The sequence below is a fragment of the Oncorhynchus tshawytscha genome, linkage group LG01 (genome assembly GCF_018296145.1).
Source record: "Oncorhynchus tshawytscha isolate Ot180627B linkage group LG01, Otsh_v2.0, whole genome shotgun sequence".
Taxonomy (NCBI): Eukaryota; Metazoa; Chordata; class Actinopteri; order Salmoniformes; family Salmonidae; genus Oncorhynchus; species Oncorhynchus tshawytscha.
In genome coordinates, this window is record NC_056429.1 from 89,012,019 (window position 1) to 89,249,236 (window position 237,218).

General features: G+C 44.1%; 3 protein-coding genes across 3 annotated transcripts; 1 reads left to right on the forward strand and 2 right to left on the reverse strand.

The window, feature by feature from the left end:
* The first annotated feature begins 99,285 nt into the window (after window positions 1-99,285).
* On the forward strand, window positions 99,286-100,944 carry LOC112259975 (cytochrome c oxidase assembly factor 3 homolog, mitochondrial-like). The gene is made up of 2 exons (XM_024434728.2): window positions 99,286-99,541; window positions 100,112-100,944. Exons 1-2 carry the CDS (start codon window positions 99,343-99,345, stop codon window positions 100,204-100,206), a joined length of 294 nt encoding a protein of 97 aa, XP_024290496.1. The 5' UTR covers window positions 99,286-99,342; the 3' UTR covers window positions 100,207-100,944.
* Window positions 100,945-109,710: 8,766 nt separating this feature from the next.
* Window positions 109,711-221,451, reverse strand: LOC112259685 (serine/threonine-protein kinase WNK4-like). Its single transcript, XM_024434291.2, has 20 exons — window positions 221,336-221,451; window positions 220,404-221,083; window positions 183,305-183,477; window positions 182,795-183,015; window positions 182,372-182,529; window positions 162,820-162,908; window positions 160,990-161,209; window positions 157,089-157,488; window positions 156,351-156,517; window positions 153,582-153,661; window positions 146,925-147,060; window positions 146,379-146,495; window positions 144,543-144,716; window positions 134,121-134,175; window positions 133,780-133,923; window positions 130,424-131,391; window positions 130,006-130,102; window positions 112,321-112,996; window positions 111,832-112,138; window positions 109,711-111,246 (listed from the first exon to the last, which is right to left on the reverse strand). The coding sequence occupies exons 2-20, from the start codon at window positions 221,052-221,054 to the stop codon at window positions 111,244-111,246; spliced, it is 4,836 nt and encodes a 1,611-aa protein (XP_024290059.2). The 5' UTR covers window positions 221,055-221,083; window positions 221,336-221,451; the 3' UTR covers window positions 109,711-111,243.
* Window positions 221,452-226,604: 5,153 nt separating this feature from the next.
* On the reverse strand, window positions 226,605-234,215 carry LOC112259974 (vacuolar protein-sorting-associated protein 25-like). Its single transcript, XM_024434712.2, has 6 exons — window positions 234,070-234,215; window positions 233,387-233,532; window positions 233,093-233,146; window positions 232,922-233,010; window positions 231,446-231,521; window positions 226,605-227,642 (listed from the first exon to the last, which is right to left on the reverse strand). Exons 1-6 carry the CDS (start codon window positions 234,114-234,116, stop codon window positions 227,530-227,532), a joined length of 525 nt encoding a protein of 174 aa, XP_024290480.2. The 5' UTR covers window positions 234,117-234,215; the 3' UTR covers window positions 226,605-227,529.
* Window positions 234,216-237,218: the final 3,003 nt, after the last annotated feature.

Here is a 237,218-nt window from a genome sequence, read left to right on the forward strand (position 1 = left end):
AATGTAGTGAGGGCCAGCCAACGAGAGGGTACAGGTCTCAGTGGTGGGTAGAATATGGGGATTTGGTGATAAAACGGATGGCACTGTGATAGACTACATCCAGTTTGCTGAGTAGAGTGTTGGAGGCTATTTTGTAGATGACATCGCTGAAGTCTAGGAACAGTAGGATAGTCAGTTTTACGAGGATATGTTTGGCAGCATGAGTGAAGGAGGCTTTGTTGTGAAATCGAAAGCCGATTCTAGATTTAATTTTGGATTGGAGATGCTTAATGTGAGTCTGGAAGGAGAGTTTACAGTCTAACCAGACACCTAGGTATTTGTAGTTGTCCACATATTCTAGGTCAGTACCGTCCAGAGTAGTGATGCTAGTCAGGCAGGAGTATGCGGGCAGCAAATCGGTTGAAGAGCATGCACTTAGTTTTACAAGAATTTTAAAGCAGTTGGAGGCCACGAAGGAGTGTTGTGTGGCGTTGAAGCTTGTTTGGAGGTTTGTTAGCGCAGTGCCCAAAGAAGGGCCAGAAGTATACAGAATGGTGTCATCTGTGTAGAGGTGGATCAGAGAATCACCAGCAGCAAGAGCGACATCATTGATATATACAGAGAAAATAATCGGCCTGATAATTGAACCCTGTGGCACCCCCATAGAGACTGCCAGAGGTCCGAACAACAGTAACTCCGATTTGACACACTGAACTCTATCTGAGAAGTAGTTGGTGAACCAAGCGAGGCAGTCATTTGAGAAGCCAAGGCTATTGAGTGTGCCGATAAGAATGCTGTGATTGACAGAGCCTTGGCCAGGTTGATGAAGATGGCTGCACAGCACTGTCTTTTATCGATGGTGGTTATGATATCGTTTAGGACCGTTGAGCGTGGCTGAGGTCCACCCATGACCAGCTCAGAAACCAGATTGCATAGTGGAGAAGGTACAGTGGGATTCGAAATGGTTGGTGGCTGTTAATTAACTTGGCTTTCGAAGATTTTAGAATGGCAGGTTGGATATAGGCCTATAACAGTTTGGCTCTAGAGTGTCTCCCCCTTCGAAGAGGGGAGGGCTAGAAATAGGGGTTCAACAATTTCAGTGGATAATTTTAGAACGAGAGGATCCAGATTGTCTAGCCCAGCTGATTTGTAGGGATCGAGATTTTGCAGTTTGTTCAGAACATCAGTTGTCTGGTTTTGGGTGAAGGATAAGCGGGGGGTTGGGAAGTTGCTGCAGGGAGTGCTGAGATGTAGGCCAGGGTAGGGGTAGCCAGGTGGATAGCATGGGCAGCTTATTGAAATTATCAATTATCGTAGACTTATCGGTGATGACCATGTTTCCTGTCCTCAGTACAGTGGGCAGCTGGGAGGAGGTTTCATATTCTCCATGGACTTTACACTGTCCCAAAACTTTTTGGAATTAGTGCTACAGGAAGAAGAATTCTGTTTGAAAAAGCTAGCCTTTGCTTTCCTAACTGACTGAATATATTGGTTCCTGACTTCCCCGAAAATGTGCATATCGCGGGGGCTATTCGATGCTAATGCAGAACGCCACAGGATGTTTTTGTGCTGGTCAAGGGCAGTCAAGTCTGGGGTGAACCAAGGGCTATATCTGTTCTTAGTTCTACATTTTTTGAATGGGGCATGCTTATTTAAGATGGAGTGGAAAGAAATTTTGAAGAGCAACCAGGCATCCTCTACTGACGGAATGAGGTCAATATCCTTCCAGGATACCCAGGCCAGGTCGATTAGAAAGGTGAAGTGATTTAGGGAGCATTTGACAGTAGTGAGGGATGTTGGTTTGACTGCGGACCCAGTACGAACGCAGGCAATAAGGCAGTGATCACTGATATCCTGGTTTAGACAGCAGATGTGTATTTAGAGGGCAGGTTGGCCAGGATGATATCTAAGAGGGTGTCCAAGGTTATGGATTTAGGGTTGTACCTGGTAGGTTCCTTGATGATTTGTATGAGATTGAGGGCATCTAGCTTAGATTGTAGGACGGCCGGGGTGTTAAACATGTCCCAGTTAGGTCACCTAACAGTACAAACTCTGAAGATAAATCAGGGGCGATCAATTGACATATGGTGTCCAGGGAACAACTGGGGGCCGAGGGGGGTCTATAACAAGCACCAACGGTGAGAGACTTGTTTCTGGAAAGGTGGATTTTTAAAAGTAGAAGCTCGAATTGTTTGGGCACAGACCTGGATAATATGACAGAACTCTGCAGGCTATCGCTGCAGTAGATTGCAACTCCGCCCCCTTTGGCAGTTCTATCTTGTCGGAAAATGTTATAGTTAGGGATGGAAATTTCAGGATTTTTGGTGGCCTTCCTAAGCCAGGATTCAGACTTGGCTAGAACATCCGGGTTGGCGGAGTGTGCTAAAGCAGTGAATAAAACAAACTTAGGGAGGAGGCTTTTATTGTTAACATGCATGAAACCAATGCTTTTACGGTTACAGAGGTCAACAAATGAGAGCGCCTGGGGAATGGGAAATGGGACTGATGCTGGGGGCTGCAGGGCCTGGGTTAACCTCTAAATCACCAGAAGAACAAAGGAGGAGATGGGATAAGAGTACGGCTAAAAGCTAAAAGAACTGGTCATCTAGTGCGTTCGGAACAGAGAGTAAAGGGAGCAGGTTTCTGGGTGCGGAAGAACAGATTCAAGGCATAATGTACAGACAAGGGTATGGAAGGATGTGATTACAGTGGAGGTAAACCTAGTCATTGCGTGATGATGAGAGATTTTGTCTCTAGCGGCACCATTTTAGCCAGGTGCAGTCACCGCATGTGTGGGGGGTGGAACATAAGGGCTAGCTAAAGCATATTTAGCAGGGCTGGAGGCTCTACGGTGAAATTAGACAGAAATTACACAAAAAAACAGCAATAGACAAGGCATATTGACATTAGGGATTACTGTGGTTTCTGAAATGTGGATTATTGTGGCTACTGAAATTAGGATTTCTGTAGATACTGAAATGTGGATTACTGTGGCTACTGAAATGTGGATTACTGTAGATACTGTGGATACTGAAATGAGGATGACTGTAGATACTGAAATGAGGATTACTGTAGATACTGAAATGAGGATTACTGTGGCTACTGAAATGTGGAGTACTGTAGAGACTGTGGATACTGAAATGTGGATTACCATAGCTACTGTAGATTCTGTGGATAGAGTACTAGCTAGGACAGCTACCATAGGGTTTAATAGCGGGAACCAGGTTACCAAGATTTCCCACCCAAACTGACAAGTGGTTGTCATTGAATTGTCATGGAATTTTGGATGATGGCTATTTGTTAGCCAAATGACCACAGTCTCCAGTATAACTGTTTGATTAGCAAAAAACAACAATGAAAACAATTTTCTCCATGTGCTCCTGGGCATTGCTTAGGACTCAAATCAGAAATGTGATGTTCTGTTTAGCCAAGCTGAATGACTGCTAGCTGGAGTTAGCAAACCTAACTTGCTGACATTTCTCTGTCAAATTACAGTGGGCCCTGTTTTTGGTAAGCTAATTCCATTTATTAATTCCATGGAGATTTCTTTATTCCATTCTGTTACTTTTTTAGATTTGTATGTAGTGTTGTGTATTGTTAGATGCTACTGCACTGTTGGAGCTAGGAACACAAGCATTTCGCTACACCCACAATAACACTTATCAAGACAGCACTGATAGAGATGGCAGCTTCACTTCTAGTCCTTAGGAAACTGTGCAGTATTTTTTTTTAAATAATTTCTTACATTTTTAGCCCAGAAAACATTAAGTGTTATTACATAAAGCCGGAATGAACTATTGGATATCAGATAGACGTCAACTTATCAGCACAACTAGCACTACGACCAGGAATACGATTTTCCCAAAGCAGATCCTTTGTCTGCACCTCAGAGGGAATTTGAACTGATTCCAGAAGCCGACCCAAAACAACGCCGCCGGAGGAGAAGGTGCCAGAGTGGTCTTCTAGTGAGGCTTCGGATGCGCACCCACTATCCAGCGCTTCCAAGTATATTACTCGCTCATGTCCAGTCCCTAGTTAACAAAGCCGACGAAATCAGGGCAAGAGTTGTTTTCCAAAGAGATATCCGGGATTGTAACATACGGAAACATGGCTAGCTTGGGACATGCTGTCAGAGTCAGTACAGCCAACAGGATTTTCAGTGCATCAAACAGACAGGAATAAATATTTCTCCAGTAATAAGAAGGGCGAGGGTGTATGTCTCATGATTAACGACTCATGGTGTAATTGTAACAACATACAGGAACTCTAGTCCTTTTGTTCACCTGACCTAGAATTCCTCACAATCATCTCACAAGAGTACTCTCCTCGGTTATAGTCACTGCCATGTATATCCCCCTGCAAGCGGATACCAAGACAGCCATCAAGGAACTTCACTGGACTTTATGCCAACTGGAAACCATATATCCTGAGGCTGGATTTATCGTAGCTGGGTATTTTAACAAAGCTAATTTGAGAACAAGGCTTCCTAAATGCTACCTAAATTCTATCAGCATATCGATTGCAGTACACGAGCTAGTTACATGCTACTCTAACTTCCGCAAATCCTACAAGGCCCTCCCCCGCCCTCCATTTGGCAAATCTGAACATGACTCTGTCTTGTTGCTCCACTCCTATATGCAGAAACTAAAAGAAGAAGCGCCCGTGCGCTGGTCTGACCAATTAGATTCCACGCTTCAAGATTGCTTCGATCACATGGACTGGGATATGTTCCGGGTAGCTGCATTTTAAACTGCAAAACCCTTACGCACCACTGCACTTTGTATACCAGGGTTGGCTGGCCTTCTCTAGACACTCATAGGCTCAGGCACCAGTATACTTTTATTTACAAAGCCATTTGGGGTTTACTACCTGTTTATTTGGGCATTTTTATTGTTCAGAAATGTGGTGGGTACTCTCTTCGTTCAATGGACTTTATCCTGCAAACTGTTCCAAATGTCCGAACTGAATTTGGTAAAAGGGCTTTTGTGTACTCTGCGCCATCGTCTTGGAACGCTTTACAAAATGGTATTTTTAAATCACTGATGAATGATCTTGAGACTGATTCCCTGACCTGTCAATGTTTTTAATTGGCTGTTGTTGATTTTGTTATACTCTTGTGAATTCTATGCTTTTTACTAGATTAATTGTAGTTTTTCATGTTGTTTGTCTGTAATTTTTGTAATGACTTGGTCCTGCCTATCTTGGCCAGGACGCTCTTGAAAAATATATTTTAAATCTCAATGAGCCCTTCCTGGTTAAATAAAGGTTAAATAAAAATACATTTAAAAAATGTCCGACATGAGTAAAACATTTAAACATGTTAACCCTCGCAAGGCTGCCGGCCCAGACGGCATCCCTAGCCGCATCCTCGAAGCATGCGCAGCTGGCTGGTTTATTTACGAATATATTCAATCAATCCCTATCCCAGTCTGCTGTCCCCACATTTCAAAGTGGCCACCATTGTTCCTGTTCCCAAGAAAGCAAAGGTAACTGAATTAAATGACTATCACCCCGTAGCACTCACTTCTGTCATCATGAAATGCTTTGAGACTACCCAGCTAGCAATGAGGAATCGACCCAGAAGTGGCCCTCTTCCGGGGGGCAGGAACTGATTGAATCGGCCAGGAATCGGGTGTCGGACTCGGCCCGAAATCAAAATGAATGACTGCCCAGAATCGGCCCAAGTACATTGGGCCAGTTCCGTCTAACAGAGTTCAGCCGACTTTGCCGGCATCCTACCAGATTCCCCCCAAAAGTGGCCCGATGCGAATTTAAATAAATGTATACAAAATTACCCGATTTAGTCATTTTAAATATTACTATTATACATTCCATACAAACAAATTATTCCCATCCACAAAAAAACAAGGTGGAGGAAACACCATACACCTGGGTGACCATGTCAGCGTGAATGTGCCTAGCCCGCCACAGGAGTCGCTACAGCGCGATGGGACAAGGACATCCCGGACGGAAAAACCCTCCCCAAACTTGGCCAATTGTGTGTCGCCTTATGGGTCTCCTGGTCACTGCAGTTTGCACTGCGATGCAATGTCTTAGACCGCTGTGCCACTCGGGAGGTACCAACTACAAAGTTTTTAATGCTTATCAATTGCCTTGCACAAAGTATCAAAATACTAAAATACTGCAGCACTCTTAAAGAATTTCATTTAAATGTTAATTGTATTTTTTGATTACAGAAACAATGAGGAAATATGGAGAAACAAAAGAAATGTTAATTATATAAAGTAGCCCATGTAAATCATCTGCCAGAGAGTAGCCCCAATCGGCCCAAGCCCCAAGTAATACATTTGGACCAGATAACTCACCCCGGAATCGGCCCGAGCTCCATCTCCGCAACCTAGTCATAAGTGATACTGCCGAAGGCGGCCCAGACTCAGGCCACATGATGTCGGCCGAGTCTGACTCTCAGGCGAGTGCCCAGACTCTCAGCCGGAGTTGGCCCATATCCGCTGTGCTAGCTGGGTAGTCAAGGATCATATCACATCCACCCTACCTGTCACCCTAGACCCACTTCAATTTGCTTACTGCCCCTATAGGTCCACAGACAATGCAATCACCATCCCACTGCCATATCCCATCTGGACAAGAGGAATACCTATGTAAGAATGTTGTTCATTGACATGAGGGGGCTGACAATGCACCGTTGTGGGGCCTCAGTGTTGAGGAACAGCAGAATGGAGATGTTGTTTCCTACCTTCACCACCTGGGGGCGGCCCGTCAGGAAGTCCAGGACCCAGTTGCACAGGGCGGGGCAAGGTGTTAGGGCTATAGTGAGTGTAGTTCCCAAATGTATCCAAGTGTTGCTTCTCTTTCCCTCTCACTTACTCTCTCTCTTTAACGCTCCATCCTGTGTTAGTCCACTAGGGACTTGTTGTCAACGTATTAAGTTTCTAATCAATAACCTATACCGTATGTGTGTGTGTATCCTATGTTATCATTTATTTTGTAAGTAAATAAATAATCAAATCAATTTGTGTGGGACGGAATGATTAGTAAGACTTGGTTTTGTGCAGATTCACGAGGTCTTTGACAAATTTCTCTATATGTAGTTATTTGCGGAGAGTCACGTCATATTTTTCGATATACTGTAAGCCTACCATAGGTGACATGAGTCTCACTAGCATTGAGTAATGTGCTGTTAAAAGTGGTGTAGGTCTTATTTATTTAACCTTTTTGGGATAGGGGGCAGCATTTTCACTTTTGGATGATTAGCGTGCCCAGAGTGAACTGCATCCTACTCTGTCCCAGATGCTAATATATGCATATCATTAGTAGTATTGGATAGAAAACACTCTGAAGTTTCTAAAACTGTTTGAATGATGTCTGTAAGTATAACATAACTTATATGGCAGGCGAAAACCTGAGAAAAATCCAACCAGGAAGTGGGGCATCTGAGGTTTGTAGTTTTTCAAAGCTTGGCCTACTGAATACACATTGAGATATTGATGAGGTTGCACTTCCTAGGGCTTCCACTAGATGTCAACGGTCTTTAGAAACTGGTTTGAGGATTCTACTATAAAGGAGGGGCTCATGAGACCTCTGAGTCAGTGGCCTGGCAGAGAGCCTCGGTCTCATGACGTGCACTCCCGACAGAGTTACCTCTTGTTCCAGTGCTTTCTGAAGACAAAGGAATTCTCCGGTTGAAACATTATTGATGTTTTATGTTAAAAAAATCCTACCGATTGATTCCATACATCGTTTGACGTTTCTAAAGGACTGTAACGGAACTTTTTGAGTTTTTGTCTAGATGAAGTGCCTGCGTCTCATGAAGATGGATGACTAGGCTTAACACGCTAACAACAAGTGGCTATTTGGACATAAATTATGGACTTTATGGAACTTTATGGAACAAATCAGTCATTTATTGTCGACCTGGGATTCCTGGGAGTGCCTTCTGATGAAGATCATCAAAGGTAAGTGAATATTTATGGTGTTGTTTCTAAATTGGTTGACTCCAAAATGGCGGATATTCCTCTGGCTGGATTGGGCTCTGAGCGGCGTTCTCAGATTATGCTTTTTCTGTCAAGTTTTTTTGAAATCTGACACAGCGGTTGCATTAAGGAGAGTCTTTCTTTAATTCTGTGAATAACACTTATCTTTTATCAATGTTTATTATGAGTATTTCGGCAAAATCACTTGATGTTTTGGAATCCAAACATTACTGCACGTAAGGCGCCAATGTAAACTTAGATTTTTGAATGTAAATATGCACATTATCGAACAAAACATACATGTATTGTGTAACATGATGTCATTATGAGTGTCATCTGATGAAGATCATCAAAGGTTAGTGATTAATTTGATCTATATTTCTGCTTTTTGTGACTCCTATCTTTGGCTGGAAAAATGGCTGTGTGTTTTTTCAACTTGGCTATGACCTAACATAATCATATGTGGTGCTTTCAATGTAAAGCATTTTTTAAATCGGACACGATAGGTAGATTAACGAGATTTGTATCTTTCATTTGCTGTATTGGACTTGTTAATGTGTGAAAGTTACATATTTCTAAAAAATAGTTTTGAATTTCGCACGCTGCCTTTTCAGCGGAATGTTGTCGAGGGGTTCCGCTAGCGCTAGAAAGGTTAAAGGGCATATTGAAGTTAGAAGCAATAGCCTACAACTATTTTAGCACCGTTACACGCTGCTCTGTAACAAGCATGGGGACTGGTCTTGATAAATCAATGAGATTTCTATTTTCACTGATGCCAGCTTCCACAGCCGCATCCTCAGTACATGCGCAGACCAGCTGGCTGGTGTGTTTTACGGACATATTGAATCAACCTTATCCGAGTCTGCTGTTCCCACATGCTTCAAGAGGGCCACCATTGTTCCTGTTCCCAAGAAAGCTAAGGTAACTGAGCTAAATGACTACCGCCCCGTAGCACTCACTTCCGTCATCATGAAGTGCTTTGAGAAACTAGTCAAGGACCATATCACCTCCATCCTACCTGACACTCTAGACCCACTCCAATTTGCTTACCGCCCCAATAGGTCCACAGGTCCACAGACGACGCAATCACAACCACACTGCACACTGCCCTAACCCACCTGGACAAGAGCAATACCTATGTGAGAATGCTGTTCATCGACTATAGCTCAGAATTTAACATCATAGTACCTTCCAAACTCGTCATCAAGCTCGAGACCCTGGGTCTCGATCCCGCCCTGTGCAACTGGGTACTGGACTTCCTGACGGGCCGCCCCCAGGTGGTGAGCGTAGGTAACAACATCTCCACTCCGCTGATCCTCAACACTGGGGCCCCACAAGGGTGCGTTCTGAGCCCTCTCCTGTAATCCCTGTTCACCCACGACTGCGTGGCCATGCATGCCTCCAAGTCAATCATCAAGTTTGCAGACGGCACTACAGTGGTATGCTTGATTACCAACAACGGCGAGACGGCCTAGAGGGAGGAGCTGAGGGCCCTCGGAGTGTGGTGTCAGGAAAATAACATCACACTCAATGTCAACAAAACAAAGGAGTTTACCGTGGACTTCAGGAAACAGCGGAGGGAGCAGCCCCTTATCCACATCGACGGGACAGTAGTGGAGAGTGTGGAAAGTTAAGTTCATCAGCGTACACATCATGGAAAACTGAAATGGTCCACCCACACAGACAGCGTGGTGAAGAACCTCAGGAGGCTGAAGAAATTTGGCTTGTCACCAAAAGCACTCACAAACTTTTACAGATGCACAATCGAGAGCATCCTGTCGGGCTGTATCACCGCCTGGTACGGCAACTGCTCTGCCCACAACCGTAAGGCTCTACAGAGGGTAGTGAGGTCTGCACAACGCATCACCGGGGGCAAACTACCTGCCCTCCAGGACACCTACACCACCCGATTTCACAGGAAGGCCATGAAGATCATCAAGGACAACAACCACCCGAGCCACTGCCTGTTCACCCCGCTATCATCCAGAAGGCGAGGTCAGTACAGGTGCATTAAAGCAGGGACCGAGAGACTGAAAAACAGCTTCTATCTCAAGGCCATCAGACTATTAAACAGCCACCACTAACATTGAATGGCTGCTGCCAACATACTGACTCAACTCCAGCCAGTTAAATAATGGGAAAATTGATGTAAAAAATGTATCACTAGCCACTTTAAACAATGCCACTTAATATAATGTTTACATACCCCACTTTACTCATCCCATTGTATACACTGTACTCGATACCATCTACTGCATCTTGCCTATGCCGTTCTGTACCATCACTCATTCATATATTTTATGTACATTTTCTTCATCCCTTTACACTTCTGTGTATAAGGTAGTTGTTATGAAATTGTTAGGTTAGATTACTCCTTGGTTATTACTGCATTGTCGGAAGCATTTCTCTACACTCGCATTAACTTCTGCTAACCATGTGTATGTGACAAATAACATTTGATTTGATTTGGTTAGGCTAGAATTAGAAAATTACAGTGTAGAAATGTTATGCTCTTAGTGTAACTTTTATTTAACTAGGCAAGTGAGTTAAGGACAAATTCTTATTTACAAGGACAGCCTACTCCTTCCTCCCCGTCAGGGAATTAAACCCCGGTCTCCTGCAGGACACTGGATTCTTTAGCTAAATAGCCCAATACTGTACTCCCGAACGTCACGTTGTACAGCACCATATTTTCCAGTCCATCCTAATGGAAACCCTGAGTGTTTCATTTTTCTCAGAATAGAAACCCAATAATATTAATCAAATTAATTAAGCCAAATTTCTTCAAATCAATCCCATCTAGTAATGCCAATATGGGAGACTATCAATTGTTTCTCAAAGTTGCCCTCTGGTGTTCAAACTAGCACTAACCTGCATTAACATAAAAAATGTCTGACAATTAAATAATGTGCCATACAATGCTGCAGCAGCCCACTAGGTGTACTGCAGTATGACACCATTTTTAAAGGAGGAACCACTGTAATACCCCATCATGTCAAAGTGGAATTGATTACCTCATCTCTGTACCCTACACTTACAGATAATTGTAAGGTCCCTCAGTCGTGCAGAGAATTTTAAACACAGATTTAACCCCAAAAACCAGGGAGTTTCCCAATCGCAAAGAACGGTACCTATTGAGAGATGGGTAAAAATAAAAAAGCAGACATTGAATATCCCCTTGAGCATGGTGAAGTTATTCATTTGGATGGTGTAGCAATACACCCAGTCACTAGAAAGATACTTGCGTCTTTCCTGACTCATTTGCCAGAGAGCAAGGAAACAGCTCAAGGATTTCACCATGAGGCCAATGGTGATTTTAAAACTATTACAGAGTGCAATGGCTGTGATAGTGTCACACCCTGACCATAGTTTGCTTTGTATGTTTCTATCAGGTCAGCTAAGCTAACCTTTAGCTCGGAAAGCTCTCGCCAGCTCGAACAACGCGACTCTAACCAGAGCATAACGGACCTATTTATTTTTCCATCCCCGGACTCATCCCTGGATTCCCACCGCAAACGGAACATTTCAGCTGGATCTTCACAACTAGCTATCTAGCTAAACCGCAACCCCGGATGATTACTCCTGGCTAGCGCTTCCACCCACTTAGCGTGAAGCTAGCCCGGCCAGCGCACCTGTACCACCACCGTAGCATACTCCTGGGCTACAATACCCGGGCCCACGACCGGTCTATCGATGTCACCGCATGAAGAGGAATAAACAGACTCACCCCATCGCGACATCCCCTAAAGGCCAACTCTCTAGCCCTCGCTATCTCCCTGCTTGCTAAACTCGGCCTGCTAACTGCTAGCTTGTCTAGCCCCGGTCCGCTAACTGCTACCTTGTTTAGCCCGGGCCTATGAACTGTTAGCTTGTTAGCACAGGCCTGCTAACTGCTAGCTTGTCTAGCCCGGGCCTACGAACTGTTAGCTTGTTAGCACAGGCCTGCTAACCGTCTGAATCGCCGCGTCCCAAACACTCACCGGACCCATATTTACTTTCTATCTCTTCTTGATTTTTAATCTGTTTATACCTTTCCGGAAACCTGCCTCACCCAATGTGATACGGAATCGCTATTATTTTTAAATTTTTAGAACACACTCAAGAACCTCCAGAAGCTAACCAGCTAACTAGCTACAAGCTATTTAGTCATTGTTAACTTTTTTTTTTCCAACCTGGATAACACTTGCCAGTCCAGCTTCCCTGCCCCATCCACCGCTGCCCCCTGGACACTGATCTCTTGGCTACATAGCTGATGCACTCTGGACTGTCCATTAATCACGGTACTCCATTCTGCTTGTTTATGTTTTATCTATCGGCCCCGTTGCCTAGTCAACGCCATTTTACCTGCTGTTGTTGTGCTAGCTGATTAGCTGTTGTCTCACCTACTGTTTAAGCTAGCTTTCCCAATTCAACACCTGTGATTACTGTATGCCTCGCTGTATGTCTCTCTCAAATGTCAATATGCCTTGTATACTGTTGCTCAGGTTAGTTATCATTGTTCTAGTTCACAATGGAGCCCCTAGTTCTACTCTTCATACCCCTGATAACTCCTTTGTCCCACCTCCCACACATGCGGTGACCTCACCCATTACAACCAGCATGTCCAGAGACACAACCCTCTCATCATCACCCAGTGCCTGGGCTTACCCCCGCTGTACCCGCACCCCACCATACCCCTGTCTGCGCACTATGCCCTGAATATATTCTACCATGCCCAGAAACCTGCTCCTCTTATTCTCTGTCCCCAACGCTCTAGGCGACCAGTTTTGATAGCCTTTAGCCGCACCCTCATACTACTCCTTCTCTGTTCCGCGGGTGATGTGGAGGTAAACCCAGGCCCTGCATGTCCCCAGGCACCCTCATTTGTTGACTTCTGTGATCGAAAAAGCCTTGGTTTCATGCATGTCAACATCAGAAGCCTCCTCCCTAAGTTTGTTTTACTCACTGCTCTAGCACACTCTGCTAACCCTGATGTCCTTGCTGTGTCTGAATCCTGGCTCAGGAAGGCCACCAAAAATTCAGAGATTTCCATACCCAACTATAACATCTTCCGTCAAGATAGAACTGCTAAAGGGGGAGGAGTTGCAGTCTACTGCAGAGATAGCCTGCAAAGTAATGTCATACTTTCCAGGTCCATACCCAAACAGTTCGAACTACTAATTTTGAAAATTACTCTCTCCAGAAATAAGTCTCTCACTGTTGCCGCCTGCTACCGACCCCCTCAGCTCCCAGCTGTGCCCTGGACACCATTTGTGAATTGATCGCCCCCATCTAGCCTCAGAGTTTGTTCTGTTAGGTGACCTAAACTGGGATATGCTTAACACCCCGCCAGTCCTACAATCTAAGCTAGATGCCCTCAATCTCACACAAATCATCAAGGAACCCACCAGGTACAACCCTAACTCTGTAAACAAGGGCACCCTCATAGACGTCATCCTGACCAACTGGCCCTCCAAATACACCTCCGCTGTCTTCAACCAGGATCTCAGCGATCACTGCCTCATTGCCTGTATCCGCTACGGAGCCGCAGTCAAACGACCACCCTCATCACTGTCAAACGCTCCCTAAAACACTTCTGTGAGCAGGCCTTTCTAATCGACCTGGCCCGGGTATCCTGGAAGGACATTGACCTCATCCCGTCAGTTGAGGATGCCTGGTCATTCTTTAAAAGTAACTTCCTTACCATTTTAGATAAGCATGCTCCGTTCAAAAAATGCAGAACTAAGAACAGATACAGTCCTTGGTTCACCCCAGACCTGACTGCCCTCGACCAGCACAAAAACATCCTGTGGCGGACTGCAATAGCATCGAATAGTCCCCGGGATATGCAACTGTTCAGGGAAGTCCGGAACCAATACACGCAGTCAGTCAGGAAAGCTAAGGCCAGCTTCTTCAGGCAGAAGTTTGCATCCTGTAGCTCCAACTCCAAAAAGTTCTGGGACACTGTGAAGTCCATGGAGAACAAGAGCACCTCCTCCCAGCTGCCCACTGCACTAAGGCTAGGTAACACGGTCACCACCGATAAATCCATGATTATCGAAAACTTCAATAAGCATTTCTCAACGGCTGGCCATGCCTTCCGCCTGGCTACTCCAACCTCGGCCAACAGCTCTGCCCCCCCCGGCATCTCCTCGCCCAAGCCTCTCCAGGTTCTCCTTTACCCAAATCCAGATAGCAGATGTTCTGAAAGAGCTGCAAAACCTGGACCCGTACAAATCAGCTGGGCTTGACAATCTGGACCCCCTATTTCTGAAACTTTCCGCCGCCATTGTCGCAACCCCTATTACCAGCCTGTTCAACCTCTCTTTCATATCGTCTGAGATCCCCAAGGATTGAAAGCTGCCGCAGTCATCCCCCTCTTCAAAGGGGGAGACACCCTGGACCCAAACTGTTACAGACCTATATCCATCCTGCCCTGCCTATCTAAGGTCTTCGAAAGCCAAGTCAACAAACAGGTCACTGACCATCTCGAATCCCACCGTACCTTCTCCGCTGTGCAATCTGGTTTCCGAGCCGGTCACGGGTGCACCTCAGCAACACTCAAGGTACTAAACGATATCATAACCGCCATCGATAAAAGACAGTACTGTGCAGCCGTCTTCATTGACCTTGCCAAGGCTTTCGACTCTGTCAATCACCATATTCTTATCGGCAGACTCAGTAGCCTCGGTTTTTCGGATGACTGCCTTGCCTGGTTCACCAATTACTTTGCAGACAGAGTTCAGTGTGTCAAATCGGAGGGCATGCTGTCCGGTCCTCTGGCAGTCTCTATGGGGGTCCCACAGGGTTCAATTCTCGGGCCGACTCTTTTCTCTGTATATATCAATGACGTTGCTCTTGCTGCGGGCGATTCCCTGATCCACCTCTACGCAGACGACACCATTCTATATACTTTCGGCCCGTCATTGGACACTGTGCTATCTAACCTCCAAACAAGCTTCAATGCCATACAACACTCCTTCCGTGGCCTCCAACTGCTCTTAAACGCTAGTAAAACCAAATGCATGCTTTTCAACCGATCGCTGCCTGCACCCGCATGCCCGACTAGCATCACCACCCTGGATGGTTCCGACCTTGAATATGTGGACATCTATAAGTACCTAGGTGTCTGGCTAGACTGCAAACTCTCCTTCCAGACTCATATCAAACATCTCCAATCGAAAATCAAATCAAGAGTCGGCTTTCTATTCCGCAACAAAGCCTCCTTCACTCACGCCGCCAAGCTTACCCTAGTAAAACTGACTATCCTTCCGATCCTCGACTTCGGCGATGTCATCTACAAAATGGCTTCCAACACTCTACTCAGCAAACTGGATGCAGTCTATCACAGTGCCATCCGTTTTGTCACTAAAGCACCTTATACCACCCACCACTGCGACCTGTATGCTCTGGTCGGCTGGCCCTCGTTACATATTCGTCGCCAGACCCACTGGCTCCAGGTCATCTACAAGTCCATGCTAGGTAAAGCTCCGCCTTATCTCAGTTCACTGGTCACGATGGCAACACCCATCCGTAGCACGCGCTCCAGCAGGTGTATCTCACTGATCATCCCTAAAGCCAACACCTCATTTGGCCGCCTTTCGTTCCAGTACTCTGCTGCCTGTGACTGGAACGAATTGCAAAAATCGCTGAAGTTGGAGACTTTTATCTCCCTCACCAACTTCAAACATCAGCTATCTGAGCAGCTAACCGATCGCTGCTGCTGTACATAGTCTATTGGTAAATAGCCCACCCATTTTCACCTACCTCATCCCCATACTGTTTTTATTTATTTACTTGCTCTTTTGCACACCAATATCTCTACCTGTACATGACCATCTGATCATTTATCACTCCAGTGTTAATCTGCAAAATTGTAATTATTCGCCTACCTCCTCATGCCTTTTGCACACATTGTATATAGACTCCCCCCTTTGTTTTCTACTGTGTTATTGACTTGTTAATTGTTTATTCCATGTGTAACTCTGTGTTGTCTGCTCACACTGCTATGCTTTATCTTGGCCAGGTCGCAGTTGCAAATGAGAACTTGTTCTCAACTGGCCTACCTGGTTAAATAAAGGTGAAATAAAAAAAATAAAAAATAAAATGTTTTGTTTGGTCAGGGTGTGATCTGAGTGGGCATTCTGTTACATGTCTAGTTTGTCTATTTCTATATTTGGCCTGATATGGTTCTCAATCAGAGGCAGGTGTTAGTCATTGTCTCTGATTGGGAACCATATTTAGGTAGCCTGTTTGGTGTTGGGTTTTGTGGGTGATTGTTCCTGCCTCTGTGTTTGCACCAGATAGGGCTGTTTTGGTTTTTTCACATTTCTTGTTTTGATAGTCTATTCATGTATAGTTTCTTGATTAAAGAACCATGAATAATAACCACGCTGCGTTTTGGTCCGCCTCTCCATCAACTCAAGAAAACCGTTACAGATAGGAGAAAACAGGATGGATCATCAACAATACTAACCTAAATGACAGAGTGAAAAGAAGGAAGCCTGTACAGAATAAAAATATTACAAAACATGTTAAAAATGTGACAAAGAAATGTACTTTATGTCCTGAATACAAAGCGATATATTTGGGGTAATTCCAACACAACACATCACTGAGTACCACTCTTCATATTTTCAAGCAAGGTGGTGGCTGCATCATGCTATGGATAGGCTCGTCATCAGCAAGTACTGGGGATTTTCTTATCATAAAAAGAAATGGAATAGAGTTAAGCACAGACAAAATCCTAGAGAAAAACCTGGTTCAGTCTGCTTTCCAACAGACACTGGGAGACAATTTCACACTTCAGCAGGACAATAACCAAATATACACTGGAGTTGCTTTCCAAGACGACATTAAATGTTCCTGACTGGCCTAGTTACACTTTTGACTTAAAACTACTTGAATATACTGTTTAGTAATGATCAACAAAAAACTTGACACAGCTTAAATAATTGTAAAAATGATAAATGTGCAAATATTTTACAATCCAGGTGTGCAAAGCTCTTAGAGAGACTTACCCAGAAGATGGGTGATAAATGTTTAATTCAGGTTGTAATACAACAAAATGTGGAATAAGTCAAGGGATATGAATACTTTCTGAAGGCACTGTACAGGGTGCCATTTGGAAAAATTGGGGAGGAGCAAAGCCCACTGTTTTGATCAGGAGGAGCAGCACAAGGCCTAATTCCACAGCTAGTAGATTTAAATAAATGTGTAAATATATACACCGGGGTCCGGAATTATTGACACTCTTGATAAAGATTAGCAAATATTACAGTATAAAATAAATAATTCAAATACTGATTGTATGCAAAAAAAAGAAATTCTATTATTTTATACTAATTCTCTTTTTCTCTGAGCAATTGTTTTTGTTAAACAATGATTTTTTTCTCTAAAAGATAGGGGTCAAAATGATTGACACCCCTGTTTTCAATACCTTGCAAGGATAATGTCTTTAAACCCATTGAAAACCTGTGGTTTGAATTGAAGGGGGTAGTTTATAAGTGCAGACAAAGGATATCAAGTATCTGGAAAGATTCTCTGTGGAGGAAAGGTCTAAGATCTCGCCCAATGTGTTCTCTAATCTCATAAAACATTTTAGAAAAAGTCTGTTATCCTCGCAAGTTGAGGTATTGAAATGTATCGAAAACAGGGGTGTCAATCATTTTGATTCCTACCTTTTTGAGAAAAAAAGGATTACTTGTGAAACAAATCTCTTTCTCTGATGAATTGTTTTAGTATAAAATAATATAATTTCCCTTTTTTGGGAATACAAAATTAATCAATATTTTAATTATGTATTTTATACACACGTTTTGCTAATCTTTATCAAGGGTGTCAATTTCGGACCCCACTGTTAATTCCAGAGTAAAGGTATTTACTTCATGCATCAATAAAATCCCCTTTAATTAATCAGTCTGGAGATAGCAGAGGCCACCGGTATAGACCAAGCCAATGGAATTAATCTGCTTGCCCAATTAAAACCCTGCATCTGCGAGAAAACACACACACACAATTATAGAATGACAAGTGAGGTCACAGCTTTCCATGAGAGAGAGGGCACTTAATGTAATTACCTGTAACACATATGGAGGGTGAACTAAATGTGTAGCTGCTTCTGAAATGGCACACTATTCCCTATATACTGCACTACTCTGGACTTCTGGACCAGAAGTACCCTCTAATGTTTGACCACGACCTCTGCTGCAGCTAATGATAATAAACATTGAATTAATTGATTCATTTATTTAGCGCTTCTAGATGCTCAAAGTAGCTCAGTGGTAGGTGGGAAAGTCCCCAATACACCAAATCCTATTCCCAGTGAGAGTGTGTTTATCCTACTAGGAGGAGTTCCCCCATGTCAGAGGAACACAGAGAGAATAATTCACCACAAATGTCCCATTCAAAAATGATTAAAGTCCTGAACTATCCTAAAACACTGTGTACATCAGAGACAAAGACTGCCATTGTATAAGCTGACTTAGAGGAGCTGTAATACACTGGGTAATAAGATAATACTTTGGGTTTGAATACAGATGTCCATTCTAAACCAAGAAAAAAAGTGAAAGCATAGCAGAGGAAACATTGTTTTAAAAGTCTTGTTTGTCCAGAGCCAGCAGCCTATTAATTTCAGTGAAGGAGTCAGGAGCCATCCATAATGCATTGATGCTTCACTTCTCTCCTGACAGAGTACGTACTGTGTGTGTGTGTGTGTGTGTGTGTGTGTGTGTGTGTGTGTGTGTGTGTGTGTGTGGTTGAGATGGTTGCTCAGAGGGAGCAGACAGTCTGCTCATTAAGAAGCTGACATTCTGCTTTAGAAGCATGTCTACTGTAGCGAACAGTCTGGAATAGGAAGAAAAATAACGCCCATTCAAGGTGGCCGTAACCTCATATACCAGCCGACTCTGTCATTTCAATTCAAAGGGCTTTATTGGCATGGGAAACATATGTTAACATTGCCAAAGCAAGTGAAGCAGATAATAAACTAAAGTGAGAAAAATCTCAAATTAACAGTAAACATTACACTCACAGAAATTCCAAAATAATAAAGACATTACAAATGTCATATTATGTATATATACAGTGTTGTAATGATGTGCAAATGGTTCAAGTACACAAGGGAAAATAAATAAACATAAATATGGGTTGTTTCTACAATGGTGTTTGTTCTTCACTGTTTTCCCTTTTCTTGTGGCAACAGGTCACAAATCTTCTTGCCGTAATGCACACTGTGGTATTTCACCCAGTAGTTTTGGGAGTTTATCAAAATCAGGTTTGTTTTCAAATTCTTTGTGGATCTGTGTAATCTGAGGGAAATATGTGTCTCTAATATGGTCATACATTTGGCAGGAGGTTAGGAAGTGCAGCTCAGTTTCCACCTAATTTTTTGGGCAGTGTGCACATAAGCCTGTCTTCTCTTGAGAGCCAGGTCTGCCTACGGCGGCCTTTCTCAATAGCAAGACTATGCTCACTGAGTCTGTACATAGTCAAAGCTTTCCTTAAGCTTTGGTCAGTCACAGTGGTCAGGTATTCTGCCACTGTGTACTCTCTGTTTAGGGCCAAAAGGCATTCTAGTTTGCTCTGTTTTCTTTGTTAATTCTTTCCAATGTGTCAAGTAATTATCTTGTTGCTTTCTCATGATTTAGTTGGGTCTAATTGTGTTGCTGTCCTAGAGCTCTGTGGGGTCTGTTTGTGTTTGTGAACAGAGCCCCAAGACAAGCTTGCTTAGGGGACTCTTTTCCAGGTTCATCTCTCTGTAGGTGATGGCCTTGTTATGGATGTAAGGTTCTGTATTTATTTTATTAGTCAATCTTGTGTTCTTTTCATTGTGTTCTTGAACGTACCCCTGTTTCTTTGTGTTCTTGAACGTAGCCCTGTCTTTAATATTTGTTCATTGATTTCACCTGTGTTAGTTACTCACCTGGAATCATCAGCTCCTTATTTAGTTCAGTTCATTCTGTTTGTTCATTTGTAAGGTATTGTTCGTTTTTCCTAGCTCGTTTGTGAGAACCAGATATAGTCTTCAGTTCTAGTGTCACGCCCTGGCCATAGAGAGGTTTTTATTCTCTATTTTGGTTAGGCCAGGGTGTGACTAGGGTGGCATTCTAGTTTCTTTATTTCTATGTTGGTGTGGTTCCCAATCAGAGGCAGGTGTCTATCGTTGTCTCTGATTGGGGATCATCTATAAGTTGTCCGTTTTCATTTGGGTTTTGTGGGTAGTTGTTTTCTGTTTAGTGTCTGAAATGACTGTTTCGGTTTCCCCCTCTTTGTTATTTTGTTTGAGTATTACGTTTATCATGAACACTTACCCGCTGCGTTTTGGTCCTCTCCTTCATACGACGATCGTTACACCTAGTTTTGATTCACCTGCCTGTTTTCCTACCACTTATGTATGACCATTGCTTGCCTGTGACCACAATTCCTGCCTTCTGCGAAGGCGAAATAAACACCTGCCGCGCCCTCTTCGTGTATCTACACCTTCTTCTCCCCGAGTACTCATTACAATAGAAGGTTTGGGAAACAATCCTTTTAGGTGGTGTAGAATTTAACAGCTCTTTTCTGGATTTTGATCATTAGTGGGTATCGGCCTAATTCTGCTCTGCATGCATTATTTGGTGTTTTATGTTGTACACAGAGGATATTTTTGCAGGATTCTGCATGTAGAGTCTCAATTTGGTGTTTGTCCCATTTTGTGACTTCTTGGTTGGTGAGCGCACCCTAGACCTCACGACCATAAAGGGCAATGGGTTCTATAACTGATTCAAGTATTTTCAGCCAGATCCTAATTGGTACAGTATGTCAAATTGTATGTTCCTTTTTGATGACATAGAAGGTCCTTCTTGCCTTGTCTCTCAGATCATTCACAGCTTTGTGGAAGTTACCTGTGGTGCTGATGTTTAGGCCAAGGTATGTATAGCTTTTTGTGTGATCTATGGAAACGGTGTCCAGATGGATTTTGTATTTGTGGTCCTGGCAACTGGACCTTTTTTGGAACACCAAAATGTTGGTCTTACTGACATTTACTGTCAGGGCCCAGGTCTGCCAGAATCTGTGCAGAAGATCTAGGTGCTGCTGTAGGCCCTCCTTGGTTGGTGACAGAAGCACGAGATCATAAGCAAACAGTAGACATTTGACTTCAGATTCTAGTAGGGTGAGGCTGGTGCTGCAGACTGTTCTAGTGACCTCGCCAATTTGTTGATATATATGTTGAAGAGGTTGGGGCTTAAGCTGCATTCCTGTCTCACCCCACAGCCCTGTCGGAAGAATGTGTGTGTTTTTTGCCAATTTTAACTGCACACTTGTTGTTTGGGTACATGGATTTTATAATGTCGTATGTTTTTCCCCCCCAACACCACTTTGTATAGCAGACCCTCATGCAAAATTGAGTCGAAGGATTTTTTAAAAATCAATAAAGCATGAGAAGACTTTGCCTTAGTTTTGGTTTGTTTGTTTGTCAATTACGGTGTGCAGGGTGAATACGTGGTCTGTCGTACGATAATTTGGTAAAAAGCCAATTTGACATTTGCACAGAACATTGTTTTCACTGAGGAAATGTACGAGTCTGCTGTTAATGATAATGCAGATGATTTTCCCAAGGTTGCTGTTGACGCATATCCCCTGGTAGTTATTGGGGTCAAATTTGTCTCCACTTTTGTGGATTGGGCTGATCAGTCCTTGGTTCCAAATATTGGGGAAGATGCCAGAGCTAAGGATGATGTTAAATAGTTTTAGTATAGCCAATTGGAATTTGTTGTCTGTATATTTGATCATTTCATTGAGGATACCATCAACACCACAGGCCTTTTTGGGTTGGATGGTTTTTATTTTGTCCTGTAATTCATTCAAGGTAATTGGAGAATCCAGTGGGTTCTGGTAGTCTTTAATAGTTGATTCTAAGATTTGTATTTGATCATCTATATCAAATCATATTTGATTTGGCACATGCGCCGAAAACAGTGAACGCTGTTTAAAAGCCTCTTGGGCCTAGACTTGGTGCTCAGGTACCGCTTGTAATGCGGTAGCAGAGAAAACAGTCTATGACTAGGATGGCTGGAGTTTTTGATGATTTTTAGGGCCCTCCTCTGACACCGCCTGGTATAGATGTCCTGGATGGCAGGAAGCTTGACCCTGGTGTCCTGGGTTGTACGCACTACCCTCTGTAGTGCTTTGCGATTGGAGGCCAAGCAGTTGCCATACCAGGCAGTGATGCAACCCGTCAGGATGCTCTTGATGGTGCAGCTGTAAAATAATTTGAGTATCTGAGCACCCATGCCAAATCTTTTCAGTCTCCTGAGGGGAAAACGGTTTTGTTGTGGCCACTTCACGACTGTCTTAGTGAGCTTGGACCATATTAAATTGTTGTTGATGTGGATGCCAAGGAACTTGAAGCTCTCAACCTGCTCTACTACAGCCCCGTCGATGAGAATGGGGGCGTCCTCTGTAAACTTTTTTCTGTAGTCTACAATCATCTCCTTTGTCTTGATAATTTGAGGGAAAGGTTGTTGTCCTTGCACCACATGGCCAGTTCTCTGACTTCCTCTCTATAGGCTGTCTCATCGTTGTCGGTGATCAGGCCTACTACTGTTGTGTCATCAGCAAACTTAATGATGGTGTTGGAGTTGTGCCTGGCCGTGCAGTCATGAGTGAACAGGGAGTACAGGAGGGAACATAGCACGCACAGCTGAGGGGCCCCCGTGTTGAGGATCAGCATGGCAGATGTGTTGTTACCTACCCTTACCACCTGGGGGTGGCCCAGGAAGTCTAGGATCCAGTTGCAGAGGGAGCTGCTTAGTCCCAGGGTCCTTAGCTTAGTGATGAGTTTTGAGGGCACTATGGTGTTGAACGCTGAGCTGTAGTCAATGAACAGCATTCTCAAGTAGGTGTTCCTTTTATCCAGGTGGGAAAGGGCAGTGTGGAGTGCAAAAGAGATTGCATCATCTGTGGATCTGTTTGGGCGGTATACAAATTGGAATGAGTCTAGGGTTTCTGGGATAATGGTGTTGATGTGAGTCATGACCAGCCTTTCAAAGCATTACATGGCTACAGACGTTAGTGCTACGGGTTGGTAGTCATTTAGGCAGGCTACCTTAGCGTTCTTGGGCATAGGGACTATAGTGGTCTGCTTGAAACATGTTGGTAGTACAGACTCAGACAGGGAGAGGTTGAAAATGTCAGTGAAGACACTTGCCAGTTAGTCAGCGCATGCTTTGAGTACACGTCCTGGTAATCCATCTGGCCCAGCGGCCTTGTAAATGTTGACCTGTTTGAAGGTCATACTCACATCGGCTGCGGAGAGTTTGATCACACAGTCATCCGGAACAGTTGATGCTCTCATGCATGTTTCAGTGTTGCTTGCCTCGAAGCGAGCATATAAGTTATTTAGCTCATCTCATCGTGTCACTGGGCAGCTCTCAGCTGTGCTTCCCTTTGTATTCTGTAATAGTTTGCAAGCCTTGCAACATCCGACGAGCGTCGGAGCCGGTGTAGTACGATTCGATCTTAGTCCTGTATTGATGATTTGCCTGTTTGATGGTTCGTCGTATAGCGGGATTTCTTATAAGCTTCTGGGTTAGTCGCGCTCCTTGAAAGCAGCAGCTCTACCCTTTAGATCAGTGCGAATGTTGCCTGTAATCCATGGCTTCTGGTTGGGCTATGTACGTACAGACACTGTGGGGACGATGTCCTCAATGCACTTATTGATAAAGCCAGTGACTGATGTGGTGTACTCCTCAATGCCATCGGAAGATTCCCGGAACATATTCCAGTCTGTGCTAGCCATACATATATGTTTTTGCTGTTTGTTCTTTGTTATAGAGCCATAAAGATTGGAGAAGTGGTTTACCCATACATCTCCATTTTGGATAGATAATTCTTCATGTTGTTGTTTGTTTAGTGTTTTCCAATTTTCACAGAAGTGGTTAGTCTATGGATTCTTTAATTACATTAAGCTGATTTTTGACGTGCTGTTCCTTTTTCCGTAATGTATTTCTGTATTTCTGTATTGTTTTAGTGACCGTCTATGTCTCTGTCAAACCATCTACATGCGTAGAGGTTAGGGCCAGATCCATAGATGGGGACATATGTACTGTATGGCCCTGAGACAGTCTGGTTGAGCCTTCTTCTTCGCCTGAAATCCAAACTCATTCTAGTTCAGCTTCTTCTTCTTCTACTGTGGAGAGAAACAATAATGCAACAATGCTATGTTGGTTTGGATTCCAGGCTAGCCTGTCCTCTCCTAACTGGTGTCTGGTGTGTGTATGTATGTGAGGTAGACAGGGATAAATCCCACAGTGGGCTAGGGGATGGCCAGCCAGGGGAGCAATGGAACAGAAATCCTAATGATATCAAAAAGGGGAAGTACAGTGGGGCAAAAAAGTATTTAGTCAGCCACCAATTGTGCAAGTTCTCCCACTTAAAAAGATGAGGCCTGTAATTTTCATCATAGGTACACTTCAACTATGACAGACAAAATTAGGGGAAAAAATCCAGAAAATCACATTGTAGGATTTTTAATGAATGTATTTGCAAATTATCGTGGAAAATAAGTATTTGGTCACCTACAAACAAGCAAGATTTCTGGCTCTCACAGACCTGTAACTTCTACTTTAAGAGGCTCCTCTGTCCTCCACTCATTACCTGTATTAATGGCACCTGTTTGAACTTGTTATCAGTATAAAAGACACCTGTCCACAACCTCAAATAGTCACACTCCAAACTCCACCATGGCCAAGACCAAAGAGCTGTGAAAGGACACCAGAAACAAAATTGTAGACCTGCACCCGGCTGGGAAGACTGAATCTGCAATAGGTAAGCAGCTTGGTTTGAAGAAATCAACTGTGGGAGCAATTATTAGGAAATGGAAGACATACAAGACCACTGATAATCTCTCTCGATCTGGGGCTCCACGCAAGATCTCACCCCGTGGGGTCAAAATGATCACAAGAACAGTGAGCAAAAATTCCAGAACCACACGGGGGGACCTAGTGAATGACCTGCAGAGAGCTGGGACCAAAGTAACAAAGCCTACAATCAGTAACACACCTATGTACCTATGAAGAAAATTACAGGCCTCTCTCATCTTTTTAATTTGGTGGCAGACTAAATACTTTTTTGCCCCACTGTATCTGCCCAGACCCATGATGCATCCTAAATTGCAAATTGACATCATAGGACTCTGGTCAAAAGTAGTGCACAATACAGGGAAAAGGGTGCCATTTTGGACCCATCCCCAGGCTCAGACCCAGGATGACAGGGAGAGAGGTATACACATCCTCAGTCTCAGACCCATGATGACAGGGAGAGAGGTATACACATCCTCAGTCTCAGACCCAGGATGACAGGGAGAGAGGTATACACATCCCCAGTCTCAGACCCAGACCCAGGATGACAAGGAGAGAGGTATACACATCCCCAGTCTCAGACCCAGACCCAGGATGACAGGGAGAGAGGTATACACATCCCCCAGGCCTACATAACCTACTGAAATAACATGTCAGCCTTTATCAGAGGGGAAAGAGGAAAATAAACAATTTACTGCCTTTAATTCCCTTGTTTGTTTTAGAGGGGGCGTCTGGGAAGGCACTATAATAACGTGATGAAATACTGGGCTCTGCAGAGCTATGGAGGCAGGTGTATTCCCCTGGCTAGAGGGAGAGCTGGATAAATATAGGAACAGACTGCTTTCACTCCCATTTCTCAGTATCCCATCACAACAGTAGATATGTAATAAGTGACCACTAGGAGGAAAAAATAGGGGTGTCTGTTGTTGATTAAATTAAAGGGAGTTTTGCTAGGAGACATCAAAAGGAAAGTGGTAGCAGAGTAGCCCTGGTTTTAAATTATTTGAATGTGCTGCATTGGTGCCCCCTTCCTCTTGGTTTGGCTATAATCTTGAAAGTTGACCGACTGCCTGTGGGGATGAATAGAGACAGAGAGACTGGTGTCGGCATCACACCACACCCTGCTGGGGATTAGGAGAGGAACAGAGAGGAGGGTGGAAGCTAGAAGAGGAGAGAGAGAAGAGGATAGAATCTAGAGGAGGAGAGAGACAGAGAGGAGGGTATAATCTAGGAGAGGAGAGAGAGAGAGGAGGATGAAAGCTAGAAGAGGAGAGAGACAGAGACGAGGATGAAAGCTACAAGAGGAGAGAGACAGAGACGAGGATGGAAGCTTGGGGAGGAGAGAGACAGAGAGGAGGATGGAAGCTAGGAGAGGAGAGAGAGAGGGGAGGATGGAAGCTAGGGGAGGAGAGAGAGAGAGAGGATGGAAGCTAGAGGAGGAGAGGGACAGAGAGGAGGATAGAAGCTAGAGGAGGAGAGAGACTGAGAGGAGGATGGAAGCTTGGGGAGGAGAGAGAGAGAGAGGAGGATGGAAGCTAGGAGAGGATAGGGACAGAGAGGAGGATGAAAGCTTGGGGAGGAGAGAGAGATAGGAGGATGGAAGCTAGGAGAGGAGAGAGACAGAGGAGGATGGAAGCTAGGGGAGGTGAGAGAGAGAGAGGAGGATGGAAGCTAGGGGAGGAGAGACAGAGAGAGAGGAGGATGGAAGCTAGGAGAGGAGAGGGACAGAGAGGAGGGTAGAAGCTAGAGGAGGAAAGGAGGATGGAAGCTAAGCTAGGGGAGAAGACCAAGGGAAATAAACTTCAGCTTTATTCACGTGACTACAGTTTATGCATAATCTACATGCTGTATGTGTTGATACATTGACAGTCAAATGGCCAAAATGGCCCACTGTGAAATGTAATTAGATGGTGAGACAGAACACAGCTGACAACAATGAGACTGAAAGTCAAGCAGAACAGAGCCTGTTTAACATATATAGCTGAACTGAACTGAGAGACCTCTACAATCAAACACAGAATATCATTCATCTGACTAATGTAGTCACTTCTCCCATCAATCCTCTCACCCCTCCACTCACCCCTCCGCTCACTCCTCCGCTCACCCCTCCTCTAACCCCTACACTCACCCCTCCGCTCACTCCTCCGCTCACCCCTCCGCTCACCCCTCCGCTCACCCCTCCGCTAACCCCTCCGCTCACTCCTCCGCTCACCCCTCCGCTCACCGCTCCATCACATCCCTCCATCTGAAACAAGACATCTATACCTACAAGTCATTCTGAGGAGCTGTCTCCAACTAACCACAGCAACTGTTTAAATGAATATCACGATAATAATGACAAATCCCACATCCAATTCCCTAATCTAAATTATAGCCGTTATCAAATGTACAAATGACACGGGCCACGTCAAATCACCAGTAGACAGAACACAGAGATTATGTCGGCATAAATCCCGACAGGCCTGTAGGTCAAAAGACCTACAGGCCCTGGTCAAAAGTAGTACACTATATAAGGAATAGGGTGCATCCTGAGACTCCATTTCATATGCTCTGCAGTGGCCGGGTTGCCGTCCCTGTTCAAACAAATGGCCGTGGCCGCAGGAAGGAGAATGGATCTGTGTTTGACAGGCGGTTTAAAGGAGTAAATAGAGTGGTGACATGGGGAGGGAAGGTCACAACGCACTGGGACATGAATGACAGGTAATCAGGGAGAGAGACAGAGACAGAGAGTGAGAGACAAAGAGAGACAGAGAAAGAGAGAGAGAGAGCGAGAGAGACAGAGAGAGACACAGAGAGAGAGCGAGAGAGACAGAGAGAGACAGAGAGAGAGAGACAGAGAGAGAGACAGAGAGAGAGACAGAGAGAGAGAGAGAGAGAGAGATGGGCACATTTGCATTGAGATGGAGTCATTTAAATTGTCAATCAATGACTCCGGCCTGGTCGAGCATTCAAATTGAATTCCTACTGAATGAAATAGTTGAGGCTCGAGTAGTCTGGTCTCATCCCCTGCCTTCTTCAGCCTTTCCACTTCTCATTTATTTTTCAATAGGATTTTAGGGGATTTTTCCTCAAATGGCACCCTATTCTCTTCATAGTGCACTATTTTTTACCAGGGCCCATAGCGAATAGGGTAGCTGCCCTTTTCATCATTCATCAAATGACGTAAAAGATGACCAGTAGAGACTGAAAAAAATGCTGTATTTCTTTATTAGAGAGAAAATGTAAAGGAGGGAGCCTGAGGGTAAGTAAAAATTACTTATTACAGCAGAAAAGAGTTACATTTTAAAGAAATCCTGGCATGTCTGTCTTGCTCTGAGCTCAAATGCCACATGGGGGCAGAATGGTGTCAGCCTGAAGCAGAGAGGGCACGCACACGTCTGATGGTCACCACATAAAGATGGAGCTGACAAACATGGCAGCTCTGCTTCTAGCTCCTAAGCAACTTTGCAGTATTTCGTTTTTTTGTGTGTTATTTCTTACATTATTATCCCAGAATTTTTGGGGGGTGTTATTATTATTATTATTATTATTAGCCCAAAATAACTTTTAGATATCAGAGCGGAGGTAACTCACTAGCATTACGACCAGGGATACAACTTTCCCAAATTGGATCCTTTATTCTTACCTCACTTTAACATATCCCAAAGGCTGCTCCAAGACACTGACTGTGGAGAAGAGGTATTCGGAGTGGACTTCTAGTCCGACTAAGGAGGCGTGCACACCATCCACCTCTTCCGAGTATATTACTGACTAATGTTCAGTCTCTGGGCAATAAAGTAGACAAACTCAGGGTGAGGATCTCCATCCACAGAGACATCAAGGACTGGAACATACTCTGTTTCACAGAATCATGTCCCTCTTGGGATATACTGTCCCTGTCCATATAGCCAGCTGGGTTCTCAGTACATCGCGCAGACAGGAATAAAATAACTCTCTGGGAAAAAGGAAGTAAGGGGTGTATGTTTCATGATAAACTACTCATGGTGTGATTGTGATAACGTACAGAAACTCAAGTCAGTTTGTTCACCTGACCTAGAATACATCACAATCAAATGCTGACCATATTACCTCCCAAAATAATTATCTTCGGTTATAGTCACAGCCGTGTATATTCCCCATCAAGCCGACACCACAACGGCCCTCAAGGAACTACAGCTGGAAACCACATATCCTGAAGCCGCATTTGTTGTAGTTGTGGATTTTAACACATCAAATTTGAGGAAAACACTACCGAAGTCCTATCAACACATTGAAAGTGTGAACCACCGCATTCAACCAAGGTGACTGGGAATATGGTTGAATACAAACAGTGTAGTTGTTCCCTCCATAAGGCAATCAAACAAGCAAAACGTCAGTACAGATACAAAATGGCGTCGCAATTCAATGGCTCAGATATGAGACGTATGTGGCAGGGTCTACAGACAATCACGGATTAGAAAGGGAAAACCAGCAAATTCGCGGACACCAACGTCTTGCTCCAGGAAAAGGTAAACACCATCTTCGCCTGCTTTGAGGATAACACAGTGCTATCGACGCGGCCCGCTCACAAGAACTGTGGGCTCTCACTCACGTTGGCCACGGAGGATAAGACCCAGACGGTATCCCCAGCCGCATCCTCAGAGTATGTACAGAGTGTTTACGGACATATTCAATCTCTCCCTATCCCAGTCTGCTTTCCCCACTTGCTTCAAGTTATCCACCATTGTTCCTGTACCCAAGAAAGGTAAAGTAACTGAACAAAATGACTATCGCCCCATAGGACTCACTTCCTGCATCATGAAGTTCTTTGAGAGGCTAGTTAATATGGCTGCGATCCCTGTACAGGGACCAACATCAGGGGAAATTTCAGAGTGACAACTAAAAATACAACTTCGTAACATTAAACATTCTTGAAAATGCAAATGTCTTACACCCTTCAAAAGATTAGAATCTTGGTAATCAAACTATGTTTTCCAATTTAAAATAGCTATTACAGAGAACAAATCCCATGCTTTTGTTTGAGAAGAGCAATCAACAACAGAAACATTTTCCGCCATGACAGTTTTTACACATTCACATCTGAAGGTAAAATTATGACTTACATTCTGATATCTTGCTCTTATTTCTCTTCCTGAGGGTCCCAGTGATCAAATGAAGTGCCGTTTTCTTTGATAAAATCAATTTTTATAGCCTAAATCGAAACATTTTGTAAACCGTTTGTGCCGTGAATTCCATCTCTATCAATTTTATAAGGAGCATTCTACGTGATTCCCCCCTGTAAACAATTGTTTATCTAGTCATGGTGGGTTTCAGTGCATTCCTCTGGATGTTTGCAACACAGCCAAACGTCATTGGTTTTTTTGCGGGGAGTATTGACCGAAGTGAGCTGACTGAAAAACAGACTGAAAAACAGCTCATATCTCAAGGCCATCAGACTGTTAAATAGCCATCACTAGCCGGGTACCACCCGGTTAACCAACCCTGCACCTTACAGGCTGCTGCCCTATATAGACCTGGAATCACTGGTCACTTTACAAATGGAACACTAGTCACTTTAATAACATTTAAATAATGTTTACATACTGCTTTACTCAGATCATTTGTATGTATTGTGTTCTATTCTACTGTATTTTAGTCAATGCCACTCTGACATTGCTCAATCTAATATTTATATATGTAATTAATTAATTTCATTTTTTAACTTTTAGATTTGTGTGCATTGTTGTGAATTGTTAGATAATACTGCACTGTTGGAATTAGGAACACAAGTATTTCACTACACCCGCAATAATATCTGCTAAATATGTGTATGTGACCAGTCAAATTTGATTTGATTTGATCACCACACAGCCAGCTTGTCAGAAGTGGGTCTGGCTGTCTGACACAGCTCTGCCCCATATTATTTCCTGCTAGCTTAAGTGTGCCAGTTGGAATGCACGGAAATTTGCTTCATAAACCTTGGCTATACCAGCACTGTCTGGCTCTCATTTTGTTTCAATATATGTCAAAATTAGATCTGATCTTGTATATGAACACATTTCTCTCATAAGGCTCTGAGTGACTTGTCTGAGATACAAATGGAAACATATTTGATGTAATGCCCCCTTTTCCCAGGGCTGTACACATACTACAAGGTTCTCTTTTACTGTAATCTGTATCAACAGACCGTGCAAAGAGTCTACTATTTTACTGTAATTTGTATCAACAGACTGGGCAAAGAGATTCTACTCTTAATGTAATCTTTATCAACAGAGTGGGCAAAGAGATTCTACTCTTAATGTAATCTGTATCAACAGACTGGGCAAAGAGATTCTACTCTTAATGTAATCTGTATCAACAGACTGGGCAAAGAGATTCTACTCTTAATGTAATCTTTATCAACAGAGTGGGCAAAGCGTCAACTCTTACTGTAATCTGTATCAACAGACTGGGCAAAGATAGTCTACTCTTTTACTTTAACCCTGGTCTTTAGACAACAAGGACATACTGACTGCAGTTTGTCTGCACCAACACTACAGTGAATAGAGACAAGCATCTGTAGCTCTGTGATGTCATCGTCTGGTGAAGGTGAGAGAGATATCGGCATCGTTTTCTGTTTCAATTCCACATGGACTTCCACACTGTAGTCTATGACACTGTAGTCTATTTATGACATCGCCAGGGAGCGCCAGTGACATCAGTAAGCAGTACATGCATTCAAAATGGCACCCTATTCCATTTAAAGTAGTGCACTATATAAGGAATAGGATGCTATTTGGGATGCAACCTTGGTTGCAAGGTGCATTTCACCCCACAGATCACAGGGCTTGAGGGTACAGGCCTATCAAATATACAGGAGGTATAGATCTAAAAATCACAGGACGAGAATGGCACAGTTCAATAACTATTCCAGTCGCACCAAGCAGCAGGGTAGAGAGAGAAACTGCAGTCTTTCATGTGTCAAAATGGCTCTGATAATAACTTCTGACACTAGCAACCAAATGAGTTTTTGCCAATCAGTTTCTTGGCCTCTTGGTACTGAACAAGAGAGGGAAAACAGGTCAAATTTTCAAAGTGATTTGTTTACTATGGGTTGAGTCTTTATTTCAGCCAACAGTCGTAACAAAATACCTGCGGAAATAAGTATACGGATTGCAGCCTCAGAACAGCTCTGGCCTTGGCTATGAGTGGGGTTGCATTGAAGGGGAGGAGGAAGAAAACGAGAGATGAATCATGTCTCTCTGTTTGTGATGAATAAAACATTCTTCAAGCTAGTCCTCCAGCAAAACCTAGTCCCAAATGGCACCCTATTCCCTATGGGCCCTGGTCAAAAGTAGTAGACAAATAGGGAATAATGTGCCATTTGGGGCACAACCCTGGTATAGTTAGTGCCATGAGATTATTTTTAGCATGCAACAATATTAATGTTAAAGGGATATTTGGGGATATTGGGGTCCAGTATGAAGGAAGTTACCAAGGTAGTTTCGAGAGCCAACGCTAACTAGCGTTAGCGCAATGACAAGTCTACAGGATCTATCACTTTAAACAGTGAATAATGAGGTGGAGGTGAGAGTTTGTGGGGAATAAAAGCTGTTTTTTTGTGTAATTAGTCTTGCTTGTGCCACACAGATATTTTCTTATAACCAACTCCCCCCAGCTTCAAGATAAATGACTATAGGTCTTTTTATTTGTGTTTATTGAGACATATTCCAGATTCGAACATTGTAATATTCCTCTCTCCATTGTCTCTACATTACAGGGGTGGGCAACTCCAGTCCTCGAGGGCCTGATTGGTCTCACAGTTTTGCCCCAGCCCCAGCTAACACACCTGAGTCCAATAATCACCTAATCATGATCTTCAGCTTAGAATGCAGTTTGATTAATCAGCTGTGTTTGCTAGGGATGGAGAAGAAGTGTGACACCAATCAGGCCCTCGAGGACTGGAGTTGCCAACCCCTGTGCGGATTAAAAGGGACAACTATACATGATCAACCTTGTAATACCATTCTCTGTTTAACAGGGCTGTGTTCGGAGACGCTGTTTATGGTTTTTACATCGGCCACAATAAGCACTGCATTGTAAAGGAATTTGAGAACAAACTTCCATCACTCCATGCGATTGAAACAGGCCACTGTAATCTAACAAATGTTTGTTTGATATAATGGGCACTGGCGAAGAAGCACCATAGACAGAGGTCAGTGGGCGGTTATTAACAGCATAATTGGGTCTCTCTCGCTCTCCCAGGCTTTAATTTGGCCACAGCTTTCCATCACGCGCCAGTCAGTCAGTCCATAGAGAGAGAAATCTATGAGTCAGTCAGTCCAGCCTGTCAGGAGTTGGAGAGTGACAGACAGGCTGCACTGCGAGAACTAGCTATTAAGACCATTTCTCTCCTTCTCTAGAGACAAGAGAGACAAGAGACAAGACATGCATCCCAAATGGCACCGTATTTCCTACATAGTGCATTACTTCTGACTAGTTTGGGACGCAAGTCCAAAATCTTGTGAAGAAATGAGGACCTGGGACTCTCATAGATACAAGCAGTCATTTAGTGCATCATTTCCGCTTTAGTGACAATGACAACAATGAGTTTGAACGGTAAACAAAGCATGAAGCAAGCAGATTGTTGTCATTTGTGAGATGTTTAGGCTTTCAGTGTTTTCAAGGCCTGCTGCAGCAGTCAGACCTACGTGACTACTCATAGAGACTACTCATGATGGGCTGAACCCATCACAACTGATGAGGCATTGTGCTTTGGGTATTAATGAACTGCTATCCACAATAAGTAGTATCTTTGTCATATCTTATAATCAAGACATATGTCAAAAAAACAAACATCAATATCCTACCATATATTAAACTACTTCTACCAGGAATAATGGTGCAGCACTGTGTGACAAATCAGGCATATGCGTAATCAAACAGGTACCTGCGTACTGGAATGTCTATGTCTATCCATCTATCTTCAGAGCTCGTGCTGCTAGGTGACCTTAACTGTGACATGCTTTATCACCCCAGGCATCCTACAATCTAAGCTTGATGCCCTCAATCTCACACAAATTATCAATGAACAAACCAGGTACAACCCAAAGCCGTAAACACGGGCACCCTCATAGATATCATCCTAACCAACTTCCCTCCAAATACACCTCTGCTGTTTTCAACCAAGATCTCAGCGGTCACTGCCTCATTGCCTGCATAAGTAATGGGTCTGCGGTCAAACAACCACCCCTCATCACTGTCAAACGCTCCCTGAAACACTTCAGCGAGCAGGCCTTTCTAATCGACCTGGCCCGGATGTCCTGGAAGGACATTGACCTCATCCCGTCAGTAGAGGATGCCTGGTTTTTCTTTAAAAGTGCTTCCCTCACCATCTTAAATAAGCATGCCCCATTCAAAAAATGTAGAACTAAGAACAGATATAGCTTGGTTCTCTTCAGACCTGACTGCCCTTGGCCAGCACAAAAACATCCTGTGGCGTTCTGCATCAGCATCGAATAGCCCCTGTGATATGCAACTTTACAGAGAAGTTAGGAACAAATCTACACAGGCAGTTAGGAAAGCTAAGGCTAACTTTTTCAAGCAGAAATGTGCATCCTGTAGCACAATTCTGGGTCACTGTAGTCCATGGAGAATAAGAGCACCTCCTCCCAGCTGCCCATTGCACTGAGTCTAGGAAACACTGTCACCACTGATAAATCCACTATAATTGAGAATTTCAATATGCAATTTTCTACGGCTGGCCATGCTTTCCACCTGGCTACCCCTACCCCGATGAACCTGATGTTCTGAAAGAGCTGCAAAATCTGGACCCCTAAAAATCAGCCGGGCTACACAATTTGGACCCTCTCTTTCTAAAATGATCTGCAGAAATTGCAGACGTTATTACTAGCCTGTTCAACCTCTCTTTCGTATCGTCTCAGATTCCCATCGATTGGAAAGCTGCCGTGGTCATCCCCCTCTTCAAAGGGGAAGGCACTCTAGACTCAACCTGCTACAGACCTATATCTATTCCACCCTGCCTATCTAAGGTCTTCGAAAGCAAAGTTAACAAACAGATTACCGACCATTTCGAATCCCACTGTACCTTCTCCGCTATGCAATCTGTTTTCCGAGCTGGTCATGGGTGCACCTCAACCACGCTCAAGGTCCTAAACGATATCATAACCGCCATCGATAAGAGGCATTACTGTGCAGCCATATTCATTGACCTGGCTAAGGCTTTCGACTCTGTCAATCACAACATTCTTATTGGCAGACTCAACAGCCTTGGTTTCTCAAATGATTGCCTCGCTTTGTTCACCAACTACTTCTCTGATAGAGTTCAGTGTGTCAAATCGGAGGGCCTGTTGTCCGGACCTCTGGCAGTCTCTATGGGGGAGCCACAGGGTTCAATTCTCGGGCCAACTCTCTTCTCTGCATACATCAATGATGTCGCTCTTGCTGCTGGTGATTCTTTGAAACACCTCGACGCAGACGACACCATTCTGTATCCCTCTGACCCGTCTTTAGACACTGTGTTAACTAACTTCCAGACGAGCTTCAATGCCATAAAACTCTCCTTCCGTGGCCTCCAACTGCTTTTAAATGTAAGTAAAACTAAATGCATGCTCTTCAACCGATCACTGCCTGCATCTGCCTGCCCGTCCAGCATCACTACTCTGGACGGTTCTGACCTAGAATATGTGGACTACAAATACCTAGGTGTCTGGTTAGACTGTAAACTCTCCTTCCAGACTCAAAATCTAATTTCCATACCTTGATTTTGGACAAAATTAAAAGACAGCCGTCTCTTGGTGATTGTGTTATATAGAAGAGCACCAGTCTCTCCTGCAGCAATGCACCCCCACAACAGGATGCTGCCACCCCCGTTCGGCTTGCAAGCCTCCCCTTCTTCCTCCAAACATAACGATGGTCATTATGGCCAAAGAATTCTATTTTTGTTTCATCAGACCAGATGACATTTCTCCAAAAAGTACATTCTTTGTCCCCATATGCAGTTGCAAATTGTAGTCTGACTTTTTTATGGCGGTTTTGGAGCAGTGGCTTCTTCCTTGCTGAGCAGCCTGTCAGGTTATGTCGACATAGGACTCGTTTTACTGTGGATATAGATACTTTTGTACCTGTGTCCTCCAGCATCTTCACAAGGTCCTTTGCTGTTTTTCTGTGATTGATTTGCACTTTTCGCACCAAAGTGCGTTCATCTCTAGGAGACAGAATGCGTCTCCTTCCTGAGCGGTATGACGGCTGCGTGGTCCCATGGTGTTCATACTAGCATACTATTGTTTGTACAGATGAACGTGGTACCTTCAGGCGTTTGGAAATTGCTCCCAAGGATGAACCAGACTTGTGGAGGTCTACAATTTCTTTTCTGAGGTCTTGGCTGATTTCTTTTGATTTTCCCATGATGTCAAGCAAAGAGGCACTGAGTTCGAAGGTAGGCATTGAAATACATCCACAGGTACACCTCCAATTGACTCAAATTATGTTAATTACCCTATCAGAAGCTTCTAAAGCCATGAAATCATTTTCTGGAATTTTCCAAGCTGTAAAGGCGCAGTCAACTTAGTGTGTGTAAATTTCAGACCCACTGGAATTGTGATACAGTGAATTGTAAGTGAAATAATCTGTCTGTAACAATTGTTGGAAATGCACAATGTCCTAACCGACTTTGTCAACAAGAAATTTGAGTGGTTGAAAAATGAGTTTTAATGACTCCAAACTAAGTGCATGTAAACCTCTGACTTCAACTGTATAGATGATCAAATACAATCTTAGAATCAACTAGAATCAACTATTAAAGACTAATTACATTGAATGAACTACAGGACAAAATACAAACCCTCCAATCCAAAAAGGCCTGTGGGGTTGATGGTATCTTAAATGAACTGATAAAATATACAGACCACAAATTACAATCGTTAACACCTTCCTCAGCTCTGGCATATTCCCCCAATAGTTGGAACCAAGGACTGATCACCCCAATCCACAAAAGTGGAGACAAATTTGACCCCAATAACTAGCATGGGATATTCGGCAAAAGCAACCTTGGGAAAATCCTCTGCATTATCATTAACAGCAGACGTGTACATTTCCTCAGCGAAAATAATGAACTGAGTAAATGTCAAATAGTTTTTTTAACCAAATTACCATACGACAGACCACGTATTAACCCTGCACATCCTATTTGACAAACAAACAAATGAAAACAAAGGCAAAGTCTTCTCATGCTTTGTTGATTTCAAAAAAGCTTTCAATTCGGCATGAGGGCCTGCTAGACAAATTGATGGAAAGTGGTGTTGAGGGAAAAACATACGACAATATAAAATCCATGTGTACAAACAACTGTGCAGTTACAATTGGCAAAAAAACACGTCATTCCACATGGCCGTGGGGTGAGACAGGAATGCAGCTTAAGCCCCACCCTCTTCAACATATATACACCGCTCAAAGAAATAAAGGGAACACTAAAATAACACATCCTAGATCTGAATGAATGAAATATTCTTATTAAATATTTTTCTTTTCATAGTTGAATGTGCTGACAACAAATTATCAATGGAAATCCAATGTATCAACCCATGGAGGTCTGGATTTGGAGTCACACTCAAAATTAAAGTGGAAAACCACACTACAGGCTGATCCAACTTTGATGTAATGTCCTTAAAACAAGTCAAAATGAGGCTCAGTAGTGTGTGTGGCCTCCACGTGCCTGTATGACCTCCCTACAACGCCTGGGCATGCTCCTGATGAGGCGGCGGATGGTCTCCTGAGGGATCTCCTCCCAGACCTGGACTAAAGCATCCGCCAACTCCTGGACAGTCTGTGGTGCAACGTGGCGTTGGTGAATGGAGCGAGACATGATGTCCCAGATGTGCTCAATTGGATTCAGGTCTGGGGAACGGGCGGGCCAGTCCATAGCATCAATGCCTTCCTCTTGCAGGAACTGCTGACACACTACAGCCACATGAGGTCTAGCATTGTCTTGCATTAGGAGGAACCCAGGGCCAACCGCACCAGCATATGGTCACACAAGGGGTCTGAGGATCTCATCTCGGCAGTCAGGCTCTCGTGCGAACACATGGAGGGCTGTGCGGCCCCCTAAAGAAATGCCACCCCACACCATGACTGACCCACCGCCAAACCGGTTATGCTGGAGGATGTTGCTGGCAGCAGAACGTTCTCCACGGCATCTCCAGACTCTGTCACGTCTGTCACATGTGCTCAGTGTGAACCTGCTTTCATCTGTGAAGAGCACAGGGCGCCAGTGGCGAATTTGCCAATCTTGGTGTTCTCTGGCAAATGCCAAACGTCCTGCACGGTGTTGGGCTGTAAGCACAACCCCCACCTGTGGACGTCGGGCCCTCATACCAGCCTCATGGAGTCTGTTTCTGACCGTTTGAGCAGACACATGCACATTTGTGGCCTGCTGGAGGTTATTTTGTAGGGCTCTGGCAGTGCTCCTCCTGCTCCTCCTTGCACAAAGGTGGAGCTAGGGGTCCTGCTGCTGGGTTGTTGCCCTCCTACAGCCTCCTCCACATCTCCTGATGTACTGGCCTGTCTCCTGGTAGCGCCTCCATGCTCTGGACACTACGCTGACAGACACAGCAAACCTTCTTGCCACAGCTCGCATTGATGTTCCATCCTGGATGAGCTGCACTACCGGAGCCACTTGTGTGGGTTGTAGACGCCTCATGCTACCACTAGAGTGAAAGCACCACCAGCATTCAAAAGTGACCAAAACGTCAGCCAGGAAGCATAGGAACTGAGAAGTGGTCTGTGGTCACCACCTGCAGAACCACTCCTTTATTGGGGGTGTCTTGCTAATTGCCTATAATTTTCACCTGTTGTCTATTCCATTTGCACAACAGCATGTGACATTTATTGTCAATCAGTGTTGCTTCCTAAGTGGACAGCTTGATTTCACAGAAGTGTGATTGACTTGGAGTTACATTGTGTTGTTTAAGTGTTCCCTTTATTTTTTTGAGCAGTGTATATCAACGAATTGGCGAGGGCACTAGAACAGTCTGCAGCACCCGGCCTGTCACGTTCTGACCATCGTTCGTATGTGTTTTCCTTGTTTTAGTGTTGGTCAGGACGTGAGCTGGGTGGGCATTCTATGTTGTGTGTCTGGTTTGTCTATTTCTATGTTTGGCCTGTTATGGTTCTCAATCAGAGGCAGGTGTTAGTCATTGTCTCTGATTGGGAACCATATTTAGGTAGCCTGTTTTGTGTTGGGTTTTGGAAGGTGATTGTTCCTGTCTCTGTGTTTTGCACCAGATAGGACTGTTTTAGGTTTTCTCCCGTTTGTTGTTTTTGTTAGTTATCTCATGTGTAGTGTCTTTATAAATTAAAGAACATGAACAACCACGCTGCATTTTGGTCCGCCTCTACTTCACCTAAAGAAAACCGTTACACGGCCTCACCCTATTAGAATCTGAAGTCAAATGTAAATTATTTGCTGATGATCTGGAGCTTCTGTCCCCAACCAGGTAGGGCCTACACTTAGATCTTCTGCACAGATTCTGTCACACCTGGGCCCTGACAGTAAATCTTAGTAAGACAAAGAATAATGGTGTTCCAAAAAAGGTCCAGTTCCCAGGACCACAAATACAAAATCCATCTGGAAATCATTGCCCCATACTATACAACCAATCATTCACAACATGGTACAAACACTAAATTGAGACTCTGCATGCAGAATTCTGCAAAAACATCCTCTGTGTACAAAGTAAAACCACAAATAATGCATGCAGAGCAAAATTAGGCCGATATCCACTAATGATCAAAATCCAGAAAAGAGCTGTTAAATTCTACAACCTAAAAGGAAGCGATTCCCAAACCTTCCATAACAAAGCCATCACCTACAGAGATATGAACCTGGAGAAGAGTCCCCTAAGCAAGCTGGTCACAAACACAAACAGACCCCACAGAGCCCCAGAACAGCAACACAATTAGACACAACTAAATCATGAGAAAATAAAAAGACAATTACTTGACACATTGGAAATAATTTATAAAAAATGTTTGCAAACTAAAATGCTATTTGGCCCTAAACAGAGAGTACACAGTGGCAGAATACCTGACCATTGTGACTGATCCAAACTTAAGGAAAGCTTTGACTATGTACAGACTCAGTGAGCATAACCTTGCTATCGGGAAAGGCTGCCGAAGGCAGACCTGGCTCTCAAGAGAAGACAGGCAATGTGCACACTGCACCACAAAATGAGGTGGAAACTGAGCTGCACTTCCTAGCCTCCTGCCAAATGTATGACCATATTAGAGACATATATTTCCCTCAGATTACACAGACCCACAAAGAATTCGAAAACAAACCCAATTTCGATAAACTCTCATATCTATTGGGTGAAATAGCAGTGTGCCATCACATCAGCAAGATTTGTAACCTTTTGCCACAAGGGCAACCAGTGAAGAACAAACACCATTGTAAATACAACCTAAATGTTTATTTATTTGAACCTTTTTTAACTATTTGCACATAAGACATTTGAAATGTCTTTATTATTTTGTAAATTTTGTGAGTGTAATGTTTACTGTTCATTTTGATTGTTTATTTCACTTTTGTTTATTATCTACTTCACTTTCTAAGGCAATGTTAACATATGTTTCCCATGCCAATAAAGCCCTTACATTGAATTTAATTCAAAGAGAGAGAGGGCATAGAAGGGCAGGGTCTGAGTGTTACCCCAAAGCGTATCCCAGTGACCCTCTGATTGAAATACTGATTGGAGAGCAGCAGAGCGTGCATATCTGAATAAATGACACTTTACAGGACAGAGGCAGGAAGACGAATTCAGTCAGTGGTAGAGGAAACACTGATCCAATGAGGTTAAAACCACACCAACTAACAAACACAGAAATAAACAAGCCAATGTTACTTCCTTATCCCCAAGCAACCATCCATCCATCCCACTGTTGTTCTGATCATTTGAGTGTCACTAATCTGTAGAGAGTGAGCTAATGTCACTGGACTACAGCTCAATTACTCACTGTTTAGACTGGCCAATGTTGTGAGACCGACGCTGCTAGATAATACATGGGGAGGATGAGGATGTGCCATCATGCAGACAGGACAGAACCATTAGGACAGAGCTGGCCAAGTTGTCGGTCAAACAATATACATAACAACCAATCAGTCTACTATAGTGATCATCAAGCTATACACATTTTTCAGTTTACATTTGTGTTCACATCATTAAACCTTTATGTATGTATTATGAATTACCAAAGGTGTCTGCCTTTGTATTAAGTACAGTGTCATATGCAGTGCTTCGGGATGGTGCCCGAACAAAAAGAGAGCAGAGAGGGGGGTGACCTGGGGAGTTCTGAGGTAGCGGAATGCATGAGAAACAAAATCACCTTCAATAAAGCATTGCATGCATGTCATCGCATTTGCATAATGGCATAGAGCACAGAGAGAAGTTCCACACATGGGGAACATTTCAGTAGCCTAGGGTCTGGGGGGGAAATGTGTCCTTTTCTAAACGCATTTCAAGCAATTCATGCATCACTGCGCAAATGATCAGAATGACAGGCTACTTTGACACTGACAAACTGAGATCAATAAAAACGACCTTGTGTTGAATCTATCAATATATTAGGCCTAAGTGTGTGGAGAAATGTATTGTAGGCTACAAAATTAGGAGAAAATTATAGTCCTAAAAATGTTTTGCAGTTTCACAGACTCACCCATTGATGCACAGCTCACTTGCTGGCGATGGCTGATGCTCTCGTGCCAAAAACCTCTCTCTCTCTCTCTCAAATTGTTTTACTTTGTAAAACAGGATTTGCAAGTTGATAAATATTTTGATAGCCTACAGCTGGAGTCATTTTCTTTCCAACCTGTGTTTTCCCTAGATTGTATCTGAAATATTGCATAAGGCCTGTTTTGTCTGCATGCAGTTTGTTCACTGACAGATTTTCCACGCGTTCCCGACTGCAGGCTATTTCTTGTTAGTGGGCTACAATCCACAGCTAGGCTATTTTTAAGAAGAAGCTATTGATCTTCTGTGGCTAAATTATAGGCCATCTCATGGTGTAGTAGGCTATTCTAAATTATGTAATTTATTTCTGAACAGACATAATTAATTCTATAACTTTAGCAAATGTACAGTATTTCAATTTTTCAGGGGTGCTGCAGTTCCTTCAGAACCCTTTGCACAGTTATGATTCTATAAGGAAATAAATGATGAAGTGCAATGGAGAGATGAGAGTTCCAGGCTCATGTCTATCAGAGCAGAGGGAGAGAGATCATAGAAAGTGAATCTCATTCTAGTTATGTGAGAGATACTGGTGTGCTTCTCATACAGTCAAGGCCACGCATTGGTCTCAAACATAGATTACAATGTTGAGCAAACCATTAGCCCGGGCCAGCTCAACCCAAATCAACTTTTAAAATATTAGGCCCGGCTGAAAATCAACTTTTTCAAATGACGTTTTTTTGTGGGGGCATGAAAATTTATGAAGAGGCATCTCGATTTAACTTTGATTGATTTTATTAGAATTTATACGTTGCAAAAAGTGGAGGAAAAACAGATGCCAAATAAGTTACCGAACAAAACAGTCCAAAACGGAGAGGTGCTGGATCCTGTTCCGGCTGGGTCCAGTTCAAATTAAGCACTGGATATGATACAAGGCATTTATAGATGTGTTATGAAGGACCGAAGGGGTCTCGCTTCAAACTAAGTATTACAGGACATTACATTAAGTTTCAATAAATAGGTTAGTAACGTTTTGCTGATTTATGAGGGTTATCTCATGATCCACAGGTTACTGTAGGGTTTGAGAGATATTGAAATTGGTTGATGGACCTGCAAAGCTTGCATATTTGTGTGTGTGTATGTGTGTGTGTGTGTGTGTGTGTGTGTCAGAACCAAGATGATTTGGAGTAGTCCAACCTGAGACTACCTCACCATGTATTCCTCTTCTGTTCCCATGCTGGAGACTAGGCCTTGATTACAACCTGTTACAATGGTGGCAACATTTTGTGGCTGATCTTTCAGCAGGGGAGTGGGTGAATGTGTCAAAGATCTGAATGGGTCCAGCATCGTGCGGTATGGCTCGTTTTTGTTGTGTACAGAGGAACATGTGACTTGGTTCCAGAAGAAAGACACTTTCAATTTCTTTAGGTTGAGGGCGTTCATCAAGGTAAGTGTGTCTTTAGGTTGTGGGCTTTCATCAAGGTAAGTGTTTCTTTAGGTTGAGGGCTTTCATCAAGGTTAGTGTTTCTTTAGGTTGAGGGCTTTCATCAAGGTAAGTGTTTCTTTAGGTTGAGGGCTTTCATCAAGGTTAGTGTTTCTTTAGGTTGAGGGCTTTCATCAAGGTTAGTGTTTCTTTAGGTTGAGGGCTTTCATCAAGGTTAGTGTTTCTTTAGGTTGAGGGCTTTCATCAAGGTTAGTGTTTCTTTAGGTTGAGGGCTTTCATCAAGGTTAGTGTTTCTTTAGGTTGGGGGCTTTCATCAAGGTTAGTGTTTCTTTAGGTAGGTTGAGGGCTTTCATCAAGGTTAGTGTTTCTTTAGGTTGGGGGCTTTCATCAAGGTTAGTGTTTCTTTAGGTTGGGGGCTTTCATCAAGGTTAGTGTTTCTTTAGGTTGAGGGCTTTCATCAAGGTTAGTGTTTCTTTAGGTTGTGGGCTTTCATCAAGGTTAGTGTTTCTTTAGGTTGAGGGCTTTCATCAAGGAAAGTGTTTCTTTAGGTTGAGGGCTTTCATCAAGGTAAGTGTTTCTTGGTGTAAGGTCGTCCCCAGGCTATTGCACACAGCACATATAAGCCTGGGATATCAACCATTGGCCTTAATGGGAGTGACCATATAATTCTGTAGGAGTGACCTTATGAATCAAACATTTGTCATTGTCACTACTTAACACAGTAAAAAAGTCATAATTATTGCTAAACCCAGCCCATTTCCACAATGTATCTTCTAAAAATGTCATTTGAACCCCAAGCCAAAGTAATGAAGGACAAGTTTGATGTGTTGGTCCACCAGACCTTTGGCGCATTTGGGTAGAAGTGTCTGGGAATGAGATTAGGTGTAATGTGACTGGCGCTAGAGCCATCCTTCAGCACAACATGTCACCCTTTATAATGCACATGTTTATATCATATTCCACAGTGGGTTATGTCACATTTGACATTGGTGATCATGTCGCACTGTTATGTGCATTTATGAACCCTTTATAAAGCATGACATACTTGCATGATGTTGTGTAACACATTTATGTAGTGCTTATGAAGGTATTATGAAGGCTTTATAAGCTGAATGTCATGTAAAGAGGGACTGAAAACAAATAAAGTTGCAAAATAGGCACTTGTCGTCTCTCAAATACATCGTTACAGTTGTTGGTTAGCTTGCTAGCAAATTTGAGCTATATTAGCACAGGAAAGAAAGAAAGAGTAACAATTCCTTAATTACAGATGCTGGGAGACAGGAAGCAAGTACAGGGTGAAGATGTAATAATAAACATACATGAAACTAAACAAGAACAACATCTGGACAAGAGAAACAAAGTAAGATCAATGCAGACACGGGAATGAAACGGAACAAATGACAGATAAAGGGAAGGCAATCAATGACGTGATGAGTCCAGGTGAATTCGATGACGCGCTGGTGCACGTAACGATGTGACAGGTGTGCATAATGATGAGCATCCTGGCGACCTCGAGCGCCAGAGAGGGGGAGTGGGAGCACACGTGACAGAAAGATTTTTTTTTTTTTTTTTTAAGATTCCTCCCACTGCCCCTCTGACAGTCGTGGGTGTCCACAAGACAATAATCAAGGGGTCACCACTCTTTATCATTACAAAGTGTGCTTGAACAACTGAGGGAGGGAGCAAGCTTATGATCACAAGCAACGTCTCTGTCTGTTTTAAATCAATTTATTTGAATCTGAGGAGAGGAAAGTAAAGATGGAAGCAGATGCTGACGGGGCACAGCTGGCAATGACGGCTGGCACAGGAACAGGTGAGGAAAAGGGGTAGGACGGGGAGGAGGAGAGGATTTGCACAAACCTGTGCATCCATTCTGGTCCCCTACTTGAGGAAATCCCTCAAAAGCCCTGGTGTACAATCTGATGTCTGTGTTTAGCTTTCCATCACCATCCATACAGTCATTACTGATGCTCATTGTTGCGCAATGTGAAGATGAAGATGAAAGCCTGTCTGTGATGTCTTCAGGTGAACAGAAGGTACTATGATGAGCCTTCTGTTGGAACCTGGAACATTCTGTTGGAACCTGGAAGTGTCCTACCAAACCAAGCAAAGTTGTCTATGCTAGTCCAAACTTGCAATGTAGCATTCATGCAAACTAATCCTTCCTTAAACAAACAATTACAGAATAGATGATGATGTCCATTGATAGTAGCTCTCCAGACCCAAAGAAAATTCTGGAAATGTGTGAGAGCCTTTTAATGTCTCTATTTGGTTTAGTCAGGGTGTGATTTGGGGTGGGCATTCTAGGTTTAGTTTTCTATGATTTTCTGCTTCTATGTTTTGGCCGGGTATGGTTCTCAATCGGGGACAGCTGTCTATCGTTGTCTCTGATTGGGAACCATACTTAGGTAGCCTTTTTCCCTCCTTTCTGTGTGGGAAGTTGTCTTTGTTTGTTGGCACTATAGCCTTAAGCTTCACGGTTGTTTTTGTAGTGTTTATTGTTTTGTTCGGCGTCATCCTAAATAAAAAAGGGAATATGTACGTTCACCACGCTGCACCTTGGTCCAGTTCTTTCGGCAGCCGTGACAGATAACTCCCATACTGTCCAGTAAGCAAAAAACTCACCAGAAGTGGGTGGAGCAAGCAGAGCGAGGCGGGTGGGGAAAACGGGACAGGCAGAGCAGTGACTGTATGCTAGCAGTATAGTCCATATCTCCAATCATCTTTGCTGATAGCGATGCTGTTTGCATGTGTGTTTCCATAAATGGACGACTTGGTCTAATTTAGCATGCATGGTAAAAACCTCAAGCCGTAGATACCTAAACCAATTTAAATTAGCTCGAAAAACAGTGAATAATGACAACCTTTATATAGTTTTTTTGTCACAACAACGCCAGTAAAACAAAGCAAAAATAGAGAACCGTTGTCACGACTTCTGACGATCGTCGATGCCTCTCCTTGTTCGGGCAGTGCTCGGCGGTCGACTTCACCGGTCTTCTAGCCATCATTGATCCATTTTTCATTTTCCATTCGTTTTGTCTTGTCTTCCTACACACCTGGTTTCAATCCCATTTATTACCTGTTGTGTATTTAACCCTCTGTTTCCCATCATGTCTTTGTCAGAGATTGTTTAATGTTCAGTTCGTGATGTTTTGTATTTGGTGCGCTACGGGTCCACGTACCCAATTTGTTTCATTTGAATTTATGGTTTTGGAGTTATGTTTTGTTCTAGTTAATGTTCTAATTGAGCGAGGAGTCAAAGTGGACAACTCGCCCACCCCGGCTTCGGTTGGGTCATTATAATTCAAAACATTGCACTCCAAAATAAATCACACATGTCTGGCATGCTCACCTTTGGTGAGTTTGGGCCATAAGTGAAGGGGACACAGGTCTGACCTGGCCACCTTCAACTGCTTTAATGCGCAACTCCAGCATTTGCTTTCAGTATTCACAATATATACCTTAGTATTGAGAACACATTAACCTGCTACACAATGGAAACAGGACCCTTTCCTATTACAGCCTGTGTGATTGACCCATTGCATGGGGACATTGTGGCATAAAAGCTGGCTGAACCCTAACATTTATCTGACAAGATTTAGGGAGACCGAAGGAGGTAAATATTCTCCCAACAAGAGTGAAAAATTAATTAAAAACAATCTCTTACCAGCCCATATCTCAAACCCCTGTAGACAATTATGTGCAGTGTCTGAGACTCACAGAAAATGAAAAATGTAGCGGAATAGAGAAAAGCACTCAGTCTAGTGTATAAGAGATGAAATAGGCTCAATGCTTCGCATGTCCAGATACTGTGTCCCAAATGGCACCCTATTCATTATAAAGTGGACTATGTTTGACGCGAGCCCTATGGGTCCTGGTCAAAAGTAGTGCACTACAAAGGAAATAAACTGCCATCTGGGACACTTTCAATGCTTCAAACACCCAGACAGCTATTTCTCAAAGGTTGGCAGAGAGAGGCAGGTCTCAATGCTGTGCTCTTGATTTCTGCAGTTTGACTTGACCAGTTCATAATCACACTATTTTACACAATGACAGACTAAGTCTGTCGTGGTGTTTGACATTGAACTGGCTCAATCTCATTATAATACATTGTCTCATCCAATAATGTCTGATGAATATAAATGTATTCATTCCAAAAGGTTAACAAGAGCAACATGAATTTAAAAAGGTACGATGATCCTTCTGCTATAACTCATGTAAAAGGAGATATTTTATTATTAGGTTTTTAATGGCCTTTTGAAGTACGGCCCTGGGAGAGCTTCAAAGTAAGTACCTCCATTTGGCCTGGCATTCACAAAAACCACTCGAAAGTAAAGAGCCAATGGATGTGAAGTGTTGTAATCACTAAAGTCCTATGGTCCCTTGTCAAAAGTAGTGCACAATAAAGGGAATAGGGTGTCATTTGGGACACACAAAACATGACAGGTGTACTCTCTATCTACCTATTGATTGGCATAAGGCACCAAGCCTTTAGTGACGACAACACTTCACTTCAACCTTTTGTGACAACTACACTTTAATTCAGCCTTTAGTGACAACTACAGTTCACGTCAGTGGTCATCATATGATGGAGCCCTCACTGCTGCTCGATCATCCTATTTTCCAACTTAATTGAGGAAAATAAGAACAATCCAAAATGTATTTTTGATACTGTCGCAAAGCTAACTAAAAAGCAGCATTCCCCAAGAGAGGATGACTTTCACTTCAGCAGTGATAAATTCATGAACTTCTTTGAGGAAAGGATCATGGTCATTAGAAAGCAAATTACGGACTCCTCTTTAAATCTGCATATTCCTCCAAAGCTCAGTTGTCCTGAGTCTGCCAGGAACTAGGATCAAGGGAGACACTCACGTTTTTTTAATACTGCATCTCTTGACACATTGATGAAAATAATCATGGCTTCTAAACCTCCAAGCTGCATACTGGACCCTACTCCAACTAAACTACTGAAAGAGCTGCTTCCTGTGCTTGGTCCTCCTATGTTGAACATGATAAACAGCTCTCTATCCACCGGATGTGTACCAAACTCACTAAAAGTGTCAGTAATAAAGTCTCTCTTGAAAAAGCCAAACCTTGACGCAAAAAATATAAACAAATCAGCCTATATCGAATCTCCCATTCCTCTCAAATATTTTAGAAAAAGCTGTTGCACAGCAACTCATTGCCTTCCTGGAGAGAAACAATGTATACAAAACACTTCAGTCTGGTTTTAGACCCCATCACAGCATTGAGACTGCACTTGTGAAGGTAAATGACCTTTTAATGGCGTCGGACCAAGGCTCTGCATCTATCCTCGTGCTCCTAGACCTTAGTGATGCTTTTGATACCATCGATCACCACATTCTTTTGGAGAGATTGGAAACCCAAATTGGTCTACATGGACAAGTTCTGGCCTGGTTTAGATCTTATCTGTCGGAAAGATATCAGTTTGTCCTCTAACAAATCAACTGTAAATTTCGGTGTTCCTCAAGGCTCTGTTTTAGGACCACTATTGTTTTCACTATATATTTTACCTCTTGGTGATGTCCTTCGGAAACGTAATGTTAAATTTCACTGTTATGTGGACGACACAGCTGTACATTTCGATGAAACATGGTGTAGTTCCTAAATTGCTCTACCTGGAAGCCTGTGTTTCAGACATAAGGAAGTGGATGGCGGCAAATGTTCTACTATTAAACTCGGACAAAACAAAGATGCTTGTTCTAGGTCCCAAGAAACAAAGAAATCTTCTGTTGAATCTGACAATTAATCTTGATGGTTGTACAGTTATCTCAAATAAAACTGTGAAGGACCTCGGCGTTACTCTGGACCCTGATCTCTCTTTTCACGAACATATCAAGACTGTTTCAAGAACAGCTTTTTTCCTTGCAAAAATCAGAAACTTTCTGTCCAAAAATGATGCAGAAAAATGTATCCATGCTTTTGTCACTTCTAGGTTAGACTACTGCAGTGCTCTACTTTCCGGCTACCCGGAAAAAGCAATAATAAACTTCAGTTACTGCTAAACATGGCTGCTAGAATCTTGAACATTTGAACATCTTGGCCATGTTCTGTTATAATCTCAACCTGGCACAGCCAGAAGAGGACTGGCCACCCCTCATAGCCTGCTTCCTAGGTTCTGGCCTTTCTAGGTAGTTTTTCCTAGCCACTGTGCTTCTACACCTGCATTGCTTGCGGTTTGGGGTTTTAGGCTGGGTTCCTGTACAGCACTTTGTGACATCAGCTGGTGTAAGAAGGGCTTTATAAATACATTTCATTGATTGATTGAGATGGCTTACCTCCAAATGGCCACTTCCAGTCTTTCAGATTTGTAGTTTGCAGCTGTGACATGGGTATGTCTTAAATGGCACTCAATTTCAAAAGTAGAGCACAGTATAGGTAATAGAGTGCCATTTGGGTCTCACTCACAACCGGTTCTCAACATTTGAAAATAATGGTTTTGTTCCGGAACAATAGTGTTCCCATTTCTGTTTCCGTTATTCAGAAAATGTAGTTATTTTCAAGTTTTCGGTTCTGTTCCCTGAACCGGTCCCAATCCCTGTCTCCAAGCCCAAATATTTGTAACATATCTTATAACCTAACCAATAAACCCAAACAGATATGTAGTCTAGCTGTATTCCCTCCCCTACTACTGAGGGCTTCCCAACTCAACAAGGCAGGTAAGCATTTTTGTCATGAACGTTGTTTTGGAGGCAGCTCTAGTGGTCACTTGCTGGCACAGCCACAAAGTCATAAAATATGATTTTAAACCTAACCTTAACCACACTGCTAATCCTAATGCTTAAATTTAGACCAAAAAGCAAATTTTTGTTTTCATAAGTATTTACAATATAGCCCATTTTAACATTGCAGCTGGCCAGGACAAGACTCATGACAATAAACGTCAAGCTGACCCTACAAGGTCCATCGGATTCAAAGCCACCAGTCTCTGTTTAATGAGCTGCTGCATGACAGTTAGATAATCTTAGCTTTAAAGAGTGAGAGAAAGAGGGAGAGAGATACAGGAGAGAGAGAGACAGGAGAGAGAGAGGAAGGAGAGAGAAGAAGAGACAGGAGAGAGGGGAAGGAGAGAGAAGAAGAGACAGGAGAGAGGGGAAGGAGAGAGAAGAAGAGACAGGAGAGAGGGGAAGGAGAGAGAAGAAGAGACAGGAGAGAGGGGAAGGAGAGAGAAGAAGAGACAGGAGAGAGGGGAAGGAGAGAGAAGAAGAGACAGGAGAGGGGAAGGAGAGAGAAGAAGAGACAGGAGAGAGGGGAAGGAGAGAAGAAGAGACAGGAGAGAGGGGAAGGAGAGAGAAGAAGAGACAGGAGAGAGGGGAAGGAGAGAGAAGAAGAGACAGGAGAGAGGGGAAGAGAGAAGAAGAGACAGGAGAGAGGGGAAGGAGAGAGAAGAAGAGACAGGAGAGAGGAAGAGAGAGAAGAAGAGAAGGAGAGAGGGGAAGGAGAGAGAAGAAGAGACAGGAGAGAGGGGAAGGAGAGAGAAGAAGAGACAGGAGAGAGGGGAAGGAGAGAAGAAAGACAGAGAGAGGAGAGAGGGAAGGAGAGAAGAGAGAGAGGGGAAGGAAGGAGAGAAGAAGAGACAGGAAGAGGGGAAGAGAGAGAGAGAGGAAGAGGAAGAGAGAGAGAGAGAGAGAGAGGGGAAGAGAGAGAGAGACACAGTAGAGAGGGGAAGGAGAGAGAGAGGAGAGAGAGACAGGAGAGAGGGGAAGTAGAGAGAGAAGAGGAAGAGGAAGAGAGAGAGAGAGGAGAGAGGGGAAGAGAGAGAAGAGAAGAGAGAGGAAGGAGAGAAGAGAGAGAAGGAGGAAGAGACAGAGAGAGGAGAGAGAGAGAGAGACAGTAGAAGAGGAAGAGAGGGAAGGAAGGAGAGAGGAGAGAGAGACAGGAGAGAGGGGAAGGAAGGAGAGAGGAGAGAGAGGGGAAGTAGAGAGAGAAGAGGAAGAGGAAGAGAGAGAGAGAGAGGAGAGAGGGGAAGGAGAGAGAAGAAGAGACAGGAGAGAGGGGAAGAGGAGAGAGAGCAGGAGAGAGAGACAGGACAGAGGGGAAGGAGAGAGAGAGAGAGATGGTGACCAAGAGAATGGAGAGAGGGAGAGAGGTGAAGGGAGAGGGAGGCAAAGGGAGAGGGAGAGAGCCAGCGAGCGAGAGACTCCACAGCTCAAAGGCTGTCATACACCAGACTACACAAGACTGACAGGAGGACTCATATGTCCCATGCTTCAACACACCACAATCTGGTATTGGACAGCTGAGCTGAGCACCCAGAAAGAATGGCACATTTGAGTTCTGTTCTGACGCGCTGTTCATTCACCAAGACCACAATTTATTTTGACATGACCTTAAATGCGAAAATGTACATCAAAGAGCAAATTCTGAACACTGTGTGACTGTGTCCATCTCCACTGTTACAGTCTATATATATATTTTTTTAAATATATATGTTTTTATTTAACCTTTTTTTAACTAGGCAAGTCAGTTAAGAACAAATTCTTACTTACAATGAAGGCCAACCAAAGGGAAAAAGGCCTCCTATGAGTACAGGGGCCAGGGATATATATATTTTTGAAATGAATACAATATAAATGTAGGACAAAACACACATCACAACAAGAGAGACAACACAACACTACATAAAGAGAGACCTAAAGACAACAACATGGCAAGGCAGCAACACATGACAACTCAGCATGGTAGCAACACAACATGACAACAACATGGTAGCAACACAACATGGTAGCAGCACAAAACATGGTACAAACATTATTGGGCACAGACAACAGCACAGAGGGCAAGAAGGTAGAAACAACAATACATCACACAAAGCAGACACAACTGTCAGTAAGAGTGTCCATGATTGAGTCTTTGAATGAAGAGAATGAGATACAACTGTCAAGTTTGAGTCTTTGTTGCAGCTCGTTCCAGTCGCTAGATGCAGCGAAGTGAAAAGACGAGCGACCCAGGGTTGTGTGAGCTTTGGGGACCTTGAACAGAATGTGACTGGCAGAACGGGTGTTGTATGTGGAGGATGAGGGCTGCAGTAGATATCTCAGGTGGGAGTGAGGCCTTAGAGGGTTTTATAAATAAGCATCAACCAGTTGGTCTTGCAATGGGTATACAGAGATGACTAGTTTACAGAGGAGTACAAAGTGCAGTGATGTACAGTCAATAACACAATAGAAATATATATATACAGTGTGTGTTCTGTCTCTGTAATCTAGCATGGGTAGGATGGTCATCTGAATCAGGGTTAGTTTGGTAGCTGGGGTGAAAGAGGTGTGATTATGATAGAGGAAACCAAGTCTAGATTTAACTTTAGCCTGCAGCTTTGATATGTGCTGAGAGAAGGACAGTGTATCGTTGAGGTGATAACCCAAAGCTCTAAACCCTCAGAGGTAGTAATAACACCTGTGGGAAGAGGGGCATTCTTCTTACCAAACCACATGACCTTTGTTTTGGAGGTGTTCAGAACAAGATTAAGGGTAGAGAAAGCTTGTTGGACACAAAGAAAGCTTTGTTGTAGAGCATTTAACACAAAATCTGGGGAGGGGCCAGCTGAGTATAAGACTGTATCATCTGCATATACATGGATGAGAGAGCTTCCTACTGCCTGAGCTATGTTGTTGAGAGGTAATTGGCAAACCAGGCCAAAGACCCCTCAGAGACCAGAATGGAATGGTCTACCGTATCAAAAGCTTTGGCCAAGTCAATAAAAATAGCAGCATAACATTGCTTAGAATCAAGGGCAATGGTGACATCATTGAGGACCTTTAAGGTTGCAGTGACACATCCATAACCTGAGCTGAAACCAGATTGCATACCAGAGAGAATACTATAGACATCAAGAAAACCAGTCAGTTGATTATTTGACGAGTTTTTCCAAAATGTTTAATAAACAGGACAAAATAGAAATAGGCCTTTAACAGTTAGGATCAGCTTGTTCTCCCCCTTTAAATAAAGGACAACCGTGGCTGACTTCTAAGCAATGGTATCCTCCCCAGAAAGGATAGACAGGTTAAAAAGGTTGGAGACAGGCTTGGTGAAGATAGGGGCAGCAACCTTAAAGAATAAAGTGTCTAAACCATCTGGCCCAGATGGTTATTTGAGGTCAAGTTTCAGGAGCTCATTTAGCACCTCGGACTCAGTGACTGCCTGCAGGGAGAAACTTTGTAGCGGGCAGGGGAAAAAGAGGGAGGCGTTGGGGCTCTTCGCATTAGAAGGGGTGGGAGATGTTGGACGGGCAAGGAGGCATGGCTGAGTCAAATAGGAATCCTGACTTAATGAAGTGGTGATTAAATAGCCCAGCCATTTAACCACATCATCAACATTAAGGGACATGGGCAGCTGTGAAGAGGAGGGTTTATTCTCCAGGTCTTTAACCGTTTTCCAGAACTTCTTTGGGTTAGACCCAAGGAGAGAGAACTGCTCCTTAAGTAACTAACTTTGGCCTTCTGGATAGCCTGAGTGCACTTATTTCTCATTTGCCTGAATGATAGTCAGTCAGCCTGAGTATGTGTGTTCCGAGCCTTTCGCCAAATGCAATTCTTGAGGTGGAGTAAATCTGCAAGATCACGGTCAAACCAGAGGCTGAACCTGTTTTTAATTCTCATTTTCTTTATGGGAGTGTGTTTGTTAACACCACTGAAAATATAAAAAAAGAAGGTTCAAGCGTCTTCGACAGAGGTCAAGCTGATTCTGTACCATTTTACAGAGGCCAGTTCATGAAGGAAGGCTTGCTCATTACATTTTTTTTTAGCAAGCATCTGTAACAAGGTCGTTTCACTGAGCAGCCATTACGAACACAGGTTGTAAAACAGAGATCACTAAGGTCATTACAGAATACACCAGACTGATAGCTATACGGATTATTTGTGATGATAACATCAAGGAGAGTAACCTTTTCTGTGTTTTTGGAATCATACCTTGTGGGATTGGTAATAATCTGAGAAAGATGTAGGGAGTCCCATTGCTTTAGGACTTGGTCAGATGGTTTAAGCCTGTCCCAGTTTAGGTCACCTAGCAGGACAATTCAGACTTAGTGTAAGGTGCCAGGAGAGAGCTTAGGGCAGGTAGGGTACAGGCCTGTGCTGATGGAGGACGATAGCACCCAGCAACAGTCAACAAAGAACTATTTGAAAGTTGAATGCTTAGAACCAGCAAATCAAATTGTTTGGGGATAGACTAGATGGAGACAACCGAGCACTGAAGGTGATCCTTGGTAAAGATTGCAACCTTTGGAATATCGGTCTTGCCGAAAAAGGTTATAACCAGAAAGGTTAACATCAGTTTTAAAACACTCCTTAACCACGTCTCAGTAATGACCAACACATCTGGATTGGAGCAGTGGACCCACACTTTCAATTTATCCATTTTAGGTAATAAGCTTCTAGTGTTAACGTGCAGAAAACCCAGGCTTTTACGAGAACAGAAATCAGTGAAGCAGATATCAGAACACAAGTCAGAGTTGGGGCTAGCAACAGTAGATGGGCCAGGGTGTGTTACGGTTTTCTAGGTGTGAAGGAGAGTCGGACCAAAATGCAGCGTGTAGATTGCGATCCATGTTTAATGAACAACGTAAACACAAATGAACACAAACACTACAAAACAAAGAACGTAATGAACGAAACGAAAACCGAAACAGCCTATACTTGTGAAAACTAACAACGATAGGAACAAGGACACTAAGGACAATCACCCACGACAAACTCAAAGAATATGGCTGCCTAAATATGGTTCCCAATCAGAGACAATGATAAACACCTGCCTCTGATTGAGAACCACTCCAGACAGCCATAGACTTTGCTAGATAACCCCACTAGCTGAGAATGCTGTTCATCGACTACAGCTCGGCATTCAACACCATAGTACCCTCCAAGCTCGTCATCAAGCTCGAGACCCTGGGTGTCGACCCCGCCCTGTGCAACTGGGTACTGGACTTCCTGACGGGCCGCCCCCAGGTGGTGAGGGTAGGCAACAACATCTCCTCCCCGCTGATCCTCAACACTGGGGCTCCACAAGGGTGCGTTCTGAGCCCTCTCCTGTACTCCCTGTTCACCCACGACTGCGTGGCCATGCACGCCTCCAACTCAATCATCAAGTTTGCGGACGACACAACAGTGGTAGGCTTGATTACCAACAACGACGAGACGGCCTACAGGGAGGAGGTGAGGGCCCTCGGAGTGTGGTGTCAGGAAAATAACCTCACACTCAACGTCAACAAAACTAAGGAGATGATTGTGGACTTCAGGAAACAGCAGAGGGAACACCCCCATCCACATCGATGGAACAGTAGTGGAGAGGGTAGCAAGTTTTATGTTCCTCGGCATACACATCACAGACAAACTGAATTGGTCCACTCACACAGACAGCATCGTGAGGAAGGCGCAGCAGCGCCTCTTCAACCTCAGGAGGCTGAAGAAATTCGGCTTGTCACCAAAAGCACTCACAAACTTCTACAGATGCACAATCGAGAGCATCCTGGCGGGCTGTATCACCGCCTGGTATGGCAACTGCACCGCCCTCAACCGTAAGGCTCTCCAGAGGGTAGTGAGGTCTGCACAACGCATCACCGGGGGTAAACTACCTGCCCTCCAGGACACCTACACCACCTGATGCTACAGGAAGGCCATAAAGATCATCAAGGACATCAACCACACGAGCCACTGCCTGTTCACCCCGCTGTCATCCAGAAGGCGAGGTCAGTACAGGTGCATCAAAGCTGGGACCGAGAGACTGAAAAACAGCTTCTATCTCAAGGCCATCAGACTGTTAAACAGCCACCACTAACATTGAGTGGCTACTGCCAACACACTGTCAATGACACTGACTCTACTCCAGCCACTTTAATCATGGGAATTGATGGGAAATGATGTAAATATATCACTAGCCACTTTAAACAATGCTACCTTATATAATGTTACTTACCCTACATTGTTCATCTCATATGCATACGTTGATACTGTACTCTATATCATCGACTGCATCCTTATGTAATACATGTATCACTAGCCACTTTAACTATGCCACTTGGTTTACATACTTAACTCATATGTATATACTGTACTCGATATCATCTACTGTATCTTGCCTATGCTGCTCTGTACCATCACTCATTCATATATCCTTATGTACATATTCTTTATCCCCTTACACTGTGTATAAGACAGTAGTTTTTTTGGAATTGTTAGTTAGATTACTTGTTCGTTATTACTGCATTGTCGGAACTAGAAGCACAAGCATTTCGCTACACTCGCATTAACATCTGTTAACCATGTGTATGTGACAAATAAAATTTGATTTGATTCGATTTGAGCTACAATCCCAATACATACACACCAAAACCCCAAGACAAAACACACCACAATACAAAAACCCCATGCTACACCCTGGCCTGACCCAATACATGAAGAAAAACACAAAATACTTAGACCAGGGCGTGACAGAACAATAGGGAGGGTCCGGGTGGGCGTCTGTCCATGGTGGCGGCTCCGGCGCGGGACGTGGACCCCACTCAGTCAATGTCTTAGTCCCCTCTCCTCGCGTCCCTGGATAGTCCACCCTCGCCGCCGACCATGGCCTAGTAGTCCTCACCCAGAACCCCACTGGACTGAGGAGCAGATCGGGACTGAAGGACAGCTCGGGACTGAGGGGAAGCTCGGGAGTGAGAGGAAGCTCGGGAGTGAGAGGAAGCTCGGGAGTGAGAGGAAGCTCGGGAGTGAGAGGAAGCTCAGGCAGGTAGATAGATCTACCAGATCCTGGCTGGCTGGTGGTCTCAGCAGATCCTGGCCGTCTGGCAGATCCTGGCTGACTGGCAGATCCTGGCCGACTGGCAGTTCTGGCAGATCCCGGATCTGGAAGACTGTTGCGGATCTGGAAGAGTCTGGCTGACTGGCGGATCTGGAAGAGTCTGGCTGACTGGCGGATCTGGAAGAGTCTGGCTGACTGGCGGATCTGGAAGAGTCTGGCTGACTGGCGGATCTGGAAGATCTGGCTCTGGATCTGGAAGAATCTGGCTGCGGATCTGGAAGAGTCTGGCGGATCTGGAAGAGTCTGGCTGACTGGCGGATCTGGAAGAGTCTGGCTGACTGGCGGATCTGGAAGAGTCTGGCTGACTGGCGGACCTGGAAGAGTCTGGCTGACTGGCGGATCTGGAAGAGTCTGGCTGACTGGCGGATCTGGAAGAGTCTGGCTGACTGGCGGATCCTGGCAGACTGAAAGATCTGGCTGCTCCACGCTGACTGGCGGCTCTGGCTGCTCCACGCTGACTGGCGGCTCTGGCTGCTCCATGTAGGCTGACAGCTCTGGCGGCTTCTTACAGACTGGCAGCTCTGGCGTCTCTGTGCAGACTGGCAGCTCCTTGCAGACTGGGCAGCTCCTTACAGACTGGCAGCTCCTTACAGACTGGCAGCTCCGTGCAGACTGACAGCTCCGTGCAGACTGGCAGCTCCGTGCAGACTGGCAGCTCCTTGCAGACTGGCAGGTCTGGCTGCTTCATGCAGACTGACAACTCTGGCTGCTCCATGCAGGCTGGCAGCTCTGGCTGCTCCATGCAGGCTGGCAGCTCTGGCTGCTCCATGCAGGCTGGCAGCTCTGGCTGCTCCATGCAGACTGACATCTCTGGCTGCTCCATGCAGGCTGGCAGTTCTGGCTGCTCCATGCAGGCTGGCAGCTCTGGCTGCTCCATGCAGGCTGGCAGCTCTGGCTGCTCCATGCAGACTGGCAGCTCTGGCTGCTCCATGCAGACTGGCAGCTCTGGCTGCTCCATGCAGACTGACAGCTCTGGCTGCTCCATGCAGACTGGCAGCTCTGGCTGCTCCATGCAGACTGACAGCTCTGGCTGCTCCATGCAGACTGACATCTCTGGCTGCTCCATGCAGACTGACATCTCTGGCTGCTCCATGCAGACTGACATCTCTGGCTGCTCCATGCAGACTGACAACTCTGGCTGCTCCATGCAGACTGACAACTCTGGCTGCTCCATGTAGACTGACAACTCTGGCTGCTCCATGCAGGCTGGCAGCTCTGGCTGCTCCATGCAGGCTGGCAGCTCTGGCTGCGCTGAACAGGCGGAGATTCAAGCAGCGCTGTAGAGGAGGAAGGCTCTGGCTGCGCTGAACAGGCGGAAGACTCCGGCAGCGCAGGAGAGGAGAGAGGCTCTGGCTGCGCTGAACAGGCGGGAGACTCCGGCAGCGCAGGAGAGGAGAAAGGCTCCGGCAGCGCTGGAGAGGCGAGGCTCACTGTAGGCCTGATGCGTGGTGCTGGTACTGAACCGAGAACACGCACAGGAAGCCTGGTGCGGGGAGCTGCTACCGGAGGGCTGGAGTGTGGAGGTGGCACAGGATGGGCTAGACCGTGAAGGTGTACTGGAGATCTTGAGAGCAGTGCTGGCACAGGACGTGCAAGGCTAGGGATGTGCACAGGAGGCCTGGTGCGTGAGGCTGGCACCAACTTCACTAGCCGACTAACACGCACCTCAGGACGAGTATGGAGCGCTAACCCAGGTGCCATCAAATCCCCGACACGTTCCGTCGGGCGAATTCCATGCAAAAAGCACCAACACAGCAACTCCCTCATTTCTCTCTCCTCCAATTTCCCCATTAACTCCTTCACAGTCTCTGTTTCGCTCACCTCCAACACCAGCTCTGGTTCTGGTCTCCTCCTTGGCTCCTCACGATAAACAGGGAGAGTTGGCTCAGGTCTGACTCCTGACTCTGCCACACTCTCCCTGAGCCCCCCAAGACATTTTTGGGGCTGATTCTCAGGCTTCCTTCCGAGTCGCCGTGCTGCCTCCTCATACCGGCGCCTCTCCACTTTCGCCGCCTCCAGTTCTTCTTTGGGGCGGCGATATTCTCCAGGCTGAGCCCAGGGTCCTTCTCCGTTTAGGATTTCCTCCCATGTCCAGAAATCCTTATAGCGCATCTCCTCTTTGGGCTGCTCCTGCCTGTTGACACGCTGCTTGGTCCGTTGGTGGTGGGTGATTCTGTTACGGTTTTCTAGGTGTGAAGGAGAGTCGGACCAAAATGCAGCGTGTAGATTGCGATCCATGTTTAATGAACAACGTAAACACGAATTAACACAAACACTACAAAACAAAGAACGTAATGAACGAAACGAAAACCGAAACAGCCTATACTTGTGAAAACTAACAACGATAGGAACAAGGACACTAAGGACAATCACCCACGACAAACTCAAAGAATATGGCTGCCTAAATATGGTTCCCAATCAGAGACAATGATAAACACCTGCCTCTGATTGAGAACCACTCCAGACAGCCATAGACTTTGCTAGATAACCCCACTAGCTACAATCCCAATACATACACACCAAAACCCCAAGACAAAACACACCACAATACAAAAACCCCATGCCACACCCTGGCCTGACCCAATACATGAAGAAAAACACAAAATACTTAGACCAGGGCGTGACAGGGTGTACATGCACATTTCCAGATATCATCAACAGTAATACAATCAAGGCACGGCAGAGGACAGGGAGAGCTCAGCAGTGCTGATTTATGACATCTGAATGGGCATTAGATGGGAACAAGATCATATTGTACAGCAATGTCATTGGGTAACATGAATACAAAGCCGATGAGAGGTGGTTAGAATAGGATGGGAGGCCAAAAGTCTGTGTAACCAATAGAGAGTCAGAGTGTGTGAACTAACATAGTCTGTCCCACGGCTGCGTAAACAAGAAAGTTCATAGTCAACAAAGCAAGCGGGAGGTGAGGCAAATAGCAAAAAATAAAATATATAACAACTTGGGGCTAGTGTCACACCCACTTGGGAGAAGCTTTTATTTCTGGAGACAAATTTCTTGTAGAAAATGCCAGTGGATGGCCTTTGAACAGCGGGAGGGGGCTTCAAAGGGGGCTTCAAAGACTCCTGCCACTTGTTGGGCCCAAAGGCCTCGACACCTTTCACGTCACACCTTAGTGCTAATTGAAGTTGTATCTGGTCTGTCCTAGCAAGCCTGTCAGCCTTAACTCAGCATTCAGTCCCCATAAAGTAAAATATATTATTGTTATGTACTTTCTTTTTCTTTTTTTCTTTTTTCTTTTTATTCTTGGCTTTCAAAATAGCATCAGATGAAACACTACTCACTCAGTTCCAGGTTGGATAGTGTCCTGAATGAATAGTGGTTCTGTCAGTCAGGGAATGTGTATTTCAGTGGCATACTGAATGAATAGTGGTTCTGTCAGTCAGGGAATGTGTATTTCAGTGGCATACTGAATGAATAGTGGTTCTGTCAGTCAGGAAATGTGTGTTTCAGTGGCATACTGAATGAATAGTGGTTCTGTCAGTCAGGGAATGTGTGTTTCAGTGGCATACTGAATGAATAGTGGTTCTGTCAGTCAGGGAATGTGTGTTTCAGTGGCATACTGAATGAATAGTGGTTCTGTCAGTCAGGGAATGTGTGTTTCAGTGGCATACTGAATGAATAGTGGTTCTGTCAGTCAGGAAATGTGTGTTTCAGTGGCATACTGAATGAATAGTGGTTCTGTCAGTCAGGGAATGTGTGTTTCAGTGGCATACTGAATGAATAGTGGTTCTGTCAGTCAGGGAATGTGTTTCAGTGGCATACTGAATGAATAGTGGTTCTGTCAGTCAGGGAATGTGTGTTTCAGTGGCATACTGAATGAATAGTGGTTCCGTCAGTCAGTGAATGTGTGTTTCAGTGGCATACTGAATGAATAGTGGTTCTGTCAGTCAGGGAATGTGTGTTTCAGTGGCATACTGAATGAATAGTGGTTCTGTCAGTCAGGGAATGTGTTTCAGTGGCATACTGAATGAATAGTGGTTCTGTCAGTCAGGGAATGTGTTTCAGTGGCATACTGAATGAATAGTGGTTCTGTCAGTCAGGGAATGTGTGTTTCAGTGGCATACTGAATGAATAGTGGTTCTGTCAGTCAGGGAATGTGTTTCAGTGGCATACTGAATGAATAGTGGTTCTGTCAGTCAGGGAATGTGTTTCAGTGGCATACTGAATGAATAGTGGTTCTGTCAGTCAGGGAATGTGTTTCAGTGGCATACTGAATGAATAGTGGTTCTGTCAGTCAGGGAATGTGTGTTTCAGTGGCATACTGAATGAATAGTGGTTCTGTCAGTCAGGGAATGTGTGTTTCAGTGGCATACTGAATGAATAGTGGTTCTGTCAGTCAGGGAATGTGTGTTTCAGTGGCATACTGAATGAATAGTGGTTCTGTCAGTCAGGGAATGTGTGTTTCAGTGGCATACTGAATGAATAGTGGTTCTGTCAGTCAGGAATGTGTGTTTCAGTGGCATACTGAATGAATAGTGGTTCTGTCAGTCAGGGAATGTGTGTTTCAGTGGCATACTGAATGAATAGTGGTTCCGTCAGTCAGGGAATGTGTGTTTCAGTGGCATACTGAATGAATAGTGGTTCTGTCAGTCAGGGAATGTGTTTCAGTGGCATACTGAATGAATAGTGGTTCTGTCAGTCAGGGAATGTGTGTTTCAGTGGCATACTGAATGAATAGTGGTTCTGTCAGTCAGGGAATGTGTGTTTCAGTGGCATACTGAATGAATAGTGGTTCTGTCAGTCAGGGAATGTGTGTTTCAGTGGCATACTGAATGAATAGTGGTTCTGTCAGTCAGGGAATGTGTGTTTCAGTGGCATACTGAATGAATAGTGGTTCTGTCAGTCAGGGAATGTGTGTTTCAGTGGCATACTGAATGAATAGTGGTTCTGTCAGTCAGGGAATGTGTTTCAGTGGCATACTGAATGAATAGTGGTTCTGTCAGTCAGAGAATGTGTGTTTCAGTGGCATACTGAATGAATAGTGGTTCTGTCAGTCAGGGAATGTGTGTTTCAGTGGCATACTGAATGAATAGTGGTTCTGTCAGTCAGGGAATGTGTGTTTCAGTGGCATACTGAATGAATAGTGGTTCTGTCAGTCAGGGAATGTGTTTCAGTGGCATACTGAATGAATAGTGGTTCTGTCAGTCAGGGAATGTGTGTTTCAGTGGCATACTGAATGAAAAGTGGTTATGTCAGTCAAGGGCATTCTGTAGCTTGCTCCAACTGAATACTGTGCTTTTCTAATCAGGGTAGAGGACGTATTTAATACTGGGCTCTTGTAATCAGGGTGGAATACGTTTTTAAAGCTATTCTGCTAAATTAAATTATATTCCAAATGTTGATTTTGTTTAGCAGTGATGTTTGCACATTTTTTATTTTAGTAGAATACTAGTAAAGACACAGCCCTTGTAGTAATGTCTACCTGTTTTTTTCAGGTAGTGAGAGGAAGTTGGGTGCCACTGCCTCAGAATAGTTTTTATGTTGCTTACCAAGGCAGAAATAGAGAGCCCATCAGCAAAGATTAATAATGTATTATTCTATAATCCTTTTTCAAAGGCTTGTCTTAAGACTAGCAGTGGCAGATAGGTAGCTTCTCACACAATGAATGAATAGCACTATCAAAAATGAGCTGTTATTTTGGAGAGAGGTACAGAGTGCAGATCGATGTGTCTGCTTGGGGGCCTCGTAATCATTCTGAAGACTGCCCAGCCATGAAATTGTTGTTTGGACCCAAAGTAATTTTGTGAGAACAAGTTTCACTGGGCTAGGCCTTCAGAGAGAGAGAAAGAAAGAGAGCTCTTCCTGTGGGTGGGTGGGTGGGGTCATCCTGTGGGTGGGTGGGGTCATCCTGCGGGAGGGTGGGGTTTTCCTGCGTGTGGGTGGGGTCTTCCTGGGGAATAAATCTAAAATCTACATTATAAAAATAGTTAGAATAATAAATAAATAAATATCTGGTGGCCACAATTTAGCTGCAAAGTTACCAGACTTTAAGTAGCCTGTACAGAATCTGCTCTGATACGCCATGACTGGGCTGTGTGTGTGTGTTGTTTTGAACAGTGTGTCTGACTCAGTAGCACAACGTCATGACTGGGCCGTGTGTGTGTGTTGTTTTGAACAGTGTGTCTGACTCAGTAGCACAACGTCATGACTGGTCTGTGTGTGTGTTGTTTTGAACAGTGTGTCTGACTCAGTAGCACAACGTCATGACTGGGCCGTGTGTGTGTGTTGTTTTGAACAGTGTGTCTGACTCAGTAGCACGCCATGACATGGCTGTGGGTGTGTGTTGTTTTGAACAGTGTGTCTGACTCAGTAGCATAACGTCATGACTGGGCTGTGTGTGTGTTGTTTTGAACAGTGTGTCTGACTCAGTAGCATAACGTCATGACTGGGCCGTGTGTGTGTGTTGTTTTGAACAGTGTGTCTGACTCAGTAGCACAACGTCATGACTGGGCCGTGTGTGTGTGTGTGTGTGTTGTTTTGAACAGTGTGTCTGACTCAGTAGCATAACGCCATGACTGGGCCGTGTGTGTGTGTGTGTGTTGTTTTGAACAGTGTGTCTGACTCAGTAGCACAACGTCATGACTGGGCCGTGTGTGTGTGTTGTTTTGAACAGTGTGTCTGACTCAGTAGCACAACGTCATGACTGGGCCTTGTGTGTGTTGTTTTGAACAGTGTGTCTGACTCAGTAGCACAACGTCATGACTGGGCCGTGTGTGTGTTGTTTTGAACAGTGTGTCTGACTCAGTAGCACAACGTCATGACTGGGCCGTGTGTGTGTTGTTTTGAACAGTGTGTCTGACTCAGTAGCACAACGTCATGACTGGGCCGTGTGTGTGTGTTGTTTTGAACAGTGTGTCTGACTCAGTAGCACAACGTCATGACTGGGCCGTGTGTGTGTGTGTGTGTGTGTTGTTTTGAACAGTGTGTCTGACTCAGTAGCATAACGTCATGACTGGGCCGTGTGTGTGTTGTTTTGAACAGTGTATTTGCCTCTGTCTGAACTGCTTCTGTCAGCTGTTTAAGGGGTGTTGAGCTGTTGTCCTGGTGCCCCTGCAGAGCCGTATCTGTAGTGACATGCGCATGGTCCACTACTATGCGGTGTGGTCCATAACATCTACTGCAGCAGAGCAGTATATGGAGTGGAAGCATAGGCCCAAAAAACCACAGCTCTCCTCAGAGGGGACAGCTAACAGCCTCTCCAGGTTTTTTTCTGAGCAAAAAAGGGGCTTTGGTGGTGCCCTCTTTCCTTCTTAATGCGTTTGAGACAATTATTTGTGTTGTGACGAGGTAGGGTTGGTATACATTAGATAGCCCTATTTGGTAAAAAGAAAGTCCATACATGCCCAATAATGTTTGTACCATGTTTTGTGCTGCTACCATGCTGTGTTGCTGCCATGTTGTGTTGCTACCATGCTGTGTTGTCATGTGTTGCTGCCTTGCTTTGTTGTTGTCTTATGTCTCTCTTCATGTCGTGTTATGTTGTCTACCTTGTTGTGATGTGTGTTTTGTCCTGTATTTATATATATATGTTATTTTTATTTTTTTCCCAACACCCGTCCCCGCAGGAGGCCTTTTGCCTTAATTGACTTGCCTAGTTAAATAAAGGTTAAATAAAATGTAATAAAATAGAAACACCTCTGAATACTTTGTGTGTGTTTATCTAACCAGGTACGTCAGTCTACATTGTGTGTCAGTCTGCATTGTGGTTTGGGATGTCTGTCTGAAAGAGTTTGCTGTTAAATTGTTCACAGGCAGGCAAGATCCCAATTGTTGATCTGAAATCTTGCTCAAACTGTGGGTGGACTGACACAGGGTGCATCAGAAATGGCACCATCTTCACTATATTTTGACCAGAGCCCTTTTGGGGAATAGGGTGTCACTTGAGACACATACTGTTGCACCGAGTAGAACTCTGATGTAAATCAATGGAGTCACTCAGCATTCTACTAACTGAACATGACATAAGGACATAAGGACATAAGGACATAAGGACAGACAGACAGACAGACAGACAGACAGACAGACAGACAGACAGACAGACAGACAGACAGACAGACAGACAGACAGACAGACAGACAGACAGACAGACAGACAGACAGACAGACATGTCTGTCTGTCTGTGGCTGTTCGATGACATTCTGCTTGTCATGTTGCACTGTCTTTGTTTCTGTGAAAGCACAGGAAGGCCTAAACATAATCACCTGAAAAGGTACAAGCCTCAATCATTACTGAACAGGCATAAGGCCGATTTCAAGTTTTCATAACAATCGGTAATCTGCATTTTTGGATGCCAATTGTGGCCGGTTACATTGCACTCCAAGAGGAGACTGCGTGGCAGGCTGACGACCTGTTAAGCAAGTGCAGCAAGGAGCCACGGTAAGTTTCTAGCCAGCATTTACTTCTTATGGCTGCATCCCTTCTTCTCAATTTCCGCCTTAAGACATACCCTAATCTAACTGCCTGTAGCTCAGGCCCAGAAGCAAGGATATGCATATTCTTGGTATCATTTGAATGGAAACATTCTGAAGTTTGTGAAGTTTGGAAATTTTAACCTTTTTGGGATAGGGGGCAGCATTTTCACTTTTGGATGAATAGCGTTCCCAGAGCGAACTGCCTCCTACTCTGTCTCAGATGCTAATATATGCATATTATTAGTAGTATTGGATAGAAAACACTGAAGTTTCTAAAACTGTTTGATGTCTGTAAGTATAACAGAACTTATATGGCAGGCGTAAACCTGAGAAAAATCCAACCAGGAAGTGGGGCATCTGAGGTTTGTAGTTTTTCAAAGCTTGGCCTACCAAATACACATTGAGATATGGATGAGGTTGCACTTCCTAGGGCTTCCACTAGATGTCATCCGTCTTTAGAAACTGGTTTGAGGATTCTACTACAAAGGAGGGGCTCATGAGACCTCTTTGAGTCAGTGGCCTGGCAGAGAGCCTCGGTCTCATGACGCGTGCTCCCGACAGAGTTACCTCTCGTTCCAATGCTTTTCTGAAAACAAAGGAATTCTCCGGTTGGAACATTATTGATGTTTGATGTTAAAAACATCCTAACGATTGATTCCATACATCGTTTGACATTTTTCTAAAGGACTGTAACGGAACCTTTCGAGTTTTTGTCTGGACGAAATGCTCGCGCCTCATTACTGGGCTGAACACGCTAACAACAAGTGGCTATTTGGACATAAATTATGGAATGTTATTCATTTATTGTCGAACTGGGATTCCTGGGAGTGCCTTCTGATGAAGATAATCAAAGGTAAGTGAATATTTATGGTGTTGTTTCTAACTTTGTTGATTCCAAAATGGTGGATATTCCTCTGGCTGTTTTGGGTTCTGAGCACTGTTCTCAGATTATGCTTTTTCCGTAAAGTTTTTACAAAATCTGACACAGCGGTTGCATTAAGGAGAGTCTCTCTTTAATTCTGTGAATAACACTTGTATCTTTTATCAATGTTTATTATGAGTATTTCTGCAAAATCACTGGATGTTTTGGAATCAAAACATTACTGCACGTAAGGCGCCAATGTAAACTGAGATTTAAATATGGATATAAATATGCACATTATCGAACAAAACATACATGTATTGTGTAACATGATGTCCTATGAGTGTCATCTGATGAAGATCATCAAAGGTTAGTGATTAATTGTATCTACATTTCTGCTTTGTGTGACTCCTATCTTTGGATGGAAAAATGGCTGTTTTTTTGAGTTGGCGGTGATCTAACATAATCATATGTTGTGCTTTAGCTGTAAAGCATTTTTTAAATCGGACACGATGGGTAGATTAACAAGATGTTTATCTTTTATTTGCTGTTTTGGACTTGTTAATGTGTGAAAGTTACATATTTCTAAAAAATATTTTAGAATTTCGCACGCCGCCTTTTCAGCAGAACATTGTCGAGCCTGCGCTAGAAAGGTTAATTGAATGTAGGAGAATATAACACAATAGATCTGGTAGAAGAAAAGACAAAGAAAGAGCATACGTTTTCTGTTTTTTTATTGTTGTAGCATCACATATACTAGAATGTACTAGAACAGCCAAACAGTCAGATAGGATGCTGAGGATAATTTAGATGGAGAACACAAGAGGGCAACTGTAGTTGTGCAAAGTTTCAGACTGATAACTTCAGGAATGGGTGAGCTACATAGCATTTAGCATGAAGTCAGCCAGGTGTCCCACACAAGTTGCTCAAATGTACCCAAGTGGCCGAATTGGTGAAATTATATATAACTATATACAACAGTGCAAATAAATATATACAACATATCAAAATTCTAACACACAAAAAAATATATAAAAATGTTTTCACAAATATTTGAAAATATATATATACAAAAAAAACAGGGGTAGACCCTTTGGAAGACCCTCAATCCTCTACACAATATTTTGCTGCTGATGCCATGTCCCATAGCAGTCTCTTTCTGCTGTAAAGCAGAGGCAAACCGAACAAGTGGTGCAGGTGATGGGGGACTTCATGTGACAAAGAACACAACGACGCCCTTTTGGCCCTGAGGCACATTCATGCCTGCAGTTATGAATTATGGCATGTGAACACCACTGGTGGCAGAAGTAGAGGGGGCAGAGGTAATCCATCCACTTCAAACAGCAGGCCATCTTCACAGATCCATCGCATGGTACCCCGCTCTGCCCGCTTAGGCATGTTGTTCACCTTTGTCTTCGGAAAGCCCACTCTGTTGGTCCGAATGGTGCCACAAGTCCACACCTCCAGCTTCCTCAGGCCTGCAAACAGGGTAGGGCTTGTGTAGATGTTGTCCACAAAAAGTTTGTAGCCCTTCCCCAGCAGTTGAAAATCCAATAACTCCATGATGGAATCATAACGGAGTCCCTTACCAGTCGCAAAACTGGTTTTCCCCTCATAAACAAAAACATTGCACATGTATGCACACACAGAATCAGCCAAAACAAACAGCTTGTAACCCCATTTTGTTGAGTTTGTTACGCATGTATTGTTTTAGGCAAATTCTGGCCTTTGAGGCTACCATCCTCTCATCTATGGACATGTTCTGGGTGGGCTGAAAATGGGTCTTGCAGGCATCAACCATGCTGGGGTAGAGAGGTTTGACTTTGCAGAGCCTGTCGAACCTTGCGGTGCCTCTGCTCCTGTCATTGTCCTCATCAACTTTTGGGTCACTGATGTGAAGCACCCGTGAGATACTTAGAAATCTTGTAGAGGACATGACAGAGGGGGGGAAAGGCAGTTGATAGAGTGGGGATCTTTTCCAGTATTCCTTGAGGGTTTTTAACTTCACCAGTCACATGTAAATGACCAGTGAAAGGTAGCAGAAAAGGTCTGACATGGAAATGTCTTTCCTGCTGGCTTCTTAGCCCCATACTTGTTTGTATTACACACCAGGGAATCAACAACTGACAGGGTGAAAAACAGATGAAAAAGTTGCATGGGGCTGTATTTTGTCCAGCTGAGGTCCTGGTGGCCTTTTTGGTCTGAATATTGGAGGACGTGGCTCCACAGCTCATATTTCTGTGTGTTCATTATATTACAATTAAGACTGATTTGATATTTGATAGAACAGTCTGACTGAGCGGTGGTAGGCAGCAGCAGTGTTGTAAGCATTGTCATGACGTTGGCCTGGGGGGTAGGTTTATGACCAGTCATAAATACCTCTTCCCCCCTTTTTCCTCTCTCTACCCTACTGAGGTTACATTTGCAAAACCTTGGTTAACATAGAGATTCTGGGAACATCAGAAGGTGGGGGGAAATGAACTATATTCTGGTAATGCGACCAATTGAACATATGTGGTGGTACTTAATGAATATGATGTCAGTTCGGTTCTCATCTGAGACATTCTCATCAATGATAAGATGACAAACTCTACAGTGGAAAGTCTACACATCAGAGTTATCAGATTCACATGGAATTGTTGTTCAATTTAAATGTTTGAATATGAAATTATTCGTGATGGGATGAAATGTGATTTTAGCTTCTAAAATGTGAGATTTGGGTTTTCATAAGACAGGGCTCTGCTCAATCAGTGGCCCGCCCCTGTGAAGGGACATGGGCTATAAAACTTTTCAAACACGCCCTCCTCTCCCTTCCTATATAAGCCCTTGATGACAATATAACCTCCTGTTCCGAAGATGTGAGGACGACAGTCCGATGTCAGAATGGTTCAGATAATAACTACAGAACGAAGCCAACATCAGCGAGAGCTTTGGTTGCGATTGATATGAACTTAGAACTCTTATTCACAACAGAAGTGATACCTCCTAGTTATTGAGTTAGCAACAGCAGATGCAAACGAGGGTTAGGAAGGAACAGACAGAGTATCCCGTCTATCACACAATGACATTACTGCAACGTATGCAATTGACCACCAGAGACATTCTTCAAAGGACTCGGTTGGGCAACACAGCCTTCCATCTACCACAAACCTACCGAAGCGCAGCTCAGAGTAAATATTTATTGCATTTTCCTTTTCCAAATGGGCGGTAATTTAGAATGCATAAGATACTGTATTTATGATAGCACAGCTTCTTCCCTTTGTTCCTCATTCTTCCCGCTCTTTCACTCAAACCCAGCCCCTTTTCTTTTGAGTAACTAGCTGTCATATCTGTTCCGCCCGCTAGGGACATTTACCTTTATGACGTAATGTGTAATCAAGTTATGATTTAAATATGTGTATGTGTAATTCTGTGTGATTAGTTGGGTATTTAGTAAATAAATGATTAAACCCAATTTTGTATTGCTGATTCAAATTGTTAGCCAGTGTTCGTGCAGATAACCAAGAATTTACAACTTTCAGATGAGACTGAATTAAGATGATGATTAATATTGACTGCTATTGATGTAAAATATTACTAGGTCTTTAAGAGTTTATTCGGAAGATAACAGCTCTATAAATATTATTTTGTGGTGCCCGACTCTCTAGTTAATTACATTTACATGATTAGCTCAATTAGGTAATATTAATTACGGAGAAATTATTTTATAGAATAGCATGTCATATCACTTAATCCAGCATAGCCAAAGACACAACAGATTTCATTCAAACAGCACTTTACTACGTTTGCCAGCAGCTCTTAGCAATGCTTGAAGCACAGCTCTGTTTATGAATTCAAGCCTATCAACTCCCGAGATTAGGCTGGCAATACTAAAGTGCCTATAAGAACATCCAATAGTCAAAAATATATGAAATACAAATGGTATAGAGAGAAATAGTCCTATAATTCCTATAATAACTATAACCTAAAACTTCTTAACTGGCAATATTGAAGACTCATGTTAAAAGGTACCACCAGCTTTCATATGTTCTCATGTTCTGAGCAAGGAACTTAAACGTTAGCTTTTTTACATGGCACATATTGCACTTTTACTTTCTTCTCCAACACTTTAAACCAAATTGAACATGTTTCATTATTTATTTGAGACTAAATAGATGTTATTTATGTATTATATAAAGTTAAAATTAAATTGTTCATTGTTCATTCAGTATTGTTGTAATTTTCATTATTACAAATATATATATATATATATTTAAAAAAAGAATTAAAATCGACCGATTAATCAGTATCGGCATTTTTTGGTCCTCCAATAATCGCTATCGGTATCGGTGTTGAAAAATAATCGGTCAACCTCTAATAAACACACGTACACATTGATTTAGTACTGTAGATATGTGGTAGTGGTGGAGTAGGGGCCTGAGGACACACATTTAGTTGTGAAATATGTGAATGTATTGTAATGTTTTTAAAATTGTATAAACTGCCTTACCTTTGCTGGACCAGAGGAAATGAGGGCATAATAAATACAAAAACAAACAGCGGTTTGAAAAAGGTTTGAGAATGGCAGTTGGAGAAATAGGTTCTCGGATAAAGTGGCCAACTTTATAGCTCTGTTCACTGTTGGAAGCTTGGGGATTCCTTAACCAACTCCTGCTCTCATTCACTTTTCTCTATAGGAATAGTTTCCTTGAAATAAAGCAGAAGATGATTTTTCCATTACTCTCTAAGATGTCAGGAAGACTGGAATCAGATTTCTAATGTTGCCTGCCATATGTCTGGCTTCTCCTGAAGAATATGAGGCGATGATCTAGGTTTTCCTGCTCCTCCAGCTTAAGTTGGCAGCAGGTAGTGTTGGGCCAGTAACCGGTTGACTGGTTCAAATCCCTGAGCCGACTAGGTGAAAAATCTGTCTATGTGCCCTTGAGCAAGGAACTTAACCCTAATTGCTCCTGTAAGTTGCTCTGGATAATTACTAAAATGAAAAGGCACCCTATTGCTTGTCTTTATTCACTAAGATGGAATGCTTCAGTGACAGGTGACTCAGTCTCTACATTGTGCAGATTCTACTGGCCAAGCGACGAGTTGCATTACTACAGGTGTTTGCCAGGGCACTAAGTATTCCACACTATGTTAACACAAACACCCTCAACATCACAACATATTAAGCACTTTGTGACAACTGCTGATGTAAAAAGCGCTTTACAAAACATATTTGGTGGAATTGTATTGTATTATAGTCCAGTTAGTAACAATTTTAGAAGTATCAACATGGAGTGCTCTGTCGTAACGGTAACAAGCAGCCCTTTCCTACATGGTTCTGCCCACACAGTGGAAATCCAGAAATGGCAGTATGGTAGTGGGAGTATAGTATCATAAACCCCACTCACTCAACAAAACAATGCACAGTATATCAACAGACTCCTAGGGTGTTCCTCTTCAAAAGGGGATATTTTCCCTTCTCACTTCCCAGGGAGATTCCATGGGGTGGTCTGTGTACTGCTGGATAGCAATTAGCAGCTCATTAGAAGCATTAGAACAGCAAAAGTCCCCGTGGCTTCCTGTATCCCACAGAGACTCATTGACCCTGACCTCGGAGGAGGAGTTCTCTTTAGTCTCACACACACACACACACAGTCCTGAAATAATCCCATTATCAAACAACACTGTAGCTGATCTCAAGTCTAATTTGAGGGAAACACATTGTCCCCGAGTAAGGCAGTGAGCTATGAGAGATAGCAGCCGAAAGGTAACCACCTTACTTCACAGGCTGAAGTACAGGATGGCCACCATGTGTCTGAGAGACCATTAAGACTTGGCTAGACCAAATAAAAGCAATGCGGGAAGACAGTAAGTACTCTGGGACTTTCAAGATAAGGACAGCTTACTGTACCTGCAGTTCGCTCACATGAAATGTGTAGTCCATCAGAAATACCAAACCTATGACCTAGTAATGGCCTGGTAATGATTTAGTAATGACCTCACCTTCTCACACTTTGCTACAGGGCAATTCCACAGTAATGGAATTATGCTTTAACTCTGGGGGGGTTCCACAAATATGTCTGCAGAAGGAATGGGAAGTCAACTATGCCATGACACCTTCAGTTTGAAAAATATATTTTGCTACTGAACTACAGGAAGTGACATGGATTTACACCCGGTAACAGAATTACAGTAATGGAATTCCATCATGGGTCCCTGATCTGTACTACACAGACATGCATGATTATGGATATGAATGTCCTTCTCTTCATGTTTCACAAGCGCGGCGCAGCACAGCAGTGTAGAGTATAGCTCAGTACAGTACAATATACTGTACTATATTACTCTACTTTACTCTGCTCACTGTACTGTATACTGTGCTATCCAAACTTGTGAAACATGATGATAGATTCAAACTGGTCCAGTCCAGTCCGTCTGTGGACGTTAACATCATGACCAGGGTGGACTGACCAAATGTCAACTTATTTTCAACGTCCATGGATCTCCGGTGTCGGTCGATGCTCAATGGCTGAGGATGCTGGTTAAAGTAAATGGAAAGAGAGGGGGCTCATGGGTAGGTGGGTGCCAGTATGATCCGGGACAGGTGACATTAATTGGAGAGTGAGAAACAGGCAGAGAGAGGGAGGGGTTGTCCAGAGAGACTGTTTTAACAGAAGGAGAAAGAAAACAGCTATGAGCTGAACATAACAGTATACCAGTAGAAGGGAGGAGAGTAGCAGGTGACCCTATGAGCTGAACATAACAGTATGCCAGTAGAAGGGAGGACAGTAGCAGGTGACCCTATGAGCTGAACATAACAGTATGCCAGTAGAAGGGACCCTATGAGCTGAACATAACAGTATGCCAGTAGAAGGGAGGACAGTAGCAGGAGACCCTATGAGCTGAACATAACAGTATACCAGTAGAAGGGAGGACAGTAGCAGGAGGCCATATGAGCTGAACATAACAGTATGACAGTAGCAGGAGACCCTATGAGCTGAACATAACAGTATGCCAGTAGAAGGGAGGACAGTAGCAGGAGACCCTATGAGCTGAACATAACAGTATGCCAGTAGAAGGGAGGACAGTAGCAGGAGACCCTATGAGCTGAACATAACAGTATGCCAGTAGAAGGGAGGACATTAGCAGGAGACCCTATGAGCTGAACATAACAGTATGCCAGTAGAAGGGAGGACAGTAGCAGGTGACCCTATGAGCTGAACATAACAGTATGCCAGTAGAAGGGAGGACAGTAGCAGGTGACCCTATGAGCTGAACATAACAGTATACCAGTAGAAGGGAGGACAGTAGCAGGTGACCCTATGAGCTGAACATAACAGTATACCAGTAGAAGGGAGGAGAAGCAGGTGTGAGCTGAACATAACAGTATGCCAGTAGAAGGGAGGACAGTAGCAGGTGACCCTATGAGCTGAACATACACAGTATGCCAGTAGAAGGGAGGACAGTAGCAGGAGACCCTATGAGCTGAACATAACAGTATGCCAGTAGAAGGGAGGACAGTAGCAGGAGACCCTAGCCCTATGAGCTGAACATAACAGTATGCCAGTAGAAGGGAGGACAGTAGCAGGAGACCCTATGAGCTGAACATAACAGTATGCCAGTAGAAGGGAGGACAGTAGCAGGAGACCCTATGAGCTGAACATAACAGTATGCCAGTAGAAGGGAGGACAGTAGCAGGCAGACCCTATGAGCTGAACATAACAGTATGCCAGTAGAAGGGAGGACAGTAGCAGGAGACCCTATGAGCTGAACATAACAGTATGCCAGTAGAAGGGAGGACATTAGCAGGAGACCCTATGAGCTGAACATAACAGTATGCCAGTAGAAGGGAGGACAGTAGCAGGAGACCCTATGAGCTGAACATAACAGTATACCAGTAGAAGGGAGGACAGTAGCAGGAGGCCATATGAGCTGAACATAACAATATGGCAGTAGCAGGAGACCCTATGAGCTGAACATAACAGTATACCAGTAGAATGGAGGACAGTAGCAGGAGACCCTATGAGCTGAACATAACAGTATACCAGTAGAAGGGAGGACAGTAGCAGGAGACCCTATGAGCTGAACATAACAGTATACCAGTAGAAGGGAGGACAGTAGCAGGAGACCCTATGAGCTGAACATAACAGTATACCAGTAGAAGGGAGGACAGTAGCAGGAGACCCTATGAGCTGAACATAACAGTATACCAGTAGAAGGGAGGACAGTAGCAGGTGCCCCTATGAGCTGAACATAACACTATGCCAGTAGAAGGGAGGACAGTAGCAGTGGAAGGGAGGACAGTAGCATTAGAAGGGAGGACAGTAGCAGGTTTCCCAACTGTGGCTTGTGACTATTATGATTTCCCATTTGAGCCAATTCAGTTGCCGTAATTCTGTTACAGATTTTTTTGGTAATCTCGTTACCAATTTGGTAATGGAATTATGAGTTTTAATCACTTAATAATTCATAAACAAAATTTATATCAGTAAAATCACATTAATGATTTGATAGGCCTACCATTAGTTGTTACTTCTGTAAAATGTCATAATACTCACACTTCTTTTTCTTAAATATGTGGGTTTTTGGTAATGGAATTACAAGGCACAGGGCAATTTTTCTTAAACTTTTAGAAGGTAAACAATTTCACCAAAACTAAATCTAAGTGTTGATATCAATTGTCAGGGGTCTTAACCTCCACATGATTGTGTTGGTGTAATATACCAGAAATGAAAGCCTCTACTTATGCCTAATTCTTTAGATGGAAAATGGTTGAAAAATGTATCTATGCCTTCAGTTCACACAAATATAGACTCTTAGCTTTCATTTGACACCGATTTGATATGCTCCTATGACCTTCACATGTTGGTGCTCATGGGACCTTTTACATGGAAATGACCTGCTAGGACTATTGTGTGCATACTCCTCACATCCTCTCTCCTCACCTCAAAACCCATTGGTCCCTCCCCCCTGACCTTCTCCTCCAATTGGTTTTGAGAAGGAGACCAGGAGTATGCAATTGATATTCTCCCTGTGTGTTTCTGAAGATCCTAGCTTTGAGCTACATACGGTTTATTCCTACCCCTTCATGTGTATTTTGGGCCAGAGGCACGGGGGTATTTATAGCTGGCTTTAGAAGTCTCTCTGTCTGTACCATGCCTGAACAAGGACCATTTTGGTAACTGAACTTGAAGCAGCAGGGCAGCTAAATACATCTGCGTCCTAAATTGCACCCCATTTCCCTATGGGCCCTGGACCAAAGTAGTGCACTATATAGGGTGACATTTGGGACATAATCTACTACTACTCACTCCCCTCTTGGATACTAATACTAGCAAAGAACAGTTCACTTAGTAGACTTGCTGCCATTCCATTTCCCATATCAACTTGCAGTATAATGCTATCTGCGTTCCACAGCTGATTCAAATACTTTTTTAAACACAACATTTTTCCCTAAACAATCACAATTCAATGTGAGGATGCTCATCCCCGAACCTAGATTACTCCTACACTAGTTCAGGCAGGAGTGGTTAGGATGATCGTCCCCTAGCCTAGATTACTCCTACACTAGTTCAGGCAGGAGTGGTTAGGATGATCGTCCCCTAGCCTAGATTACTCCTACACTAGTTCAGGCAGGAGTGGTTAGGATGATCGTCCCTAGCCTAGATTACTCCTACACTAGTTCAGGCAGATTACTGCCCTACACTAGTTCAGGCAGGAGTGGTTAGGATGATTGTCCCCTAGCCTAGATTACTCCTACACTAGTTCAGGCAGGAGTGGTTAGGATGATCGTCCCCTAGCCTAGATTACTCCTACACTAGTTCAGGCAGGAGTGGTTAGGATGATCGTCCCCTAGCCTAGATTACTCCTACACTAGTTCAGGCAGGAGTGGTTAGGATGATCGTCCCCTAGCCTAAATTACTCCTACACTGTCAGTCACACCCTTTATTTCCTCACAGCTCATCATAATACCAGCTGTGGGAATGACAATACATCCCCTTCATCCTCTACAAACACAGGTGTTGCAGCCAAAACAACATAGCAAGGAAGTTAACCTGATAAAATACTTAAATAGATGAAACCCTATTAAACCATATTCAGAAATGTTTTGGGAGGACAATGGAAGTTCACTTCAAAAACAATTGATAATTGTTAAAACCATTTGTTTTGGTGTATAGCTCTTCAGGGTATTTCAATAAAACACTTAACAAGACCCAGGCCATATCCCATATGGTATTCTATTCCCCTGGCATCCGCCAAACCCAGAGTCGTCGGACTGCCAGATGGTGAAAAGCGTGATTCATCACTCCAGCGTTTCCACTGCTCCAGAATCCAAAAGGTGGTGATCGTTACACCACTCCAGACAATGCTTGGCATTGCACATGATGATCTTAGGCTTGTGTTTCAGCTGCTCGGACATGGAAACCCATTTCATGAAGCTCCAGTTTTTGTGCTGATGTTGCTTCCAGAGACTGCAAACGAGGACAGAAGACTTTTACACGCTACACGCTTCAGCACTCGGCGGTCTCATTCTGCGAACTTGTTTGGTCTACCACTTTGTGACTGAGCCGTTGTTGCTCCTAGACGTTTCCACTTCACAATAACAGCACTTACAGTTGACCGGGGCAGCTATTGCAGGGCAGAAATGTGATGAACTGACTTGTTGGAAAGGTGGCATCCTATGACGGTGCCACGTTGACAGTCACAGTTCTCTTCAGTAAGGCCATTCTACTGCCAATGTTTGTCTACGGAGAATGGATGGCTGTGTGTTCGATTTTATAGACCTGTCAGCAGCGGGTGTGGCTGAAATCGCCAAATCCAGTCATTTGAAGTGGTGTCCACATACTTTTGTATATATAGCGTATCTTAAAGATGTGTTTTTTTGGAAACAGAATGACAGGACACTAGGCAAATAATTTCTCCAAAACTAAATAAAAGTGTTGATATCAAAGCCTTTGATTATTCCTAACTTTTAGGATAAAACATTTTTGAAAAAGATAATATGTGCATTAATTTCTCCAAAATGTAAACTTTTGACACCAAATTTGAAACTAAGACTTACGTCCCTGGTAATGTGCCCAACAGAAAGCAGAGGTGTAATAACTAAGCCTTGCCCTGTCAATGTAAATATAGGAGTGCTACTGCACTGGGAGGTCAGGGGTCAGCAGTTGCTCCTGACCCTGGGGGAGAGGCTGGTAGGCCAGAAGGCGAGCAAAGTTTTTCCCACTCTACTGTCCCTGCAGACTGGGAAACAGAGAAGAGAGACAGAGGAGGTGTCCCAAAGGCGTCCCTGGGCTCTGGTCAAAAGTAATGGACTAAATAAGGAATAGATTTGCCATTTGGGATGCAGCCAGTCAAAGTCAGAGCTCTCAGCCCTGATGAAGCCACAGTCTGTTATTTATCTGCCGTCAGCAGCTGGGACCGGCACACACAGTACATGCAGCTGCTTAATTGGCTAGCGATCCCAGGTCCCCCAGAAGAGGCTTTGGAGCAGCAGATTGATTGGCTACGGCCGCATAACTCCTCTTTGTTTACACAACAACCACCTGGACGCATGGCCATCTACTTTAGAATCAGACAGAATCAGAGAGCTCTGTCATGTAGACAGCCACACATATGCACAGATACAAACAGACACCCACACACAATTGCACACTCACAATTGCACACTCAGGCTTGTCCAGAAGAAATATTAATACAATTTCATTATATCAGGATGCAGCAACAGAGGCCCTGCTCCAATCACATTAGTCACTGACTGACTGGAAATATAACTGCTATCAATGGTTGTCTATTGTAGGGATATGGCCTATTGGCTACAGTGTACTGTGCTGCAGACTCTACTGAGAGCAGTGCCGCAGCAGAGAGGTGAGGTCTGGCTGTCTGAAGGAATTAAGGGACTGGGCTGGCAGCCTTTCCAGATGTCTGCACTGTGCCGTAGCAGAGAGGTGAGGTCTGGCTGTCTGAAGGAATTAAGGGACTGGGCTGGCAGCCTCTCCAGATGTCTGCACTGTGCCGTTGCAGAGAGGTGACGTCTGGCTGTCTGAAGGAATTAAGGGACTGGGCTGGCAGCCTCTCCAGATGTCTGCAGGGTCAGTCATACGGTGATGATAGAACAGTGTGTGAACCCTGAGGCAAGGAACAGAGCACAACCTTTTTTTGCAACTTTCTCAAATCATGAGAGGGACAGCAGGACAGGGGGCTGAGAGGAACAAGAGGCTGAAAGGGGGCTGAAAGGGATAGGAGGCTGAGAGTGAAAAGAGGACAGTGAGGAGGAGTGGAGGAGAAAGGGGGCTGAAAGGGATAGGAGGACAGGGGGCTGAGGGACAAGAGGACAGTGAGGAGGAGTGGAGGAGACAGGGTGCTGAAAGGGACAGGAGGACAGGGGGCTTTGAGGGACAGGGGGCTGAGAGGGACAGGAGGCTGAGAGGGACAGGGGGCTGAGAGGGACAAGAGGACAGTGAGGAGGAGTGGAGGAGACAGGGGGCTGAAAGGGATAGGAGGACAGGTGGCTTAGAGGGACAGGAGGACAGGGGGCTTTGAGGGACAGGGGGCTGAGAGGGACAGGAGGCTGAGAGGGACAGGAGGACAGGGGGCTTTGAGGGACAGGAGGCTGAGATTGACAGGAGGACAGGGGGCTTTGAGGGACAGGGGGCTGAGAGGGACAGGAGGACAGGGGGCTGAGAGGGACTGGAGGACAGGGGGCTGAGAGGGACAGGAGGACAGGGGGCTATGCCGATTAATCGGTCGTCCTCAATTTCTGATCAATTCAATGTTATTTTAATGGACAAAAAAGTGCTTTTCTTTCAAAACAAGGACATTTCTAAGTGACCCCAAACTTTTGAACGGTAGTGTATATTGGGATTATTATTATTATTTCACTTATAATTCACTGTATAATTCCGATCCACTGTAAATCCAATGGGTCAGAAGTTTACATACACTAAGTTGACTGTGCCTTTAAACAGCTTGGAAAATTCCATAAAAATGTGTCATGGCTTTAAAAGCTTCTGATAAGCTAATTGAAATCATTTGAGTCAATTGGAGGTGTACCTGTGGATGTATTTCAAGGCCTACCTTAAAACTCAGTGCCTCTTTGCTTGACATCATGGGAAAATCAAAAGAAATCAGCCAAGACCTCAGAAAAAAATTGTAGACCTCCACAAGTCTGGTTCATCCTTGGGACCAATTTCCAAACGCCTGAAGGTACCACGTTCATCTGTACAAACAATAGTACGCAAATATAATCACCATGGGACCACGCAGCCGTCATACCGCTCAGGAAGGAGACAGGTTCTGTCTCCTAGAGATGAACGTACTTTGGTGCGAAAAGTGCAAATCAATCCCAGAACAACAGCAAAGGACATTGTGAAGATGCTGGAGGAAACAAGTACAAAAGTACCTATATCCAAAGTTGTGTAAAAAGTACTTCCAAAGTACTTCCAAAGTTGTGGCAAAATAGATTAAGAACAACAAAGTCAAGGTATTGGAGTGACCATCACAAAGCCCTGACCTCAATCCTATAGAAAATGTGTGAGCAGAACTGAAAAAGCGCGTGCGAGCAAGGAGGCCTACAAACCTGACTCAGTTACACCAGTTGTCAGGAGGAATGGGCCAAAATTCACCCAACTTATTGTGGGAAGCTTGTGAAAGGCTACCCAAAAAGTTTGACCGAAGTTAAACAATTTAAAGGCAATGCTACCAAATACTAATTGAGTGTATGTAAACTTCTGACCCACTGGGAATGGTGATGAAAGAAATAAAAGCTGAAATAAATAAATAAATAAATAATATAAATACTATTATTCTGACATTTCACATTCTTAAAATAAAGTGGTAATCCTAACTAATCATTTTTACTATGACTAAATATGTCAGGAATGGTTAAAAACTGAGTTTAAGGTGCATGTAAACTTCCGACTTCAACTGTATACTGTAGCTAAGAAAGTAATAATTAGTGTATGTTGTGTAGTAAGCTGTTTGTATCCCATGCGCCTCACCCTTATCATTTGGTCTGTTTACCCCTCTTAATTTTACCTAAACATGCCAATGTTCTGCATATGTAGCCTATAACCTGATTTTTTAGAAATGTCATCATCTTATATTGTCTTAGCTGTCATTGTCTGCTTATATGCCCCCTTTATTTATCATACCATTCTGACTTGATGTACAGGGAAAATACTGTAAGAGCAGCCCATGTTCTGCATTCTGTTGCTGTACATTTCAAAAGTGCTGAACACACAGTTATATTGACTACGTCCGTCTTACTGTAGCTCGCTCATTAATGTCTTAATAAAAATTACGGAATGCCTCTCATCCGCTCATCGTTCCCTTATCCCTTATGCCATAGTTTGTACATCTCAATTGTCTGTAGAAACCACATTTGTTTAAACATAAAGTCTTCATATCTCGAAATCAATGTCATGTGGTTACTCAAAATTCAATACAATACAAATGTAAAAGTAACTTCTATTGCCATTGCCAATAGGTAAAAATTGCCTTCATAAACCAACAAATAAAAACATTGCAGCATGCAGGAAGAAAATATCCTGATAAAAATAAATATCCTATAAAATACATTGGCTACACATGGCGTGTCTGCAAGGCACTTGTATCAACTATTAACTTGGTCAGCCCAAGCTCATGATAGGCCCTTAGAGTTTCCTGCGCCAGTGAGCTCCGGACAGACAGAGCTGTAGGCTATTTGTGCAAGGGATAAGAAGTAATCAGGTAGTCTTATTTTATGATGTTTCCTTCGGATCACAGCATCACATTTTTTTCCCCTTTCATGCTGGAAAGGATTTTCAAATAGACAACGTTGAGGAACTATTGTCCTTCTCAATGGATGTTAAAACAGACTTTGTTTTCTTGCTGTTTGAGGCGGAGACAAAAATACTTTGAGAAGCTCCACAGTTATGGTGAGCTAAGACAAATCAGAAATAGTATCAGATCTCCAAATGGGCACATTTATAGGCCTACATTTGTGCTCAGGCCAGGTAGCCTAGATCTACTTCTAATAAGGTGCGTTTCTTTACTGAATATTGACAAGAGCGCTCCAAACAAAAGACAATTATTGGACAACTCGTACATGGTATGGAATAAACCAAAACTTTTCTCACAAAAACAAAAAAACTGGTATTTTCGCACTAATTTATGGTAAATAAAGCGACTTCAATTGCTAATTTCTCTAAACAGCGAGAAAAAACAGCACCAGATTCACAAGAAATACATTACAATGAAGAAGCAATACTCCAAACCGCATCCTTATACATAAAGAGAACTGATACTGTATACTGGTTGTTGGGGTGGGATTGGTGTGGGGAGTCTGTGGGTGGCTTTTGGCCATTTTATTGGATTCCTCATGTCTTACTCAATGGTAGGAAAAGTTTGGTTCAAATCGGATGTTGGGTAAATATACTGGTGTAATATTACGCACATCCTATAAATTAAAAAGGGCCAAATTTGGTGCAATCTATTAGCTTATTTAATTTGATCTCTGAGAAATTGTCAACAAAATAATGTTTCAGGAATGCTAATCTTACGTTTCTAACTACAGAACCTATTTCAGAACAATCTCAGATTGTGGGTGTCATGGCTTGCTGAAATGACATGGAATGACCCATCTCCAACTCCTGGCAGCACAGGTGACAAAGGAGAAGACAGCCCACCGCAGCCAGCCCACAAACTGCTTTGACAGACACACAACCCACAGCAGCCTTTGACAGACACACAGCTCAGAGGCTGAGCAAAAAGGCCTCTGTTAAAATCTCTATGAGTGTGTCCCAAATAGCATCATATTCCCTATATAGTGCACTAATTTTGACCAGAGCCCTATTAGCCCTGTTCGAAAATAGTGTACTATATAGGGAATAGGTGCCAATTGGGATGTACCCAGGATCTCTATAAAAGGATGACTAAGAGGCTGTTAGGACACTTCATCTGCAACACTGTATTTACAGAATCAAAGCAGAATGTATGAATGTGTGTGGTAAAGCCTGTGGAGAATCCTTAGCTCATTAAAGGAGTTCAGCTCAGTGTCTAATCTACACAGGGCTATCATATCAGAAATCAGATCTGTAACATTTTCCACCATGGATGTTCTGTCTGGTATGTTTCCTATGGGGAGAGGTGATTTCTGCTGCCTAAAATAAATGTTTGACGGTAGTACTATTCCGCTTGCCTGGCTTGCATTAAATAGATTGCTTTTGCATACAAATGTAGTTATTCGTCAGGGAGGGTGGATTTGCGCAACAACAAAAAAATAAATTAACAATTCCCTCGCAAAACAAATTATGCTTCTATACTAAAGATTCAACACCCATCCCACCCAGAAATTGAACTATAAAGCACCCATCTGAGATTATTTCCATGACAACCGACCATACTTTCTCTATGATTTCCATGACTGCTCTTCCTGATTAAAGGAGCATAAAGAGTTGCCATTTACCTCAGAGCTGAGGGAAATGAATCACAATATCCCAGATAATGACACCTTTAATACTTCGCCAGGAAAACGCCTCACATTTTCACTGCTGATAACATTCAGAGACAGACAGAAAGAGAAAGAGACAGGGAGAGCAGAGAGCATGAGAGAGAGTCTGCATCCCAAATAACACCCTACTCCTTACATAGTGCAATGCTTTTGCCATTTGGAATGCATCCAGAGAGGGACTCCCACAGTTTTAGGAAAAAAAAGTTGCTATCTAGAAGCTAACATGCTAACCACACCGCTAACGTTGCATGCATGAGTGTTTTAAAATAAATGTACATATACATGTTATTCAATCAGTGACGCTAGCCGCGCTGCAATTCCTGCCTCTCCCATCTCCTCATTGGTTTTTAGGAGCATATAACCACGTGGGTGATTGAAAGATGAACTGAGGTCCAAACTCCTGTCCAGTTGGTAGTGCTAATGCACTTTAAAGGTGGTTGTCAACCACCATACAAAGTCCAAAGAAGAAGAAGAAGCCTGAAGGAGGAGAGATTACCAGAAACAAACTCCGCTTACCCATTTATCTGTGGATTAATTATCGGAATAGAGGACCTTATGCATTTCAGGTAAAATAACAACACAATGTTTATATCCCAGGAAAATTAGCTAGCAACAGCAAGCTAGCTAGCTAAATTGCCATAAATGTTTAATGCTTTTCAACCTGTCCCCAAATTAATATAGTTGGTTCAGAGTTTGTTTTGATATTTCAACCCATAGAGGGTTCTACATGGAACCAAAAAGAGTTCTGCCTGGAAACAAAAAGGGTTCTACCTGGAACCAAAAAGGGTTATCCTATGTGGACAGCCGAAGAGCCCTTTTGGAACACTTTTTTCTAAGAGTGCACCCGCAGCTCTCCTCTCCAATTGGTGGCTGACAAAATGCAGCAGAAAGTGCAGCTTTGCTGTACCTAGACAACAAACAGTCTCAAACCTGACAGAGCAATATTATTACACTTCTTGTGTTGGCAGAAATCCCTAAATCCATTCTAACCACTACAAGTAAGACCTACTCCTGGTGAAGCAATAAAATATCCACTAGTACCCTGTTGTGTAGTATAGCTACTGTAGATTCCAATGCCCGGCAGCAAATAGTCACACAGTTCTTGTGTAGTCCGATCCAGAAAGGGGGGCAATTCAATTGTAATGCAATAATGCAAAGACTCAAATTTTTCACTTCAAAATGTATACCAAATAAAAAAACATTAATTTCAAAGCTTAACAAACCATAGAACTCTATGCACAAGGACTACTTTCAACAAGTTCCACCGAAAATGAGTAAAACACATTTACAGGAAGAACTGTGCAGATACAACTTTTGGTAAGAGAATAAAACTGAAGGGGATTTTACCCTGATTTTGTTGCCAAACTTTGCATCTGCACCGATTTTCCAGTATTTACTGTGTAAATTGTTCAAAGTAATAATTGTGCATAGAGTTGTATTCTTTGTTAAACTTTGAAATCAGTGGTTTTTGTTTGGCATACATTTTGAAGTAAAAAAGCTGTGTCAAAGCATAATTCCGTTCCAGTGGAATTGCCCAAGGGTGACCAAGAATGACCTTACATGTGACTGAATAGGATTTTTGACACTATATATAAACTGATTTACTGTTGTATCTTAAAACAAATCTGTCCGTTCCAACCCCACGGTTCCATCCATGACCTGTCTGTGGGATGGTGTCTGGCTGGGTCGGTGGAAACTAAGGCCTTGACACTCCTGGTCGACAAAGATAACGCAGTGAAATGACAGTTAAACACTAGACAGCAGAAAACATTACCTCACAATGGAAACCAATCCTCATAACACTCTCACTGTCTCCAGCATACTAAAATCACAGATGTGAGTGTGGGATGGAGAGAGAGTGAAAGAGGGACAAAAATAGAGAGAGAGAGAGAGAGAGAGAGAGAAAATAGAAAGAAACAGAGAGAGGTGGGTCCAACATGTGAAGTTCATTGGAACATATTAAATTGGGTGTCAAATGAAAGCTAAGAGTCTATATTTTTTAGTAATTAAGGCATATATACATTTTTCAACAATTTTCCATCCCTTATCCCATAATGTTGAATAAGCAAGGCTTTGATATCTGGTCAAACAGATGGAAAAGAGGTATTCTACAACATCTACCAGAAAAAGTTTTAAAAGGTATTAGAAATAAATCAAAACACAATAATGTTGAAGGAAAGATCCCTGCCAACTAATGCCAACGCTATTTAGTTTTGCCTTCTGTAAGTTTAAGAAATATTGCCTTGTGCCTGGGGATTCAGGTACCAAAAACCCACATACTGCATCTTGAAGATATTTTCACATAAGTAATAAGTGAAGTTAAACCTATCAATTAGTTGTAGTGTTTTTACTGATATCAAGTTTGTTCATAACCCGAGTATGCAGGGGTTTAAGGGACTACATCGCAGTGCTTGAGGTGTCACAACAGACCCGGGTACGATCCCAGGCTGTGTCGCAGCAGGCCGTGACTGAGAGACCCATGAAGCGGTGAACAATTTTTCAGGTTAGAGGAGAGTTTGGCCGGCCGCGATTTTCTTATCCAATTGCGCTCTAGCGACTCCTTGTGGCGGTCCAGGCGCCTGCAAGCTGGACAGTGTTTCCTCCGACACATTGGTACGGCTGGCTTCCGGGTTAAGCGAGCAGTGTCAAGAAGCAGTGCGGCTTGGCAGGGTCGTGTTTCGGAGGATACACGGCTGTTGACCTTCGCCTCTCCCGAGTCCGTAGGGGAGTTGCAGCGCTGGGACAAGACTGTAACTACCAATTCGATATCACGAAATTGGGGAGAAAATTGGATAAAATGTTGTTTTTTTTAAGTTAGTTTATGAATTATTAAGTGATTAAAAATTGTAATTCTGTTAGCAAATCAGTAACGGAATTACTGCAATTGAATTGGCTACAATGGGAAAATCATAATAGTCACAAACTGCCATTGGGTCATCTGCCACTGTCCTCCCTTCTACTGGCATACTGTTATGATCTGCTCATAGGGTCTCTTGCTACTGTCCTCCCTTCTACTGGCATACTGTTATGTTCAGCTCATAAGAGTTTTTTATGGCTATGTTTGGACAGTACAGTTCAGTACAGCACACTAGAGTAAAGTACAGTATAATGTACTGTTTTATACAATGGGTGGGTCTAATCTTGAATGCTAATTGGTTAAAACCGCATACAGCTGGTGTCTATTCCACAAGTTACCATCAGCTAAATCTATGACGTTAAAATGCCTTTTTACTCAGTTCCATCTGATTGTGCAATACACTGTCTTACCAGCCCAGCCAGGCTATTTATAAACTTGATCTCTACTATAAAAATCATCTAGATATTATCTCACAGTTCTTTTCGAATTTGCGACATTGTTTCAATATTCAAATTCGATTTCCAGCTGTCCCATAGTAATGAATATGTCGGGAGTCGGGACGAGACAGACAGGCAGGCAGCGTATCTCAGCCAGTCGAAATCATGAATCAGCTGACATCATTTTTATGGATAAATACAAATATATGTCAATTGAAAAAAGCTAATAAGCAAGGGATAAGAACGTTGCCAGCCAGTATTTGCTTGGAACATTTAGAACGAATGGCTGGGTCACGTCCATAGATACAGAACAAAAAGTCTAAACGACTGGGTAGCGTCTCTGGCAACCGAACCGATAGAACAAACAACCATCCGGCTTGGGTAGCAACACTAGATTTGTGTCGGGACTATATCTTGTGGAAAGATTAAATACTATGAATAAATTCATCAAAATAATGTTTTTAATTCAAATATGTAAATCATTATTTGAATATGTTGGTAACCCATTTTTTTTAAATGATAATGCCCTTGAAGCCAACAATATTGGCACACTTCGTCTCGGACCTAACAACACCCGTGCTAATATATCCTCCAAACACCGGCTTCTCAGGCATTATCACTTAATTGTACTGTACTGAACATATCTACTGTACTTTACTCAACATATCTACTGAACTAAAAATATGTACTGTACTGTACTCTACTGAACATATCTACTCTACTGAACATATCTGAAGGTACAATCTCTGCCTTCCCGGCAGGCCAGGAGAGCAAATCAAGTCCACTATGGGCCTACCGCTGGCCAAATGGATGGCTCAGAATACTGTCTGCAGTAATGTAGCAGGCATAAAAAGAAAGCTTAAGCAAAGTTGATACTGTGAGAATACAAAACGTTTAAAATAATGACTAGCGAGAGACTGTCAACGAATACAGCATAGTGATGCTGTTTTTATGAATTGAGTTGATGTTTAAGTTCTTTCTCAGCAATGTCAACATTTCGTATTCAACACTATTATTTTTCCAGTCAGATAAACACTCCAAACAGCCTACCTGACCGGCCGGAGGCGTCCGCATGGTCCTAAACCACACCGTAGCCTCGTTTTGTATCACATTTCAATGATACAATTGGGGGAGGGGCAAAAATGCCATTTCAGAATGTGGGGGGACATGTCCCCAGTGAAAGTTGCGTCCCTGATTATAAGCCATAAAATGCACATTCTTCCCATTTCCACTCAGCGCTACAACAAGCAGTGCAGCAGTAATGAATGAGTAGGAAAGTGTATCTATAGGCTTGCTTTGTTGTTATTATTAACGGCTTGGGTGTTTTTTAATATCGAGGAATATTTAACTTTCTCTGTTCATGAACTTGTGCATGAGGCAGAAATGATGCGGTGCCAGACTCAAGTTTCCCCATCAGCTTTGTGGTCAGTGTCAGAAAGGGAAAGCAGAGGGATGTTGAGAGGCAGACCCTCAGTCTGCTGCTCTCTTCCTCCGCTGATACTGACCCTCAGTCTGCTGCTCTCTCCCTCCACTGAGACTGACCCTCAGTCTGCTGCTCTCTCCCTCCGCTGAGACTGACCACCAGATGCAGGCACCATCAGCCCAGTAAAATAAACAGCAGATATTTTAAATGTATGCTCACTCAGATGTGCCTCACAAGTAGTACAACAATGGATTTATTACCAGTGTGATCATATAGCCTGCCTCAAATTTTTAAATATATATTTTTTAAATGGTCTGAACAACAATTCAAGCAAAGCCAATATGGGGTGATAATGTGTTGGGCCTATAGCTTTCTGCACAAACCTCATTGCTACAGTACAGTTTTTAATTGGTTGATGTTGCATAGGCTTACGGTTTTTAAGTCATGTACAACAACAAAAAATCTGAGTGGTAGATCTCAGCTTGCATTTTGACTCAAAGTGATCTTGACCCAGAAAAGGTTGTTCTATAGTTTTCCCTGTTAACAATATCAACGTTTCCCTTTATTGTGATCGAGTCGACGCAATATTAGCCACTTTCAATGCAACATACCGAAACAAAACAAACTATGCAAGAGCTTTTGCAGAACGCATCGGAGTAGAATTCTATTGCATTGACACGCACTAATTGGGCCGTACTCTACACATAGCGGAGCGGCATAAACAATCAGGACTGCTGTAGGCCTATATGCAAATAGACCATTGTCATAGATGGTTCTGTGCCATTTACTTTGAACTTGACTGTGTTTGCAGCATTAGTGGTAGTGAGGAGATGTGCTGGTTTTGAGAGCTGTATGTAGCAACATTTTGTTCATTTCCTTTGCTAGTTAGTGAGTTATTAGCCCAGTTATAGATCATTTGTAGTCAGCAATAGGGGAGTGATTGCTTCTTACAAGAGCATAAAACATGTACATTTCTAGGCATCTAGAAAAAAATTTTTTGACTTAAATCAAGTACAGCCTCAGTGTTCACTGTAAATGCATGGTGGAAGTTGCACAGAATTTTTTACAAAATTGACATTTGCGCTCAGCGGAACTGAAATTTGCTCAGTGACTAAATTGTTTTGAGGGAACATTGGTTGCAGCCGATAGTATTTTTCAGTGACAAGTTTCTGGCAGCTTTCTTCCATTACACAAAGGTGTTCGGAACATGCTACTGTAGATAGCTAATTAACACAGGTCGTCCCTTTGTCTTCCATCTGTCTTCAGTAAACATGCACTGTAACATGGAGATATGGCCGTGTGGAAACACTAACCCTATAAAGGTGTGTGTTAACATTTTGTTTTCTAGAAAATTAATACTCGCTAACATGAAGGATAAGGTCCTTATGCTTCCAAAACCGTAACGCAAGTGTTGCATGTTAATGTTCAGACCAAGAGTCAGGGCTCTTAACAAAACAAAACATACAGAAGACTCCTTTGTCCAATGACTCTTATGTATAATGTAATGGAACTGAGAGTCATGATCAAGGGCTAGGGTTGAACCATCATTAGCACATAAGACCCTGTCAGTAGGAACCAAGTCAGTTAAGAGGCAGAATGAGGTAGGTACTGGGCTGAAGCCACACAGCAAGAAAGAACAGCTCTTTACTATGAACTAGTAACATTATCATTGACAGCTGTTTACCATGAACTAGTGACATTATCATGGACAGCTCTTTACTATGAACTAGTGACATTATCATGGACAGCTCTTTACTATGAACTAGTGACATTATCATGGACAGCTCTTTACTATGAACTAGTGACATTATCATGGACAGCTCTTTACTGTGAACTAGTGACATTATCATGGACAGCTCTTTACTATGATCTAGTGATATTATCATGGACAGCTCTTTACCATGAACTAGTGACATTACCCTGGACAGCTCTTTACTATGATCTAGTGACATTATCATGGACAGCTGTTTACTATGAACTAGTAACATTATCATTGACAGCTGTTTACCATGAACTAGTGACATTATCATGGACAGCTCTTTACTATGAACTAGTAACATTATCATTGACAGCTGTTTACCATGAACTAGTGACATTATCATGGACAGCTCTTTACTATGAACTAGTGACATTATCATGGACAGCTCTTTACTATGAACTAGTGACATTATCATGGACAGCTCTTTACTATGAACTAGTGACATTATCATGGACAGCTCTTTACTGTGAACTAGTGACATTATCATGGACAGCTCTTTACTATGATCTAGTGACATTACCCTGGACAGCTCTTTACCATGAACTAGTGACATTACCCTGGACAGCTCTTTACTATGAACTAGTGACATTATCATGGACAGCTCTTTACTATGAACTAGTGACATTACCTTGGACAGCTCTTTGCCATGAACTAGTGAAATTATCCTGGACAGCTCTTTACTATGAACTAGTGACATTACCCTGGACAGCTCTTTGCCATGAACTAGTGAAATTACCCTGGACAGCTCTTTACCATGAACTAGTGAAATTACCCTGGACAGCTCTTTACCATGAACAAGTGAAATTACCCTGGACAGCTCTTTGCCATGAACTAGTGACATTACCCTGGACAGCTCTTTACCATGAACTAGTGACATTACCCTGGACAGCTCTTTACCATGAACTAGTGACATTACCCTGGACAGCTCTTTACCATGAACTAGTGACATTACCCTGGACAGCTCTTTACCATGAACTAGTGACATGATCCTGGACAGCTCTTTACCATGGTGGGTGTGTCTCGTATATACATGCACACTAAAGTGTTTTATGGCTTATAGTCAAGTACAGAGACAAACAGTTGGCTTGCTACTTAAAAATATATATATATTTAGTATATAGAACAATTGCTTTTTGTATGAGGTGGGGACTGGGGAGGGTGGCTACAGCGTTGACAGTTGGCTATTTTGATCAGGGGGAGATATCGATCATGCATGTGTCTGTTTTTAAATGGGATTTCTCACACATGGCATGCAGCTTAATTAATGTCAAGCCTAGTTAAGACATAACCTAAGACATAACCTACAGTAGCCTTACCTTGCTTAACTTTGTCTCTCCAGCCTGACACTAGCCAGTTCGCATCAGTTGCAGCAAATAGCCGGTTTCTTTGAGATCCTCAAGCGAAATTGCTCGCTACAGCTGACGTTATCAATAGTCTACTACCGTCACAGAGCGAATAAATAGTCTACACTGTCTAGCCAAATATATTAAACTGATGTGTCTATCGACTTTATATTTCCCAAAAAAATGCACTCATAATTTAAGAAATGATAAATACAGGTAAACAAAAAACAAAAAGAACTACGTGTTCATGCAGCGCGCGACACTCCGTAGTTACCTATTTCATCGCCGCCGGTAACCTAACCCCAGGAAATATGCCAAGTGTAGGACCGGACCGATTCATAAGAAAAAGTAATATGTTCCACAGCCGCAGTACGTATGGAGCGCTAGCACGCCTACCGGTGCAACCTCTGACTGGCAGCGGGCAGTACACAGCGCGGTAGAAGACGATGCATAAATCATGAAAATGGGAGGCACTAATGTATAAAACGATCATAATAATTATTCAAGAGGAGACAAGGTCAATGTCAATCAAATCTTTAGTCCATTCCCCAACGGCCAAAGCATTTGACATTTGATGTAAGGCAATTATGCTATAAAAATGTGAGGTCTGCAGGCGACTCATTCAGGAGACTGCAGATTTTGTAGGTCCATTCTCTTGGGGGGAAGAAAGGTCAACAGATTGATCATGTCTGGTTTAGAGGATCAATACAACATTACTTAATGAATACTCTTGTCTTAAAAAAAAAACGTGCATACTGCTATGCGAAATGTACATTTTATTCAAATGATTATTTTATTGTAATTTCAAATGTGATCTGTAGCCTTGGTGTAAACTGGTGCATGTATCGTCATACAATGTCTCTGTGCTGCAGCCTACTATATTACAGTAGGAAGGCTGAGGCTAAAGGACGGCAGTGAGAAATTCCCCCGCCAGGTGTGTGCCATGCCCAGGGCTGCTGGTTTCAGTGTTTGGGGTTTTTACAGAATCTTTGTCACAAATGGCACCCTATTCTCGACATAGTGCACTTATTTTGACCAGAGCTCTATGTAGTGCACCGTAAAGGGTATAGGGAGGATGGCATTTGGGAAGCATACAGAGAGGGGCAGGAGGAGAGATTAATGAGGGTTAAGTTTGATGTGAAGCGATCAGCAGAGTCATGTAGAGCTGAAGCAGTGTTATGCCAGAGAGAGAGTTCTGGCCCTTGGATCCACTGTTAATCCACTGATACAACATCACCTCTCTTTGACAGCATCCCAAATGCCCCCCTCTTCCCTATTTAGTGCACTGCTTTTGACCAGAGCTTGATGAGCCCTGGTCAAAAGTAGTGCACTAAATAGGGAGGAGGGTGCTATTGGGAATTAACATTCATTCTCTCTCTATGCCAAAGCAAAGCCTCCCTCACACACAGCGCCTCCCCTGCTCACATCACACTCACACACAGGCCGAATACCGCACACACCTTCCTTCCCTCAGGTGCTTCAGGCAGCTGCAATCCGTCACACCACTCTGCTCTGCACTCAGACGTTGTGCAGACTCCTGGAGGATCATGGGGTGGAGATTATTTTTTCTCTATTCCCATGAGCTCTCCATAGCAGATATACCATCTGCTACTGGAGTTGGGGTAGGCAGGCATATTCTCAGGCTGTAAGGTAAGCACAACAACAATTTGACATGCAGTTCATGTTCCATTAAAGGGGCGATCAGCAGTAGCTACATGATATGTACCCATTGATTCTTGAAGAATATAATTTAGAAATGCTCCATGAGATTAGTTTAAACATTTATTGTTCTTACTGCTGATTGCAACTTTAAAGAATTTCCAGTACTTTAGTTTTAGGCCTAATTGTGTTTGTATCGTGCAAGGGAAGGCCAACTAAGCCTTGAACAAACTGATATTAATGAAGTAAGTAGAGATACCAGTAAATATTATTTTCACACATTCAAAGTGGGTACAATTATTTTATTTCCGTCTCATAAGAAAACAGCAAGCAGGAAAACCAGTGCATTACTGTGAACTAGACTGAGTTGTAGCCTATAGGTGTGAGCATATGATAAAGGGCAAGCATGTTTGACATGTCAATGCACAGCAGGGGGAGGTTGATTAGGCCTAGTTATGAATCTCATACACTGCATCAACAACATCATGGGAAAAAAATTGCAGCATAGCAACCAGTTGCTAGGGAGAAGCAAAGGGCACGGCCCTAAAGAGCCAACTTGCTTATTTGGCAAGTGAGCCAAAAAAATAAATTCCCCAATGACTTTCTTACCACTGCAGTTTCCATGGTGACCATATGGGGAGTGATGGAGCTGTAGTTTGGATGGGTTAGGGGTATCCTATACCATCAGGAATGCACTCAGGTCTGACCTGTTGCATCATTTTCGGAAACATTTCCATGCACAGGGTGAGAAAAAAACAGCATGCGCACATCTGAATCCACCACACACAACTCTACCTGAAGTTTTGAGAGCGCGCTACATCTGCATGGAGACGAAGAGACGTGGGAAAAACGCAGAAGTTGGGGATGTAGCTAGCAGCTCACTGACTGGCTGGAAATGTATTGGATTGAATAGTAAGTAATAGGAGATTTTAATAATTTAGCTATAAAGTAACTTGTTAAAATGTTAACAGAATTTTAGGGCATTTGCTTAAGCATCTGCCATCAAGATTGGACCGTTCCACCTGTCCTGTCTACCTACTGACAAGCCTTTTGGTGATGAACACGCCAACGAGCAACATTTATCATACCCGCTGTATTTCTGTATTTTGAAAGTGTTATCGTGAAAACCTGATTGCTGACATGCAAAACATGTTGGGAGTAGGCAGGATGGTTGGTCCACATTTAAGGAGAACGTCTAGCAACCCAAATGTTGCGTGTTTAAATCTCATCACAGACAACTTTCGCTAATTTGCAACAATACTGAACAATATAAACGCAACATGTAAAGTGTTGGTCCCATGTTTCATGGGCTGAAATAAAAGATCCCAGAAATTGTTCATAAGCACAAAAAGCTTATTTCTCACAAATGTTGTGCACAAATTTGTTTACATCCCTGTTAGTGAGCATTTCTCATTTGCCAAGATAATCCATCCACTTGACTGCTGTGGAATATCAAGAAGCTGATTGAACAGCATGATCAATACACAGGTGCACCTTGTGCTGGGGACAACAAAAGGCCACTCTAAAATGTGCAGTTTTGTCACACAACACAATGCCACAGATGTCTCAAGTTTACAGGAAGCATGCAATTGGCATGCAGACTGCTGGAATGTCCACCAAAGCTGTTGCCAGATAATTGAATGGTAATTTCTCTACCATAAGCTGACTCCAACATCGTTTTAGAGAATTTGTCAGTACGTCCAACTGGCCTCACAACCGCAGACTATGTGTAACCACGCAGCCCAGGAATTCCACATCTGGCTTCTTTACCTGCAGGATGGTCTGATGAAACTGTGGGTTTGCACAACCAAATCATTTCTACACAACCAAATAATTTCTACACAAACTGTCAGAAACCGTCTCTGAGAAGCTCACTTGCGTGCCCGTCATCCTCACCAGGGTTTTGACCTGCCTGAGGTTTGGCGTCATAACTGACTTCAGTGGGAAAATGCTCACCTTCGATGGCCACTGGCACACTGGAGAGGTGTGCTCTTCACGGATGAATCCCAGTTTCAACTGTACTAGGATGGCAGACACGGTGTATGGCGTCATGTGGGTAAGTGATTTGCTGATGTCAACATTGTGAACAGAGTGCCCCACGGTGGCGGTGGGGTTATGGTATGGGCAACGAACACAATTGCATTTAATCAATGGCAATTTGAATGCACAGAGATACCATGAGATCGGAGGCCGATTGTCAACATTAGCCACCTAGCTAACATTAGCCACAAAATTCGGAAACATATACGTTTTGCAAATTTGTAACATATTGAATGAATTGCAATTCGTAACATCATGGAAATTGTCATTCGTAACATATCATACGAAATGGATGATGGACATCCATAAATTAATACATACCATACAAAACGTAACATATCATCTATTGAAGTGTCCCGGATTTAAGTTTACCCTCTTATGTCTGAGTCCAGGTTGGTAACATTTTATGTCAGGAGTCTTTGTCCACATAATGTGCAGCAGGGAAAGACATGCAACTGAGAACCTCACCAAGGCTGAACACATGTGTGAGGTGAGGAAGAGGATTGACCTTAAATATCAGTGTTACTGTAATTTAATTATTCCAATATGTGTTCATTAATTGAATTCCCTTCATCTATTTTATGAGAATTTGTAAGATTCTTGTTTCCATAAAATAGACGGAGACCAGTCTTATCAATAATAGGTAACATAATTTATTCTCGGAGCGCGCTGCCACGTTACCACGAGCAACAGTTTATATACAATAACATGACGTCATTTCATTGCTTCTAGAATGAATCCCCTCCTCCCGACCTAGAATTAAGTGAGTTTAAGAGTTCATTCCAACTCATTAACACACTCACAGGTCACACAACATAACTGAATTAACTCTTGACCCCTCACCATTATCGATCACCACTTAGCTGACAGCTCTAATTAACAGAAAAGGAACAAAGGAACTAAGGTCAGAACGTGACAGTACCACCCCCCTCCCCCCCCCCAAAGGTGCGGTCTCCGGGCCACAAAACCCGAACCTATAGGGGACGGTCTGGGTGGGCGTCTGTCCGCGGTGGCGGTTCTGGGGTGGCGGTTCTGGCAGCTCCTGACTGACTAGCGACTCTGACAGCTCAGTACAGACGGGCGACTCTGGCAGCTCAGGACAGACCGGCGACTCTGGCAGCTCAGGACAGACTGGAGACTGTGGCAGCTAAGGACAGACGGGAGCACCTGTAGGGAGGAGACGGAGAGACAGCCTGGTGCGGGGGGCTGCCACCGGAGGCCTGGTGTGTGGAGGAGGCACCGGATAGACCGGACCGTGGAGGCGCACTGGAGGTCTCGAGCACCGAGCCTGTACAACCTGTCCTGGCTAGATACTCCCCGTAGCAAGGCCAGTGCGGCGAGGTGGAATAGACCGCACTGGGCTGTGCTGGCGAACCGGGGACACCATGTGCAGGGCTGGTGCCATGTAGCCATGTAGCCCGGTCTGAGGAGAGACACTGGAGACCAGATGCACTGAGCCGGCTTCATGGCAGAGCGTACAGATCGCAGTGGTGGGTAGTATATGGGGCTTTGGTGACAAAACAAATGGCACTGTAATAGAGTGTTGGAGGCAATTTTGTAAATGACATCGCCAAAGTCGAGGATCGGTAGGATGGTCTGTTTTACGAGGGTATCTTTGGCGGCATGAGTGAAGGATGCTTTGTTGCGAAATAGGAAAACCGATTCTAGATTTAATTTTGGATTGGAGATGTTTCAAGTGAGTCTGACTTGGGGGTAGTAGCTGTTAAGAAATCTTTTGGACCTAGACTTGACTCTCCGGTACCACTTGCTGTGCGGTAGCAGAGATAACAGTCTATGATTAGGGTTGGAGTCTTTGGCAATTTTTAGGATCTTTCTCTGACACGGCCTGGTAAAGAGGTCCTGGATGGCAGGAAGCTTGGCCCCAGTGATGTACTGGATCGTGTGGTCGGAGGCCGAGCAGTTGCCATACCACGCTGTGATGCAACCAGTCAGGATGCTCTCGATGGTGATGCTGTAGAACTTTTTGAGGATCTGAGGACCCATGACACATTTTTTTCAGTCTCCTGAGGGGGAATAGGTTTTGTCATGGACTCTTTATGACTGTCCTGGTGTGCTTGGACTATGATGTTGCCTGTAATCCATGGCTTCTGGTTGGTGTATGTACGTACAGTCATTTTTGGTACGACATCATCGATGCACTTATTGATGAAACCAGTGACTGATGTGGTGTACTCCTGGAAACCTGGAACATATTCCAGTATGTGCTAGCAAAACAGTCCTGTAGCTTGGCATCTGCTTCATCTGTGAACAGGAATCAGGAGGATATAATTATTTTGAGATTTGCCAAATGGAGGGTGAGGGAGAGCTTTGTCTGCGTCTCTGTGTGTGGAGTAAAGGTGGTCTAGAGTTTTTTCCCCCTCTGGTTGCACATTTAACATGTAGGTAGAAATAAGGTAAAACGGATTTGTTTCCCTGCATTAAAGTTCCCGGCCATTAGGAGCGCCGCCTCTGGATGAGCGTTTTCCTGTTTGGTTATGGCCGTATACAGCTCTTTGAGTGTCGTCTTTGTGCCAGCATCGGTTTGTGGTGGTAAATAGACAGCTACGAAGAATGTAGATGGAAAAACTCTCTTGGTAAATGGAGTCGTCTCCAGCTTATCATGAGATACTCTACCTCAAGCGAAGAAAACTTAGAGACTTCTTAGATATCATGCACCAGCTGTTGTTTACAAATATACTTAGACCGCCGCCCCTTGTCTTACCATAGGCTACTGTTCTATCCTGCAGATACAGTGTATAAACCGCCAGATGTATGTTATTAATGTCGTCGTTCAGCCACGACTCTGTGAAACTTAAGATATTACATATTTTAATGTCCTGTTGGTAGGATATACTGTACGTGCTTGTAGTTCGTCTTTTTTATTATTCAATGATTGTACGTACGTTGGCTAGTGGGGCTGATGGTAAAGTCAAATTACCCACTCACCACCGGATCCTAACAAGGCACCCCGACCTTCGTCCTCGATATGTCCGTTTCTTTCTCCTGCAAATGACGGGAATGACGGGGATGAGGGCCTTGTCGGATGTCTGGAGTAAATCGCTCTCATCCGACTCATTAAAGTAAAACTTGTCTTTCAATTTGAAGTGAGCAATCGCTGTCCTGATTTCTAGAAGCTATTTTCGGTCATAAGAGAAGGTGGCAGAAACATTATGTTCAAAATAAGTTACAGATAATGTGGAAAAACACACACAATAGCCCAATTGGTTAGGAGACTGTAAAACAGCAGCCATTCTCTCTGGCGCCATGTCTAACAGTACATTCACAACCAATTTCACAACAGTAAGTGTGTGCCCTCAGGCCCCTACTCTACTACCATATATCTAGAATGCAAAATACGTGTATGTGTGTGTGTAGTGCATATTTTATTGTATGTTTGTATGCATGTGTCTGTGCTTACGTTTGTGTTGCTTCACAGTCTCCGCTGTTCCATAAGATGTATTTTTATCTGTTTTCTAAATATAATTGTACTGCTTGCATGAGTTACTTGATGTGGAATAAAGTTCCATGTCGTCATGGTTCTATGTAGTACTGTGCGCCTCCCATAGTCTGTTCTGGACTTGGGGACTGTGAAGAGACCTCTGGTGTCTCGTGGGGTATGCATGAGTGTCCAAGCTGTGTGCCAGTAGTTAAAACAGACAGCTCGGTGCATTCAACATGTCAATACCTCTCACAAATACAAGTAGTGATGAAGTCAATCTCTCCTCCACTTTGAGCCAGGAGAAATTGACATACATATGATTAATGTTAGCTCTCTGTGTTACATCCAAGAGCCAGCCGTGCTGCCCTGTTCTGGGCCAATTACAATTTTCCTAAGTCCCTTTCTGTGTGGCACCTAACCACTCGACTGAACAATAATCCAGGTGCGACAAAACTAGAGCCTGTAGGACCTGCCTTGTTGATAGTGCTGTTAAGAATGCAGAGCAACGGTTTATTATGGACAGACTTCTCCCCATCCTAGCTACTGTTGTATGAATATGTTTTGACCATGACTTAATTTCCACATTATTCCTGTTTGGCCCTGTCCGGGGATATTGTCGGATGAGGCCACTGTGTCTCCCGACCCCTCCTGTCTCAGCCTCCAGTATTTATGTTGCAGTAGTTTATGTGTTGGGGGGCCATGGTCAGTCTGTTATATCTGGAGTATTTCTCCTGTCTTATCCAGTGTCCTGTGTGAATTTAAGTATTCTCTCTCTCTCTCTCTCTCTCTCTCTCTCTCTCTCTCTCTCTCTCTCTCTCTCTCTCTCTCTCTCTCTCTCTCTCTCAGGACCTGAACCTAGGGACTAACTGGCCTGATGACACCTTGACCGTGCTGCTGCTCCAGTTTCAACTGTTCTGCCTGTGGCTATGGAATCCTGACCTGCTTTTTCTTCAACTCTCTAGAGACAGCAGGAGCGGTAGAGATACTCTGAATGATCGGTTATGAAAAGCCAACTGACATTTACATCACTTGCTCTGAGACCTTGAAGTAGTGGTTCCCCTTGCTTTGCAAGGGCTGCGGCTTTTGTGGAGCGATGGGTAACGATGCTTCGTGGGTGACTGTTGGTGATGTGTGCAACAAATCTGATATTGAAAAAACATCACGCAGACATAACAGTTCTTTCGAAATATTAAAAATACAAATCCCTACAATATTGTATGTCTCCACACAACTAGGTCTAGGCTATTGATGGATTCAAGACAAGGTCGTTTTATTGATCTCAGTTTGTCAGTGTCAAAGTAGCCTGCCATTCTGATCATCTGTGCTGTATTAAAAATATTATCCCAAAGTCTCCAGTCATGTGAAATGACATAGAATGGTATGAAATTCGTTTATAAAAGGCCACATTCTGTAAATACTGCGTCCAAAACTACAGTTGACTGCAGTTACTCAACTTTTACTGCAGTTTCAAAACGGCAATCTTTTTTTGTAAGGGCCCCATGTGATCTACTTTTTGTGTGCATGTACTGACATGTCACTGATAGATGCACACACACTACACGTTAATGTTTTTAAATGTATGTAAATTGTAAAGTATTTTGTCTGTAATGTATTTTTCGTTATGCGTTGGACCCCAGTAAGACTAGCTGTAAGACTAACGTTAACTTTTCTACGTAGTTAACGTAGTTACTAGCCATACAGCTTGAGCTTGTTTCTAACGTTACTTGTTCTCGATACACATAGAAAGAAAATGATCATTTTTTAAATGACAAAAGGCAGTACTTTATATTGCCCATGAGATGGGGTAATTGCAACACACACATACAGAAATCGCATTCGAAACAGGAACTTTTTTTGCGTCGAACCCGGAAACGTCGGAGGGACCTATTATAGTGTTGCAAAAGCAGACCAGTCTGGTCGTCGGAAAAATGTCTGACCAGAAACCAACGGTGGATCCTGAAGTCCCCTTTGCCAAGAGAATAGATCCAAACAAGGAGGATCTTACCAGGGACGAGTTCTACTTTATCAGACAAGTGGAGCTCGCGCAATGGAAGAAGAAATCACAGCAACTGAGGGGCCGTAATATTGCAACAGGACTTGGTATCGGAGCCATTGTAATGGGAATTTGTATCCTTGTCAAACAGTCACACAAGGTGAACTAGCTAGTTACGTACGAAATAACGTGCACTATCCGGCATGATATAACAAGCCATGGCAATGTTTTCCATAGTTAATCAACCGGACATTCATGTAGGACATTGAAACTGCAAGTCATTATAGAAATGTAATGACATGCACGTTGTAATGGTGAAGCGCAGCATGACGTGTTTGCATTGTACTGTAGCAAGCGAGTTAGTTAATTGGCCTTAAAAACAGAATTTGGGTTTACAGGAGACGTTGAATACAGCGATTATCCTTTAAAATCGAATCGCCATATTCAGCGTTTCCCGAATGGCCAGTTTCTGGTTCACTAATTGGCTAACTAGCTACCTAAATAGCTCTCCGTCACTTTATTGTAGGCTGCTACAGTGAAAGCTGGTGATGAGTGTAAAACATGTCTGCCATAAATGTATGCTGATGTTGAAAACATTCATCTTTGTGCGTATGTACAGTAACTAAGGTCGACTGTAGATCGCTTTTCAGCCATCACATCCCTTGCCTCAATCTGCACATTTGACTTGACTTTGCTTCTCCTAGATGCCTACACGTTTTACTCAGTGAAACAGGAGAAGATCATGGATGAGCTGGATGAGGAGGCCAAGATAAGAGGGGCAAAGACAGGTGCCAACTGACATGGCAATCAGAAAACTTAGCTCAGATGGACTGTGTGGTGTGCCAGGTATCCTATCTACTTTACTGGAATGGACGAAGGGACTAATGCAGAAGCTACACCTTATTCCACTGCTAGACATTGTCAACTTTCAAAGAGGCAGCATTGGACCTGTTTTGCCCAGGATCTGTAGGTTATGTAATTATGTTGCTGACTTAAGCGTCTTCATTGTGATTAAACATGTGTAACAGGGTTATATTGGTGATTCCCCTTGCTACTTTATTGTTAAGCCAATGGGTTTTGGTTTTAGTTTTGTCTTGCCTTCACCTACTCAACATGGCATCTTATTGGCTGGTTTGCGTAGCTTGCTTACGAGGGAGGATGTTTCATTAGAATTGTCCCAGTGAACATGCACCAAACCAGCGGTAAGTTGTTGGTTGCAAAGCACTGCACGTCAAAAGTGATTTTTATACTCCCAAGTGATGTTTTAAATGTACAATTTATATCAATTTGTTTGTAAATGTTATTGGAACATCACACATAAGATGCAGCGTTTTTTGTTGCATATTTGTTATGCATTTTGTTGTAGAGAATTCTACCTAATACTAGCTAGCAACTTACTGTGTCTGGTGGGGGGGGTTCGTATATTTTGTACAGTGCGTCACGTGCAGAGTTGGATGATGAGCTGTGCATTGCATGACGTGCAATTTTGTGCTGTTTCTATCAGAATAAAGCTCCATGACTGGTGCTACAAGTTGGAGCTCGTGTCAATGATTGATTGTACACAACGCAAGAAGAGTACTGTTACACATGCTTGTCAATAGGAGGAAATATCTACTGCTCCCGATTACCCTACCAATTCAGGATACCTGGGTGGTGTTTACTAAATGGAAGAAAATTGACTATTTGTAGTTGTTGTAGACTTTTTTTTGTTGTTGTAAGAAATGGTCACTTTAAAAAAAAGTGTGCCCTACATGAACATGACCCTATTCTTCCTTTTCTCCCAATAAGTAGTCAGTCCCTTGTATAGAATTATTGGTATGGCCCCATTCAGTGTCATATGTCTCCCAAAACTGTCTATAGAACTAAGTCAACCTCCAATAATGTTAATTCTACAGTGACCTTAAAATGTGTGGGATTTGAATTGTAACTACTGAACTGAGACAAAGAAACACAATCAGATTGAAATATATTTATGTTGATAAAGGACAGAGTTGTAAAAATTGTATTATGTAGTTTTTTTTACAAAACAAATTACATCTTCATGTAAGGTCAGTGTAATGTTTCCTAGGCTAAATGTCAGACATACAGTTGAAGTCAGAAGTTGTTACGTTCCCCAGTTTATGTGTTGTAGTTTGTGTATTTGCATGTGTTTATTTCAGGAAATGGCTTCCTGAAATCCCTCAAGCAGCTGATTGGTCGACTCCATGGCTAAGTGGAGAGCTGACCCCGCCCCCTCGTCAAGACACAGCTGTCTCCAATTACCCATTCCTTCTGAAGCTATATAAAAGCCAGTGTTCTGTTCAGGAGAGAGATATTTAGAGGTTGATTTTGCTGGGAGTTCATTGCTGGGAAGTGCTATGTTCTGTGAGTTTGTTGCTCAGATAAAGCTTATTTGATGTCCTTTGTTTCTTAGTTTGTTTGTGAAATTGTTTAATATTCTGTTTCATTTGTTCCCAGGGGAGAAGGGGAAGGCACCTTGGGAGGCAAGAGGCCCACAGGCATACATATACCTGTAGTATATTCATTGTCTATGCACAATAGGTAAGACCTGGGCGGACCACCCCCTGTATTTTGGTTAGTGCACCAGGTGGTGCTAAATTTAGGTAAAAGTGGCTAGGCAGGTAAGATAGAGAGGGGGGGGGGCTTTGAGATTTACTCTTTGCTTTGGTTCCGTCCAGCCCCTTTTCCCCATATTACCGTGTAAAGGAATAAAGTCCTTGTAAACGGTACCACATTCTGCCTGTTGTCATTCTTACTCGCACCTACAGTCCATACCTTTTTCACTTCACGGAGAGTTTAGTTGTAGCAGGGTGTTGCGTTCCCTCTTCATAGAGGTGTGCGTAACATAATGGGGGCTCGTCCGGGATATTTCCATTAAACCCACCGGACCCTGCTGCTCTGAGCTCTCTCTGTGGTTAGTGATTGAGGTGTGATGGTAGGTTGTGAGTTTGGATGACTTGTTTAGTTAGTGTTCAGTAGACTGCATTGTATAAGATGGCTGCATCAGCCATCTCCAAGTTTTTTGACGAGCCCTCTTGATTGATTGGTGAGGTTTCGTAAAGTAGACCTTATAGCTATAGCTGACCATTATGGATTTGTTGTCCCTGAGAAAGCCCTAAAGGCTGAGCTTTTGGTGCTAGTCAGGGAGGGTTTAGTGAGAGAACGGATTTTCTCATTGCAAGGAGAGGAGACGGGTAGACCTTCTGATGCCAAGTCGGAGGACAGGGCGGAGGAAGGGGTTCCTCGTACCCCCTTTACATTGCCCCGATTCGATCCTTTATCTTCTGCTTCGGGTCGTTCAGATGGGACCGCTAGGCTGAAGGTGAGGCTGGCTCGGTTAGAAATGGAGCAAAAAGATAAAGAGAGACAGATGAATTTTGAACTTGAAATTAGGAAAATAGAAGCTGACAAGGAGGTGAGGATCCGACAACTGGAGCTAGACGCTGCCTCCAGTGCGACTCCACAAGCTGCTCATCATCAAACCCACTTCGATGTGAGTAAAAACATAGCTTTAGTCCCTCCCTCCGAGAGTCGGAAGTTGATTCTTATTTCTCTGCGTTTGAGCGTGTGGCCACTGCGCTGCATTGGCCACTCGAGGTTTGGCCGCTCCTGTTACAATGTAAATTGTCTGGGAAAGCCCAGGAAGTAGTAGCTGCTCTCTCCCTGGAAGACAGTTTACACTACAATACAGTTAAAACTACCGTGTTGCGGGCTTAGGAGTTGGTGCCTGAAGCTTATAGGCAGCGCTTCAGGAACCACAAAAAAACGTCTCACCGTACATTTGTTGAATTTGCTAGGGACAAAGATGTCTCTGTTTAGTCGCTGGTGTTCAGCCAGCAAAGCTAACACCTTTTACATGCACCTTAGCCAAATACATTTAAACTCAGTTTTAAACTATTCCTGACATTTAATCCTAGTAATAATTCCCTATTTTAGGTCTGTTAGGATCACCACTTTATTTTAAGAATGTGAAATGTCAGAATAATAGTAGAGTGATTTATTTCAGATTTGATTTCTTTCATCACATTCCTAGTGGGTCAGAAGTTTACATATACTCAATTAGTATTTGGGCGCATTGCCTTTAAATTGTTTAACTTAGGTCAAATGTTTCGGGTAGCCTTCCCCAAGTTTCCCAGAATAAGTTGGGTGAATTTTGGCTCATTCCTCCTGACAGAGCTGATGTAACTGAGTCAGGTTTATAGGCCTCTGCTCGCACACTTTCAGTTCTGCCCACAAATGTTCTATATGATTGAGGTCAGGGCTTTGTGATGGCCACTCCAATGCATTGACTTTATTGTCCTTAAGCAATTTTGCCATAACTTTGGAAGTATGCTTTGGGTCATTGTCCATTTGGAAGACAATTTGCGACCAAGCTTTAACTTCCGGTCTTGAGATGTTGCTTCAATATATCCACGTAATGTTCCTGTCTCATGATGCCATCTATTTTGTGAAGTGCACCAGTCCCCCCTGCAGCAAACCACCCACACAACATGATGCTGTCACCCCTGTGCTTCACGGTTGGGCTAGTGTTCTTCGGCTTGCAAGCCTCCCCCTTTTTGCTCCAAACATAATGGTGGTCATTATGTCCAAACAGTTATCTTTTTGTTTCATCAGACCAGAGGACATTTCTGCAAAAAAGTACAATATTTGTCCCCATGTGTAGTTGCAAACCGTAGTCTGGATCTTTTTATGGCGGTTTTGGAGCAGTGGCTTCTTCCTTGCTGAGTGGCCTTTCAGGTTATGTCGATATAGGCCTGTTTTACTGTGGATATAGATACTTTTGTACCAGTTTCCTACAGCATCTTCACAAGGTCCTTTGCTGTTGTTCTGGGATTGATTTGCACTTTTCGCACCAAAGTACGTTCATCTCTAGGAGACAGATCACGTCTCCTTCCTGAGTGGTATGATGGCTGTGTGGTCCCATGGTGTTTATACTTGCATACTATTGTTTGTACAGTTGAACATGTTACCTTCAGACGCTTGGAAATTGTTCCCAAGAATGAACCAGACTTGTGGAGGGCTACAATTTTTTTTCTTTTGATTTTCCAATGATGCCAAGCAAAGAGGAACTGAGTTTGAAGGTAGGCCTTGAAATACATCCCCATGTACACCTCCAATTGACTCAAATTATGTCAATTAGCCTATCAGAAGCTTCTAAAGCCATGACAACATTTTCTGGAATTTTCCAAGCTGTTAAAGGCACAGTCAACTTAGTGTATGTAAACTTCTGACCCACTGGAATTGTGATATCGTGAATTATAAGTGAAATAATCTGTTTATAAACAATTGTTGGAAAAATTACTTGTGTAATGCACAAAGTAGATGTCCTAACCCACTTGCCAAAACTATAGTTTGTTAACAAGAAATGTGTAGAGTGGTTGAAAAATGAGTTTTAATGACTACAACCTAAGTGTATGCAAACTTCCAACTTCAACTGTACATCAATATTGCCACAATAGTACGGAAGCAGAGAGGAGCGCTATCATAATTCCAACTGTTAATTATGTCAAAATATGATTTACAGAGTATGCTGTAGCCACCAAACCTACAGAGTAAAAATATTAAATAAGACATTGCAAGGGGAAGGCACAGATTTGAGCATGGCAGGACAGCAGCTTTGCATATCAAAGCGATACAATCATTCACATATATTAAAATATTAGCATTGTAATCACAATTTCTTTAAATATATACACTTGTGGAAATCTTAGGTGAGTATTATCCTGAGTGGCGCAGCAGTCTAAGGCAGTGCATCTGGGCTTGAGGTGTCTCTACAGACCCTGGTTCGATTCCAGACTGTATCACAACCGGCCGTGATTGGGAGTCCCATGGGGTGGCACACAATTGGCCCAGTGTCGTTAGGGTTTGGCCGGAGTAGGTCGCCATTGTATAAAATAATTAGTTAACTGACTTGCCTAGTTAAATTAAACTAAAAATAGAATTCAGTGTGCGTATTTAAGGCAATGGCTAAGGGCTCACAGTTCCATCCATTTGTTATGCAGTCATTCTCTCGCCTCCCTACCTGTGAATATAAATAAGCTACTTAATTTAACAAAGTGTGAAATTAGTGACTACTAAAGTAGAAGTTACTAAAGTGCAGAGGGTGCCTTGTTTATTACACATTGCAGAAATGTTTTATCATTGTTCAATGTCGTGTACAAAACATTAGGAACACCTTTAGGATAGCCCATTTAGTCTACTGGTCGATTGTTTGTTCCATAGGCTGTTGTTCCATGTCTGATTTGCGCATGTCTCAGTGGACTAATTCATTGAGGAGGCCGTGGTCAAAGGAGTGTGTGGCTGAGATGCAGAAGGCACATGTCTCATTGTTTCATAACTTCATTGTGTTAACTGTTTGCCCTTTGATTGTTAGTGTCTATGATCAATTCCCTGTCACATACAATACCGGTAAAAAGTTTTAGAACACCTACTCATTCAAGGGTTACTCTTTTTACTATTTTCTACATTGTAGAAGACATCAAAACTATGGAATCATGTAGTAACCAAAAAAGTGTTAAACAAATCAAAATGTATCTTATATCTGAGATTCTTCAAAAGCCACCCCTTGCCTTGATGACAACTTTGCACACTCTTACTGTTCTCTCAACCAGCTTCATGAGGTAATCACTGAATCATCATGCGTTTAAATGAACAGGTGTGCCTTGTTAAAAGTTAATTTGTGGAATGTCTTTCCTCCTTAATGCGTTTGAGACAATCAGTTGCGTTGTGACAACGTAGGCAGGGTATACAGAAAATAGCCCTATTTGGTAAAATACCAAGTCCATATTATTGCTAGAACAGCTCAAATAAGCAAAGACAGTCCATTACTTTAAGACATGAAGGTCAGTCAATACAGAACATTTCAAGAACTTTTGAAAGTTTCCTCAAGTGCAATTGCAAAAAACCATCAAGCGCTATGATGAAACTGGCTCTCATGAGGACCGCCACAGGACAGGAAGACCCAGAGCTACCTCTGCTGCAGAGGATAAGTTCATTAGAGTTACCAGCTTCAGAAATTGCAGTCCAAATAAATGCTTCAGAGTTCAAGTAACAGACACAGCTCTACATTAACTGTTCAGAGGAGACTGTGAATCAGGCCTTCATGGTCGAATTGCTGCAAAGAAACCCCTACTAAAGGACACCAACAATAAGAAAAGACTTGCTTGGGCCAAGAAACACAAGCAATGGACATTAGACTGGTGGAAATTTGTCCTTTGGTCTGGGGTCCAAATTGGAGATATTTGGTTCCAACCGCCGTGTCTTTGTGAGATGCAATGTGGGTGAACGGATGATCTCAGCATACAATGGGGCAAAAAAGTATTTAGTCAGCCACCATTGTGCAAGTTCCCCCACTTAAAAAGATGAGAGGCCTCTAATTTTCATCATAGGTACACTTCAACTATGAGAGACAAAATTAGCATTTTTTTTTCCAGAAGATCACATTGTAGGATTTTTAATTTATTTGCAAATGATGGTGGAAAACAAGTATTTGGTCAAAAACAAACGTTTATCTCAATACTTTGTTATATACCCTTTGTTGGCAATGACAGAGGTCAAACGTTTTCTGTAAGTCTTCACAAGGTTTTCACACACTTGCTGGTATTTTGGCCCATTCCTCCATGCAGATCCCCTCTAGAGCAGTGATGTTTTGGGGCTGTTGCTGGGCAACACAGACTTTCAACTCACTCCAAAGATTGTCTATGGGGTTGAGATCTGGTGACTGGCTAGGCCACTCCAGGACCTTGAAATGCTTCTTACGAAGCCACTCCTTCTTTGCCCGGGCAGTGTGTTTGGGATCATTGTCATGCTGAAAGACCCAGCCACGTTTCATCTTCAATGCCCTTGCTGATGGAAGGAGGTTTTCACTCAAAATCTCACGATACATGGCCCCATTCATTCTTTCCTTTACATGGATCAGTCGTCCTGGTCCCTTTGCCGAAAAACAGCCCCAAAGCATGATGTTTCCACCCCCATGCTTCACAGTAGGTATGGTGTTCTTTGGATGCAACTCAGCATTCTTTGTCCTCCAAACATGACGAGTTGAGTTTTTACCAAAAAGTTATATTTTGGTTTCATCTGACCATATGACATTCTCCCAATCTTCTTCTGGATCATCCAAATGCTCTCTAGCAAACTTCAGACAGGCCTGGACATGTACTGGCTTTAGCAGGATTTGAGTCCCTGGCGGCGTAGTGTGATGGTAGGCTTTGTTACTTTGGTCCCAGCTCTCTGCAGTTCATTCACTAGGTACCCCTGTGTGGTTCTGGGATTTTTGCTCACCGTTCTTGTGATCATTTTCACCCCACGGGGTGAGATCTTGCGTGGAGGCCCAGATCGAGGGAGATTATCAGTGGTGTTGTATGTCTTCCATTTCCTAATAATTGCTCCCACAGTTGATTTATTCAAACCAAGCTGCTTACCTATTGCAGATTCAGTCTTCCCAGCCTGGTGCAGGTCTACAATTTTGTTTCTGGTGTCCTTTGACAGCTCTTTGGTCTTGGCCATAGTGGAGTTTGGAGTGTGACTATTTGAGGTTGTGGACAGGTGTCTTTTATACTGATAACAAGTTCAAACAGGTGCCATTAATACAGGTAATGAGTAACTTAAAGAATAAGTTACAGGTCTGTGAGAGCCAGAAATCTTGCTTGTTTGTAGGTGACCAAATAATTTGCAAATAAATTCATTAAAAATCCTACAATGTGGTTTTCTGGATTTTTTTTTTTCTCTCATTTTGTCTGTCATAGTTGAAGTGTACCTATGATGAAAATTACAGGCCTCATCTTTTTAAGTGGGAGAACTTGCACAATTGGTGGCTGACTAAATACTTTTTTGCCCCACTATGTATTTCCCACCGTAAAGCATAGAGAAGGGGGCGGTGTTATGTTGTGGGGGTGCTTTGCTGGTGACACTGTCTGTGGTTTATTTACAATTCAAGGCACACTTAACTAGCATGGCTACCACAGCATTCTGCAGCAATTATGCCATCCCATCTGGTTTGAACTTAGTGGGACTATAATTTTGTTTGTCAACAGGACAATGACCCAACACACCTCCTGGCTGTGTAAGGGTTATTTGACCAAGATGGAGAGTGATGGAGAGCTGCATCAGATGACCTGGCCTCCACAATCCCCCGACCTCAACCAAATTGAGATGGTTTGAGATGAGTCGGACCGCAGAGTGAAGGAAAAGCAGCCAACAAGTACTCCGCATATGTGGGAACTCCTTCAAGACTGTTGGAAAAGCATTCCAGGTGAAGCTGGTTGAGAGAATGCCGAGTGTGCAAATCTGTCATCAAGGCAAAGGGTGGCTATTTTGATGTTTAACACTTTTTTGGTTAATACATTATTCCATATGTGTTATTTCATAGTTTTGCCGTTGTCACTATTATTCTACAATGTAGAAAATGGTACAAAATAAATAAAAGCCCTTGAATGAGTAGGTGTTCTTAAACTTTTGACCGGTAGTGTATATCACCAGTAATAGGCTACATTTACCATTAATCCCCATCATTTATAATCTACAATGTTTGTTTTTGTTAGGGTCATTTCTGTTAATGCAGTTATATTATTACGCCAGTATTTTGCGGTTCTAATTGTCGGAGTGGACATGTTGTCTGCAGAGCTCACAACTTATGCTACACTTGTGAGGAAGAAGTTTTGGTTCATTTCAATCAATTTATTAATTGTCTTTTCTTTGGAGCGCTCCTGTCAATGTTGAGTAAGGACGTGCACCTAATTACGCATATAGGCCTAGGCTACCTGGCCTGCGTGCAAATGCAGGCCTATAAATGTGCCCATTTGGGGGATGTCTGATAATTGTCTTATGTAATGAGTTCTGGAGCTAACCAAGTCTGTTTTCAGAACCTCAATGTATTTGAAAAATATCTCCAGCGCTTTCCTTTTCGATATCCACTTGGCATGAAAGGAAAAAATTTAATGCTCTGATCTAGTGGAAACGTCATAAAATAGATGATTACTTCTTATCCCTTGCACAAATAGCCTACAGCTATGTCTGGCTGGAGCTCACTGGTGTGGGGAACTCTGAGGGCCCAGAATGTTTTATACCATGTTGCAAATTTGCTAGCTCAAGCTTCAGGCTGTACCCAGGTTACAGACTATTACCGGCAACTTCAGGAGCTTAACGGAAGAATCAGCCAAGGCCAGCAGCAGCTGGAGAAGGAGGGTCAGAACAGTTTTTTTTTCTTCTTCTTCTGGTTAGGATATATTGATCTCTGGTTCCCTCTTTATTAATTTGTGTATTTTCATTGTTTAATTAAACCAAGTACTTAAAGCATCGGATAAGCTCAGTATATATAGTTGATTTTATTAAAACACACAGGGTGTGTCTGTATGGAAAAATACATGTTTTAACATTTTGTCTAATTGGTCAAAAGAAAAAAAGGACTCAGTCGACCAAGATTGAGTTTCTTGTCGGACAGTCCTAAACTTTCCTATTATTGAGTTGCACCACCTTTGCCCTCAGAACAGCTTCAATTAGTTAGGGCATGGACTCTACAAGGTGTTGAAAGCATTCCACAGGGGTGCTGGTCCATGTTGACTCCAATGTTTCCCACAGTTGTGTCAAGTTGGCTGGATGTCCTTTGGGTGGTGGATCATTCTTGGATCACAGGAAACTGCTGAGTGTGAAAATCCCAGCAGAGTTGCAGATCTTGACACACTCAAACTGGTGTGCCTAGAATCTACTACCATACCCTGTTCAAAGGCACTTTAATATTTTGTCTTGCCCATAGCTGCGGAATACATTTTTATATATAAGAAAGTAAAAAATATATTACATTTTTTGGAAATTGTGAATTCACCTGGTCAGTCTAATGGAAAGAGCAGGTGTTCATAATGTTTTATACACTCTGTGTATGTGCAAGAAATGTAGGTTGCCAAAATGTCTTTGGTTCATTTGTAAACGTAATTTATAAATGCATTATTTCATATTTACATGGTGAGACCCATTAGTCTACACACATCTGTATGTTGGATTATTTTTGTAGAAAATATAATCTCTGTGAAAAAGTCAGGAGAGATTTGTAACAATCATCAATTAATCCGAAATATTGCTTCACTATTGCACATTGGAAAATCAGCAAAGTACAACAACATATCTGGATTTTCATAGTCCCTCTAGAGGGCAGTAGTGAGTTTACAGTCAGCATCAACAGATTGCGAACAGACAGTCAAATGTGCAAATTAAAATGTGAATAATCTGAAACGTCACAATAAACTGTCTGCGACAGTCAGATAAGCAAGAAAATATTGATCAACTGCCCTGGACTTGATCCCATGATCCCAATATTGTCGAACAACCCTTAATAATGCTTTGTGGCTACAAGGCAGGATTATAGCAGATCACTAAGGCTCTACTGTATGTACAACTATCACACATGTTCAACATAGCATAGTATGAGGAATGATGGTACACTACCTGGGCTGGTACTGTTGTGAGCCTTTTATACTCATTTTATACTCACACTGTTCTGGTGGCATCCTACTGAACCATTGTAGTGGCAGGGCTTCTCTCTGGGGTGACTAACAACAGATGACAGAGGTTCCGTTGTCCCTTCATAGCAGAGGGCTCAGTGACCTATGATGAACCCTGTGATCTCTGATGAACCTGTGACCTTTGATTAAACCTGTGACCATTAGCTCAGCAGAGGAGCTTCCTGGTTTCTGGGGGGCCTAGGTTACTCTCTCCTCCAGTGGGGGGCCAGATAAAGGGTTTAGACGTGATGTCACTTCCTTCCTCCAGCAAGATGGACATAATCACTGCACTCTTCAGACGAGGTAGTCCGGACTTATTCTACAGCAAGCATGGCTCAAGATTCTTACTGGTGAGAGAGGAGACAAGGAGATGCAATGATTAGATGTGTAGAGTATTCAGATATAGTGGAGAATCGTTCACCTCCTGTCTTCTAGATAAACTTAGATTTTGGACAGCAGGATGAATACAACACATACTCAATACAGTAGCCGTGTCTGAAATCTGGCTTACCTACTACTTACTAAAACTGCATAATGTGTACTAATCACACACTATTTAGAATGTACTATTTAATAAAAATATATTCAGTAAGCAACAAATGTCAACATACTAGACTCACCCATACCGAGAGTGAGTCAGCTAATGCGCAATTGCGTTGTTTCCCGCCATTTGTTCATTTTGGTATAGTCCCCTTATCAGATTATCAACTGTTGTCAAACACGTTGGTCTGAAAGATGATTCTATTCCTCAGTAGCAGGCAGCGAATTTGTTGTAGATGAAATGAGCCGAAATGAGTATGACATCCTGGCATTTAAAGCATAGCCTTTTTTCCCCACACACTATAAAACTTAATTTTGCATTCCCAATCGTCCTACTATTTAGAACACAAGTAGAAGTATTCGGACCCTGTAAGGACAATGTGTAAACCCACCATTCTACTGATGTCAGATGCAAAAGTCACCCCTTTAGAGGGCTTCTCCAGAGAGCTGCTACTGCTGCTGCCACCCAGAGAGTTCCTCCTAATGATACCTTGGAGGGGGAGCATGTCCAGGCGCTGCAGACTGTTTCTGCGGGAGGAGGAGAGATAACTTCTTTCCTTAGAGAGGCGGCGCTGGCGACTTGACAGCATGGCGGCAGGACAGACTATCCCCGCAGGGGGAACCTTCCCCATCCTCTCATACAGCTCTTCAATCTCCCTCTTCTGGGTGGCCTGGAGACTCTGCACCTCTGCCAAGTGTCTGACAGGAGGGAGAGAGAGAACGAGAGAGCGGGATAAAGATAAATAGTTTAGGACTCTGAGGAGGATACGTTTAAGTGCTTTGGAATAGTTGAGAGTCAAGTTGAGTTCAAAGTAATCAAACTTCGATTAAAACCCAAAATGGGTGAATGACTGAAGAGATGCTGAAGGTGAAACACTCACTTCTCCCTCATCTCCAGTAGCTCCTCCCACATGTCCTCACTCTCTGAGTCGTCACTGCTCAGGTATGTGAAGTTACGGCTGTAGCTCAGCCACATGTGGTTTAGAGCGGAGGTGTAGGTGGGGCTCCCTGCCCCTCCATCCCACAGGCCACGCCCCTCTGATTCCACCGCTATAACGGACAGGCCGCTGTCTGCAGACATACCCATCAGACTGAGGCTGCACATTCTCTTCCTCCTCCTCCTCCTCCTCACTGTCTGCTGCTCTTCCTTTTCCTCCTGCTCCTCCTCATCTTCTTCCTTCTCCTCCTCCTGCTCCTCAACTTCTTCCTCCTCATCTTCTTCCCCCTCTTCCTTCTTCTGCTCCTCCTCATCTTCTTCACCCTGTTCTTCCTCCTCCTCTTCCTGCTGCTGCTCCTTGGTCCCGGCCCACTCTACTTGGACCTCCTGGGCCTCCCCCATAGTGAGGTGTGGGGGGTGGGGAGTGAGGGAGGTGTTCAGGCTGGTCTCTGACTCCCACTGCTCCTGCTCCTCTGTGCTGCTCTTGGAGGTGGTGGTGCTGCCCACTGACATGGGCCTGGCGGGGTTAGAGCCCTGTCCACCTGGTTCAGCAGTCACAGGGATCTCCATGCTAGGGGAGACCTGAAAACGGCCAACTGTGACAACAGCAGGTGGAGGATCTGTGGGGAGAAGGGGGTTTATGATCAATATCAATACAGTGATAATAATTCATTTTCACAATCTGCTGTTTGTGTTTACATTCTGTTCCAGTAGTTGATATTATATTCCACTGATATTGACTCATGTACACTCAAATTAATTACAATGCTTTAGGCCGGGATTCAATCCGATTGCCCCTTTTCAGCTATGCACCGTTTAAAGGCAATGTTTCCGGAGAATTCATGGTAAAACGCTGCATATGTCAGCTCAATCTGAAATTTCCTTTAAATATCAAGCATGCAGTTACGTGGCTCTTCTGTTGATCAGATAGAACCCTGATCTTAGTTTCATAACTTTCTGTCAGAAAACCAATCCAACTGCCATATCTACTGCCAACATCTGGCAGTGGTGTAAGAAGTGGGAAGGAATCAGAGTTAGCTGAGGTGTGGAACTAGGTGGCACTCTCCTGGCTTGGAAAAAGCTTTTCTCTGCTGAATATGGCCCTGGGACTTCTCAAACAGAGCCTGTTCTGTCTGTCTGTTCAGCAGGGTGGGTCTTGTTGGGTTGAGTCGCTCGGGGACCAGAGCAGGGCGGAGTGGCGGTGTAAACACAGACAGGTGGGGAGAAAATGGGAGGAGAGGCCTGTAACGAGTGCGGAAGCCTTATAATTGGTCAGTTCTGCTGGACAAATCTTCTAATAGGTCAATACTGGTAGGCAGGGCTATAATCACACCTACGTATTGGTCCCTTATTCAATGATCCCGAGGCACTTCTAGTACTAATAGGTGATGTTGTTACCAAACACCGATGTGGGCAGGAAACAACGGGAAGGGCAAATTGGCCCAAACACGCTTCTTTTTAGATTGCAGGGCAATTCTGAGAATGATTTACTCTGGTTCCTTGAAAGTTTTCCTGGAGGTTTTATTAACGCTCTGAGAATGGAAAATATAGGTTATTTGGAGTTTTTTTGAAAAATAACTTCCTTCAAACTTTCACTGAATGTTTCAATAACACTTTTAATAATATTGCTAGCTTATTTTGGGTAAATGTTTTTGAACTCCAAGCACAGATAGGACACATGGAATTGAATTTTAATGAATCATTAATCATGTGAACACATTTCTTTTTTATTGTGACACAGCATCAGTAGGTTTCCATCCAATTCGCAACAGATTTTCATGCGAATATTCTAAAATCTAAATGAATAAAATATGTGCATTTTCCCACCAGAGATGTTTTCCATCAAATTGACTGCGGATAAAAGTATGTGCATATGATAACGGAGTCCACATAATAACTTTTGCGGTTAAATTCCTATGTACCGAATACAAATTCCACTTAAATGGGATTCCATTGATTTTTCAACTCTACTGATGGTTTTGACACAAAAAAATGTTGCGTTATATAATATTGTCACGTGCGCTCTAGCCTACAGTTTGCAGATACATAGCCTACATGAGATTATTATGGCCAAAAGAGCGATAATATTTTAATTTGTCAAACGGCAGCCAAGCATCGATCATCATGTAACCAGAATAAGACCCTAGATATTTATTGGAAAAAAGCATCAAGCTCATCACATTGCACTTTCACCACTTTGTGATGTTAATCACAATTTATTTAATCTGTAGCCTAATAAACATCATTGTTTTCCGAGTCATTGTGGGAGGACCACACACACACCATATCATCACGTAGTTTACTTCGATATGATGGTTAATATCTAAATATTTGCACATAAAGGCGTTTCCACAGTCAACTCGCTCATAATAGATTTTACCGACACAAAAAAATCCCACCATATAGAACAAACTAATGATCTGTCTGCATTTATAAATGGTATGACTTTACTCAAATAAAAATTGTGATGATTCAAACATATAATCTTCTGTCCTCTATCAACCAGGATGGAGCTAGCCATGCCATGTTTTTTTACGCAAACAAAGCTGTTGATTTTAGTCTATTCAAACAGACCCCATTTCAAAGGAAACAAGCACTCATTAAGATCAGGTGTGGCCAATTAGTGGGAGCAGCCAAAATACCTGAACACACTTAAAAAGATAGAGGATAGAGAAAGTTTTGTTGCTGCTGAGAACAGAATGTATATGTTTTTAAATAACATTTGTAGAATGTTCTCTAAACCAAGGTTATTATAGTTTTGTGTTTTTATATTTGTTTTTATTTCTATTTGTTTTTCCATTTTTATTTGAAATGTAGTTTAGTTTCAGTTATTTTTCGTTTTTATTCCGTTTTAGTTTGATAGAAACATTTATATTTCATTTTTATGTTATGTAGTTTCAGTTTTAGTGTCAAGGACAAAGTAGCCTATGCCTGGGAGGCTAGCAGCCATGTATGTTCTACTTCTTCTGTTACGTAGTGATAGGCTGGTGTTAGCTAGTGATAGGCTAGTGTTAGTTTGTAATAGGCTAGTGTTAGTTTGTAATAGGCTAGTGTTAGTTTGTAATAGGCTAGTGTTAGCTAGTGTTAGCTTGTAATAGGCTGGTGTTAGCTAGTGATAGGCTGGTGTTAGCTAGTGATAGGCTAGTGTTAGCTAGTGATAGGCTAGTGTTAGCTTGTAATAGGCTAGTGTTAGCTTGTAATAGGCTAGTGTTAGCTTGTAATAGGCTAGTGTTAGCTTGTAATAGGCTAGTGTTAGCTTGTAATAGGCTCATGTTAGCTAGTGATAGGCTAATAATAAGCTAGTGCTAGCTTGTAATTAGCTAGTGATAGCTTTTTTCAAATCAAATCAAATTTTATTTGTCACATACACATGGTTAGCAGATGTTAATGCGAGTGTAGCGAAATGCTTGTGCTTCTAGTTCCGACAATGCAGTAATAACGAGCAAGTAATCTAACTAACAATTCCAAAAAAAACTACTGTCATACACAGTGTAAGGGGATAAAGAATATGTACATAAGGATATATGAATGAGTGATGGTACAGAGCAGCATAGGCAAGATACAGTAGATGATATAGTACAGTATATACATATGAGATAAGTATGTAAACCAAGTGGCATAGTTAAAGTGGCTAGTGATACATGTATTACATAAGGATGCAGTCGATGATATAGAGTACAGTATCAACGTATGCATATGAGATGAACAATGTAGGGTAAGTAACATTATATAAGGTAGCATTGTTTAAAGTGGCTAGTGATATATTTACATCATTTCCCATCGATTCCCATGATTAAAGTGGCTGGAGTAGAGTCAGTGTCATTGACAGTGTGTTGGCAGTAGCCACTCAATGTTAGTGGTGGCTGTTTAACAGTCTGATGGCCTTGAGATAGAAGCTGTTTTTCAGTCTCTCGGTCCTAGCTTTGATGCACCTGTACTGACCTCGCCTTCTGGATGGCAGCGGGGTGAACAGGCAGTGGCTCGGGTGGTTGATGTCCTTGATGATCTTTATGGCCTTCCTGTAGCATCGGGTGGTGTAGGTGTCCTGGAGGGCAGGTAGTTTGCCCCCGGTGATGCGTTGTGCAGACCTCACTACCCTCTGGAGAGCCTTACGGTTGAGGGCGGTGCAGTTGCCATACCAGGCGGTGATACAGCCCGCCAGGATGCTCTCGATTGTGCATCTGTAGAAGTTTGTGAGTGCTTTTGGTGACAAGCCGAATTTCTTCAGCCTCCTGAGGTTGAAGAGGCGCTGCTGCGCCTTCCTCACGATGCTGTCTGTGTGAGTGGACCAATTCAGTTTGTCTGTGATGTGTATGCCGAGGAACTTAAAACTTGCTACCCTCTCCACTACTGTTCCATCGATGTGGATGGGGGTGTTCCCTGTGCTGTTTCCTGAAGTCCACAATCATCTCCTTAGTTTTGTTGACGTTGAGTGTGAGGTTATTTTCCTGACACCAAGGGCCCTCACCTCCTCCCTGTAGGCCGTCTCGTCGTTGTTGGTAATCAAGCCTACCACTGTTGTGTCGTCCGCAAACTTGATGATTGAGTTGGAGCGTGCATGGCCACGCAGTCGTGGGTGAACAGGGAGTACAGGAGAGGGCTCAGAACGCACCCTTGTGGGGCCCCAGTGTTGAGGATCAGCGGGGAGGAGATGTTGTTGCCTACCCTCACCACCTGGGGGCGGCCCGTCAGGAAGTCCAGTACCCAGTTGCACAGGGCGGGGTCGAGACCCAGGGTCTCGAGCTTGATGACGAGCTTGGAGGGTACTATGGTGTTGAATGCCGAGCTGTAGTCGATGAACAGCATTCTCACATAGGTATTCCTCTTGTCCAGATGGGTTAGGGCAGTGTGCAGTGTGGTTGAGATTGCATCGTGTGGTTGAGATTGCATCGTCTGTGGACCTATTTGAGCTAGTAATAGGCTAGTGATAGCTAGTGTAAGCTAGTGTTAGGCTAGCTAGTAGTCTCTGAAATTACAGACCTAAAGGATTCTCTTGGGACATTTAGAAAGAAAACAAATCCGGGAAGGGTGTTCTTCAGACAGAAAACCCTCCCAAGTTTGGGTAGGTAGACCGAGCCTGAAAAATCATCATTGGTTACTGCCTTCCAAAGTGTGTTGCATGAACTTTACAAAAAATATACGTAATCAAAGACTGCAAGTTTCTGCAGTTGCTCTTCACCAACTTCAGCCTACAGCCACTGCATGCATTGTGGGTGGCTCTATTGTCAACCAAGCATTAAGATGTTTTTGTTTGCCTCACGCGAACATGACCAAATATGTGACTGAAACAGGAACCAAATTTGCGATTTTCATGTATACAGTGGACAAATGAATGTGAGGCTCTCAATAACCAATTGATTGTCCTATTTTTTTATATTGTACTATCTATTTACAGTTTGAATGTGTGATAAATGTTTATTTCGACATTAAAAAAAAAACTTGTATAAACGACAGCAACACTTCCATGTTGCACTGAGCCATGCCTTTGGAAAACCACAACTTTTGGCTGTTGCAGATGCACCTCCCCCGACTTCACTCCTCAACTCGCGTCTGCAGTCTATTGCTTTAGCTTTAACACTCGAGTCCATTCTTTATCTGAAGCAAGTAAGCAGACATCTCAGAGCATCAGGTAAATCCCTTGCAGTGGTTTTAGTGAACATACTGTAGATGATGCAAACTATCCACTTGTGAAATGCACTAATTAAAAATAACCTCTGCGTTCGCCATCTCGCTAGCTAGATAGCGAGATGCCTTCAGAAAGTATTCATATTTGTATTCCCTTTGTCTTATTCCATTTTTATGTGTTACAGCCTGAATTCAAAATGGATTATTTTCAGTTAACCATCTACACACAATACAATTTTCAGATCTTGCCGTAGATTTACAGTGGGGCAAAAAAGTATTTAGTCAGCCACTAATTGTGCAAGTTCTCCCACTTAAAAAGATGAGTGAGGCCTGTAATTTTCATCATAGGTACACTTCAACTATGACAGACAAAATGAGAAAAAAATCCAGAAAATCACATTGTAGGATTTTTAATGAATGAATTTGCAAATTATGGTGGAAAATAAGTATTTGGTCAAAAACAAAAGTTTATCTCAATACTTTGTTATATACCCTTTGTTGGCAATGACAGAGGTCAAATGTTTTCTGTAAGTCTTCACAAGGTTTTCACACACTGTTGCTGGTATTTTGGCCCATTCCTCCATGCAGATCTCCTCTAGAGCAGTGATGTTTTGGGGCTGTTGCTGGGCAACACATACTTTCAACTCCCTCTAAAGATTTTCTATGGGGTTGAGATCTGGAGACTGGCTAGGCCACTCCAAGACCTTGAAATGCTTCTTATGAAGCCACTCCTTCGTTGCCCGGGCAGTGTGTTTGGGATCATTGTCATGCTGAAAGACCCAGCCACGTTTCATCTTCAATGCCCTTGCTGATGGAAGGAGGTTTTCACTCAAAATCTCACGATACATGGCCCCATTCATTCTTTCCTTTACATGGATCAGTCGTCCTGGTCCCTTTGCAGAAAAACAGCCCCAAAGCATGATGTTTCCACCCCCATGCTTCACAGTAGGTATGGTGTTCTTTGGATGCAACTCAGCATTCTTTGTCCTCCAAACACGACGAGTTGAGTTTTTACCAAAAAGTTTCATCTGACCAAATGACATTCTCCCAATCTACTTCTGGATCATCCAAATGCTCTCTAGCAAACTTCAGACAGGCCTGGACATGTACTGGCTTAAGCAGGGGGACACGTCTGGCACTGCAGGATTTGAGTCCCTGGCGGCGTAGTGTGTTACTGATGATAGGCTTTGTTACTTTGGTCCCAGCTCTCTGCACGTCATTCACTAGGTCCCCCCGTGTGGTTCTGTGATTTTTGTGTTCATTTTGAGGTGAGATCTTGAGGGGTGAGATCTTGCGTGGAGCCCCAGATCGAGGGAGATTATCAGTGGTCTTGTATGTCTTCCATTTCCTAATAATTGCTCCCACAGTTAATTTCTTCAAACCAAGCTGCTTACCTATTGCAGATTCAGTCTTCCCAGCCTGGTGCAGGTCTACAATTTTGTTTCTGGTGTCCTTAGACAGCTCTTTGGTCTTGGCCATAGTGGAGTTTGGAGTGTGACTGTTTGAGGTTGTGGACAGGTGTCTTTTATACTGATAACAAGTTCAAACAGGTGCCATTAATACAGGTAACGAGTGGAGGACAGAGGAGCCTCTTAAAGAAGAAGTTACAGGTCTGTGAGAGCCAGAAATCTTGCTTGTTTGTAGGTGACCAAATACTTATTTTCCACCATAATTTGCAAATAAATCCATTAAAAATCCTACAATGTGATTTTCTGGATTTCTTTTCTCATTTTGTCTGTCATAGTTGAAGTATACCTATGATGAAAATTACAGGCCTCTCTCATCTTTTTAAGTGGGAGAACTTGCACAATTGGTGGTTGACTAAATACTTTTTTGCCCCACTGTATGTAAAAACTTTAACTTGGCCACTCAGGAACATTCACTTTCTTCTTGGTAAGCAACTCCAGTGTAGATTTGTCCTTGTGTTTTAGGTTATTATCCTGCTTAAGGGTGAATTAATCTCCCAGTGTCTGGTGGAAAGCAGACTGAACCAGATTTTCCTCTGGGATTTTGCCTGTGCTTAGCTACATTCCATAGATTTTTTTTACCCTGAAAAACATTCCCTGTCCCTTAACGATTACAAGCATACCCATAACATGGTGCAGCCACCATTATGCTTTAAAATATGGAGAGTGGTACTCAGTAATGTGTTGTATTGTACTTGCCCCAATTATAACACTTTGTGATCAGGACTAAAAGTGAATCACTTTGCCACGTCTTTTGCAGTATTCATTTAGTGCCTTGTTGTAAACAGGAATGCATGTTATTTTTTTTGTACAGGCTTCCTTCTTTTCAGTCCATCATTTAGGTTAATATTGTGGAGTAACTACTATTTTGTTGAGGCATCCTCAGTTTTCTCCTATCACAGCTGTTCACCGCATGAAGAGGCATAAACAGACTCACCCCATCGCGACGTCCCCCAAAGGCTAACTTTCTAGCCCTTGCTATCTCCTTGCTTGCTAATTCGGCCTGCTAACTGCTAGCTTGTTTAGCCCCGGTCCGCTAACTGCTACCTTGTTTAGCCCCGGCCTACTAACTGTTAGCTTGTTAGCACAGGCCTGCTAACCATCTGAATCGCCGCGTCCCAAACACTCACTGGACCCATATTTACTTTCAATCTCTTTTCGATTTTTAATTCGTTTATACCTTCCGGTAGCCTCACCCAATATGATACGGAATCGCTATTATTTTTAATTTTTAGAACACACTCAAGAACCTCCAGAAGCTAACTAGCTACAAGCTATTTAGTCATTGTTAGCCACTGCTAGCGGCTTTTACCTTTTACCTTCTGCACAGCCGGCCAGTTTTTCTAACCTGGATAATACTCGCCAGTCTAGCTTCCCTGCCCCATCCACCGCTGCCCCCTGGACACTGATCACTTGGCTACATAGCTGATGCATGCTGGACTGTCCATTAATCACGGTACTCCATTCTGCTTGTTTATGTTTATCTGTCGGCCCCAGCCGCACTCAGGCTCTGTGTGTAGTTAATCCGACCCTCCCTGCCTAGTCAACACAATTTTACATGCTGTTGTTGTGCTAGCTGGTTAGCTGTTGTTGTCTCACCTACTGTTTTAGCTAGTTCTCCCAATTCAACACCTGTGATTACTGTATGCCTCGCTGTATGTCTCTCTCAAATGTCAATATGCCTTGTATACTGTTGTTCAGGTTAGTTATCATTGTTTTAGTTTACAATGGAGCCCCTAGTTCCACTCTTCATACCCCTGATACCTCCTTTGTCCCACCTCCCACACATGCGGTGACCTCACCCATTACAACCAGCATGTCCAGTGATACAACCTCTCTCATCATCACCCAGTGCCTGGGCTTACCTCCGCTGTACCCGCACCCCACCATACCCCTGTCTGCGCATTATGCCCTGAATATATTCTACCATGCCCAGAAATCTGCTCCTTTTATTCTCTGTCCCCAACGCTCTAGGCGACCAGTTTTGATAGCCTTTAGCCGCACCCTCATTCTACTCCTCCTCTGTTCCGCGGGTGATGTGGAGGTGTCCCCAGGCACCCTCATTTGTTGACTTCTGTGATCGAAAAAGCCTTGGTTTCATGCATGTCAACATCAGAAGCCTCCTCCCTAAGTTTGTTTTACTCACTGCTTTAGCACACTCTGCTAACCCTGATGTCCTTGCCGTGTCTGAATCCTGGCTCAGGAAGGCCACCAAAAATTCTGAGATTTCCATACCCAACTATAACATTTTCCGTCAAGATAGAACTGCCAAAGGGGGATGAGTTGCAGTCTACTGCAGAGATAGCCTGCAAAGTAATGTCATACTTTCCAGGTTCATACCCAAACAGTTCGAACTACTAATTTTGAAAATTACTCTCTCCAGAAATAAGTCTCTCACTGTTGCCGCCTGCTTACCGACCCCCCTCAGCTCCCAGCTGTGCCCTGGACACCATTTGTGAATTGATCGCCCCCCATCTAGCTTCAGAGTTTGTTCTGTTAGGTGACCTAAACTGGGATATGCTTAACACCCCGGCAGTCCTACAATCTAAGCTAGATGCCCTCAATCTCACACAAATCATCAAGGAACCCACCAGGTACAACCCTAAATCTGTAAACAAGGGCACCCTCATAGACGCCATCCTGACCGACTGGCCCTCCAAATACACCTCCGCTGTCTTCAACCAGGATCTCAGCGATCACTGCCTCATTGCCTGTATCCGCTACGGAGCCGCAGTCAAATGACCACCCCTCATCACTGTCAAACGCTCCCTAAAACACTTCTGCGAGCAGGCCTTTCTAATCGACCTGGCCCGGGTATCCTGGAAGGACATTGACCTCATCCCGTCAGTTGAGGATGCCTGGTCATTCTTTAAAAGTCACTTCCTCACCATTTTAGATAAGCATGCTCCGTTCAAAACATGCAGAACTAAGAACAGATATAGCCCTTGGTTCACTCCAGACCTGACTGCCCTCGACCAGCAGAAAAACATCCTGTGGCGGACTGCAATAGCATCGAATAGTCCCCGCGATATGCAACTGCTCAGGGAAGTCAGGAACCAATACACGCAGTCAGTCAGGAAAGCTAAGGCCAGCTTCTTCAGGCAGAAATTTGCATCCTGTAGCTCCAACTCCAAAAAGTTCTGGGCCACTGTGAAGTCCATGGAGAACAAGAGCACCTCCTCCCAGCTGCCCACTGCACTGAGGCTAGGTAACACGGTCACCACCGATAAATCCATGATTATCGAAAACTTCAACAAGCATTTCTCAACGACTGGCCATGCCTTCCGCCTCGCTACTCCAACCTCGGCCAACAGCTCCGCCCCCCCCCGCAGCTACTCGCCCAAGCCTCTCCAGGTTCTCCTTTACCCAAATCCAGATAGCAGATGTTCTGAAAGAGCTGCAAAACCTGGACCCGTACAAATCAGCTGGGCTTGACAATCTGGACCCTCTATTTCTGAAACTATCCGCCGCCATTGTCGCAACCCCTATTACCAGCTTGTTCAACCTCTCTTTCATATCGTCTGAGATCCCCAAGGATTGGAAAGCTGCCGCAGTCATCCCCCTCTTCAAACGGGGACACACCCTGGACCCAAACTGTTACAGACCTATATCCATCCTGCCCTGCCTATCTAAGGTCTTCGAAAGCCAAGTCAACAAACAGATCACTGACCATCTCGAATCCCACCGTACCTTCTCCGCTGTGCAATCTGGTTTCCGAGCCAGTCACGGGTGCACCTCAGCCACACTCAAGGTACTAAACGATATCATAACCGCCATTGATAAAAGACAGTACTGTGCAGCAGTCTTCATCGACCTTGCCAAGGCTTTCGACTCTCTCAATCACCATATTTTTATCGGCAGACTCAGTAGCCTCGGTTTTTCGGATGACTGCCTTGCCTGGTTCACCAACTACTTTGCAGACAGAGTTCAGTGTGTCAAATCGGAGGGCATGCTGTCCAGTCCTCTGGCAGTCTCTATGGGGGTGCCACAGGGTTCAATCCTCGGGCCGGCTCTTTTCTCTGTATATATCAATGATGTTGCTCTTGCTGCGGGCGATTCCCTGATCCACCTCTACGCAGATGACACCATTCTATATACCTCCGGCCCGTCCTTGGACACTGTGCTATCTAACCTCCAAACGAGCTTCAATGCCATACAACACTCCTTCCGTGGCCTCCAACTGCTCTTAAACGCTAGTAAAACCAAATGCATGCTTTTCAACCATTCGCTGCCTGCACCCGCACGCCTGACCAACATCACCACCCTGGATGGTTCCGACCTTGAAAATGTGGACATCTATAAGTACCTAGGTGTCTGGCTAGACTGTAAACTCTCCTTCCAGACTCATATCAAACATCTCCAATCGAAAATCAAATCTAGAGTCGGCTTTCTATTCCGCAACAAAGCCTCCTTCACTCACGCCGCCAAACTTACCCTAGTAAAACTGACTATCCTACCAATCCTCGACTTCGGCGATGTCATCTACAAAATTGCTTCCAACACTCTACTCAGCAAACTGGATGCAGTTAATCACAGTGCCATCCGTTTTGTCACTAAAGCACCTTATACCACCCACCACTGCGACCTGTATGCTCTAGTCGGCTGGCCCTCGCTACATATTCGTCGCCAGACCCACTGGCTCCAGGTCATCTACAAGTCCATGCTAGGTAAAGCTCCGCCTTATCTCAGTTCACTGGTCACGATGGCAACACCCACCTGTAGCACGCGCTCTAGCAGGTGTATCTCACTGATCATCCCTAAAGCCAACACCTCATTTGTCTGCCTTTCGTTCCAGTTCTCTGCTGCCTGTGACTCAAACGAATTGCAAAAATCGCTGAAGTTGGAGACTTATCTCCCTCACCAACTTCAAACATCTGCTATCTGAGCAGCTAACCGATCGCTGCAGCTGTACATAGTCTATCGGTAAATAGCCCACCCATTTTTACCTACCTCATCCCCAAACTGTTTTTATTTATTTACTTTTCTGCTCTTTTGTACACCAATATCTCTACCTGTACATGACCATCTGATCATTTGTCACTCCAGTGTTAATCTGCAAAATTGTAATTATTCGCCTAACTCCTCATGCCTTTCGCACACAATGTATATAGACTCCCCTTTTTTTCTACTGTGTTATTGACTTGTTAATTGTTTACTCCATGTGTAACTCTGTGTTGTCTGTTCACACTGCTATGCTTTATCTTGGCCAGGTCGCAGTTGCAAATGAGAACTTGTTCTCAACTAGCCTACCTGGTTAAATAAAGGTGAAATTATTTATTTTTTAAATAATAATAAACTCTGTAACTGTTTTAAAGTCACCATTGGCCTCATGGTGAAATCTCTGAGTGGTTTTCTTCCTCTCCGGCAACTAAATTTGGAAGGACACCTGTATCTTTGTAGTGACTGGGTGTATTGATACAGCATCCAAAGTGTAATTAATAACCACACTATGCTCAAAGATATATTCAATGTCTGCTTTTTTTATTTTTTATTACCCATCCACCAATAGGTGGTGGTCTTTGCGAGGCAATTGAAAACATCCCTGGTTTTGTGGTTGAAATTCACTGCTCGACTGAGGGACCTTACAATTATCTGTATGTGTGGGGTACAGAGCTGAGATAGTCATTCAAAAAACATGTTAAACACTATTATTGCACACAGAGTCCATGCAACTTATTATGTGGCTTGCTAAGCAACTTTTTACTCTTAAAATGATTTAGGCTTGCCATAACAAAAATACTTATTGACTCAAGACATTTCAGTTTTCATATTTTATTAATCTGTCAAAATTTAGAAAAACATAATTCCACTTTGACATTATGGAGTATTGTGTGTAGGCCAGTGCCAAAAAAATATAAATTCAATCAATTTAAAATTATGACTAACACAATAAAATGTGGAAAAGTCTGAAGGCACTGTATGTCTGGCGGGGATGTTGACACTAGGGCAACAAACAGACAGGGCCGTGGTGTCACTGGATAAGGTAGCGATGTGCTTCCCTGTTTCCCGAAGAGATCATTAGAGATAATTTAAAATGGCTTCCACCATTTTAAAGTAGTCAACTGGGTGGGGATTCCGTAGTAATCAGCCAATGATCAGAGTATTGTCTTCTTCTTCAAATTGGATTGCCTATAGTTAGTAAATGGCTTTGAGCTATATTACCGACATCTAGTGACCACACTAAATGAATGACACACACGATTTGGTTTAAGACTCCAGCACTGCAGGTGGCAGGTAAATCACCAATGTTAGCTTTACACTTTTTTCAAACATCAGACAGCCTCAAAGGCACTGCCCATGCTGTCACAGACAAGGTACTTGTACGGACGAGATGTGTATGCTAAAACAATGAGGAAGTTTGACTAAGTGCACTGGGCTGGGCTATGGATCGCAGTGCAAGAGGCATCACTACAGACCCGGGTTCGATCCCGGGCTGTATCACTCACAACCGACTGTGATCGGGAGTCCAATAGGGTTGGCGCACAATTGGCCCAGCGTCGTCCGGGTTAGGCCAGTGTAGGTCTTCATTGTAAATAAGAATTTGTTCTTAATGTTCTTGCCAAGTTAAATAAAGGTTATTAAAAAAAATAAAAAATTGTATAGCATGATGCCTATTTTTTCCCAAAGTTTAGAGGAGAAAACTGAACATAATTTACCATGGGTTTTATTCTATTTTAGTTTGTTTTGGAGTCAAAGTTAATAGTTTTAGTATAGTTTTAGTTTCTCAAATGTGTTTCTTAATTATTTTATTGCAGTTTACTAAAAGTTTTTGAACGTTCTGAGAACATGCCTTTAAATAGAACCATGAGGAAACATTATGCTGAAGTACTGAAATTCCCACAGAATAATGTTGTAGCCCGACATCCGGCACCGACAGAGATTGCCGCCTCGCTTCGCGTTCTGAGGAAACTATGCAGTATTTTGTTTTTTTTACGTGTTATTTCTTACATTGTTACCCCAGGAAATCTTAGGTTTTATTACATACAGTCGGGAGGAACTACTGGATATAAGAGCAACATGAACTCACCAACATTATGACCAGGAATACGACTTTCCCGAAGCGGATCCTCTGTTTGGCCCTCCACCCAGGACAAGGGATCGGATCCCAGCCGGCGGCCCAAAACAACGGCGCCGCAGAAGGGGCAGACAGAGCGGTCTTCTGGTCAGGCGCTGTAGACGGTCACATCGCGCAACACTCCCGAGCATACTACTCGCCACTGTCCAGTCTCTTGACAACAAGGTAGATGAAATCCGAGCAAGGGTTGCCTTCCAGAGAGACATCAGAGACTGTAGTGTTCTTTGTTTCACGGAAACATGGCTCACTCGAGACACGCTATCGGAGTCAGTACAGCCACCTGGTTTCTTCATGCATCGCGCCGACAGAAACAAGCATCTCTCAGGTAAGAAGGAGGGCGGGGGTGTATGCCTTATGATTAACGAGACGTGGTGTGATCATAAAAACATACAGGAACTCAAGTATTTTTGTTCACCTGACTTAGAATTCCTCACAATCAAATGCCGACCTCATTATCTACCAAGAGAATTCTCTTCGATCGTAATCACAGTTGTGTATATTCCCCCCAAGCAGACACATCGAACGAACTGAACAAACTTCATTTGGCTCTATGTAAACTGGAAACCACATATCCTGAGGCTGCATTTATTGTACCTGGGGATTTTAACAAGGCTAATCTGAAAACAAGGCTCCCTAAAAAAAATTTGCCAAACCAGGCTGGCAAAACCCTGGAACATTGTTATTCTAAATTCCTCTGAAAGCGCGAACCACTGCTTTTAATCAGGGCAAGGTGACCGGAAACATGACCGAATACAAACAGTGTAGCTATTCCCTCCGCAAGGCAATCAAACAAGCTAAACGTCAGTATAGTGACAAAGTAGAGTCGCAATTCAACGGCTCAAACACAAGAGGTATGTGGCAGGGTCTACAGTCAATCATGGACTACGAAAGAAAAACCAGTCCCGTCGCGGACCACAATGTCTTGTTCCCAGACAAACTAAACAACTTCTTTGCTCGCTTTGAGGACAATACAGTGCCACTGACATGGCCCGCTACCAAAACCTGCGGGCTCTCCTTCACTGCAGCCAACGTGAGTAAAACATTTAAACGTGTCAACCCTCGCAGGGCTGCAGGCCCAGACGGCATCCCCAGCCGCGTCCTCAGAGCATGCGCAGACCAGCCGGCTGATGTGTTTACGGACATATTCAATCAATCCTTATCCCAGTCTGCTGTTCCCACATGCTTCAAGAGGGCCACCATTGTTCCTGTTCCCAAGAAAGCTAAGGTAACTGAGCTAAATGACTACCGCCCTGTAGCACTCACTTCCGTCATCATGAAGTGCTTTGAGAGACTGGTCAAGGACCAATTTGCTTACCGCCCCAATAGGTCCACAGACGACGCAATCGCAATCCCACTGCACACTGCCCTAACCCATCTGGACAAGAGGAATACCTATGTAAGAATGCTGTTCATCAACTACAGCTCAGCATTTAACACCATAGTACCCTCCAAAACCGTCATTAAGCTCGAGACAATGGGTCTCGCCCCCGCCCTGTGCAACTGGGTCCTGGACTTCCTGACTGACCTGCCCCCAGCTGGTGAGGGTAGGTAACAACATCTCCACCCCACTGATCCTCAACACTGGGGCCCCACAAGGGTGTGTTCTCAGCCCTCTCCTGTACTCCCTGTTCACCCATGACTGCGTGGCCATGCACGCCTCCAACTCAATCATCAATTTTGCAGATGACACTACAGTGGTATGCTTGATTACCAACAACGACGAGACGGCCTACAGGGAGGAGGTGAGGGGCCTCAGAGTGTGGTGTCAGGAAAATAACCTCACACTCAATGTCAACAAAACAAAGGAGATGATCGTGGACTTCAGGAAACAGCAGAGGGAGCAGCCCCTTATCCACATCGACAGGACAATATTGGAGAGGGTGGAAAGTTTTAAGTTCCTCAGCGTACACATCACGGAAAACTGAAATGGTCCACCCACACAGACAGCATGGTGAAGAACCTCAGGAGGCTGAAGAAATTCGGCTTGTCACCAAAAACACTCACAAACGTTTACTGATGCTCAATCGAGCATCCTGTCGGACTGTATCATCACCTGGTACGGCAACTGCTCCGCCCACAACCGTAAGGCTCTCCAGAGGGTAGTGAGGTCTGCACAACGCATCACCGGGGGCAAACTACCTGCCAACCAGGACATCTACACCACCCGATGTCACAGGAAGGACAAAAAGATCATCAAGGACAACAACCACCCGAGCCACTGCCTGATCACCCCGCTATCATCCAGAAGACGAGGTCAGTACAGGTGCATCAAAGCTGGGACCGAGAGACTGAAAAACAGCTTCTATCTCAAGGCCATCAGACTGTTAACCAGCCATCACTAACATTGAGTGGCTGCTGCCAACATACTGACTCAACTCCAGCCACTTTAATAATGTAAAATTTGATGTAATAAATGGATCACTGGTCACTTTAAACAATGCCACTTTATATAATGTTTACATACCCTAAATTACTCATCTCATATGCATACACTGTGCTCTATACCATCTACTGCATCTTGCCATCTTGATGTAATAAATGTATCACTAGCCACTTTAAACAATGGCACTTTATATAATGTTTACATACCCTACATTACTCATCTCTATACCATCTACTGCATCTTGCCTATGCCGTTCGGCCATCACTCATTCATATATTTTTTATGTACATATTCTTATTCATTCCTTTACACTTGTGTGTGTAAGGTATTTGTTGTGAAATTATTAGGTTAGATTACTTGTTAGATATTACTGCACGGTCGGAACTAGAAGCACAAGCATTTTGCTACACTCGCAATAACATCTGCTAACCATGTGTATGTGACAAATAAAATTTGATTTGATTTGTTTCTTAATGTTTTCTGAACTATTTGAGAACTTTCCAAATATCAGTTGAAGAACATTCCTACATTACCAACTGTTTTATTAAATGTAACCATGTTTGAACTTTTAGGAAATGTTCTGTTAAAGTAATGAAATACCAAGAAAATAATGTTTTTTTGTCAAGCTCCTTAAATGTACTGAAAATGTTCCAAAGCCAAGCAACTATCCTGCACCATTCCCGGAAAGTTGTGGGAAGTGTGTACGCAAAATAACCATAGGACAACCATGCTCTCACCAAGCTCTAAGAAACATATGGTTCTCAGAACGTTATGTGCTAGCTGGGTAGGCCTTATTTAGAGAGAATAAAATATAAAACACACTTGCATAATAGAGAAATGGCCTCATTTAGTGTCTGGAGTGTGTGTGAGTGTGTGTGTGTGTGAGTGTGTGTCTGGAGTGTGTGTGTGTGTGTCTGGAATGTTTACTCTGCATTTGTTTAGTGTGCTAACAAGGTCTGCCAGCGTCCTCCTCGACCCGTCTCCTACCATCAACAGATCAACAGTAAGCTTAGGTAAGGGCCAGTGCAGTAAAATACAGCTAGAGTAGAGGTAGCGAGGGGAAGTCACTGTGAATTCTACCTGTGTAACTGGGAGAAACTCTGGGCTTGGGAGCACTGGCATTCATCTCAGGCACCATTGGTCTGGACATTGGTGTGGTTGAGCTGAACGACGATAACTTGGGAAAAGAGGAAGGAAACATGTAATCAATATTATTAAGAAAATTATTAAGAGAAATAAACCTATGCCCCCATACACAACAGGTCAACCTTACAGTGAAATGCTTACTTACAAGCCCTTAACCGACAATGCAGTTTTAAGAAAAATACCTTTAAAAAAATAATAAAAAAATAAAAGTAACAAATAACAATGTTGATTACTTTTTTCCAGTAGGCTTGCAAAATAATTTCAGCTATGTTTCAGTGACCAAAAATATTCAGCAAGAATGACATTACTTGTCACTGTCAGACAGTCATGTAAGATCTAGTTGGTAACTTACTGTGCTTTCCGGGCTGTCTGGGGCCGAGGGGGACAGGTCAGACCCCGACGCAGAGCTGGACACATCAGACTGGTCCTGAGGAACCATGTAGGATCCTTGGGAACTATTCTGTAAATGGCTTAGGCGTTTGGAAGACACTGTTTGCAGTGACATCCCCTGTGGGTTCCTTGGAGGGGTGTTGTAGCCCATCATAGAGGGAGATATGTGGTTATGCTGCCAGCTGGGGTGTCTGTTTTGAGAGTACATAGACCCAGACCCATCCCTCTGCATCTGTGGTGGGGTGTCTGCTCCCTGGTAGACACTATGCTGTTTTCCTTGACCAGGCATCCCACCCTGAGGGTGGGGGACCTCCACTGGAGCTGTCTGGTAGTCGGGGGAGTAGATGGATGGGTAGCCAGACTGCGTGTGGGTTAGCTGGGGGTGGAAGCCTGCTATGGAGGGCATCCCTTGGTTGGCCAGGCTGTTGGCAGGGATGAAGGAGTGGGCCATGCTCATCGCCATGGAGATCACATTGGCCAGGGAGAAGAGGGGCTGTGTGTGGGAAGGCCACATGTCGGAGTGCTGGGGGTGAGCAGAGGGAGACAGAGGGTTCCCCTCCCCGCTGTACTCTAAGGGGCTCGGGGCATCAGAGTGGTGGCCCCCGGAGAAGGCTGGGGAGTAAACGGAGGGGAACATGGGGTTGCTGGCAACCCGTGTGAGGGGAGAATGGGCTGGTTTTGGGGAGCCGGGGTTCACTGGATAAGGGAAAGGGAAGTGTGTGTGGCCCATGAAGGGGGGCATGTGGTAGTGCTGCTTGGGATGGGGGTGCTGCTGCTTGGGATGGGGGTGCTGCTGCTTAGGATGGGGATGGAGGTGCTCTGGGGAGAACATGGAGGCTGGGTGGTGCTGCTGTGGGTGGGGGTGCTGCTGCTGGGGGTGCTCTGGGGAGAACATGGAGGCTGGGTGGTGCTGCTGGTAGTGAGGAGAACCTGGAAGATAGAAACAAAACAGAACAATTTATGTTAGTGATTATCAAATTCAACTAACTTTTATTTACTGAGAGGGAACGTTATGTGTGGTCACAGATTGGTAGACACAAAACAACATAACATTACCTAACTCAGAAATACCACTTGTGTAAAAAGAACGCCTTACAAAACCTCAGTGTTCTTTACAGTGTCCTCATACAAACTCTTATGCCAACGCCTAGAGAACACCTTAGGTTGTAAAAGAGTGGGATACTGACTGAACGAACACAGAGACTAGTGAATTATATTATTCTTGCTCCATCTCACTCAGATTTTGGATTGTTCCTTCTGCCCTACTGCCAAGTGACATCAGGCATTTGGAACATAAATCCCTCATGTGCGGTGGTTTCCATGGCAAATGGTAGGGTTTTGTCTTAACAAAATCACAGTTTAAGAGAGAGCTTTGATGAGATTGTCATTGCATAACAGGAGCTGATAGCCAGAGTGGTTGGGGCATGTGCAGTTATGTATGCATCCCAAATGGCACCCAAAAGTAGTGCATTGGTCAAAAGTGGTGCATAATGTAGGGAATAGGATGCCATTTGGGACGCAGGCAGATTTATTTTGGATTAGAAATTTAATGCAGCAAGGAGAGACTAGTTTTGACATTTTATGAAAGTCTGAAATTGAAAACATCCCACTGGGCACAGACGTCAATTCAATGTCTATTCCACACTCTTTAGGGATTAGTGTGGACGCCATTACACTACCCCATCCATTAATTTTAAATTGTATTCAACAATGGCTCTACAGTTATGAACCAACAGGTCTCCTGTCACTGAGGTAATCCAGCCACTAACACGCCAGTCACTGAGGTAATCCAGCCACTAACACGCCAGTCACTGAGGTAATCCAGCCACTAACACGCCAGTCACTGAGGTAATCCAGCCACTAACACGCCAGTCACTGAGGTAATCCAGCCACTAACACGCCAGTCACTGAGGTAATCCAGCCACTAACACGCCAGTCACTGAGGTAATCCAGCCACTAACACGCCAGTCACTGAGGTAATCCAGCCACTAACACGCCTATCACTGAGGTAATCCAGCCACTAACACGCCTGTCACTGAGGTAATCCAGCCACTAACACGCCTGTCACTGAGGTAATCCAGCCACTAACACGCCAGTCACTGAGGTAATCCAGCCACTAACACTGAGGTAATCCAGCAGTCAGTCACTGAGGTAATCCAGCCACTAACATGCCAGTCACTGAGGTAATCCAGCCACTAACACGCCAGTCACTGAGGTAAGTCCAGCCACTAACACGCCAGTCACTGAGGTAATCCAGCCACTAACATGCCAGTCACTGAGGTAATCCAGCCACTAACATGTCAGTCACTGAGTCCAGCCACTAACATGTCAGTCACTGAGGTAATCCAGCCACTAACATGTCAGTCACTGAGGTAATCCAGCCACTAACATGTCAGTCACTGAGGTAATCCAGCCACTAACATGTCAGTCACTGAGGTAATCCAGCCACTAACATGCCAGTCACTGAGGTAATCCAGTCACTAACATGCCAGTCACTGAGGTAATCCAGCCACTAACATGCCAGTCACTGAGGTAATCCAGCCACTAATGTAAATTCAGATAGAAATATAGTTTGGGCAACACAGTTCCAGCAGGCATTGTGAAACTAGACTGTGCTGTGGCTGTGTCCAGCAGAGTACAGAGAGACAACAGGGGAAGGAGGAAGAAGGGGGGATATACTTCAGATGGCCTCCAAATCTTGGAAGGGGACGTTGTGTTCTTTAATTGACTTTAAATGCTTCCATCTCCTCCAGTGGGGGGGGGGCTTTCTTGGAAAGAGGGGGAGTGGGATTGTTTGTGTGTGTGTGTCTGTATGTGTATGCGTACGTTTGTGTGTGCATGTGTGCTAGAAAACAGAAAACAGGCTGGGAAAGCTTATGCTTCACAGTGACTGCATTCACCTCTCGAAAATAGGCAACAAGCTTCCTTCAGATGAGGTAATTACCTAAGAGGCCCTGGGACAAGGCTGGCACGGCACCACTGAGGCACAAAACTGGGCTTTGAGGTGCAGGGAAAGTTAGTCGGGACCATTCAAATGTCCTGACAATACTAAGAACGGGGTCTGAGGAGGGAGGGGTTTTACGACGGTGTCGGGCCCGGTTTGTGTTCCACTGCCAAGATGAGGATGCATCCCAAATGGCATGCTATTCCTTTAATAGTGCACTACTTTTGACCAGGCTTTGGTCATGCCCTATAGGTCATAGGGTGTCATTTAGTCTGGAACAGTCCTCTCTCTGTGGTGAACAGTAAACAATGCTAAGTCTCATCACATGGGTCTGTGGGGAGGAGGAGGAGAACTAGGCTGTTACAGTACAGTACCTGGGGCGTTGTGGAAAGACTGTGAGCATAATAGACGTCTCCATGCAGGTAAAGTCACGTCTGCTGGACTGAAGAAGTCTCCTCCATCAGCGGGACGTAAGGGAGAACCATGCACGCCTACACTGGGGTCAGCCATGCTGAAGTCTGGGAGAACAGACAGATACAGACAGTCAGTCTCAGTCATTGAGATGGACATGCACATTGGCAAGAAAATGCATGTCTATTTACCATACAAAACCTAGTGAACATACAGTAGATGTAGGGAGGTTGAATATGAGACCAATATAGAGACCAAGCAGCACAAGATGATACTGAGAAGAACTGAGGTTTCGTTTTCTTACCTGGTAGAGAGGAGGCAGAGTGTGTCCGCTCCACAATGTGACTGTGAAGATTAGGCTGGAAGAGAGGACACAGATATACACAGTGAGTTAGAGATTGTCTGGTAACTATTTTAATACTTTTTAACCAGTAGTTCTGAGAGTAGCGCTCATGTGCCAAAAGTGGTCCCTGAAAATTGCATACTACATCACACATGAGCAGATATGTGCACCACATAATTTATCTCTCTCTCACTCTGCTGTGTGTGCATATTGCTAGGTGTCACTCAAATGGCGAGGGGCTGAAGCTCATTGGCTAGAACTTACATTACTAGGGGGCTGGCCCAAGTGGGGGAAAATGTAACGAAAATAGTGCAGCACAGCTTTCAAACTAATTGAGGATTATGCATGTATGAACTACACATTGACACATGCAGACCAAAGCGAGAGGTTGAAAAAATATTTAGTAGTCGCCAAAGTTCCAGAACATTTCTTTAATAAAAATAAACATAGGACATAAACACTGGGTTTGTTGTGAGAAGTCAGTTGCATTAAGGCAGGGTCATTTTAATGATGAGGCCCATTTGAATAACGACCCAGTAAGACAATCATTAACAACTTTAACAACTATGTTCCCATTACTTTGCTTTGGTTTAAATCTTTTAACCACCATAATCTAAACTAATAACTAACTTTAAACCATCCTAAACAGGAAACAAACTAACGGTTCCACTAACGGTCTGTATGTAGCCAAACGTAGCTGCTGCTCATTTTGGTATCTGTACTGATGGCGCAAAAGCCATGACAGGGAGACATAGTGGAGTGGCAAAGTGCGTGCAAGCAGTTGCTCGCCATTTGGGTACACTGCAGCATCCACCAAGAGGCTCTTGCTGCCAAGGGAATGCCTGACAGCTTGAAAGACGTTTTGGACACTACAGTGAAAATGGTTAACTTTGTGAAAGCAATGCCCCTGAACTCTCGTGTATTTTCTGCACTATGCAATGATATGGGCAGCGACCATGTAACGCTTTTACAACATACAGAGGTGCACTGGTTATCAAGGGCCAAAGTATTGACACGTTGTTTTGAATTGAAAGACAAGCTTACATTTTCTTTACTGACCATAATTTTCACTTGTCTGACCTCTTGCATGATGATGAGTTTCTCACACGACTGGCCTATCTGGGTGATGTTTTTTCTCGCCGGAATGATCTGAATCTAGTATTAAAGGGACTCTCCGCAACTATATTCAATGTGCGGGACAAAATTGAGGCTATGATTAAGAAGTTGGAGCTCTTCTCTGTCTGCATTAACAAGGACAACACACAGGTCTTTCCATCATTGTATGATTTTTTGTGTGCAAATGCGCTCAAGCTTACGGACAATGTCAAATGTGATATAGCGAAGCACCTGAGTGAATTTGGTGCACAATTACTTCGGTACTTTCCCAAAATCGATGACACAAACAACTGGATTCGTTATCCCTTTCATGCCCTGCCTCCAGTCCACTTACCAATATCTGAACAAGAGAGACTCATCGAAATTTCAATAAGCGGTTATGTGAAAATTACATTTAATCAGAAGCCACTTCCAGATTTCTGTATTGGGCTGCACTCAGAGTAGCTTGCCTTGGCAAATCGCGCTGTGAAGACACTGATGCCCTTTGCCACCACATACCTATGTGAGAGTGGATTCTCGGCCCTCACTAGCGTGAAAACTAAATACAAGCACAGACTGTGTGGAAAATTATTTAAGACAGACACTCTCCAATACAATCCAACATTGCAGAGTTATGTGCATCCTTTCAAGCACACCCTTCTCATTAAAATAGCCTCCAACATTCTACTCAGCAAACTGGATGTAGTCTATCACAGTGCCATCCGTTTTGTCACCAAAGCCCCATATACTACCCACCACTGCGACCTGTATGCTCTCGTTGGCTGGCCCTCGCTACATATTCGTCGCCAAACCCACTGGCTCCAGGTCATCTATAAGTCTTTGCTAGGTAAAGCCCCGCCTTATCTCAGCTCACTGTTCACCATAGCAACACCCACCCATAGCACGCGCTCCAGCAGGTATATTTCACTGGTCATACCCAAAGCCAACACCTACTTTGGCCGCCTTTCCTTCCAGTTCTCTGCTGCCAATGACTGGAACGAATTGCAAAAATCACTGAAGCTGGAGACTTATATCTCCCTCTCTAACTTTAAGCATCAGCTGTCAGAGCAGCTTACCGATCACTGTACCTGTACTGTACCTGTACACAGTCCATCTGTAAATAGCACACCCAACTACCTCATCCCCATATTGTAATTTATCTTCTTGCTCTTTTGCACCCTGGTATCTCTCCTTGCACATCATCATCTGCACATCTATCACTCCGGTGTTAATGCTAAATTGTAATTATTTCGCCTCCATGGCCTATTTATTTCCTTACCTCCCTAATCTTCTACATTTGCACACACTGTACATAGGTTTTTCTATTGTGTTATTGACTGTACATTTGTTCATGTGTAACTCTGTGTTGTTGTTTTTGTCACACTGCTTTGCTTTATCTTGGCCAGGTCACAGTTGCAAATGACAAATTGATCTCAACTGGCCTACCTGGTTAAACAAAGGTGAAATAATTTTTTAAAAGACATTATTAACCTGTGGGGAGTAATTCACAATTTTCGATGAACAAATAAGGTTTTATATGTAAGATGGTTAAATAAAGAACAAAATGATTGATTATTATTATATTATTATTTGTGCCCTGGTCCTATAATAGCTATTTGTCACAGTTTTTTCAATATTTAGGACTAACTTATTCCTTGCCACCAATTCTGAAACTAACTGCAGCTCTTTGTTAAGTGTTGCATTCATTTCAGTCGCTGTGGTAGCTGACGTGTTGAGTCATCCGTATACATAGACAAAAAAAATGTAAAAAATGATAGAAGTAAGGGGCCTAGAACAGTTGCCCTGGCAAATTCCTGATTCTACCTGGATTATGTTGTAGAGGCTTACATTAAAGAACACCCTCTGTGTTCTGTTAGACAGGTAACTCATTATCCACAATATAGCAGGGGGTGTAAAGCCATAACACATACATTTTTCCAGCAGCAGACTGATTGATAATGTCAAAAGCCACACTGAAGTCTAACAAAACAGCAGCCCCCACAATCTTTTTATCATCAATTTCTCTCAGCCAATCATCAGTCAGTACCTAGGTGTCTGGCTAGACTGCAAACTCTCCTTCCAGACTCATATCAAACATCTCCAATCAAAAATCAAATCAAGAGTCGGCTTTCTATTCCGCAACAAAGCCTCCTTCACTCACGCCGCCAAGCTTACCCTAGTAAAACTGACTATCCTACCAATCCTCGACTTCGGCGATGTCATCTACAAAATGGCTTCCAACACTCTACTCAGCAAACTGGATGCAGTATATCACAGTGCCATCCGTTTTGTCACTAAAGCACCTTATACCACCCACCACTGCGACTTGTATGCTCTAGTCGGCTGGCCCTCGCTACATATTCGTCGCCAGACCCACTGGCTCCAGGTCATCTACAAGTCCATGCTAGGTAAAGCTCCGCCTTATCTCAGTTCACTGGTCACGATGGCAACACCCATCCGTAGCACGCGCTCCAGCAGGTGTATCTCACTGATCATCCCTAAAGCCAACACCTCATTTGGCCGCCTTTCGTTCCAGTACTCTGCTGCCTGTGACTGAATTGCAAAAATCGCTGAAGTTGGAGACTTTTATCTCCCTCACCAACTTCAAACATCAGCTATCTGAGCAGCTAACCGATCGCTGCAGCTGTACATAGTCTATTGGTAAATAGCCCACCCATTTTCACCTACCTCATCCCCATACTGTTTTTATTTATTTACTTTTCTGCTCTTTTGCACACCAATATCTATACCTGTACATGACCATCTGATCATTTATCACTCCAGTGTTAATCTGCAAAATTGTAACTATTCGTCTACCTCCTCATGCCTTTTGCACACATTGTATATAGACTCCCCCTTTGTTTTCTACTGTGTTATTGACTTGTTAATTTGTTTATTCCATGTGTAACTCTGTGTTGTCTGCTCACACTGCTATGCTTTATCTTGGCCAGGTCGCAGTTGTAAATGAGAACTTGTTCTCAACTAGCCTACCTGGCTAAATAAAGGTGAAATAAAAAAATAAAATTTGTGTAAGTGCTGTGTTTCTGGAATGTCCTTCCCTATAAGCGTGCTGAAAGTCTGTTGTCAATTTGTTTACTGTAAAGCGCTGGTCGGCTAGTCGAGCCAGTAAAGGGGGCTTTACTATTCTTAGATAGGGAAATTACTTTTGCTTCCCTCCAGGCCTGAGGGCACACACTTGCTAGTGGGCTTAAATTGAAGATGTGACAATATCGTCCGCTATTATCCTCATAAATTTTCCATCCAAGTTGTCAGACCCCGGTGGCTTGTCATTGTTGGTAGACCACAATAATTTTTTCACCTCTTCCACACTCTACGTAATTCAAAATTAACGCTTGTCTTTCATAATTTGGTCAGATACACTTGGATATGTAGTGTTAGTGTTTGTTGCTGGCATGTCATGCCTAAATTTGCTAATCTTGCCAATGAAAAAAGTTATTCAAGTAGTTGGTAATATTAGTGGATTTTGTGATGAATGAGCCGTCTGATTCAATAAATGATGGAGCTAAGTTTGCCTTTTTGCCGAACATTTCATTTTAAGGGACTCCAAAGCTTTTTACTATCATTCTTTATGTCCTTTATCTTTGTTTCATAGTGTAGTTTCTTCTTCTTTTTAATTCAGTTTAGTCAAATGATTTCTCAATTTGCAGTACGTTTGCCAATCGGTTGTGAAGCCAGACTTATATGCCATTCCTTTTGCCTCATCCCTCTCAAACATACATACTGTTTTTACAGTCGCTTTCTTAATGGGTACCTGCTTATTATTAACTGGGATAAGCAATTTCATGAATGTGTCAAGTGCAGCGTCTGGTTGCTCCTCATTACACACCACGGACCAACAAATATTTTTTACATCAACAACATAGGAATCACTACAAAGCGTATATACAATATTAGGCCTAAAGCTTGGAACTTTGGTTTTCCTAGATATGGCTACTACATTGTGATCACTACATCCAATGGATTGGGATACTGTTTAAAGCACATTTCTGCAGCATTAGTAAAGATGTGATCCATATATGTTGTTGATTTCATTCCTGTGCTGTTTGGAACTACCCGGCTGATAACCTGAACCAGGTTTGAAGCTTTCTCTTGAGTGGGCAGCCTGATGAAAGCCAGTCAATATTTAAATCACCCAGAAAATATACCTCTGTTGATATCACATACATTATCAAGAATTTCACACGTTATCCGGATACTGGCTGTTAGCACTTGGTCTATAGCTGCTTCCCACCATAATGGGCTTTGAGTGAAGCAGATGAATCTGTAGCCATATTACTTCAACAGTTTTTAACATGAGATCCTCTCTAAGCTTTACAGGAATGTTGTTCTGAATATAAACGGCAACACCTCCACCGTTGGCTTTTCACTATTTTCTGTAGATGTTATAACCATGTATTGCTGCCACTGTATCATTAAAGGTATTATCTAAGTGAGTTTCAAAGATTGTCAGAATATGAATGCCATCTGTTACTAGCAAATTATTGATTTCATGAACCTTGTTTCTTAAGCTACATATGTTAACCTGGGCTATTTTAAAATCTTTTCTGGAATACTTGATTGTTTTCATTGCTTTACTGGGAAGCTTAGCAGAGGTAGACATGCCATGTTATTGATGTTAGTGCAGGGTGAGCTCCACACAGTGGACTTCCTACTAGGGCACACCGCCTCAGTGCTAACAGTACAACTCTGGTTCATAGGCACATGATTACTGCATAAAATAGCTGTGGGATCAGCAGAGGCATTCGGAGCAGTGAGAGGGACATAAATTAGGTTACTGATATTGTGTCTTCCAATGCCCCTGAGATAATGTACATTTTCTGAAGCATATGACAACTCAGCAACAAAATGGGATTAACACCCACAGAGTTGCAATAGTCTCGTTATGGAGGGCTAAAAGTCTGCTGAACCATTCAATGCCACGATTTAGGGAGGGCAGGGGGACAGATATATTGTGGGGCATTTGTTAGGGGTCAAGTAGTGACACAAACAGTTATTTTTACAATCCATCTTCAGCTGTTCTGAGCTGCCCTTCATAATGTCATTGAATCCCACATGAACTATGATAGACTCAATTTCCTGATGCTGGTTTTAAAGTGTTTGGGAGCAGCTTATTCATGTCCTGTACCCATGCTGAGACATTTCTCACCATTGAACTGCCCAGTACAACAGCCGGAGCAGGGAATGGAGAAATCCACCCATTCTTACCACTCACACAATTCGTTGAACCTTTCACGGGCCCATGAGATGCAGGATAGCGTATGCCCACTGCTCACATTGATAGGTCCAGACATCCCACTGCAAGCAGTGCCCCATCAGATCCATCGAGGGGAAAGGAGCCGAACTCGATGACGAAGCTGCAGCTGGAGTCAACATAATGGAGTCAGCACCACTGATGCAGACACAGGCAATCCCAGTGATGAGGGTGCAGGTAGATCAGGCACCAATGCAGAGAAGCTATTCCATAAGTCAATCTGCTACGAACCTCTCACAGTTACTCCCATCCACTAAGCATCATGCCGCAGCCTTCGGTTTCCACGAATTGTGGCAGGGAACCAGCTCTTTTTGAAACATCATTCTTGCTGTTCTCCATCTACTTCACTACAAGATGGAGGAGGAGAAGCAGAAAGGGGCGACTTCCTTTGCAGGCATGTTCCAGGAAGCACCTGCCATTCAGATAGGGACAGATGACAAGGCGGGGAAACATCCATCAGACCCGAGCGGTGTCCAGCCATAGGAGTTGAGAACAAGAAAGTTCCAGTTTGTGTTCTCCCTATAAGTTTGCGTAGAATTTAGATTTGTTTGCTAAGCATAGCCAAGTCATTCCTGTAATCCTCCACTAGCAAACAATTTCTGCATTGGAACTCCCGAATTGTCAATATTGTTGTGAACAAGAGCGCAATAAACACAGCTCTACAGAGCTGGAAACATTCATTAACTACTTCAGACAAAGCGGGTTCCATTGCAACCTAGCTAGCTAGCTGGCTAGTTGATTGCAGGTGTTGACATAGGTGACCGAGTTTGTGAGCTGAGTCGGTGACCCCGACAGCAGCGCAGCGTGCCTGTAGCTCCACCACGGTGTTAATAATTCCTCAATATGTAGCGTTAGCCTTGATTTTTATCCGATTGAGAATCTACCTACAAATGTCATCTCTCGCAACAGACTGGTTCAGTAACACCACAGCAAAAGCAGACGGTGATGTCTGACGCCTCCCCGGGGGGAAACAAATTGTCCAAATAGTCTAGAAACGTATAAGGCCATATGGGGTCTCAGTAAAGATGTGGTAGGGTCAGCAGCCTGTTTTCAATCAGGTCCTGGTCCGGAGCCAGGAAGGAGAGATTTCCAGGACTGCTTGAGGTAATTATGTACCCAGGGGGTAGTATGTGTAGGAAAAGGAGTTACCGGTCCTCCCGACCCACATGAAACAGCACATTGTTCTCCACTATGGACATCCTAGATCTGTTTACTGGAAGGCACAGCACAGCATACATGTTGTTCTCTGGAGATAAGAACATGTACTGGCATTACAGAGTATCCTCTCCTGGCTGCCCCTGTCTACTTCTGAAATGTCTCCCTATTCCCTATATAGTGCACTACTTTAGACCAGAGCCCTAAACCCAAAGGTAGTGCACTATAAAGGGAATAGGGTGCCATGTGGGATGGAGACCCTTTCTCAGTGAACCACTCTGAACCTAAATAATGGTCTAGTTACTGTATATTATTAGAGCTGGAATGTAATGTACACAAGACAGTGGAGAGGAAAGAGGGAGGCCTGTAGGTGCTTCCACTAATGACATCATAGGATTTATATGAAGGTTCAAGAGCTTTTTAGTACCACCATGTTCTGATTACAGTGTTACTCATATTGCTTTCTCCATAACTCCTAAACCCAGGAATCTTCTTAACTATTAACTAATGTGTTTGAGCCAATCAGTTGTGTTGTCACAAGGTAGGGGGGTATATAGAAGATAAAAGACCAAGTCCATATTATGGCAAGAACAGCTCAAATAAGCAAAGAGAAACGACAGTCCATCATTACTTTAAGACATGAAGGTCAGTCAATCAGAAAAATGTCACGTTGTTTGAACGTTTCTTCAAGTGCAGTCGCAAAAACCATCAAGCACTATGATGAAACTGGCTCTCATGAGAATGGAAGACCCAAGAGTTACCTCTGCTGCAGAAGATAAGTTCATTAGAGTCACCAGCCTCAGAAATTGCAGCCGAAAAAAATGCTTCACAGAGTTCAAGTAACAGACACATCTCAACATTAACTGTTCAGAGACTGTGTGAATCAGGCCTTCATGGTCGAATTGCTGCAAAGAAACCACTACTAAAGGACACCAATAAGAAGAAACTTGCTTGGGCCAAGAAACACAAGCAATGGACATTAGACCGGTGGAAATGTGTCCTTTGGTCTGAAGTCCAAATTGGAGATTGTTGGTTTCAACCGCCGTGTCTTTGTGAGACGCGGTGTGGGTGAACGGATGATCTCCACATGTGTATTTCCCACCGTAAAGCATGGAGGAGGAGGTGTTATAGTATGGGGGTGCTTTGCTGGTGACACTGTCTGTGATTTATTTAGAATTCAAGGCACACTTAACCAGCATGGCTACCACAGCATTCTTCAGCGATACGCCATCCCATCTGGTTTGGGCTTAGTGGGACTATCAATTGTTTTTCAACAGGACAATGACCCAACACACCTCCAGGCTGTGTAAAGGCTATTTTTTACCAAGAAGGAGAGTGATGGAGTGCTGCATCAGATGACCTGGCCTCCACAATCCCCAGACCTCAACCAAATTGAGATGGTTTGGGATGAGTCAGACCGCAGAGTGAAGGAAAAGCAGCCAACAAGTGCTCAGCATATGTGGGAACTCCTTCAAGACTGTTGGAAAAGCAGTCCAGGTCAAAGCTGGTTGAGATAATACCAAGAGTGTGCAAAGCTGTCATCAAGGCAAAGGGTGGCTATTTGAAGAATCTCAAATATAAAATATATTTTGATTTGTTTAACACATTGTTGTCTTTGGTTTAGGTGATTTTTGTATTTATTTAACCTTTATTTAACTAGGCAATTCAGTTAAGAACAAATTCTTATTTACAATGACGGCCTACCAAAAGGCAAAAGGCCTCCTGCGGGGACAGGAGCGGGGAATATAACATTAAAATTAAAGTACAAACCACACACCGGCTCTGATGCTCGTCGGATGTGGCAGGGCTTGAAAACTATTACAGACTACAAAAGGAAACCCATATGCGAGCTGCCCAGTGACACGAGCCTACCAGCCAAGCTTTTATGCTCGCTTCGAGGCAAGCAACACTGAGGCATGCACAAGAGCACCAGCTGTTCTGGACTACTGTGTGATAACGCTCCCGGTAGCCGATGTGAATAAAACCTTTCAACAAGTCAACATTCACAAATGCTGGGACAGACGGACTACCAGGATGTGTACTCAAAGCATGCGTGGACCAACTGTCAAGTGTCTTCACTGACATTTCAACCTCTCCCTAACCGAGTCTGTAATACCTACATGTTTCAAGCAGACCACCATAGTCTACATCGGTAGCCATGAAGTGCTTTGAAAGGCTGGTCGTGGCTCACATCAACAGCATCCTCCCGGACACCCTAGACCCACTCCAATTCACATACCGAATAAACACCTCCCTCTGCAACTGGATCCTGGACTTCCTGACGGGATGCCCCCAGGTGGTAAGAGTAGACAACAACACATCTGCCACGCTGATCCTTAACACTGGGGCCCCTTATACGTGTGTACTTAGTACCCTCCTGTATTCCCTGTTCACCCACGACTGCATGGCCAAACACGACTCCAACACTATCATTACGTTTGCTGACGACACAACAGTGGTAGGCTTGATCACCGACGGCGGTGAGACGGCTTATAGGGAGGAGGTCAGAGAACTGTCAGTGGTGCCAGGACAACAACCTCTCCCTCAATGTGAGTGAGCAAAACGAAGGAGCTGATCGTGGACTACAGGAAAAGGCGGGCCGAACAGTGGAGTGGGTCGAGAGTTTCAAGAGAGCATCCTGACCAGTTGCATCACCGCCTGGTATGGCAACTTCTCGGCATCTGACCGTAAGGCCCTACAGAGGGTAGGGCGAACGGCCCAGTACATCACTGGGGTCAAGCTTCCTGCCATTCAGGACATATATAATAGGTGTTGTCAGAGGAAAGCCTATAAAAATATCAGAGACTCCAGTCACCCAGGTTATGGACTGTTTTCTGCTGCCATCCTGAGCTGGTACTGACCTGTGATGCATACAATGAGTTGACCCTGTTGTGGAATTGTGGGCATGGCGCTCCATGGCTGCCGTCCACATGGACCATGTGCTCCTTCATCAGAGTCTCCGCCCTCTTGATGATGTCACCCATGCGGTGGATGAAACCCTCCTTCTCCGATGACAGGATGAACTCATTGTGTACCTGGAAAATACACACGCCATGAATAAATCAATAACACATGTCTGCCTGTTTGCCTGCCTGCCTGTCTTTGTATGTACACTACCGTTCAAAAGTTTTGGGTCACTTACAAATGTCCTTGTTTTTGAAAGAAAAGCAATTTTTTTGTCCATTAAAATAACATCAAATGGATCAGAAATACAGTGTAGACACTGCTAATGTTGTAAATGACTACTGTAGCTGGAAACGGCAGATTTCTTTATGGAATATCTACATAGGCGTACAGAGGACCATTAGTTTTATTGCTTCTTTAATCAGGACAACAGTCTTCAGCAGTGCTAACATAATTGCAAAATGGTTTTCTAAATGATCAATTAGCTTTTTAATTAAATTATTCCATTAAAAAAACCTGCCGTTTCCAGCTACAATAGTCATTTACAACATTAACAATGTCTACACTGTATTTCTGATCAATTTTATGTTATTTTAATGGACGAAAAAATTGCTTTTCTTTCAAAAACAAATACATTTCTAAGTGACCCCAAACCTTTGAACGGTAGTGTATGTCTGTCTGCCCTCATTGTCATAACCTCCACACACAGTACTAATTTGTTGGAGCAGCGGTTCCCAACCTTTCCGTTCCGGGGACCACCAAATCACGTCAAAAGCTCAAGGACCACCATTAGTTGCAGATTTTTTTTTTTACATAAAGTATTTGGTCAATTTTAGCAGTGAATGTAACAAATAAAAGGCCTTTTATTATTATTATATTAAAACATTTTGCATTGTGAACATTTATGTAAAATTGCAAACAATAACATTAATACTCCCAACTGTCATCATTTTTTCAACAACAAAAAAATATAACAAAAAAATCAAATTAAAATAAATAATCACAATAAAAAATTTGACCACCTGCAGTACCCCCGTGGACCACCAGTGGTCCGAGGACCACAGATTAAAAACCATTGGTCTTGAGCAGGATTAAGGAGGTTTGCATAATTCTGTGAATTGTGGTTTGATTGGATGGTTGGGTGTGGTGAATGGGCTGGCTCTCCTGTCAGCATGTCTTAATTCAGCTCTTGTAGTGCTGGTGTACTGCACTAATAACCACAGGGGCTTTTATAAGACCTGACTAACTGTGCCAAGACTCGACTAAACAAAAGCGCATTGTGTTTCATTCAGAGTCAGAATAAACAGAATCAACACAAAGTTCTAGAATTTACCACCTACCTCATCTTGGATACGTGCTTTGTGTATACCTACGCCAGAACCCCCCAAGTTCGTAATCAAACCTAAATGAGACGTGTGTAAACTAAAATGGCACGGGTGTAAACTGCTTATCTGCATGCCTCACATCCCCCTAACTGAGATACATCTATATGACATAGAAACACAGAGAAAAGTGTTTAAACTGGAAGTGGGACGTAGAGCCTGTGCTGCTGTGTGAGATAGGAGAAGATAGTAGAATCTGCTATTAAGATAAGCTGGTAGTGCTTAATTTCTCTGGAGATTATACTACCCTATAGTGTGTAGGTCTATTATTTGGAGATCAGTGAAGGGCCAATGGTCGAATGAGTAGTCTAGGTTTGCGTCCCAAATGGTGTACCCTATTTCCTATTTAGGGCCCTGGTCAAAAGTAGTGAACTACATAGGGAATAGGGAACCCTAGAGGTGACCACTAACCATGACAGCTGCGATGTCCTCTGGGTTGTCTCCATCCAGGTCGAATTTGAAGGTAACCATCTTGTCATTGTGAGTTTGCAGCTGACACTCCACCACCCGGTCGTCTTTGTCAGAGAGCTGCATAGAGACACCATCCATCAGGGTAACTTTGTTTATGTTCTGTAGACTAAAGAAACACTGGGGAAGCAGCAGAACGTCTGTATGTAGAACTTGTGTATGCAGGACGTGTGTATGCAGGATGTAGTCATAGTTATAGTTTTGATGTCTTAATTATTATTCTACAATGTAGAGAAAATAGTAAAAATAAAGAAAAACCCTTGAATGAGTCGGTGTGTCTGAAATTTGGACTGGTACTGTATATGTATAAAAAGTGCTGCTGCTAAATTAATATAGGGGAAACTGCAAAGTAGGCATCCCAAATGGTACCCCATTAGCATTCTATTCTCCCACTCTATAGGGAATGGGTGCTCTTGGGACAGGCCCTAATTGTGGGCTTGACAATCAGTTGTATAGAATAGTCTTGATTGATTAATTAATTTGTTTTACCCCAGTGATGCGCAGTCTTGAACGGGCTCTCCTCCGGAACAGCTTGCCAGCCGTGCGCCTGGCAGCAGTGTTGCCACTCCTCTCTGATAGGCCCTCGTAGCCATCACTCAAACCCGAGGTCACGTCGGAGGCGTAGCTGTGAAGATGATTGGCGTGTTAGTACATTTTTCATTACCGCTGTAAATCCACAGGTGCATTTTATGTTGCAGTCATTTATGAATTAATAACCATGCAATGAGGATGAAATAGAAATAACCACACATCAAAATAGGAAACAGAGCTAGACCGTTAAACATGCCAAATATACACTCACCGGACAATTGTTTAGGTACACCCCCCGTTCACGAAAATTAATCAATCAATCAATCAAATGTATTTATAAAGGACTTTTTACATCCGCTGATGTCACAAATCGCTCCTACAAACAGTGAGTCATGTGGTCGTGGCTTGCTATATAAAGCAGACAGACAGGCATCGAGGCATTTAGTTACTGTTGGATTGAACGTTAGAATGGGCAAAACGAGTGACTAAAGCGACTTTGAGTTTGCTATGATTGTCAGTGCCAGGCACGCCAGATCCAGTATCTCAGAAACAGCCTCCCTCCTGGGCTTTTCAAGCATTACTGTGTGTAGGGTTTACCGAGAATGGTGCTGTCACATCTACTCCCCCTCCTCCCCTCCGGCGTTCGACGTCGCCGGTATACTAACCACCGGTCCTGGGATCCATCGTTACGCGCACCTGCAGATCATTATGATACTCACTTGGACTCCATTACCTTCCTGATTATCTCCCCTTTATCTGTCACTCCCTTGGGTTCTTTCCACAGTCGGTATTGTTCCTGTGTTCATGCATTGTCGCCACTGTTATGTTGTCTCGTTTCATGTTTGTTGTTTTCTTAAATGTTTTACCTGCACCCACTTCTCGACTCACAGCATCTCTGTTACAGGTACGACAAAAAAAAACATCCAGTCAGTGGCAGTCCTGTGGGTGAAAACAGCTCATTGATGAGAGAGGTGGAAGGAGAATGGCAAGAATTGTGGAAGCAGGCGGGTCACAAACAGACAAATAACGGCACAGTACGATAGTATCGTGCAGAATGGCATCTTGGAATGCACAACACGTTGATTCTTGTCACAGAATGGATATTGCAGCAGACGACCACACCGGGTTCCACTCCAATAAGCTAAAAAGAAGAAGTGGTTCCAGCAGGCACGCAATCACCAACACTAGACAGTTGAGGAGTGGAAAAACATTTCTTGGAACATGACAGCGAGTTTACTTGAGTGACCTGCTCAGTCCCCAGACCTCAACCCAATAGAGCATCTTTGGGATGAGATGGAACAGGCTGTTCGCAGCATGAATGTACTGCCGCCTAATCTGCAGCAACTGCTTGATGCCATCGCGTCAGCATAGACCAACATCCCTGTGGAACATTTCTGACACATTGTAGAATGCTCTGGAGGCCGACCCAGTGCTAGATGGGTGTACCTAATAAACTGGCCGGTGAGTGTATATGCCAAATAAAGCCTAATGTGAGGATATAGTAAACGTTAGTGTGCTGTAATATTGGACACATCTCCGAAAGAAAACAATACAGTCATAAGAAAGGAACAACAAATCCATGTGTTCTATTCAGCAGTGGAGCATTTATGTAATGAAAACGTGTTACACAGCCTGGGAGAACATGCAGTAAAAAGCTTCATGGTTAACTAATTGAGTCCCCTGGGTCTCTTAGAACCGTGGTCCCTGATTTATCCCTCGAGCCATCCACTACTCCTCTGAGGCCAGCAAACATTTACAGACAGATGCTCTACTGGTTAGAAGATTCCACTGTGCTTTCTAACCATTCTCTAAAATTTGAATAACTTTTGGGTAACTTCAGTTCACAGTGGATAAAACTTGAACAAGGTATTGCCTAGACAGAATGGGCACCAGATGACAACACACATGTAAAGGACCTCACGATACTTGCTTAGCGAGTACCAGTTCCTCCTGATTTGGATCACACCAAGGATCGAACCCAGGACCTCTGCCTTGCTAGCACACGTGACCTCCTTCCGGAAGTGTCTTACCAGTCGCACGACGCAAAAAGCTTGCTAATCAGCGGTGTAAGTGGGGACACTTCAAGCTGAGGAGTACGTTTCACACATCCCCATGTGCTACACATGCAGGACCATACAAACACCCGCACACACACACAGACCAGCCCCACCCCATTCAAGGCTCCCCTACAGAGAAGAAAGCTGTTCTCCTCACATACCGCTTCATGAAAACACAGTTACCAGAAACATCTGATATGAAAGTAAAACAGAAACATCAGAGTCCATTGTGCTTCAATAAATACACTACAGAGAGGCTGTTGATTCCCTCAGCTGGAGAGAGAGAGAGGCTGTTGATTCCCTCAGATGGAGAGAGAGAGGCTGTTGATTCCCTCAGCTGGAGAGAGAGGCTGTTGTTTCTATCAGCGAAAGAGAAGAGATGTTTCCATCAGCTGGAAAGAGGGAATCTTGTGTCCATCATTTGGATAGAGACAGGCTGTCGTTTCTCTCAGCTGGAAAGAGGGGCTGTCGTTTCCATGAGCTGGAGATAGAGGGGTTGTCATGTCCCTCTGCTGGAGAGAGAGACGGGCTGTCGTTTCCCTCAATGGGAGAGAGAGATGGGCTATCGTGTCCCTCAGCTGGAGAGAGAGGGGCGGTCATTTCCCTCAGCTGGAGAGAGGGGGCATTCGTTTCCCTCAGCTGGAAAGAGACGGGCTGCCGTTTCCCTCAGCTGGAGAGAGAGGGGTGGTCGTTTCCCTCAGGTGGAGAGAGGACGGCGGTTGTTTCCCTCAGCTGAAGAGAGAGGGGCTGTCGTTTCCCTCAGCTGGATAGAGGGGCTGTTGTTTCTCTCAGCTAGAAAGAGACGGGCTGTTGTTTCTATCAGCTGGAGACAGAGAGAGCGAGAGAGGGTGTTGTGTCCCTCCGCGGGAGAGAGGGGTTGTTGTTTCCCTCAGCTGGAGAGAGAGAGGGGCGTTTGTTTCCCTCAGCTGGAGAGAGGCATTTGTTTTCCTCAGCTGGAGAGAGAGGGGCTGTCGTTTCCCTCGGCTGGAGAGAGAGGGGCAGTCGTTTCCCTTGGCTGGAGAGAGAGAGAGGCGGTCGTTTCCCTCAGCTGGAGAGAGAGGGGTGGTTGTTTCCCTCAGCTGGAGAGAGAGGCTGTTGTTTCCCTCAGCTAAAGAGAGAGGGGCTTTGTTTCCCTCAGCTGGAGAAAGAGGGGCTGTCGTTTCCCTCAGCTGGAGAGAGAGGGGCTGTCGATTCCCTTAGCTCGAGAGAGGGGCTGGAGAGAGGATGTCGTTTCCCTCAGCTGGAGAGAGAGAGGCGGTCGTTTCCCTCACCTGAAGAAAGAGGGGTGGTTGTTTCCCTCAGCTGGAGAGAGGGGCTTTGTTTCCCTCAGCTAAAGAGAGAGGGGCTTTGTTTCCCTCAGCTGGAGAAAGAGGGGCTGTCGTTTCCCTCAGCTGGAGAGAGAGGGGCTGTCGATTCCCTTAGCTCGAGAGAGGGGGCTGGAGAGAGGATGTCGTTTCCCTCACCTGGAGAAAGAGGGGTGGTTGTTTCCCTCAGCTGGAGAGAGGGGCTGTTGTTTCCCTCAGCTAAAGAGAGAGGGGCTTTGTTTCCCTCAGCTGGAGATAGAGGGGCTGTCGTTTCCCTCAGCTGAAGAGAGAGGGGCTGTCGATTCCCTTAGCTCGAGAGAGGTGCTGGAGAGAGGATGTCGTTTCCCTCAGCTGGAGAGAGAGAGGCAGTCGTTTCCCTCGGCTGGAGAGAGAGGGGCGGTCGTTTCCCTCGGCTGGAGAGAGAGGGGCGGTTGTTTCCCTCACCTGGAGAAAGAGGGGTGGTTGTTTCCCTCAGATGGAGAGAGGGGCTGTTGTTTCCCTCAGCTAAAGAGAGAGGGGCTTTGTTTCCCTCTGCTGGAGAAAGAGGGGCTGTCGATTCCCTCGGCTGGAGAGAGAGGGACGGTCGTTTCCCTCGGCTGGAGAGAGAGGGGCGGTCGTTTCCCTCGGCTGGAGAGAGAGGGGCGGTCGTTTCCCTCGGCTGGAGAGAGAGGGGCGGTTGTTTCCCTCGGCTGGAGAGAGGGGGGCATTATTTTCCGTCAACTGGAGAGAGAGGGGCTGTCGTTTCCCTCAGCTGGAGAGAGGGGGGCGGGCGGTTCAATGAGTGTTGTTTCTATCAGCTGGAGAGCGAGAGAGCGAGAGAGGGTGTTTTGTCTCTCAGCGGGAGAGAGGTGCTGTTGTTTCCCTCAGCTAGAGAGAGAGGGGCTTCATTCCCCTCAGTTGGAGAGAGACAGAATGACGTTTCCCTCAGCTGGAGAGAGACAGAATGTTCTTTCCCTCAACTGGAGAGAGAGGGCCTGTCATTTCCCTCAGCTGGAGAGAGACAGAATATTGTTTCCCTCAGCTGGAGAGAGGGGCTGTCGTTTCCCTCAGCTGGAGAGAGGGGCTGTCGTTTCCCTCAGCTGGAGAGAGAGAGGCAGTCGTTTCCCTCGGCTGGAGAGAGAGGGGCGGTCGTTTCCCTCGGCTGGAGAGAGAGGGGCGGTCGTTTCCCTCGGCTGGAGAGAGAGGGGCGGTCGTTTCCCTCAGCTGGAGAGAGAGGGGCGGTTGTTTCCCTCGGCTGGAGAGAAGGGGGCATTATTTTCCGTCAACTGGAGAGAGAGGGGCTGTCGTTTCCCTCAGCTGGAGAGAGGAGGGCGGTCGGTTCCCTGAGTGTTGTTTCTATCAGCTGGAGAGCGAGAGAGGGTGTTTTGTCTCTCAGCGGGAGAGAGGTGCTGTTGTTTCACTCAGCTGGAGAGAGGGGCTGTTGTTTCCCTCAGCTAGAGAGAGAGGGGCTTCATTCCCCTCAGTTGGAGAGAGACAGAATTACGTTTCCCTCAGCTGGAGAGAGAGGGCCTGTCATTTCCCTCAGCTGGAGAGAGACAGAATGTTGTTTCCCTCAGCTGGAGAGAGGGGCTGTCGTTTTCCTCAGCTGGAGAGAGGGGCTGTCGTTTCCCTCAGCTGGAGAGAGTGGCTGTCGTTTCTCTCAGCTAGAAAGAGACGGGCTGTTGTTTCTATTAGCTGGAGAGAGAGAGAGAGCGAGAGAGGGTGCTGTTTCCCTCAGCTGGAGAGAGGGGTGCTGTTTCCCTCAGCTGGAGAAAGAGGGGCTGTTGTTTCCCTCAGCTGAAGAGAGAGGTGCTGTCATCTCCCTCAGCTGGAGAGAGAGGGGCTGTCGATTCCCTCAGCTGGAGAGAGGGGCTGGAGAGGGACTGTCGTTTCCCTCAGCTAGAGAGAGGGACTGTCGTTTCCCAAGGCTAGAGAGAGAGGGGCGGTCGTTTCCCTCAGCTGGAGAGAGAGGGCGGTCGTATCCCTCAGCAGGAGAGAGAGGGGCGGTCGTTTCCCTCAGCTGGAGCAAGAGGGGCGGTCGTTTCCCTCAGCTGGAGAGAGAGGGGCGGTCGTTTTCCTCAGCTGGAGAGAGAGGACTGTCATTTTCCTCAGTCAGAGAGAGAGGCAGTCGTTTCCCTCAGCTGGGAGAGAGATGGGTTGTTGTTTCCTTCAGCTGGGAGAGAGGGGCTGTTGTTTCCCTCAGCTGGGAGAGAGAGGGGCTGTTGTTTCCCTCAGCTGGGAGAGAGAGGGGCTGTCGTTTCCCTCAGCTGGAGAGAGAGGGGCTGTCGTTTCCCTCAGCTAGAGAGAAGGGCTGTCGTTTCCCTCAGCTGGAGAGAGATGGGCGGTCGTTTCCCTCAGCTGGAGCAAGAGGGGCGGTCGTTTCCCTCAGATGGAGAGAGAGGGGGGCGTTTTCCTCAGCTGGAGAGAGAGGACTGCCGTTTCCCTCAGCTGGAGAGAGAGGGGCTGTCGTTTCCCTCAGCTGGGAGAGAGAGGGGCTGTCGTTTCCCTCAGCTAGAGAGACGGGCTGTCGTTTCCCTCAGCTGGAGAGAGAGGGGCTGTCGATTCCCTCAGCTGGAGAGAGGGGCTGGAGAGGGCTGTCGTTTCCCTCAGCTAGAGAGAGGGACTGTCGTTTCCCAAGGCTAGAGAGAGAGGGGCGGTCGTTTCCCTCAGCTGGAGAGAGAGGGCGGTCGTATCCCTCAGCAGGAGAGAGAGGGGTGGTCGTTTCCCTCAGCTGGAGCAAGAGGGGCGGTCGTTTCCCTCAGCTGGAGAGAGAGGGGCGGTCGTTTTCCTCAGCTGGAGAGAGAGGGGCTGTCGTCTCCCTCAGCTGGGAGAGAGAGGGGCTGTCGTCTCCCTCAGCTAGAGAGTAGGGCTGTCGTCTCCCTCAGCTAGAGAGAAGGGCTGTCGTTTCCCTCAGCTAGAGAGAGGGGCTGTTAAGAACCTCAGGTCAGTCTGCTGTTTGGACACAGATGTGTACAGAGGCGTATGAAGCGTAGAGGTTAGATGGTCCAGTAGGAACTTGACAACTGGTGGTCTGTTTATCTCGGATTCCACTGCTGTTGGAAGCAGATCAGCATTGACTGACCCTGTGCCTCTCAATGTGTGTGTATGCGTGCATGTGCGTGCGTGCGCATTTGTGTGTTTGTGTGTGTGTGTGTGTGTGTGTGTGTGTTGGTATTTGTGTGTGGTGGTGATGGGAAAGGCAAGACATGAATTTCTCTTTCTAGCAAAAATGGACAATAAAGTATCTATTCTAGGGAAGAGGCTGAGGAATGTACCTGTCCACAGGTGAGTTGAAGTCGCTGGTAGAGTGTCCTCCAGAATGGCCATGCTCCATATTACCCAATACTGCAATACTCTACAAACAGGACAAGGGAGAGGGAACAGTCAGGAAGACGGAACAGACACATAGTGTATTATGGTAATTCAAAAATACAATTGTATTAATGTACAGTTTAGGTAGAGTTACTCGTCATCATCATAGCTAGCTAGGGCCCCGCCCCGCCCCCCTTTCAGAAAAGCTGACCACGACTCCATTTTGTTGATCCCTGCCTACAGACAGAAACTAAAAAAAGAAGCTCCCACGCCGAGGTCTGTCCAACGCTGGTCCGACCAAGCTGACTCCACACTCCAAGACTGCTTCCATCACGTGGACTGGGATATGTTTCGTATTGCGTCAGATAACAACATTGACGAATACGCTGATTCGGTGTGCGAGTTCATTAGAACGTGCGTTGAAGATGTCATTCCCATAGCAACGATTAAAACATTCCCTAACCAGAAACCGTGGATTGATGGCAGCATTCGCGTGAAACTGAAAGCGCGAACCACTGCTTTTAATCAGGGCAAGGTGACTGGTAACATGACCGAATACAAACAGTGCAGCTACTCCCTCCGCAAGGCTATCAAACAAGCTAAGCGTCAGTACAGAGACAAAGTAGAATCTCAATTCAACGGCACAGACACAAGAGGCATGTGGCAGGGTCTACAGTCAATCACGGACTACAAGAAGAAAACCAGCCCAGTCACGGACCAGGATGTCTTGCTCCCAGGCTGACTAAATTACTTTTTTGCCCGCTTTAAGGACAATACAGTGCCACTGACACGGCCTGCAACGGAAACATGCGGACTCTCCTTCACTGCAGCCGAGGTGAGTAAGACATTTAAACGTGTTAACCCTTGCAAGGCTGCAGGCCCAGACGGCATCCCCAGCCGCGCCCTCAGAGCATGCGCAGACCAGCTGGCCGGTGTGTTTACGGACATATTCAGTCAATCCCTATACCAGTCTGCTGTTCCCACATGCTTCAAGAGGGACACCATTGTTCCTGTTCCCAAGAAAGCTAAGGTAACTGAGCTAAACGACTACCGCCCCGTAGCCCTCACTTCCGTCATCATGAAGTGCTTTGAGAGACTAGTCAAGGCCCATGTCACCTCCACCCTACCTGACACCCTAGACCCACTCCAATTTGCTTACCGCCCAAATACGTCCACAGACGATGCAATCTCAACCACACTGCACACTGCCCTAACCCATCTGGACAAGAGGAATACCTATGTGAGAATGCTGTTCATCGACTACAGCTCGGCATTCAACACCATAGTACCCTCCAAGCTCGTCATCAAGCTCGAGACCCTGGGTCTCGACCCTGCCCTGTGCAACTGGGTACTGGACTTCCTGACGGGCCGCCCCCAGGTGGTGAGGGTAGGCAACAACATCTCCACCCCGCTGATCCTCAACACTGGGGCCCCAAAAGGGTGCGTTCTGAGCCCTCTCCTGTACTCCCTGTTCACCCACGACTGCGTGGCCACGCACGCCTCCAACTCAATCATCAAGTTTGCGGACGACACAACAGTGGTAGGCTTGATCACCAACAACAACGAAACGGCCTACAGGGAGGAGGTGAGGGGCCTCAGAGTGTGGTGTGAGGAAAATAACCTCACACTCAACGTCAACAAAACTAAGGAGATGATTGTGGACTTCAGGAAACAGCAGAGGGAACACCCCCCTATCCACATCGATGGAACAGTAGTGGAGAGGGTAGCAAGTTTTAAGTTCCTCGGCATACACATCACAGACAAACTGAATTGGTCCACTCACACAGACAGCATCGTGAAGAAGGCGCAGCAGCGCCTCTTCAACCTCAGGAGGCTGAAGAAATTCGGCTTGTCACCAAAAGCACTCACAAACTTCTACAGATGCACAATCGAGAGCATCCTGGCGGGCTGTATCACCGCCTGGTACGGCAACTGCTCCGCCCACAACCATAAGGCTCTCCAGAGGGTAGTGAGGTCTGCACAACGCATCACCGGGGGCAAACTACCTGCCCTCCAGGACACCTACACCACCCGATGTTACAGGAAGGCCATAAAGATCATCAAGGACAACAACCACCCGAGCCACTGCCTGTTCACCCCACTATCATCCAGAAGGCGAGGTCAGTACAGGTGCATCAAAGCTGGGACCGAGAGACTGAAAAACAGCTTCTATCTCAAGGCCATCAGACTGTTAAACAGCCACCACTAACATTGAGTGGCTGCTGCCAATACACTGACACTGACACTGACTCAACTCCAGCCACTTTAATGATGTAAAATGATGTAAAATATATCACTAGCCACTTTAAACAATGCTACCTTATATAATGTTACATACCCTACATTATTCATGTCATATGCATACGTATATACTGTACTCTATATCATCTACTGCATCCTTATGTAATACATGTATCACTAGCCACTTTAACTATGCCACTTTGTTTACATACTCATCTCATATGTATATACTGTACTCAATACCATCTACTGTATCTTGCCTATGCTGCTCTGTACCATCACTCATTCATATATCTTTATGTACATATTCTTTATCCCCTTACACTGTGTATAAGACAGTAGCTTTGGAATTGTTAGTTAGATTACTTATTGGTTATTACTGCATTGTCGGAACCAGAAGCACGAGCATTTCGCTACACTCGCATTAACATCTGCTAACCATGTGTATGTGACAAATAAAATTTGATTTGATTTGATTTATTTGTACACACCGAGGGGAAGCGGAGGGCTGGGTAGGAGTGGTGCTGAGGGTGTCTGTTGAGGGTGGTAGTCCCAGACCCAGTGTTTTGGGTCAGGGTTGACCAGTTGAGGCTGACAGCTATCTCCAGGGGATCCTGGAGGCCAGAGGAGCTGAGATAGCCGTCTGTCTCGCAGTCAGCTGTTACAACAAACACATCTGACATCAGCCATGAGCATGTGACTGACCGGGCATGAGACATCAGCCATGAGCATGTGACTGACCAGGCATGAGACATCAGCCATGAGCATTATAGGAATCGACCACACAGAGGGTTCTGATTGTCTCTCTGCTGGTCACAAGAAAACATTTGAGGACACACACACACACACACACACACAACACACACACACACAACACACACACACACACACACACACACACACACACACACACACACACACACACACACACACACACACACACACACACACACACACACACACACACACACACACACACACACACAAAAACAACTGGTGAGGTACACTGTAAGACCATCAGGGACTGAATAATTAAGTTTCCTCCTTTCTTTCAGGGTCTCCCACATGTATATCTAGTCAGGGCCATTCAGCACTACAACAGTTATGAAACCAACAGTTATGAAAGCAATGAGCCCTGGTCAAAAGTAGTGCACTATATAGGGACTAGGGTGCCTTTCGGGACAGAGCCACAGCCTAAATTGGCTAAAGGTTAAGTTAAGTGTTCTCACAGTTGGCCGAGGAGCAGCTGGTGTGGTGGACCTGGAAGTGCTGGTGCTGGTCTGCCTCTGGTTCCTCAGGTTCATGGATGAAGCTGGCGTTGATGCCCGAGTCCAGAGAGCTGTTGACGGGGGACACGGTGGGGGTCAGCGGGTTCGGGGAGGGGTGATCCTGGCTCTGGGCCGGGGTGGGGGCATGGACGCTTATCGCGCTCTGATGGGGCTTTGATGGAGACCTGTTGAATTTTAGGGATGGCGGCTGCAGTGCAGGCTTGGGCTCCTCCTCTTCCTGCTTCTTCTTCTCTGCGAGGCGGCGCAGTTTGTCACGCTGGCGCTTGATGATGTTGATGCGGTCCCGAATGGCCTTGGCCACAAGCTTGAAGTCGGCCTCGCACACGAAGCCCAGCACTACCTGGGAGAAGGGATGTAGCAGATTCAGGACTTAATACTGATACAAACAGGGAACACATCACGGTCCATGAACTACCACTGTCTGTGTAAATAATAATGCATAGAGGTCTGATGTACTTCCTGACCGTGCTGTTCTGTACTGTACAGATGTAGGATCTTAATTTGAGCCAGTTTGCTACAGCAGGAAAATAATCCTACAGCAACAGGAAATGTGAATGATTACGTGGATTATAATTCATTTACATATTTGTAGTGGTTGATACATTTTTGGTAAGGGAAAATCAAGTCTGACATTTCAAAGTGGAAATTACAAACTTCAGAAAGCTTTTTAAGCCTCAAATACACTACAAGTTTGCATTGTCTGCTGCACAGGAAAACTCTCTGACAACATTGATCAAATTAAGATAGTGCACCTGTACACCCCCGTGGACAGGACGCTAGTCTTGTCATTTGCTGTGTTGTTACATCAAAACCTGTCCCATTCTGAACACAGTGTTCCAGTCTCAGACTGGGCGGGAGGAAAAGGTCTACGTCTCAAATTAAACCCTATTTCTTCTATAGCGCACTACTTTGACCAGGGCCCATAGGGAAAGCCCATAGGGCTCTGGTCAAAGGTACTGTAGGGCACTATATAAGGAATAGGGTGTAACTTGGGATGTACACAAAGGTGGTGGTTTGCCTCCCTCCTCTCTCTAACCCTTCTCTCAACATCTCGTCAGATTACGCTGTTAGATTCCCATAACCCAGACTAAATGTCCTGGATGATAATACATGGGAACTTGATGAAAAGGCAGCAGGCAGGAGGAAGAGGTATGGAATTGTGGCTGGTGGCCAGGCCGGGTCCTTCTCATTAAAAGTGACCTCTGCTAAGAGGGCTGGAGGACACAAAGTCCTACCTCCCAAATGGCAGACTAGTGTGTGGGCCCTGGTCAAAAGTAGTGCACTATAAAGGGAAAAGGGTACCATTTGGGACAACATTTGGGGCTTAACCTAGGAAAGGCTGTTTCATATGGCCTCCTGTTCGTGAGAGCGAGAGACATTATATTATTAAAGCCCTGACCTCTGCTTTCTTCTTTTCGCTCTCCTCTCACATTTCTACCACTGATGATTAAACACTGAGCTGTCCCCTTGACACACTGTCTGCAGGCAGGTCCACTTCACTTTATGGGCTAAGCATATGGCAGTGTGTGTCCACGATTGTAATCAAATCGTAGACTATGTGATCTTGGGGTATTAGTTTCTATGTGTTTCCTGGTCTGTTGCTAAAGGGATATCTAGATATGCTCAGATCCTCAAAAGGTTCTACAGCTGCACCATCGAGAGCATGTGGCACCATCGAGAGCCTGATATAGAGGTCCTGGATGGAAGGAAGCTTGGCCCCAGTGATGTACTGGGCCGTACGCACTACTGTAGTGCCTTGAGGTCGAAGGCCGAGCAGTTGCCATACCAGGCAGTGATCGGTCCTAAAATTGGCAAAGCCTCCAGCCACCCTAGTCATAGACTGTTCTCTCTGCTAACGCACGGTAAGCAGTACCGGAGCGCCAAGTCTAGGTCCAAAAGGCTTCTTAACAGCTTCTACCCTCAAGCCATAAGACTCCTGAACAGCTAATCAAATGGCTTCCCATAGACAGGACTGGCAAAAAGTGCTCTTCACTGACGAGTCATGGTTTTGTCTCACCAGGGGTGATGGCCGGATTCGCGTTTATCGTCGAAGGAATGAGAGTTACACCGAGGTCTGTACTCTGGAGCGGGATCGATTTGGAGGTGAAGGGTCCGTCATGGTCTGGGGCGGTGCGTCACAGCGTCATCAGACTGAGCTTGTTGTCATTACAGGCAATCTCAACGCTGTGCATTACAGGGAAGACATCCTGCTCCCTCATGTGGTACCCTTCCTGCAGGCTCATCCTGACATGACCCTCCAGCATGACAATGCCACCAGCCATACTGCTCATTCTGTGCGTGATTTCCTGCAAGACAGGAATGTCAGTGTTCTGCCATTGCCAGCCAAGAGCACGGATCTCAATCCCATTGAGCACGTCTGGGACCTGTTGGATCGGAAGGTGAGGGCTTAGGCCATTCTCCCCAGAAATGTCCGGGGAACTTGCAGGTGCCTTGGTGGAAGAGTGGGGTAACATCTCACAGCAAGAACTGACAAATCTGGTGCTGTCCATGAGGAGGAGATGCACTGCAGATACTGACTGTTACTTTTGATTTTGACCCCCAAACCCCCCCCTTTGTTCAGGGACATATTATTCCATATATGTTAGTCACGTGTCTGTGGAACTTGTTCAGTTTATGTCTCAGTTGTTGAATCTTGTTATGTTCATACAAATATTTACACATGTTATGTTTGCTGAAAATAAACGCAGTTGACAGTGAGAGGACGTTTCTTTTTTTGCTGAGTTTATTTATCAATATACTACCATTTAAAAGTTTGGGGTCACTTAGAAATGTCCTTGTTTTCGAGCCAGTTTGTGCTCTTCTGTGAAGGGAGTAGTACATAGCTTGTACAAGATCTTCAGTTTCTTGGCAATTTCTCGCATGGAATAGCCTTCATTTCTCAGAATAAGAATAGACTGACGAGTTTCAGAAGAAAGTGCTTTGTTTCTGGCCATTTTGAGCCTATAATCAAACCCACAAATGCTGATGCTCCAGATACTCAACTAGTCTAAAGAAGGCCAGCTTTATTGCTTCTTAAATCAGGACAACAGTTTTCAGCTGTGCTAACATAATTGCAAAAGGTTTTTCTAATGATCAATTAGCCTTTTAAAAGTATCAACTTGGATTAGCTAACACAACATGCAATTGGAACACAGAAGTGATGGTTGCTGATAATGGACCTCTGTACGCCTATGTAGATATTCTATAAAAAATCTGCTGTTTCCAGCTACAATAGTCATTTACAACATTAACAATGTCTACACAGTATTTCTGATAAATTTTATTTTATTTTAATGGACAAAAAATGTGCTTTTCTTTCAAAAACAAGGACATTTCTAAGTGACCACAAACTTTTGAGTGGTAGAATGGCTGTGTTTTCACCTGGTGCAACAATGACACTCCAACAATGTGTAAGCTGAGTCTACTACCTACCTGCATTATAGCTATAGTATTACACCTAGCTGTCTCCACTGGTCGTCAGCTTGACAGCCACAACAGGAAACCCTTCTTATCATTAATGCTACAACTAGAGGACATAAAGATTAAAGAGGACATGATGCTAGGCAAGTGCAAAGGTCAAGACAAGTGTTGTGGAAAGATACCCAGCATCGGGGGTAGGCCATATGGCTCTCTCACACAGCCTATTACAGTAACAGTTGTTACCACATGAGTAGTACCAAAGGGAGTGGATACAGTAAACCAATCTAAACTTATACAAATGTCAACTTGACCATTTCATGGTTTTCTTACTGTTTCCAGCTCTGCTGAGAGCTCTGCTCTGAGTAAGATTTTACATACAGTATGGCAAATAAACCTGTAACTTGAAATGTGAGCTGCTCACCATCTCCTGCGCCACCTCCTCTGGCACGTCCTTGTAGAGTTCGAACAGGAACTCAATGGCGTTGTTGTCCTTGTACTTCCCATGGAGTTTCTTAGTGTCGTCCATCCGGAGCCACAGCTTCAGGCCTGACTTCACCGTGTTGTCCTCCTCAGCCAACTCAACATGGACGCCGTTGTTCTCCTGGAAGAATGTGTGCTCCAGCAGGTCCTGGATGGTGTACCTGAGGTAAAGGAATAATATACAGTTGAAGTCGGAAGTTTACATACACTTGGGTTGGAGTCATTTAAACTCGTTTTTCAACCACTCCACAAATGTCTTGTTCACAAACTATAGTTTTGGCAAGTTGGTTAGGACATCTACTTTGTGTATGACACAAGTCATTTTTCAAACTTTTTCCAAACGCCTGAAGGTACCATGTTCATCTGTACAAACAATAGTACACAAGTATAAACACCATGGGACCACACAGCCGTCATATCGCTCATATCTTGAGATGAACGTACTTTGGTACTAAAAGTACAAATCAATCCCAGAACAACAGCAAAGGACCTTGTGAAGATCCTGGAGGAAACATGTACAAAAGTATCTATATCCACAGTAAAACAAGTCATATATTGACATAACCTGAAAGGCTGCTCAGCAAGGTAGAAGCCACAGCTCCAAAACCACCATAAAAAAGCCAGACTATGGTTTGTAACTGCACATAGGGACAAAGATCATACTTTTTGGAGAAATGTCCTCTGGTCTGATGAAACAAAAATAGAACTGTTTGGCCATAATGACCATCGGTATGTTTGGAGGAAAACGAGAGGCTTGCAAGCCGAAGAACACCATCCCAATCGTGAAGCATGGGGGTGACAGCATCATGTTGTCGGTGTGCTTTGCTGCAGGAGGGACTGGTGCACTTCACAATATAAATGGCATCATGAGGAAGGGAAATGATGTGGATATATTGAAGCAACATCTCAAGACATCAGTCAGGAAGTTAAAAGCTTGGTCGCAAATGGATCTTCCAAATGGACATTGACCCCAAGCATACTTCCAAAGTTGTGGCAAAATGGCTTTAGGACAACAAAGTCAAGGTATTGGAGTGGCCATCACAAAACCTTGATCACCTTCAGGCGTGCTTCAACACCTGCATTGCTTGCTGTTTGGGGTTTTAGGCTCGGTTTCTGTACAGCACTTTGAGATATCAGCTGATGTACGAAGGGCTATATAAATAAATTTGATTTGATTTGATCTCAATCCTATAGAAAATTTGTGGGCAGAACTGAAGAAGTGTTTGTGAGCAAGGAGGCCAACAAACCAGTAACACCAGCTCTGTCAGGATGAATGAGCCAAAATTCACCCAACTTAGAGGTAGGAAGCTTGTGGAAGGCTATCCAAAACATTTGACCCAAGTTAAACCATTTAAAGGCAATGCTACCAAATACTAATTGAGTGTATGTAAACTTCTGACCCACTGGGAATGTGATGAAAGAAATTAAAGCTGAAATAAATCATTCTCTCTACTACTCTTCTGACATTTCACATTATTAAAATAAAGTGGTGATCCTAACTGACCAAAGACAGGGAATTCTTACTAGGATTAAATGTCAGGAATTGTGAAAAACTGAGATTAAATTGTATTTGGCTAAGGTGTATGTAATATTCCAACATCAACTGTAGCTATTCAATTCAATCAACTCCTTTTAATTGGACACCTTAATTAAACGCCAAAGGATTTGATATATCATTTACTTAGCATAATGTCTGGAATGTTCACTTCACCCTATGTGTAATAACTCATATGTTTTATGGAATGTAAGAATATTATGAGAAGCCCAATACCTTTCATCTTTGTCCATCCGGATACATCCTTCGATGATCTCTTTGAGCTCTGGGACCTTGACTTTGTAGAAACTGTCTGGCTTCATCCCCTGTAAGGACAAGTGTTCTGGTTAGTATTGCTTATTTACATGCTTGGTTCAAAATAGAAGGCAATGGTAACCTAAGGGAACATAGTAGTACCACAGGGGAATGTACGAATACAAAGAAAAAAGGAATGTCCGCAACTCTGGTACCATGGCCTGACGAAGATCGGATGGAAACGTTTTCTTATTTGATGTGTCTGATTAAATCACCATGGAAACAGAATTGTGGACAATACCTTTTTCTTTGATACATTTTTCTGAAGTTGGGTGTGCATATCTTTCTCTTTTTCTGCAGATACAGTCACAGTATGTGCTTCCTCAGATGTTGCCTGAGAAACCTTTTTGGCTCAGACTTTCCTCCGTCATGATGAGTGTACCTACAGTACTGAACCCACAACAGTCCCTTTCCAGTAGCTGAACCCACAACAGTCCCTTTCCAGTAGCTGAACCCACAACAGTCCCTTTCCAGTAGCTGAACCCACAACAGACCCTTTCCAGTAGCTGAACCCACAACAGTCCCTTTCCAGTAGCTGAACCCACAACAGTCCCTTTCCAGTAGCTGAACCCACAACAGTCCCTTTCCAGTAGCTGAACCCACAACAGTCCCTTTCCAGTAGCTGAACCCACAACAGTCCCTTTCCAGTAGCTGAACCCACAACAGTCCTTTCCAGAAGCTGGACCCACAACAGTCCCTTTCCAGTAGCTGAACCCACAACAGTCCCTTTCCAGTAGCTGAACCCACAACAGTCCCTTTCCAGTAGCTGAACCCACAACAGTCCTTTCCAGAAGCTGGACCCACAACAGTCCCTTTCCAGTAGCTGAACCCACAACAGTCCCTTTCCAGTAGCTGAACCCACAACAGTCCCTTTCCAGTAGCTGAACCCACAACAGTCCCTTTCCAGTAGCTGAACCCACAACAGTCCCTTTCCAATAGCTGAACCCACAACAGTCCCTTTCCAGTAGCTGGACCCACAACAGTCCCTTTCCAGTAGCTGAACCCACAACAGTCCTTTCTAGGAGCTGGACCCACAACAGTCCCTTTCCAGTAGCTGAACCCACAACAGTCCCTTTCCAGTAGCTGAACCCACAACAGTCCCTTTCCAGTAGCTGAACCCACAACAGTCCCTTTCCAGTAGCTGAACCCACAACAGTCCCTTTCCAGTAGCTGAACCCACAACAGTCCTTTCCAGGAGCTGGATAACCCCCTGAGGCTGTGATGTCTGCCACCATGTAGCCTGCCTGCCAGTCTGCCTGCATGGCACTGTGCTCTGCCTTCAGGTAAACCCAGAGGGAGGGAGGGGACACTTGGAAACCGAAAAGACCAAAGAGACTGTCTATCTGTTCATGTTAGTATTGTTGTTTAAAAGGGCAGACAAAAGAGACTGTCTATCTGTTTGTGTTAGTGTTGTCATTTAAAGGACAGCATGGCAACAGAAAGAATGCAGACCTCTCTCATCACCCACGCCGGTGCAACTCAGTGAGCAGTGCATTATGGGTTTGCAACTGTTTCAATAATTGAATAGAACAAATCCCCACATGTTTTAAACAGCTAACGTGAACATCACAGCTGTCCTAAACTTACCCCATGTTTATTCAGACATTAAAATAAAAAGGTTTGGTAAATCAAAGTTGTTTGGTTGGTTGGTTGGTTAACTGGTTTACATTGTTGTAATTGTGCAACAATGTTGACTTGTCATGTTTGGCTTCTGAGTTTAATATTTGCCAAGGGCCAGACACCAGCCTATGTTTTCCTTGATAACCTATTTATTCTGAGACAGAGAATCGAACTGTGAGACTATGGATGGCAAGAATGGAGTGTATCTAAGGGTGTGATATTCTCATTTCACACCTTGAAGTAGGAACAACATGTCAATGGGTTCTCTGTGTAAATGCATCAGCTACTGTAACACAGTTATTACATTGGAACAGCGTGACAGTGTGTTACATAACGCCAATGCTCTGAATTTCACTATAATCTGGAGATCATTGTGATTGTAAAGGACTCTTTTTCCACATCCCTTCAACTCTTCCAAATACTTGATAACAAGTAAGGAACACAAAGGACAGTGCTCTTCAATTGGCCTCCACTATCATTACAATAACCCTATGGCTTATCTATTTAACAACGGAACAAGCAAGCAAACCAATTGAGTATTCTCTTTCGATCCGACTCTGTTATAATGCACTCTATACTTGCACAGTGGACATAATATCTCTGCCTGTGAATTGAACAGTTTATTATGTTAAAACGTGACATTATATTAAAAACGTGTTCAGACTAGCAGTGGTAATCTGACAGGTAATTGCCCCAGACTCCCCCGAGTAGGCCCTATTAGTTGTTTATGGAACATTGACTTTATGGATGGTGAGTGGCGACCGATCAGCGACGCCTACAGTAACCTGCACTTAGAAAGAGAGAGAGACACGATGTTTGTGCAGAAGGCAGACGTCATTTTCAAAACACATCATTCTACCATCACCTGACCAAACCCACTGTGGCGTCACCATCCTGTATGCTCAAGCCCAAAGCCCAAGAACACAGCTCTCAATGTGGAGGGTCCCTTCATTACTGACTCCCTCTCTGTTTCACGCCTGCTCCCGCTCTTCCCCCCTGGCACTCGAGGCCGCCAGGCTTTCCAGCATTGCTCACTCCTGCCATCATCATTATGCACACCTGCCTTCCCCCCGTCACACGAATCAGCGATTATTGGACTCACCTGGACTCAATCACCTCTGTCATTACCTTCCCTATATCTGTCTGGTTCCCTGCTCTGTTTCCTGCTTCTGCATTGATTGTCATATGTCCTTGTTTACCCGTGTTCTGAAGCTGTTCCTGTCCTGTTACCTGTCTGTTCCTCATTAAATGTTCACCTCCCAGTAACCACGTCTCATCCCCGGCGTCGGTCCTTACAGAATGCAGAAGCATTCATACGAAGCATCGGGGAGTGCTGACGTTCTGGTTGGTAGTGACGTCGGTTCCGGGGTCTGACACCGATGGAACCGGGCATGCCTAAGCCAGCTCGTCGGGCTGTCACACCCTAGCTTGCTCAAGGGGTTTTTGCCCCGGATGGCTCGGAAGGTGCCCATCCCACGTCAGGCCTCAGCCGGATCGTCAGGTTTTTACGCCCAGCCAGTTCGTCAGGCTGCTTTGCCTCCGCCAGATCATCCGGCTCTCACGTCTCAGAGGGATCGGCAGACCTTCATACCTCAGCCGGATCGTCAGGCTCTTTTTGCTTCAGCCAGCTCGCCAGGCTCTCACGCCTCTGCCGGTTCGTCGGGGTTTCATGCCCAGCCAAATTGTCCAGCGCCCGTGCCTCGGCCGGCCCGTCAGGCTCGCCCAGGTGGGACGCCGGGTGGCACCCCTAGGGGGGGGTTACTGTCATGCCTGCTCCTGCTCTTTCCCCCTGGCACCAGGCTCCCCAGCAATGAGCACTCCTGCCATCATCATTACACACATCTACCTTCCCCCCCGTCACGCGCATCAACGATTATTGGACTCACCTGGACTCAATCACCTCTGTCATTACCTTCCCTATATCTGTCTGGTTCCCTGCTCTGTTTCCTGCTTCTGCATTGATTGTCATATGTCCTTGTTAACCTCTTGAGCTTATGGCTCAATACTGCCCCCGTTGGAGGAAGTGCGTGCCCATAGTAAACTGAAAATATTTTTTTCCAAAATTGCTAATATATGCATATAATAATAATTATTGAATAGAAAACACTCTAAAGTTTCTAAAACCGTTTAAATTATGTCTGTATGTAAAGCAGAACTCTCAGGGCAGCCTTTCTCCCAAACTCTCTCTTGTCAAGAGAAAAGTTGGGTCAACTTTGACGTCATCGCCCCCACCCTTCCCAGGCAGCTACCGATCTGGGAACAGTATGTATTTGTTCAGCGCGATGTCTGCCGATTTGGGGAACGTTCTTTTCCAATAGACACCAGTTGAAGCCGGTTCGTTTGTTCGCGATGATCATTGTTTTACATGATAAAAACATCATTTTGCTCGATTCTGCACTTAGTTTGACCAGTTTAGTCAACATATAATATGTAATTTTGAAGATTTGATGCGCAAGAGTGCGGGACCAGAAGGAGCAGAAGTTATTTTGGGTGCATTTCAGCTGAAGCTGTTAGCATATGCTAATACAAAGACGCACAACTTGAAACCAAACGATGTATTAGGTAAGTATGACTCCTTCTACGTCTTCTGATCGAAGAACATCAAAGGTAAGGGAATATTTATGTGGTTATTTTGGGTTTCTGTGGACTCCAAACGTAGAGGAGACACTGCTAATATCTGAGCGCCGACTCATAGCATAGACTAGTGAACGAATTCTGTAACGTTAAAAATAAATGTAACACAGCGGTTGTATTAAGAAGAAGTGTATCTTTGTAACTATATGTAGAACATGTATATTTAGTCATGTTTATTGCTTGTTATCTGATGTTATCTGTCGGAGCTATCATAATTTCTCCGGACATTTTGAGTAGCATTTTTTGAAATGTCGTCATTGTAAACAGAGATTTATGGATATTAATGGCATATTATTGAAAAAAAAAAATGTACTGTGTAACATGTAATATTACTGTCATCTGATGAAGATTTTCAAAAGGTTAGTGAATTATTTATTTTTTAATCCTACTTTTAAATTTTATATTTTCTGGGACAAAATGGCCGCCGCTTGCCTTTTGTTTCGGTGGTGGTCTAATATAAATGTGTGCTATGTTTTCGCCGTAAAACATTTTAGAAATCTGACTTGCTGGGTAGATGAACAAGGTGTTTATCTTTCATTTGAGCTATTGGACTTGTGTAGGTGTGGAGGTTAAATATTTCTAAGAATATTTTTTCGCATTTTGCGTTATGCTAATGAGCTTGAGCCGTAGTCACGATCCCGGATCCGGGATGGGTAGCATCAAGAGAAGCCATGTGCTGAAGCTATTCCTGTCCTGTTACCTGTCTGTTCCTCATTAAATGTTCAATTCCCCGTGCCTGCTTCTTATCCCGGCGTCGGTCCTTACACTCTGAGCAGTAAAACACCCCTGTCAGGGAGAAGTTTGCAATTTCAGCGAGTTACTTACTTCGAATCAAAAAATGTAAAACCAGGAACAGATATAGCCCTTGGTTCACTCCAGACCTGACTGCCCTTGACCAACACAAAAACATCCTGTGGAGTACTGCATTAGCATCGAATAGTCCCCGCGATATGCAACTTTTCAGGGAAGTTAGGAACCAATATACACAGGCAGTTAGGAAAGCAAAGGCTAGCTTTTTCAAACAGTAATGTGCATCCTGAAGCACAAACTCCAAACAGTTCTGGGACACTGTAAAGTCCATGGAGAATAAGAGCACCTCCTCCCAGCTCTCCACTGCACTGAGGCTAGAAAACACTGTCACCACCGATAAATCCACTATAATTGAACATTTCAATAAGCATTTTTCTACGGCTTTCCACCTGGCTACCCCTGAAAGAGCTGCAAAATCTGGACCCCTACAAATCAGCCGGGCTAGATAATCTGGACCCTCTCTTTCTTTCAAAAATTATCAGCCGAAATTGTTGCAACCCCTATTACTAGCCTGTTCAACCCTTCTTTCGTACTGTCTGAGATCCCCAAAGATTAGAAAGCTGCCGCGGTCATCCCCCTTTTCAAAGGGGGAGACACTCTAGACCCAAACTGCTACAGACCTATATCTATCCTACCCTGCCTTTCTAAGGTCTTCAGAAGCCAAGTTAACAAACAGATCACCGACCATTTTGAATCCCACAGTAACTTCTCCGCTATGCAATCTGTTTTCCGAGCTGGTCATGGGTGCACCTTAGCCACGCTCAAGGTCCTAAACGATATCGTAACCGCCATCGATAAGAGACAATACTGTGCAAATGTATTAATTGACCTGGCCTGACCGGGCCGACTCTTTTCTCTGTATACATCAATGATGTCGCTCTTGCTGCTGGTGATTCTCTGATCAACCTCTATGCAGACAACACCATTCTGTATGCTTCTGGCCCTTCTTTAGAATCTTTGTTAACTTCTTGGATATAGGGGGCGCTCTTTTAATTTATGGATTAAAAAACGTGCCCGTTTTAAGCGCAATATTTTGTCACGAAAAGATGCTTGACTATGCATATAATTGGCAGCTTTGGAAAGAAGACTGCAAAGATATTATCTGTGAGTGCTACAGAACTCAATGCTACAGGCGAAACCAAGATGAAACTTCAATCAGGAAATGGGCAGAATTTTTGAGGCTCTGTTTTCCATTGTCTCCTTATATGGCTGTGAATGCGCCGGGAATGAGCCTGCCCTTTCTATCGTTTCTCCAAGGTGTCTGCAGCATTGTGACGTATTTGTAGGCATATCATTGGAAGATTGGCCATAAGAGACTACATTTGCCAGGGGTCCGCCCGGTGTCCTTCGTCTAAATTGGTGCGTAATCTTCAACTGGAGATTCAACTCAATTTTCCATTGAGATTCAGAGGAGAACGCACACTTCCACGAACGATATATCATCGAAGAGATATGTGAAAAACACGTTGAGGATTGATTCTAAACAACGTTTACCGTGTTTCAGTCGATATTATGGAGTTAATTTGGAAAAAAATTTGACGTTTTGATGACTGAATTTTCGTTTTTTTTGGTAGCCAAACGTGACACACCAAACGGAGCGATTTCTCCTAAACAAATAATCTTTCAGGAAAAACTGAACATTTGCTATCTAACTAAGAGTCTCCTCATTGAAAACATCCAAAGTTCTTCAAAGGTAAATGATTTATTTTAATGTTTTTCTGGTTTTTGTGAAAATGTTGCCTGCTGATGCTAACGCTAAATGCTACGCTAGCTGCGCTAGCTATCAATACTGTTACACAAATGCTTGTTTTGCTATGGTTGAGAAGCATATTTTGAAAATCTGAGATGACAGTGTTGTTAACAAAAGGCTAAGCTTGAAAGCTAGCATATTAATTTCATTTAATTTGCGATTTTCATGAATAGTTAACGTTGTGTTATGCTAATGAGCTGCGGGGATAATTACACTCCTGGATACAGGTTTTTTTCGTAGCTAAACGTGATGAACAAAACAGCGATTTCTCCTAAACAAATAATCTTTTTGGAAAAACGGAACATTTGCTATCTAACTGAGAGTCTCCTCATTGAAAACATCTGAAGTTCTTCAAAGGTAAATGATTTTATTTGGATGCTTTTCTTGTTTTTGTGAAAATGTTGCATGCTGAATGCTACGCTAAATGCTACGCTAGCTATCAATAATCTTACACAAATGCTTGTTTTTCTATGGTTGAAAAGCATATTTTGAAAATCTGAGATGACAGTGTTGTTAACAAAAGGCTAAGCTTGAGAGCTAGCATATTAATTTCATTTCATTTGCGATTTTCATGAATAGTTAACGTTGCGTTATGGTAATGGGCTTGAGGCTGTATTCACGATCCCGGATCCGGGATGGCTAGAAGCAAGAGGTTTAACTAACCTCCAGACGAGCTTAAATGCCATACAACTCTCCTTCCGTGGCCTCCAACTGCTCTTAAATGCAAGTAAAACTAAATGCATGTTCTTCAACCGATCACTGGCCGCATCTGCCTGCCCGTCCAGCATCACTACTCTGGACGGTTCTGACTTAGAATATGTGGACAACTACAAATACCTAGGTGTCTGGTTAGACTGTAAACTCTCCTTCCAGACTCACATTAAGCATCTCCAATCCAAAATTAAATCTAGAATCGGCTTCCTACTTCGCAACAAAGCACCCTTCACTCACGCTGCCAAACATACCCTCGTAAAACTGACTATCGTACCGATCCTTGACTTCTGTCACGTTCTGACCATAGTTCTTTTGTGTTTTCCTTGTTTTAGTGTTGGTCAGGACGTGAGCTGGGTGGGCATTCTATGTTTTGTGTGTCTAGGTGGTTTTTCTGTGTTCGGCCTAGTATGGTTCTCAATCAGAGGCAGGTGTCGTTAGTTGTCTCTGATTGAGAGTCATACTTAGGTAGCCTGGGTTTCACTGTGTTTTTGTGGGTGATTGTTTCCTGTCTTTGTGTCTATGCACCAGATAGGACTGTTTTTCGGTTTTCACATTTGTTGTTTTGTAATTTGAAGTGTTCAGTTTGGGTTTATTATTAAATAAGATGAACACTCACCACGCTGCGCTTTGGTCCTCTCCTTCCCAGGAAGAAAGCCATTACAGAATCCCCCACCACAAAAGGACCAAGCGGCGTGGTAAGCAGCAGCAGCAGGAGAGGCAGCAGCAGCGGCAGCAGGAGAGGCAGCAGCAACAGCAGGAGAGGCAGCAGCAGCAGCAGTGGGAGAGGCAGCACTATTTGCAAAAATGGACTTGGGAGGAGATCCTAGACGGGAAAGGACCCTGGGCAGAGCCAGGGGAATATTGCCGCCCCAAAGCAGAGCTAGAGGCAGCGAAAGCAGAGAGGCGGCATTATGAGGAGCTAGCATGGCAGAGTGGCTGGAAGCCCGAGAGGCAGCCCCAAAAATGTATTGGTGGGAGACACAGGGAGAGTGTGGCAGAATCAGGTGTTAGACCTGAGCCAACTCCCCCTGTTTACCGTAAGGAGCCATGGATGGAATCAGAGCAGTCGGCGAAGTTGAGGTGTGAGTCTGGGAATGTTGAGGAGGTATTGGACAGAGTAGAGAGAGAGCTGTTGGTTTGGCGTAGTATGCACGGCATTCGTCCTGAGGAGCGTGTTAGCTGTCCGATGCCACCTGTGTCAGTTCCTCGTACTCAGCCTGAAACTTGTGTTGGAATTCCGGAGGATTTGATGCCGGCTATACACACCAGGTCTCCAGTACACCTTCACAACCCGGTGTGTCCTGTTCCTTGCACTCACCCTGAGGTGCGTGTCCCCAGCCCGGTACCACCAGTGCCGGCACCCCGCACCAGGCTGTCTCTCCGTTCTTTGAATACAGGTGCTCCCGCCTGTCCAGCGCTGCTAGAGCCTTCATACTCTCCAGAGCTGCCGGAGTCTCCCGCCTGTCCGGCGCTGCCGGAGTCTCCCTCAGCCCAGAGGCGCCAGAGCCCCTCTGTCCAGCTTCTGCCAGAGCCTTCCTCCTCTCCAGCGCTGCCGGAGTCTCTCGCCTATCCGGCGCTGCCAGAGCTTCCGCCCCTCAGTCCAGAGGCACCAGAGCCCCTCAGTCCAGAGGCGCCAGAGCCTCTCTGTCCAGTGCTGCCAGAGCCTTCATCCTCTCCAGCGCTGCCGGAGTCTCCCGCATGTCTTCCGCCCCTAAGTCCAGAGGCACCAGAGCCCCTCAGTCCAGAGGCACCAGAGCTCCTCTGTCCAGCGCTGCCAGAGCCTTCCTCCTCTCCAGCACTGCCGGAGTCTCCAGTCTGCCTAGCGCCGCCTGAGCTGGCCGTCTGCCCAGCGCCGCCTGAGCTGCCCGTCTGCCCCGCGCCGCCTGAGCTGCCGTCTGCCCCGCACCGCCTGAGCTGCCGTCTGCCCCGCGCCACCGGAGTCTCCAGTCTGCCCAGCGCCACCTGAGCTGCCCGTCTATCCAGAGCTGCTAGAGTATCCCATCTGTCCAGAGCTGCTAGAGTCTTCCGCCTGTCCAGAGCTGCTAGAGTCTTCAGTCTGCAAGGAGCAGCCAGAGCCATCAGTCTGCAAGGAGCCGCCAGAGCCGCCATTCAGCCAGGATCTGCCAGAGCCTCCAGTCAGCCAGGAGCTGCCAGAGCCGTCAGTCAGGCAGAAGCTGCCAGAGCCGTCAACCAGCCTGAGCTACCTCTCAGTCCTGAGCTACCTCTCAGTCCTAAGCTACCCCTCAGGCCTGAGCTACCCCTCAGTCCTGAGCTACCCCTCGGTCATGAGCTACCTCACAGTCATGAGCTACCTCAGTCCCGAGCTGCCCCTCAGTCCGGAGCTGCCCCTGAGTATAGCGGGGCCCTTTGTTAGGGTTCCTAGGCCAAGGTCGGCAGGGAGGGTCGCCACTCAAAGGACGCTAAGAAGGTGGAGAAAGACAATGATGGAGTGGGGTCCACGTAATTTGAAGTGTTCAGTTTGGGTTTATTATTAAATAAGATGAACACTCCCCACGCTGCACTTTGGTCCTCTCTTTCCCAGGAAGAAAGCCGTTACAACTTTGGCGATGTCATTTACAAATTAGCCTCCAACACTCTACTCAGCAAATTGGATGTAGTCTATCACAGTGCCATCCGTTTTGTCACCAAAGCCCCATATACTACCCACCACTGCGACATGTATGCTCTCGTTGGCTGGCCCTCGCTTCATATTTGTCGTCAAACCAACTGGCTCCAGGTCATCTATAAGTCTTTGCTAGGTAAAGCCCTGCTTTATCTCAGCTCACTGAGATAAGGCTGAACTCTAAACTCTTTCCCGATGACCTACATACAGTGCCTTAAGAAAGTATTGACACCCCTTGACATTTTCCACATTTTGTTGTGTTACAAAGTGGGATTAAAATGAATTTCATTGTCTTTTTCTAACGATCTACACAAAATAGTCTGTAATGTCAAAGTGGAAGACAAATTCTAACATTTATTCAAAACTTATGAAAAACAAAACAATAATATATCTTGAGTCAATACATGTTAGAAACACCTTTGGCAGCGATTACAGATGTGACTCTTGTTGAGTAAGTCTCTTGTACAACATTCGCCCATTATTCTTTTTTTTTTTTATTATTCAAGTTCTGTCAAGTTGGCTGTTGATCATTGCAAGAAAGCCATTTTCAAGTCTTGCTATAGATTTTAAAGTAGATTTAAGTCAAAACTGTAAGTAGACCTCTCAGGGACATTCAATGTCATCTTGGTAAGCAACTCCTGTCCTGTGGAGATTTGTCCTTGTGTTTTAGGTTATTGTCCTTCTGAAAGGTTAATTTGTCTCCCAGTACTTCATTCTATAGCTAGAGGACTCCTGATATCTCCAGCAGTGATAAATATCACTTTTGTCTTCTGTTGTTGTCTAATACTGTCTTGCTGCTAACTAGTGCTACCTGTCTTCCCAGTAGCCTACTTGGTGTGTGAACTGCTGACTGCTATTAACTTGCAGATGACTGTTGACACATCAACCAAGATTAAGAGGCAAGGCAATTTGTGACTGTTGTTGTTTTTGTAAACAGTGGCTGTGTATTAGAGGGGGAGTGGTTTATCCTCTCATAGGCAATCAGCAATAAGTACCAGGAGATGTGCTCTTCAACTTTGCAAGGCAATTAGCAATTAGTACTTTTAGTACCTGTTTTCTCAGCGGTGGCAATTGCGGTGGCAATTGCGTTACAAAACTAAGACCGTCGCCGAAACAGAGACAGTTCTACCGAGTTGTTCTGTCGAGTTGTTCGAGGAAGGGAAGAGAGTAAGCTCCACACCACTCATTCACTTGAGTATTTTACATAATTATTTTCAGATCTCAGTTTGCTCTTTTGTAGCATTGTCAACTATGTGTGTGTTTTCTATACCTATTCGCTTCTCTCTCTGTAGGCTTTACAGACACTTGATGGGGGGTGGGGAGCGTATAGCCTGCGCGCACAACCCATGTGGAATTCCTGCTCCGTGGCAGCGTTTGGAACTGCCGATCTGCATTCAAGAACGCCAAATTCATCTCTGCCCATGCTGCCCTTCAGTCCCTTGACTTTTTGCCCTGACAGAGACATGGATCAACCCAGAGAACACTGCTGCTCTCTCCATCAGAATATGTTTTCTCATAGTCCAAGAACATTGGTCGTCGCGGTGACGGCACAGGGCTACTCATTTCACCTAAGTGAATTTCATGCTGTCACTTGTCCACTCAAGCTTAACATTGTTGTCATATATTGCCCACTAGGTTCTCTTAGAGTTTCTCAATGAGCTTGAACCTTGATAAGCTAATTTCCTGATAATGGCTCACCGCTATACGTACTTGATGACTTTACCCTCCCGATGCTTGCCTTCAATTCATTTCTTTCCAACTCTCTCTTTCCCCTCCTTGCCTCTCTTGACCTTACCCGTTCCCAGTCCCCTCCCACTCACAAGGCAGGCAATACGTGTGACCTCATCTTTATTAGAGGCTGTTTGCCTACTAATCTCACTGCAACCCCCTCCAGGTCTCTGATCACTACTTTGTTTGCTTTTCTGTCTCCCTTTCCTCCAACCCTAACCACTCAGATAGGCATGCACCATCACAATCTTGTCTCTCTCTCTCCCACTACTCTTTCCCTTCTGCTAAATCCTTCTCCCTCCTGTCTCCTGATTCTGCCTCTTCAACACTAGTCTCCTCTCTTTTCACATCCTACGACTCCCACTATCCCCTTTCTTCCCGGCCAGCTCGGCCCTCCCCTCCTGCTCCTTGGCTGAGTGACTCATTGCGAGCTTACAGAACAAGGCTGCTGGCAGCAGAGTGAAAATGGAGTAAAACTAAACTTCCGAAGGACCTATCATCTTTCCACTCCCTCCTCTCTACCTTCTCTTCCTCTGTATCTACTGCAAAAGCCACTTTCTATGACTCACTACCTTTCAAGCTTCTGGCTCTAATCCTAGGAAACTCTTTTCCACCTTCTCCTCCCTCCTAAATCCTCCACCCCCTCTCTCGTCCCTCGCTCTGGAAGACTTTGTTAACCACTTTGAAAAGAAGGTTGAGGACTTCCACTCCTCATTCACTCAGCCTATTGAGTCCACTGGTCCCACTCACACAGAACTACCCTATAACTTGACCACATTTTCCCCTCTCTCTCCAGATGAAATCGTGCGACTAGTGAGGTCTGGCCGCCCGACAACCTTCCCGCTTGACCCCATTTCCTCCTCCCTTCTCCAGACCATCTCTGGAGACCTTCTCCCATTCCTCACTTCCCTCATCAACACATCCCTGACCACTGGCTGCACCCCCCCTGACTTCAAAATGGCCCGAATCACTCCCCTCCTCAAGAAACCAACTCTCTACTCCTCTTACATCAAACTAAAGACCAGTATCCCCTCTTTATTTTCTTTCCAAAACACTTGAGCGTGCTGTCTCTGACAAACTCTATCACTATCTCTCACAGAACTTTCTTCTTGACCCTAAGAGGTTATGTGCTGTTCATGTATTCTCACTACTGGTGTCCCCCAGGGCTCAGTTCTTGGCCCTCTCCTCTACTGTAAATCCACAAAGTCACTCAGCTCCGTCATATCCTTACAAAGTCTCTCTTATCATTGCTTTGCAGATGACACTCAACTACTCCAGGTTGACAACTCCAGTGTCCCCCTCCCAAAGTGCAAAGAACCTTTACGTGACCCTGGACAACACCCTGTCATTCTCTGCAAACATCAAAGCAGTGACTCGCTCCTGCAGGTTTATGCTCTACAACATCCGTAGAGTACGACCCTACCTCACACAGGAAGCTGTGTTGGTCCTAATCCATCTTCCTTCTGGACTACTTCAACTCACTGTTGGCTGGCCTCCCCGCTTTTGGCATCAAACCCCTAAAACTTATCCAGAATGCTGCAGCCCACCTGGTGTTCAGACTTCCCAAGTTCTCCCATGTCACCCCACTCCCCCGCACACAATTCACTGGCTTCCAGTCAAAGCTCGCATCCACTACAAGACCCTGGTACTTGCCTACAAAGCAGCAAGAGAAACTACCCCTCCCTACCTAAAGGCTATGCTCAAACCCTCCACCCCAACCCAAGCCACCTCTGGTCTCTTGGCCCTCCCACCCCTAAGGGAGGGCAGCTCCCGTTCAGCACAGTCCAAGATTTTCTCTGTCCTGGCACCCCAATGGTGGAAGCAGCTTCCCACAGAAGCTAGGACAGCAGAGTCCATGTCCATATTTTTCTGAAAACATCTGAAACCCTACCTCTTCAGAGTATATTCAATAATCCCACAGCATGTCCCCCCCCAGAAACAAGGAAAATGAATGCCTGTGGTGAAATAATACTTCCACCCCTTTCTAGCTCTGACTTTGATGATAGCTACTTTATTGAGGAAAATTTTACTTACTGTGATATGTGGTTGTCCAACCTAGCTATCTTAAAACGAATGCACTAACGGTAGGTCGCTCTGGAAAGAGCATCTGCTAAATTACTCAAATGTTGGAAAGAAGACTGAACCCGGTTTTTCATTGGGATTTTGCCTGTGCTTAGCTGTATTCCATTTCTTATCATAAACTCCCTAGTCCTTGCCGATGACAAGCATACCCATAACATGGTGCAGTTACCGCCATGCTTGAAAATATGAAGAGTGGTACTCAGTGATGTGTTGGATTTGCCCCAAACAAAACACTTTGTATTCAGGACAAAGAGTTCATTTTTTGCAGTGCCTTAAACAGGATGCATGTTTTGGAATATTTTTATTCTGTACAGGCTTCCTTCTTTTTACTAGCCTTAATGACAGTTTGTGGAGTAACTACAATGTTGCTGATCCATCCTCAGTTTTTTAAAATCACAACCATTGAGCTCTAACTGTCTTAAAGCTTAATAAATAGCTTCACCATGCTCACGTCTACCAATCAGTGCTCTTCTTTACGAGGCATTGAAAAGCATCCCTGGTCTTTGTGGTTTAATCTGTGCTTGAAATTCACTACTCGATTGACAGACCTTATAATTATCTGTATGTGTGGGGTACAGAGATGGGGTAGTCATCTCTGAAAAAATCCTGTTAAACACTATTATTGAACACAGAATGCAACTTGTTATGTGATTTGTTAAGCACATGTTTACTCCTGAACATATTTAGGCATCCCTTAACAAAGGGGTTGAATACTTGACTTAAGACATTACAGCTTTTCATGTACTATTTATTTTAAATATTTTATTATTATGTATAGATCAGTGACACAACATCTGAATTTAATCCGTTTTAAATTCAGGCTGTAACAGAACAAAATGTAGAAAAAGTAAAGGGGTGTGACTGCTTTCTAAAGGTAACTTTAGCTGCATCTCTCTGGTAGAAGGGAGAGGTCTTTAAGTACTATGATATGTTTCATCTGCTATTCAATTACTGATAATATGTTGGAATCAGAGTCAGTTAGAAATGTCTTGATTATGAGCTGCTCTGAAAAGGTAATCTCTCTCTCTCAACATGGTAACCAGCAACATGTAATCTGTCTCCCTGGTAACCAAAATCAAAACAAATCAAATCAAATTGTATGTGTCACATACACATGGTTAGCAGATGTTAATGCGAGTGTAGCGAAATGCTTATGCTTCTAGTTCCGACAATGCAGTAATAACCAACAAGTAATCTAACTAACAATTCCAAAACTACTGTCTTATACACACAAGTGTAGGGGAATAAAGAATATGTACATAAAGATATATGAATGAGTGATGGTACAGAGCGGCATAGGCAAGATACAGTAGATGGTATCGAGTACAGTATATACATATGAGATGAGTATGTAAACAAAATGGCATAGTTAAAGTGGCTAGTGATACAAGTATTACATAAAGATGCAGTAGATGATATAGAGTACAGTATATACGTATACATATGAGATGAATAATGTAGGGTATGTTAACATTATATTAGGTAGCATTGTTTAAAGTGGCTAATGATATATTTACATCATTTCCCATCAATTCCCATTATTAAAGTGGCTGGAGTTGAGTCAGTGTGTTGGCAGCAGCCACTCAATGTTAGTGGTGGCTGTTTAACAGTCTGATGGCCTTGAGATAGAAGCTGTTTTTCAGTCTCTCGGTCCCAGCTTTGATGCACCTGTACTGACCTCGCCTTCTGGATGATAGCGGGGTGAACAGGCAGTGGCTCGGGTGGTTGTTGTCCTTGATGATCTTTATAGCCTTCCTGTAACATCGGGTGGTGTAGGTGTCCTGGAGGACAGGTAGTTTGCCCCCGGTGATGCGTTGTGCAGACCTCACTACCCTCTGGAGAGCCTTACGGTTGTGGGTGGAGCTGTTGCCGTACCAGGCGGTGATACAGCCCGCCAGGATGCTCTCGATTGTGCATCTGTAGAAGTTTGTGAGTGCTTTTGGTGACAAGCCGAATTTCTTCAGCCTCCTGAGGTTGAAGAGGCACTGCTGCGCCTTCTTCACGATGCTGTCTGTGTGAGTGGAACAATTCAGTTTGTCTGTGATGTGTATGCCGAGGAACTTAAAACTTGCTACCCTCTCCACTACTGTTCCATCGATGTGGATAGGGGGGTGTTCCCTCTGCTGTTTCCTGAAGTCCACAATCATCTCCTTAGTTTTGTTGACGTTGAGTGTGAGGTTATTTTCCTGACACCACACTCAGAGGGCCCTCACCTCCTCCCTGTAGGCCGTTTCGTCGTTGTTGGTAATCAAGCCTACCACTGTTGTGTCGTCTGCAAACTTGATGATTGAGTTGGAGGTGTGCGTGGCCACGCAGTCATGGGTGAACAGGGAGTACAGGAGAGGGCTCAGAACGCACCCTTGTGGGGCCCCAGTGTTGAGGATCAGCGGGGTGGAGATGTTGTTGCCTACCCTCACCACCTGGGGGCGGCCCTTCAGGAAGTCCAGATCCCAGTTGCACAGGGCGGGGTCGAGATCCAGGGTCTCGAGCTTGATGACGAGCTTGGAGGGTACTATGGTGTTAAATGCCGAGCTGTAGTCGATGAACAGCATTCTCACATAGGTATTCCTCTTGTCCAGATGGGTTAGGGCAGTGTGCAGTGTTGTTAAGATTGCATCGTCTGTGGACCTATTTGGGCGGTAAGCAAATTGGAGTGGGTCTAGGGTGTCAGGTAGGGTGGAGGTGATATGGTCCTTGACTAGTCTCTCAAAGCACTTCATGATGACGGAAGTGAGTGCTACGGGGCGGTAGTCGTTTAGCTCAGTTACCTTAGCTTTCTTGGGAACAGGAACAATGGTGGCCCTCTTGAAGCATGTGGGAACAGCAGACTGGGATAGGGATTGATTGAATGTGTCTGTAAACACACCAGCCAGCTGGTCTGCGCATGCTCTGAGGGCACGGCTGGGGATGCCGTCTGGGCCTGCAGCCTTGCGAGGGTTAACACGTTTAAATGTTTTACTCACCTCGGCTGCAGTGAAGGAGAGGCCGCATGTTTTGGTTGCAGGCCGTGTCAGTGGCACTGTATTGTCCTCAAAGCGGGCAAAAAAGTTATTTAGTCTGCCTGGGAGCAAGACATCCTGGTCCGTGACTGGGCTGGTTTTCTTTTTGTAATCCGTGATTGACTGTAGACTCTGCCACATACCTCTTGTGTCTGAGCCATTGAATTGAGATTCTACTTTGTCTCTATACTGACGCTTAGCTTGTTTTATTGCATTGCGGAGGGAATAGCTACACTGTTTGTATTCGGTCATGTTTCCGGTTACCTTGCCCTGATTAAAAGCAGTGGTTCGCGCTTTCAGTTTCAAGCGAATGCTGCCATCAATCCACGGTTTCTGGTTTGGGAACGTTTTAATCGTTGCTATGGGAACGACATCTTCAACGCACGTTCTAATGAACTCGCACATCGAATCAGCGTATTCGTCAATGTTGTTGTCTGACGCAATACGAAACATATCCCAGTCCACGTGATGGAAGCAGTCTTGGAGTGTGGAATCAGATTGGTCGGACCAGCGTTGGACAGACCTCAGCGTGGGAGCTTCTTGTTTTTGTTTCTGTCTGTAGGCAGGGATCAACAAAATGGAGTCGTGGTCAGCTTTTCCGAAAGGAGGGCGGGGCAGGGCCTTATATGCGTCACGGAAGTTAGAGTAGCAATGATCCAAGGTTTTGCCAGCCCTGGTTGCGCAATCGATATGCTGATACAATTTAGGGAGTCTTGTTTTCAGGTTAGCCTTGTTAAAATCCCCAGCTACAATGAATGCAGCCTCAGGATGTGTGGATTCCAGTTTGCAAAGAGTCAAATAAAGTTCGTTCAGGGCCATCGATGTGTCTGCCTGGGGGGGAATATATACGGCTATGATTATAATCGAAGAGAATTCCCTTGGTAGATAATGCGGTCGACATTTGATTGTGAGGAATTCTAAATCAGGTGAACAGAAGGACTTGAGTTCCTGTATATTGTTGTGGCCACACCACGTCTCGTTAGCCATAAGGCATACGCCCCCGCCCCTCTTCTTACCAGAAAGATGTTTGTTTCTGTCAGCGCGATACGTGGAGAAACCAGCTGGCTGCACCGACTCCGATAGCGTCTCTCCAGTGAGCCATGTTTCCGTGAAGCAAAGAACGTTACAGTCTCTGATGTCCCTCTGGAATGCTACCCTTGTTCGGATTTCATCAACCTTGTTGTCAAGAGACTGGACATTGGCGAGAAGTATACTGGGGAGTGGTGCACGATGTGCCCGTCTCCGGAGTCTGACCAGAAGACCGCTTCGTTTCCCTCTTTTACGAAGTCGTTTTTTTGGGTCGCCGGCTGGGATCCATTCCGTTGTCCTGGGTGAAAGGGAGAACACAGGATCCGCTTCACGAAAGTCATATTCTTGGTCGTACTGATGGTGAGTTGACGCTGCTCTTATATTCAGTAGTTCTTCTCGACTGTATGTAATGAAACCTAAGATGACCTGGGGTACCAATGTAAGAAATAACACGTAAAAATTTTTTTTTAAACTGCATAGTTTCTTAGGAACGCGAAGCGAGGCGGCCATCTCTGTCGGTGCTTTATTACATGCACCGTGTCATCTGTCTCCCTGGTAACCAGCACCATGTCATCTGTCTCCCTGGTAACAAGCACCATGTCATCTGTCTCCCTGGTAACTAGCACCATGTCATCATGGTCTGTAGGAAATGGAATCTTCTAATAAAGCTCCTGTTGAGTGTGAGCATCCAGTCAGATCTTTGGAAAGGTAGAAGCGTAGAACGAGCTCAGAATCACTGAGTTAAATATCAGATATTATGAGTCAAAATTGCAGATGAGAATAGAGATGGTGGTAAGGCTACAACATGATAGTGCACACAACTTTAAATTAATAAAGCATTTTAAAAATGGTGCTTTCATAAATTGGTGTATGAGGAGAAGTATGATGCAGCTGTGGCCTTAGGGGTATGTATCCTGGAGATGGCCTCCTCAGTTCCATCTGGAGAGTGGAGTCTAACATCAAGACTTCTTCCAGGGTTAGTGACATCCAGAATCCTTGGGACGTCCTTACCTTAACGTTAACCCCAACCCTTTCCTAACCTTTACCTTAATTTTTAAATATCAACTTCAATGGGGTGACATCAAAGTTGGGACATCCCAAGGAAACCCGTGTAGACTTTTCCCTTTCTCCAGACATCTAGGACATTCATATAGTTATTTTCTCTCTTCCATGGTGCAAGAGGAACAGGTGTGCACAATTACGTTATTGACTAGCCCTGCATGGAGAGAGGAGAGTCCCAGTCTATGTAGGACCATGGTCCTGTGTTGCAGGATTGTAGAGCTTGGCATTTGCAACACCAGGGTTTTGAGTTTGAGTCCCACTGGGGCCACCCATACCAAAATGTAAACTCTTAGGAAAAAAAGGATTGGTTCTCCTATGGGGACACCTGAATAACATTTTTTGGAATCCTTTTTCGGAGAGTATATGCGAAAGTCGCTTTGGATAAAAGGGCCTGCCTAATGGAATTTATATATCCCCACTCACACTGGTGACTTTGCGGTAGATCTGGGCTGCGTTCTGACACTCGGAGTAGGGGTACTCTGAGGTGGCCATCTCCAGGATACACATCCCAAAGGCATAGACATCCACAGCTTCATCATACTTCTCCTCGTACATCTCTGGAGCCATGAACTCTGGGGTACCTGGAGGAGAGGAGAGAGACAAGTCAACACCAGTCACAAGAAGACACACACACACAGATGTACACACACACACACATCTTCTCTAGGAAAGATCCATTTGATTGCACAGGACATGCCTCATAGGGTTGTAATCTGTGGCACAGTGATCTAATAATGATTATATAGTTAGAGCACTCAAAGGCCCTAAACTAGAAAAACCCAAAACATGAAATTAATCCATAAAAATAGATGACTGCAGTTAGTTAATAAACTCTTATACACTCACCAATGACACTTTTAGCAAAGGAGGCACTTTTGAGTGTGGCCAGGCCCAGGTCTCCTATCTTGACGGAGCCGGTGGGGCCGGTGATGAAGATGTTGTCACACTTGAGGTCCCTGTGGATAATGGGAGGGGTGCGGGTATGGAGGAAGTGGAGCCCCTTCAGGATCTGCCGACTCCAACGCTGCAGCAGCTTCAGCTTCATCTCCTTGAACCTCTTCAGGTACCTGCAGTAAACACATGTTATCAGGATGCATTACCAAAAGAGTACACAGCCAGACCAGTACATTCCAAACCAGAGAGGACTGTCAGAAGTTCAGATAGAAAACAAGGATGGATAAAAATAGTTTTCTATCAAGATTCTATAATCACGATAAAATATAGAAAATGAAATGATATGAAATTGTTAGGGGGAATTTGTAGAGGAAATAAAACAAATGGGACAAAACAGGCACAACAGTCTCCTCCACTACAACGATGATTGAGGCCAGGTTGGGGCAGGAAAGACAAACTCACGTTTTGAGGGTGCCTGATGTCATGAGCTCGGTGACCAGCAGGATGCACTTGAGGCCCTTGGAGTTGTCCTTCCAGGAGTCGTAGAAGCGGACGATGTTAGGGTGCTGCAGACCCTTCAGCATCTCCACCTCCTCGCTGAACCTCTGCCGCTCTAACTTGGTCAGCTTACGCGTCTGCACGGAGCACAACATAGATATATTCTAGAACTATTACATACGACACAGTCAGAACCATCCTAGAATTCCATTTCTATGGGCAGAGCATATTGCCAGGGAACATCCCCCCCACCCCTCAGGCCTGATTTTATGACTTGTTTATTATCACACAATACAGAATGAATAAGCTTATCAAGATGTGTGAAAAATATGAAAATGTGTGTGTCCTACAGGGAGAGAACAGACAGAACCACTGATGGAGATATTTTACTGTACTAATTTGTTTTTTTGTGTGAATAACCACAGGTTGGTTGTCCATCTTGAGAACCACATTCCAGTGTTACATAATCATATTTTTCTTAAAACTTGAACAGTGACTTCTAGACATTTGGAGAGGAGGTTTCCGATAGCTGTGATAAATGTAACCAAATGTGTTACAGAGCCTCTTTGGAGGCTAGCAGAAAATGTTATGCTTACTCTTGTTTTAGTTCAGGAATGCCTGAATAAGACATTGGCTACATTGGCTATACATTGGGTAGGTGGGTCACAGTATAATCACAGTGGGTAGCTGGGTCACAGAATAATCACAGTGGGTAGGTGGGTCACAGTATAATCACAGTGGGTAGGTGGGTCACAGTATAATCACAGTGGGTAGCTGGGTCACAGAATAATCACAGTGGGTAGGTGGGTCACAGTATAATCACAGTGGGTAGCTGGGTCACAGTATAATCACAGTGGGTAGGTGGGTCACAGAATAATCACAGTGGGTAGGTGGGTCACAATATAATCACAGTGGGTAGGTGGGTCACAGAATAATCACAGTGGGTAGGTGGGTCACAGTATAATCACAGTGGGTAGGTGAGTCACAGTATAATCACAGTGGGTAGGTGGGTCACAGAATAATCACAGTGGGTAGGTGGGTCACAGAATAATCACAGTGGGTAGGTGGGTCACAGTATAATCACAGTGGGTAGGTGGGTCACAGTATAATCACAGTGGGTAGGTGGGTCACAGTATAATCACAGTGGGTAGGTGGGTCACAGTATAATCACAGTGGGTAGGTGGGTCACAGTATAATCACAGTGGGTAGGTGGGTGAACAAATCCATTTTTGTGCAGAGGGAGGTATGAATGGTTTGATTCAGTCTCTGGTCTCTGAGTAAAGCTGCCAAGAGGCCGCAGTGGGTGCCTAGCTGGCGGACAACTCTGGAGAGACCTCTAGATTTCTATAACCTGAATCCTGCATTCAGGCGGTTCTGGGAAAAACTTGGAGGGTATGTTTATGTTTACAATTACCTGACCACTATACCTTCCTCCCCTTTAGAGAAGGGGGCTGACGCTCACATTACCAGGCCCTGCACTCGATTCCCTTTATAGTGCACTAGTTTTGGTAATTCCCTGGTCAAATGTAGTGCACTAGGGAATAGGGTACCATTTGGGACTTCAAGCCCTATCAAGCATGGGAGGGCCTGTCTCAGGATCTGGACTATCTCAGAAAGCAAGGTACATGAGGGGAGCCCCAATGTCCATCAACTGCCAAACACTAATTAAATAAGAATAAAATTACTTTTGACCAAGGAGTTTGTATGTATACTGTATGTGGAGAATTAGTGTAACAGAGACAGGAGTATGATGTAACTACAGGCGATACATTCTTGGACTCGTATGTTAAGATTACAGTATTGATGGGAGACTGAGCTTCAGTGCCCTTGAAGGTAAACTCTGAGTAAACATCTAACAATCTAAAAAAGATCCCTCTCTGATCTGATTGGGTGCTTCCACTGCCTCTGTTTTCTGACTGACGACCTGACTCACGGTCTGATTGACCTGACTGACAACCTGACTGACCTGTTTAACTTGAAGGTCCTCTACAGTACAGCTCAATGTGGTGTGTACGTGCATTTAGCCTCATGGTCAACCAGCCTGCCCTGGAAACCTTGACAGCTCCCTAAACCATCGAGTTTACGAGAGAGCTCACTCACTGTACCACATGACAAGCACAACACATTCAAATACAGAATAAGGAGATTTTGGCAACTTCAGAAGCGTTCCTGGAATAGCCAATGTCTTATTCAGGCATTCCTGAACTAAAACCAGAGTAAGCATAACATTTTCTGCTAGCCTCCAAAGAGGCTCTGTAACATGTGTCTGATTAGGGACTGATTATTATTATTATGTTGACTCATCCAAAACCTGTTTCCTGTAACGGAATTCGTCCTCCTCTGACGAGGAGTATGAGAGATCAGACCAACAAACAGCGTGGTAAGTGTCCATAATATATTTTAATGAAATATAACTAGACACAGAAAACAAAAGGAACAAGAGAAATAAATGAAAACCGACACAGTCCAGTGTGGAACAAACACTGACACAGAAAAAATAATCACCCACAAAACACAGGTGAGAAAGGCTACCTAAGTATGATTCTCAATCAGAGACAACGAACGACACCTGCCTCTGATTGGGAACCATACTAGGCCAAACACGTAGAAAATAATAACCTAGACAAAAGAACATAGACAACCCACCCCAACTCACGCCCTGACCAACCGAACACAAAGACATAAAAAAAAAAAAAATGAAGGTCAGAACGTGACATTTCCAATAAAGACCTATTGTTCAATTTTGGATTGCATCTGCTTTCCAGATGACATAAATATCACTAAATGGTTGAATTTAACACTGATATAACACAAGTGACAGACTTAACTTGGTCTGAACATAAAGAGAAACCAACAATAAGTGCTCACACATGAAAGCTGCCAGAGGGTATTGTATTACATCCGCTATTACAGGCTCATTGTCCACCCTCCCTCCCAAAAGCCTGGAAGGGGTGAGAGAGCAAAGCCTATGGGTTCATAGTGCCAACCTCGCAGCACACACACACTTACACACATCAACTGATTAATGGACTGCTGAATTTGTTTTTTAAATGATCTTGTTTTGTTTGCTATTTTCCATATTATGTCTATCTCTGATAATCTACCCAGGAAAGGGCTGAAAATATCCCATTTTAATATTCTGTATGTAGCCTTAGAAATTAGTTTCATGAAATCAATAACTTGCTAACATCAGATAACATTAATATATAATATATAGCTATTTCTGAGACTCACTAAGATAATTAATTTGATGATACAGCAGTAGCAACACAAGGATATAACATCTATAGGAGAAACAGGAATGGTTATGGGGGGGGCTATTCAGAGCCATATCCCTGTACTGCTTAAAGAAGATATGAAGTGTTATTCAGGTGTCGTGGTTGTAGGTTCTCCTGGCACATCTAAAGGCTTTTCCTTTTGGATCTTGCTATAGGCCAACAAGTGCTAACAGTCAGAATCTAAAAAATATCTGTGAAATGCTTGATAGTGTATGTGATGTAAACACAGAGGTCTACTTTCGTGGGGACCTGAATATTGACTGGTTTTCATCAAGCTGTCCGCTCGAGAGGAAGCTTCTCACTGTAACCAGTGCCTGTAATCTGGTTCAGGTTATTAATCAACCTATCAAGGTGTTTACAAACACTACAGGAACAAGATCATCCACATGTATTGATCACATTTTTACTAATTGTAACATTTACGCTGGGAGTCAGGAAGCAAGTTCAGGGAGTGACTTTTAATAATAAATAAAACAATTACAAAACAAGAAACACAAGTAGCGTACAGACATGAAACAACAGAACAGAAACAATAACGCCTAGAGAAAGAACCAAAGGGAGTGACATATATAGGGAAGGTACTCAGGAAGGTGAAGGTGTCCAGGTGAGTCTGATGAGGCGCTGATGCGAGGAACGATGGTGACAGGTGTGCGTAATAATGAGCAGCCTGATGACCTCGAGTGCCGGAGGGGGAGTACCCCTTCCCTGGCGAGAGGCTCCACCCGCAGGACGCCGGCCAGAAGGACGATCCCGGGGACCAGGAGCAGGCCGATCACTTCTCCTGACGAGTGGGAACCTGATGAACCGGTTGAAGCGCGGGGGCCTGACAAGCCGGCTGAAGAGCAGGGGCCTGGCGAGCCAGCTGAGGCGCCGGGGAGCCTGACGAGCCGGCTGAGGTACGGAGAGCCTGATGAACCAGCTGAGGCATTGGGAGCCTGATGAACCGGCTGAGGCATGGGAGCCTGACGAGCTAGCTGAGGTGTCCTCAGTAGACACGGCAACGCACACTTTACAGGGCAACCGGGTGTTGTAAACCTGACGACCTGGATGAGACATTGTGTTACATCTGCTCCTGCCACGCCCTCTACTTCTCATCCTGTGTCTCCCTAACCTGCCGCCACTCCTCCAGTGCTCACTCCCTCTTCCTCTCTGTGTGGGTGTGTGTGATTGTGTGGGAGGAGACAGGTGTGCTGGAGGCAGAGCAGATCCCCACCAGCTGCAACCTGTTCCATAATCAAGACCTCAACAAATACTCAGCCCTGCCACTTCCACGCTGCCAGGTCCCTGCTCAGTCAGTCTGCGGTTTTTAGTCGTTTGGTCCTGCTTAGATCCTGTTTTCGTGTTATTCCTGTTTTCCCTTGCTTGACGCTGTTTTCCTCTCCACTACAGTTCTGCCCGCTTTGACTTTGGCCCCAGTCCCACGTCTCGTCAGTGGACCCCCCAGTCCACTGCGTCCTTAGATTCCTCTCCGGACCTGCTTACCCAGTCCCAACTCCCCTCGCTCCAGCCTCAGCCTCCGCACCTAGCTTCCTGCATTCCGCCCAAGCTTCACTTGGCCTGCATCCCATCTTCCCCCTGTTTTTCAATTAATACCTTGGTTACCTCATCCCAGTCTCCTCGTCTGAGTCTGCTCTTATGTTCACCTGTTTCACTCCGCATGACACGTGGAAACCTGACGAGCCAGCTGAGGCATCCCAGTTGCTCCGGTAGTGACACCCTGATGCTACAGTAACAAAAAACACGCCCTGATGCTCCCATTTGGTGAGGCGTTATTCTGTAAAGTATACGCTGGGAGTCGGGAAGCAAGTTCAGGGAGTGACTTTTAATAATAAATAACACAAGGACAAAACAAGAGTAGTGTACGGACGTGAAACAACGTAACAGAAACAATGACGCCTAGGGAAAGAACCAAAGGGAGTGACATATATAGGGAAGGTAATCAGGAAGGTGAAGGTGTCCAGGTGAGTCTGATGAGGCGCTGATGCGCAATACGATGGTGACAGGTGTGCGTAATAATGAGCAGCCTGACAACCTCGAGCGCGGGAGGGGGGGTATACATGACTAATACTGTAGAACTTTGTTCTAAAGCTGTATCCGTACCCATTGGATGCAGTGATCACAATATAGTGGCTTTATCCAGGAAAGCTGGGCCTAAAATAGTGTATAAGGCATCATACAAAAGATTTTGCTGTGACTGTGGATGATGTAAAAAATATTTGTTGGTCTGATGGAATTAATAAGGAGCATCCAGATGCTGCACTTGATGAATTTATGAAATTGATTCTTCCAATTACTGATTAACATGTACTTGTTAAGAAACTGACTGTTAGAATTGTTAAGGCTTCATGGATTGATGAGGAATTAGCATTAACAACTTAAATGGAAAGCTACTGAGGATGGTAGCTGACTTTATAGCCCCTCCTATCTGTCATATCTTTAATCTGAGCCGAGAGGAAAGTCTTTGTCCTCAGGCCTGGAGCCAAAGTCATTCCGCTACCCAAGAGAGGTAAAGCAGCCTTTACTGGTTCTAACAGCAGACCTATCAGCTTGCTGCCAGCTCTTAGCAAACTGTTGGAAAAAATATGTTCGACCAAATACGATGCTATTTCTCAGTAAACAAATTGACAACAAACTTTCAGCATGCTTATAGAAAACAGCACTCAACATGTACTGCACTGACAGAAATGACTGATGATTGGTTAAAATAAATTGATAATAAGAAGATTGTGGGAGCTGTACTGTTAGATTTCAATGCAGCCTTCGATATTATTGATCATAACCTGTTGTTGAGAAAACTTGTGTTTTGTGACTTTTCAACATCTGCCATATTGTGGATTGAGAGCTATCTATCTCAAATCAAATCAAATTTTATTTGTCACATACACATGGTTAGCAGATGTTAATGCGAGTGTAGCGAAATGCTTGTGCTTCTAGTTCCGACAATGCAGTAATAACGAACAAGTAATCTAACTAACAATTCCAAAAAAAAAACTACTGTCTTATACACAGTGTAAGGGGATAAAGAATATGTACATAAGGATATATGAATGAGTGATGGTACAGAGCAGCATAGGCAAGATACAGTAGATGATATCGAGTACAGTATATACATATGAGATGAGTATGTAAACCAAGTGGCATAGTTAAAGTGGCTAGTGATACATGTATTACATAAGGATGCAGTCGATGATATAGAGTACAGTATCTACGTATGCATATGAGATGAATAATGTAGGGTAAGTAACATTATATAAGGTAGCATTGTTTAAAGTGGCTAGTGATATATTTACATAATTTCCCATCAATTCCCATGATTAAAGTGGCTGGAGTAGAGTCAGTGTCATTGACAGTGTGTTGGCAGTAGCCACTCAATGTTAGTGGTGGCTGTTTAACAGTCTGATGGCCTTGAGATAGAAGCTGTTTTTCAGTCTCTCGGTCCCAGCTTTGATGCACCTGTACTGACCTCGCCTTCTGGATGACAGCGGGGTGAACAGGCAGTGGCTCGGGTGGTTGATGTCCTTGATGATCTTTATGGCCTTCCTGTAGCATCGGGTGGTGTAGGTGTCCTGGAGGGCAGGTAGTTTGCCCCCGGTGATGCGTTGTGCAGACCTCACTACCCTCTGGAGAGCCTTACGGTTGAGGGCGGTGCAGTTGCCATACCAGGCGGTGATACAGCCCGCCAGGATGCTCTCGATTGTGCATCTGTAGAAGTTTGTGAGTGCTTTTGGTGACAAGCCGAATTTCTTCAGCCTCCTGAGGTTGAAGAGGCGCTGCTGCGCCTTCTTCACGATGCTGTCTGTGTGAGTGGACCAATTCAGTTTGTCAGTGATGTGTATGCCGAGGAACTTAAAACTTGCTACCCTCTCCACTACTGTTCCATCGATGTGGATGGGGGTGTTCCCTCTGCTGTTTCCTGAAGTCCACAATCATCTCCTTAGTTTTGTTGACGTTGAGTGTGAGGTTATTTTCCTGACACCACACTCCGAGGGCCCTCACCTCCTCCCTGTAGGCCGTCCCGTTGTTGGTAATCAAGCCTACCACTGTTGTGTCGTCCGCAAACTTGATGATTGAGTTGGAGGCGTGCGTGGCCACGCAGTCGTGGGTGAACAGGGAGTACAGGAGAGGGCTCAGAACGCACCCTTGTGGGGCCCCAGTGTTGAGGATCAGCGGGGAGGAGATGTTGTTGCCTACCCTCACCACCTGGGGGCGGCCCGTCAGGAAGTCCAGTACCCAGTTGCACAGGGCGGGGTCGAGACCCAGGGTCTCGAGCTTGATGACGAGCTTGGAGGGTACTATGGTGTTGAATGCCGAGCTGTAGTCGATGAACAGCATTCTCACATAGGTATTCCTCTTGTCCAGATGGGTTAGGGCAGTGTGCAGTGTGGTTGAGATTGCATCGTCTGTGGACCTATTTGGGCGGTAAGCAAATTGGAGTGGGTCAAGGGTGTCAGGTAGGGTGGAGGTGATATGGTCCTTGACTAGTCTCTCAAAGCACTTCATGATGACGGATGTGAGTGCTACGGGGCGGTAGTCGTTTAGCTCAGTTACCTTAGCTTTCTTGGGAACAGGAACAATGGTGGCCCTCTTGAAGCATGTGGGAACAGCAGACTGGTATAGGGATTGGTTGAATATGTCCGTAAACACACCGGCCAGCTGGTCTGCGCATGCTCTGAGGGCGCGGCTGGGGATGCCGTCTGGTCCTGCAGCCTTGCGAGGGTTAACACGTTTAAATGTCTTACTCACTTCGGCTGCAGTGAAGGAGAGACCGCATGATTCCGTTGCAGGCCGTGTCAGTGGCACTGTATTGTCCTCAAAGCGGGCAAAAAAGTTATTTAGTCTGCCTGGGAGCAAGACATCCTGGTCCGAGACTGGGCTGAGTTCTAATAGAACTCAAATGGTTTACCTTAATGGAAGCCTCTCTAATGTCAAACATGTAGGGTGTGGTGTACCGCTGGGCAGCTCTTTAGTCCCTCTTGTTTTTTCTATTTTAACCAATGACCTGCCACTGGCATTAAACAAAGCCAGTGTGTCCATGTATGCTGATGATTCAACCATATATGTTTCAGCAACCACAGCTAATGAAGTCACTGAAACCCTTAACATGGAGTTGCAGTCTGTTTTGGAATGGGTGGTCAGTAATAAACTGGTCCTGAACATCTCTGAAACTAAGAGCATTGTATTTGGTATAAATCATTCCCTAAGGTCTAGACCTCAGCTGAATCTGGTAATGAATGGTGTGGCTGTTGAACAAGTTGAGGAGACTAAATTAATTGGTGTTACCTTAGATTGCAAACGTTCATGATCAACACATATAGATTCAATGGTTGTAAAGATGGGGAGAGGTCTGTCCATAATAAAGAGATGCTCTGCTCTCACTCCAAAAAGCAAGTCCTGCAGGCTCTAGTTTTCTCTTATCTTGATTATTGTCCAGTCATATGGTCAAGTGCAGCAAAGTAAGCTCAAGTTCTTCCACACCGATCTTGACAAACCATTTCTGTATGGACCTTGCATTGTGCACGGGGGCATTGTCATGCTGAAACAGGAAAGTGCCTTCCCCAAACTGTTGCCACAAATTTGGAAGCACAGAGTCGTCTAGAATGTCATTGTATGCTATAGCGTTAAGATTTCCCTTCACTGGAATTATTCCTCCGCAACCAAACTTTACAGTTGATACTATGCATTGGGGCAGGCAGTGTGTTCCTGGCATCCGCCAAACCCAGATGGTTAAGCGTGATTCTTCACTCCAGAGAAAGCGTTTCACTGCTCCGGTGATCTTATGATTGTGTGCGGCTGCTCGGCCATAGAAACCTATTTCATGAAGCTCGACGAACAGTTATTGTGCTGACGTTGCTTCCAGAGGCAGTTTGGAACTCGGTAGTGAGTGTTGCAACCGAGGACAGAAGATTTTAACACGCTACTCACTTCAGTTCTTGGTGGTCCCGCTCTGTGAGTTTGTGTGGCCTACCACTTCGCAGCTGAGCCGTTGTTGCTTCTAGACGTTTCAACTTTACAAGAACAGCACTGGATCTGCATGGAAAGGCTGCGGGAACTATTATGACCCTGTGCCAACTCCCTCCACAGAGACATAAGTAGTGTTGATGGTTGGACCATTGGTATTAAGAACCTCCTGGTTATCAGCAGCACCCCTATATGACAACTGGGAAATGGATGGACAGCCAACCCAGCACTAAAGGAGGTGTAGACTTTACTTTACAGGTCAGGAACATAACACTGTCCTCATATAACATCCAAAATGCAAGCAGTGATATGTGTGTAAGTGCAGTATATGGAAGACTAGGTTGGGATCGAGAGAGAGAGAGACAGAGAGAGAGAGATGTAAAAATAGAGAGAGAGACAGAGAGAGAGAACATCAGCGCCACAGGTAACTTCCACAAAGCTGTGAACGATCTGAGAGACAAGGCAAGAAGGGCCTTCTATACCACAAAAGGAACATCAAATTCAACATACCAATTAGGATCTGGCAAAAAATACTTGAATCAGTCATAGAGCCCATTGCCCTTTATGGTTGTGAGATCTGGGGTCCGCTCACCAACTGAGATTTCACAAAATGGGACAAACACCAAATTGAGACTCTGCATGCAGAATTCTGGAAAAATATCCTCTGTGTACAATGTAGAACACCAAATAATGCATGCCGATACCCAATAATTATTAAAAAAAGAGCCGTTAAATTCTACAACCACCTAAAAGGAAGCGATTCCAAACCTTCCATAACAAAGCCATCACCTACAGAGAGATGAACCTGGAGAAGAGTCCGCTAAGCAAGCTGGTCCTGGGGCTCTGTTCACAAACACAAACACACCCCACAGAGCCCCAGGTCAGCAACACAATTAGACCCAAGCAAATCATGAGAAAACAAAACGATAATTACTTGACATATTGGAAAGAATTAACAAAAAAACAGAGCAAACTAGAATGCTATTTTACCCTAAACAGAGAGTACACAGTGGCAGAATACCTGACCACTGTGACTGACCCAGACTTAAGGAAAGCTTTGACTATGTACACACTCAGTAAGCATAGCCTTGCTATTGAGAAAGGCCGCCGTAGGTAGACCTGGCTCTCAAGAGATGACAGGCTATGTGCTCACTGCTCACAAAATGAGGTGGAAACTGAGCTGCACTTCCTAACCTCCTGCCAGCTGTATGACCATATTAGAGACACATATTTCCCTCAGATTACACAGATCCACAAAGAATGTGAAAACAAATCAAATGTTGATAAAACGCCGATATCTATTGGGTGAAATAGCACAATGTGCCATCACAGCAGCAATATTTGTGACATGTTGCCACAAGAAAAGGTCAACCAGAACAAACACCATTGTAAATACAACATGTATTTGCACATCATTATGACACTGTATATAGACATAATATAACACCTGAAATGTCTCTATTCCTTTGGAACTTTTGTGAGTGTAATGTTTACTGTTCACTTGTGTTGTTTATTTCACTTTTGTTTATGATCTATTTCACTTGCTTTGACAATGTTTCCCATGCCAATAAAGCTCTGAATTGAATTGAGAGGGGTGGGGGAGACGCATGTTTGGTCTAGAATGAATGCAGTAGCAGTTCTGTGGCAAACTTAAGCAGTTAAAATGGTTATCTTGTTTCTCTCCTTCTGTATGTGTCTTTAACCCATCACTACAAGGAAGTCCCACATGCTCTCCAGAGGCTCCTTCAGATAGAGATCTGTGGCACACACATACACTGAGAAACAGACAGACTGCAGTGTGAGGAACTGAGGTACCAGTGTATACTTTCCAAGGAAAACCTGAGCTGTTCTATGAATGTAGCGGGGGAGAGGGGAGATTCAGCCCGCCCTCTCTCTCACCGGGGCTAGCAGTCTGAAAACCTGGCTCCCGCTTTAGTGGCGCCTAAAGCAATTAACTATACAAGCAAAAGACTATGCTGGACACAGATTCAAGATTTCTGTCTTCCTGTGCATCCTATTTCACACAAGCCTACTATCTAGCAAAACCTCCAACCAGGCCAAACTTCCAGGTCAATGGCAGCCTAAATAGTTCTGCAAATCTGCGTCCCAAATGGCATCCTATTCCCGATATAGTGCACTAATTTTGACCAGTGCCCAGTGCATCCCAAATGGCACCCCATTCCCTATATATAGTGTCAAAGGTAGTGCACTAAATAGGGAAACGGGTGCCATTTGGGGCGAAGTTTTGCAGATCTATTTAGGCTGCCGTTGACCTGGAAGTTTGGCCTGGTTGGAGGTTTTGCTAGATAGTAGGCGTGTGTGAAAGGAAGAACTGTATTTGTGCCTGACTGACTGGCCTTGGAACTGAAATAATTGTGTCATAAAACATTGTATCATCTTTTAAAGTCATTCATTTCTCAAAACAATGTCAGCAACTCTTCCCAATCTTCATTTGTGGGGCAAGAGTTGATAAGATGTTTGTCTCATGTAACGCATGCTTCCAAAAAATAGTAAGCACGATTTATTGTACAGGAGTTAGTCATGTCCATCCTGGAACAAGTCAGGATTCTCAGAGACGTGAAAATCATGTACTGGTATCAAGTGTGCGAAGAAACTCTCAAGTCTTCTGTCTCTATATCCTCCTGGATTAGTTTAGAGTGGGGCTGATGTCTCTATATCCTCCTGGATTAGTTTATAGTAGGGCTGATGTGTCTATATCCTCCTGGATTAGTTTAGAGTGGGGCTGATGTCTCTACATCCTCCTGGATTAGTTTAGAGTGGGGCTGATGTGTCTATATCCTCCTGGGTTAGTTTATAGTAGGTGCTGATGTATCTATATTCTCCTGGATTAGTTTATAGTAGGGCTGATGTCTCTACATCCTCCTGGATTAGTTTAGAGTGGGGCTGATGTGTCTATATCCTCCTGGGTTAGTTTATAGTAGGTGCTGATGTATCTATATTCTCCTGGATTAGTTTATAGTAGGGCTGATGTCTCTACATCCTCCTGGATTAGTTTAGATTGGGGCTGATGTGTCTATATCCTCCTGGGTTAGTTTATAGTAGGGCTGATGTGTCTATATCCTTTTGGATTAGTTTAGAGTGGGGCTGATGTCTCTATATCCTCCTGGATTAGTTTATAGTAGGGCTGATGTGTCTATATCCTCCTGGATTAGTTTATAGTAGGGCTGATGTGTCCATATCCTCCTGGATTAGTTTATAGTAGGGCTGATGTGTCTATATCCTCCTGGATTAGTTTAGAGTGGGGCTGATGTCTCTACATCCTCCTGGATTAGTTTAGAGTGGGGCTGATGTGTCTATATCCTCCTGGGTTAGTTTATAGTAGGGCTGATGTATCTATATCCTCCTGGATTAGTTTATAGTAGGGCTGATGTCTCTACATCCTCCTGGATTAGTTTAGAGTGCGGCTGATGTCTCTATATCCTCCTGGGTTAGTTTATAGTAGGGCTGATGTGTCTATATCCTCCTGGATTAGTTTAGAGTGGGGCTGATGTCTCTATATCCTCCTGGGTTAGTTTATAGTAGGGCTGATGTGTCTATATCCTCCTGGGTTAGTTTAGTAGGGCTGATGTGTCTATATCCTCCTGGATTCGTTTATAGTAGGGCTGATGTGTCCATATCCTCCTGGATTAGTTTATAGTAGGGCTGATGTGTCTATATCCTCCTGGATTAGTTTATAGTAGGGCTGATGTGTCTATATCCTCCTGGATTAGTTTATAGTAGGGCTGATGTGTCCATATCCTCCTGGATTAGTTTATAGTAGGGCTGATGTGTCTACATCCTCCTGGATTAGTTTAGAGTGGGGCTGATGTGTCTATATCCTCCTGGGTTAGTTTATAGTAGGGCTGATGTATCTATATCCTCCTGGATTAGTTTATAGTAGGGCTGATGTCTCTACATCCTCCTGGATTAGTTTATAGTAGGGCTGATGTGTCTATATCCTCCTGGGTTAGTTTATAGTAGGGCTGATGTGTCTATATCCTCCTGGATTAGTTTATAGTAGGGCTGATGTGTCCATATCCTCCTGGATTAGTTTATAGTAGGGCTGATGTGTCTATATCCTCCTGGGTTAGTTTAGAGTGGGGCTGATGTGTCTATATCCTCCTGGATTAGTTTATAGTAGGGCTGATGTGTCCATATCCTCCTGGATTCGTTTATAGTAGGGCTGATGTGTCTATATCCTCCTGGGTTAGTTTAGAGTGGGGCTGATGTGTCTATATCCTCCTGGGTTAGTTTATAGTAGGGCTGATGTGTCTATATCCTTCTGGATTAGTTTAGAGTGAGGCTGATGTCTCTATATCCTCCTGGGTTAGTTTAGAGTGGGGCTGATGCTGCCCTGATGACCACTCTGACCTGTGAGGTAACTGGGTCTGTGTTACAAATCAAATAAAACATCTAATCAAATCAAATTTTATTGGTCACACACAAATTTAGCAGATGTTATTGCGGGTGTGCGAATTGCTCGCGTTCCTAGTTCCTACAGTGCTGTAGTACCTAACAATTCACAACAATACACAAATCTAAACGTAAAATAATGGAATTAAGAAATATATAAATATTAGGACAAGCAATGTCATAGTGGCATTGACTAAATACAGTAGAATAGAATACAGTATATACATATGAGATGAGTAAAGCAGTATGTAAACATTATCTTCTTGCCCCTGCCCGGTAGTTTCTAAGTGCCGTGTTTCCCACTCGCCTAGCGTAGTACTACTGAACAGCTCCCTGACTCACCTATTGCTGTTCTTTGGACCCTATGATCACTCAGCTACACAGCTGATGCCCCTGGACTGTTTCAATAACACAGTACCTCATTTTGTTTACCTGTCAGCCCCAGCCTCGAACTCAGGTCCTGCATGTACCTAACTGACCCGCTCTGCCCATTCATCGCCATTTACCCGTTGTTTTCTTAGCTCTCCTGATCAACACCTGTGATTGCTTAATGCCTCTCTCTAATGTCAATATGCCTTGTCTGCTGCTGTCTTGGCCAGTTCTTATTGTTTTATTTCACTGTAGAGCCCTCAGTCCTGCTCACCTTGCATTAGGTAGCTCGTTTGTCCCACCCCCCACACATGTGGAGACCTCACCTGGCTTAACGGGACCCACCAGAGGCGAAACCTCTCTCATCGTCACTCAAGGCCTAGGTTTATCTCAACTGTACTTACATGCCCTTGTCTGTACATTACGCCATGAATCTATTCTACCACGCCCAGAATTCTGCTCCTTTTATTCTCTGTTCCCAATGTACTAGACAACCAGTTCTTATAGACTTTAGCCATACCCTTATCCTACTCCTCCTCTGTTCTTCTGGTGATGTAGAAGTTAACCCAGGCCCTGTAGACGCCAGTACTACACCTATTCCCCAGGAGCTATCATTTGTTGACTTCTGTAACCGTAAAAGCGGGAGGCATCAGCTGTGTAGCCGAGTGGTCACTGAGGAGGCCGGGAGGTGGGCCAGACTCATAGCTAGCTTTGGGGCTGGGCCACTCGGTGGCAGCTAGCTAGCTGTGATGATCTTTGCTTTATCTTGGCCAGGTCACAGTTGTAAATGAGAACTTGTTCTCAACTAGCCTACATGGTTAAATAAAAGTGAAATAAAATAAACAATAACGACCACAGCTTTGTCTCCAGCCATATCCTTCCCTCCACAGTACGCCACACAAACTTATGAAATCTGAAATGAGCCCATACTTGGCAAACACAGGAGGAAAATGTTAGCAAAACATTTTTTTTTACCATTCTTCAAAACACTATGTATGTGTGCAAGCTAATGTTAGTAACCTATTTCCACTGGCTTGAGAGACCAAATTTCATGAGGCTACTGTGTCAGAATTCAATAAACAAGTTATGTGTTACGTGAGGTTTCTTACACCTCTGGAGCTACTGCAGGTAAGAAACACAGGTTTAGCTGTTTTTTCAACCCAAGTGTTTTAGTACATAAATAATAATATTCTGTGTTTTGTGTACTGGAGCAGAAAACTTAACAGGCTGTGATGTTCCTTCACGGATACATCTTACACCAGTCGTTAAGGGCCGGAGAGGAACACAGAGTTCTTAAACTGGAATTGTATTGGCCTGCATGGTATTGGCCAGGTAACAGTGGGCCTGTCCCAAATGGCACCCTATTCCCTATACAGGGCACTACTATTGACCACAGCGCCATAGGCTCTAAAAGTACTGCACCATGTAGGGAATAGGGTGCCATTTGTGGTGCAGCCTCAGTCTCCTGCATGACACTGCCCAGGTGACTGTGTTTGCCAACAACACTGAGCCATTACTTCCCTAAGTAGTGAGTCCATGTTGTTTTGTCTGGTATAATGAATCCATGCTCTGTTCATATATAATGTGAGCGAGGTACAGTGCATTTGGAAAGTGTTCAAACCACTTGACTTTTTCCACATTGTTACATAACAGCCTTATTCTAAAATTGATTAAATGTGTTTTCCCCCTCATCAATCTACTACACACAATACCCCATAATGACAAAGCAAAAAAATATATATATATTTTGAATTTTTGCAAATGTATTAAAAAGGAAAAACTGAAATATCACATTTACATAAGTATTCAGATCCTTTACTCAGTACTTTGTTGAAGCACCTTTGGCAGCGATTACAGCCTTGAGTCTTCTTGGGTATACACGCTTGGCACACCAGTATTTGGGGAGTTTCTCTCATTCTTCTCTGCAGATCCTCTCAAGCTCTGTCAAGTTGGATGGGGAGCGTCAATGCACAGCTATTTCCACAAAATGTGGAAAAAACCAAGAGGTCAGAATACTTCCCAAATGCACTGTATATCCCAGTGATTACAGAGGGCTGAATAACAGACGCATGAATCCATGCTTTGTTCATATATAATGTGAGCTAGGTATACCCCAGTGATTACAGTGGGCTGAATAATAGACACATGATACAGCATAGCCCACAAATCAGGCCACTCAGTTGCTTTTCCACGAAACAGTGTGTTGTCTAATGCCCATTAGTAGTGCCCATTAGATTAGCAAGAGGCAATGACATTTCTGTTATAGCAAAACATGAAAGCACACTGTGTGTACACACAGGTGCCCTACTAAGCATGAATGCAATCAGGTTTACATCAAGTAGTACCCTGTAATCAAATCAGAGGAAGCTGGAGGGGGGAGCTATAGGAGGACAGGCTCATTGTAATGGCTGGAATGGAACAGAACAAAGTCAAACATGTGGTTTCCATATGTTAGATCTGTTTGGTACCATTCCATTTATTCCATTCCAGCCATTACAATGAGCCTCCTATAGCTCCACCCGCCAGCCTCCTCTGAATCAAATATTAGATCAAGCTTTTTCCTGGAATGATCTACTAGGCACTTTCTAAGAACAAGGATGTACAGTGCCTTCAGAAAGTATTCAGACCTCTTGATCTTTTCAAAATGTTCTTACATTACAGCCTTATTCTAACATGAATTAAATAGTTTTTCCCCTTTTCCCCATTAATCTACACACAATACCCCATAATGAAAAGCAAAAATAGGTTTTTCGATTTTTTAATCAAATATATTAAAAATGGAAATATTGAATTTACATTCAGTTGAAGTCAGAAGTTTACATACATCTTAGCCAAATACATTTAAATTCGGTTTTTCCCAATTCCTAACATTTAATCCAAGTAAAAATTCCCTGTCTTAGTTCAGTTAGGATCACCACTTCTTTTTAAGAATGTGAAATGTCCGAATAATAATTGAGAGAGTGATTTATTTCAGCTTTTATTTCTTTCATCACATTCCCAGAAGTTTACATACACTCAATTTGTATTTGGTAGCATTGCCTTTAAATTACTTAACTTGGGTCAGACGTTTTGGGTAGCCTTCCACAAGCTTCCCTCAATAAGCTGGGTGGATTTTGGCCCATTCCTCCTGACAGAGCTGGTGTAACTGATTCAGGTTTGTAGGCCTCCTTGCTCGCACGTGCTTTATCAATTCTGCCCACAAATGTTCTTTAGGATTGAGGTCAGGGCTTTGTGATGGCCACTCCAATACCTTTGCTGTTGTTCTAGGAATGATTTGCACTTTTCGCACCAAAGTACGTTCATCTGTATGAGACAGAACGCGTCTCCTTCCTGAGCGGTATGACGGCTGCGTGGTCCCATGGTGTTTCTACTTGCGTACTATTGTTTGTACAGGTGAACATGGTGCCTTCAGGCGTTTGGAAATTGCTCCCAAGGATGAACTAGACTTGTGGAGGTCTACACATTTGTTTCTGAGTTTTAAGGTAGGCCTTGAAATACATCCACAGGTACACCTACAATTGACTCAAATGATGTCAATTAGCTTATCAGAAGCTTCTAAAGCCATGACATCATTTTTTGGAATTTTCCAAGCTGTTTAAAGGCACAGTCAACTTTGTGTATGTAAACTTCTGATCCACTGGAATTGTGATACAGTGAATTATAAGTGAAATAATCTGTCCAACCTAAGTGTATGTAAACTTCTGACTTCAACTGTAAGTATTAGGACCCTTTACTCAGTACTTTGTTGAAACAACTTTGGCAGCGATTACAGCCTTGAGTCTTCTTGGGTATGTCTTGCTTGGCACACTTGTATTCGGGGAGATTATCACGTTCTTCACTGCAGATTCTCTCAAGCTCTGTCAGGTTGGATGGGAAGAGTTGCTGCACAGCTATTTTAAGGTCTCTCCAGAGATGTTCGATCGGGTTCAAGTCAGGGCTCTGGCTGGGCCACTCAAGGACATTCAGAGACTTGTCCCAAAGCGACTCCTCAATTGTCTTCCCTGTGTGCTTATGCTCATTGTCCTGTTGGAAGTGAACCTTCGCCCCAGTCTAATGTCCTGAGAGCTCAGTCCCTTTCACTGATAAACATCCCCATAGCATCCTCTTCCACCACCATGCTTCAGGTGCCAGGTTTCTTCCAGACATGACGCTTGGCATTCAAGACATAGAGTTCAATCTTGGTTTCATCAGACCAGAGAGTCTTGTTTCTCATGGTCTGAGAGTCTTTAGGTGCCTTTTGGCAAACTCCAAGCGGTCTGTCATGTGCCTTTTGCTGAGAAGTGGCTTCCATCTGGCCAATCTACCATAAAGGCCTGATTGTGGAGTGCTGTAGAGATGGTTGTCCATCTGAAAGGTTCTCCCTTCTCCACAGAAGAACTCTAGAACTCTGTCAGAGTAGCCATCAGGTTCTTTGGCAACTCCCTGACCAAGGCCCTTCTCCCCTGATTGCTCAGTTTGGCCAGGCGGACAGCTCTAGGAAGAGTCTCGGTTGTTCCAAGCCTCTTTCATTTAAGAATGATTGAGGCCACTGTGTTATTGGGGACCTTCAATCATGTAGCAATTTTTTATGTAAATATGGTTTTCCTGTTTTACATTTCTTATAAATGTGCAAAAAACTCTAAAAACCTGTTTTCACTTCGTCATTATGGGGTATTGTGTGTAGATTGTTAAGGATTTTTAAAATTTAATCCATTTTAGAATAAGGCTGTAACGTAACAAAACGTGGAAAAAGTCAAGGGGTCTGAGTACTTTCCGAAGGCACTGTATGTATGTACAATATCTGTGAGGGACTGAAAAATAGTCAACGGTGTCTGGCATTCTTTAGTGCAGGCAATTCACCTTACCACATGTGGAAATGTCCATATTCCACTGGAATATTCCATATTCCACTTCCAGATGTATTTTTAATTTGTAGAAGTAGAATTTAAACTTCAGAAGCCTTTTAAACCTCAAATACACTACAAGTTTAAAATGTCCTTAATTGAAGGAAAGTTCTCCTGCAAGAAGGTGATCAAAAAAAGATCCTACATCTGTGTGTGCATCCCAAATGGCACCCTATTCCCTACATAGTGCACTACTTTTGACCGAGTCCCTTAAATGGGTGCACTATGTAAAGAATAGGGTGCCATTTGGAATAAAAACCTATGTGTTCTGTTTACAGAGAGAGGACAACACTGTATTGTGCGGTGCCAACCATGACTACCAGATATACAATAGTTAACGACGTGATAGTATGCAAGAGGCGAGGAGAGCTCTTTATAGTGCCCTTCAGAGCCAAAGGGGATTCAACTCTATCCAATGATGTGTCCAACCAATGAGATAGTGGAAATAACTACCAGCATTGTGTCAGTATCATAATCTCATACTCAGCTGAAGTCAAATCTGACAGGCAGCCACGACCGGAATACACAGGGGAGGCACACAATTGGTACAGTTTCGTCCAGGTTAGGGGAGGGTTTATCAGGCAGTGATGTTCTTGTCGCATCGCACTCTAGCAACTCCTGTGGCGGGCAGGGCACAATGCACGCTGACATGGTCGCCTCTTTAGAATGGAATGGCTCCCAAAGTTTTTGTCTTTATTTATTTATTTATTTTCGGTAATACCAATAACTCCATCAAAGACAAAAAAGTTTTAAAAAGTATACTCGGTCATCAAATCAAATCAAACTTTTTTGCCACATGCACCGAATACAACAAGTGTAGACTTTGCCGTGAAATGCTTACTTACAAGCCCTTAACCAACAGTGCAGTTCAAGAAGAAGAAAATATTTACCAAGTAGGCTAAAATAAAAAGTGATTATGCACAGGTAACAAACAAACAGTGAGTAGCAGCAGTGTACAAAAGGGGGGGGGGGCAATGTAAATTCTCTGGTGCCGATTTTTATGAATTGTTCAGCAGTCTTATGGCTTGGGGGTAGAAGCTGTTGAGGAGCCTTTGAGTCCTGGACTTGGCGCTCCGGTACCGCTTGCCGTGCAGTAGCAGGTCTATGACCTGGGTGACTGGAGTCTCTGACAATTTTATTATATAGGTCTTGGATTGCAGGATGCTTGGCCCGAGTGATGTACTGGGCCATTCGCACTACCCTCTGTAGCGCCTTGGGGTCAGATGCCGAGGAGTTGCCATACCAGGCGGTGATGCAGCTGGTCAGGTTGCTCTTGATGGTGCAGCTGTAGAACCTTTTGAGGATCTGGGGTCCCATGTCAAATCTTTTCAGTCTCCTGAGGGGGAAAAGGTTTTGTCGTGCCCTCTTCACGACTGTCTTGGTATGTTTGGACCATGATAGTTAGTTGGTGATGTGGACACCAAGGAACTTGAAACTATCGACCCGCTCCACTACAGCCCCGTCGATGTTAATGGGGGCCTGTTCGGCCCGCCTTTTGCTGTAGTCCACAATCAGCTCCTTTGTCTTGTTCACATTGAGGGAGAGGTTGTTGTCCAGGCACCACACTGCCAGTTCTCTGACCTCCTCCCTATAGGCCGTCTCATCGTTATCGGTGATCAGGCCTACCACTGTTGTGTCATCAGCAAACTTAATGATGGTGTTGAAGTCTTGTTTGGCCATGCAGTTGTGGGTGACCAGGGAATACAGGAGGGGACTAAGTACACACCCCTGTGGGGCCCCAGTGTTAAGGATCAGCGTGGCAGACGTGTTGTTGCCTACTATTGCCACCTGGGGCGGCCTTGTCAGGAAGTCCAGAATCCAGTTGCAGAGGGAGGTGTTTAGTCCCAGAGTCCTTAGCAGAGTGATGAGCTTCATGAGCACTATGGTGTTGAACGCTGAGCTGTAGTCAATGGTGTTCCTAACTGATTTTATATGGGCTCATAGAATTCCTATAATAAAAAGGAAAGTTTTACATCTTCCTAAATGTGAGGGTGGTTTTAACTTTCCGGACTTGAAATTGTATCAACTCACTACCCAAAGCCTTTAACCTCACTACCCCATACAGTTAAATGCACTAAATAGGAACAATGGGTACATATTGAAGATGCACATGCTCATCTCCAGAATCTTTTGCGTGTCTATTTTCAAAGGGTAAAGCTAAGAACATGAACAACTTCCTACAGTAGTTAAACAGCATGATCATTACACAGGTGTACCATGTGCTGGGGACAATAAAAGGTCACTCTAAAATGTGCAGTTTTGCTACACAACACAATGCCACAGATGTCTCAAGTTTTGAGGGAGCGTGCAATTGGCATGCTGACTGCAGGAATGTCTACCAGAGTTGCTGCCAGAGAATTGAATGTTAATTTCTCTACCATAAGCCACGTCCAGTGTAGTTTTTAAGAATTTGGCAGTAAGTCCAACCTGCCTAACAACCGCAGACCACGTGTAACCATGCCAGCCCAGGAACTCCACATCTGGCTTCTTCACCTGCTGGATTGTCTGAGACCAACCACCCGGACAGCTGATGAAACTAAGGAGTATTTCTGTCTGTAATAAAGCCCTTTGTAGGGAAAAATTCCTTCTGATTGGCTGGGCCTGGCTACCCAGTGAGTAAACATGGCTTCCAAGTGGTTGGGCCTATGCCCTCCCAGGCCCAACAATGGCTGTGCCCCTGCTAAGTCATGTGACATCCATAGATTAAGGGCCTAATTAATTAATTTCTTTATATGATCTGTAACTCAGTAAAATGCTTGAAATTGTGGCATGTTGCGTTCATATTTTTGTACAGTACAGTATACATTTATTTCCATGACAGAATTGAAAAGTAATATTGGACTCAGCAATGTAGATAGTTTCAAATACAAGCAACATAAAAGTTACATATCATGAAATTTCTATTTGAAATCTTTTGGACATCAGAACAACTTTGAGGGAATCTTATTTGAGTCAGAAAAGGATTGGAAATAAATTAATCTGACCATCATTAACACAATGAATAACTCAAATGATTTATTACTGAAATATTGAAATAGCATTGGTGACTGAGAAAAACAAATTGGTACAATTTAATGTGGCCATGTGGCAAACAATAATGCAAGCAATAAGGATGTGAGTGTGAGCATGTGGGTCTTGGCAGAGGAGATGTAGTCAGTGTTTTTATGTTTGTAATTTGGTGTAAAAAAAAAAGTGAGAAGGAAATGACAAACAATTCATATTTAAAAAATAAAGTATGGACATGATATATTTGACTTTTGTTTAGATGTCCAGTTGGCTTCCACACTCTAAAAAAGGCTGGGTTGTTTGGAAGACCCAGCTGCTGGGTTGCAGGCATTTGTTTCCTTTAAAAAGAGCACAGTTGGGTTGTTGATGCTGGGTTATTGAGATATGACCAAGCGGGTCAGATCAGAAGACTGAAGACGTGGCTTAGTAGAGGCGTGGCTTTCAGATAGTTACTTTTGTCCACTTGTGTGAGTAAATGTGATTCTGTTTAATCCGTTCTGTTGTATTGTTATCACGTGTTAAGGCTGAACACTGACACTTTTGTAGCTTTTATTAGTGTATGAGTGTGTGAGTCCCTCAAGAGTCTATTCATATCCAAATGTTTGGATAGTCACCATTTTGTTATAATATGGAGAAAATAATGTTATTAATTTGATATAAAAATATTTAATGTGCAAAAAAATACAAGGACAATTAACATTTGTGGTGTACAAACTTAACATGATGAACAGAAATGACTCTCAAGGGTGGCCACTAAAGCCATGCCCCTAACAAACCACGCCTCCTAAAAATAAGATGAGGATTGCATTAAAAAGGCCCAGCTGCTGGGCCAACCCAGCATGAAAGTGATTAAAAACCCAACGGATTGTTAAATTAACCCATGTTTGGTAATCCAAACAACTCAATTTATTGGGTCAAAATAACCCAGCTGTGTTTTGTCCAATAGCACCGTGTTACCAAATAACCTCAATTGGGTTGTTTTTAACCCATCTTTTTTTAGAGTGCAGTTTGAGCAGGGGGGGGCTTTAGTATCCCTAAAGGGGTGTCTTGCTCTATTAAAGTACATACTATAAGCTGTTGACTGAGAAAACACGTTTGAATGTTTGTTGTTCTGTTTGACCATGTGGTGTGAGGTGCTGATCCGAAATAGGTTATAGCCATTAGTGTGTCCAACACTCATTACGCCATTAACCCATTCATCACTGTAGTCGCAACATTGACAGAGGATTAACTGTGTGGTGGGGTGGTGGTTATTTAACGAGGCAAGTCAGTTAAGAACAAATTATTATTTACAATGACGACCTACCCTGGCCAAACCCCGACGACGCTGGGCCAATTGTGCGTCGCCCTATGGGACTCTCAAACACGGTCGGATGTGATACAGCCTGGATTCGAACCAGGTACTATAGTGATGCCTCTTGCACTGACATGCAGTGCCTTAGACCGCTGCACCAATCTAGACCTCCAAGCCCCACACTCCTGAGTGACCACACATGACCACATGTTTTCCCCCAAAACAGACCATGGTACACTGTCAATACCATGCAGCTGTGGTGTGATATTGTTTTTTCCTAGAGTTTAAACCAGTTTCTCTACTGATGTGGATCTACAGCACCATGCTAACATGTTACAGCACCATGCTACCATCCCACAGCACCATCCCACAGCACCATCCTACAGCACCATCCTACAGCACCATTCTACAGCAGCATTCTACAGCACCATACTATAGCACCATACTACCATGTTACAGCACCAAGCTATAGCACCATTCTACCATGCTGCAGCGCCATGCTACAATGCTACAGCGCCATTCTACAGCACCATGCTACAACACAGTTCTACAGCACCATTTGACCATGCTACAGCAACATGCTACAGCCCCATGGTACCATGTTACAGCACCATGTTAAAACACCATGCTACCATGCTACAGTACCATGCTACAGCACCATACTACCATGTCACAGCACCATGCTACCATGCTACAGCACCATGCTACCATTATACAGCACCATGCTACCATGCTACAGACCCATGCTACCATTCTACAGCACCATGCTACACCACCTTTCGACAGTGCTACAGCAACATGCTACAGCCCCATTCTACAGCACCATGTTAAAACACCATTCTACCATGCTACAGTACCATTCTACAGCACCATGCTACAGCACATACTACCATGTTACAGCACCATGCTACCATTCTACAGCACCATGATACAGCACCATGCAACCATTATATAGCACCATTCTACAGCACCATGCTACAGCACCATGCTATCATGTTACAGCACCATTCTACTATTCTACAGCAACATGCTACAGCACCATTCTACAGCACCATGCTACAGAATCATCCTACAGAATCATCCTACAGCACCATGCTACACAAACATGCTACACAGCCCTTCAACAGCACCACACTACAGCACCATGCTACAGCACAATGCCACCATTCTACAGCACCATGCTACAGCACCATAGCATCATGCCACCATGCTACATCACCATTCTACAGGACCATTCTTCCGCACCATGCCACCATGGTACAGTGCCATTCTACAGCACCATGCTACAGCCATGCTCCATGCTACATCACCATTCTACAGGACCAATCTACAGCACCATACTACAGCACCATGCCACCATACTACAGCACCATGCCACCATGCTGCAGTGCCATGTTACAGCACCATGCTACAGCATCACTCCACACTCTACAATTCTACAGTACCATGCTACCATGCTACAGCAACATGCTACAGCAACATTCTACAGCAACATTCTACAGCACCATTGCAGTTGGAAAGAAAATGAAAGACAGATCAAACTAATGAGCACCGTAAGTGGTGGGAGCAGGAAGAAGGGACAGCCAATCAAAAAACAGGATTATGCCTACTGTTTATGCCTACTATTATACCTAATCTCTCAGAGATTGGGTAATAGGCAAGGAACAAACCATCCAATCAGATTCATTTTAAACAAAGAAAGCTAATCATCCAATGAAATGTGGGTCACCAAACCATTTTTATTCACATATTTTTATAGGCTGGAAAGGTTAATGATATGGATTCTGGCCCATTGTTGAGTCCAAAAAGAATATGAGTCCCACTGAAGTATTAATACACAGAGAGTGTCTCCTGTAATGATAATGGCATGTGTCATGTGCATAAAAGTAGCAAGAACAATAGCTCAATCATTTCTACTGGCACAGGGAGATATGATTTTGGTCTGTTATGTTCCACTGAGTGTTCTATGAGCGGTCTTTCTGGTCTCCCATTGGTCAGAGCCAGGTTCTACCTCCAGGAGAGAGGCTAGGCAGCAACACGGGGTAGAACATTTAGCTAACACTCAACACAGTCATCAACACGTTCTCTCCATTCGCTCATTCTCATCGACTGAAGCGGAACAATGGCATATTATGATGACTGAGGGAAACTTTTTGTAGTCATTTTAGATTTGTTTTTATTTTCAATGGAATAGAAATGAATTAGGATAGGGATGTAAAATGAACTGAAGAAGAAGGGCATCGACCATAGAAATGGATCAGAATAGGGATGTAAATGAGCTGGAGAGGAGGGGCATCGACCATAGAAATGGATTAGAATAGGGATGTAAATGAGCTGAAGAGGGGTATCGACCATAGAAATGGATTAGAATAGGGATGTAAATGAGCTGGAGAGGCATCCACACTGGCCCCCTCCACATCATCATGCCGTGTTGGCATCCACACTGGCCCACCTTCACATCACAATGACGTGTTGGCATCTACACTGGCCCCCTACACATCATCATGACGTGTTGGCATCTACACTGGCCCTCTCCACATCATCATGACGTGTTGGCATCTACACTGGCCCCCTCCACATCATCATGACGTGTTGGCATCTACACTGGCCCTCTCCACATCATCATGACGTGTTGGCATCTACACTGGGCCCCCTCCACATCATCATGACGTGTTGGCATCTACACTGGCCCACCTCCACATCATCATGACATGGTTGGCATCTACACTGGCCCCCTCCACATCATCATGATGTGATGGCATCTACACTGGCCCCCTCCACATCATCATGATGTGATGGCATCTACACTGGCCCCCTCCACATCATCATGACGTGTTGGCATCTACACTGGCCCCCTCCACATCATCATGACGTGATGGCATCTACACTGGCCCCCTCCACATCATCATGCCGTGTTGGCATCTACACTGGCCCTCTCCACATCATCATGACGTGTTGGCATCTACACTGGCCCTCCACATCATCATGACGTGTTGGCATCTAAACTGGCCCCCTCCACATCATCATGACGTGATGGCATCTACACTGGCCTTCTCCACATCATCATGACGTGTTGGCATCTACACTGGCCCCCTCCACATCATCATGACGTGTTGGCATCCACACTGGCCCACCTCCACATCATCATGACATGGTTGGCATCTACACTGGCCCCCTCCACATCATCATGACGTGTTGGCATCTACACTGGCCCACCTCCACATCATCATGACATGGTTGGCATCTACACTGGCCCCCTCCACATCATCATGATGTGATGGCATCTGCACTGGCCCCCTCCACATCATCATGCCTTGTTGGCATCTCCACTGGCCCCCTCCACATCATCATGACGTGTTGGCATCTACACTGGCCCCCTCCACATCATCATGACGTGTTGGCATCTACACTGCACCATTGTGGGCCCCCTCCACTTTCCTCAGTAAGTCAATATAATATGGGGCTGGTGCAGATAAGATGGACACAGTCATATTGTGGGCTCTGAGAGGATAGACAGTGTTGATGTTTAGCAGCTAAATTAATAGGAGACCCTCCGAAACCCTGCCTCTGTTTTGACACTGAACATTAACCCCTCTGTCAGAGATAACGGATATACACACACACACACACACACACACACACACACTGTTCTTCTGCAAAGGGACCAGGACGACTGATTCGCGTAAAGGAAAGAATGAATGGGGCCATGTATCGTGAGAATTTGAGTGAAAACCTCCTTCCATCAGCAAGGGCATTGAAGATGAAAAACGTGGCTGGGTCTTTCAGCATGACAATGATCCCGAACAAACCGCCCGGGCAATGAAGGAGTGGCTTCGTAAGAAGCATTTCAAGGTCCTGGAGTGGCCTAGCCAGTCTCCAGATCTCAACCCCATAGAAAATCTTTGGAGGGAGTTGAAAGTCCGTGTTGCCCAGCAACAGCCCCAAAACATCACTGCTCTAGAGGAGATCTATGGAGGAATGGGCCAAAATACCAGCAACAGTGTGTGAAAACCTTGTGAAGACTTACAGAAAACGTTTGACCTCTGTCATTGCCAACAAAGGGTATATAACAAAGTATTGAGATAAACTTTTGTTATTGACCAAATACTTATTTTCCACCATATTTTGCAAATAAATTAATAAAAAATCCTACGATGTGATTTTCTGAATTTTTTTTCTCATTTTGTCTGTCATAGTTGAAGTGTACCTATGATGAAAATTACAGGCCTCTCTCATCTTTTTAAGTGGGAGAACTTGCACAATTGGTGGCTGACTAAATACTTTTTTGCCTCACTGTATATACAATACAAAATGTATAATACCACCATACAACAATATTACACCACTACATATATACAATACAACATGTATAATACCACCATACAACAACATTACACCACTACATATATACAATACAACATGTATAATACCACCATACAACATTATTACACCACTACATATCTACCATACAACATGTATAATACCACCATACAACATTATTACACCACTACATATCTACAATACAACATGTACAGTGCCTTGCGAAAGTATTCGGCCCCCTTGAACTTTGCGACCTTTTGCCACATTTCAGGCTTCAAACATAAAGATATAAAACTGTATTTTTTTGTGAAGAATCAACAACAAGTGGGACACAATCATGAAGTGGAACGACATTTTTTGGATATTTCAAACTTTTTTAACAAATCAAAAACTGAAAAATTGGGCGTGCAAAATTATTCAGCCCCTTTACTTTCAGTGCAGCAAAAACTTCTCTCCAGAAGTTCAGTGAGGATCTCTGAATGATCCAATGTTGACCTAAATGACTAATGATGATAAATACAATCCACCTGTGTGTAATCAAGTCTCCGTATAAATGCACCTGCACTGTGATAGTCTCAGAGGTCCGTTAAAAGCGCAGAGAGCATTATGAAGAACAAGGAACACACCAGGCAGGTCCGAGATACTGTTGTGAAGAAGTTTAAAGCCGGATTTGGATACAAAAAGATTTCCCAAGCCCTAAACATCCCAAGGAGCACTGTGCAAGCGATAATATTGAAATGGAAGGAGTATCAGACCACTGCAAATCTACCAAGACCTGGCCGTCCCTCTAAACTTTCAGCTCATACAAGGAGAAGACTGACCAGAGATGCAGCCAAGAGGCCCATGATCACTCTGGATGAACTGCAGAGATCTACAGCTGAGGTGGGAGACTCTGTCCATAGGACAACAATCAGTCGTATATTGCACAAATCTGGCCTTTATGGAAGAGTGGCAAGAAGAAAGCCATTTCTTAAAGATATCCATAAAAAGTGTTGTTTAAAGTTTGCCACAAGCCACCTGGGAGACACACCAAACATGTGGAAGAAGGTGCTCTGGTCAGATGAAACCAAAATTGAACTTTTTGGCAACAATGCAAAACGTTATGTTTGGCGTAAAAGCAACACAGCTCATCACCCTGAACACACCATCCCCACTGTCAAACATGGTGGTGGCAGCATCATGGTTTGGGCCTGCTTTTCTTCAGCAGGGACAGGGAAGATGGTTAAAATTGATGGGAAGATGGATGGAGCCAAATACAGGACCATTCTGGAAGAAAACCTGATGGAGTCTGCAAAAGACCTGAGACTGGGACGGAGATTTGTCTTCCAACAAGACAATGATCCAAAACGTAAAGCAAAATCTACAATGGAATGGTTCAAAAATAAACATATCCAGGTGTTAGAATGGCCAAGTCAAAGTCCAGACCTGAATCCAATCGAGAATCTGTGGAAAGAACTGAAAACTGCTGTTCACAAATGCTCTCCATCCAAACTCACTGAGCTCGAGCTGTTTTGCAAGGAGGAATGGGAAAAAGTTTCAGTCTCTCGATGTGCAAAACTGATAGAGACATACCCCAAGCGACTTACAGCTGTAATCGCAGCAAAAGGTGGCGCTACAAAGTATTAACTTAAGGGGCTGAATAATTTTGCACGCCCAATTTTTCAGTTTTTAATTGTTAAAAAAGTTTGAAATATCCTATAAATGTCATTCCACTTCATGATTGTGTCCCACTTGTTGTTGATTCTTCACAAAAAAATACAGTTTTATATCTTTATGTTTGAAGCCTGAAATGTGGCAAAATGTCACAAAGTTCAAGGGGGCCGAATACTTTCGCAAGGCACTGTATAATACCACCATACAACATTATTACACCACTACATATCTACAATACTGTTACGACTTCCTCCGAAGTCGGCTCCTCTCCTTGTTCGGGCGGCGTTCGGCGATCGACGTCACCGGCTTTCTAGCCATCGCCGCTCCATTTCTCATATTCCATTGGTTTTGTCTTGTTCCATTACACACCTGGTTTTCATTCAATGATTACTGCATTATTTAGTCCTCTGTTTCCCCTACATGTCTTTGTGTGTAATTGTTTGTTTGTACTGTGGATTATTGTCGGGCGCTTTACCTTTGCCATGTTCCGTGTTTTTGGCACGTTATTGTTTTTACATGCTGTATTTTGTGGAACGGAATTAAAGTGCGCCTGTTCACTACACTCTGCTCTCCTACACCTGACTTCGCCTCCCGTACACACCCTTGACAAATACAAAATGTATAATACCACCATACAACAATATTACAATGTACATGTGTGTAGAGTGTGTGTGCTTGTGTGTGTATGCTTGTGTCTGTACCTTTATGTGTCTCTTGACAGTCCCGGCTGTTCCTTAAGTTGTATTTTTACCTGTTTTTTTAAATCTGATAATACTGCTTGACTCAGTTACCTGATGTTTAATAGAGTTCCATGTAGTCATAGCTCTATGTAGTACTGTGAGCCTCCCATAGTCAGTTCTAGACTTGGGGACAGTGAAGAGGCCTCTGGTGGCATGTCTTGTGGGGTATGCATCGGTGTTTGAGCTGTGTGCTAGTCGTTTAAATAGACAGCTCGGTGCATTCAACATGTAGTGATGAAGTCAATCTCTCCTCCACTTTGATCCAGGAGAGATTGACATGCATATTATCAATGTTAGCTCTCTGTGTACATTTAAGGGCCAGCCGTGCTGCCCTGTTCTGAGCCAATTGTAATTTTCCGAGGTCTTTCTTTGTGGCACCTGACCACACGACTGAACAGTTGTCCAGGTGCGAGGTCCTTCTTTGTGGCATCTGACCACATGACTGAACAGTAGTCCAGGAGTGAGGTCCTTCTTTGTGGCACCTGACCACACGACGGAACAGTAGTCCAGGAGCGAGGTCCTTCTTTGTGGCACCTGACCACACGACTGAACAGTAGTCCCGGAGCGAGGTCCTTCTTTGTGGCACCTGACCACACGACTGAACAGTAGTCCAGGTGAGAGGTCCTTCTTTGTGGCACCTGACCACACGACTGAACAGTAGTCCAGGTGCGAGGTCCTTCTTTGTGGCACCTGACCACACGACTGAACAGTAGTCCAGGTGCGAGGTCCTTCTTTGTGGCACCTGACCACACGACTGAACAGTAGTCCAGGTGAGAGGTCCTTCTTTGTGGCACCTGACCACACGACTGAACAGTAGTCCAGGTGCGAGGTCCTTCTTTGTGGCACCTGACCACACGACTGAACAGTAGTCCAGGTGCGACAAAGATACTGATAAAACCAAAGCAGTACTAAGAGGCGGAGCAATTAAAGCAGCTTCCCCCTGAGGTCAGAATAATCTAATCAAAATGAAACTATGTCACATGCGCCGAATACAACAAGTGTAGACTTTACCGTAAAATGCTTACTTATACAAACCCTTAACAAACAGTGCATTTCAAGAGTAAAGAAAATATTTACCAAATAAACTAAAGTAAAAAATTATCAAAAGTAACACAATAACGTAACAATAACGAGGCCATATACAGGGGATACCGGTACCGAGTCAGTGTGCAGGGGTACAGGTTAGAGGTCATTTGTTCATGTAGGTAGGGGTGAAGTGACTATGCATAGATAATAAACAGCGAGTAGCAGCAGTGTACAAAACAAATGGAGGGGGGAGGGGGGAGTGGTCAATGTAATAGTCCTGTAGCCATTTGATGAATTGTTCAGGAGTCTTATGGCTTGGGTGCAGAAGCTGTTAAGGAGCCTTTTGGTCCTAGACTTGGCTCTCCGGTACCGCTTGTCGTGTGGTAGCAGAGAAAACAGTCCATAACCTTGGTGACTGGAGTCTCAGACAATTTTATGGGCTTTCCTCTGACAACGCCTATTATATATGTCCTGAATGGCAGGAAACTTGGCCCCAGTGATGTACTGGAACGTACACACTAACCTCTGTAGCGCCTGACCGTCAGATGCCGAGCAGTTTCCATACCAGGCGGTGATGCAACCGGTCCCACCATGCTCTCGATGGTGCAGCTGTAGAACCTTTTGAGGATCTGGGGATCCATGCCAAATCTTTTCAGTCTCCTGAGGGGGAAAAGGTTTTGTTGTGCCCTCTTCGGTCTTGGTGTGTTTTGACCATGACAGATCGATGGTGATGTGGACACCAAGGAACTTGAAACTCTCGACCCGCTCCACTACAGCTCCGTCGATGTTAATGGGGGCCTGTTCGTCCCGCCTTTTCCTGTAGTCCACAATCACCTACTTTGTCTTGTTCACATTGAGAGGGAGGTTGTTGTCCAGGCACTACACTGACAGTTCTCTGACCTCCTCCCTATCTCATTGTTGTTGGTGATCAGGCCTACCAATGTTGTGTCATCAGCAAACTTGATGATGGTGTTGGAGTCGTGTTTGGCCAAGCAGTGGTGGGTGTACAGGGAGTACTGGAGGGGACTAAATACACACTACTGAGTGGCCCCAGTGTTGAAGTCTAGGATCCAGTTGCAGAGGGAGGTGTTTAGTCCCAGGGTCCGTAGCTTAGTGATGAGCTTCGTTGGCACGATGGTGTTGAACACTGAGCTGTAGTCAATGAACAGCATTCTCACATAGGTGTTCCTTTTGTCCAGGTGGGAAAGGGCAGTGTGGAGTGCGATTGAGATTGCGTCATCTGTGGATCTGTTGGGGTGGTATGCGAATTGGAGTAGGTCTAGGGTAACTGGGAGGATGCTGTTGATGTGAGCCATGACCAGCCTTTCAAAGCACTTCATGGCTACCGATGTGAGTGCTATGGGGCAGTAATCATTTAGGCGGGTTACCTTCGCTTCCTTGGGCACAGGGACTATGGTGGTCTGCTTGAAACGTGTAGGTATTACAGACTCAGTCAGGGAGAGGTTGAAAATGTCAGTGAAGACACTTGCCAGTTGGTCTGTGCATGCTTTGAGTACATGGCCTGGTAATCCATCTGCCCCCGCGGCTTTGTGAATGTTGACCTGTTTAAAGGTCTTGCTCACATCGGCTACCGAGAGCGTTATCACACAGTCATCCAGAACAGAACAGAATACTGTAGTGCTAACTACACCAACAACGGCCACCTTAAAGCTCATTAGAGGTGATTAGGGGCCTTAACCCAGCTAAAGCCTCGTTGTCCTATAGAGAGAGAGAGGAGAAACCAAACCACCATGAACAACTGAACATGGCAGCTAGCCAGAGTAATGCAGGTAACCAACTGGCCTCTAAACCAAACTAAACTATATTCTGAGAGATGTAGGTGAAGAAAGGGGAATACGAATCAGGTAAAATTCCCTTGTCTACATCCCAAATGCCACCTTTTTCCCTTTATAGTGGACTAAATAGTGAATAGGGTGCCATTTGGGATACACACCTTGTCTCTCAGCTCCTTGAAGGAGATCCAACTGTGTCCTGGCTGCTGCTGTCCAGGCCTGGGCCTCTGTTGCTCAGTAGCCTACACCCTCCTCAGTGGGAGATTATTTTTATGGGATGTGTTTCAAACAGAAACAACACTTGGGATTTCAATACAAACAATGTTTTCAAAGATTTGATTTACCACAATACACGGGAGTGGTCCCAAGATGAAGCAGCAGCCCTTCTCTATCTCTCAATGTAAAATAAAGGAACGTTCATCACAACTTCTCCCTATAAGAAGTCTTCCCTGATACACCCGGTAAGGGTTAGAGGAGGTGCCACACTTGGATTGGTAAAAAAAAGTTAGATAAAAAAAAGATATAGTATATATACAGTGGGGCAAAAAAGTATTTAGTCAGCCACCAATTGTGCAAGTTCTCCCACTTAAAAAGATGAGAGAGGCCTGTAATGTTCATCATAGGTACACTTCAACTATGACAGACAAAATGAGAAAAAAAATCCAGAAAATCACATCGTAGGATTTTTAATGAATTTATTTGCAAATTATGGTGGAAAATAAGTATTTGGTCAATAACAAAAGATTATCTCAATACTTTGTTATATACCCTTTGTTGGCAATGACAGAGGTCAAATGTTTTCTGTAAGTCTTCACAAGGTTTTCACACACTGTTGCTGGTATTTTGGCCCATTCCTCCATGCAGATCTCCTCTAGAGCAGTGATGTTTTGGGGCTGTTGCTGGGCAACACGGACTTTCAACTCCCTCCAAAGATTTTCTATGGGGTTGAGATCTGGAGACTGGCTAGGCCACTCCAAGACCTTGAAATGCTTCTTACGAAGCCACTCCTTCGTTGCCCGGGCGGTGTGTTTGGGATCATTGTCATGCTGAAAGACCCAGCCACGTTTCATCTTCAATGCCCTTGCTGATGGAAGGAGGTTTTCACTCAAAATCTCACGATACATGGCCCCATTCATTCTTTCCTTTACACGGATCAGTCGTCCTGGTCCCTTTGCAGAAAAGCACCCCCAAAGCATGATTTTTCCACCCCCATGCTTCACAGTAGGTATGGTGTTCTTTGGATGCAACTCAGTATTCTTTGTCCTCCAAACACGACGAGTTGAGTTTTTACCAAAAAGTTATATTTTGGTTTCATCTGACATTCTCCCAATCTTCTTCTGGATCATCCAAATGCTCTCTAGCAAACTTCAGACGGGCCTGGACATGTACTGGCTAAAGCAGGGGGACACATCTGGCACTGCAGGATTTGAGTCCCTGGCTGGTCCCAGCTCTCTGCACGTCATTCACTAGGTGAGATCTTGCGTGAAGCCCCAAATCGAGGGAGATTATCAGTGGTCTTGTATAATAATTGCTCCCACAGTTGATTTCTTCAAACCAAGCTGCTTACCTATTGCAGATTCAGTCTTCCCAGCCTGGTGCAGGTCTACAATTTTGTTTCTGGTGTCTTTTGACAGCTCTTTGGTCTTGGCCATAGTGGAGTTTGGAGTGTGACTGTTTGAGGTTGTGGACAGGTGTCGTTTATACTGATAACAAGTTCAAACAGGTGCCGTTAATACAGGTAACGAGTGGAGGACAGAGGAGCCTCTTAAAGAAGAAGTTACAGGTCTGTGAGAGCCAGAAATCTTGCTTGTTTGTAGGTGACCAAATACTTATTTTCCACCATAATTTGCAAATAAATTCATTAAAAATCCTACAATGTGATTTTCTGGATTTTTTTTTCTCATTTTGTCTGTCATAGTTGAACTGTACCTATGATGAAAATTACAGGTCTCTCTCATCTTTTTAAGTGGGAGAACTTGCACAATTGGTGGCTGACTAAATAGTTTTTTGCCCCACTGTATATATTATATTATTCACGGATTATATTTTAAATGCTCATAAAAGTGTACTGTGTACATTTTCCTGTTTCAAAAATATATTGTTCAAAAGCTGCTGTTCAGTTACTTACTACTCTGCCCCTCAGTGATTCTGCCAGCAGCAGCTCCGTGGGCACATAGGCGCACTAACATTGCTTGGATTGTTTTCAACCTAGTCTCAGAGCATTTCGTATTATACTGTATGTAAATCTAAGACACACCATTTAGTATGATATGGTACGTTTCAAAAAGGAAGGTATTAATCTGTGGATGTCTATCACCCATTTCGTATGATACGTTACGAATTACAATTTGTATTATAAGTTTAAATTGCAAAACGTACAATATGTTACAAATTTGCAAAATGTGCAATATGATACAAATTCGCTAAACGTATGAAATGCTACGAATTCTAGCTAGTTGGCTAACGTTACTTAGCTGGCTATCGTTTTCTAGGCTAGGGATTAGGGTGAGACGTAGGAGAAGTGTTAGCTAAAAGGATTAAGGTTAGGGTTGGGGGAAGGGTTAGCTAGAATGCTAAGTAGTTGCAAAGTAGTTAAAAAGTTGAAAAGTTGCTAATTAGTTCAAATGTTGTCCATGATGAGATTCGAACTCACAACCTTTGAGTTGCTAGACATTCACGTTGTACACCCACCAACCCATCCACCTCGACCAACCAACCAACCACCCTACTTTTGGTTTTGACTTAAGTAACCATCTGTCTTACGTACCATACCAAACGTAACATATCATACTAATTTGAGTGTCCCAGATTTACAATTACTTTGTTATGTCTAGTCTATGAGACCAGGCTGTTTTTTCCCCAGCTATTTGCTATGAGGAGGGACTGCCCCAATGAAATCGCAGGATTTCATAGCATAAATTATAACAGCACAAAGTAAATGGACCATCCTGGGCCACTTAAATGTGCATTCAGTCAGAACTTCTGTATCTGCTCTAGTCTCCCTCCCAGTCTCTCGTGCCAGACGACTTACTTCTGGAAGCGAGACTAGATCTGCTCTATCAGGTGGTGCTAAAGCTAATTGTAAATAACTTGTAAATAACAGTCATGGAAGCCTGGGACCTGACAAACCGGACATCTACATCCAACAAGAGTTGAAGGAAAGAGAGATACACTAGCTAGAACCTTCTCATCGGGGATCTGGTAGGACAAAAAAAGCATAACTGTGGCTGGCCAATTTGATTGCTTCCCCCCATGTTCATCAGGTTCTACTGTAGGTGATAGGGTGACATGCTTCCCATGACAATTTCAAGATGATCTAAACTAATATCTGACTAATTCGTAAATATGAAGTTATTTCAGAATGAAAGTTAACTGGCTAGTGAGTCATACTTTGTGACATTGTGTTAGCTATCCCCAGTTAGATAATGTATTTTCAAAGGTAGATAACTGGTTCATTTGACCAATGAATCATCCAAATATTTCTCAAAATTGCTAAAGCTAGCCATTCAATGAGTGTGTGGGGAGGGGTTCAGACAGACCATAAAAGAACCCTCAATACAAATGATTCATACATAACAGTGAGTGAATAATCTAATAGCACAGTCAGTCAGTCAATAGGTTTCTCTTGTGGGATTGAGAATTTGTAGTTGAGTGAGGGAAGAATTAAAATCATCTGCGACTTTGGCAGTTCCTAGTTTACATGTGAGCAAGGCTGAGAGAGAGAGAGGCAGGGAGCTGGTGTTACTGGTTGGTACTGAGAACACAGCTTAGAGGGGATCACGGCAGGCAGGCTGGCCGGCCAGGCAGACTGGCTCAGTTGGAGCAGCAGACCGTTGACAGGTTAACCTCCTGGCATGCAAGAGCCACAGGAGCCAGCTCAATGTCACAGAGAATATGGATTACCAACCAATGTCACAGATTGCGCTGAAACTTTCACCACAGGGACACCCATGAGGTTGTTGGGGTTTTGTACTGAGTGTAGGCCTATGAAGTATGAATTAGGCCTATTCTAAGGTGAAGGTGAAAAGTATGGGCCTAGGACTCTGAGGTGTCTATGTCCCACCTGGTCCAATGTCACTACATAACCTACTACTGGCACTAGGACAGGAGCAGTTGGTAGTGTCAAAGCAGTGTCACCAAGCATCAAGCTAATTATCCCCATAGACTAAATCACATGCACAAAAATAAAGAAGGATAACTTCTATGGTGCCAATAGATTTAAATTAACTATGTTTATCATATTAGCAATTCAGCACGAAAAAAAAGGTCTGATGACATCATGAGCACCATTGTTTCATGATAATAATGTAAAATGATGTCTATCACTCACCTGCAGCTCGCACCATGCCACTTCCACAGTAGTCTCTGTGTCCAGTCCTTTATAAACGGTCTTAAAGGAACCCCTCCCAATCTCAATGTTGAATTTCAGGTATCTTCCATCAGGTGAGGTGGCCACAGCTTTGGTCTCAATGTCCTCCCTCTCCTCCTGTTCCCATTTGCTTTCATACGGACTGCGTGACAACACGTTGTGTGGTTTATTTTGAACAAGCTCATTGTCTGAGTCCGAGCTGGCATCTTGTCTGTTTGGGCTCTGGATCGAGCTCCACTTGTTCACCAGAGGGGTGACCGGGTCCTTGACTTGGGTACAGGGGGACTTGCTGCCGGTGATGCTCGCGCCCGGGATGGAGACCGGAGATGGAGACGCCGGCGGAGTCTCCGTTTTGTCGTCCTCCTCAACTCTGGCCTCCGTCAAAGTTAAAATATTCTCCGCGGACCCAGAAACAGCCTTTGAAAGCGTCCCACCATAGAGTTGTGGGTCGATATCCATGTTAATTTTGTGAAGTCCATAAGAGTTTCTCCTGGCACCCAAGTTGTTCCTCAGTGGCATCGACGGGACCCGGCCAGATAAGCAGTCATCTTTCAGTTCGACCGAAAGGCTTGGGAAGCCACGTCCAGCTACCTCAAACTCAGTGTGTGACATTGTAATGGTTCGTATTCTGATTTCCGAGACTTAAAAAAAAGAAATAAGAAAATTAAACCCGGCCGTTACCTTAATAAAACAGCATGCTATTTACATATATCTTTCAGCAATTGATGCTACTTTCCATTGCAGCCTAGTTATACATTCTACACATTAGTTTAGTTGTGGAACATAGGGTAAATTGTGTGGCACGTAGCCTTGTACAAGACAATTAACTTAGGTCAATATAGACTGACAAAAACAAATATTCTCAATTATGCAATTGAATTGAAATAGTTTACCTGAAAAGGTGTTCAAATTCGGGAAAAAATCACATAATCCATGTCAGATAATCCGAGTCGACCGGACCGTTCATTGCTCTTGTATGTGTGAGTCGTAAACTCAGCTGTAACCTCTAGTGAAGAAATGAAAGCCTCTGTCTATATCGACCGAGACCCGCGGGCGCTCTCAACTCCGCCCCCATAAACAGTCTCCTGTAGTTTACCTGGGCAATGTGACGCAGCATGCAGCGCTTGATTCACAAACAAGAGCCTCTTCTCAAATGACTGACTTCATGAGGTATATGTCCATTCGTGTGTATATTCCTTATTTTCTTTGGAATCGTTGATAACATGATTTTCCTGTTCTGAGTTAGGTTATGTGGATAAAAAGCATTTAAATTACAATACTGTTATCTCTGTCTGTGTGCATGTAAGGTGTTAAACAACAACCCCAAACACAGAGCTCCTATGAATCAGTTATGTAATTAATGAATCAGTTATGTAATTATATTACCAAATACCATAGAACCAAGTAAATGGCTCACCTCATGGTGAGGTGAATCAGAGCAGCATGGGATTAACCTCATTGCCTAGTGCAGGTCAGTAATGTCACAGGGGCATGTCTCCCTTTCTTGTATCCCAAATTGCACCCTATTCCATATAAAGGGCTCTCTCTAGCTGCTACTTTTACACTGAACAAAAATATAAACACAACATGCAACAATTTTTAAGATTTTACTGAGTTACAGTTCATATAAGGAAATTAGTCAATTGAAATAAATTAATTAGGCCCTAATCTATGGATTTCATAACTGGGAATACAGATATGCATCTGTTGGTCACAGTTACCTTAAAAAAAAGGTAGGGGAGTGGATCAGAAAACCAGTCAGTATCTGGTGTGACCACCAATTGCCTCATGCAGCACGACACATCTCCTTCCCATAGAGTTGATCAGGCTGTTGATTGTGGCCTGTGGAATGTTGTCCCACTGGAGACAAATATCTCCCTCATTAAGCGTCAGCTGTCAGAGCAGCTTACCGATCGCTGCAGCTGTACACAACCCATCTGTAAATAGCGCATCCAACCAACCAACCACCTACCTCATCCCCATATTTGTTTTTCTGCTCTTTTGCACCCCAGTATTTCTACTTGCACATCCTCATCTGCACATATATCACTCCAGTGTAAATTGCTAAATTGTAATTAATTCACCACTATGGCCTATTTATTGCCTTACCTCCTCACTTCATTTGCACACACTGTATACAGATTTTTCTGTGTTATTGACTGTATGATTGTTTATCCCATGTGTAACTGTTGTTTTTGTCACACTGCTTAGCTTTATCTTGGCCAGGTTGCAGTTGTAAATGAGAACTTGTTCTCAACTAGCCTACCTGATTAAATAAAGGTGAAAAAAAAAAATAAAATAATATATATATATATATATATATATATATATATATATATAAATATATATATATTTTTATTTATTTATTATTATTATTATTATTATTATTTTCACCTTTATTTAATCAGGTAGGCTTTTCTGTATACAGGTAGGCTTCACTGTATACAGTGTGTGCAAATGAAGTGAGGAGGTAAGGCAATAAATAGGCCATAGTGGTGAATTAATTACAATTTAGCAATTTACACTGGAGTGATATATGTGCAGATGAGGATGTGCAAGTAGAAATACTGGGGTGCTAAATAAAACTAAATAAAACTCCACTTCAATGGCTGTGTGATGTTGCTCGATATTGGCGGGGACTGGAACACGCTGTTGTACTTGTCGATCCAGAGCATCCCAAACTTGCTCAATGGGTGACATGTCTGGCGAGTATGCAGGCCATGGAAGAACTGGGACATTTTCACGTTCCAGGAATTGTGTACAGATCCTTGCGACATGTGGCCATCCATGCATTATCATGCTGAAACATGAGGTGATGGTGGCGGATGAATGGCACAACAATGGGCCTCAGGATCTCGTCACAGTATCTCTGTGCATTCAAATTGCCTTCGGTAAAATGCAATTGTGTTCATTGTCCATAGCTTATGCCTGCCCATACCATAACCCCACCGCCACCATGGGGCACTCTGTTGACAATGTTGACAACAGCAAACCGCTCGCCCACACACCGATACAATTGAAACCGGGATTCATCCCTGAAGAGCACACTTCTCCAGCGTGCCAACGGTGGAGACCCTGGTGAGGACAACAAGCACGCAGATGAGCTTTCCTGAGACAGGTTTTGACCATTTGTGCAGAAATTCTTTGGTGCAACCCCAGTTTCGTCAGCTGTCCGGGTGGATGGTATCAGACGATCCCGCAGGTGAAGATGCCGGATGTGGAGGTCCTGGGCTGGCAGGGTTACACTTGGTCTTCGGTTTTGAGGCGTACTGCCAAATTCTCTAAAATGGCATTGGTAGAGAAATTAATATTCAATTCTTCGGCAACAGCTCTGGTGAACATTCTAGCAGTCAGCAGGCCAATTGCACGCTCCCTCAAAACTTGAGACATCTGTGGCATTATGTTGTGGAACAAAACTGCACATTTTAGAGTTGCCTTTTATTGTACCCAGCACAAGGTCCAGCTGTGTAATGATCATGCTTTTTAATCAGCTTCTTGATATGTCACACCTCTCAGGTGGATGGATTATCTTGGTGAAGGAGAAATGCTCACTAACAGGGATGTAAACAAATTTGTGCACAGAATCTGAGAGAAATAAGCTTTTTGTGCATATGGACAATTTCTGGGATCATTAATTTCAGCTCATGAAACATCGGACCAACACTTCACATGTTGCGTTTATATTTTTGTTTGGTGTTATTTAATGTAGCTCTGTACAGGAAGCATGGATTGTCTGGATTCTTCACATACCCTCACAGGCTTCCAGTCCACCACATAGGCATAGACAGGGTGTACTGGGCAAGTTCCAAGATGCGGTGTTCTGTTAATAAGGTTGTTTTGGATCAAACTGATAGCTCATATGACCAATTATGTGTTCATAAAATATGCTTCAATTCTCTTCTAATAAGGAATGCTTGACTATGAGGGCACAACATGGTTCTGGCAATTAATTCTTCCCTCGTGCAGTTGTCCTTCTTGGTCTCATCATAAACAGTGAAAGAAAGGCAGAGTGAGAGCCATGGGGTGTGTCCCAAACAGCAGTCCCTGTAGTGCACTACGTTTGACCAGAATCCCACTATATAGAGAATACGGAGCCAATATAGACGCAGATGAAACACTGAGCCATGATGATAGTAGATTGGGAGACAGAGAGCTTCTCTCCCATAGGTTGAAACAAGACACATCACCAAGGCCCCAGTCAGCCACACCTGTCACACTACAGTGAGTTATCAGCAAACACGCACAAGAGTCAGCTCAGCTGGACCAAGGACCAAGCCTATGGAGACATTCCACATTGTCAGCTAATTTGCAAGGTCCTCCTCAGCAATTACAGCCTCGAGTCTTCTTTAGGATGACGCTACAAGCTTGGCACACTTGTATTTGTGGAGTTTCTCCCATTCTTCTCTGCAGATCCTCTCAAGCTCTGTCAGGTTGGATGGGGAGCGTCGCTACACAGCTATTTTCAGGTCTCTCCAGAGAGGTTCGATCGGGTTCAATTCCAGGCTCTGTCTGGCTCGGCCACTCAAGGACATTCAGAAACTTGTCCTGAAGCCACTCTTGCATTGTCTTGGCTGTGTGCTTAGGGTCATTGTCCTGTTAGAAGATGAACCTTCGGCCTAGCTCTGGAGAAGTTTTTCATCAAGGATCTCTCCGTTCATCTTTCCCTTGATCCTGACTAGTCTCCCAGTCCCTGCCACTGAAAAACATCCCCACAGCATGTTGCTGCCACCACCATGCTTCACCATAGGGATGGTGCCAGGTTTCCTCCAGATGTGACGCTTGACATTCAGGACAAAGATATCAATCTTGGTTTCATCAGACCAGATAATCGTGTTTCTCATATTCTGAGAGACTTTAGGTGCCTTTTGGCAAACTACAGGTGGCCTTTCATGTGCCTTTTACTGAGGAGTGGCTTCCATCTGACCACTCTACCACAAAGGCCTGATTGGTGGAGTGCTGCAGAGATGGTTGTCATTCTGGAAGGTTCTCCCATCTCAACAGAGGAACTCTGGAGCTCTGTCAGAGTGACCATCGGGTTCTTGGTCACCTCCCTGACCAAGGACCTTTTCCACCGATTGCTCAGTTTGACCAGGCAGCCAGCTCTAGGAAGAGTCTTGGTTGTTCCAAACTTCTTCCATTTAAGAATGATGGAGGCCACTGTGTTCTAGGGGACTGTCAATGCTGCAAAAAAAAATTGGCACGCTTCCCCTGATCTGTGCCTCGACACAATCTTGTCTCGGAGCTCTACGGTCAATTCCTTCTTTGACCTCATGGCTTGGTTTTTGCTCTAACCTGCACTATCAACTGTGGGACCTTACATAGACATCTGTGTGCCTTTCCAAATCATGTCCAATTAATTAAATTTACCACAGGTGGACTTCAATCAAGTTGTAGAAACATCTCAAGGATGATCAGTGGAAACAGGATGCATCTGAGCTCAATTTCTAGTCTTATTGAAAAGAATCTGAATACTTATGTAAATAAGTTGTTTTTTATTTGTAATACATTGGCAAAAAATTCTAGCAATCTGTTTTCGCTTTGTCATTATGGGGTATTGTGTGTAGGTTGATGAGGGAAAAAAATGTATTAAATCAATTTTAGAGTAAGGCTGTAACGTAACAAAATGAGAAAAAAGATAAAGGGGTCTGAATACTTTACGAATGAACTGTACATAAACACAGTAACATCCCAGTCAGTCTGTCTAGTGATCACTAGGAAGTTACTACCAACATGGTTGTGTAAGGCAGGCTATATATTTCTTGGTTATGTAGTCTCTGGGCTTGATCAACATTGCAGACGACTGCCAACTAACTGATCTACAAATCACTGCATAACCACTCATTATCATTAGTAGATGAGTCAGTCAGAATTGTCCCACAAAACATCACTGACTTGATGCTCTCAAACAACCTTTAGTATTACTTTAACTAAATAATGTTCTTCCATATATAAGCCTGGTGCCCATTCATAAAGTCGTATTAAAACTGTAATACAGAAACTGTATTTATCTTTTGACAGTAGGGGGCACTATAATACAACAAATTCTTCCAAGCTCCCCTAAGCAAGGATATGGTATGTTGCCACCATAGACATTCATATATATAAAATTGATTGGTGCTCAAATCCTTGACGTACAACATTGTCCTCAATCATAACTGCAAGTAGGACTCAATATCTATTCAATTTATTTCTTACAGTATTCCACTAGTAAAAATACATTTAAAAAAAGAGGTTCAATAGAACACAGAGACAGTGTCATAGGTTCTGTACTAAGGGTTTACAGCAGTCAGTCTATGCATGAGACATCCAGCACCATTATAACAGCTGAACTAAACCAAGATTCTGTTTCCTCTTCCTGGGGTTTTCAAACTCCCCAAATGTATCTAGGGTGTCTTGACTGGAATTTCTGGTAAAGAGGAACAGCAATAAAACAGGCGGGCAGAAGTCCCCAGCTCTGCCGCACCACCACCACATCACTGCAAGTATATTTGTTATTAACCAGAGAATAAAAATGAGTTCTAAATACAAAACAGAAGAAAACAGAAAACAGTAAGGGGAAGATAGATTGTGGGGAGAGTATCTCTCCAAGAATACCTAAACATGTATAGGACTGGCTCCCCTGAATTATGAGACACATGTCTGTCAGAACACCTGCCCACATCAAAAGTCCCAGGTAACTACCACAGTAGTCAAACTAAAGTCATCTCCTAAACTGCTCCTGCAAATGGATAATAGCGTCTGCTAAATTACTAAAATGTAAATTTACTATCTAGATTGGTTCTCTTCCAATAAGAAAATACTTTAAATTTGAGGAATTATTATTATTCTACAATTATTCTCATCAAGCAGGTGGATTGGGTGCAGAGGTGCAAATAATAGCCTTTTAAACAGCAGTATCCCTATTAACATGGTCCCAGATCTGTTTGCACTGTCTTGCCACATCCTGTGTCACACCAATGACCACATGAATTAGCAGGACAACACAAACAGATTTGGGAACAGGCTAGCAGAACCCTCACAGTCTATAAGGATTAAAGGTTCCCAATCTGATTTGAGACCTTGGTCAATCCCACAATGCAATGCTACTTCAGAAGAACTTGACCCCCTTCCCGTCATCCATGGTGATGACCTCTGCCTTGCCGTCCGTCTGCAGGGCCTGCAGCGAGCGAATCAGCATCCACTCCTCCAGCCCATGGAATTCTGGGGGAAATGTGTTACAGCTATTTACTTATGCAGTACAGCTCAGATGGTATAAAACAGTACAAATGTTTTGTGGTAGGGATAAATAGCAAGAAATACAGTACATTCAGAAAGTATTCACACCCCTTGACTTTTTCCACATTGTTACGTTACAGCCTTATTCTAAAATGGACTAAATTGCTTTTTTTCATCAATCTACACACAATACCCCATAATGACAAAGCAAAAACTGTTGATCACATGACAAAGTAAAACACAAAATATCACATTTAGATAAGTATTCAGACCAGTTCACCGAACGTGCTACCTTGTCCTAGACCTGCTGTTTTCGACTCTCTCTCTCTAGCGCACCTGCTGTCTCTAACTCTATAGTCAGGATCTGAATGCTAGGCTATGAAAAGCCATTTATTATTATTAGACCCTGCTGGTCATCTATGAACGTTTGAACATCTTGGACATGTACTGTTATAATTTCCACCCGGCACAGCCAGAAGAGGAGAGGCCCCTCTCACAGCCTGGTTCCTCTCTAGGCTTCTTCCTAGGGAGTCTTTCCTAGCCACCGTACTTCTACATCTGCATTGCTTGCTGTTTGGGGTTTTAGGCTGGGTTTCTGTATAGCAATTTGTGACATCGGATAATGTAAAGACAGCTTAATAAATACATTTGATTACTCAGTACTTTGTTGAAGTGCCTTTGGCAGCGATTACAGCCTCAGGTCTTCTTGGGTATGACGCTAAAACATTGGCACACCTATATTTGGGGAGTTTCTTCCATTCGTCTTTGCAGATCCTCTCAATCTCTGTCAGGTCGGATGGGTAGTATCGCTGCACAGCTATTTTCAGGTCTCTCCAGAGATGTTTGATCGGGTTCAAGTCCAGGCTCTGGCTGGGCCTCTCAAGGACGTTCAAATCAAACTATTTGTCACATGCGCCGAATACAACGAGTGAGGACCTTACAGTGAAACGCTTACTTGCAACCCCTAACCAACAGTGCAGTTACCAAATAAACTAAAGTAAAAAATAATAAAAAGTAACACAATAACGAGGCCATATACAGGGGGCACCGGTACAGAGTCAGTGTGCAGGGGTACAGGTTAGAGGTCATTTGTACATGTAGGTAGGGGTGAAGTGACTATGCATAGATAATAAACAGAGAGTAGAAGCAGTGTACAAAACAAATGGGGGGGGTGAATGTAATAGACCGGTAGCCATTTGATTCATTGTTCAGCAGTCGAATGGCTTAGGGGTAGATGCTGTTCAGGAGCATTTTGGTCCTAGACTTGGCACTCTGGTACCGCTTGTCGTGTGGTAGCAGAGAAAACAGTCCATAACCTGGGTGACTGGAGTCTCAGACAATTTTATGGTCTTTCCTCTGACAACGCCTATTATATATGTCCTGAATGGCAGGAAGCTTGGCCCCAGTGATGTACTGGGCCGTACGCACTACCCTCTGTAGCGCCTTGCGGTCAGATGCCGAGCAGTTGCCATACCAGGCAGTGATGCAAGCATTCAGGATGCTCTCGATGGTGCAGCTGTAGAACTTTTTGAGGATCTGGGGACCCATGCCAAATCTTTTCAGTCTCCTGAGGGGGAAAAGGTTTTTGTTGTGCCCTCTTTGCGACGGTCTTGGTGTGTTTGGACCATGACAGATCGTTGGTGATGTGGACACCAAGGAACTTGAAACTATTGACCCACTCCACTACATCCTCGTCGATGTTAATGGGGGACAGTTTGGCCCTCAATATCCTGTAGTCCACGATCAGCTCCTTTGTCTTGCTCAAATTGAGGGAGAGGTTGTTGTCTCTGACCGCCTCCCTATAGGCTGTCTCATCGTTGTCGGTGATCAGGCGTACCACTGTTGTGTCATCAGCAAACTTGATGGTGTTGGAGTCGTGTTTGCCCACGCAGTCGTGGGTGAACAGGGCGTACAGGAGGGGACTAAGTACACACCCCTGAGGGGCCCCAGTGTTGAGGATCAGTGTGGCAGACATGTTGTTGCCTACCCTTACCACCTGGGGAAGCCCGTCAGGAAGTCCAGGATCCAGTTGCAGAGGGAGGTGTTTAGTCCCCGGGTCCTTAGCTTAGTGATGAGCTTCGTGGGCACTGTGGTGTTGAACGCTAAGCTGTAGTCAATGAACAGCATTCTCACATAGGTGTTCCTTTTGTCCAGGTGGGAAAGGGCAGTGTGGAGTGTGATTGAGATTGCGTCTTCTGTGGATCTGTAAGGGCGGTGTACGAATTGGAGTGGGTCTCGAGTACCCGGGAGGATGCTGTTGATGTGAGCCATGACCAGCCTTTCAAAGCACTTCATGGCTACCGACGTGAGTGCTATGGGGCGGTAATCATTTAGGCGGGTTACCTTCGCTTCCTTGGGCACAGGGACCATGGTGGTCTGCTTGAAACATGTAGGTATTACAGACTCGGTCAGGGACAGGTCGAAAATGTCAGTGAACACACTTGCCAGTTGGTCCGCGCATGCTTCGAGTAGGCATCCTGGTAATCCATCTGGCCCTACGACTTTGTGAATGTTGACCTGTTTAAAGGTTTTGCTCACATCGGCTACTGAGAGCATTATCACACAGTCGTTCAGAATAGCTGGTGCTCTCGTGCATGCTTCAGTGTTGCCTGCCTTGAAGCAAGCATAAAAGGTATTTAGCTCGTCTGCTAGGCTCGCGTGACTGGGCAGCTCGCCTCTGGGTTTCACTTTGTAGTCCGTAATATTTTTCAATCCTTGCCACATCCGACGAGTGTCAGAGCCGGTGTAGTAGGATTCAATCTTAATCCTGTTTTGACACTTTGCTTGTTTGATGGTTCGTATGAGGGCATAGCCGGATTTCTTAGTATCCGGATTAGTGTCCCGCTCCTTGAAAGCGGCAGCTCTAGCCTTTAGTTCAATGCGCATGTTGCCTGTTATCCATGGCTTCTGGTTGGGATATGTACGTACGGTCACTGTGGGGACGATGTCGTCGATGCACTTTTTGATGAAGCCAATGACTGAGGTGGTATACTCCTCAACGACATTGGATGAAACCCGGAACATATACCAGTCTGTGCTAGCAAAACAGTCCTGTAGCGTAGCATCCGTGTCATCTGACCACTTCCGTATTGGGCGAGACTTGTCCCGAAGCCACTCCTGAGTTGTCTTGGCTGTGTGCTTAGGGTTGTTGTCCTGTTGGAAGGTGAACCTTCGCCCAAGTCTGAGGTCCTGAGCACTCTGCAGCAGGTTTTCATCAAGGATCTAACCGTTCATCATTCCCTTGATCCTGACTTGTCTCCCAGTCCCTGTCGCTGAAAAACATGCCCACAGCATGATGCTGCCTCCACCATGCTTCACCGTAGGGATGGTGCCAGGTTTCCTCCAGACGTGACACTTTGGCAATCAGGCCAAAGAGTTCAATCTTGGTTTCAACAGACCAGAGAATATTGTTTCTCATGGTCAGAGTCCGTTAGCATGCTTGGAGTTTGCCAAAAGGCACTTATGTGCATTTTACTGAGTGGCGGCTTCTGTCTGGCCACTCTACCATAAAGGCCTGATTGGTGGAGTGCTGCAGAGATGGTTGTCCTTCTGGAAAGGGTCTGAATACCTATGTAAAAAGGTATTTCAGTTTTTATTTTTAATAGAATTGCAAAAATGTAAAAAAAACTGTTTTCGCATTTGTCATTATTGGGTATTGTGTGTAGATTGAAGAGGCAAAAAGAGATTTCATAATTAAGCAGTAACGGGGGGGGATGTGGAAAAAGTCAAGGTGTCGAATACTTTCCGAATGCACTGTACGTCAAAAATGCACATTTCTGTTGTTGTACCTTCGCTTTCTGTGTCGTCACCGTTGGCGAGCTCGTAGAGTGTAAACACCGTATTGACCATACCGTTTTTAGAGACCTGAAATGATAGGGAGAGGAAACACAAACTTCATAAAGAAGTATCAATAACAGCATACTGAGGTCACCAGGATTTAGACTATTACTAGTAAATCTAGTAGAGCTCGACCGATTAATCGGAATGGCCGATTAATTGGGGCCGATTTCAGGTTTTCATAACAATCGGAAATCGGTATTTTTGGACAATGATTTGGCCGATTATTATTTTATTTTTTTTAAACACGTTTATTTAACTACGCAAGTCAGTTAAGAACACATTCTTAATTTCAATGACAGTCTAGGAACGGTGGGTTAACTGCCTTGTTGGCAGAACGACAGATTTTTACCTTGTCAGCTCAGGGATTCAATCTTGCAACCTTACGGTTAACTAGTCCAACACTCTAACCCCTTGCTTTACATTGCACTCCACGAGGAGACTGCCTGTCACGCGAATGCAGTAAGAAGCCAAGGTAAGTTGCTAGCTAGCATTAAACTTATCTTATAAAAAACGATCAATAAATCATAATCACTAGTTAACTACACATGGTTGATGATATTACTAGTTTATCTAGCGTGTCCTGCGTTGCATATAATCGATGCGGTGCGCATTCGTGAAAAAGCACTGTCGTTGCTCCAACGTGTACCTAACCATAAACATCAATGCCTTTCTTAAAATCAATACACAAGTATATATTTTTCAACCTGCATATTTAGCTAAAAATAAATCCAGGTTAGCAGGTCACTTGCGTTCATTGCACGCAGAGTCAGGGTATATGCAACAGTTTGGGCCGCCTGGCTCGTTGCGAACTAATACGCCAGAATTTTACGTAATTATGACATAACATTGAAGGTTGTGCAATGTAACAGGAATATTTAGACTGATGGACGCCACCCATTAGATAAAATACGGAACAGTTCCATATTTCAATGAAAGAATAAACGTTTTGTTTTCGAGATGATAGTTTCCGGATTCGACCATATTAATGACCTAAGGCTCGTATTTCTGTATGTTATTATGTTATAATTAGGTCTATGATTTGATAGAGCAGTCTGACTGAGCGATGGTAGGCACCAGCAGGCTCGTAAGCATTCATTGAAACAGCACTAAATAAGTGTGTTATACTAAATAAGTGTTCATTCAGTATTGTTTTAATTATTATTATTACAAATAAATATATACTTTTTTTTCGGCCAATTAATCTGTATTGGCTTTTTTTGGTCCTCCAATAATCGGTATCGGCGTTGAAAAATCAGTCGGTCGACCTCTAAAATCTACTAGACCACTGGACATCTTCTATAATGATAATACATTACAGTATTCTTCCAACAATGTAAATGGCGATCTATGCTACGTCCAGAGAAGCACCCTACTCCCTATATAGTGTATTCCTTTAGACCAGGACCCATAGCAGACCTACTCACCCACTGGTAAATTAGTTTGCCCCATTCCTCTGGCCTCCTCCACATGACTAGACACTGTGTCTTGTTCTTGTCTAACCATTCCAGGTTCCCTGCAAGCAATATCCAGTTAAATTATTGTTAGTGTCATAATAAGAATCCAAATACATCTTTCAATGAAAGCAGCCCTGTTACCTTTTTTCCTCAATTCCTCAAAAACAATTAGTATGGCCTCCGTTGATAGTTTTCCTGCAAGATCAGTTAAGGTTTCTAGCAGATATGAGGGGAAATTTTCAGGGGGTATAATTTCAAAGAACATCCTTATAAAGTTTCTAAGTTATTACCTTTCCATAGCTTCAAAGTCACTATCCAACACCAAATAACAGGACAGGAGATCCAGAGATGGCCTCTTGTGTTTTTTCGGGTTGGTTAGATCTATGACATATGTCAGTAAGTGAAACTTACTGAACACGGTGAATAAAAGGATACTATCAATATTCTTGTGGTTGAACACAGGGCACTCTTGGACTTCCATGATGCCCAAAGTGTAGAGCTTGTGATGGCGGCAGTAGGAGAGAGCAAGGGAGCACCATGCTGCAAGCTGTTTCTGTCTGGTGTCAACATTGGGTTGTAACCTGTCAACAATCAAAAGTAACCATTGCATCAACTTATATTGGCATGTAGCTAAGTTAAGAGACAGAAGTACCTAGATAACCACTCACTAACGGCTAAGTAAGTTTGATTAAGTTGGAGAGGTGAATAATAATCATAAACGTTAGCTGGGAACAACCACATCATACATTATTTGTTGCAAATTAGAAAATTGAATGTAATGCATCTAGACAATTGACCATCCTAGTTAACAAGCTTTACGAGCCAGCTAGCTAATATATCACAGGTAGCTAACGTTAACTCTAATTATAAACGAAGTAGTTATAACATCAAGAAGCATAGCTATCTCGCTAGCTACATATCGAGCAAAGCACTACAATCATTCATTGCATCGAAACCTTGAATCGAACCTAAAATATGTTTACCTTGGATGGCTAAAGCTAACTTCCCTAGCTAGCTTCAGCTAGCATTATTGTAAAGCATGTAAACCATTTTATTCGAAAACACAATACTTCTTTATACCTGGAATCGCAGTTTAGTTGTGAAAAGTGTTAACTTACGTAAAAAACGGAGGGAAATTATACTGCCAAGGCCACTCAAAACTCATTGCAAAAAAATGTACGCACAGCTGACACCCGGAAGTAAGTGAAACCTATAAATCTTCTTCTTCAATGCGACAACGGCGGTTGGCATCCAATAAATGTTCCATTGCCGCCACCTACTAGATTGGAGTACAACTTCGTTATACTTTGCTTGAAAAATCTATAAATAAATAAACAAATACACTACCATCGAACACTACACTTACCAAAATAAAAATAACAAATATTAATACAATATAACACCACCCTATTCCACTATTCATATATTTGGTCATACCTCAGGCCAACAACCTGAAAGGATGGGACACCAACACTTAACACATTCAGTAAGTCTTCTGATGTCAAGTCTCGCAAAGTCAAATACCTTAACTGCAGCTTCCACCACAACCTCAATTTTCTGCGACGTACGTTCCATCCCTACAGTAGAGTTGATAACCATTACTATAAATGCTAATAAACCCAATCTCACTGAAACATATCACTTGTTGGCCTATCCCTCTGTACTGGTACAGATCTACTTACACCACTCCTCTCAGGATCCCTCCCCCTTGTCCCATCTTCCTCTACTTTCTTCACTGCCTCAGCATATGACAACTTCTGCACTACTCCAAATCAAATGTATTTATGTAGCCCTTCTTACATCAGCTGATATATCAAAGTGCTGTACAGAAACCCAGCCTAAAACCCCAAACAGCAAGCAATGCAGGTGTAGAAGCACGGTGACTAGGAAAAACTCCCTAGAAAGGCCAAAACATAGGAAGAAACCAGGCTATGAGGGGTGGCCAGTCCTCTTCTGGCTGTGCCGGGTGGAGATTATAACAGAACATGACCAAGATGTTCAAATGTTCATAAATGACCAGCATGGTCAAATAATAATAATCACAGTAGTTGTCGAGGGTGCAACAAGTCAGCACCTCAGGAGTAAATGTCAGTTGGCTTTTCATAGCCGATCATTGAGAGTATCTCTACCACTCCTGCTGTCTCTAGAGAGTTGAAAACAGCAGGTCTGGGACAGATAGCACGTCCGGTGAACAGGTCAGGGTTCCATAGCCACAGGCAGAACAGTTGAAACTGGAGCAGCAGCACGGCCAGGTGGACTGGGGACAGCAAGGAGTCATCATGCCAGGTAGTCCTGAGGCATGGTCCTAGGGCTCAGGTCCCCCGAGAGAGAGAAAGAAAGAGGGAAAGAGAGAATTAGAGAGAGCATACTTAAATTCACACAGGACACCAGATAAGACAGGAGAAATACTCCAGATATAACAGACTGACCCTAGCCCCCCGACACAAACTACTGCAGCATAAATACTCTAACCCTGGAAACCTCGACCTGACTCTCTTGCATGGGACATTTCTGATCCCCAGCCCCATGGGCACCCCTACAATTAACACATACCACTAATTTCCCCGATGCACACATTCCTTTGTCTCATGCCCTTCTGCACACTTCTCACACTTCTCCCATAAGCTTGACACCTGTAACAACATAATGTATTTGGCACAAAAGTTCATACAGGATATATTATACATCCTAACATCACTTTTTCGAGCAAAGACTCAACATCAAAACAGCAGCACCCACCCGTAGCACGTGCTCCAGCAGGTAAATTTCACTGGTCATCCCCAAAGCCAACTCCTCCTTTGGCTGCTTTTCCTTCCAGTTCTCTGCTGCCAATGACTGGAACAAATTGCAAAAATCACTGAAGCTGGAGACTCATATCTCACTCACTAACTTTAAGCACCAGCTGTCAGAGCAGCTTACAGATCATTGCACCTGCACATAGCCCATCTGTAAATACCCTACCCAACTACCTCATCCCCATATTGTTATTTTTTTTGCACCCAAGTATCTCTACTTGCACATTCATCTTCTGCACATCTATCACTCCAGTGTTTATTATTATTTCGCCACTATGGCCTGTTTATTGCCTTACCTCCCTAATCTTACTTCATTTGTTTGCACACACTGTGTATAGACTTTTTCTATTGTGTTATTGACTGTACTTTTGTTTATTCCATGTGTAACTCTGTGTTGTTTGTGTTGCACTGCTTTGCTTTATCTTGGCCAAGTCGCAGTTGTAAATGAGAACTTGTTCTCAACTGGCCTACCTGGTTAAATAAAAGTGAAATACATATTTGACACTTCTGTTTCACCCCTCATGCCACCCTGTCTGTGTCGCACCAAACAACAAGCATCACAAACACTGGGAATCTTCCCCTTCAGTTGGTCAACTTTTACATTTACTGCTACCCCAGAAATCAGTCCTTTCAATGGTGCCTTTTTCTTGAGAGCAAAACAATTGACATTTCTTGCCCCCATTCGTTTAACGCGGAGCGCCTTCTCCCTCTGACCATCAGAAACACAAACAATTATCACAAGACCACTTCTGGTTACCTTCACCGATTCCACAGCAACCAACTCTGTTTTCACCCACCCCGAAACCACAAATGGATCTGCCAAAAGGCAAGGGCCCACATTTTCCAAAAACTTCACTCCTACTGTCACAGACTCATCTTTATCCTGACCCTTGGTGCAAGCATCAGGCTCCGAGAACTTCACCACACCTACAACCTCCAATACTTCAACCTCATTCACTTCTTTTTCTCCTCCTGTCTTCAGCTCATTCTGCTTACACTTTCTACCATTCTTCTTTAAGAAACCATCTCCCTTTTCTCCAGCATTTTTAACTGACTCAAACTCACCCTCTTCCTTCCTCTCTCTTAGACCTCCTCTGCCTCTCTTTTTCCTGCCATTCCTCCTCCGTATTCCAAGTATACGTCTCCTTATGATAATACAGCACTTCTCCTGATGTACATCTTGTTCTTGCATTCCCAAGGGATGCATTTAACCGGCTGTCACAATCTCTGTACAATGTAACGCTCAACAGTACAACCCACTTACAAAGCAGTCGCTTCGTCTTGATGTTCTTCTTTATCAAAAGCTACCGCAGCGCTATTCCATTTCAAACAAGCGTGTTCTTCCTGTCGTTTGTCATCAGATGATATTATTCCTCAACTCATCCGATGACAAATGACGTAAAAGGAATATTATAAACTGGGTGGTACGAGCCCTGAATGATGATTGGCTGACAACCGTGGTATATCAGACC

What these genes read in the sequence shown, in the direction of transcription:
- LOC112259685 (XM_024434291.2), bottom strand. Translation starts at nt 221,054, where the DNA reads ATGTCACACACTGAGTTTGAGGTAGCTGGACGTGGCTTCCCAAGCCTT. An exon ending in TTCAACTCACCTGTGGACAG is followed by an intron (nt 147,061 to 153,581) that starts GTACATTCCTCA and finishes TCATCTTCACAG; the next exon opens with CTACGCCTCCGACGTGACCT. An exon ending in AGGACATCGCAGCTGTCATG is followed by an intron (nt 144,717 to 146,378) that starts GTTAGTGGTCAC and finishes TGTATTTTCCAG; the next exon opens with GTACACAATGAGTTCATCCT.
- LOC112259974 (XM_024434712.2), bottom strand. Translation starts at nt 234,116, where the DNA reads ATGAGTTTTGAGTGGCCTTGGCAGTATAATTTCCCTCCGTTTTTTAC. An exon ending in CAACCACAAGAATATTGATA is followed by an intron (nt 233,147 to 233,386) that starts GTATCCTTTTAT and finishes CTGATCTTGCAG; the next exon opens with GAAAACTATCAACGGAGGCC. An exon ending in TGACGACACAGAAAGCGAAG is followed by an intron (nt 227,643 to 231,445) that starts GTACAACAACAG and finishes CATTTCCCCCAG; the next exon opens with AATTCCATGGGCTGGAGGAG.
- LOC112259975 (XM_024434728.2), top strand. Translation starts at nt 99,343, where the DNA reads ATGTCTGACCAGAAACCAACGGTGGATCCTGAAGTCCCCTTTGCCAAG. An exon ending in AGCCATTGTAATGGGAATTT is followed by an intron (nt 99,542 to 100,111) that starts GTATCCTTGTCA and finishes TGCTTCTCCTAG; the next exon opens with ATGCCTACACGTTTTACTCA.